Source organism: Equus przewalskii, chromosome 21, assembly GCF_037783145.1.
Source record: "Equus przewalskii isolate Varuska chromosome 21, EquPr2, whole genome shotgun sequence".
NCBI classification, from domain to species: Eukaryota; Metazoa; Chordata; class Mammalia; order Perissodactyla; family Equidae; genus Equus; species Equus przewalskii.
In genome coordinates, this window is record NC_091851.1 from 38,381,423 (window position 1) to 38,628,840 (window position 247,418).

The window sequence follows — 247,418 nt, forward strand, 5'->3', positions numbered from 1 at the left end:
AGCTATGCGGACAACTTCCACGTTGTGCCTTAAAGAGAAAGGACGTGCCTTTCCCCCTCGCCTTTTCCCTGTGGCTGGAAGGAGGATGTGAGGTCGGGGCGTCATGCACCCCGAGACCAGGGCCACGCCCTGGGGAGGGAGGACATCAGGGAGCCGCAGCCCCAGGCTGACAAGCGTGTCGTGACGGCTCCCTGCGTGGAGCCGTGGAAACACCCGCGCACGGGCTGGGAGCAGAGTGAGCTCCCTGTGAGCGGACGGGGGGCCCAGGGCAGTGGTCCCCACCCAGGCGGTTTAGCACCCGGGGGACACTGAGTAATGTCTGGAGACGGTTTTGATCGTCGCGACTGGGAATGGGGACCCGCTCCTGGCACAGAGTGGGCAGAGGCCAGGGATGCTGCTGAGCATCCTACAGAGCCCAGGACAGCCGCCAGCAGAGAATTAGCTATCCGGCCCCAAATGTCCGCTGTGCCGGGTCGAGGAGCCGGGTCTGATGGGGTGACGTCCACCGCCCAGCTCGCGCTCGGGGGGGCGATGGGGGCACAGGCCGGTTGGCGGGAGGGGGGCTTTGCATCGGGGCGACCTGTGACCTCTGCACCTTCCCCCAGCTCCGCCGGCTCCCAGGCGGCCGAGACGTGTTCCAACAGCTCTGCCTCCCCCGCACGCCCGCTGCCAGCCAGGCGCGTTTCCGGGGGGTGGGCGGAGGGCGCGGTGCCACCCGAACGCAGGCCAGCTTTCCCGGGGGCGCAGGGGGGCCTGCCCGACGAGAGAGGGCCCAACGCCGCCCAGGGCTCGTGCATCCTTGAGGAAACGGCCTCCTGAAGAAAAATCCGAATCTCCCCTCCCCGATTTCCCAGGATGTGGTGAGCCCCCACCTTCTGGGATGGCAGGGCAGGCTTCTAGAACCTTCCATCCCAGCCACACAGAAACCCAGAGACCGGAGCAAAATCTAACCCCCTGAGGAACTCTGGGCATTTGCTGAAAATTCGAGAAGTAGTGCCCACGCTGTCTGTTCAGAGGCGTTTCTCGGTGAGCAGTCATTCATTGACTTGAACACCCGCTGCACCCAGCGGCTCGCCCACCCCGGCCTTCCCATTGCCACCTGGGCCTCTTTGCTGAGGGCTCCCTCTGGCCACCGGCGTCCGTGGAACCCCCGAAGGACAAGCCTGAAGCGCCCAAGAAGTGGTGCCTCGGCAGCAGGGCTCAGCCAGTGACGTGGTAGGTGGCGGGTGCAAACCGGTTGCCTGGCCCCTGGTGGGCATCCCTTGGGCGTGTCCCACGCTGGTCCCAGAGTTCCCTGGTGGGCCCGAGCCTCAGCCACCCACAGCACAGCCTGCTTGACCGTCCCCTGTACTGGCTGCCTTTCCGTCCCTGTCTCGTGTCCCCTTTCCCTTGCTTCCTGGGGTCACCTCCCAAAGGACTTGAGCCCATGCCTCAGGGTCTGCAGCCGGGGGCACCCAGCCCGGGACCGCCCCGTCCTATGAGTCAGACACAAATATTTGCGGATCAGAAGGGATGTGGCTGCTGGCTCTGGGAATTCACAATCAGATGGAAAGCTAGATGCCACTCCAATAGTCACACAAAAGCAGAATTAAAAATGGTGATGAAGATTGGGACTGTGAAGAAACACGAGACCCTGTTGATAAGACCCTCCAATGGCTGCCCTCTGCTCCCAGGTCAAAATCCAGAGTTGTCATCATGGCCTCGAGGCCCTGCCGGCCTGCCGCCGGGTGAGCTCTCTGAGCTCACTCTCCCCCTCTGCTCCAGCCACAATGGCCTCCTGGCTGTTTCTCAATTGTGCTGGGCATTCTTCTGCGTCAGGGCCTTTGCACTTGTGGTTCCCGCTCCCTGGTATGCTTTCTTCAGATCTTCCCATGGCCAGCAACTTTTTCTTGATTCAGTCTTGATTCAGACATCACCTCTTCAGGGAGGTCCCCCCACCCCGTCACTCTCTTACTACGTTGCCTTGTTTGTTCACACCACAGCACATATCAGTCTGAAGTTGTCTTGTCTGTTTGCTTGTTCATTGAATGATCCCCAAACGGGAGCTCCGTGAGAGCAGCGGCTGTGTCCTCAGCGCCTGGGACAAATCCTCGAGCAGAGTGGATGATCGTTGGATAAGTGGTTCAAAGTTTAAGTGATGGAAAGAAACAATGAATGAATGAATGATGGAAGGATGTTTGACAAGGGGACGGAATCTTGCATGGAAAATCAGGGAAGGCTTCCCTGAGGAGGGGACACTGGAGCTGAGGCATGAACAGGGATGGGGTATTAACTGGGGCAAAGGGGCAGGAAGGGCCACGAGGCAGAGGAAACAGCATGTGCAAATGGGCAGAGGCGGAACCCAGAGGGAGGCCACACCGGAGCCTGCAGGGGACACACCGACGGCAACCCGAGCCTTCTCTTGTTGTTTTCTCTTTTGTTCATTATGTTTTTAATTGAGGTATAATTGACATATAACATTATATTAGCTCCAGGTGTACGACGTAATGATCCGGTATTTGTATACACTGTAAAATGATCACCACGATAAGCCTAACACCCGTCACCGCACAGAGTTACAGTCATGGTTTCTTCCTGTGGTGAGAACTTCTAAGATCTAGTCTCTTAGCGACGTCCCCATATGCAATACGGTGTCGTTAACTGCAGTCCCCACGCCGTCCGTGACGTCCCCGGAACTTAGGTATTTTACACCTGGCAGTTTGTACCTTTTCACCCCCTGCACCCATTTTGCCCGCCTCCCAGCCTCCGCCTCTGGCGTCCGCCACTCCGCTCTCTGTGCCTATGAGGGCAGTTGGTTTTGTTTTTTCTTTAGATTCCACACGTAAGATCAGACAGCATTCCTCTTTCTCTGTCTGCCTTATTTCACTCAGTGGAAGGCCCTCAAGGTCCATTCAGATTGTTGCAAATGGCACGATTTCCTTCTTTTTGCGGCTGAATAACATGCCGTGGTGTGTGTGTGTGTGTGTGTGTGTGTGTGTCTCACCCGTCTTTATCCGTTTCATCCACTGACGGACCCTGAGGTTCTTTCCACGTCTTGGCCGTTGTGAATGATGCTGCAGTGAACATGGGGCGCAGGTAGCTTTTTGAATTAGTGTTTTCCGTTTCTTTGGATAAATATCCGGAAGTGGCATTGGGGGATCGCATGGTAGTTGTATTCTTAATTTTTTGAGGAACCTCCATACCACTTTCCATAACCGCTGCACCAGTTTACCCACAATGCACAAGGGTCCCCTTTTCTCCACATCCTCACCAGCACACATTGCTTCTCTTTTCAATGGCAACCATTCTAACAGGTGTGAGTGTGTCTCATTGTGGTTTTGATTTGCGTTTCCCTGATGATCAGTGATGTTGAGCACCTTTTCCGGCACCTGTTGGCCATCGGTACGTCTTTTTTGGAAAAATGTCTATTCAAATCCTCTGCCCATTTTAATCAGATTGTTCAGTTTTTTTGCTATTGAGTTGTATGAATTCTTTATATATTTTGGATATTAGCCCCCTATCAGATATATGATTTGCGAATATTTTCTCCGATTCATTAGATTGCCTTTTCATTTTGTTGACCGTTTACTTTCTGTGCAGAAGTTTTTTAGTTTGATGTGGTCCCACTTGTTTGTTTTTGCTTTTGTTGCCTTTGCTTTTGGTGTGAAATCCAAAAAAATCATCACCCAGCCTGTTGTCAGGGAGTTCGCCGCCTGTGTGTTCTTCTAGGAGTTTCATGGTTTCAGGCCTTACATTCAAGTCTTTGATCCATTTTGAGTTAATTTTTGTATTGTCTTGTAATTTTTTGTTAAGACTTTTCTGCATACTTTCGCACCTACCATGTGCCAGGCTCATGAGTACACAGGGAGCAACGGAGGCCCATTGCTGTCCCCCTGGAGGTTCCAGTCTGGAGGGGAAGACAGACAACAACCGACGAGCTGGGCAGGTGTTCATTCCCGACGATGGGGTTGCCCCACAGAGCCTCGTGGTGCATCACACGGTGGACACTCATTTCCTACAGTGCCCCTCAGATGCCGCGTGGAAACACATGTGGCACACACCTGCACACACAGGCACACGCACAACATACGAAGACTTCCCGGAATTGCCCGTGGAAAGGAGGGGAAAAGGACATTCAGTACAGCTGCTTTTGATTTTTAACAATTTAATTAATCCTCCTCCACCAATGTGGTCCCCATGGGCGCAGGGCCGCGGTTTCCTGAGCTCAGGAAAGACTGAAACGAGGCTGCACGGTCCGTGTGACAACGGACGCGCCCGTGTACCTCCCCCCGCCTCCCCGCTCGTTTGACGAGGCCAGGCCCGTCACCTCACGGCTTCCGTACTGAGTGCTGGGAAGGGCCCAGCTTTTATCTCCTGGCCTGTGGGTGTGGGACTCCCCAAGGCCACAAGAAGGCTCCAGCGGGGTGCTCGGCCCCGCCCCTGTGCAGCCCCAGCAGAACTGATCCCACTCCACGACCGCTCTCGCCCAAGCGTCGTCACCAGCAGCTGCAGAAGGCGCTTTCCTCCTGCTCGCCAGGGCCTGCAGGACAGTCGGCCCGCGGGGGGCGTGGGGTTGAAGATGCTGCCCTTCCCTGGGAGCCGCAGCCGGCAGTGACCAGAGGACGCGGAGACCTGAGGTTCCTGATGGTCCTCTGTCCCCAGAGAGGAGGAGTCCTCGGCCTCCAGTACACGCTCAGGCCCTCGGACAGAGGGATCGTAACCCACGGACTGCGTAGACGTGCTGGAGGAGACACAGGAGCGCGAGCCCACCCAGAGACCGAGGCGGGCGAGGCGTAGAGAAACCACGTGTTGCTGGACAGCAACTGACTCTTGTCTCAAGGTCAAGCAGACGGCAGGGAGGGGTGGAGACTGGGGCACGCTGGTGAGTGGATGTCCCATCTACAGGGACAGTGCCGCTCAGTGCCATCTGATTCCCGCCGATGAAGACTGCAGGCCCAAGGCCGCCAGACTGTTCCCTTTTGTGTCAGAGAAGACAGAAGTTCAGACTTTTATATGAAATCTCCCACTTTCTAAAGGTTGGCAGTCAATTTAATTTCTGTGCGTGTGTGTGTATTATTTTTTAACACTGTTAAGAATGATCAAAATACACATCCATAGTTGGGACCGGCAGTTTGTGACATCTATGTCACAGAGCCTTGAGAAGGATGGAGTCCAACCATGGCCTATTGGTCCAGCTTATGCAATGACTAAATGTTTGTCGACTGACTAAGTGACTGGCAGTGGGCTCATTGAAAATCTCCAAAACACGACCATCATTCCAACAATCCTTATGTTTATTCCAATGCAATTTTATTTTTCCCAATCACCCTGTCCCTCCAGTGCCTTTGCATTTCTGTGACTACTCACGTTAACAAGTTGTTGAACTCATTAAACGCCTACTGTGTGCTAGGCTCTGGGAAACAATTCTATGGGAAGTTGAATTAGCCAGGTCCCTGCCTCCGGGTTGTGCAGAGTCCAGTGGAGGACCGTTCCCAGGAAAGACGATCAGAGGCAGAGGCTGGGTCTGCTATGTTCCCCAAGTGCCCTCTGAGCCCGGAACAGGGCCTGACGCACTGGCGGCGCTTGATACGCGCTGTCCAACTGAGTGAGTACAGGGCCGCAGAGCTGTGTTACATGCGTCCTCAATAGCAGAAAATCTCAGTCATTACAACGGTTTGTGGCTCCAAAGGGCACAGTACATAAACACATATACAGCTCGTCTGTGTATTAATATTTCATTGGGGGAAAGGAGTTGACAATTAGGAAAAAAGTATCTAAAAGTCTCCTGGGATGGGGTAGGTTGAGAACCACTGTTCTAGAGGAAAGCATGGGGCTCTGGAGCACAGAGTAGGGCCCTTAACACAGCCCGGGAGATCACGGAATGCTTCCTGGGGGAGGAGGTGCTCCAACTCATTCTTAAATGATATGGAAAAAGTCAGCTAGATGAGGCGTCAGCAAACCTTCTCCACAAGGGCCAGAGAGCAAACATTTAGGTTCCCAGGTCTCTGTCCCAAGCACTCAGTTCTGCTGTTGTGGATCAGAAGCAGCCACAGACAATAGTGAAACGAGTGGATGGGGCTCTGTCCCAATAAAACTTTATTTACAAAAACAGACGATGGGCCAGATTCAGCCCCCAGGCCATGGCTTACCAACCCAGGCTCTAAATGTTGGGAATGGACAGGCCACCAGAGGGAAGAGCTTGAGCGAAGGTGTGGAGATGTGAAAGAGCATGGGGAATTAGGAAAGAGCCAACATTGTGGTTTTCCTTCTCCCTGGGGCACAGAAAGCGATGTTGCTGTTTACACAAAGACTTGTGCTCTCTCACTCAGGCTGAGCCCAGGATCCTGAGTTCATCCAATGCACCGGTATTTATTGAGTGCCCACTACGTGCCAGGCATCGTTCTAGGCACTAGGGACGCAGCAGTGAGCAAGATCGCCTCTGTGCCCTCAGGGCCTGAAGCCAAGCCAGGCATATAGTTTTTGTTAAATAAATGTGTTGAATAAATGGGTAGATAGGTGATTGGATGGATGGATGGATGGATAGCTGGATGGATGGGTGGGAGGATGGATGGATGGATGGATGGATGGATGGGTGGATGGATGGATGGATGGGTGGGAGGATGGATGGATGGATGGATGGATGGATGGATGGGTGGGTGGATGGATGCATGGGTAGGAGGATGGATGGATGGGTGGATGGGTGGATGGATGGATGGATGGGTGGGAGGATGGATGGATGGATGGGTGAGTGGGAGGATGGATGGATGGATGGATGGGTGGGTGGATGGATGCATGGGTAGGAGGATGGATGGATGGGTGGATGGGTGGATGGATGGATGGATGGGTGGGAGGATGGATGGATGGATGGATGGATGGATGGGTGGATGGTGGATGGATGGATGAATGGGTGGGAGGATGGATGGATGGATGGATGGATGGGTGGATGGATGGATGGATGGGTGGGAGGATGGATGGGTGGATGGATGGGTGGGTGGATGGATGGGTGGGTGGATGGGTGGATGGATGGATGGATGGGTGGATGGATGGATGGGTGGATGGATGGATGGATGGGTGGGAAGATGGATGGGTGGATGGATGGGTGGGCCGGTGGGAGGATGGATGGATGGGTGGATGGATGGGTGGATGGATGGGTGGGCCGGTGGGAGGATGGATAGATGGGTGGGTGGGTGGGAGGATGGATGGGTGGGTGGATGGGTGGATGGATGAACGGGTAGGTGGATGGGTGGATGGATGAACGGGTAGGTGGATGGATGGATGGATGGGTGGGTAGATAAATGGATGGGTGGGTGGATGGGTGGGTGGATGGATGGTTGGGGGGTGGATGATGGGGGGTGGATGGATGGGTGGGTGGATGGATGGATGGGGGGGTGGATGGATGGGGGGTGGATGGATGGGTGGGTGGATGGATGGATGGGGGGTGGATGGATGGGTGGGTGGATGGATAAATGGATGAGTGGGTGGATTGATGGATGGATGGATGGATGGGTGGGTGGGTGGGAGGATTGATAGATGCATAGATGGATGGGTGGGTAGATAAATGGATGGGTGGATGGATGGGTGGGTGGATGGATGGATGGGGGTGGATGGATGGGTGGGTGGATGGGTGGGTGGGTGGATGGATGGGGGGTGGATCGATGGGTGGGTGGATGGGGGGTGGATGGATGAGTGGATGGATGGGTGGGAGGATGGATGGATGGGTGGATGGATGGGTGGGTGGATGGGTGGGTGGATGGATGGATGGGGGTGGATGGATGGGTGGGTGGATGGGTGGGTGGATGGATGGATGGGGGTGGATGGATGGGTGGGTGGATGGATGGGTGGGTGGATGGATGGATGGGGGTGGATGGATGGGTGGGTGGATGGGTGGGTGGATGGATGGATGGGGGTGGATGGATGGGTGGATGGATGGGTGGGTGGATGGATGGGTGGGTGGATGGATGGATGGGTGGGTAGATAAATAGATGGGTGGGTGGATGGGTGGGTGGATGGATGAATGGGGGGTGGATGGATGGGTGGGTGGATGGGTGGGCCGGTGGGAGGATGGATGGATGGGTGGGTGGGTGGCAGGATGGATGGGTGGATGGATGGGTGGATGGATGGATGGGTGGGTGGTTGGAAGGATGGATGGATGGATGATGGATGGATGGATGAGTAGCAGAGACAAACACTAAACACTTAAACGAACAAATAAGCGATTAAATCCAACTTCCTCACGAACTGTGTGACTTTGAAGAGGTTACTTAACCTCTCTGTGTCCCAGGAGGTTCATACAAGCAAAGTGCAGGCCCAGCACATAGCGGCTGCTCCACAGACGTAGCTGCTGCTATTATCTTAGGTCAATATGCTATTAAATCAATACCCGATTAAAGAAACCGGATAAGTGCTAGGCAGGCACAGCACAGACGCACGAGAGGGAGGGGGGCTGCTTTGGCGCAGGCGCGGCTCCGAGCGGGGGAGGCGGAGGGAGGTCAAGGCCGTCCCGGCCACATCCTGTGAGAGTCTCCCAGAATGAGCAGCCTTTGGGCCTCCGGAGGCAGTTAATTACAAATACCTGCCTGGGGGAGCAGGCGGTGTCGGCCCTAATGGGAGTCGGGGTGTAAGGCGCTTTGAAGTCGGAGGATAAAAGGGGAGACGGGGTGAAGCTCCGGTCACAGGGCCAGGGCGCCCGCCAGAACCTGTGTGTGAACCCCGAGAACCAGACTCATGCTCTCAGGCCTGCGGGGCGCCAACCCTCTCTCGGATCCTGAGTGGAGTCCAGGGGCAGCAGGAAAGCCCTGTGAGGGCAGCGGTGGAGGGGGCACAGGGCAGGGGGTGGGAGCCAGACTCCAATAGGACGCTTAAAGTGGTGGGCCCAACGAGTGAGGATGCGGGGTGCTAAGTCAGGATCGCATGTTTCCAATTTCGTCACATTGTTGCTTATATTGTCGTTGTTACCTGCCACTTACCTGCTGGATGACCCTGGGCCAGTTACTGACCCTCTCTGAGCCTCAGTGGTCTCTTCTTTAAAATGGGGTGATTACAGTGCAGCGGTGCTAGAAGCCGGTAAAGCCCGTGGCACAGAGCAGAGGTAATACTTCTCTTGGCGGACGCTGAGGAAGCCAGTACCTCGGGCCGGGCCCCACTTCAAGCATGCTGTATGCATTAACTCCTTTAACCCTCACAAAGGTTATCTTCATTTTCCAGACAAGGACCTTGGGGCCACCGGGGACAGCCATGCACTGCCCAGCTCGGGGGTGCCAATCACACAGACCATGATGAGAACAGCACCCCAGAGGCTCTGATGCACAGAGAGGTTAAGTTGCTTGCTCAGGGTCACACAGCTAATACACAGCAGAATGGAGATTAGACCCCTGGCAGCCTGGCTCCAGAGCCTGGCTCCTAACTCTGAATCAACGTGAGCCTGCGTCAAGATGGTAGTTGTAATGGAGGGTTTCTGGGATGCACAGAAATTGATTTTCTCTTTGCCCGGCCAGGCAGGCATCAAGTCTCCGTCCACCAGTGTCTTGTTTCTCTCTACCCCAAAAGCCTGTATATTTCTGGGGACTTTTGATGTTTTTACTGTCTTCCAATTTTCTAAGAGCATTGCGTCTATGTTTTGGTTTGTTGCGCACACCATAATCCGGGGGAACCTGTGCAAATGCCAGGACGTCAAAATTCTGAGATTGGCACTGGACGGGTCCCCAGGTCCACAATCCCATGCTCAAGGCCTTCACTCGACTGATGGGCTCAGAGAGGCAAACTGACTAGCCCAAGGTCACACAGCTAGGACATGGCCGAGCTGGAACAGGTCTTCCAGACTCCAACCTCATTCTTCTCAGTCCCCACATCTGAATCTCAGACGGGTGGCCCAAAGGCCAAATGCAGCCCACAGCCTATCTGGGTTGGCCTGCATGGTGTTTTCAAAAAATTAGAATTTATCACCATCATTTAAAGAAAGGAATATTTCCTGGAATAATATTCAGAATATTTAACCAGACCGGTCTGGGCATCCGATGCTGCAGTCTAGTCAAAGGTATGGATATTGCAAGAAAAAGCAGCAAGAAAAATGAAAAGGCCTGGAAAAGGCAGAGCTATGGAGACACTAGGAAGATCAGATCAGCGCGGGCCAGGGATCAGCACGGAGGGAGGGAGGGAGGAACGGGCGGGGCACCGAGATGTTTGTGGGAGGAACTACGATACATGACACTATCAGGGTGGACACATGGCACAGCACCTTTGTCCAAACCCACAGAACGTACAACAGCAAGAGTGAGCTGAGCCCTAAGGCGAACGCTGACCCTGAGTGACAGGGATGTGCCACGTGGCTCATTGACTGTAGCAAACGTCCCGCTCTGGGGGGGGGGGGGGAGTTGAAAGTGGGGGAGTCTGGGCGGCAGGGTCCTATGGGAACTCTCTGTGACTTCCACTCGATTTCGTTGTGGACCCAAAACTCTCTGAAACATAAGGGCTCTTTAAAAAAGCTAGGAGGTCTGGCTACACAGCGCCAGGTTCTCCCCGGACCACCCCGGGCTGAGCCCCAGGCCCCGAGCCACCCCCTCCCAGCAGCCCAGCCTGGCCCATCGTCCCCCGGTGACTCAGGCCTGACAGGATTCTGCAGAAGCTCCGGGTGGGAAGGAGGAGCGGGTGAAAGCGTGGCCCGTGAGGAGGAGAGAGCAGCCAGGGCGCCTCCGCCAGCCCCTGCCCCTCGCCTCGGGCTGGCCTCCTGGCCTCCTGGCCTCGGGCCCGGGCCCCATCCGGGGGTGAGCCGCTCCTGATCCAGGCCATCGGCCCGGGCCTGCGGCGGGCGGCCGCGCTCTGCACCCAGGCAGGCGGAATCAAGGCCTTCGAGTTGAAACGATGCCAACCATGAGATTAGAATAAAAACGGGCAGGACAAGAACAATCGGAAGCTGCCTTATTCCTCCCGAGAAACTGCCCCCACGGCCACGCCCTTCCAGAGAAATCAGACGGACTTCTTCTTTGATGGTTTACTTGTCCGATCACTCATTCATTCAACATTTATTGAGCATCAAGCATGTCCAAAGGACACGCAGGACAGAGACAGCAGGAAAGCTGTGGAAGGGGGGAACGGCCCACTGTTGCTTGTCCCTGACCTCTGTCCATGTCCCCGTCTTCAGGTAACAGCACCCCAGTTTTCCTCCAGGGCACCCCTTCTCCCCACTCTCTCTCTTCCTGCGGCTGAGGAGGGAGCGGGCTGTCTCCCCACCCAGAGCTGCAGCCAAGAGCATAAGCCACCCTTGGGCCCGGGGATTGGTTCTGGGATGGGCACATGACCCAAGGCCAGCCAACCAGAGGCAGCCCGCAGACTTGTGCTGGGACCACACAGCAAAGTCAGCTTCTATCCATTTGGCTCGCTGACAAGGCAGAGTGAAAGCCCGGGGATGCTGGGACTCTTTGCCACCACATGGGTGACCCTAACTGACACGGAAGCATCAGAGCTGAGAGCTGAGAGAGCAGGGCTCCTGAACAACAGGTGCACATCTGGATCCAGCCATTCCTGAAGCCGAGCCCATGTCAAGACTTACGTAAACCAATGCATTCACACACACACGCACGCGCGCGAACACTTTAGTTCTTAAACCATTTCTGGAAAACAAATAGCTACAGCCAGAGCAGACGGCGAGAAATCCATGTAAAGTGCTCCGCGAGGTGAAAGGAGAGAAAAGCAGCACTGGCTTCCGGGAAGAGGCAGCCCTTTGTTTTCATTCCCCAAAAGTTCATTTTCATTGGAGTTTTGCTATTCTAATAACAACTACCATTTACTAAAGACCCTGGGCTGAGCCCTCTCCCAGCCTATTATCCTCACAACAGCACCGGGAAGTCAATACTGTGGTTCTTACTTTACGTAAAACAAAACTGAGGCTCAGAGAGGTGAAGTGAATTGCCCAAGGCCACACAGCAGTTAGATGATGAAACACTGACTCCAAAGCCCGAGCTTGTCCCTCCTCTGCAGCATCGCCTCATCTCCATATTGCCAACATTCTGAAGTTTTGCCCCAAAATGTGCCACCAAGAGACGGTAATCAGATATTTGAAGACAAAAATAAAGGGGTGGCCCTGCAGATATGCCCCCAGAGCCACTTCCAGGAGGGCCTTGTGGCTCAGCCTTGGAGAGGGCGGCCGGCAGCCGGCGCCTGTGCAGGAGGGTCCTGCCCTTCTGTGGGGAGAGTGACCCAGAGCACCTGGGAGGAGAAGGGTGGCTAGCGGCACCGAGTGAGGAGGAGGACACGGATGGCAGGGAATGAAGCCAGAGGGCCACGAGGCCGGCACACGGGCTTGACGAACGGCGCAGAGCCGCCTCGGGTCCACAGGAGCCGGCGATGGAAACAAGGCCCCTGGCCTGAAGCCGTGAGAGCCCCAAGCCGGAGACAGCAGAGCGAGGCACCCGGTGGCTTCCCCGCCGGCCCTGGGGCCCCGGTTAGGAGGCGGCCTTTATTTTCTGCTCCCTTGGGACGTGAAGTCTCGGAGGAGGGCGGGGCCGGCCGCAGCTCCACAGAGAGTCTGCGGCAGAGGCAGGATTCGAACTCCGGCCTTCTTGTCACAGCTTCCACTGTAGCTGTGGGGGAGGGCGGCACAGGGGGACAATAGTGGCTCCAGATGGCCAAGGCCTTGGGGGCCAAGATTGGGGATTTGCCGCCCCGGGACCCTGTGGTCGGCAGGCACAGCATCCATTCCCTCCTCCCTCTCACCTTCCACGGCGGGGACCAGACCCTTGTTTTCCCAGCATCCCTTGCGGCTGGGCTGGGCCTGAGGTCAGGCACTGACCGGCCTGCCGAGGGGGGTGCAGGGGGCGCCAGGGCTCTGGGAAAGCTTGTACTTCGGGGTGAAGGGGCAGATGTGGCTGGTGCTGCCCTTCCTCCTCCTTCCTGCCTTGAGAAGCGCTGAAGCCTCATCCTGAAACCCTGAGGGAGAAGCCAACAGAACCGCAGAGACGCCAGCGAGAGCTCTGACCGTCTCGAGCCGCTGAATCCAGGTCAGCAGCTGCCTGCCTCTCAGCTCTGTCACGTGGGGAAAAGAACCCTTGCTTGTTTGAGCTGCCGTCAGTTGGGTTTCCAGTTACTTGCAGCCAAACGCATGTCTGTCTGTCCCAGTCACCTCCTGGGGACCACAGGCTGCCCTGGAGCCCCAACACGTACGGAGACACTGGGATCTGGAAGGGAGAGGAAACTTCCCCGGGTCACATGGTGGAGTCACGAGTTTAGTGACTCACCACCCAGTGCTCCTTCTCGGCCACACCTCCCGGTCTATTTCCTTCCACTCGGGCTGCTGCAGACACGGCCAACAGCTGCTCCGTAAACTAAACAGAAGCCGCGATGAGTGATGACCTTGCCCCGAATCCTCCCCCCTCTTACGTAAACAGCCCCCAGACCACGGTGTCCGTGCCTCTGGACCCAGGACAGCTTCCCACATCCTTTAAAATGACGAGATTACCCAACGGAGGGTCTGTGCTCCTGGAAAGCTGTGAGGCATGAATCACGGAAGCAGAATGTTCGAGGCCAGGAGTCTGCCTATCACACACGAGGCCCAGTCCCCGGGCTCGCACCGAGCTTCTCCACTGAAGCACTGACTCATCGACAGCTTGCGGTCAGCTCTGACACTCAGATCATTTTCTGCTCTTCTTGTGCCCAACTGGTGGCCTTTAATTAAGTGCTGTCAACTTCCTGTCTCGGTCCGTGTTGCCTTTCTCCCTATTTTTAGAGGATTGTATGAATACTAAAGAGATAATACTAATAAAATGTATTCTGAGTGCTTTAAATCAATTTAAAATTTTTTTTCTTAAAAAATCACTAAGATAAGTAGTAGTACTATTTATATTTTATGGATGGAAAACTGAGGCTTAGAAAAGTTGTCACTTTCCTGGGGTAACAGAGCTATTTGGTGGAGCTGGAATATGACCATGAGTGTGTTCTTGGAGTCCAGCTCTAAAGGACACAGCCAAGTGGACACATTAGGGTAGTTTCAGAGGCTCCATTATTGCAGTTTATAATAACATTTATTGTTTATTTAAAAGACATCTGGAGATTGGAAACCCTAGGGTGTATTTGACGTCTCAAGGTTGTCACAAAGCATCAGGGCTCTTTGCACCCTCCCTCTCCGCCGTCAAGTTGCAAGTCAGCAACTCATCCTTAGGCTGGTCATCTTGTGTCACAAGATGGCTGCCACAGCTCACTCATCACCTCTTCACACAGCATGTCCAAAGCAAGAGGGGAAGAAGAGGGGCAAATAGGTCTCTCTTTCTGTTCCTCTTTCTTGTCAGAGAGGAAATTCTTTCCCAGAAGCCCCCAGCAGAACTTCCCTTTGGCCAGAACTGGGTCACATGACCACCCCTAGACCAACCACAGGTCCAATCGGAGAGCCATGGTGCCTTAAACCAAACGTGGGTTATTCCCGAGGGCTGGGCACACAGCCAGCAGAACAAAGTCAGGGTTCCGTCAGCAGGAAGGAAGGGGGAAATGGGAGTTGGCAAGACGACCCCAGGCTCCGACACCCCAGCGTTTTGAAACATTTAGCAAAGGCCCCACTGCACGTTTCCAGGATTATTGTAGGTGGTACACGGATGAAGTTGTGGGGTTTTATAAATTTTAGTGTTTATTAGGTATTTACACATATTTGAAAAAATAAATACATACATAGCTGATTCAGCAGAACCGTGAATTCCTGAATATTATTTCTTCAGATGAAACCATTGTATTTAAGGTTTTTTGAAAATTATTTGAGTTAAAGAAAACTATTAAGTAAATAATAGTTCATTTACTTCGAGATCTGGCCACTGTAAGGGTAGGAAGCCCTGTTCTGTGTTATCCTGCTTGGCACTTCTTCCAACTTCTCCGAGGCCTTCTGCCTTCAGACTCCCTCTTGAGGAAAATAAACACCCACAAAGATTTTTGCATCATCTGCAAATATGATTCAAATCAAGCCTCGAGCTCAAATATAATCCAGGCTCCTCGTCCGGGAAGGGCAGGAATCTTGACTCCCAGCCTTCCTGGTATTTCACCTCTGTCTCCGTGGTTTTACGGTTTTATGGGGTCTGGCCCTCCGGTTGTAAGCGGCCGCAAATCCTATTTCTGAAAGAACAAGATATAAATAATAAACAGAGGGACCACAGGAGATTTCTTGTCCTTGTCAGGAATTTTTAAACTTTCTGAAGACACGAACTCTTGTCACTTAAACAAGAATTCGGGAGTCCATCGTAAACACTGGATAAATAAACTCTGGCCTCGCGATATAATGAAATATGCTGGCGGCTTTGTCGAAAGGAATGAGATAGATCAATATATGCTGATATCGAGAGACCCCCGGGATCTACGGGCACAGAAGAGAGCAGAGCAGCGCACAGTACAAACCAGCGGTCAGCAGACTTCATCCGTAAAGCGCCACAGAGGAAACACTCTGGGCTTTGCGGGGCCCACGGTCCCTGTCGCATTGACTCAATCCCGCAGCCACAGACAGCACGTTGACACACGGACAGGACCACGTCCCAATAAAACTTTATCCGTGGACACTGAGATTTTCACGTCATAGAATTTTCACGTGTCATAAAGTGTTACCCTTCTTCTGATTTTTTTCAACCACTTAAAAATGTAAGAAAATGTCAAAATCATCATCAGCTTGCAGGCTGTGCAAAAACAGGCAGCGGGGTGAGATTAGGCCTGAGGACCAGAGATGATCCCCCGTATAAACCACTGACGCAAAAAGAAGTGATAGAGAAACATGGGAAACAGAGAGAGAGACGACACTGCATACATGTCTGCATGTGGGGTGATACACGTGTGTGGAGAGAGAGTATTATTTACAGACGTGAAAAGATGCACGAGGAGCCAGCAACGGCAGGAACTTGCAGAGAGAGGCGCTGGGAATAGCCAGACAGAGGCTGGGAGGACAGCTTTCCCACCACGACCCTTCTATTCTGTTTGAATTCCTCTCCATGCGCTCGTGCTACTTTCACAAAGCAGAAAACATCTGCCGAAGCAAAAAGGATTCTATGCACCACAGCCAAGGAAATGGGATGATCGACAGAAATGCACCCGGGCACCACGGGACAACTCCGGGGGGCACCATTCGCAGGCTCCTTCATAGAACGGAACCCCGGGAGCGGGGCAGGGCCCACCCTGTGCGGCAGCCCTGGTCGCCACAAAATCAACATGGAGACTTTGGATGCAGTGAAATTAATAAGTAAATATTGAGGGAGGCGGCGGGTGGAAGCTGTGGGCGGAGCAATAAAATCTCGCTATTTCCGTTTTATGCTGTTCCTTATCGGGGTCACAGTAAAACCAATGTTCTGCCAATATTTACTTTTGATCTTTGCTCCGGAGTGAAGGAGAGATGCCCAGGCCCGGTGTAAATGTGAGGGTGGAACTGAGGGTGTGAGACGAGAACGGAGCTCAGCCTGAAACAAGAAATACGATCTCCTGGAGAACCTAAACAGGGAAATGCCACTTGTTTCTCAGAAGCACTTAGAGGCCGAGTCTGCGGACTCAACACCCTCCCTGGGAACACCGGGCAGCTCTCCCAGGAACGTGGGGCTCCACGAAACCCACTGGACGCACTTTGACCCAGATTAGAGGTCACGAAGCACAGTCTCCCACCCAGGTAGCCAGCAGATGTGGATTTGCGATCAGCAATAGTTTCAAAATCAAGATATTTCACATAAACATAGACGTTTCTGGCTTCCCTTGGAATCCTTGGGGCTTGGCCACAGTGGCCCACATTCCACATGGAAACTTAGGCTGTAGCCGAGGGGCTAGTTGTAGCTTTCAGATGGGACAAGGGCTACGAGTTTGCCACAGTCCCCACCACTCCTTGTCACCCTCCACCAGGACTGCTGCACCCACTTCTTTTTCTTTATACTTCATTCGCTCAACCAATATTTACCGAGCACTTCCTCTGTGCCAGCACGGAACTTAGAGCTGGAACAAAACAAAGATTCCTCACTTCATGGAACTTATGTTCCAATTGTGAAGACAGATGATGATTGAAAGGAGAAAAAATATATAAAATGCCAGCTAGTGACAAATTCTATGGAGAAAAATAAGGCAGCAAAAGTTGAGAGAGACTGTTATACGTGGTCAAGAAGGGCCTTCCTGGGAAGGCAACATTTGAGCCAACACCTGAAGCAGGTGAGGAAGCAAGCCTTGAGGATATCGGCAGGAAGAATGTTCCAGCCAGAGAGCACAGCCAGTGCAAAGGCCCTGCGGCAGGGCTGTTCCTCTAGTGCGGCTGGAGAGGAGTGAGCGAGGGGGAGGGAGAGGTGAGGCCAGGCAGGTGATGGGGTACGAATCTTGTAGGGCCTCGTAGGATCTTCGGCTTTTACTCTGAGTGAGGTGGGAGACATGGAGGGTTCCGAGCAAAGGAGGGACATGGTCGGACTTAGATTTTAAAGACCCCCTCTGGCTGCGTGAGGTGAATGGACTGTGTGCGTGCAGACGGCAGGGTGGGGGACAAGAGCGGAGGCCACTGAGGCCCTACCGCAGAAGGCCCGGCACAAGACAACGGGGGCCAGACCAGGGCCGGGCGTGGAGGCTAGGAGGAGAGGCTGGATTCTGGACGCACTCAACTGCGGTTCCCGCCTGGCTTCCCTCGTTCCCTCTGCTCCAGCCACGTGTCCTTGCCCGATGCAGCCTCAGGACTGAATCTTTTAATCTCCCAAAAACCCACGAGTCCAACCGATTATTAAATAGCCACCAATTTACAGATGAGGAAACTGAGGCACAGCCAGATGCAGTCCTGTTCACACAGCGTATTTTCTACAGAGGCTCAAAGCTGGATCTCCCAGCCCTCATGATCATCTTTTTTGAAAAATAGCTTTATTGAGATATAATTCACATACCACAAAATTCACCGTTTTGAAGTACACAGTCCGGTGGGTCTCGGCGTCTTCACCGCGTGGCCGCCCATCATCACTGTCTAATTTTAGATCATCGTCCTCCCCGGAAAAGAACCCGCCCCCTAGCAGCCCCCGCCTCCACCCCCGTCTGCCCCGCTTTGCGCCCTGCGGGGTCGTCCACGTGGAGTCCGGCCGCGGGGATGGGGGGGCAGGGGGTCTGCGCCTGGCCTTGTCCCCCCAGAGCGTCTTTGAGGTCCATCCGTGTCATAGCGTGTCGTGCGGTAGCGTGTGTCCACACTGCGTTCCTTTTCACGGCTGAATAATACTCCGCTGCGTGGAATCGCGTCCTCCGGGCACTGAACTTGCACGATTTCACGCGCACGCAGGGCCGAAAGGAGGAGGCAGAGCGCGAGGGTCCGAACAGCAAGGTGACTCAGCGGGCTCACCCTTTATGTCCCCTCCACCCGGCAGCTGCTTGGATGCACTGAGCGCTCCTAGCGCGCTCTCGTTTGGAGAAAATTTAAAGTGATTTCTGGGGTCCTTGTGACTCTACGGAGAGGACTTGCTCCGCCCAGCAGGAGTGGGGCGGCCTCGCAGGGGCTGCTGGACCCGCCCTTTTCCCACGAGGACGTCCCCGCAGCTGCGCCCCGGCCACCTCCAGCCTCGCGGGCCCCCGGGCTGGGCTGCGACTGCCGGGTGCTGGGAACCGCGGGAACCGAGGCGAGGAGCCGGGCGCCAAGGAGCGCGTGCCGCCTGCTTCCACTTATGTGACGTTCAAAAGGAGCAACAGCAACGTGCGGAGTCGGAATTCAAGGCCGTGGTTAACCCTGGGGGAGGATCAACTGGGAGGGGATGGGGAGGGGCCTTCTGGAACGTTCTGTTCGTTCATCTGGGTGCTGATTTCACGTGTTCGTCCACTTGGTGAGAATTCGCTGTGCGATGTGTGTGCTTTTCTGTGCAATTTAAGACAGCACACAGCGTTCTCGGAACACCGGCTGCGCTGTATGGCAAACACATTGTTTCACGTCCTCGCCTCCTATAGACATGTGTGAATGTTTAGAGGACTGGATGCAAAGTGCGGGAACCCGGATGGGAATCCTGGCTCTGCCACTGTTAAATGTGTGCTCAAGGCTGACAGGATCAGCCCCTGCTGACCTCTCCAACTGGATCTCCCAACACTCTCTGGTTTCCTAAGTTCCAGCCACACTGGCCACCATCCTGTTTCTCCCATAAGCAAAGCTTGGTGTAGCCTCAGGGCCTCTGCACAGGCCATTCCTGCTGCCTGGAACCATCCTCTCCCTGATTTTCTTGGGATGGTTCTTTTTTCTCATTCATGTCTCAATTCGGGGGTCACCTCCTCTGAGTGCCCCTCACTGACCCCTCCCCACGCCAGCCATCGTCAGTTACCTTCACTGGTCTCGTTTTCTTCCCAGCGCCTCTAACCATCTGAAATGGCCAAATTGTTCCTCATGTCGCTGCTGCTGCTCACTCATTATTGGTTTGACTCTCCCTCTTGACCCACTGACTCCAGGAGATCAGGGATCTTGATGGTCTTGTTCATCGCTACCTTGTCATCACGTAAACCAACAAATACTCGTTGGATCAATCAATGAATCAATCTACACAGCGATCGATTCTACTTTATAGCATCTTCACGAGGTTCAACGAGAGGAGGTTTTGAAAGTGCATTTTAAGCAGCCAGGTTTCTAAACCGCGAGAGAACTCCAAGAGCCTTGTGTGAGTGTGGCTAACCCTACAGGGAGGGATCTAAACAGGCCTAGATGTCCCCTTGAGCTAGACCTTCAATAATCTAATCTGTGCTAAATTCACAATACTTTCTACAGCCATTTCCCTCCACGTCTTTTGTCCTATTGGCCATTTGTCTGGAACAAAATCACTAATATTCTTATTTAGTTTGTTTATTTCTAGACTATTACATTAACATGGTATTAAGTAATTCAAAAAGTACAAAGACTGCATAATGAGGAGTCTGTCTCCCTCCGACTCTTGACTTAGAGGCAGCTAACATTTCCAGATATCCAGTAGATGCTTCCAGAAAGTTCCTGTACGTAAACAGGCATGCAGGGAAAGAGATGCCCACATTTTCTGTTTACAGGAAAAGGCCCCGATCGTACACGCTGCTTTATACCTTTGCTTTTTCTTTTTTGTACTTTACAGTCTGTTTCCGTATCACTGCACGTTGAGCGTTTTGCTCCTTTTAAAGGCCATGTGGCGTGTTATTGTCCCTTCCCCCCTTCGTCCTGCTGAGGGACACCAGGGCGGCCCGCTTTCGGCTCCTGCCGCAGGACGGTGGGGACTCTCCTCGCCGGACATCTTGGGGCCCAGGAGAGTCACTGGAGTCCCTCGGAGTCTGTCAAAGAACCCTGGGGGCTGGCCCTTCCCCAGCCTCATCCCGCCCTCCCCGCTCCCGGGTGTTTTGTTTGGGCCTTTTAAAGACTTTTTCAAAATTGACTTTGGCTTCTTGGCCTGAACTCTGAAGTGTTTGAGCTGATAAGACCGCGGGCTTGGCCGAGGGGGACAGAAGTCCACGGTTACCTCGGAGGCCAAGCTGGGGGGACAGTGGCCCAGAGCCTCCCCCTCCTCCGGCAGGGCGCGGGCAGTGTGGACAAGGGGAGGTGGCCCCGGGCCAGGCGGGCGGAAGGTGGCTCCTCATCGCCTCCTTTGACCTTCAGAAGCCATCGAGGGGCGCGAGAGGGCTGGCTTGTTGACCGGGCCCCTCCTAAACCAAACAAGACGCTGTGGGCAAGTCAGAGCGAAGTCCGGGCACAGCTCAGGCCCCACCGGGCACATCCCGGAGGGGCCTGGCCCCTGGGGAGCTGGGGGCGCAGCGGCCACCCGTCCCCATGGCCGTGGCAGACGACACTGGCACAATCTCGACACGCTGCCCACCGTCATCTCCTCCCAGGATTTTACCTGCCTGGCTCTGACCGAGGGCCCTGGCCACAGAAATGAACAAGTCAGTCCAGGTCCCCACCTTCCAGAACTTTCCTCAGTCTGGAACAGCGGACAGGTGACAAACAGGCAAGAAGTGCCCACAGTGCTGGGCGCTACTTAGGGGACAGACAGGCACTGCCCGGCCTCAGGGGGGCCTCCCCAGTCTCACCACATCCCAGCTGAACCCCCGTCTGGGGCTCCCCAGGGTGCCCCAGGATTCCCAGGGCCCACAACCCCTCATGACCTGGCCCTGCCCACCTCTGCAACCAGGTCCGTGTCATCGGCTTGTCAGCCCTGCATGCCCGCTCTGACCTCAGGTCCCTCTGCCTGCAGCACCCTCACCTCCCACCTCCTCAGCTGGGATGTCATCTCCTCCTCCAGGAGGCCTTCCCTGATGCCCTTGGAAGGGTCCGGAGCCTCCTTGGGGCTGTCACATGCTCCCGTCCATTCCCTGTTCCAGCTCCGATCCCTCTGGATGGGGGTCACCTATTTGGGGGTGACACAATAGTCCAGGATGGCCAGAGTCCAGGCTCTGTGACTGGCCCACCTGGATTCGAATGCTGGCTCCCACCCTGGGCCGCAGTTTTCTCATCTGGAAAATGGGCGTTACGGTGGTGCCCACCTCACAGGACTGTCGCGAGGAAGAAGAAATTTAATGAGGGTGACGAGAACGGCGTGGGCGCAGGGCCTGCGTGCAGGAAAGGCCGCTGCGTGGTCACACTTTGTGTGCCTCCCGCAGACCTGAGCAGGCGCTAGCTGAACCTCTGCTGGATTAACAAGCACAGCCCTGCAAACCTGCTCGTGGAGGTGAGCAGTCAGGGGAAGTGCTTCTGATAGGATGGAAAAGTGTTTAAAACACATCCCTAAAGTTGAGCGGCATGATTTACGACCATGAGCACACACACACGCACACACGCGCGCGCGCACACACACACACACACACACAGCCCGATACCCCCGCTCAGGAGAAATTGAAAAACAGAATGTTCAGTGTGGTCACATTGGAAGGATGGGACAAAGAATAATTTTTCTTCTTTCTTGTTTGATGTGTTTTTTCCTAATCTTGGTTAATAAGCATGGTTTCAATTTAAATGGGAAAAAATAACAACAAATCTAGAGAAGAGGGCGCCCGGAGCCCTTTCTGTTCCATGCAGCTCTCCCACAAACGGGCGGGGCCGGGCGGGGCTGGGCGGCCCGAGAAAGAACTGCCCTTTAGAAATGAAGCAAGAGTGGGAACACCAGCACGTCCCAGGCGGCGGAGGGGTCAGTCAACCAGGGGGAAGTTGTGCAGAATAATGACAAAGCAACCCCTCTCCCGACACGGGGCACGGGGGACATTCTGGATGCTTCCCGTGCCCCCCAGACTGGGCTGGCAACCCTGCCTGACAGCACGGCCCCACTGCCTGTGGCCTGACATGCATCACACCCCATGTCTGTGCCCCACCTCACGTGTATTACCTAACCTGACCTGGTTCTGACACCTGCCTGTGAGCAAGCGGTAGGTTACTACTGTTAGCCCCATTTCACAGAGGGGGAAACTGAGGCTCCAAGGGTTTAATAGTTTGCCTAAGGTTGCCCAGCTGGTAAATGGCAGAGTGTGAATTTAACACCATTTGGTTCCGTTCTTGTCTATGATTGGCCTCCTTCTTCTCATTTCTACTCAACTAGATGGTGAGTTTCTAGAGGAACTGGGTGACAATCTTCTCCATATCCCCAGGGCTTGGCCTCGGACCCAGGCCAGAGCTAGGGTCTAGCACACAACAAGGGCCTAATAGTAATGGTTGAGTAAATGAACTAACAAATGGGTAATGGGTGGATGCATGGATGGATGGATAGGTGGATGGATGGATGGATAGATAGATGGATGTGAGGATAGATTGATGGGTGAGTGGATGGATGGGTGAGTGGATGGATGGATGGATGAGTGGATGGATGAATGGGTGAATGGATGGATGGATGGATGAATGGATGGATGGATGGATGGATAGGTGGATGGATGGATGGATAGATAGATGGATGTGAGGATAGATTGATGGGTGAGTGGATGGATGGGTGAGTGGATGGATGGATGGATGGATGGATGGATGGATGGATGGATGGATGGAGGATAGATGGTTGGATGAGTGGATGGGTGAATGGATGAGTGAATGGATGGATGGGTAGATGGATGAATGAGTGGATGGATGGATGGATGGAGGATAGATGGGTGGGTGGATGGGTGGATGGATCGATGGATGGATGGACAGATGGATGGATGGATAGGTGGGCAGGTGGATGGATGGAGGGATGAGAGGGTGGGTGGGATGCATGCACGAAATGAATGCACGGCTGCAGATGAAAAGGAATTAATCAATACATGGTGGTGAGAGGCAGTGGCACTGAGGGAAAGCGTCTGGCCCTGGACGTCGAAGGTGCCCTTTAGGACAGTTGCAAACTGGCAGCTCTGAGGCCACCTCCGGGCTCCAGGCTTGTTTTGTTTGGTTGTCACAGGATTTTTCATTTTTTTAAGTAATTGTCATTATTTAAAAATTAGGAAATTTCACATTGAAAATCTAAGTTTCTGGTTTCTCTTGCAAAACTGGGCCAGCGTACGTGCCAGGAGACAATGCGCCAGGCCTGAGCGGGCTGAGCCCCCTGGGACACCACGGGCCCCGCCACCCCCAGGGCCCCCGATGCTGGGGTTGGGTCAGCTGCCGTCGCTCACGACGTTTTGGGCTGGGGTTTTCCTCATACTACAATTACAAGGAAAATGAAAAATCTCCTGTACCTGACTCTCAAGAAAAGTGGGAAAACAAAGACAGGTAGAGAGGAAACTGGGAAGGAAGGTGTTTCTTTGTGGAAGAGGAGAATATTTCTGTGGATCTGATGCACAAAGAACGCCTATTTTCCTGAGGGACAGTACAGCACAGGGATTAGGGGCAGAGATGCTAGAGCCTGACAACCTGGGTTCAAGCTCCTATCTCTGTTACATACAGGCTGTGTGGCTTTGGCCAAGCCGCTGAACCTCTCTGGGCCTCAGTTTCCCCCTATAAAGCAGAGATGGTGTCAGTCCCCACCTCCCAAAGTGTTAATTAATCACCTTATGGCAGACTGGCTTCGGTCACTTATGTGACCTGCCTGGGCCCCGTGGGTCCACAGCAGGGGTTCTGAACCAAGGGCCGTTTGGCAATGTCTAGATTTGGCAATGTCTGGAGACTTTTTGAGCTGTTACAGCTTGAGGGGAGGTACTATAGGCTTCTAAGGGGTAGAGACCAGGGAAGCTGCTCGACATCCCGCAGTGCTCAGGACAGACCCCCACAGCAAAGGATTATGCGGCCCCACTGTCGGGAGTGCTGGGGCCTGCTGGAATCCAAGCTCCCAGATCGGGGGGTGGGGGGGGGGGGGTTGGGCCCAGACTTCTGGGAGGCCCTGTAGGCTGCCAGAGGGGGTGCCCTCAGGGGAGCTCAAGGCTGAGCAGGCGGCCCTGGGTGAGGCAGGAGACATTCCCTCTGGTCCTGAGCCACCCAGCCCCCAGGATCATCAGTCCCCAAGGATTGTCCCCGTCCAGGATGCCGGGCCGGCCTCTTCCCAAGCCCATAGACCAGGCGAGGGATGGGTCCCTGGCACCTCCCAGTGGCCTCGTCCCTGAACTGCATGGCTGTCCCCAGCCTGGGGCTGGGGGAGGGAGGATGGAGACTCGCCCCAGAGCCGTGCTGTCTCCAGCCTCGTGGGGAATGTGGGCATTTCAGGTGAGGGAAGGTGGCAGCAAAGGCCTGGCAGACAAATTCCCGTGGGTTTGAATCCCAGCTCGCCGCAGATCTGCAGAGACCTCGGGCAAATCCCGTGACCCCTCCGGGCCTCAGCTCAGTGTCCCCGTCTGTAAGGTGCGGATGCTGTCACTCACCTCCCCCCTTTGCTGAGAGGACCAAATGACATCCACACAGAGCTGGCACGTATGGGATGCCTCAGAATTCCCTCTGACACTCGTGTTCACCTAAATCTACAGCCATTTACACTGGATGAGCTCCCAGTGTACCCAGAGCGATTTTTAAACAAGTCCCAATCAAATAATTTTGTCGCAAAGGCGTACTTGCTGATATGGAAAGGAATTCACAATATATTACCAAACGACTACAGGCCTCAAAAACATGGTGCACAGGGGGATCCCATTTTTCTGTGATATACCTATATTTTTAAATATGTACGCTTGTAGCAAAATGAGAAATGAGGACCTCATCTTCTTCGTATATAAAGAGCTCTCACAGATGAATAAAAAAGACGATTGTCCAAGAGAAAAAATAGACAAAGGACCTGGATGCTTTGCTACCAGAAAAGAAATACAAATGGGCTTTTGATATATTTTTCAATTCCTAACCTGACTTAAAAGAAAAGAACACGCAGATTAGAGCTACAGCGAACACATTTTTCCCCAGCCAGCCAGGCGAAGATGGAGAAGTCCGATAAGACTCTGCCTGGGCGAGCACGTGGGGGAAGCAGTGCACACGGAGGTGGTTGGTCAGCATGTCAGTTGGTTGGTATGACCTTAGAGAGCATTTAGACAATAAGTGGCAAAATTTAAAAATACGCCTGCCCTATGACGGGGAAACTCAATTGCGAAGAATTTATCCTACAGAAATAGATCCGCATACCCGGAACGGCTTCTGTGAAAGGAGTACTAATTGCAGCCTTGTTTGTGACAGCACAGCCTGGAATCATCGACATGACTATCACCAGAGGCCTAGTCCAATAAATCACATTCAGACAATGGGATATGTAAAGAATGTTCTCCTGCTGCTGATCTGAAAAGATCTCCAAGGTACATTGTTAAGTTAAAAAAAATAAAAACCAATGCAGAAAAGGGTGTGTAGTGTGCTTCTATTTAGAGCAACAACTGAAGGAATCCAGGGACCAGTTCCTTCTCTGCCCTCTGGACATCCCTCCCCCGACCCCAGAGACACAGCCGGGATGGCTCCCGGGGAGCGCGGGCTCTGAGAGCTGGGGGGCGGGGCGCTAAGGGTTAGAGGGAGAAGAGCCTCTGTAAATTTTTGGGTAACTTTTCAATTATTTTTCATGTGAGTATGTTTTCTTATTAATTTTTTTTAAAGTTTTTAATGCGCTGATAGATGAGAGAGAAACGTCTGGAAGGATGCACTCCAAAGTGTCAGCTGTGTTCGTCTCTGCGTGGCTGATGTGAATTAGGAGTAACTTTTCTTTTCTTCCTTTTACTCAGATGGATTTCCTAGTTTTTGAAAAATAATTATCAAGGAATATTTGGTAGTTTAAAAAATTCTTGAAAAGTAGACCCACTGGTTTCTTGGTAGTCAGAGGAAAACTGACTTCTGCTTTAAATAAAAAACGACGACGAAAACGAGCGTTCCCCTAACACTCGGATGATCTCCTCGCCATCCCGTTAGAGTCTGAGGTGGGAGGTTGGAGTTACACCCTATGAAAAGTGAGAATTAATCCGGTCGACCCACCACGCACTTGCTGGGCCTGAAAGCTCCAAGCTGCTAACTCAGGTCTGGGTTCGAATCAGGTTCAGGTTCTTGTCTGCCAATCAGCTGGGCAGCCATCCAGCTCCCCCGGCCTCAGTTTCCTCATCTACGTGGGAAGACAACAGGGCTGCCGGGAGGCTTCCGTGACATGAGCCCGTGAGTGCCGTCGCTCAGGGTGTGCACAGAGGGGACCCAGCTCTTTCCCGACGCCCCAGGGCACGCCCGGCACAGGCAGGGACTCTGCACACCCAGGGGCGGGGTATCGGACGGGGTCCCTGCCCCCTCGGGACCAGTCTGCACGCGGCTCTGCCCGGCGTCCTCAGCACTCGGCCCAGCACCTCCGGCGCGTCTCCGGACAGCTTGGAGAGAGTGACACCAAGTGGCCAAGCGCGAAACCACAGCTTCAGGCCGGGGGTCCGCGCGCAGGGGACGCCTCCTGGTCCCCTCGGGCCGCGTCTCCAGGGCGGTGCTGAAGTTGTGTGGAGCCAGTTTTCCAGCTGCAGGTGCGGCCGGCGCTGCCTGCCTGGGGGAGCGGAGGGGAGGGCTGAACGAGGGAACCCACGGACGACATCCCCAGGGCCGCCAGGTCGCACAACTTCGGGGGGCCCACTTGTGAAACTGCACCCCCCGGGAGCACCTGCTGGCTCGTGGCTGTCGTTGTCATCACCCCTCAGACTCTTCGTTTCCTTCCATCGTCGCCCAGAGCGATTCTAAAACGGTGTCCCCAAGGGCCGACGGAGGCCCGTGGAGCCACGGGGAGATTTCAGCTGCACCATCAAATCACGTGCCCTGTTCTCTCAGTGGTTCTGGTTACATCCGGCCACCAGTCCATTTAGTACTAATCTGGCTTCAATGCCCTTCTAACCTGTACTTGTTTCCCTTCTCAACAACAAGACTGCGGGCCTCAGACTTAGAGCCTTCAGAAGGCAAGGTGATCTGGCCACAATTTAATAAAGCAAAATGTTTTCCTAATATTTGTTTTTTTGTGGCCGCCTTCTATTGAGGGCAAGTGGTGCTGACTTTCCATCTGCAGTAGACATGGTAGATTGTATTATTGTCAATGTTTCTCGCCTTCCTCCTGGCGGTTCCCTGCTGATGTCAGCCTTGGCTGCGGGACTTCCTTCCACCAATAGCACGTGGGCTGAGCCCCACGTGGAAGCTCTGGGAGCCAGCGTGTGGTCCTGCCGTTTGCTCTTTTCCCTCTGCTGGGAGAGGGATGGGCAGCTGCTTCATCCTGAATCCCAGAGGAGAGAGGACGCATGGCCCACGGCCCACCTGCCACCTACATGAAATATGGGCGAGAAATAAACCTTCGTGGTTATCAACCCACCCAGACCCTGGGCTTGTTTGTCACTGCAGCGAAACCCAGCCTGACTTGACTGATACAGTAGAGATAAAATGTTTCCTTTGAACATAAATACACTTAAGTAAAATAAATGTGTTTATTTTAAGAAAAACCTTAAGAAGATAATGGGGCAGGCAGTAGGGGACACGCACAAGGAAGGTAGTTGTTGGATGACTGAAGTTTGGGAAACACTGATGGAGAGTTTTAAATGTGAAAATTGTTATTCCGGGTTGCAGGTGTCTTGTCTCAGGGCCTCCAGAACACCTCCCAACTCACATTTCACACGCTCCAGTCTGCCACCCACCATGTAGCCAGAGTGAGTTTTCTAAAGTGCAAATCTGATTGGGTTCCTCCCCTGCTCTAACCTCTCTGATGGCTCCCATGTGCCCTCGGCATAAAGTCACCAATCTTCATCATGGCCTTCCAGGCCTGTCATAGTCTGTACCCTCGCCTCCATCTGCTCTCTCTCTCTTTCTCTCTCTGCTCTAGCCACACCAGTTTCTTCGTTATTCTTCAAACACTCCACAACACACACGCTCTTGCCTCAGGGCCTTTGCATCTGCTGTTCTCTCCACTTGGAAATGCCCATCACAAAGATAGAACACGGTAGTTCCCTCACTCCCTCAGGTGTCTGCTTGACATCCTTCCTCAAAGAGTTCTTCCCAGACTGGGCCATTAAAATAGCGATCCCCCATTCTCGTGCCCTCCTCACCCTCGTTTTTTTCTCCAAATCACCTGTTATCCCCCGACCACATTACGTATTTGTGCACTGTCCGTATTCCCCATTAGAATGTTAGCTCGTTGAAGGCAAAGACTTTGTGTGGTATTTTTTTGCTACTGTAGCCCAGTGCCTAGAATCCTGCCTTGTCCATAGTGGGCGCTCAGTGAGTCTCTGCTGAATGAAGGAATGAATAAACGATGGCCCAGGTGGACAGCAGCGGCTCTCCGCCAAGCGGCACTGGCTTCCGGTCCGCTGATAAAGACCTTCTCCTTCTCAATGGCTCCGAGCTGAGCCTCGCCGGCTGCCTCAGATGACGTGTCTCTCCCTGAGCCAATCCCTGGGGCCGGGAGCACGGGAAACACTGAGTGGCCGGGCCTAGGTCACCTGCCTGTAGGTGAGTCTCGAAGTCAACTCCACCTAGGCCACATGGACCGAGGCGGAGGCAGAGTGTCCTGCAAGAAAACTGTGATGCTGATGTCAGAGAAAGAGGAAATGGATGCTAGGTAGGTAAAAACAATAGTCATCGCCACAGAAAGGTAAATTATGCACCTGGCGGAGCGCCTCGGACTTAGCGTGGGTTCTCCAAATGAGGAGCCTTCTTTGGGATCAAGTTGTGTTCAGGTGGAGGGTGAGTGGGGTGGGGGGTACTCTGTTAATGCCAGAGATGGAGCTAGAATAAGGAGCAGGTGAAGCAGGCAGGCCCTAGACCCTTGGAATACCTGCGGCATTAAAACGACGTTGAAAGAGCTTAGAAGTTAGGAGCCCAAAGAAATCTTACATGCAACTTCTTACATAATCGGCAAAATATTAATTAATCTCTTTTCTGACACTGAGGAAGACACCCTTGAGAAGAAACTTAAAAATAAACATCGTTGGCTCTAATCTGTTACTGTTGATTACTCTGAGGACCCACACATCTTGTTGCATGATCACGCCACACGGCATACCACAAACCCCGCGACCAGCCAAGTGGGGCCTCCTGAAATTGGCAGTCACGGTCAGCTGAAATTCTGAAACCATATGGCATAGTGTGTTACCGGGAATGAGTAATCCCTTTTGTTCCAGCATCGAAATTCTAAACTCTTGAATAATGCCGTATTCAGCCTCCAGTGGTAGAGCCTGAGCTGGCCCCACGGTACCAGCTTCTCCTCCTGAGACGACAGAAGCTCCGTAGGAGCACAGGCTGTTCAGAATGGACGACATCCCCCAGCCTCCCTTGCAGCGAGGAGTGGCCGCAGGACTGCGGTACGGCCAACGGGCTGTGAGCAGAACAAGGGACCGCAAGCGGGGCGCTCTGCCGTTTTGGCTTTGCAATGAGGACAAACACGCGGATGACAGTGGAGCACTTAGGGGCCCTCGCCCAACAACCTCATGGCGTAGGACCACCGCCCCGATTCGGGCTTCCATGTGAAAGAGGAACTTTTACCATATTTCAATCTCTTATGCCTCTGGGCCCCACAGATGAAGCTATATTCTAAATACACCTCTACAGAAGTTGGTCTGGCTTGGAAAATTCCATACAATATATACCTGGAATAAATCCCCCCCCTTTTTTTTAAACAGAGGGAAGTACACAGTTTTAATTCGCTGCTGTCAGTTTATTCCTGTTCGACAGATACTTCAGTCTCTGTGAGGCAGAAGCCCCTCCAGGTGCCCCTCCATCCCGGCTGCTTTAACAAAACGACTCTTGAGTGCGTTCCACTTGGGCCCCAGGCTGCTGATCCCCAGGGCTGACCGACACCAGTAGCAGGTGGGGAGTCTTTTTAGAATACAGATTCCTGGGCCTCGGCCAGTTCAATCAAAGAAGTAGGATGTCAGGAATTTGTCATTTTAAAAACACTGCCCATCTTATCAGCTGCGTGACCTTGAGCAGATTATTTAACTTCCCAGTGCTGCCGTTTCATCAGTGAAGTGGGGACCAGAGTAGCCCCCGTCCCATAGGGCTGTCGTAAGGGTGGGTTTATTCCACGTGTACGAAGCACCCAGTATAGTGTCTGGAACCGAGTGAGATGTTGGGGGAGTATAAGGCGATGCAAACTTTCTGGAGGACAATTCCCACCATCAACCAGGATGTTAAATGTGTACTTTGGGGCCCAGCAACGTGGTGGTTGCAAACGTAGCCTACGATTGCTCTCATTCGTGCAGCTATGTGCGCAAGCCTGCTTGCTCGTGGCGGCCTGCGCGTATTCAGCCAGCGCTTACTGAGTGCCTGCTTAGTCAGGAGGAAAAGGCTCCACCGTGGGAACAGACCCTCCGATCCAGCCACTTCCTGCGGCCGAGGTTGCCCTCTTGCCTGGGCATTGTGAGGCAGGCCGAGGACCTTCTCCACCTTGTTGCTGTGCTGTCTGCCACAGGTGGTCTTGGAGATGGACATGGAAACAAAGAGAAAGCTGAAAGGTCACATGGGACTTTTAAGGGCCCGGCTGGAAGCGGCTGACATCACTTGTGCACGTCTCATGGGCCTGGAATGAGGCAGATCTAGGGGAGGCTGGGCGAGACCGGAGAGCATATGAAGACCGAGTGAGCCTTGTCCCTGTGGTGTCTGCTGTGCTCAAAGGGCTGTTGGAGGAGCTGGGGACCCCGAGTTGAGCAAGACCAACAAGGTCCCTGTCCTCACAGAGCTTCTCTTTCAAAAAACCTCTATTCTAAACATGAGCCCAGGCACATGCCATTTGGTACGTGAGCAGAAATATCTGAGGGCTTTTCAGAAGCTATTGCGTCACAGGGTATATACGTCCATCATTTTGACAGACACGGTTGAATCGCCCTCCGTGGGTCTCCGGATCCCACCTCCGCCGCCGAGGTGCGAGGGCCTGTCCCCTGCAGCCCTGCCAACACCAGGTGCATCAGACTCTCGGATTTTTGCCAACCTGATAGGTGAGAAATGACCTCTCTGTGCGCTTTTAATTTGCCTTTTTCTTATTATAAGGAGGTTGAACATCCTTTCATAGGTTCATGAGCTATCTGTATTTCCTTTTCTGTGCGTTCATGCCCCTTGTCTATTTTTCTACTGATATTAAATGAAAACATGAAGGGGCAGAACATAATGCATATTATAATCACTTCTGTAAATTAAAAGCAAAACAATGTTTTGGCATATATGTATAAATATTCTTATATGTGCATAAAAGTTTTCTAGAAGCAAATGCAGGAAACTATCAATAGAGATATAGACTTGGTGCCATTGTTTTGTCTGTAAACTTTTTTTAAAGTTTATTCTTTGAATCCCCTGAGTTTGGGGGTGGTTTCTTACACCAGGGGGCTATTTTTTGAGTCTTTCTGAATGACTTCACTTTTCCAATCATGCATAAGTGTTCGTTGTACTATTTTTTAAATGTCAGTAAGGCTTGTCTGGCCTTTTTTGTTTTCCTTTATATTTTTTGTATTTTAAAAACTGTAATATATGGGGGCTGGCCCCGTGGCCGGGTGGTTAAGTTTGCGCGCTCCGCTGCAGGCGGCCCAGTGTTTCGTTAGTTCGAATCCTGGGCGCGGACATGGCACTGCTCATCAGACCACGCTGAGGCAGCGTCCCACATGCCACAACTAGAAGAACCCACAATGAAGAATACACAACTATGTACCGGGGGGCTTTGGGGAGAAAAAGGAAAAAATAAAATCTTTAAAAAAAAAAAAACTGTAATATATGTTATTTTAATTCCAAAAAGCTTAGAAGCATACTGTGTCAGAAAGAACATCCCGGTCAGGAATTGAGGCCGATCCCGGGATTCGGGGCGAGTCTCCTACTTTATAAGAACTCGAGAAATATTTGTTGGATTGGAAGAAATAGAAACTTCTCTTTTAACTGAATCCCCAAAGACCCCAGACATGAAATTCCAAGATTCCTTTGTTTTCAAGATCAGCAAGAGAGAGATCAAGGTGGCTCTCCTAGGTCTTTAAGGCTGAGGAGGCTGGTCCCTTCGTCCCACAAAGTCCAGGGCTACAGAAGACACTGGAAGGCGTTTTGCTGTGAGGATGCCTCTCGGTAATGCCCGCCGGTCCCGAGATTGTGTCCTTGGTTGAGTTTGGGTCATGTTCCTGTCCCAGCCAATTCCTGTTGCCGGGGGGGGTGGGGGGGGGGGGCTCCGATTGGTCACACTCCATTCCTGGAGCCAGGGGTGGAAACTACGCTACCCAAACCACATGGACCGAGGGCAATGGAGGCGTGGTTTTGCCCAAAGCTAAAGCAGAGTGCTAATCCCCAAAGAAGGAGCAACAGAGGCTGGAAGGCAAAGATGACAACTTCACGTGTCCACCACGGACCCCCGCTGCGTACAAGGCACCTCGCAAGCTGCTGGGGGGGTGACAGTGAGCGAGATAGACCTTGTCCCGGCCCACGAGGAGCTGACGTCCTAGTGGGAGGGACCAAAAAAAAAGCGAACAAACGTTTTAAAAATTACAAATTGCAATAAATTCTATGAAAGACACAGATGCTGGACCGAGATAGAAAACACTTTGAACTGGGCAGTCAGAGAGGGGATGACATTTAAGCTGAGATGAGAGGATGAGAAGGAACAATCAGGTGGCCACAGGGGATAAAAATCAAGTTTGATTTCTACCTCACATCTAAACCGGGAGAAACTCCAAAAAGGTCACAGATTCAGACATATAACATGAAACCATAGATGTCATAAAATAAAACTGGCATGTGCCTTTTATAACTTCAGACTTAAAAGCCCTTTTAATAATGAAGAAAAGCCCAAATGTCCTAAAATGTCAGATAGATAAGTTTGACAACATAAGAGTGTTTAAAAACAACGCTTTTGGCTAAAAATAACCTTGCTAAATTCAATGCCAAAAGACAAATTGGGCTAATTTGGGCTAATCCCAAAGAGCTAATTTACCTAATATATAAAGTGTTCTGACAAATCAATAAGAAAAAGATCAACAACTCAGTGAGAAAAGGGGCAAAAAAGATTGTTCACAGGGAAAGAAAAATAAATGGCTGTTAAGCATCTAAAAAGATGCTCAATTTCATGCATCACAAAAGAAATGAGATATTTTCCCCCCATCAGATTAACAAAAATCCCAGTTTGACAATCCACTGTGTTGGTAAGGGTTTCAGAAAATGTTAGCGTGAGTATAAACTGATGCAACTCCACATAAAGAAAACTTTGGCAATATTCGTTAAATTTAAAATGCCCATACCTGTTACCCCGGCCGTTCTGCTTTTAGGAATTTATCCTACGGGTTTGTTCACACACGTCAAATAACAGATTCGTAGTTATTCATTGTCACATTGTTTTTAATAGCAAAAAAAAAAAAGGAAACAATGCCTATTGAAAAAGGGTAGCGTAAAAAAATGACAGTCTACCCATGCAGTGGAACAGCCCTCAGTGGTGTAAAGAAAGAGGCAGCCGCGTGGGAACTGGCAGGAGAGCTCATGCCGGGACGTCCTAAGCTAAGCAAGGTGCAGGACCATGTGGATACTATGTAGTGTTTTTGTAAAATTTTAAGGAGGTGGAGTGGAAAAATGTATATATTTGTTTTTGCTTATATCCGCAAAAAATATCTTAGAGGGATACGCAAGAGACTAACAACCAGACCTGAGGAAACAGATCTGCAGAAGGCCCCAGGGAGGAGCAAAGGTGGCACGTTCCAACGACTGAGAGCGTGCCTGGGGAAGATGACACGTGACAGGTGGCGGCCAGATGGTACAGGGCCTTGCAGACGACCATTTAGGAGTCCGGTCTCGGGGCCGGGTGCAGTGGGCAGACGCTCAAAGGAAGAGCGTGATCTGATTCACGCTGTACGAGCATCTTGCTGCCATTTGGAGAAACGATTGGAGGAAAGCAGGACGCAAGCCAAGAGGCCAGTTAGGAGGCTGGCAGTTATGTGAGGAGAGGCGAGCGGGCTGGAACTGGAGGGCCCATGCGGATGGTGAGCAGCGGACAGATGTCAAAGAGAGTTTGAAGTCGGGTCGTGGTTGGATGTGGCACCGCAGGGGCAGTGACGCAAAGGCGAGCCTGGAGGCTGACTTCTGCCTCATGGGGTGTGTCCCATGTCGGGGATGACAGTGTGGACCAAGCTGGAAAACTCGGGAGAGGGCCCCGGGGCTGGCCTGGGATGGGGGTGTGCTCCAGGGTAGGCTTGTCAAGGTTGAGAGGTCATAACATATCAGTGTCAACGCCAGGTGGACAGCTGGGGGCTTGAGCCCGCCACGGGGAAACCAATGAGAACCGAGATGACGCACACAGAGCAAGAAGGACAGAGGCGGCAGGGGCTCCGGCCTGGGGCCCCGGGCCCGCCCTAGAGAAGTGCGGACACGTGTCCACAAGAGTCGTGTTCAAGACTGCTCAGGGCAGCCTTGCTTATAACGGCCCCAAACTGCAAATGGCCCAAGTGCTCTTCCACAGCAGATGGACGAAGAACTGGTGATGGACACGGCTGGCGGACGCAAAATAGCGGAAAAGGATGAGCTACCAACACCCACAGCAACACGAGCGACTCCCGCAGATGTCGTGTTGAGCCAAAGAAGCCGGAAGCCAGGGAATATGTACTGTAGGATTCCGTTATGCGGCTTCTAGAATCGGCAAAACTAACTTATGGTGATAAAAGTCACAGCGGGGGTCATGTCGGGTCGGGGAGACGGAGAGAATAGACTGGGGAGCAAACAGGAATTGGGGGGTTGGAAATGTTCTTATGCGGATCTGGGTGGTGGTACCCAGGGGTAAATGTATGTAAAGAGCATTTCATCTACTTTAATGTATGCATGTTATATCGCAACTAAAAAGGGTTTTTAGGGGCTGGCCTGATGGTGTAGCAGTTAGGTTCCCATGCTCCACTTCGATGGCCTGGGGTTCTCCAGTTCGGATCCTGGGCATAGACATATGCACCGCTCATCGGCCACGCTGTGGTGCCATCCCACATAGAGGAACCAGAAGGACTTACAGCTAGGATATACAACTACGTCCTGGGGCTTTGGGGCAAAAAAAATAAAAAAGAGGAATATTGGCAACAGATGTTAGCTCAGGGCCAATCTTCCTCACCAGAAAGCATAAAAAAAAAAGACTCAAAAAGAAAAAATGTTTTTAAAGAGTAAATCAATTAATTTCATCTTAGCAAAAATCAACATATTCATATAAAAATTGAAATAAGTAAGTAACAAATTGATGCTTCAAGCATCTTATTTTCCTAACTTTAGAAAAAAATTTAAATACATGAATACTTTTAGAAGTAAAACATTTTTTATTTGAAATTTGAAAATTCTGTCCATCTGGTTTTCATTTCTTTTTCTCCTGTTAAGTGAATGTATAATTTAATTTAAATATTTTATTCAATAAGTCATGTCTACCATTTAAGAATATTTCTTGGGGCCGGCCCGGTGGCGCAGCAGTTAAGTGAGCACATTCTGCTTCTTGTGGCCCAGGGTTCACTGGTTCGGATCCCGGGTGTGGACATGGCACCGCTTGTCAAGCCATGCTGTGGTAGGCATCCCACGTATAAAGTAGAGGAAGATGGGCATGGATGTTAGCTCAGGGCCAGTCTTCCTCAGCAAAAGAAAAGAGGAGGATTGGCAGCAGATGTTAGCTCAGGGCTAATCTTCCTCAAAAAAAAAGAATATTTCTTGATGGGCCAGCCTCCACGGCCTAGTGGTCAAGTTCAGCGCACTCTGCTTCGGTGGCCTGGGTTCGGTTCCCAGGTGTGGACCTACACCCCTCGTCTGTCAGTGGCCATGCTGTGGTGGCAGCTCACATACAGAAAGCGGAAGATCAGCAGTGGATGTTAGTTCAGGGCGAATGTTCCTCAGCAAAGATGAAAATAAAGACAAACCAAAAAAAGAGTTTCTTGGTGTCACCAGACGCCTCTGAAGGTGGGGGAGCGGGCGGGGCTGAGCACGGGGCCCTGGCTGGAAGCTGGGGCAGGAAAGCCCTCAGTCCCCTCTGCCGGCCTGTGTAGCCAGGTGGCTGCCCTTCCCTCCTTGGCCGGGGTCTGGGGTACTTTCTGAAGACACTGGGATATAGACAAGGTGGCCATCAGGGACCTTGGGCATTTCAGAGGCTGGGGTGGAGGCAGGGAGCTGGGAACAAATGATCAGACCCAGCTCCCTTCCCCAGCCCAGCTTCCGGGACACAGGCAGCCTGGCTCGGGCAGGGCCCTGGAGCGTCCTCTAGGGAAGTGGAAGAGGACCTGCTCAACGGAAAGACAGACAGAGGGTGACGATCGGGCCCCAGAATGAAAGAGCGGGCTCGCTGCTCAGCCACAGTGCAGCAGAACACGTGGGGATTGCAAATCGGCTGTTAGAGCCTCAAGTATGAACAGAGGTCCAAAGGTCTCTTGATGTCTGAGGAAAGCTTCCAATGTGCACGACAGAGACTGGCACCCACAAACCATAAAAGGGATCTGGGGACAAACCGAGATGTTGCAGGGAGCAGATGAAAAGGCATCCAAGTAGGAGACTAGAAACCAGGATTTGCATCCCAGATCTGTGGCTAGCACACTGCCACATACAGTTGTGCACGTTGTGGACTGCCCAACCCTAGGGGGCGTCCTTCATATTGAGATGAGATTGAAATGGTGCCCCTGGGGTGGTACAGTGCATCGCTATAGATGGACCCCTGGCCCACCGTCTTTCCCTGGAAAGTAATAATAACAGAACCTCACACTGAGGGGCTCCTAGAGGGCGGGCAACCATCCTGGTCATTTTCATAGACCCAAGTCTAACATGAGTCTCTTTAGTTGGCTCTCAGTAAATGCTGACTAAATAAATGATAAGTGAATGAGTAGGTGAAGGAGGGAGAGAATGTGTCCTGTGATTGACAGCGTCCATGGCACTTCCACAGCCCTCCAAGATGGCAATGAAGCGGATGGCATAGGTAGTGGCCACAGGTCCAGGTTCTGGAGGCAGACAGGCTACTTCAAATCCCAGTCACTTAATCCCTTTGAGCCGCTGTGCCCTCGTCTATAAAACAGATGTGGTAATGATGATGCTTGCCTAAAGGGTGGTTGTGAGAATTAACCAAGATGTATAATAAGCACTTAACGTGGGCCTGGCCAGGTCTAATCAGTTAGAATTAGGTTTGGCTATATAAAATAGAAAACCCAAATGAGTGATTTGAACAAGATGGAGCTACCTCTCTCTCTCTTTCTCTCCCTCCCTGACCCTGTGTGTGCACTTAAGAAATCAAAAGGTGCAGCATCGAGGGATGGAACAATGAAAACACAGTCGTCAGGATCCTAGACTTCTATCTTTTTGCTCTGTCATCCTCAAGATTGCCTCATAGAACAAAATAGCTGCCAGAGCACCAGCCATCATATCCACATTCCAGGCAGGAAGAAAGAGGAAGTGAGGAGAGGCAAAAGGTGTGTACCTGCCAGCTATCAGCTCCACCTAGCAACTTCTGCTTGCTTCTCGTCGGCCATCCCTAGCTGCATGGCAGGCACATATCATTGCCCAGGATAAAATCAAGATCTGTTAATAAGGAATGGATATTAGGAAGCCAGCCAGCCCTCTCTGGCACATGAAGGCTCAATAAATATTAGCTGTTATCATTATTGTTGTTAACTTCATTTTAGAGAGCAGAAAAGAAGCTCAGAGAAATTAGGTAACTTGCCCAAAATTTTATTCAACTCATGCAACACGTGTTAACGATTTGCCTACTATGTGCTGGTCCCTTAGGGTGCAGATGCTGAATAAGACGTGGGCTCTGCCAGGACAGGAAATCAAGTCGTTTCAAAGAGCCAGCAAGACGGCTGAGAGAACACACAGAAGGCAGCTGGCTGGCTGGAGGCGCAGAGAGCGCTTGGCCTGGGGCCAGGGCCTGGGGCGGGCCTCATGGAGGGCTTCCTGGAAGAGGTGGAGATCCCCGCATCGGGATAATAGCTGCACCTGCTTCGCAGGGCTGGGAGGAAGATGAGACGAGATAACGCCACCGACAAGCTCAGGCACATCCCTCGCACACAGCTAGTGCTCCCGTCAGTGGCAGCTCTTACGCTACTGTCACGACATCGTCACCGTAATTGCTACTTTATTATCTTGCCCACTTTGCAGAAATAAAAATGGCTGCTTCTCAACTTTAGACTATTTTGCAGGTGAAATGATCTTCAAAGTGTGCCAGCCTCCAATAGGTATTTGAAAAGCAGAACAACAGGAAACAAACATTCCTCATTTTCCATTGACTCTGGGCCAGAAGCTGCCCTTGGGAATGATAAATTTGTGTCATCTCAGGAAGAACTGGGTTTTCAAAGCTGGCATCTTAAGTTTTTATCTCAAGCACTCAGCTGCCGTCCTCTCTAGTCATTAATAGGAAAGAAACAGCAAGGAATTTTTTTTTTTTTTTTTTTGCTGAGAAAGACTGGCCCTGAGCTAACATCCGTGCCCCTCCCTCTGCTTTATATGTGGGACGCCTGCCACAGCATGGCTTGCTAAGCGGTACCATGTTCGCACCTGGGATCCGAATGGGCAAACCCAGGGCTGCCAAAGCAAAGGTGCAAACTTAACCGCTGCGCCACCAGGCTGGCCCCAAGCAAGGGATTTTTTAAAAATCTGTTTTTAAACATCAAGAAAGTTTGGTTCTCCTGAAAAGGCCAGAAGAAATGAGGCAGATTCACATTTTACTCAAGTGACCCCAAGAGAAACCAAGTTTCCGGGAAGGACCAAAAGCGAGGCAAGGTCTGTACCAGCAAACTCAGTGAGATGACATCGTGTGGGGCCACAGGCGGCCTGCAAGCTGAACCTCCGAAGCGGCATCTGTGCCCTGGGTGTTTGGGGCGCGTCCCCGCAGGTCACGGCGGGAGCCAGGCCTGTTTGTGCAGCTCCTGCAGGCGAGCCCAGCCTCCTCCGAGCCGAGCCCCGCCCGGGCCGAGCTGTGTGTGCAGCGGGGTAGATGGGACAGAGAGAAAGCGAGGTGTTTAAACGCTCGGAAATCATCTTCTAATTTAGGAACCGAGCTGCAAGGTATCTTTCTCCCTTAATGGCTTGAGCTGGGAATCTGGATTTTGACCCTCTTCTCTTGCCAGGCCCCCAAAACGTCTTCAGGCATCAACAGAGGGCAAGGGTGAGGCTTCGGGGCGGCAGTGCCATCCCGGTCTGGAACCCGAGGACTCAGACGCCAGAGCCCCTCCCGGCCTCTGTCGACTCCAGCTTCTGCCGGCTGTCATCGCCCGTCGTCGCCGCTGTTGCACGGTCGTTATTAAGCACTTTAACACTTGCACAAGGAGTGTGCGACTCTCCAGTGACGCTCCTCCCCGCATCGCTGTCGGAGGAGAGCTGCAATTGTTCTCCCTGTTTTGCACACGAGAAAATGAAGGGCTGGGTGAGTGCACCAGTTCAGGAGCAAAACTGAGTCAGCCCGAGGAGATGGCGGCCGGGGAGGGAACGGGAGGCGCCGAGTCCAGCCCGGGGAAGAAGGGCTCGCGGCACTGCATGTGGACGTGGGCTTGATTCCCGGAGAGGTGATTGAGGAGTGCATGTGTGTCTGCATGTGTGTGTGTCTGCGTGTGTGTGTGTCTGTCTGTGTCAGCATGTGTGTGTTTCTGTGTGAGTGTCCATGTGTGTGTTTCCGTGTGTGTCTGTCTGTCTGCGTACGTGTGTGTCCGTGTGGGTGTTTCCGTGTGTATCTGTCTGTCTGCGTATGTGTGTCTGTGTGTGTGGTGTTTGGTGAGTTGGTCTGTGGGTGTTTCTGTCTTCGTTTATTTCTGTGTCTGTCTCTGTGCTTGTGTGTGTGTCTGTGTATCTGTGTGTCTGTGCTTCTGTGTGTCTGTCTGTGACAGACGCAGGTGTGACAGGAGGACAGAGGACCGGAGGGGGGCGATTGGGGTGGAGCAGAAGCTCGAGCTGAGGGAGTTGAGGACGGCAGGGCTGGGGGCCCCTTAGAATCGCCTGTTCCGTGTTAAGATCCTGTTGTTAACTTTGGGGGACGTGATACGAGCTTAGTGATTTCGTTTTTTAAAATAGCGATTATCGTGTATTTACTAGTGAAATAACAAGAGTCCTGTAATTTGCTGTAAACTACTCCAGCGAAGAAAGAATAAGTTGAGCGGAATGAATAAAAAGTATCTCGGCAAAATGTGGATGATTGTTGAAGGTGGTTGCCCAGGAGTTAATTATACAATTCTATTTTTGCATATGTTTGAAATTTTCCATAATAAAATTTGAAAATACGTATATATACCAGTCACTGCAAACTAGCATTCTGTAGGTCAAATACCACTCATAAAAATCTTTATAAAAATTGAACTAGTTGCCAATATTTAAAAACGGGAGGTTGGGGGCTGGCCCGGTGGCGCAGCAGTTAAGTGAGCATGTTCCTCTTCGGCAGCCCGGGGTTCAGACCCCGGGTGCGGACATGGCACCGCTTGTCAAGCCATGCTATGGTAGGCGTCCCACATATAAAGTAGAGGAAGATGGGCATGGATGTTAGCTCAAGGCCAGTCTTCCTCAGCAAAAAGAGGAGGATTGGCAGCAGATGTTAGCTCAGGGCTAATCTTCCTCAAAAAAAAAAAAAAGGGAGATTGCATATAAAAATCCGGATTTCCAGCTTTTCTTGAAAAAACAGAAGCTCCAGCGACTCTGCTCCCATACCTGCTTCTGGCAGCAGGGCTGGAAAGCCTCCCCTTTAAATGGGCCTTTGCTCTCAGTTTGCCACAGTCCCCACCATTCCCTATTACTCCCGACACGAAGACTGTTTATCATCCTCTCAAGTCATTGTTTCTCTCAGTAGAAACAAGAGGAAAGCGAACAAGTTCTCTTGAAGCAAAGACTGCTTTTTGCCATCCAAGTGTCCAACCTCCACTTCTTTCTTACTAATAGAAACTTCTACGCTATTTGGGGTGGCAATATACAAAAGTCACGTTTCCCAGCTTCTCTTAAACCTGAGAGTGCCTCTGTGTTTCTCAGTCAGGGGCAGTTTTGTCCCCAGAGGACCTCTGGCAACGTCTGGAGACTGGTTTTGGTTGTCACAACTGGGGAGAGGGAGCACTACTGACACCTAGTGGGTAGAGACGGGGATGCTGCTAAACAGCCTACAGTGCACAAGACGCCCTCCCACGGCAAAGAATTATTCAGTCCAAAACGTCTCTGGTGCTGAGGTTGATGGCCAACGCATTGTAAGTAGAACTTGGTGCTGGGGCTTCCGAGAAAGCCCTTTGGTGCCCTGCCATTTTCCTTCATATTCCCTGCAATGCAAAAATGATGACTGGAGCTCAAGTAGCCATTTTGTGACCTTGAGGAGGGAAGTTCTGCGCTAGAGAGGAAAGGAAACAGAATCCTGAACAACATCATGACACCTGCCCCTGGGAATGCTGACCTCCAGCCTGGTTCTACGTGGAAGAAATAAATCTCTAATTTGTTTAAGCCACTGGAGCCGAGTCTTTGCTACTGTCAGCCAGTCAGAAGCACAGTTTAAATACTGTGTCTCTGTGCTTTGTTCTCTGTGCTAGTGGGGAAAGGAAAGACAGACGAAGAGGGCCACATGTTTAAAGAGAAAAGGAGAAGGCATATTTTTTTGCGGCAGTGACCCAGCCCACTTCCCCCATTTATGTCACTTCGTGGCCCCTGCAGGCACTCGGGTTTGCAACTCCTGGACTGGTCCAACCCCCTCACCAAAAAGATGGGGCGCTGAGGCCCTCGGCAGTTAATGATGACTGGGGGCTAATCCACTGCATGGTCCTTCTCTCCTCACGTTTCTGAGAAGCCAAGACCCGTGCGGTGGTGAAGAACGTGGTTTCTGAAGCCAGACTGCCTTGGTTCAGACACTGGTGCTGCCATTTACTAGCTCTGTGACTTTAGCAGTGCGCTTAACCTCTCTGGTCCTCAGTTTCACATCTACAAAATAGAGATGACGATAAAGGCACCCATCGCCCAGGACTGTTAAGAGGACTCATATCAGCCAGGGTCCCAGTGGGGGGCGTTTCATCGATGGATTATTGCTGAGGACTATTTATAAGGTGGCATTTAGGGGACCCACAGATGCTGCAACACCCCAGGGCTAGTGCCAGAGGGAGTGTCATCACCACCAGGCAGTAACGGGGCATTCGGACCCCTAGATAGTCCTAGCGGAGGCGTTATCACCATAGGCCTGAAGGGGCACAGACGGAAGGAGGGCTGCAGGAATAAGTACCCAGACCTGCTCTGCTCCCTTCCTCTTAACTCCCGCCACTGTCTCTCATTGATTAAATCCAATCAGGAGCCAGAGGGCAAGAGAGCCCTTTGCTGCTGTCCACATAGGTCACAGAGCAGCGTGGAGAAGGCTGCAGGAGGAGGGGGCTGGGGACCAGAGCTTGCATCCCCTGCTGTGACTGTCAGCTTCTGGGTCGTGCCACTGGGAGGAACAGAGGTGACTTCTCCCTCCCCTTTTCCTGTTTCCACTTGCAGGAAGGAATATGGATACGATGGCAGGAGCTAAAGCAGCCCTTTTAGACCAGAAAGTGGAAGCCACCTGTTGAGGACGTCAAGCAACAAGACAGCCAGAGTCTGAATCCCAGATGACATGGAACCACCATGGCCCACTGGACACGAACCCTTGGGCTGTTCCATGGAGAAGATTAAACTTTTATTTTGTTCAAGATAGTTATTTTCGCTTTTATGACAGCAGCTGCACTGATATCCTGACCAATACAAGATTTAAAACAGATTTTAGAACTATTTAGAACAGATTTTGGAACTATTTTAGGCCGAGCTTTTTAAAACAAGCATCAGTGACTGGAAAGTTAGACTCTGCTCAAAAATACTGTTAAGGACTCTGCTCTCCAGGGAGATTGAACAGCATACAGTAGGGAGCAGTGTTTGGTGAGAAGAAACTCAACGTCTAAAACCCCCCTGGAACTGAGATGTTTGGTAAGCCAAGCTCCCCGTCAGCATCCCGGCCACGCCAAGCTCACAAGGGATGCAGCAACCTGCTTCCTAGTAGCCACCACACAAATCCTGAGATGAACTCTGATTGGACCAACTTGTACCACATGCCCTTCCCTGAACCAGTCATGGTGGCCGTTGTGCTTTGGCTGCTCTGATTGGCTGGTGCTAAGTCCCTTGCTTGTTGTTGGGCTAGGGTGTCACAGGAACACCCTGGCCAGAAAGAACTTACGGAAAGTTCCCACATGGTTCCCACGGAAAGGCAGGGTGCCTGGCACAGAAGAGCATGCAATCGATGCAGGAGGCCCCTGAATTAGCCAGCATCCTTCAAACTCATGGGATGAAAAGAAAGAAAATTTAGAAAATAACATAAAGCATCGGGGGCCCTGGAGGGGAGTTGCTGTGGGATTTCTCATCAGCCGCTCTGCACAATTTCTTTTTGGCAAATGAAAGTATTGAGCCCGGCTAGCTCTTCCTGCCAACGTTCAACACGCGTGACTATCCCCAGAAAGTAACTCAACAAATCGCAGCAAGAGACGCCCCCGGCTGGAGACGGAAAGGACATTTCCAAAGCTACCGACGGTGTCCTCTGTGTTTCGGTAATTTCCTGTGAAACACAGCAAAGGAGTTCATTTGAAGTAAAGGGGGCAGTTATGCACCAAAGGGTGGAGTGGGGGGGTGGCTTGTTAATGCCATGGGAGAGATGCTTCTGCCCAGCGAGAGGAGTCGTCTGCATTATTACAGGCGCGCTGTTTACTGGAAGGACAGCATGTGCCACTCTGTTCTTTTGGGGAGTTCTAAAACAGGACTGTTTACCCTTGCAGCTAGTTGCTATCTCAGTTTGGAAACCCCCAAAGGCAGAGCTCGTACCTTAGTTTGGGTTTCTCCAGAGGTGGGCCCTGAGACAAAGATTCGAGGACGAATAATTTATTAGGAAGGCGAATGACATACCAGTAGGGAAGAGGAAAGTGAGCCAGCAAAGGGAGGACAACAAAATCAAGCAAGTTATCAGGACGGTTACTACTGTGGGCAGCTGGAGCCACCCGGTGTGGAGCACGCCTCTCAGAGGGACCCTGCTTGATGGACCAGAGGGCTGGGGTGTTTGTACTCAGCCTCCTTGTGCGATGGTTGACAGCTGCTGGGCAGAAGGGAGGGAGCATGAATTCTCCAGCGCCTCTAGCCTGCTTGACTCCATCAGCCAGGAAAAAGCCCAAACTCATGCAGAAGGAGGTAGGTGCCGGCCCCCAGAAGTTGGATGAAGCTGGGCAAATGGAAAACCCGAGGGGCACAGATGGCGACCGGTACTCCCCAGGGGTGAGCCGTCTAGGTGGGAGACGATCCCAGGGAGAACGAGTGGGAAAGCGAGCTTGGGGAGGGAGGACCACCAAGAAAGGGGGAGTCCTTGAGCTGGTTACCTTTGTGGGCACCTGGGGCTCGGTGCCAGTGGGCACCTCTGGGCGATGGTGTGGTGTACACTTCAGTATTGTCCCCCGAAGTGGTGAGGAAGCTGGGACATTTACGCACAACCCCGGTCTCTCGATGGTTGAAGGTTCTGCGTAGGGCCACCAGCCCCCAGGCACTTCCCTCGTGACCTGCTACGCGCACACAGAGCACGCGGGTGCTGGACAGCGATGCAGATGCTGGAGGTCGGAAACCACACGCACGTGTAGAGCTGTCCACCAGCCGCAGGCCGTCCTCTGGGATGGGCCGAAGGGGCCGACAGTGGCACCGATGCTGACCAGGAAACTCAAGAGAAGGAGGAAAAGGGGAAGAAAGTACAAAAGTAACATTTACAAACTACGGGGCATTTGATATCCATTAGCACATTTAATCTTGTTTTTATAATTCCTGTTTTGTTTTGTTTTGTTTTTGAGGAAGATTAGCCCTGAGCTAACATCTGTCACCAATCCTCCTCTTTTTGCTGAGGAAGACTAGCCCTGAGCTAATATCCATGCACATCTTCCTCTACTTTATATGTGGGACACCTGCCACAGACAGCATGGCTTGATGAGCAGTGCGTAGGTCTGCACTCGGGGTCTGAACCGGCGAACCCCAGGCCGCCGAAGCAGAACATGCGAACTTAACTGCTGCGCCACTGGGCTGGCCTGGCCCCTATGATTCCTGTTTTACAGATGAGAAAACAGGGCTTCAGAGAGTGTATGTGACTTGCTCTGGGTTAGGTGGTAATTGTTGAGTGGCAGTGCTGGACTTCCAGCTCAGGTTTCCTCTACAAAGATGATGTCCTCCCTCTCTCTCTCTCTCTCTCTCTCTCTCTCTGTCTTTCTCATACATCTATTTTTTCCCCAAAACATGTTTAGAGAGGTATCAAGACAGAAGTTAAGAGAAGTCTGCTGGTGTCCTCAAATTTAAAAGGTGCTTTACGAAAGATGGTTTTCATTGGCACTTTCATTCAGTCAACACACTTATTAAGCACCTACTGTATGCAACACATAGAGAATATGACAGACAAAATCCTTGCCCCTTAGAGTTCATATTAGAGCAGGGAAAAGAGACATTACACAACTATCTGCACACAGGAGAGGCAAGGGGGGCGTGGATCTCACAATGGGGAAGTGAGATGCGCGAGCAAGGCCGCCAACCAAGGGCCATTCCTTGACCGCAGCCGTGATGCAGGGGTCTCAGCTCAGCCCTGTTGACACACTTTGGGCTGGGTTTTTCTGTCGTGGAGACTGTTTTGTGCATCATAAGATGTTCAATCTTACAAAACTGGACACTAAGAAGGGTAAATCTTACTGTAGGTGCATTATGTCTTAAAAAAGAGTGAAAAACAATATTTCGGAGGACTCGACAGTAGCGCTACCAGCTGCACATTTGGGGGGAATCAAGCTTGGTGAGAACTCTGAAGCGAATCTTGACCCCAGAGGGGACCTGTGTAACAGCGAGTGAGAGCCTGGGACCCTTCCCACCACACGGACCTGTGAGCAGCTGGGAGAACATTAGAGAAACGTAGACGTTTGGTGTTGGGTGTGAGGAATGACTGTTTTCCAGCACGTTAAAAAGGATTGTTCCCAACAGGTCAAGGCAAGCGCAGTCGGGGCACCCTGCTGGCCCTCAGCCCTGGCTCTGCGAGCTTGGCTCACGGGTGGACCAACCTTGCCGAAAGAGGCAGAAACTCAGCTGGCAAAAAAGAATCCTTTTTGTTCAAACTGCATCATCTTCAGATTGCGGACGCGCTGCGTCTCGATTCTATTTCAGACGCTCTGTAGGTCTCCCTTCAATGTGTCATTGTAACCCGGTCTCCAGTGCGGGAGCCTGACACGCAGTTAAGATTCAGGCAGACTTTCAAAGTCACGTGTGGCCTGTCCAAACCCCAAAGTGAATTGGGATTTCATTGTTTTAAATGAGACACTTTGGTGCCAATAATGATACAAGCCAGTGAGTCAATGCCCCCTTTCGATTTCAAAACTGCGGTTTTCAGCTTATGGCTGGTGGGGACTTCCGAGAAGGCACAACGCTAACAATGGAACAAACAACTTAAAAAAGATGGCGCCACAACAGAGGCCTCGACTGACGTCTGTATGTTCACACGAGTCCAGATAAACCCTATACTATTGGTATTTGTAAGCGGAGCCATAAAGGGCGGGGCCAGCCCATGTCCTGAGGAAGTCCCTTCATCCCTCTGAGCACCAGCTTCCTCATTTCTAAAGTGGAGATGGTAACGGGACCTGCCTCACAGGCGGGTTGTGAGGATGAGTAAGAGACAGTGTGTAAAATGCTCAGTCAGCTGACCCGTTAGTTTCCTATGGCCGCTCCCAAAAATTATCACAAACTCAGCGGCTTAAAGCAACGCGAAGTCATTACCTTACAGTTCTGGAGGTCACAAGTCCAGAAGTGGGTCTTACGAAGCTAGAATCCGGGTTTCAGCAGACCTGCATCCCTCTCAGAGGCTCTAGGGGACAATCTGCTCCCTGTTTTCCAGCTTCTAGAGGCCGAATTGCTTGGCTCATGTCACATCCTCCATCTTCAAAGCCAACTGCGTGGCATCATCTGCTCCCTCTCTGGCCCTGCTTCCTTACTCGCATCACCTTCCCTGACTTTGACCCTCCCGCCTCTCTCTTACGAGGACCCTTGTGGTTACACTGGGCTTACTGGATGGTCCAGGTTCATCTCCCCACCTCAAGATCCTTACCCTAATCACACCCGCAAAGTCCCTCTTGTCGCCTAAAGTACCATATTTATAAATTCAAAGGATGAGGGTATAGACATCTTTGTGGGGACTATTATTCTGTCTACTTTAAGTGGCTATTAATAGAATTATTAGTGTAGTTTGCTGTGGCAACGCAGAATAACGATGATGACATAATGGTAAAGGGAAAAAAAAGATGCTCTTGAACTGCTGTATGAAAAGCTTCCATAGGAAAGAAATCTGGGAGAATACACCCCGAAATGCTAATAGTGACTGTGATTGGGGTTAAATCCGTGTGACCAGGGTGGTGTTACATTTCTCCATTTTTTACAGCACTTTTATATTACTTTTATAATAACAATACTTTAATTAAAATAGTAAATATGAAAATAGAAGTAATTATATACGTATATTATATTTATATATTATTCTGGCTATCAGGTGATGCATGACAAACCACCTCAGAACTTAGTGGCTTAAAAACAACAATCTCTTGTTGTCAATCCCAGTTCTGTGGGTTCGGTGGGCTCAGCTGTGCGGTTCTCACTTGGGGTCTGAGGCAGTTGCAGGCCGTGGGCCGCAGGGTTGACATCATCTTGACTTGGCCTAGGTGCCCAAGATGGCGCCTCAGTGCTCGTCCACTGGAGTAGCCGGGAATTCTTTTCATGGCGGCTCAGGGCTACACAAGGCAGGAAGCCCAGAACTGGGGGAGCATCCCTTCCACCATGTTCTGTTGGTCAAAACAGACACAAGGTCAAGGCCAGGCCAGATTCAAGGAGGTGGAAGAGTTGACGCCACATCTGAAGGGAAGGAATTGATGACAGTCATCTTCCAAGTCCAGCTAAGGCGTCCCTCCCTCTTCCTCTGCCCGCCTCTCCCCACGCCACCCCAGAGGACGCCTGCCCCCCGCCCCCCTGCGTCACTCTGGGATACCTCCCTCTTATTCTTTGGCGGGAGCATCACTGAGGAAGTGCGTCACAGTTTTGTGGGTTTTCAGTTAAGACGTGAAACTTGTCCCCTCTGGCAGCACCAAGAGCTTAACCTTCTTAGAGAAGTTGAGGTGGGCTTTTCTGTATGGTTTTGCTTGTTTAACAGCCCTTCCCACTTCCCGTGCCAGGATCCCAAGCTTCCCGGAGGGGAACTACTGGTCAACCACGGGGCCTTGCACTCTCTTAGCCTGTGAGTGGGCAAGGGACCCAGGCCAAGCCAAACAAACCCTCTCTGAAACTTGAATCTTGAACAGAGTGACAAAAATTTCTGAAAAACAGTTTGCAGTGGACACTGTGGGTGACTCCTCACAGCTGTCCCCCAGGTGCAAGGAGGGCTGATCAGTCCAAGCCAGGGCTGCCCGCCTCTGCACGGCCGACCTTCTGCAACAGATAATTGTCTGTAGAGTATGAATGGGGGAGGAGCTCTCCTGGGCATTGTGGGATATTCAGCAGCATCCCTGACTTCCACACCTGAGATGCCATTCACACCCGTCTAATTGTGATACCTAGAAAAGTGTTCCAACATTGCCAATGTCCTCTGAAGGCCAAAATCCTCTCGGTGCCTCTGCTGATGACTGGTTCAGGGGTGAACAGGCCCAAGCCAGTTTGGCCAAGGAGATGCCAGGATAGATTTTCTGGGAGCTTCTGGCAGTAACACTTCCTTGGCCTTAGCAGAGAGCCAGGGAAAGTCACTTTCTCTCTTTCTTCCCCACTGGATGTTAATGATTTTGTAGCCTGATTACAGCTGGCAGCCACTGAGGGACCCTGCTTTTAGATGAAGCCAACATGTGGATGACAGAGGGAAGAAAGAGAGAAAATCTGGGTTCTCAAAGACATTCTTGAACCTCTGAGTCAATGCACCTGGGAGCTGCCCCACCTCCCAGCTCCCTCACTGCTAAGCCAGTTTGAGTTGAGTTTTCTGTTACTAGCAACCGAAGCATCCTAAGGGACACCTCATCAGGGCTGAGGACAACAGTAACCAGTTCATGCAACCCAGATTCCCCAGGGCATCCTGTTTGCGGTCCTTTCCAAACTTGCTTCTGGAGCTTTCTGTCTCCATTTCTATAGTGTCTTGCTTCCTTCTCACAAATTCTTCCTCTGTTCCTGGTGGCCAGAACTGATTTTGTGATTTGCAGTGAGAGGATTCTGTCACAGGCACATGTCACTTAACGACTGGGACATGTTCTCAGAAATGCGTCCTCAGGTGATTTCATCATCATGCGAACACCATAGAGTGAACTCACAGGAACCTAGATGGTCTAGCCTACCACACGCTCAAACTACATAGGACTAATCTTATGAGACCGCCATTGTATATGTGGTCCATTGTTGCCTGAAATGTCACTATGTGGTGCATGACTGTCCCTCAGTTGACTAATTTCAGCCAAAAAACCCCAACATCCCCCAGCCATCATACCACTACCATGGGCTACCTTCGAACCTGTTTGCTCAGTACGACTGACTCACCTGGCATTTCACGACGTGCTGCTCCTGAGACCCACAAGAAAGACTGAGCCTCAGGGGGACAGGTCGACGGGAAAATCAACACAGCAAACATTCCAGTAAGTTCTAAAGGCAGCACGGCATGGAGGGGTCATGCCAGCGGCAGCCCGGGGCGGTCGCCCCAGTGGAGCTGAGGACGCTGGACCCAGCAGGAGATGAGCAGCAGGTGAAAGGGCGAAGAGGAGAGCAGGATTCCGAGGCCTGAGGGGCGAGGCGCCGCCAACTCGCTCTGGGACCCCAGGGAGCTCTTCTCCCTCGGCGCCTCAGTGGCCTGTTCTGTCAAATGAGCATCTAGTAACCCCTCAGGGCTGATGTGCTTCTTGAGATGACACACGTCTCACCGGTTTAGCGAGATGTCTTAACTCGCCGAGGTGTAACCTCGAAATCATTTTATTTTTATAATAACTACTATCAAATACTCATCGTTGAAAACTCCTTTTCCCTCTGGGTGATATAAAAACACCCAAGTAGTGGAGGGATTGGTAGCAGGGCTCCCGCAGAGCGCTCCCCGTGCGCCAGGCGCCGCTCTGAACACCTCGCCCTTGGACTCACCGGCTCATCACAGGGACCTGATGAGGGAGAAATCTATGTTCTCCCCGGTTCCATAGAAACAGAGAAACAGGAAGTTCAGGAATGTGCCCAGACATGCTGCCTCGACCTACCTCTCTCTGATTCCGTAATTTGTCAGACTGTCTCCTTTCAGCTCTGAAGACTCAGAGCTCCTCAGATTAAAATGTCAGTCTCAACAAGTGAGTCACGACTCCACCAACACGGGTGGATCTCACGGTCACGGTGTTGACCCAAGAAGGCTGCCATGAGAGCACCAGTGCTTGACCCCGCTCACGTGAAGGTCAGAGACAGGCGAAACGAATCCAGGCTGTCAGCCATCAGGACGGTGGTAGTCCTTGAGGAGGGCAAATGACGAGAAGGGGTACAAGGTGTCTTTCTGGGCGGCTGCTGGAGCTCTGTACCTTGATCTGGATGCTGGTTACGTGAGTATGTCCAGTTTGTGGAAATTCTTTAAGCTATTTACTTAAGGACATGTACATTTTTCTGAATATCAGCTGTAGGTCAATAAAAATTTACTTGAAAAAACTTCAGTCTCAGATTTGATTCAAAATTCTTCCACACCCCCCCCCCCCATTCCCCATTCAGGCCTGACTCTGGCTCTAGGGGGTTGGAGCTGGGGGACGGGGTGGGCGTGGGGTGCCGATCTGCTGAAGTGGCTCTCCCCAGCTGCTGGGCGACCTCTGAACCTGGACTGAGTGACTCAGAGGGCCGGAGGCCCCTAGCATCGCCTTATTCTGTATGTAAAGCCCCTGCTGCAAAGCAGGTGCAATAGGGGCCCCCCAGTTGCAATCGGCATCTTTTTGACGTCTTGAGGACTAGCAGTTGGGACGCGCTGCTGTGGAGTCATAGCCAGTCGAAGAAGACGCTTCTATGCGAAGCCTTTCGGTTAGAGAGAAGGAAAGGCCAGAAGTCTGCAGCCTCAGGCCGAGGTCCTTCGGAAGCCAACTCTGAGACGAGAGTGCGAGTACAAGGCCCCCAGTTGGGAGGCAGTCTCAGGAAGAACCCGTTCAGGTGGGGAGTGACACAGGGAAAGGGAGGGGCGTCCATGAGCAGGTTGTCACTTGGGCAAGAGGGGCTCACTCCCCTTGGGGACCTCTGGGAGACCGTGAAGCGCACGCCTCTGAGGTGGCCAGCCTGAGGAGCGAGGAGCCGAGCTGCTCATCCCGCAGCCTCCGCGTGTGCTCGGTGGAGGGCTGCTTCTGAAGTCACGGCCCCCCAGCGCTCCCGGCCAGGCCCCAGGGTGAGCCCAGCCCACTCTGTGGCCGGAGAAAGCTCTCAGCCAGAGAGCTGCGGCCGGACACGGGGGGCTGAGGGGGTGCGGGCAGCAGGACGGGTGAATGCCCGTCCCCAGACCTCTTGTTCTGTAGGGTAAGTGACCTCTGATCTGCTTACGCTGCTGACTGTCGGACTGTTACTCGCAGCCGAAAGCATTCCTAAGTGCTACGTGCAGAGGAAGGGAAGCTGGAGAGTGGACCACAGCAGCAAGGCAGAGCCAGAGGAGAGAGTGAGGGCCAGGGGGCCGGGACAAGGCACTCGGGTTTCTCAGAAAATACTGTCGCGGGGCGGTGGGGGGGGCCTCCATTGCCAGCGGCTTCGGACGATGGGAATTAGGCTGCGCTGACTGCTTACTGGATGACCCCTCTGAAGGGCGAAGAACTTGGACATACTTGTTTGATAGAGACAGAAAGAGACAGGGACCTGGGGAGAGGGAGACAGACGGAGCGGAAGGCAGGAGAGGGGCTGAGGCACAGGCAGAGATGGAGACAGAGCTGAAGAGGCAGCGGGAGCTAAAGAAACGGGAAAACGCGCACACCAAACCGAAACAGTGCCCGTTGGGAGCGGGCAGGACAGAAGAGCATGACTTCTCGTTTTCATGGGCACTTTTCAAGATTTCTTCATTAATTGCGTATTCCTTTTGTGATTAGGAAAAGAATTGCGAGACATAAAAATGTCCCACTGCCAATGCCAGAAGTTCCAGCTCTGAGCGGAGGTAATGCCCACTTTGAATTGCTTCTCTCCGTAGTTCTTCCATGTTTCTTGAAATGATTTACCTACAAACACACTTTCCTTCTTCTCTCCTTCCTTCTTTCTTCCTTTCTTTCTTTTTTTTTTTTTTTTTTGAGAAGACCTGGGTCAGAGCTAACTCAGCGCTCAATGGGAGCGGAGGCTGACCGCGGGTGGATTAAGAGCAATGCAAGGAGAGAAGGATTAGAAGCTGCTTTGGAACTGAGAACTGGATTGACTTCTTCCCGGGTCTATCTCTCAGCAAGCAGCGTCTTGTCCTAGAGTAATGTAGGACGGCATGGGAGGGAAATGGGCTCTGTTTAGGGAGGTGATAAAATTAAGTTTGGATGATTCACCCTTTCATATATTCATTCAACAAACATTCAAGGAGCATCTCCTCTTGCCCAGGGCCCGAGTTACCCTGGGGATAAACGAAGATGAGTACTACACAGCCCGCGCCTGTGAGGGGCACCTCGCCAGCTGAGAGACTCACACGAGGATTGCTGAGGCCAACACAGGAAGACGGGTCCATGCTGCCACAGAGGCGTGCACGAAGGCTGAAGTTCTGCTTTCGCCCCACCCAGATAGAGATCTCGCTCCCGAAATGAAGAAGTAAGGAGAGACGAGAAGGACCGTGGTGACAAGCTGATGCTGGTGCTTTCCAGAAGACCATGACTTCCAAAGCAACCGGTGTTCTGGGGAAGGAACGTGGCTGAATTTGAGACCCGCGGGGAAGAAGGAAGGCAGAGGCTGAAGACAAAGGCAGCGTATCAGCACGCCTTCGGCTGCACGGAACAAAAAAGCCAACCCAAAGTGGCTTCAACAGTAAAAATGTTTACGATCTTTACGAAGAAATCCAGAGCTAGGTGGTTCCAGGGCCGGTTCCACGCTCAACAATGTTGCCAAGGACCCAGGTGCTCTCGGGGCACGTTTCCTCCCGGGTGTCTCTTACAAGAGGGGACGCCTTTCCCAGGAGCTCCTGGGCAGACTCTGCTTCACGTCCCCTTGGCGGGAATCGTGGCACAAGGCCAAGCTCTAACCGCAGAGGTGACTTCGAGAAGGGACAGCTCACTGTCCCAGGCTCCATTAGAACGGGTGAGCCAAGAAGAAGGCGGAAGGATATGATGAATAACCAAAAGTATTGGCCTCAGAGGGGAATTAACACTCACTGGGCACTGTTTCTGACCCCAGTTGTCCCCAAAATTTCCAGCTTCCTCTTTAATATCTGACTAATTATAGAGCCCCATGACTCTAAGAAGACCAGACTTTGTCAGGTTCTTTCTGCAGGATGTTACTCAGAAGGAGGGATGTCCACGTGTCCATGGACCACCCTTGTGGCTGCTGGGCAGCTGCAGTGAGCCGTGCGTCTCCAGACTCCTACTGCCCTTGTCTGCCGCCTCTTCACTGCTGGCAGCACACGCTGCTCCTGTCTCCAACACCATCTTGACCTGGAGGTGGTACCCAGCCCTCTCCCTTGACAGCCCCCAAAACATGGCCCGGTTAATGAGAATACAGGTTTGATTACTGTAACTGAGACTCCAGCTAGCAGTGGCTTACACAAGGCAGAAGCTAATTTTGGACAATCAAAATGATGCCTCTAAGCAACAGGATGACGGATACGTGCGCGTCAGCTGAGATCAGTCCTTCTTATGTCCCTCTCGTCTAACAGTCCTTGTGTGATCAGTCTGGGGATGACGGGGCAGGCCCACGGGGTCCAGGTCCCAGGCTCGTTCTATCTTGTTCTTTTCCATCCCTTCCAGGTTGCCCTTGTTTGCACAGTTCAAATTGGAGCCCACTGTGTCCCATTCCAGGCAGCAGGATAGAGGAAAAGGTGAAAGAAAGAACTGCCCCCACCCCCTGCCCAATCCCCTGGGCATTTGAAGGCATGATTGAGAAGTAGACCACGTCACTTCCACCCACATCTGATTGGCCGGCATCTAGTCCACGGCAACTCTAGCTGCAATGGAAGCTGGGAAATGTAGCCTTTAGCTGGGAAGCCACGTGCACGGCTATAATCCTATTTCTACGAAAGAAGAGGAGAATTGACATTGGGGACATTACTATCTTACCCAAAAGCTAAGACGAGCCCATAGCAGGGAACGAAAGTTTACTGAGCCCTTGGCGATAACAGGTGGGAATTACAATGCAGAAAAGGAAAATGCAAAATGAAGTTGTAAACAGCCTGGAGCCCGTGAGCCTGCATTGGGCTGTCCCTCGTGCTGGTCGTCACGCTCCTTTCTCGCCAGCCTGCCGCCGCGTTGTGGGAGCCAGCCTACCTCCCACGGAGGGGGGCTTCCCAACCCTTTCTCTTCAGAATTTAGCGCCCTCTCTTCCTCACCTACCCCAGCTACAGGCAGTGGGAACATCCATTCTTCAGAGGAAAGCTCCGTCCACTGTGTGGGTCCCCGTGGCCCAGGGGAGGCCAGTGTGAGAGTCGTAAGCACACTCCCCCCGCAAGTCTGGGTGCCTCTGCTTTGGGTCACTCCACGGGTGGGTCCTCTCTGTGGGTCTCCCTCCCACACAAGGGGAAGAACCATTCAGGCCAGCCCCTCCCTCTCTGCACAGTTGGGTCTCCAATGGAACACCATTTCTATCTCCAAATACAAAAACTACCGGAGCAAATTCTTCACCCAAAAGACACACATCTCTTCCAAGGACTACCAGGAACGCTTCTAGCTAAAGCTTAGAACTTAATTTCTTTTCTCTAAGGCCACTGTCCTGCTACAGATGCTCAACTTATAGACATTATGCCATCAGTGCTGTGTGACAGTGGACAAGTTACATAACCACTCTGTTTCCTCATCTATGAAATGAGGCTATGACAGAACTCACAGGGTTGTTGGGAAGATCTAGAGAGATAATGGAGGTAAAGCGCTGGCTTAGCACAGAGCCTGGCTCACAGTCAACGCCCTACACATGTAGCTGTTACAATTATTGTTACTAAACAGTAGTGAACAACTCAATATGGGGAATTTGTATTTGGATAAGGTCACTTATCCAGTCATTTTTAGGACTTATAAGGTCACTTTTAGAACTTCCCCCAAGAGCAGTGGCTCCTCCCAGAATAAAGGAGGAAGACCATTTCCATCTCCAAAGACAGCAACTGCTCCTCACCCACTTCAAGAACTTGAAAGTCTGGACCTCACCTCCAGAACCGGCTGCATGATTTGCGAGGCCCAGTGCAAAACGAACATGCAGGGCCCCTCGTTCAAAAATATTAAGAATTTCAAGACAGCAGTGGCAGAGCACTAAGCCAGGTGCAGGCGCTGCTGAGCGTGGGGCCCTGCGCCACCGCGATGATTGCACATGTGCCCAAGAGCCGGCCCTGCTCACCTCCGCCAGCAGGACAAACACTGGAGTTGCAAAGCAGCGGCTGCAGTGTACGCTGTGAAAACGCCTGGAGGCACTCGGCAGGCTGCTTTCTCCACTCAGCGACCTACCCAATATTAATAACAACAGCCACGTGAACTAGAGACCCGGCTGCGACACTCTCTCGTCCACCTGTCACATCCTGCCTTCACGTGAAAGGTGGGAAGGCGAGCATCAGAGAGGGTGAGAAACTTGTCCAAGGTCACACAAGCTCAGGTCAGCCAGATGCCGGGACCTGCGCCCAGAACCACCACGTGCGTGACAACAGTGTCCCCCCCGCCTCCAACCCTCTAAACTGAAGGGCATTGCAGGGACCTCCGGAACCCTCCCAGACCCTGCGGCGAGGAAAGCATGGGGCCAGGTCTAGTTTCCATCCCTGGGTCTAACTTCCCTCCTCGAACCTTCCTCTATGCCTCTGAGCGTCTTTTCTCAGAACCCACGTGACCCCAGTTCCCCGCGAGCGCCGTCTCCTCCCCCAACTGGGCAGTCACCCCTGCGGGACAGACAGCTCTGGATTAGATTTACGTATCCATTTTTAAAGGCTTGGAGTAAAGTCTAGAATATTTTCTGGGGGTGGAGGGTGCGGTAGGCTTCCTAAGGCTGGGGAAGAACCCAGTGAGGACGTGAGCGAGGAGCTTCTGGGCTGCTAACCTTCCTGTGAGTTCTGAAACAGTGCAGAATTCATGTATCTTGATCAAATTTCAGAACCGGAAGCAGCATCTAAAGCTAAACTGAGTTCAAATTCTGGCTCCACCATTTCTTAGCTGTGTGACCACGGGCAAGTTATTTAACCTTTCTGTGCCTCAGTTCAAATGGGGAATAATAATAGTGCAGGCTTCACCGTGTTGTTGTAAGTAATAATTATGATCACTATCATTATCTCTTCATTGTTATTATTATTTATTCAGAGCTCATGGGAGTTCTTGGAGAGACTGTGTAGCATCACGGCTGAGAGTAAAGATGCTGAAACCAAACTGCCTATATCTAAATCCCACTTCCCTACTTATAGCTGTGTGACCTTGGTTAAGAAATTGACCTCTCTGGGCCTCAGTTTCTTCATTTGCCAATGTTTCCCTTGGACAGAGAGATGGCAAATGAGACTCAACTGGACCAATGAGATTCAAGGCCAGGATTTCTGCTGGGACCACCAGGGAAAAGAAGCCCTCTTTCCATCAGGGTTGCTGAGCTGGCAGGATGTGAGCCTGCCTGAGATAAATCTAAAGAGGGGGAAGCAGATAAGCGAGCTAGAGAGACAGAGTTATGATGACATTGTTGGAGCCCCTGGATGCGGCTGTGCCTGAAGCAAGCCCTCTTTGGACTTCCCAGTTTCATGAGGCAGCAAATTCCCCACTTTGTGAAAGCCACTTTCAGTCGGGTTTTTCTCACTGGAAACCATCTGGGCTGACACCAGGAGGTTAAGCAACTTGCCTGAGGCCTGAAAGCTAACAAGTAGCAGACGCAGGCTTTAGGAGCTTCTGCCCGCTGTGCCCAGGCCAGCATCCTGCATCTGGATGCTCCCGGATTTCACCTCCCTCTCCTCTCTGAGCAGCCGTGTTCTCATCGGCAATGTGGGTAACAGCAGGCTCGCAGGGCTGCTGGGAAATGTAAAACACGAGATAACACTGGGCTGAGTGCTGCCAGTGGCCAGCGGCCGAACTCTGCGCATCCTGTCTCCGGCGCTGTGGGCCCGGGCCTGGCCCCCGGGGAGTGACCCATCCCAGGGAAGGTCTTTGGCTGACCCCAAATCAGCCAGCAGTCAAGGCGCCCAAACTGTTAGGAGAGCGTGTGCGAATCTGAGAGGGACGGGCCACTTCCTTTCCCGGCCCTGTGTCCTCCCTGGTGCACAGAGGGAGCTGGGTGACCCTGAGGACCCCGGAGCTCCGAGTCCACGAGGTGGAAAGAAGTGCTGTCAACTTGCTTTCTGGAACCTTCCGAGGACTCTTGGGCTCATCTGGGAATGACCCGTAGCTTGAGGAAGACAGCACTGAAGCAAATCAACTTGTCTCTTTTCTTCATGAAGTTCACGTTTAGCGATGGAGATAAGCACAGAACACAGACACATGACCTAGCACCACGTGGTGCCAGGAAGGAGAAGGGGTGTCCTCGAACAGCCGCTGAGTGCTAAGAAGAGAAGGGAGCGAGGGATGGGGCTCTGTGGAGCAGGAGGCGTCAGGAGCGGCCTCCCCGAGGAAGCCACCGTTCATCAGGGACAGTTGGGTCTCGCTCTGCATCCCCAGCCCTCAGCACGTGCCGTCTCCCAGAAAAGAGCCCGGGCCAGATTTTAGCGGGAAACTTGCTGATGCTGCTAGCTTAGGAGTCGATTATCCGTTGGAGCCTTGGTAAACAGCCATCCCTCTCCACTGACAACGCTTTCGGACATTTTTAAAAGTTTAATGGGTCATTGATTTCTTCCATTAGCCAAATCCATGAAGGGAAGGCCCGAGAAGCCGCGTGGGGCCATCCTCGGGCAGGCCTGCCAGGAAAAGGTTTCAGCTGTCACGACACACTTTGTTTACTCTCTAACCAGCCATCACTGAAAGATGCCCAGTCGCCACCATCACGTCTGGGGGGTTCCAGGCCTCGGCAAGGAGCTAGCAGAGCCCTCCCCACGAAAGCTGAGCCTCAGAGAGTGGTGGAAGAGCCAGCACCTTGGGTCCCTCCACCAGGCCAAATACCAGGCGCTTGGGACACGAACAAGAAGTCGAGGTCCTTGCCCTCATGGAACATTACGGGGGGGGCAGGAGAAGGAAGCAAGCTGGCAAACAATTGAGCAGGGGAATTTTAGACAAAGATGAGTGTGACGATGTAAGAAACAAGGTCTGTGGTAGAGAGTGACTCGGGGCTATTTTAGAAAGGGTGGTGAGAGAAGACCTGTCTGCGGAAGTGACATTTGATCTGAGACCTAAAGGGTGAGAAGATCTGCAAGAAGAGTGGTCCAGGTAGAAGGGACAGCTGGTGCAAAGGTCCTGAGGTAGAAACTAGTTCAATATATTAGAGGACTGGGCTGGAGTGGAATGCAAGAAGAGGAGAGAGTTTGAGGAGGTGCCAGGGGCAAGGGTTAGGACTTATTTGGGTTTCATTCTAAAAAGGATGGGAAACTATTGGAGGGTTTTACAAAGAAGAGTTTCATGACCCAATTATTAAAATCTCTCTCTGGCTGCTGCTATGTGAAGAATTTACCCTCTGCCACTGTAGTAAGTTGAGTGGGGGCAGCCAAGAAAGATATGTCCAAGTCTTCACCCTCAGAACCTGGAAGATGACCTTATTCAGAAAAAGGGTCTTCGCAGATGTAATTAATTTAAGGATCTCAAAATGAGATCATCTTGGATCACCTGGGATTGACAAATCATCCTGGATCAGGGTGGGTCCCGAATCCAATGACAGGTATCCTTATAAGAGGGAGGCAGACGGAGATCAGATAGCCGCAAGAGGAAAAGACACAGAGAAGAAAATCCCGGGAAGATGGAGACAGAGCCTGGAGTGATGCTGCCACCGCCCCCAGGTGCTGGAAGAGGCAGGAAGGAGTCCCCCCCAACAGCCTTCAGAGGGAGTGTGGCCCTGCCGACACCTTATTTCAGACTTCTGGCTGCCAGAACTTCAAAAATAAATGTCTGCTGTTCTAAGCCACCACATTTGTGGGGATTTGTTACGCCAGACCTGGGAAACCAATACAGCCACGAAACAGCCCAAACTGGAACCCTGCTCGAGCCTCTGCGGCCCCCTGCACCCCCCTACAAGATCCTGTGCATAGCTTCGGCCCCACTCAAACGCTGCCCCAGTCACTGGGTGGCAATCCCTGCAGGCCTGAGGGCCACTTGGGCTCCAGACGGGCATTTGATTTATTTACTTACTTAGCCCAGCCCTCGGGGACAGGAATGAACCAGGCCTGTTCTCTGTCCCCCTGAGGAGCTCTCAGTTCTGTGAGTTCAGATGGACGAGCACTGAGATAAACAAGGGCAGGAAGAATATGTGAGCCTGGAGAGAGACGTGGATCAAGACTGGAACTGGGCAGCCTCCAAGCGTAGGGTTCCCAAACTTATCCCCAGAAGGGGCACCCGTGAGGAACCACCCTCCCTCACAGTTTCTAAAGACGTTGTCTATTAAACCAATTGCATTTATTCAATAAGAACTTATTTACCTCTCCATTGGCTATTATTTGAAGGTACATAACAATGAGGGCTAATACGTATTGATACACTGACGGTACTAAAAGCATTATATATACCCTGTCACTCTTCACATTGCCCCTGCGGGGTGGGTAATTTTATTAGCCTCATTTTACAAAGGAGGGAACAGAGGCAGAGAGAGGTTAGGTAATTTGCCCAGGGTTGCACAGCTAGTATTTAGCAGAGCTGGAATTTGGACCCGGGAAGCCTGTCTGCAAAGCAAGCGACCCCCTGGAGACTGGGTTAGATGCTGGCCTCCACACCAATGTGCAACGCTACTCCGGACGAGTGATTTTTGCCTCTCTGCGCCTCGGTTTCCTCATCTATAAAATGGGAATAACAAAGGTGCCTATGTTGTAGGGTTGTTGTAGAGATTAAATGGGAATGTGTACTTGGAATGCGAGGCACCGTGCCTGCCACAAGCGCTCAGGAAGGAGCTGGGATCAACCAGTGACCCCAGGCAGCTGCTCTGGGCAGGCCTGAGACGGGAACGGTGTTCAGCCGTCTAGGTTTCCTGACCCCAAAGAGTTCACGGTCTCCATCCACATAACGTGCCCGGCCCGGAGCTGGACGGATTAAAGCAGAACCGCAGCAAGGCATCCCCGCCAGCCCTCCTTGCATGTGCTTCGAGGACCCCAGGTACAGAAGTAACTGGGTTGCTGGTGAAAAAGACAGATTCCTGGTATCCGAATCCTTCGGAGATGGGTCCAGAAATCCGCGTGATTCAACACACTCATGCACCACGGAATCTGTGCTCCACTGAGTCCAGTCTGAGCAGGATTTCCTTGCAACTTTGGGAAATATTGAAAACCATTCCAAGACCCGAATCGATTCTATCCTACAGCGCCCAGGACAGGAGTCCCACGAGGGAAATCTTGCGTTTCCGACGAGGACAGTACCCTCGGGGCGTGGCGGGCCCTCCCCAGCAGCCTGGTGAATCACGGAGGTCTGGGTTTCAGGAGAAAAGGGCAGACGTCTAACCAGAGGCGGGAGGCAGGAAGTGGAGCGGGCAGCCCTCCGCCCAGACTCCGGCACGGAGCCCTGAGGCCGGGGCCGTGCTGCTGCTGCTGAAAGACGCAGGACCACTTCAGGGTCACCCTGCGACTCAACCGGCCGCGTCCAGGCTCGAACCCGAGCTCCGCAGGGGCTGAGCGAACACACGCGCCGTGGGCGGGGCTCCGGGCGTCGCCTAGGCAACGGCGCGCCACGCCCAAGCCGGGAGCCGGGCGCGGAGGAGGGAGCGCACGCTGCCGGAGCTCTCGCGGGGCTCGGGCTCCTTCCCCGCAAGCACCGCCCCTAGGCCCCGCCCCGCGGAAGTTCTTGCCGCCATTCTCGAGCGCTGATTGGCCCTCCCGCTTGGGGGGCGGGGCCCGTGGCAGCGCGGTGCGTACTTCCGGCTGCCGGTTGACATGAAGAAGCAGCGGCGTCTAGGGCGGCGGTAGCGGCGGGAGCGGCGACGCGGTGGGGCTCGGGGCTGCGAGGGCGACGCGGCCTGGAGCGGCGGACGGCGCAGCGGGCCCAGGAGGAGGCGCGGCGGCCGCCCTGGCCCGTCATGGAGATGGAAAAGGAGTTCGAGCAGATCGACAAGGCCGGGAGCTGGGCGGCCATTTACCAGGTGCGGGCGCGCCCCTCGCCTAGGCCGCGGCAGCCTCCCGAGACCCCGGGCCGCCCTGCCTCCGGGCCGCCCCCGCCCCGGCCCGGCTGCGCGAGGGGTCGACCCGACGGCGGCAGACGCCGGCCGCCTCCCTCTTTGTCCCCCGGCGGGCCCGCGTCTCTCCCGGGCCTCGCAGCCCCCCGCCCCCGAGCTCGCATTCTGCGCGCGGTGACCCCCGGGCCCCGAGGCCGGCCGTCGGCGCCCTCGCCCCGCGCCCCCGTCCGCCCGCCCACCCTTTGTCCCTCGGGGCTGATGGAGCACCCCCACCGCTTCCTTTCCTAGGCTGGACCACCTCGTCCTCTCTTCCTTTGTCTCCCGGGGGGAAAGGGCTGCTCGCTCCTCCCTCCTGCACGTTTCCTCTCCCCCGGTCTGTGTGCGTGAGTCCCGGGGATGACAGTCCCCTTCCCCCTTCCTGTTCATTCATTTCGCGGAGCTGGATGGGCTTGCCTGATCCGGGCCGGGCCAGGCTTGGGCGCCGGAGGTAACGTTTGCCGGACAGGACGGGCAAGACTCCTGCCCCTCGTGGAGCTTAGAGTCGAAGAGGGCCGTGAAACACGCAAGCGGGTAATTTCAGGTGGTGACAAGTGCTGTGAAGACAACGAGGCGTCGCAGTGGGGCGGAGAGTGACTGCACGGAAGGTGGGCTGCCTCGGAGGAGGGGGTCGGGGAAGAGCTGTCCGAGGAAGGGACGTTGGCTCCGCGAGCTGAAGGGGAGCAGCGGCGGCCCTGAGAATGTCAGGCCAGGGAGCTTTCCAGCCCGGAGGCCTGCGGCACCCGCTCCCCTGGGGCCCAGATACTGCCCTTTCCGCAGGGAGCGGGGAAGGGTGACGTTTTTGCCTTCTCTGAAATAGTATCTTCTCCCGGTGAGCATCTTAGCCTTCCGTCGTGGCTGAGACGATTGTGTCTTTCCGGTCCTCTCCCTGTGGGTTATGGTGGTTCGTAAGTAAAAAGTTAGGAAGATAGGGTTTCTCACATGTCTCTACAACATCAGATTAAAAACACGAAGAGAACTGCTTTCACAAACAGTTAAATCCTCTAAAGAAAATGTGTGCTCCCGATTAAATGTCATTGCGGGGGTTGTGAAGATTAACCAAAACCACACTCGGTATTTTAAATAAGCGATCTACAGAATAGAGAGATTTTGTTACTTGTGTAAAGGGAGAAGGCAGTTTATAGGCTCGAGAGGCAAATTGTGAGACCCATCAGCTGGTAGTGTTAAAATCTATTTTGAGCTCCACTTAAAAAGGAAAAAAGCTTTAAGCAGTCCTTTGGTATGCTTGACTAACAAAAGCCTTTTTTTGGCAGGCTTGGTCTCATGTGGATTTGCATGAGATTTATTTGACAGGGTTCTTTTTACTTGGACTGTAATGTATATTAACTTCGGGTAGACTATTATTTATAGCCACTGTAATTTGTATAAGTATGAGCAATCAATATATAAAATTTGTCTTCCGGGTCTAGTCTCTGAGTTAATTGAATGAATTCCACTAGTGACTTTGAGAATGTGTAGACAAATGTAATGCAGTGGACTCTAAAGTGGCTTTAAATGAACAGATTGTTGGAGTTCATTATGATATACCCCGTCACAAGTGGAGGGGGCCTCCAGGAGGCATTGGGGAAAGTCTTTTATACTGAAACTGAGTTGCCAACACATTCATATTTATAAGACGTTCTTGGTTGAATTTCGTTTCTTACCGTTTCAGAGCAGAGTAGACCTGTCACCCAAGCATTGTTAAAACTCGCCAAATCGTGCCACTAGCATGAAGCCTGTTGGTCTTCAATTAATTTCCCTCATTGTTCTCACATTTGAACCCAGGAGTCAGTATGCTGTATGTTGAGATTTCCCCAGCTTCTTAATGGATTGCCACCTTCCTGGAAGTGGTTTCTTTTGATCTTGGAGAATTGTCCACTATGGGCTTTCTCACCTCTACCATACAGATATGTTTCTTTTCTAAAATTGAAATCAGAAGCTCTTCTCCTTTTTGAGTTTAAAAGTGGCTCTTTATTGGGCAATTGTGGCATTTTTAAAAACGTAGAGTTCAAATGACCTCAAGTCTAAAGTGGCACGTTTTCCGGAGTGTGTCAATTTACCAAAAATGTTATTTTTCAAGAACTCAAAGAAACTGCGTTTATGGTTGGCAGAAAATGGCAGTTAAAAAAATTAATATTTCTTAGCATGTCACAATGAGGGGAGCCTTATACAAAGTCATTTTGAGCTTGCCTAGTCTGTTGTGATTAGAATAATATGTAATTTTTGCTTAACATTTTGTAAACAGGGCGGTGCAGTTATTTCTCACAATACTAACTTCTAACTAGGACAAAACGATGCAAAAACTTGGAAACAACTGGGAAAAGATCAAAGGGTGGAGGAGAGTTTCGAATGCTGAGGAAGGTGGTAGCTTAGAAACAAATGTTTCAGAGATTCTATGCTGGCTCAATTTCATCAAGTGAGCTAACTTAATTGTTTTAACGTTAATTGTTAATGCTAATAAATAGCATAGATACTAAGAAGCATTTAGATCTGTAAGAAGTCAGCTTTGATGGCATATATAGATGGCTTTAAAAATTGTTTTTTGTCACTTATATGTCTAGTTCGAAAGGGGAAGTAGTGTTCAGCGAGCCGCTGTTTGAGTTGGTCTGGCTGTCCAAAGAGGGGAGAGAACTGGTTTTCGCAGCTGGGCTGAGAGGAGAGAGGGCTCGACGAATGAAAATGCTTGAGGAGCTGCCCTCTGTTTGTAGTTTGAGGTTTTGGGGTCAGGTGTTTTGCTCTTTCTCTCCTCTCTAATTCTTTGATTCTCTGACACTGTTCACTGCTTTTCATTGTGAATGATTTGATTGTTTTCAGATAAAGGAGATTGTAACGATAGCTCGTGACTTGAAGGCAAGATTTATTCCATGTTAGAGGCAGGCTTTGTGAAATGGGCCACTCTTCCAATTGACGTTTGTTTTTATAGCTGCTTTCATTATGAAATACGATTGAATGCCTGACTAGGTTAAAACCATGTTATAACAATAGTTCACCCAAATTCCTCACTGCTGTATACGGCTTATGTTATAGTCCAAGAAGATGAATATTAAAACCTCCCAATGATGTTTATTTAAATACCATCCTCTTCAGAGAAAAACGATGTTGTGCAGAAGAGAAAGATCTATACACTATGACTCACTTTTCTTAAAAAAAAAAAAAAGACAAACGGAAATGACATGGAGAGACTGGGAAGTTCTGATCATCTTGAGTGACCCATCGGATGGAAACGTGCTGCTTCAGCCCTGGTTTGAGTGAACTAAATTTAGGTGTCTGACCACCACTTTGGAAATGGTGTAAAGACCTTTGTAATTGTCAGGACTCGTCCTAAGTTAACTGGGAGCACAAGTAGAATAGTGGAGGGAAGAACTTTTTGCTATCATTCTGTGTTTGACATGACTGGCCTGTTTATGGGAATACTTTGATGCTTTTGGAAGTACGGAAACCAAAGCCAGCTGGGGGATAACGGTAATACAGATGATTTTCACGTGCCAGTTATCTGTCGTTGGGCTCCATGGCCTCCCCACTGTATTTTGCTTCTTAGCATGACTAGCTCCCCAAAACCTATAAAAATACCTAGTATTGAGTAATGTAATTGAATATATGCTGAATTTCATGATAGAAATAAATTTTAAAATTTCCTGTAGGAGTTTTTCACACTGTGAACTGACATAATTATGGCTTTTCATTTTCTTTCTTTCCTTTTTTTTCATTTTTTGAATTGTCTGTTTTCTGATCTTCTCGATTGCAGAACTCTTTTGGCAATTTTTGTCCTTTGCTGTGCTTTTAATTGCATATGCTTTTCCCAGAAGCCTCTCTGGGCCCATATGTGTTTTGCCCAAGCTGGCGTTCCTCCCTACAGTGTTTATGTTAATAGGTTCATGGTAACCAACTAATACTGACAAATAGGCTGGGCCTGTTTCTTCATCCTGCCCATATTCAGGAAGATGGGAAGTCTAGCTGGGTCATTGTTTCCGAGACAATGTAGTTTGGTACCAGTCGCTTGGTGTGCCTGTTTTGAATACCGAGGCGTGCTGGGGACTTTGACTGGTTCTTGGTTCCCTCTACCGTATTGCATCGCTTGGTCACCGTGGCATCCTGCCTACCCCTCAGTGGTCTAGGTTCTCAAAGTTTGCTTGTAACGCTCGCATAATACTGCTGTCGTTTCTAGTTTCACACTGCACAAACGAGTGAAAGCAGTAGCGTATTAACATGGCCCCTCAACAGTCTGTTCACCTCTCCCCCCACAGTGTGTTCTTCACGTTATCGCTAGACTGATTCTGTTAACAACAGCCCTGAGCCTGTCACTCCCCTGTTTGACTCTTTCTAGCGCCGTCCTAGTACCTGGGAGATCCAGACTCCTCAGCATGGCAGCCAGGTTCCAGCTGTGCCTGCCGTGTACCTTCTGTTCTGGCCACGCTCGCGCCGTTCTCCGGACTCATCTCTCTGTGCCTTGGTTCAACGCCTTCTCCAGGCCGCCCTTCTCCTCAGTCTGGCTTGCTCCTCCCAGCTCAAATGTGAGCCTCCCCCTGTAGATTTTTGCTCTCTCACCTGTGCGTTTCTGTACCCCATCATGCTCATGTCTTCTAAAGCCCTGGCCTCGCGGGAGCTGTCTCTTTACATCCAGATCTGTCTTCTCCAGAGTCCGAGCTGTTGGGGTCGGCTCTCCCATCTTTCTCATTCATCGTGGTGTCCTCCACACCTGGCACAAGTACGTAAGAATGTTGGGATTGAATTGGCTGTCAGCACTTTGCCAGGCCCTGACAGTATAAAGACGAACAAGACATGGTTCCCAGCTCCCACTCTGGGTGGGAAGGAATGATAGAAACAATTCGATTCGGCTGCGTTGGTACTGCAGCAGAGGTCACTCTCAGAGAACACCAGCGCATTTTGAGCCGTGGCCTGATGGGGAACCTAGTATGGCCTGCTGTGGTGGCCTGGAAGAAAGGCTGGCGTTCTGACCCAGTTCAAGTTGATACCACCGGTTGTTTCTCGGGAACTTTAAATTTAACAGCCAATTTGTACTCGGCCTGAGGGGAAATTCATAGGAAACTGGGAGGTGATGTCGCTGTTCTCTAAGAATTATTGAATTACTCTGTTATCGTCATTCTTGACCTGTTCTCACATGCCTTCTAGAAGGCTTTGCTTGTAGTTGGTCTGTAAACATTTTCTGATCGTGGGATACAAAATATGGTTCTCCATAAAGTAACAACCCTTACAAAGTCTGTGATTTGTTTTCAAAGTATAAATGATGAAGGCAGACATTTTTGGCCTTTGATCAGAACACCCTTTGGGCCGAGAGAGTAGTTGGATCTTTTGTGTTTTCTCTAGTCTTAGCTTTACTACTAACAACGCTGAAGAGATCCCTTCCTTTCCTGGGTTTCAGTCCTTCCTTTGTGAAAGTGGTCCTAGGCTAACTGATTGCTAAGTTCACGTCAGTAGTAAGTCTTTAATGTACTCCCAAGAGAATCTGATGTTCCCGAAGTAATCCTTGTCAACACTGCAGTGGCTGCTCAGTTTTGTAAGGTGGTGGGTGTCAGTGAGTGCAGTTAGGCTCAAAAACTTTTAGGAGTTTTCTGAGTATAGTTAAAGATTCAAAAGAATTGAGTCTTTTTTCCTAAGAGTTTATTTCCTAAAATTAAACATTTTTAATAAGTAGGGTTCCTTTGATACAGTATTGTGGGAAGGTGAGTAGCACTGACATAGGAGTTATGCTTGCAGTTTTTCTCTGAGTAGCAATTGGGTGGTTTTTCCTGTAAAAGATAGAGGAACTGATTCTTGAGAATTTACGAAAGATTCAACCCCAGCTAGGTACATGAAGAGTAGCTGCCCTTTATGTTGTAATTTTAGAAAGAAACCTCCATCTGGCCTAAGCTTCATTTAAATAGTGTGATAGTTTACACAGCTGCCGTGTTTGAGAAGAAAGTACCTAAGTCTCCAGTATTTGAAATAATGCTTTACTTTGTAGACGTGGGCTTCAGAGTTCACTGGCTGGTGCCCTCTCCTTTTTCAAGGCAGCTTGACGTGATCGCGGGTATCTTACTGACAGTTTGTACATGTTGCATGGCTGGAAACTGGAAACAAGACCGTTTCACGTGGAAGATTTTTTTCCTGAAATAAATAGCCAAAGAAAAGTCTGGCCCCCCAAATCGGTTGACCTTTGGGGTGTGGTACGAGTCACACTGCAGACAAAATTATAACTAGTGATGAAGGATTTTCAGTCTTTAAAAAAAAAAATTGTGATATGATTCATTTTGCAGTTCTGAATGCTTATGATTCTACCAAGGCAGTAAAATTTTCTGGATAGCCCGTGGGTAATTGGATGGAATTGGTGCTTCAAGAAGTTGTTTGTACAGTGTGGACCCACAGCGTAGACGTGGCTTGTTAGCAAAGTAATGCTTAGGGTCTGTATTTTCTCTGGAAACTCTGTATTCCCTAGTCCTCTTATTCCAGGACTGTGCAGGAAATCCTGAGTCCTGGGGCTTAACTGCTTGTTGAAGTGCACCTCGGCCCCGGTGGGCTTGTGTCCTGGGGCCCTTCTCTCCTGCTCACGGGGGTTTCTTCCCAAAGACTGAGCGAGGCGTGTTTTCTCTCACAGAGGAAGAAGGAAAAGCCTTGGCTGTGTTTGTAACCTTTGTGGGCGAGCACCACCACTTGCAAAGATAAGATGAGCATAGCAAAAACTATGTGTCCAAAATTGTGTTTATTTAATTTATTAGTGATTAGAGAAGGACAGCTCTTTGTTGTCTCCATTACTCTGTTATGAGACGTTTTCTCAGGACCCTGACTTTTTTCTCTTACTTAATGGCTCTCTTATTGGTGCATCTTTTCCTTTTGAAGAACCTCATTTAAAAATTGCCACAGTAAGTTCCAGCAAACAGCTTCGCTAGTTTGTGTTCTGATGAGTACTGATTACTTAGAGAATTATACACTATTGTGGATTGCTTACAGGGAAAGAGAACATCAAGTAATTATTCCAAATAGTTGGAGTTCTCTTAAGAACAGGGGGTTACTTAAAAATGTCTGTAGATGAAATCACTTCTGAATATAACTTCACTCGAGAAAACAAGTAGGCAAGCTGTATTTAGCATAATACCAGAAATTGCTGTAAATTCCTCTGATGGTTAAACATTTGTCACTGTTGTATTTATGGCTTTGAGATTTTGTGCTGCTTCACTGTTCCGATAGTCAGGGCGTAGTTTGCTTCTGCAAGGGGAGCTTTCCCTGGGTAATAAATATTTGTGTGGCTCACTTTTGCACAGAGAGAAGGGGCCTCTGAGAAGATATTCTCGTCTTTTTTAGGGGGAGGATATATTGTTCTGTGTTTTTTTGTTGTCGTCGTCGTGCTTTGTTGTGACCCTGGTTTGAACTGTATTTTAGCAGCGTCTCAGAGTTAAGAGCACTGCCTGCGTGCCACCTCCCTGTGCCAGGGTCTTTCGGATCATCCTCAGAGGTGGGGTGAAGGGGTGGAGCAGAATGTGCAAGAGCAGGAAGTTGAATTAAGCCACATCAGGTTTACAGGCACAAAGCCACATTTCTGGAGCAATCCCCGGTACACCGGGTGATTTAGCCACACTTAAGGAGCAGCTGGTCCACATCTCTTGAACATTCTTTGAGAATCTACATCCCCGAGATGCTCGGTTTTAATGGGTTCTTTCAGTACCTGGACATCAGGTACTGAAAGATACTTAAATACCAACTTCTTTAAGTATTCCTTCATGTCCTACTAACAGTTTTCTTATTATATCCTAGGAATATTAGCGTCATGAGCAGTATTTTATTTCGTCTGTTCACACCGCAGTACCCAGATTTGCTGCTTTCCCTCATTTTTCTCCTTGCTAATGTGAATGCTTTTGAGAGTTTGAGTAACCACATGGAAGAGCGCACAGTGGTAGTTGCTAGGTTCTTTACTTATCTTTATATTTTAACTACTTGTTTCCATCCTTTGTGAGCTTGAATTTCCCTAGAAAACTTATCAGAACATCGTCATCATGCAGAGAGAACCACTGTAAAAGCAGTTGAAGTTGAAGAAACCTAGTACCTTTTGGTCATGAACGCTTATTTGTCAACTTCCTTTTGCAACTTGTTCCATTACTTGGTGACAGCAAGCTTTTGTGTTTCTCAACGGACTTTGTTCACTGAAAGATTTTGCTTTTGGAAGTAGGAAATAAATGGCTTTTGGAGTTGGAGGCAAGCTTTGGTTTGAAGTCGGAGGCTGGTATGTCCCTAGCGCTCAGTGTGAAATGCAGCTGGAGATGGGTGGGGTCCATCTAAAATTTCCTATCTTCAGTTTGAGGAGGTGGTTACCATTCTAACCACTTAAGAACTGCGCGGTTCATGCTGTTTTATTTACAGGGCAAAACTTAGCTCTAACGGTTTCCCTTGTACTTGCCTTCAAATTAATAAAATGGCATTCTCTGGTAATGTTGACATGCCAGGTCCAGTTTAGAAGGAAGGAAGGATACAGCTCAAGTTAAAGGATTAAATTGGCATCACACCTTTAGTTTTGTAAATGCCTTTAATGTTTGATTTTTGTAGGTTGATCATAAGGAAGTGATAAGTATGTTAGGTTATTTGTGGTTTGAGCTAATTTTAGTCTCCTGTTCACAGCTTGCTTTATATCCTTTGACATTAAAACATGCTTTCTAGAAAGACAAATTTTGCATGTAGGACACAATCTGTATTCTATACTTGGCTACATTTCAAAAAATATTCTCTCAGTACTTTGGAAATTGGACAGTTTGAAGCATAGTAACGTTCTTTTAAGATCATCGATTCCTTTGCTTAGTCAGTCTCTACTTTTCCAACAGGTAATTTAGATTCTTTCATAAATGCTTGGAAATCTTGCTCCAGGCCAGGGGCTAAAAGGGCATAGTTGAGAGGATTTTAAAAGAGTGTGACCGACTCTGAGATGTCTGGAAGTGAGGCTTTGACTAGCTGTGTTTAGGAAACCCACCCTGCCCCTTAGTTGATAGAGTGTTTTACTCCTAAGGGCTGGGCCTTGTGTCTGTCTCCAGTATTGGTTAGTTTCACACAGAGCAGTTTGCCTCAAAGCTTTAGTCCCAGGCTGCCCTGCTAGCCACCCTTCACCAACCACCCTGAACATACATCCCTCCAGGGACTTTAGAGGCAATGGGAAAAGAGCACTGGGTTTGGGTTCTGAATCTGCCTTTGACTATTATGGGAATGGAGGAGTTACATGCAGGATCTGTAAAACGTAGTGATTAGACCAGATAGCCTCACAGCGTGGGTCAGACCTAACATTCTACAAAGAGGGTCACACAAGGAGCCAGGAGAGTGGGGCACCTTTGCTAGAAAAATTGGGGCTTCGTGCCCTACTTGTGTTAGATTTGGTAGGTTTATATGCCGTGATCCCCTTTATCTAAAAGGGAGACAGAACTTTAAGTTTTCATATTAACTCAAATTAAAACTTTAAAAATCCATTATTATGTCCTTAAAAATGATAAAGCAGCCTGTGAGAGCATAAATCAGATTATTTTATAAAATTACTGAGTGCCAAGTTGATGAATGCAGTTTCCTTTGAAATTCTTCTCATGTCTAAAGAGGATTATTGGGTTTTCTAATTGGACTAAAATCTCCATTCATGGGAGAAACAACACAGTCCGATCCATGTTCTACCCTCATTCATAATAAAACCCAGTCACAGCTAATGTTTCTGGCGTTGTGTCCTGCGCCCCAGGCGCCGAGCCTAGTGCCTTGCATGCACTACTCTTGGTTATGCACCGTAACGGGGTCTCTACCAGCAGGGAATGTTTTAGGAGGACAATTAGGTGTCAGAGCCTCGTATTCTTCTCTGCCTGAGGTCTCCCGTGTCCTGAATCCAACTGTATGACAGCGTTGTGGCCGTGCTCGCACTGACACACATCTGCAGAGAGGGACAAAGAATCGTGCTCGCCTCCTGATTTGTGAGGGCATAGGAGGAGAGAGTTTGTAGATTTGACCTTTACCCAGTTTTCTGACCTCTTACCTCACAAACTGGCCACCCACAGTCATATTTTGCTTGGTCCACACAATGTTTTTAAAAAAAGAGAGGAGGTTAAGTTTTTGTCATTATTTATAAATCAGGAGAAATTACATACAAATCTGGATTTCTGGGCTTCTGAAAAATCTGAAAATCACACTGTCTGAGCCCGCCTTGGCAGTGGTCTGCTGAGCTGAGGAGCCCCAGTCCCGCGTGTGCTCCTTGTTCACCACACACAGCCCCACAGGTCACACTGTCCTCGCTGCCGTCAACTCCCCAGCCCTTGGATGCACTTGAGTTTGCAGCCTCTACTCCAAGCTGGGTGTTTTCTTGGAGTTTGATATTAGTATTAGAGTTAAGATGATTTTAAAAAGATACTTAACCTTGTAAGTAGTTGGTGAACTATCATTAGATAAAATCAAAGCAAGAGAAGACTAGCCAGAGAGAAGAGTCTGGTGTCTAGGGTGAAAATGCCCGAGGGAGTGCCCTGATATTAAAATCCAGGAGAAAACAATGAGCCAGGTACTTCTTTCCTTCCCTCTTCCCCTCCCCTCTTCATCCTCAGCGCCCTTAGGCCATGTGAGGAAGCTGGAAGCTGCCACCATCTTTTTCCACCTCAGGCAACTGAGTGTGGCTGTATTTTTGTCCCCTGTTCAGTTATTTCCATGAACTATTTTTGATGACCAACTTGGAAATTAAATTGGGTGGTCTAATTAGGACTTGATAAAAACAATGACTTGCCCAAATATGCTTGCACCGAGAAATCTAAGAAGTGGTGTTTTTAATGACTTGTGTTGTGACTTTGTTAGGAATGCTACCATTTGTCATGTGTCTGAACTCGTGACTAGATGGTTTCTCTACCTTATCCTCTCTATCAAGGGATGAAATAAATGATAGCCATAATAAAAATAAAGTGTAGGTTACAAAGAGTGTGTGTTGTTAAAGGTCTGTATCCCTGTTTAGCAACAGAAGTGCATGCTGTGTTGTTAGACATGCTTTTTTCTTTGATCCTTCTTGAACATCTGTTATTCCATAGAGGTATGTCGTATATGACACATTAAAACAAGCAGTAGATAAGGAAGATGTTTACCATTGTAAAACAATCGAGGTCTTTGTTCTATGCTTTGTACCTTTTCCCGCCAAAGCTGAATCCTGAAAAGACAAAACCAGCTCAGTATTTTAGCACTCCTGAATCATGTGACATGATGGCATTAGCCATTTTATGCTTTTTTGTATATGAAATTTTTTGTCTGTGAAAACACTCAGGAAGAGGTAGCTAGTTGAGATTGGGAGGAGGAGAAACAGGTGGAGGAGCTGTCGGGGAAGGAGAGTCTATAAAAGTAGTGTCTAAATGGGGATTCCAAGGGCAAGCAGGCACGAGCCCCGGGTGTTGTCTGGACCTCTCCTCCGAGCTCTCTCCCCCTTGCCTTCTCTGTTCGTGTGGGGCGTTACCTGAGCCTGCAAGCATGGGAGGCTGTTTAACTTGGGTCTTAACCCTCCTCCTCCCGCCCCTACACACAGTTCATGTGCATTCTCTCTCGATAGATAGATAGATAGATAGATAGATTTTTTTCCTCTCTCCCTTCTTTTCTCTTTCCTCTGCCGTTACCGTGATGATGACCTCCGAACCCTTCTCATTGGGGGGCATAGTGGAGGGGACGTCGTGGCATTGACCTTGCACTGTGGGCAGTGAAATCTCTGTGTGGGGTCTTCCACGCGTTTGGGTCGCCACTTGTAGCCCCTGAGCTCCAGCCCCTGCGCTGCGCCTGGTAGGCAGGGAGGGTGCATTCACTGTGCGAATCGATGGCGTGTTTGAAGGGATTTACTCCTCTTATCCAAGTATATATGCAGATGCTCTTTCATCCTTCCAAAAGGCAGAATTATAATGTATTTTAATATGCAAAGTAAAGGTTTTTTAAAAGAATCTTTAAGTATAAGACTGACTCACTAAGGATAAGTTAAAAATATGTGGCTAGTCCCCTGATTTGCAGGTGACGTTCTGAAAATAAAAGCCCCGTTTATTCATTGTGAATTTAAAGGATATTTTTAACACTGTTGGCTGGCTTGTTCCGCTGTGTGCTCTGTTATTAGCAGTTCTTGGTACGATAGCTTTGAGGGGTTCTTTCAAGTCAAGTGCCTTGTAAAATGAGTTACTGATAATTATCGGACTGCTAAGTGGTGAAGTGATAGGCTTTAAGTTTTAGCCATTTTACACTTTGGATGTGATTACAAATTCTGAGACTTTATGATTACTTCAATTTAAACACAGAAATTATCATCTTGAGTAATTCTGAATGATTTACTGATTGCTGCCTGTTTCCCATTCACATATTTACTAAACTCTTTCCTTGTCGTAGAGAAGCAGTCAGAATTAAATATCTACAAACCGTTCCAGTTATGAAACATCTTCCCTTTTCTCCTCCTCCTAATTCTAGCTGTGAAAATTATGTATAGAAGTAGTCCTAGATTTGGTTTTTTAAAAAATAATTGTTGATTGGTAGTCGCTTTAAGATTTGAAGAGAGAAGTTTTTCTTACCAGTGGATGACAATGTAGGATAAAAGAAGCTTTGACTATCTTTTCGTGGTGAGAGGGATGATTGAGTGGGTTTTGTCTTCCTTCTGGTTGTGTTTTGGAGTCACTGACATGTCGCCGAATGGACGCTGGGGAGTGTCCGGGGCAGGAGTGGGTGCGTGGAGTAAAGGAGCAGGAGTTCCCCAGCCTCCCGGCAGAATCACGGAGCTGTGGCCGGTCGGTGGCCAGAATACCGCGGGAAGGAGGCGGCTGTTTTTCAGATGAAATGAGCTAGCGAGACTCTAGAAGGCCTCCTGTACAGAAGTGCAGACTTGGGGTGAGACCCCTGCTCTCTGATCGGCTTTGTCTTCAGCTGTGCTCAGGCTTCCTCCAGCTGCAGCTCTGCCTCCCGCCGCAGCGCTCTCGCTTCCTTCTCCAGGGGAAAGGTTTGAAATAAATAGGTCACTGTGTCCATTGTTCACCTCCCGGTCACTCCTCGGCCCAGGGAAGCTAGGGCCCCCTCCCTTCCAAGCCACTAAAATAATTCTTGACACGGTCACTCTTAGCTTCCTTGTTGCTAATCCAACAGATTCTTTGCATCCTTATCCATTGCACCATTTAACATGGTTGACCTCTCTTTGCTTCTGGATTATTCTCTAACTCTGCTTTCTATAACGCTCTCTTTTTCTTTTTTCTTACCTTTTACATCTTCTCTTTCTCTGGCTAGTCCTAGCTCTCACTCTTGGGCTTCGTCTCAGTCCCTCTGCTGGAGGAGTTCTTCAAGGGTCTCCCTACGCCGCTCCTTTCATCTGACTCTCAATCTTTGTCCTGGAGTCTCATTTATTCACACAGGGAGCAGTAATGGCCCTTGACTTCAGAGCATGCACATACCTATTCTTGCACGTATTCTGGTATAGCTTTCAGAATACTTTTAGTTCCTGAAATGGTAATGCTCTCTGTCTCTCACAGAGCCTTTGCATATACTGTTTCCTCTGCCTAGAACATTCTACCTCGCTTATTCTTGTTCTTCCTTCCACTCACGTCTTAGGCATCCTCTTTGGGGATGCGTTCTCTAATTTCCCCTTCCCCGGGGCCAAGTTAGTGCCTTCTAGAGGGCTTCCCGCAGCCCCTGTGCTCCCCCTTTCCTGGCACTTGGTGTGATTATGCGGCGTCATACCCATTGTTCTGTAACTGCCAGGTTACTCACCTGTTGCCCAGGAACCTGTGGAGTCTCCTGAGGGGCAGGGCTGCTTTGTTTCAGTCCTGTGGATCTTTGTACCCAGCATGTGCCTGGCATTTAGAAAGTACCCAGTAAGTAGTTCCTGAATGAATGGATGAGCTGTGCTGTTCAGAAAGTTCATGAATTGGAAACTGGTTGATAGGGAGGCATAGAGTTTATGGGATTGTGTGAATCACGTGGTCCTGACCCACCATCAGCTTAGCACACTCTTTGTTTTCCCTGTTACCCTTTATATTTTCCATGTGTGGCATACCCCTCGCCCCACCCATGACATTAGAAGCCCCTTCTGAGCGAGAACCGTGCGTCGTTCTTGATGTCTCCCCCACAGTGTCTTGCGTGTAGTTGGACCTCATTTCAGTAGGCCTGATCCTGCATATACACACACACACACACGCATATGTGTATAAGTTTGATGGAACTAAGTCTCATCTATAATCTGTCCTTATCTTCCTCAGCTGGTCCTGCCTTTGTGCCGTGCACAGACCATGCCACTCTGGAGGGGCAATTTCCCTGTGGTTTATTAGCTCTAGTGTTCCAGCGCGCTGGCCAAGTATGAGAGATGTCAGTGGGCGGAGAGTCTCCCTCATTCAGACTTCATAGGTTTGGTAGCTGGGACTGACCAGTGCTGACAGGAAACAGAGGCATTTATTAAAATCCAGAGAGTTGTCAACTTGCAGGAAGCAGAGCTCTTGTTAGCATATGATTTTGTGGTTGGTTTGCTCTCCTCTATTAAAGAACCGGACAAGAATAGGAAGAGCGTGTGTGGGTCTCTAAAGTTACAGCCTTTTTCCTAAGTAATTTGCCTTTAGAGTTTCATTTGTTTGCCATTTCCTGAGATTTTGATCTTGCCAGAAAGTTCACAGCAAAAAAAATTCTGGGCAGGTAAAGCATTTGCATCTGAAACGAAATCATTGTTTTTAACTTTTTTCTTAACCTATTATCCTTGGTTCAACCCTGAAGATTATTCTGTTATTTGTGGATCTCAACTTTTGCCTCATCTTTCAGATCTTATGAAATGAGTGGTAGTATTTGAATGGAGAAGAGGAAGAGAAGAAAGAAAATAAATGTCAGAAGTCTTGTTCCTGCCTAGGCAAGCTTGGCTTTATGGCTCGGAGCAGAAGGGCACGTCTAGTGTGGTGAAGAAAGGGTATTTAGGGTCGGTTTGGCTTCTTAATGTATTTGATTTTTTTTTTAGGTCTGTCTTTTAAACTGGAATTTGTACATGAATATAATTGAATTAAGAATAAAAACACTTAGTTTCACAATTTGTGGAGCACTTTCCTGTTACCTATTTTAAACACAAAGCGTCGGGCTAAATGACTTGGGGCAAGGATTTTCAAATGACCTGAGATCCAGCATGCTCAAGTGGTCACAGAGCAGACCTGTGACCCAAAGGACACCCCCTTCTTCCTGTCTCTGTCCTTCCCTCCAGTGTCCTGCTGCTCCCTGGTGCCCTGGGATTGCCTTTCATCCAGGTAACTGCTCGTAGACAGAGTAGAGGTTTCCTGCTAGGCCGTGGTGCTCGCCTGCTTCCATTTTCCTGCCAGAGCAGAGATTCTGAATCCTCAGTGTTATTTACTGAGTTTTTAAACATAAAAATGCCTTTTAACAAGATTGAAGGCCCAAGGCAGAAAGTTGAGAACAGAGTAGAAATAGCTTTAGAGACAGGGTTGCTGGCAGGAGTCTTGGAGAACATGGCCAGCTTTGTGTGGGAAGCCTGAGCATTTGTGTTGCAGGACGTTGTGTTCGGACGTACTTATTCCGCCCCCGTATTGTAGTCCGTGTGTTTCTGAGTCCCCACCCACAATCATACTCTGTCTTGTTTTCCCTGTCCTTCCTTCCCCTGCTCACCGCCCTCTCCCACCATGGCGACCACAGCCACCACTAGCAATTACCCACGTGTTGGCTCTTGAGGCTGCTTCCCTATAAGGATGCAGGGCGTGTGGTGTGGGCCGTAGACAGTGAGCGACCTCGGTGGGTTCTTTCCCTGTGCACCTCGTGACGTGTGGCTGACTGCAGACCGGCAGTAAACGGCTGCTTCTGCTGTCTCATCTGTCTGCGTTGCTCTCCACCTCTGTGTGTATGGGTACTTCTGTCATCTACCAGTGCTGGTCACAGAGGATGGATGATAGACGCAAGCACATGCTTAAGCAGCTGGGGAGAGATGTTAATAAACAGCTGAAAAACTAACTACAATAGCCTGTAATATAGAACAGGGTCAGTTTGTGGCAAAATTTTGTGTTCATGACTTTGTTTGTTTGTTTTGAGGAAGATTAGCCCTGAGCAAACTAGTGCCAATCCTCCTCTTTTTGCTGAGGAAGACTGGCCCTGAGCTCACATCCATGCCCATCTTCCTCTACTTTATATGTAGGACGCCTACCACAGCATGGTGCTCGCCAAGCGGTGCCATCTCCACACCCAGGACCTGAACCGCCGAATCCCGGGCTGCCGAGAAGCGGAACGTATGAACTTAACCGCTGTGCCACTGGGCTGGCCCTTGTTTGTTTTCTAATATCCCCATATAGACCTTTTAAATTGATGGGCTTCGTGTAAAGGCCATGGCCAGTGTTATGTGCCATGGAATACCTGGCTTGTGGGACTCAGAGTTTGTTACTATCCATAGTGTCCCCTTAAATCTTATTCGGGTCAGTTCATAGGAACAATGTTTAGATGGAGTTTTCTGGCTGACGTGATGTCAAAATGGTAACCGGGCATGAAAGTACAGACAGTCCCCTAATGCACAAACGTGTCTGCCTCAAAAGCTTGCAAGTTGGTTGTCTGGCACTCTGAACTGTTTTTCTGTAGAATCAGTGTATGAATGGTGGTTAGCTTCCAAGCCCTCCCGTGGAACCTATTTAATCTGCAGTATACCTGAAGTATTCCTATTAATATGATATGCTGTTTCTTCGTAGTGTTACTGTATATGATAATGATTACTATGTGTAATATTTAATGATACACGTAATAGTGGTTTTCTGAGTAAAAACTATTATGGGTTCCATCTGTGGGGTAGTGTGCATGTGTGTTTGTTGAGGGGTCTGGATGTGCATTATTAATGCCCCTCCCAGGCCACCCTGGCGCCTCGCTTCCGAGTGAGTGTGGACCCCCACAGATTTTGGAAGACAGGCTGGTTTGAAGGCTGTGGAGGGTGGATTAGAGCTGTGAGGAGTATGATTAGGCTGGAGTTTCTGGAGCTGGGGAGCACTGACACTTAGCTCCCAGAGACACTTCTTGGGCCTGGCTCTCTCTTCTTTGCCCCACTTTGTTTTTGTTTTCTTCTGGGGTCTCCAGGTATTGGCTTGTTTTCTCCTTGATTACCATTTTTTTGCTTTTGACCAAGGTTTTTGCCCCTGGTTACAACTGAATATCCTGTCAGAGTCTCCTGTTTCTGAAATAATATGTAGTTTTTTTGAGGTTTTCTAAATTAAATGTGGCAGAGTTATCACATGGTAATTTTGCTGTGAGACATTAGAGAATTCCAGAGGACTCATCTTTGTAAACCGTGCGTGTATTTCAATCTCATTCTCCTCTCTTGTAGATGGTGTTGCAGAGAACAGCAGCTTTTATCATTTGCACTGCCTCCCTTGATTCTGTTTCTTACTTAAGATTAGTTTTCAGGTAAGACCTTTCCATGACAGTACGTGAAGCCGTACAGTGCCCTTCCTGCTGAAACCCTCAGAAACCGTCTGCCGGGAGACTGGACGAACCTTTGGCTAGGTCCCGTCGTCCCTCGTGGCTCGGTTGGTGCTTTGCTTGGTGCACAGGGCTGGCAGCCTAGGGCAGTGGGAGCAGACGGGCCTGGGGCAGCATTGGAAGGCCCTGGGGCCTGGCCCTGGCGGCGCTGGGAGAACATGATTTCTCTCTGGGGCACTCGTCTCCCACAGGTGCCGTGCTCCTCTCCCTGAACCCCGAGGCGCTCACCTTGTACCCCGTTTTGTCCTCAGCCAAACACTGCCTCAGGCACTGGGCTGTGAGCTGGTGGAGATGGCAAGCCGGGTGTTTGCAGTCGTGGGTCGCTCTCTGAAACCTGCCTGTGGAGAGCTGCCGAGCTGGAGGGTCCCTGCTGTTCACAGGCCACCTTTTGTCCCTGATTCGATGGCTGCTGCTTCATTTCTCAGCAGAAAGGGGCACCCGTGTACCCCCATGCCCACCCAAAAAGGAGAGTTCGCTGCACTGCTTCTGAAAGGTTCCGTCTGGCATCGCCGGACCCGAGGAGGTGGGTCAGGTGGGGCCGGCCGGGCGGAGCGCGCCTGCTCCCAGAGCCAGTCATTCTGGCCATGTGGCCGAGGGGTCTGCCGTTTTGTGTCCCTTTCATAATTATGAGCACAGACACGAGTGAGGGGATTGTCTGGCCATAGAAGCTGTCGTATTAAACAGCACTTTCTACTTTCGGCAAATTTTATCCAAATGAGACTTTAGATTTTCTCTAATTTACTGGCAGTTCTTCTAAAAAATGTCAGTTTTTGCAAGAAAACAATCACTTAAGCCATTTTTTACCTGTGCAAAAATGCTACATTATTGTAAAATATATCAGAAATGGATTACCCATAAATTTTATGTATTTTCTAACACATTCTTTTTGTATTCAATAGGTTTCCGTAGACTTTCTCATACTTTTGTTTAGAGGACGGACTTTGTAATGTGGAGCACTGCTTTATCTTGTCTTGTAAGCTTGATATTTTTTAACTACTAAGCATTTTTTTTGTATTGAGAAATTCATTGAGTAATTATAAAATCAGTGGACATTTGTGTTTACTGGTTAACTTATGTGTCTGTCCTTAGTTGCACTATCTCAGAGCTCACGGTACTCGTCAGCGCAGTAACCTCCCCTCCAGCCGGTTGATTGCCGGATCCTCCAGCTCGGCTCTTGACCCCGCGTCTGAGCCTCCTTCTCTCTCTCCTCGTCCTCTTCCCTCGCCTTGCTTCAGGCCCCCTCATCGCTGGCCTTTCACAGGTGCCTTCAGCCCCTCTCTTCCCGGGAAGAGAAGTGACGTCCCCATTGCTGAGAGTACAGCCTGCAGAGTCCTTGGCCTCACCCAGCTCAGGCGCTGCAGGCTGCCTGGGTACAGGTGTGCGCCCAGCTCCCCTGGCCAGCCCCTCCCCACCCCCACTCCTCCCCACACTCCAGACTCCGTCCTTATGGGTGCCCTGTCGCCCGCCTGCTGGGCCTCCACCGTCACCTCCACTCACAGTCCCTGCCTCAGTGGAGCACCTGCCGCCTGCACCCTACACTGAGCCGACTTTTCTAGTAAATTCCCTTTTTTTTTTGTATTATGGAAAATATTAATATGCTTTCTCTGTTGCCTCTGTGAACACGTTAACTTTGCCCTAGTGCGCCTGAGGAATCTGTCTGCCTAGGGGAGAATTAGAATTTGGTTACGGAAAGAAAGCTACTAGATGAACGTATTCAGCTCCTAATATGCCAAATAGCATTTTTTGCAGCATACTGTTTCTTTTTAACACTTAATAACAATTTATGTGAATAATCTTTTTATTCTCTCGCTTATATGTTACTTTCTTCTTGGCTGGAGTGTGAACTCTCTGGGAATATGGGCTCGTGTAAACTCGGCGCCTGACGTGCCATAGCGCCCGCCACCGTCGCCTTTTGGACTCGGATTGTACACACACGTCCCCTCCTCGGCTAAACTGTCCTGCCCCTGCCAAAGGAAGAAGGGAGGCAGAAGGCCCTCTGAGTTCGCCTTCCTCTGTCAGACCACCTTGATAGCCTCTGCAGGGAAAGGGGGCTGCAGCCGAGAGGAGACTCGGAAGAGGTTGCATTCTGGGCTTTAGAAGATCTGAGACTGGGATGTGGGCGGTCTCAGGGAGTCTTTCCAAGGTGAATTAGAATTGGACACAGTTTTTGCCTCCTAGCTAACTACAGAATCTAGTTACCATAGAAGATGGGAGACCTCTGTAAATCCTTCAGAAATGTTTGTGGAATTAAGTAAACCATATTGAAGGACTCAGCACTTAAGAGTCATCTACCTAACAATTATTGGAAGAGTCTTAATTTTCCCTATAAACCATTATGATGGTCGGCTATAAATTCACATAAATTATGTTGGCTCTTAATTCATTGAAAGTGTATCAGGTGACTGCTGTTGCCAGGCAGTGTGCCAGGCACTCACAGGGGTGATCAGGAACACACGCCATGGTCTCTTTTATAGTCACAGGAGGGAGACACATGAAACAGTCACACAAATGATTAATTTTGATTGTAGAGGAAGTGCTGTGAAAGAAAAATAAAAGGTGCGAGGAGGGTGTTGATGAAAGGGCTGTGGGCTGGTTTGAAGGGGTCAATGGATGCTTAACTGAGGCCTGAAGTTTGGGGTGGGCGAGCCTTGTGGTTACAGGTGGCTTAGCAGTTTTCAAGAACATAGGAAGGAGGGCGTGGGCTGGCCGGCCAGAGCATTGGTCTCCAGAGGACACCATCTCCTGAGAGACTGACTCCTGGAACTTAGTTACTCACTGGTAGGAAGTAGTACTTGCCTTTTGTTATCCAGTATTTAAAAATTAAGAATTTACCCTAAACCAGAATCCCATGATTTGTTGAGCAGTCCTGTGCTGACTTCACTCATATTCTTTGCGATTTCGTAAAAAATTTTCTTGTGTCTAAAGTCTTGATTATGTCCTTTACTGCTTGTTAAGATTCTTATTTTTCTCATCTTATAGTGTATTTCACTATAAAATGATACGTTTGCTGTGGAAAACAAGAAATTTTTCTTTATCCCTATCACTACACAATAAAAGTACTATAACATTTTGTCTGTATTCTGCCAATCGTATTTTTAATTGAAATTTTTATTGAGCTCATTGTAGGTTCGTGTGCAGTTGTGAGAAATAATTCAGAGATTCCTTGCACACTTTGCCTAGTTCCCCCTCCCCCATGTTAACATGCAGCACTTGTGCAATATCACAACCAGGATATTGACATTGATGGTTGCTCACGTTATTCAGATTTCCTCAGTTTTACTCGTACTCACCTGTGTGTGCATTGTTCGTGTTCCACTGACTTTGGTATACGTAGTGCTATTTTTGATGTGATTTATTCTGGTTCTCTTTTATTCTGCCCTCAAAAAGCATCCGCTCCTCAATCATGTATCCCTCTGATCTCATATTTTCTCTAAACCTGTTTAAGAAAGCAGCTACTTGTAAGAGAAATAAATAGGTTGAAACAGAGTTGTCAGTCTGAATGTACTTTACCAGCCTCCTGGTTGTTTAGAGACAGTTTAGCCCGTTTATAATCTCTGACCTTTCTGCTGAAAGACACTCTGGAGGTTTTCTAACCAAGAGAGAACCATTTGGTGCCATTCAGAACATACTGAAGCATGGGGCCGGCTCCGTGGCCGAGTGGTTAAGTTCACGTGCTCTGCTGCGGCGGCGCAGGGTTCGGATCCTGCGCTCAGACATGACACCACTCGTCAGGCCACGTTGAGGCGACGTCCCACATCCCACAACTAGAAGGACCTGCAGCTAAGATATACAACTATGGACCGGGGTTGGGGGGGGGGGGCAGGGTTGGGAAATAAAGCAGGAAAAAAAAAAACATACTGAAGCATCAACAGCGTCTGAAAAAGGCCTGATGGTGATAGAAATGTCAAGTTGCTTGTAACTTAAGCAGAGCAAAGTAGAAGAATAAACATATAGAGCAAGTACCAGTAACAGGCTTTTGCTCTTAATCGTGACTGAATGTTCTTCTCAGGTGGTAATAATTGTCTGATTATCCACTGACTCCCCCTCTGTGGGACAAATAACCAAAAAGACAGCCAGCACCCTGCTTAGCACATATGCAGTCGGTAGATTTTCAGTGGTCATGTGATTTTCATATGGGGTCTGGGTTTCAGTGTTGCTTGAATTTTCTAAATGAGAATATATTACCTTTTTAATCAGGAAATATCCACAAGTTTCATTTTTGGGGTGTAAAAGGTAAAGAAACAATAGACATGGAAAATAAAAAGGAAGTTGTTTTAGAGTAACTGAGTTCAGAAAGTATGAAGAGAGCAGGAGAGAAGCCAAAAAGATGGGTGCTAGTCATCAGATTGCAGGGGGAGCTAAAAGCACATCGACCAGGTGGTCAGCTGGAAAAATTTGACAGTTGTAGCTTGCTGCCAAGTGGCTCCGTCCAAGCGCGTGGAAAGGACCTGAGAAGAGAAGCTAGTTAGGGGTGATTGTCAGGTTAGGTTGGGGTGGTGGGGAGGGCGCTCTTTCTGTCCAGAGTAGGATCTCAGTGAGGGTGGGCTCTCCCTAATGGAAAGTAACTGCTGAGTTCTAGCTGGCCTATCCACAGCTCTTAATAATTAAAACTTAATAACATACGAATAGAAGGAAGCTACGAAAAGCAGGAGAGCCTGTTTGACAAACCTGTTAAAATGCTGAAGTTACTTTTAACCTAACCCGGCTTTTATTGAACATTGTGTGGGAGGTTCTAGATAAAGTAATAAGATAAGAAAATTAAGTTATTGCTAAAATATTGGGAGAGACAGATTTATTCTATTTGCCAGTGTGATTAATACACATGAAAAACCCAGTTAAAAAAACATGAGCAAATGAAGGTAGGTTAGACGGCTGGCTAACAAGATCATGTTACAGAATAATGTGTATAGTGTGAGCCTGTCCATGTCAAAACAAGCAATAAAGTGTGTGTTTGACCCGGACAGAGAGCACAGCTGAGTGCTGACCAGAGGGGAAGGCGGCTGGGGTTGGGCGGAAGGTAAAGCAGCGCTAATGCACGGTGGCGGTGCAGTCTGCACAGGACACTGACGAAGAACGTGCACCTGACGTTTCACAGTTAGAAACCCCAGGACCTCAATAACATCAGTGAAAAAAAGATTTTTAGGAGTTTGGAGAAGAGTTTGGAAGAGTAGAAGCTACTAGACTGTTAACATTGGTTAAACTTTTTCATTATACCTTTGTATTATTTACACTGAACATGTTATTTTTATAATTTTTGAGGAGAAATTTTATAAATGATTCAGTCTTTGGTATTCAGGAATGTTTTTACTTTCTAATGGTTACTTCTTTACTCGTATCCTTATTACATACCCTTAGTGCCCTCGGTTTTTGGCTGTTAGCGTGATTCCTTTTGGTGAGCGGTCTGGAAGTTAGCTAGCAATCGTTTGTTCTCCTTCTCTTCCCTCTCCCCCACTGTCTGATTTGCAGTATTCACAGTTGATATCTGAGGATTCTCAGTTTATATCTATCAAACCGATCAGCGAGATTATTCTGCTTTTCAAACACTCTTCCTGTTCTGCCTCCCACACTCCCTTTTGATAGTTGTGCACTCCTTATGCAGCACACTGTCTCCCTTCCATCCCCCCGTTTGTCTTAGACCTGCTAATAAGTATGAACGCTCACTGTGAGTTCTTTCCTGCTCTCTCGAGTCATCGTGGTTGCCTCACTGTCGACTGTTTCTCAGGAAGGGTTTATGGGAGCAATATTCTGTAAATTAACAGTGCACGTTCATCCACTTTGTCTCCGGCCTGTGTGTTTGAAGGCCTCTTTGTCTGTAAAAATCTTTGGATCCTATTTGCCTTCCTTAAGTAATTTAAATTTGCTATTCCATCGTCTTCTGATGTAAAGCATTGCTATTGGTGTTTGACAGTCTCGTTATCTTTCCCGTCTAAGTTTGCTTAGATTCCCACAGGGTTTCTTATTGACCTTTTATTTCAGAGTCTCTCATTTATTGTATTTCTTCAGTTATGTTGCTTTGGTTTCCTTTTTCAGGGGCTCAGCCTGTTATGTGTGTGTGTGATCTTCTTTGCTTATCTGTTTCTTTGACTTTCTCTCAAAAAATTTTAAATCTTCATTTATTTAAAAAATAAGTGTGGGGCCATCCCCATGGCTTAGTGATTAAGTTCAGTGCACTCCGCTTCAACAGCCCAGGTTCGGATCCTGGGCACAGACCTATACCACTCATCGGTGGCCATGCTGTCGTGGTGACCCACATACAAAATAGAGGAGATTGGCACAGATGTTAGCTCAGGGCCAGTCTTCCTCAGACAAAAACAGGAAGATTGGCAACAGATGTTAGCTCAGGGCAAATCTTCCTCAGCAAAAAAAACCACTACCACAAAACTTAGAGTAGATCTCATGTTAGGTATTCTAACAATGATAAAAAAGAAAAAAATTATTAAATATAATTTCAAACTTACAGAAAAATTGTAGTAGTAAAGGAACCTATTTCTGTTTATTTCCTTTTGATTTTTTAGAACTCCCCACTATTTTGTTTCTTTTAAAGCATTAAATGTTTTTATTTGCTCTCATATTCCTCATTTTGTCTTCATTTCTGAAAAGATTTTTTTCTTTCCTGATTCCTTTCACTTGTCTTTTTAAATCTTTCTTTTTTGTAGTTACCTTGTTTCTTGATTTCTCCTTCTCATTTACATTGTCCTTCCATAGCTTCTCCCATTTCCTTAACCTGGTCAAGCTTTGGATTAGTTTTCATCTGCGTGGGCGTCTTCGAGGCTCGCTTTTCCCTTTGGCAGGGGTGCTGTTTGTGCCTCGCTCCCACTCGTCTAAGGATGCTGTGTGGGACGCAGCTGCTCCTTGGCTGCTGCTCCTTCTACGGTGGGCAGAGCTGCCCCGGCGCCTTGGGAAGGAAGGGACCGGTCAGGCAGATGTTCTCGCTCAGGGCTCGCAGGCTCCCTCTTGAGTTTTCTTTGTGAAGTGATTTTTTAAATGACCTTGTGCTCGCTAAGATCAGCCTCCCCTAATCTTCCCGTCCAGCCTCCCCTTTCCTCAGAGCTTTGTCCTAGGTGGTTTCTGTAAAAACCTTCCTGAGAGCCCAGCCCTTGAGCTGCTCCTTCCCCAGCTTGTAGGGAGAGCCTTGACTCCCTCTCAGATGGAATATAGCCTTCTCCAGGAATGCACCATGTCAGAAAAGGGCACCACCCACGGCAGGATTAGGGGGGGAGAGGCACATCCTTCCAAGAAATGTTTTCTCTCACACCCAGCCATTCCCTGTGTATCATGGCAGGAAGTTACTCATTACTGGAAAATCACCCATGACTCCTCTATTGAGGAGGGCAGGCAGCAGGCAGAGTTCTCCAGGTTAGTCAGGTCATTGGTACTTTCTTATGCAGTCATTGTTTTCCAGTCTCATCCTCAAGCTGTGTCTCTCTTATTAATTCCAAATTCATGGCTCTCACCTTGTTCTTCCTCACCTGTTTGGTGCGCTCACTCAGTAAGTCCTCCCAGAGGGCCCTCTGTCTGCAGGAATCGTGCTCGCTGGTGCGCCCGCTATACCTGCTGATGTCTGCCCCTTTGTGCTGCGGAGGCTCATACGTCATCTCTTCTGGAAAGCCTCCTCAGCCCTGCTGAATAGAAGCAAGAAGCTTAGGAAGTGTCATGTGTCCCCTGTGCACCCTTTGGAGTCTGCGCACGCAGACCTGGGTCGCAGGGCGCTGTAGTGTGCTGCGGGCCCAGTCTCTCCTTTCTGACCTTTGGTGTGGTGCCAAGGGCTTGGAGAATGACGCAGAAGCAGACTTCTGAAGTTGCTGTGATGGAGAATGTCCATTCCTTCTCCACCCCAGCCCTCACTGCTGAAGTGTCCTTTCAGATAACAGTGCCAGGACAGACTGAGTGAAGCGGCTTGGACATAGCAGCTGTATGATCTGTTTTCTCCCGTTGATGCCAACCAGAGTCTGCAAGAGAGGCTGCTGGTCAGCCAGGCAAGGAAGATCTCTCTTTCCTCAGCATCAGACATGGCTGCTCCGCGGTTACTTCTGAATTTACTCTTCTCACTTTTATTAGGCAACCTTGATGCCTTTCCCTTCTTCCTGTAGAGTAGATTTCCCCTCTGATCACTACTTTCTACTCGACTGTATCTGTTTTTGGCCACGGGTGGTCTTTCCCCCACTAAGTGGGAACTCATTCAGGATGGGACCATGACGTAACTACCTGCCCCATCAACGCTTGGCACAGCTTGAAACACGGACAAAAGTTAACTGCAATTTCAGTGATTGATTGTGGCCTTGATTCTGCTGGGGATCTCCAAGCTTGCCTTTGACATCTTATGTAAGACTGAGCTTTAAAGAATATACTTGGGGGGTAAAATCAGTTACATTTTGAAGAATTTCCTGTCCTCTAATGAACATATCTCATTGAAATCTTACCCTCTCTGCTCTGGTCATCTTGCGAAGATCGCGTTTCAGCACGGTCGGAAAACAGACATCCTCATAGTGACTTTTGTTCGAGTTAAGGTATTGCTGTTAGATGAAACTGTCACTAGATTTAGTGTTTCTAAAGTTCTTTGTTTATCCTGATTTTTGCAAAGTGTTTGATCCATTCGGCCCTAGGGATTTATTTTTCTTCCAGCTCAGCTTACATGTCGGCATTTTGTGAGCCTTGGGAGGAAGCGTGTCTAGCTAATTGTAATATCTATAAGGATGTTACCTCTGCAGTAGCTTCACTTATTTATGTAATAATAGTGCCCCCAGGTCTGCATCCAGCAATATGTATATAGATTTTGGTTCCTGTGTAGTTTTAGTTGTGGCATTGAGAGATTGAGCAAACCCTCTTGAGGAAGGATTTGGCATCCGTCAGCTTTCAGCAGCTTCTGAAAATTGATCATATGTTATTAGGAAAGGTTTACTACCTCCTTCCATTGTGTAGAAAATGTGTTTTTTATGTATTCAGCTCTAAGAAGGTAGCTGACCAAAAGATGATGCCACTGTTGCCCAAGGCTTATGACTGGAGAGAGGAAGGAATAGAACCCTTTAAAAAATACCCAATCTCACAAAGTTTGTTGAGGAGGTGGGAAGATGTACTGATTTAATTTGTTGAGATACTGCTACTTTATGCAGGATATTATTTGTAGTAGTTACTCCGAAAGTTGCTTTTTAATTAATTATACTTAATAAAGTAAAATTTGCTTCGATTGAAGTTAGAAAGTTACATGTCAGGTGGCTGACAGAGAGAACTTTGCTTTTTTTTTCTTTTTGACAGAACTGCTTATGAACATGGTGAACAGAAATAATTTAATGTTTTAAATTTTTTCTTGTATTTCACTGCAAGTTTATACACATAGGAATGCACACCAGATAAATATAGGGGGAAAATTTGTACCAGAGCCATCCTGCCCATTCTTTCCTTAGAGAAGAACAAAGTAACAGTATTCATTTTAACTACAGAAATACTATTGTAGGTTTTTAAAATTCCTTATATTTTAAATCTCTTGTGTTCCTCTTGATCTTTAATTTGCTAAAAAGTTGCAAAGAATGAATCTAGCCTGCATCATCTTCTCAAAAAAACAACTTTACCTAATTGTAATGGTTCATCCATCTCTGAAAAATAGTGATTTGTTTACTCTGAAATCAGAATTATCAGATGCAGCTGCGTTTTGTTAGTATTTGACTTTGGGAGAGGGAGGAGGAAGTCTCTGTAATACACAGTTTGAGCTACTGTAATATACAATCCCCAAGATTACACTCAGCATGGGGGAACCAAGCTGACTGAAACAGACAAAACCTATTCTTAGCATGGTATGAGACTTAAAGGTGGTATAATGGGTGTAGTTGAAAATTGTAGGAGAAAAAACTTCAGATGGATTAAGACTAAATGTTTTTTTAAAAAGTGATATTGCCGTACTAAGGAAGACGACTTTCTGTCATTAGAACAATAAAGGAAATTGTAGAGGAGAAGGTCAATAGGTTTGAATGCATAAAAATTTAAAACTACTTTGAAACTTAATTATACAAGTAATGCATATTTGCTATAGAAAAAATTGGAAAACAATAGAAAATGAAAATCACTCATAATCCTGCCAAGTACAGTAGCAGATCTGTTGTAATATGTTGACGGTTTTATGATCATCCTCCCACACTTAGGTTTAATTTCCCAGACGTAAAAATTTTTGAAGGTACAAACAAATAAATTGGAAAAATGGTTTCCAGTATAGACAAAGAATTGGTGGCTTTAAAATATGTAAAGAGCTTATTTGAGTGAGAAAAACACTACTCTTCTGAAAGATTGCTACGCAGAGGACAGAAAGAGACAAATGACGACATGTACATCGTCCAGCAGACCTGAGCGCCTGCTGCCCAGGTTAGGCGTCCTTGTTAAAGTGGTGCTTGTTCTGCACATAAACAGCTGTTAGGAGGGTGGGACATGTCAGACCTGTTGTCAGGCCTGGTGTTTGTATGTTTTATTCCAATATTTTGAGGCATCATCAAGATATAAGTTAAAATGTGTGGAAAACATTTTTCTTCTTTAGTTGAACTTGCAAAAATAACGTGGGAGAATGTATTTACGAATTTGAAATGGGAAAATGTTTCTTAAGCAAGATACCCCAGAAAAGCTAACAATAAAGGAAAAGATTGATAAGTTGAACCACATGGACATTAAGAACTTCTCTTTGTCAAAAGACCCCGTTAATGTTAGGTTGTTTGCAGAAGTAGCCCAAATTCCCCCCAGGCCTGTCTACATGCCCCTCTGTTTGTGACTCTTATCAAGAGGTGGAGAATCACTTTTGAATTTGTGCTTGGCCAGGTGACTTGCTTTGACTAATAGGGTGTTGGTGATCATGACACAAGCAGAGGCCTAAAAAGTACTTGCAGATTGGACCTTGCCCTCTCTGGCTGCTTTTGAGAATTCTACAATGGCTACCATGTAAGCAAGCCTGGGCTAACTCACCTGTTGGATGATGAACGACATGTGGCCTCATTACTGCCATCACTCTTATCAACAGCTAGCCAAGCATCAGGTATGTGAGTGAGGCCACTGGGCTACCAGCTGACCACAAATGCATATGCGAACCCAGCCAACAACACATGGAACAGAGGCAAGCCAGCCCAGCTCAGATAGCCAACCTCTAGAATCATGAGCAAATAAGTAGTTGTGGAAAGCCCTGTGTCTTGGGGTGGTTAGATACACAAACCAAAGGACTTGTGCCCAGAATACATAAGGAACACTGCATATCATTAGGAAAAAGACAACCTAATAGAAAAAAGTGGACAAAGGGTAAATATGGTAATAATTCCAACTATTTGACGTTTCTGGAAAAGGCAAAATGATGGAGACAGTAACAAGATGAGTGGTCGCCAGGGGTTTGAGGGGAGGGAGGGAAGGATGAATAGGAACAGGCAGTGAACTATTCTGTTTAACACTGCAGTGGTGGATACGTGCCCTTACGCATTTGTCAAAACCCATGGAATGTGCCAGGCACAGAGTGGGCATTCCTCCAGAACTCTTCAAGGGCTCCCGTGGCCTGTAGCGGTGCTGTCTGCTCCGGTGTTGACATTTGTCCAGATGTCTTGTGAGCAGGTGTGATGTGTGCCACCAGTTAATGATTTTGCAATGCTCATGTGCAAAGTTACTTTAAAAAAACTAAGAGTGGCTGTGGCTGTGAAGTCATTCTCATGATACTGCTTTCACTTGCCACGTTCAGATGTGCTTTCTTGAGTAGGAATTTCAAGGAACTCTGAGTATTATATAACTTCTTAGTGGAGAAAACAGGTGGGAAGCCACAGGCCATGGGCTCACAGGGGTTTTCGTCTCTTGTAACTTCATGATAAGACTAGCATGTCTTGGCATGGTAAATAGTAAGAATTCACTAAACTGATGGCTTTAATTTTTGTCAGTAAGCCCTCTCTCGCCAAATTGGCCCAAAGAGATTTTCTCCTGAAGCCCTAAAGTTTTTAAGGCCTTTGCTGTGTGTTTAGCAGCCTCGTAAATTAGCTTCATGTCAGTAGAGCTGCATCTCACTCATGGCTTAGGGTCTAAAAAAAACAGGAGAGAAATCTGAGTATAGACCAGGTTGTCCTTAAATTGCTCATATTGTATGCTGCATGTGGCTGTATGTGTGCAGTCTGGTTCCTGTGTTCTTAGACACATTGTGCTGCTAGACCCCTTAATTTAATCCACAGGAAGAAGCAGAAAGAAAGGTGCGGGTGCAGATGGAGGTTGGGGCTTTCGAACCACTCATTCTGTCTTTTCAAGAGTGATCAGATCCCTGGTGGTGGGGAGGGGGTGTAGGTAGTGTCCAGTTGCTGAGGGACCTTAGTCCTTCTGTTTGACTGTTAATCCTCTGTAACTGTGATGAATAGTCGTGGATGTGTTTGTGAGGGTTACATGTGACAGCGCCTAGCACAGAACCAGCATCTGTTTGTCTCGCTGTCTCCCCTACTGGAACACAAGGTCCGTGATGGCAGGACTTCTCTCTTGTTCATCGTCATGTCTTTAGTGCCTGCCACATAGTCGGTGCTCGGTAAATATTTGTGTGAATTGAAGGGGCTCCTCATTGACTGTAAACCTTGCTTCCTTAACCACATACATAGAGTTCTTTGGAAAGCTGTGCAGAAGAACTTGGTCACCTGTTCCTCTCTTCCTCAAATTGTCATACTATTTTTGTGGCCTCACGAAGAACTGTTATTTTATATTGCTGTTGGGCATTGGTCGTGTCTTCCTTCTTCATCCCTGATCCCCTAAACGGTGTGTAAAAAAAGTACGTTACATCTAGAAAGTATTTAGAAAACTCATTTGGCTGATAATGCACAAAGCCTTTTCCTTGGTAACAGAATCTTGTACTGCTCTTGGAATGTTAAAGAAATTCTTAACCAAAGCTAGTTTCATTTTGACATTCTGTTTTTCTCCCATTTACACTCCTAAATTATACACAGAAGTATCATAGCAGTTTTATCAGTATGGTTCTCAGTTATTTCAGGGTAGGAAAATCATGTGGGTTCCTGAGGTCCCTCCCTGTGACCGCTGAGCTTAGGGAAATTAACCGTGGAGGGAGGAAGCTGGCGGTTGGCAGTCTGGTTCCCTGTAAGAGAGGTGTAAGCCTTCCACTTTCGGATGTCTGCCAGCTACTTGTGTCCTTAGTCAGCTGTACCACTGCCCTCCGGCAAAGTGCTAGAAGCCCAGGGTCTGGTGCACTTAGCTGTCCTTGTGGAAAGCGGAAGGTAAACAAAACAGAAGTGAAAGCAGATTCAGTTTTTTAGACTGTTCTCTTACAGGAATGGTTTTGTGGTTCTCAGCATTCGAGAAGACACTGGTTCCAATAGGTTTTATTGACATCAATTACTGTAAGTCTGATTCATTTTCTGCCTATTGATTTCTGCCCAAGGTGAAATTCATGACATTTAACAGAAAACATAAGTGATTTTAAAAAAAACAAAAGAACATAACTATTAAGGACTGTAAAAATAAGATTTAAGTCAGTGGCACTTGAAAAAGCAATTTTTATACCTCTTTGTTAACGGTTCTATTTTGTGCAAAGTAATAGAAATAAAGCTTCCAGTAGTTTACCATAATGAACTGAGAATGCTGTTTCCAAATTTATTTTGTCTGTGTTAAAGTTTTTCAGTGTCTAATACCATGTCCATAGGCTTTCACTAATGGCAAAGTTTTCTTAAAGGTAAAGCGCTCCATTTCCAGATGAATCGTATTATTGCAGCAGAAAGTGCATCAGACCTCACAGAATCAAACCAGCTATTAACCACACATACATTAAATGGCTTTTTTCTTGTAAATGATTTAGGGTCACCATCAGTGACAGTGGTCTCTTTTTATATTTTTAAGAGTTTCTTATTTTAAATGGCTGCATAACCATAGAGTTGTTAAAAAATTAAGTAAATGACAGTGTTGAAGCTCTGTTAAGCTTCCAAAAGACATTGTAATTTACTGTGAAGATTCTTTATCCTTAATATTCTGTAGCTTTACCCTGAGCCCAGTGTGTCTGGGTACTGACCTATTTGTAGACGTGTGCTGGGGCCTCTCTATCCTCTGCATCTCTAACCTGCTCCTTCATGTTTCCTGTTTCTCCAGGCTGCATTCCTCTGTCCTGGCTTTCAATTTACTCGTCCCTTGACTGTGTTCAATATAGAGTTTATCCTCTCTGTTGAGGTGTCTTTCTTTTTTTTCTTTTTTAATTTCAGCGACTGTCAATTTCATTTCCAAGATTTCTCATTTGTTCTTTCTTGTCTACGTATTCTGATTTCTCCCTGTTTTTATTCATAGCATCATTTTTATACATGATTCCTTCATTTATCCCTGATCTTTGATGTACGTATCTTTAAAGTGCCTGACAGGCTATACAGCAAATTTCATGTGGGATGGATTTATTTTTCTCATTGACTTGTTGGTTATCCTTTACAGAACTAGGTATCCTCTGTGTTGCTGGTGCTGGTGCTTGCAGGCCATTTTGAGTGGGAGGTCTTTTGTTCCTTCTCCTTCCTTCTCATTCTGGTTTTGAGCCTAGCTGTGCCTTTCTGCCTTTCTCTGTGTTTAATTGGCCATTGCCTTGTGTTCAGAGCAGAGGGTTACATCAGAGCTTGAAGTCGGTCCCACCGTCTCCACCAGGTGTTCCCCTTGCCAACTTGGGGAAGGGTATTCTATACCTCCTGTTCCTGCCCTCATGCCCTCATTTGTGGAGTTTCTGTAAAGCACTTTGATTATGCTTTTTCCCATGTCCTTTCCCAAATGTCCATAAGTGTTCTGTTAGTGATCTGTAGCTCCATCATCTTCTAGCCTCCCTCCAGACCAGTGTGCGAGATGACCCGGCACTTCCTCGGGCGCTGGCAGGGGTGATTACAGTATATCCTGCTGCCTTGAAATGTTGACCGCTTCTTTTCCTTCCTCCCCACCCCTCTCTCTTTCAGCTGCCGCATAATAGTCTTGGGTGCTGGCTTTACTTTTCAGCGTCTTTTTTTATTCAGTACATAATCATTTAAAAATTTAAACCAAAATGAGCTTGATATCATTTAGCTAAATTTTAAGCTTTTTCTTTATTATCTAAACATTGTAGTTTATCTTAAAATTAACAATATTGAGTATATGACTTCTTGCATATTGATTATATAAGTGTGTAAGTATAATAAAAATATTTTCCTGAGGTTTTTTTAGTAAATTATATTGTTCCATTAACTTCTACATATATAGGATACAGCCTTGCCTTCAACTTGAAGGACATTTGTCCTCTGACATTAATGATGTACGTATTTCTCAGAGTATACTTTGTTATACAGAAATTTTATGTTTTCATTGGTTATGAGATTTATGATTAACAAAATTTGTTTAACACGTTACTTTGAAGGTTTGGTTTCTAAAATTTTACACTAGCCAACCCTCCCCCCCATTTCTGTGTGTGTTTCTATATATATCTCCCTACTCAGCAGCGACTACCGCTAGGGTTCCAGGAAATGTGCAGCCTGTGTGTTCACTTACTGCATTTTGAATTGCTGCCTTCACTGGGCTGCTGCATTTCCCTTCAGTCTAGCTCACCCTGTCCGTTTCTAAGAGCTAGTAGCTTCCATAAAGTACTAGGTAACAGCTCAAATGATCAAATTAGGTCACCATGTGTAAAGTGGGGGGAGGGGAGCATAGAGGCTGTTGAAGGTGCTAGGGGACTTTGTAGTTCCCCGAAGTCCTAGTAAATAAAAGGTACCATTAGAGGTTTTTCTTCCTTTAGACTTTTAAAACATATCACTGTCAGAACCATTAAAAAAATAACCCTTTCTGCTTTGAATTCATGTCTTAGTAACTATTTTGGTGCTGTCTTGTCAGGTGCCTGTGTGGCCCAATTGCAAAGCAAAATAATAACTCCAATAACTTCTGTTTTTGTAACAAGTAATTGAGAAAATAGGATTGGATTGGACACTTGCTTAAACATCTTCGCTTTCAGACACATTTCTGTCCCACAGAGTGAAGCTCATTGATGGAGCACATTAAGGACTCTGAGCTCTGGGAGCCTTTAGAACTGTTGCTTACTTAGCAAAATCAGGCTGAGGGCCTGCTGGGCCTGCTGGGCCTGGGCGGGGAGGGGTTGGAGAGGGGAGAGTCTAGGCCCTTCCTGTCAGGCTCCCAACTGCCAGCAGGGTGCTGATGCTGGCTCTATCTTATCACTTGTTACATAGTTTTAAAATGAACACTGCCCCCCCCCCCCCCCCCCCCCCCCCCCCCCCGCACAGCAGTTAAGTTCACATGTTCTGCTTCTTGATGGCCCGGGCCCAGGGTTCACTGGTTCGGATCCCGGGTGCTGAAGAGAAGAGGGTGTTATGACCAAATGCTGTGTTTACTTTAATAAAGTGCTTACTGTAAGCATGAAAATATTTCTTTAAGACTGGGCTGGCTTTTATGCCTGTATGTTTTCAAAATAACAGAAATCTCAAAAATTGTCAACTTCTCACCCAAGGTTGACTTTTTGCCTAATTGCATTTGAGAGGTATTTGAATAATGGATGATGAGGTTTCCTGAATAAATAGAGAAATTGATTCACTCTGGGCCCTAATTCGTTCTGTTCCCAGAGCTTTATAAGTCCGTTCTCCGTTTGTATTCATTGGGAGATCATCTGTTGTCTTCTTAAACAAGTGGGGGAGGATGGGAAACGAAGAACTAGCTGTAGAAATTATTCAGGTAATGTTGGTTTCTGCCCTGCTCACTTCCTTGCCTCTTTTAAGATTTCCAGTTCAGCACATGTTTTGTTTAAACTTTCTCAGACATTTCTAGCCCAGCTAAATCGTAATTTTGAAAGAACTTGCTTTTTTTCTGTCCTGAAAATGGTTCACCGTAGAGATGATTCAGATCATTTTGGGTGCCAGATACCTATGTAAAATGACACAGTATTTGCCTGTAAGCTTTGACCAAACTTGAGCCCGTTTCAGTAGCATATTATCAGATTTCTTCTCTAGAAGAGCATGAATGTTTGACATCTCTTAAATATGATGTTTTATTCTATCACATTTCTGAAATCTACACTAAGAACAGGAAGCAGGCTCTTAAAAAGCCAGTAAAGAGCTGGCTAGCGGAAGGAGGAGGGAGGGAAAGAATCTGTTCACTGTTGGCATATTTACTTTCCCACTAGTAAAATTTCCGACTTAGTACGATCCCATCTCTGAACTGCTGAGGCACATTTGGAATGATTCTTGAAATGGTCGGGGTTTTCGTTTAGGGAATGCTTCTGGGAACCTGTTTGATGGCACGTTCATTACTTCCTTTTTGGCTTGAGTCCTAAATTTACCCAGCATTCGTCTTCTCATTGGCAGCTTTAAGGCCGTTATTTTATTTTCTCAGTGTGGAAATTTTACATACTCTCTGGGTTATTTAATCTTGATCAGCATAATAAAAGATCTTCTAGGGATGTTTTATGCTTGTGGTGCAAGTCTCCTTAAGCTTGTTCGTTCGTCAGTAATTCGCTTTTTCTACAGCTCTTGGAAAATTAGCTCACCTTTGACACAGTTTTATAATATAGAAATCTTGTATTGCTGTTATTCTGTAAAGTTTTATGCTATAGTGGTCTATTTACTTTCTTCTAAACCACTATTATTTATTTGCCTTTAATTTTAATGGTATTTTATCACTCCTCAATTTTAAGACTATAATCCTGGTATTTTATTTTCCTAAATGAAATACAAATGCTTGTATTCAGAACATGCGTATATTTCCCATATGCCATTCTAAAGTAGAGAAACTCTTAAATGAGTATATTTTATTATTTGTAAATTATACCTCACAGTTGGTTAGAAAAACTTACTGAACCACACACTTAAGATCTGTGCATTTTACTCTATGGGTATACCTTAATTTTAAAATAGTATTGTGTGAATATGTCTTACTTTCCCAATATCTTTATTAAATGACATTGCCTAGTTTGACTTTCTCTCTCTCTCTTTTTTGTTTTCGGCACCAAAAAAGTACATATTAATACTCCTTTGGCTGAATACAATCAGTTGCACACTGTTATTGATATTTTGGCCCTTATTTCCTCAGAGTGAATATTTGTTAGTTCGGTGGTTTATCCATATCAGTTATTTCTTCCATGTCAGTTGTTTCTTCCATCTTTACCCAGTCCCACCAGCGTGTTTCACCTCACGAGGCAGACCTCCCCCCTAGTGCTGAATGCTGCCAAAGAATAAGGAGAACAACGCATTTAAGACTTGGACTTTTATTCCTTCAAGTTATTTTTCTGGCTCCGCCGCATTTACCCAAAAGCTTAATCTGGTCCATAAATGATGTGACAGGTGCGTTACTACTGGATTTTGTTTAATCTTGGGTAGGTTTGTAATCCATCGACATGCTTTTAAATTGTGAGCTCTTCTCTAGTGTGAGTCGGGAACGCCTCCCTGCCGTTTTGCAGTTTTAAATAGGTGGAATAGCAGACTGGGCGATTCTCTTTTGTTTTAATTCGAGTTGGACGTGGGCGTGGTTTCAGAAGTTCAGTAGTGCCACAGTAGGGTTAGAATCAAGTCCAGGGTGAGCTGCCGAGTGCGCTTGTGCTTGTCTCCACCCTTCTGAGGAAGACGTTGCTCTTCTGATGCGCTCGTTTACTCTTTCCCAGGGCAGCCGTCTGCTCTTCCTCCCCTTCCTGTCCTCCCAATATGTTACACTTCGTGGTTGAAACAGTGTTCCTTATTTACGTTATTTGCCTATGCACATAGTCACCGATGGTGTTGTACTGTAGTGTTTCCTTTTTAAAAATTCTCCTGTACTAATAATTGCCCTTGTTTTCGTTTGCGTAGTTTTCTTTATACCTCTTGGTAATTCTTCCCGTATCTTCTTGTGGCCTCTCAGAACAGTTTTCCACAAGGTCAGTCGGCACTGTCCAATAGAAATACAAAGCAACCCACATGTATAATTTCACCTCTTCTAGTAGCCACAGTACAAAGATAAAAAGAAGCAGATGAAACTGATAAGATAGTTTACTTAACCTAATCTGTTAACAATGTTATCTCAACAAATAATATTTAAAATATTTGAGATATTTTACTTTCCTTTTTTAGTACTGTCATCAAAATCCGATGTGTATTTTTTTTTTTTTTTTTTTGAGGAAGATTAGCCCTGAGCTAACTACTGCCAATCCTCTTTTTGCTGAGGAAGCCTGGCCCTGAGCTAACATCCATGCCCATCTTCCTCTACTGTATACGTGGGACGCCTACCACAGCATGGCTTGCCAAGTGGTGCCATGTCCGCACCCGGGATCTGAACCGGCGAACCCTGGGCTGCCGAGAAGTGGAACGTGTGAATTTAACCACTGTGCCACCGGGCCGGCCCTCAATGTGTATTTTTGCACTTGCACAGCATCTCTTTTCAGACCAGCCACATCTCAAGTGCTCTCGATAGCCACGCGTGGCTCATGGCTGCTGCATTGGACAGAGCAGTTTCGGGTGGTGGCTCAGTTCATTGTTTGCTCGGAGACGTCTGTCCTGGAGACGGCCATGCTCCTGTCTGGGTTGCAGTCCAGAGGCCTGCCTCACGCAGCTGGCGTCTTTAGACTGCCTTTGCTTTGCTTCTCCGTTGGGTTCCTGATTTCCTGTGTTTCAGGTCTTCTCCTCATTCCTCTCTGGTAGTTTCGCTACGTCACGGGTGGTATGGTGGACGCATCTCTCTGTCAAGTCATACTGCTCTGGTCTGGCCTGCTTGCCTCCTGGGTCCGCACATAGTTGTCATCCTGGGAGCTCCTCCCTTCACAGTTCTTGTGGAAATTTCCTTTGCCTTTGCCCTCGTATCAGATTTTTTTTCTCTTGTTTATTTTATAGCTTTCTCTTTCTTGGTTTATTTCTTCCCTCAGGTGGAAGACATGCTGCCGTGGATTGCCGAGAAAAGGAGCATGGGAGGGAGAGGTTTTGAGACCTTGCACATCTGGAAGTGTTTTCCTTGTACCCTCTCACTTGATGATTATTGGGCTGGATGTAGAATTCCAGGTTGGAAGTCATTTTTCTTCACAATTTTGAAAGCATCGCTCCATTGCCATCTGCTTTCACTCAATCTGGCAAAGTCTGAAGCCGTTCTGATCACCTTATCCTTTGAAAGTGAACTCTTTCTTTTTCCTGGAAACCTGTAGGGTATTCTCTTTGAGGGGTTCTGGAGTTGCACATTAGTGTGCTTCAGTGTGGGTCTGTTGTTATCATCATGATGAGCACTTGATGGGTCTGGAAGAGTTCCTTGAATTGTTTTTTGATGTTTTCTGTCCTTGTATTTTGTTTTCCCTAATTTTCTATTATTGTGTGTGTTTTTGTTGGGGGGGGTTGGCTTTAATTTCTGGGAGAATTCCCAGTACCTTTATCTCCTGACTCTTAATTAAGCTTATCAATTCTGCTGTCTTGTTTTCAAGTTCCAAATGACATTTTTGTTACATCCTGTTCTTAATTCATGGATACAATATCTTTTCTTATCTTTCTGAGTATATTAGTAATATATGTTTTTTAAGCTTTCTTTTCTTTGCAGTTTATTTCCTGCAAGAGGCGTTTTTCCTGTTTTATTTTTCTCGTAAATCGCTATTATATTAAAGGCTTTCCTCCTGCATCTTGCGCTCAGTGATTGCACGTGCACGATAAAGCGCAGGGGCTTACAAGGCAGCTGGAGAGCTCGGAGCAGGTGGAAGGTGCTGCCTCCTGATCTACTTTTTTCAGAAAATAAATCTCTAGATTTCTGGAGAGGCGCAAGGCAGCAGTCACCCAGCAGCACAGAGGGGTGGTAGGGGGAGGTGGGGGGGGGGACCCAGCTCTTCTCAGACAGCTCCACCCCATCCCCTGCCCTGAATGCCACCTCTCCTTCCCGAGGGCAGCTCTTCTGAGCCTCGGAGGGGATTCTGCGGTGGAACCCAGGCTGGTTCTCTGCATTCTCCACTGCCGGCTTGTGATTGAGCTTTCTCAGACCTGCCAACTACTAATCAGTCTGATTTCCAGCTTCCAAAATTCTGGTGCTGTTGTCTTCTCTCCTGTTTTCCCCTCATGGGTTTGCCTTTCTTTTTTTTGTAAATGTTGTAAAATATACATTACGTAAAATTACCATTGTAACCGTTTTTAGGTGTACAGTTTAGTGGCATTAAGTATAGTCACCTTGTTGTGCAGGTTTATCTTTGAATAATAATAAAATGCAAATTAAACAGGACAGATTTTTACTGTGATCATGGTGATGTTTTAGGAGAGCAGAATGCCCTAAGTATCCCCAGTCCAGCATGAGGCGTGCTGCGCGTCTCCTGTGGTCCAGGCGCCCCCTCTCTCTGACAGTTTGGTGTAATGGGATTTGTTTACCGTCTCCTAGGAAAGCAGTTGGATAGTTTGTTGGCATAAACGTGCATTTTATCTGCTCCTAATCACTGTAGCTTTACAAAGGCTGCAGATGGAACTCCCAGGCGCGACATTCAAGGCTCTCCGAGATCTGGCCTGCCTGCCTTTGTGCTCCCGCCGGCTGGCACTGCCCCCGCCAGCCCACTCACTGTTCCTGCAAAAGGAGTGAGCTCCAGCCCCCGGGCCTTCGCTGTGCTGGCTGTTCCCAACTGAAGCGCCGCCTCCCTTGCTGTCTCCCTGCCCTCTTCCCGTCTTTCCAGCTCCCAGCCCCACGCCACTTCCTCCCACCCCAGGCCTCTGGTTGTTCCTCTTCTGGTTTCCTCCCATGACCTTGCACATGCCTCGGAGTTATCAGCCTGCTTTTCCAGCACTGCCCGGCTCCCTTTGATGTCCCTTTCTGCACTGGGTCTTCCTCGGTGCCTGGCACATGGGCCACGCTCGGTTAAATGTCTGGATGAATTACTGCTGCCAGAGATTTCCAAAGAACTCTTTATCCTTGTTTTGTAGGATATCCGACATGAAGCCAGTGACTTCCCATGTAGAGTGGCCAAGCTTCCTAAGAATAAAAACCGAAACAGGTACAGAGATGTCAGTCCCTGTAAGTATTCACATCGCCATTACTGGTCTCGCTGCTTCCATTGCGTCGGTTCCTCTTGCTGCAGGGCCTCCCGGTCAGGAGCCCTGGGGCTGGTAATACATCGATAGCAGTAGAGGTTTATGACTTGATTGTTTCCTATAATAAACACATTAGAGACTTAGAGAAATGGTTATGTTTCCACCATTGTTGAAGGGTAAGGTTTCAGTTTCTGGAAAATTCAGCTAAGTTCAAAGCACTTTTAACTTTGAGTATTTTCGTGATGAATCATTTTCCTACCAGCTGAAGCAGAGTACAGCGAGCATAATAGAAGCTTTTCTGGATGATTCAGCAACAGTGCTGTTAGACCCAGAGCAGTGTGTTGAAACGTAATGATGCCCTGCACTGGCATGAGGGGTGGGAGCCATTCACCCCTCTACTGAAGATGCAAGTCAGCTGTGCCTATTGAGTCCTCCCCACCCCACCCTACTCGCCACCGCCATCATCACTTTTCTAGCGCTTTCCTGCCATTAGCTCTCATTGTGCCTGTCAGAATTTGTATAAAGCAAGAAAAACTGGAGCTGAGTAAAGGACATGAACTTGGGCTGTCTCTTCTAAGCCACAGAGGACTTTTTGACTCACCTCCAGGGTTTTTAGACGTTGTCACTCACTGAGGGGTTGTAGGTGCCGACATCACCCATGGCGGTGTTATCTGCTGGGGACACAGAAGATTCAGTGGGTTATTCCTCAGACAGGTGCTGCCTGCATGCCGGCTGAAGCATGCCACACCCGCGGCTGCGGCCGAGTCAGCTGTGTGTCCCACCCTGAGTTGTACAGTGCCCGGGTTCCTGGGCGGGAATAAGGATGGACCCAGACTGGGGCCAGGCAGTCTGCGTCTGCCTCCTGCCGCAGTTCCCTGCCAGGGTCACATCTCAGCCTGCTGCTTAGCACTGTGGGACTTTGGGCAGTTTGTTCTCTTCTCTGATCTTCAGTAAAACAGGAGTCACACCAATCTCAGGACTGTATGAAGATGAAATAAAATAACTTCAGCCACTCGGCCCAGTGTCTGGCTCCTAAATGTTGGCCGTGGTTGAGATGGCTGTTAACCGAAGGTACACGCCAGGCACGTCTGAAGTGCAATTCGAGGTCATCGAGCGACACCCGATAGTGCCGCAGCCGCCGGGTAGCTCGCACACTCGAGTTAGCGTGGCTGGGCTGTGGCACCTCATAGGTTTTATTTTAAAAAAAAAAACCTCTCCCCAGGTGATTGTGCTGTGAGCCCTGGCCAGCTGCTCTGAGGTGGCAGGAAGGCTTGCTGTCTGTGTCTTTCACATGGTGCCAGGGGTACCCCAGGCCTCAAGCTCTGCTGTACTTACTCTGAATTAGGCAGTAATGTTGTCTTTAATATGCCTTTGCTACATTTTGATCAGTGCTCATCTAAATGATTTCATGAACCAGTTCATGAACCAGAGATAAAACAGCAGTTATTTCCAGAGAAACAGTTCCCAAACTTTTTCACCCCCAATCTCTCTCCTCATATTTGTCTTTTTCTCCCCTACCTCTACTCTCCAATAGAAAGTCATTTGCTTTTAAGCTTATGAGGGAAATGGGAGAATGGCTCCAGGTGGAAGGTGAGCTCACTGTCTCCCAGCACTTGGAGGGTGAGCTGTTCGCCCAGGCCCCTCAGTGCTGTTTGAACCCACTCGCGAAACCCACCCACGCCGGTCACATAATCTTTTTGAGATCCCTAATCTCCATGACCCACTTAAATATTATCCACGTGTTTCAATTTGTATTAACCATCTCTGATGAGAAACATTATTCCAACTGGTAGCTAATTTTCAAAAACATCTCTTTGGAATCTTTTAGAACAGAAAACCCAAAACTACTCATCCCCATGAACTTCTCCTTCCCACTGGGCTGGGGGAGAGGGTACTGTTTATGGTGGTCACCTGAGTTCATCATCCCTTGTGGTGTACCAGAAATAGGAATACCCACCTGCTCTTGTTAGGACAAGGAAGGTGGCCCCCAGGGAACCATTGCTTTTGTGACACAGTCTTAGTAATTTTTTTTTAAAAAATCAAAAAAAGTGGGGTGGGGTGCTTTTGTGGCCGTGGGACGCTGCCTCAGCGTGGTCTGATGAGCAGTGCCATGTCCACGCCCAGGTTTCGAACCAGAAACACTGGCCGCTTGCAGCGGAGCGCGCGCTTAACCACTCGGTAACCGGAGCAGACTTTCCAAATGAGAGTTTATTTTTAAAAACTATTCTGAAAGCTACATTTAATATACTTTAGATTTTAGATTCAGAGTTTATTTTGTCTAGTTAAACTCTCTTCTAAATATCTTTGATCATGACAGGTTCTGAATTTGAAAGATTTAGAATCAGTAAAGTATATTATACTTGAACTTTTAAAAAACCTTGTATAAAGGAATTCAGAGTAGGACTTCGCACACTGCTGTATACTTGGGTCACTTAATCTTTCCACTGTTAGACATAGGTTAGGCTGAGTTGTGATTACAAATTCTGCCTACCATAGCTCATTGGACCAACTGGAGCTCTGGGGACTAGGTAGAATTTTTGGTGGATTTTGTTTCCTTTTAAAGATTAAAGCCACTATATTTTTTACCCTATTAGAAGTCTGTGTTAGGCATTAGAGAACAGATCCTTTGACACCCTCTCCCCCAGCCTACCAAGTTGGGGGGACGGTAGTAAGTATCATAGGAAGATATGACCTAAGAACAGATTTCCCAAATAGGACATAATCCATGTTTTAGTATATTTTATCTCTGTTGCTATTTGTTGTTAAGTTTCAAACACTTCAAAAACCTTTCTGAAAATCCTAGTGATCCCCATGTTGATGACTAATCTCGGTTAAAACAGCACAGCCTCAGGGAGTGTGAACACCTTTAATGCCACTGACTCACCTTCTTTGCTTTCCCTGTGGGGTGCACTGCCTGTGTAGACCCCCAGGTCCCCCAGGATTATTAACCTCTGAGGTCTGCTTTGCCTTTCAGTTGACCATAGTCGGATTAAACTACATCAAGAAGATAACGACTACATCAATGCTAGTTTGATAAAAATGGAAGAAGCCCAGAGGAGTTACATTCTTACTCAGGTAAACGGATTGCCCGAGGTTTTTACTCCTTTTTGCCTTGCTTGATGTCACCCTGTGAGCGCTGTTATCCATGCTGCAAACAAAACCCGCCACACCCTTGCGAAGGTCAGGTTCAGACAACGCAGGAAAGCAACAAGGAAGGAAAAAATCTTCTTCAGAGACTCTCTTTGGTTATGACACTAGTCTTTTCTGGGAAGTATGACATTACTGGGCTTACAGAAAACAGCATTAAGGTTCCAGAATTGCCTGTGGTCTATGGATGGAGGCAGCAGACCCATGGCTAGAGAAGGCCTGTGCCTGTATCTGCTCTGTAAGGATTCGCCACAGAGCGTCGAGTGCCTCGCACGGATGCCTGAAAGGGTGAGTGGGAGGTCAGGAACAGTTGCCCAGGTGCCATTCAGAATTCCTGGGCATGGTCCTCATTCTTTGGCCCAGAAAAAAAGCATCATTAGATTACAAGAACAAACATGCAACATCCTTTAAAAGTCCCATTGGCTTTTGGCATCTTTGTGGGGAAAAAATCGTAAAAGTGGTATAATAATTGACCTTCTTATGAAATACTTACTGGTATATGACCCAAAGACCATGAGTATCTGAGAATGGGGATAAACGAGTTTCTTTTTAATTAATTTTCTCACGTCTTAATCTGTTACCTGTAAGTTGTTCTGAAGAGTCTAAATTTCTCTCTTTTTTAAATCATAATTTTTGTTTTCTTATTCCACATCAGTTTGGGTTATAGGGTAATTTGAACATTATCATTGTGCTTAATATTTGGAGATGAAAGTGATGATGAAGCCAGAAAGCACTGTGAGCAAAGGCTGCTCTGGGGCAGGGGTCTAGATCAGGGCATGTCCACGTGGCCCTTCTTCTCCGCCCCTTTCTGTCCTGTCCCCAGCTCCTCTCCCTCCATGACCACAGTCGGCCCAGGAGGCTCCCAGGCAAGGTGTAGGACGTCAGCCATGCTGTGTTCAGTCCTGGGGGCCATTGAGTCAACTCTTGGTATACGAATAAGGGGCAGGCCTTTACCAGGCCCTCAGCCCACGGTCTTCCCAGCACTTCCGGGTGGCCTTGGGTGGAATAAGGATGAAGATCCCTGGTGGAGGCAAGCTGCTGGGAAGAGGTTGAGGCAAAAGTGGCTTCTTGAGAACTTCTCTTTTCGGAAGAGTCAAGTCTTACTTCCTGATTTCAGCCACTCAACTTTGGTGTGGGGTCAGGAAACCCGAAGCAGAGAGAAGCAAGGTGTGTGAAGTCCAGGGGAGCCGTAGGAAAGTCATGGAGCCCTTTACACCACTGCCCCTGACCCCTGCCCTGGGACTGACTTGGCACGTCGGAAGTTCTGTCTGTCTTCTCAGGTGGTTCCACACGTGGATCTGGCTGCTCTCGTGGCCTCCCTTTACCCTAGGATTTACGAAAGGAGTCAAAGCAGCCTGACCCCCAAGTTGTAGCCCTGGACAGTATGACTGAAACATTTTCCAAGACACAAAAGCAAGAAAGCCCTGCCTATTTTTTATTTTCATTGTGTTCATGATGTAAGTCTGTAGTCTCACTCTTTGAAGCCAGAGGTGTAGCAGCATAGAGGGTAATGTCAGAGGTGCTGCCTTCTCCTACCCCGTGAAGTGTTGGCTAAGTCTGTGTGTGTCCTTTTAGATCTTATGTGATTTTTAATTCCTCAGGCCCGTTCTAAACTGGGGTGATGTTGGGGAGTAGGGCAGGTGACAGTCCAGTAACTGCTGAGAGTCACAGCTGTGGGAGGGCCGGTGACAGGGCCCATGTGATTCCTGCCTTCCAGGAGCCATTTTTCTGTTAACTGGGGGGAAAGGGATGCACACGTAACCCCTGTTGTCTGGGTCCCTGCTGCACACATGTGTAGAGTGTGGACTTGTTGGCTCAGGCAGCGAGTCCAAGATGAGTTCAGGGAAGAAAGTGGGGAGGCGCTGAGGGCTCTGCGGTCGAGGGAAGTGTGGGGAGGCTCAGAGGGAAACGCTGTCCACAATAAGGAGAACTGAGAGGAAACGAGGTGAGAATGGAAACCATTCTAGAAGTGGTGCTGGCTGGGGGAGGGGACACGCTCTGATGTGTGGGTGATAGATGATGTCCCTTCCAGGCAGCACTGAAAGGTGAGAGAAGCTCAAGGCATCCATACCCCTTGTATCCACTGAACATCTCTGCCCATCGCCAGGTGGGCTGGAGTGAGAGGACCAGCTGCTCGGCATGTGCCCCGCCATGCCCTGGCAATACCATACTCCTTGGGCAGCCTGACTGACCATTTGTGTGTCCACATCTCTGATGTCCCATGGTCCAAGGATGAAGGCTGTCTATGGTCAAGGTCGCCATTATTAATAGTAATAATAATAGCTAACATTGTATTCGGTGTTTACTGTGTTCCAGGTACTGTGGTAAGGCCTTTATATGTATGAACATAGTTAATTTTCAAAACCCTCTGAGTAGGGGCTATGATTAGTCAAGGGAGATGGGTGGAGAAAGTGAGGCATGGAGAGGTGAAGTGACTTGTCCAAGGTCACACAGATGATAAGTGATTGGAGCTGGGACTTGCATGCCAGAAGTGTCGCTGTTGATCATTTCCCCATCCTGCCTCTCGCCGGCCCCTGGTAGTTTTGTCCAGTATTCTCCGCACCCTTTGGGGTGGATCTCAGTGGAGCCCCTCAGCCGGCGAGCCCAAACCAGAAAGCAGAATCAGTGTGTTCTCTCCTCTGTCCGTCAGCCCCAAACCAGCCCTGAGAAGTGGAAATGACCTTTCACTGTGTGTTAGAAAATAGAATTGTGGTTACTCACCACTAGGCAGGGAAAGGTGGGTCCCTGTCCCATCCTCAGCCCCCACTCTGCCTAAAGGCACTGTCATTCCCTCGCCTCTGATGGTGAGCTCACACTGAGTACATTGTTGTGAAAAGGGGCATGTACTTTGTGGATTGTGTGTTTGCAGGGCCCTTTGCCTAATACGTGCGGTCACTTTTGGGAGATGGTGTGGGAGCAGAAGAGCAGAGGTGTCGTCATGCTCAACAGAGTGATGGAGAAAGGCTCGGTGAGTCATGGGTTTATCTACTATTTCTGTCACTGTTTGTACGTCAGTCCATAAGGTTTAATGCTTTTGCCTGAGTTTATTTCTTTGAATTGTTTTTATATTTCTTTCTTTCTTTTTTTTTGGTGAGGAAGATTAGCCCTGAGTTAACATCTGTTGCCAATCTTCCTCCTTTTGCTTGAGGAAGATTGTTGCTGAGCTAACATCTGTGCCAGTCTTCCTGTGTTTTGTGTGGGATGCTGCCACAGCATGGCTTGACAAGCGGTGCTGGGTCTGTGCCTGGAATCCGAACCTGTGAACCCCAGGCCGCCAGAGCAGACGTGAACTTAACCGCTACACTGCTGGGCCAGCCCCAACTTTTATATTTCTTTTACATAGTCTTTTTCATAAGAAAAATTTAAAGAGGCCATATATAAATGCATGTTTATTGTAAACAAGCCAGATAAGTAAGAAAAAAGAGAGAAAAAAGTAAAGTTGCCCTTGACCCGTCGCCCCCCAGAAGGAGTCCCTCTGCAGAGAGTGATGTGTCCTCCTCACACCTGCGGTCCCTGTTCTGCTGCCATTGTGTTACAGAGCTGTACACGCACAGTTTTATTCTGAAAAGAAGTTTCTGCCATATTTGCCTCCTGCCTGCTTTTCTGGCTGGTGTAAGTGCCTCCCATCGACTGAGCCGTGGGAGCGGCTGGACTCTGGGTTCGCTTCTGTAAAACCCTGGGTTCTTGGCTCCTGGTCACACCTCTTCAATGTGGACGTTGTCCGCTTGTGCGTTTACTGCAGGATTTGTGACATCCGTCCTTCCAAGTTCTTTGTAACTCTTAAAGCATACCTGGGGATGGGGTGGACCACAGGCGTACCTTTGTTCAGGCCACCACCCCACGTGCGTCTGGCCCAGTCTCACACCTCTTGCCAGCTGAAAACCCTGCTGGGGCTCCCCGCTGCCCTCCAGGATGTACGTAACGTGGCTGCAGGGCACAGCCTGGTTGGGCCCTGCTTAACCCAGACCCCACTCTCACACCTCCAAGTGCAAACTCCAGTCAGAACAAACTTTTCTTTCAGTTTCTTGCCATATTCTCTTGGCTGAGGCTCTGAATCCCAGTGCCCACCTCACTCCTCTGCTGGGTGTCCTCGATTGCTTCCCTTGGCCCGTCTAGGGCTGGTGCTCTCCCTTCCCACATGTCTCCCTCTGCGGGCTTGCCTGTTAAAGGCCTGTCTCCCGTGTAAGACTGTGTCCGTGTGCAGGGTGCAAGTGTGACCGTCAGCATGGCGAATAGACGCCACGTCCCTGCTGCCCGAGTCCTTCCTCCGCCGCCAGCACCACCAGCACTTCCAGGCTCTCCAGCCTCAGAAGTAGAGGCCCCAGAAGAAGGCGAGCTGAGGACTGTGGAGACCGACAGGAGCGGAGAACGGGGTGTGCTGGCCCTGTGCTCCTGGGCCCCACGGGGCACCGTTCTCACGGCTGTCCTGGCCACTTCGGGACGCACACGTGCCTTCCCTGTAGAATGTGAGGGCTCCACGGAAGCCACGCCTCCAAAGGAAGCCCAGTCGTGGCCCTAGAGAGTAAAAAGGCAAGTGCGGAGGAGGAACACATGGAAGGAAGCCTCAGCAGGGGATGCGAACGCTCAGAGCTGCCCCCGCCGCCCCAGAGGGCGAGTGGTCCTCTCATAGCAGCACTGGCTCAAAACCCGGGGTTTTGCCTGGGACCCCTTTTCTTAAAGGGAAGTATTTATTTGCTCAATAATAATAGATAAAGAGCTTGCCTGGTTGGTCAATTGATGAAATAATGTTTCTTGTCTTAGAAAAAAATTTGTTCAGTGAAAGTGGTTTTTATTTTTTCTGCTTCAGTGGCTTCCTTAGTAAAATGCGAAGTTGCAGATGTGAAGCGAACCCCCCAACACCACTCCTGTCAGCAATTTTGAATAAAGAGACAAAGCGTTAGGTCCCCAGCACGCATCCTCTCCCTCACGGGGAAGGGAGATGTGGCGGCCATGCAGGCGTCAGCTCACCAGCTGCTCAGGCTCTGGGCCTCCGCTCCGCTGACGCTGGGGCTGGCCCGCTCCCAGGGGCTGGCCTGGGCCTTGGAGCATGCGCATCAGCATCCCTGGCCTCCGCCCACGAGACGCCTGGGCACCTCCACCCCCATTTGTGGCAACCAGAAGTGTCTGCAGACATTGTCCTGCATCCCTCAGAGCCATACCTGCCCCCGGTTGAGAACTACTGTTCTAGATGGTATGGAGGGTTGAGAGTTTTAAAGCAAGGCTGACTTATTCAAAAATCATGGATGGTAGCATTTGCTTTTTATTTATTTGTGTGTTGCTAAAAGCTCAGGTAAAGCCTCTTTGCTATTTGCACGTGGCTTGCTATAGCTACTGTTGTCATAGTCCAGCAGAGAGCAGTGTCCTGGCGCTGTAGCTCCTGTTCCTCACCAGCCTTCCTCAGTGTCTCCCATCCCAGGCTGACCGTAAATGGACCACAGATCCATGGTGACGACCTTTTCCCTTGGGTTGCCGTGTTGGCCGTGAGGAAAACATGATTGGTTGGTTTTATCATAGTTCACTGCAGTAATGTGACAGTGGCCCCTGTTTTCCTTTGTAACTACTCTTTCTCCTCGGTCATCTGGGCGTGCCAATTGGCATGAAAAGCAACATATGCTACGAGATTCTTGCAGTTGCCTTGGGATCAACATTTTCGATTCGGCGTCGGCATCAGCACTGCCGTGAGGGCTGACTGGGAAAATCCAGCAGAAACTGCAGCATCCTGTGTGCTCAGCTAATCTGATTACAGGCTGGCTGCGGCCCGTGGGGAAAAGCAGCCTGCAGAGTGTTTGCATTTAGTGCATACTTGTTTTCTGGTTTCCATCCTTCACCAAATAGTGTAGGATGTCCCGCTCTTATTTTTGGCAAACCTGCCTCTTACCCTTTTGGGACCCCATGCTTCCTGGAAAACAGTTGTGCAGACAGTGATTGTGTGGTTAGATTGGGGTCATCCAAGCGGCTAAAGTTCTCGTTGGTTTGGTTTTAAAATTGCCTTGAGACTGTGATTGTGGAGTGCGTACGTGTATAAGGGTTGGGGTTGTTGTTGAGGCAGGGGAAAGAAACTAGACGAGCGTAACTTGTCCTTACAGAAGCATCACCATGTCTCTCCTAGAGCCCCGAGTAAAGATGCCGTTTGGTTTCAGGTGCTTTGGTGCCCAAGGCTCTGGGCTTCTGTCACTGGTACTCAAGCCTGGTCCAGCTCTCTCCTGCTCTGCCTAGTTCTCTCTGTTCGTCGTTCTTTCAGAAAACTGAGTCATCCGTCACAGAGTCACCCCAGATGACTTGCATAGATGTTTTTTCAGATTGCCTGGCTGTTTGTTTCAGAAGGCCCCAGGACACGCTCTCTCTCACACGTCCGCCTTCATGGTGGTAACGGCAGCTGTGACAGACACCAACGTGTTGGCATTGCCACATTGCTGTTTGGTGCCAACCCAAGACGTGCCTCTGTTTGAATCCTCGTGAAGACCTGCTTTCTAGTAAAGTCAGTCTCCTTTTCAGGTCGGGATGTGCCACTGTAATAGGCTAGCAAGAAGAGCGATCTTGGGCTTATTTTTTTGTTTTATATTCTGTGTTTAAAACAAAAATTTCTACAGGAAATGATAGAGAGCAGAGCGGGGCACGTTACTGTAGATGCCTAAGAGTTCTTAAAAATAAATATCAGTTGATTGACACCTAGTGTGTGCCAGAATTCCTCAGTTGCAGAGTTCCAAAGTCGTGGTCTTACCCGGATTACGGAGGTTATTAGGCTTTTTATTTGGTTTTGAAAGTGAGTGCCTGCCTGCTGGAGGTGGCGTTGAAGACTCGGCCCGCTGCCTGGGAGACGGGAACACATGGCCTCTGCTTCGGCAGCCGCTGGCCTTTGCCCCTGCTTCGCTTCAATCTCCCTCTGCTTGCTGCATTGGGTGCCCACCCCGGTGCCTGCCGGGGCAGTCTCTTTATTTCTGGGGTCTTAAGGCATTACACAGGTGTAATTATTTGAAGTGTAGAAATAAATGCATGCTTTAAGGGTCTTCAGAAGCCTTGCCCTCAGCTGCCCCACCCACTGTGGCTAAGCATGGGATCTTGCCGTGTCATTTGTTCTTCCGTGTCCCGAGTGGCAGAATTGCCTCAGTGCCGACAGATGGGCCCCACAGCAGGGCTTCATCTCTGCAGCTCATCATCAACGTAGGGAAGTGACGAATGGAGCTGGCCAACACTTTCAGACAGGCCTGTGGCCAGGGTCTTTAGAAAGCCCTCTTGCCTTCTGTTTGGGGACCGTGAGTATGGTGCTGTGTTGGCGTCACACTCTGGTGTTGCTTGATTTGTTTCTCTCCTTTTGCTTTTGTGTTGTTTCTGGGCCGCGGGCAGCTTCAGTAGAGCAGGACTGATGGGCATTGGTGGTTCCATCTCCGCCGCCTTGAGAGCCTCCTGGTTCCTGTGTCCCAGATGATGCTGCCAGTTCCTGGCCTGCTGCCAGGCGGCTGTGGTCTGGGCCTCCACTGGCTCCTCCGCTGCTCCTCTGAGACTGGCTGCTTTGCAGGCAATGGCTGAGAAATCCTGGTTATCCTTTAAAACACGCCTCTGTCAGAGGCCACTTCTTCCTTAGAGCCTTCCCTGATCTCTCTTGCCCTGTAACCTCAGCCGGCCTTTTCGAAACCTTTACTTCCTCTGAATTCCCATGGCACATCCATAGCGTTCCCCCAGCCGCCTTGTCCCTGCTGGGCGTGAGCAGTCTATCCTGACACAGGCCGGTCCTGGAGGAGCTGCCTCCACCTACTGTGGCATTTCAGGCACCATCGTGCTTTGCCCCAGAGGAGCTAATGCAGTGGATGAGTGCATGTTGAATTCTGACTGTCTTGAATTTGTACCATTTACCAAAGAGCTTTTCACACGCTGATAGTTCGTTTGCTGGAAGTCTGACGTCTTTGAGGTCTCCTCTGTCAGGGCGTGTCGTCCGTCCTTCTGGCTCAGCGACCTGGCGGCCAGCCCCCATCTGCCTGTTGCCTTCGTCCAGAGCAGTCAGAGCAAGCAGAGATGCCTGGGTAGCTGCTGCAGACACTTGGCTCAAGCAAAGTATGCCACAGACTTGAGTCAAATTTTCTTTCTTAAACTCTAAACTAAACCAAATCTTTGGGAGTTTGCCTGCTTTAAAGAAAAAGCTAGTTACATTTAAATCAAGACCATCAAGTAGTTTCTGAAATTATTAAAGTAGAACTTTGGAAGTATTTTTCTGAAGTGAACCAACCAGAATGAATGGGCAGGTGGGACCATGGGTGGTCCCGAGCTGTGGCGGAGCCCTCCCCAGGCCTTCTCTGAATGGTAGTCTGCATTCGACCCCAGCCCTTCACCCGTCCGAAGGGTTTCACCTGCATTCTCCTCTAGTCTTGTTTTCCATTAGCCTGTTATTTTCCCAGGGTAGGGGGTATACACCATGCTACCAGCCCTCAGCAGGGTCTTGGTGATCTTTGAAATGGCAACATAAAGTAGGTTGTGAGAGACTAGACCTGTGTGCAGTCTGGCTTCACTCATCGATGAGAAGGAAAGGGTCGGACCTCGAGGTGCCTCATTGCCTGCAGAACCGGGGAGCAGCTGGCTTGCAAGTCTGAGCCCCGCCTGCACAACTCACTCTGGCTGGATCTTCACGCGCCCCTCCCGTCTCCCCTCCAGGCAGAAGGTTATGCTGCTGGTGACGTCCAAGGTCAGGAAACCCTAGGCCTTCAGGTTATCATGAAGTTCGTGGAAGGTACTCTGAACCTCCTGTCATAGGAAAACAGTGCATTGCTCACAATAATTCCTGTTCTTTTCTCTCCTAGTTGAAATGTGCACAGTACTGGCCACAAAAAGAAGAAAAAGAAATGATCTTTGAAGACACAAATTTGAAGTTAACGTTGGTCTCTGAAGACGTTAAGTCGTATTACACAGTGCGACAACTGGAATTGGAAAACCTTACGGTGAGTGTGGCCTGCACCAAGTGCCTCCAATGGTTACTCGCGGATGGGTCCACTCCCTTGGGTGGTATTGCCTAAGGCCAGTTCCTTGAGTTTTGTGTGCCCTGAGCAAGACGTGGCTTGGGCACTGTGCTGAGCAGAGCTTAGCTGCCGCTTGCTAGGGGACCAGGGTGCTGGGGGCGCAGCGGGCTTAGGTCCTCCGTCTCCGTGGAACTCTCTCTCAACTTCAACACCTACTTAACACCAGTGCTCAAGGAAAAGGGAGTTTCCCACCTAAAACTTACCTGTTCCTGCCTTTGCATCTGTGGAGGGACCAAGGGGCGGCCTGCAGGGGAAATCCCAGCAGAGCGTGCTGCCTTCCCTCACTGTCCCCAGGCTCTTTAGACAGCGGCCGGGAAGAAGGGCCCTCCAGCCCAGGCTGGCTGCTTTCATAGCCAGGGTAAGTTTTGTAGGTGAGGTCTTGGGTTTATTTGTTGTGGGAAGGATTTGTAACACCAGCTGCTGGCTGTCATTAAGGGTGGTCTTGGAATGTGACAGGGCACTGTGCAAAGCAGCAGCACCCCGGAAGGCCCTGCCTGTGAAGATTCTGAATAATTCACCCAAGCCACCACTGAGGAACCATGCCAGTACTGGGAACTGGGGAGGGGAGCTCAAGGCGGCTCCTAGGGCGTCCTCAGACACGGTCGTCGGCCACTACACTCTGGAACCCAGCCAGCTTGATTCTTGGCTGCCGTATCAAACTGTCAGACTTTGGGCAAGGCATGTCACGTCTCATGGAGTCTCGGGTTCCTCTCTGTCAAATGGGAGGGGTGACGGATGTGAAGTGTGGGAGCAGGAGCCAGCTCAGGGTGCGCACGCAGGAAGGGTTGGCAGGCCCCAGCAGGGAGAAGGAGCTGGGGCCACTCAAGGAGCAGTGCAGGTGAACCGTCCAAGCGAAGGTGGGGCGCTGGTAAGGCCGCGGTGGGGCTCTGGGCTCTGGTGAAGAGTAAGGTCTCTTCCGAGCTGTGTTCACATCTTAGTTTTCAACTTACTGCTCGGTAGTCATCGTGACTCCTGCTGTTGAATCAGTGGTTGAAGTAAGGTGGCGGACTTCGCACAGATCACTGCACAGGAGAGAAGAGGTTAAGACCATGTGGCGTCTGAGGAATGCCATGGCGCAGGGGGTCTGAGTGCCCTCTGCTCTCCGGGACAGTGCTGGAGCCAAGCCCTGCCGGCCGCGCGCAGAGGCCTGGGGCCTGATCGATGGAGGCATTTCAGAAATAACCTTGACGGTGTGTTGGAATGTGCCTGGAGGATCATGGAGTAGACTTTTTTTAATGCTTTTTAGCATTGCAAGCGTGGCATGTTAAGAATGACTTCTGGTAAATGCAAGGAAGTTTCTCCTGCTCGTTGAGGGAGACGGACTTGGGGCCGAGCAGAAGATGTTGATGCTGTTCGCGTGGCGGGGCCCGCGCAGCTGCTCAGAGGCTGTGATGTTAGGAGAAAGTGTTCGCGCTAGCAGACTTGGTCTCTAAAATGTCTGTTCTCAGACGTGTGTCTCTGTTCAAGCACAGGTCTGGAGTGAATTCCTGGAGAAAGAAGCAGGCAAGTGTGAGGGGAGTCTAAACAAGAGATAACCCACACCTTTTTAAGGACTAAAAGAAAGACTGAGCTTTTGGCATGTTTTCTTATTGAGTTTTTTAAAATATATTTGTAAGTGCTTTTCTTGCTCTAGAAAATAGAAGAGGCATTTCTCTCTTAAGATATTAAAGTATAAGGAGATCATTTCCTAAGGAGGAAAGGGTGGAATCGCTTAGTGTGATCCCATAAGTCATCCTCCCGTCATATGCGGGGGCCCCCGGGTCTGCAGGAACGTCCCAGGGTGTGGCGGGCTGGTGCGGGTTGAATGTGTGCATTCCTCGCTAGTGTTAGGTCATTGGTGTTTATCACAGGTATGGTGGCTGGTACAGTAGCTCGTTGTGGACCTTTGCCAAACGAAGGGAGACACTGTCGCTATTCAGGCCTCTGTGAAGCCTTTCGCCATCAGCTGCTCTCCAGGTGACCTGGGCACTGAGCTGGCCCTTGGCGGTGCCAGCAGGAGACCCTCAAAGCTGGCAAGGTGCCCGTGTGTGGGCTTCTTCCTGTGCCCACTTCACAGCTTGCAGCCGTTGCTTCCCCAGGGACTGGTTCCCACTTACCGTGCGCTCTTAGCTTGCGAGGGTCTGGGCTCCCCTTCTCCCGGTGAGCACTGCGTTCTGATCATTGCTCCTGGGGACTGCTGTGCCCCTGGGAGTGGGCTCTTAGAGGCTCAGAGTAAGGAGCGGAGCTGGAAACAGCACGAGAGGCCATTTTTCTTTCTGCTTCCCCGGGATCAGACCGGGCGAGGGGGAGAAACACTTGGGAACAAGGGCCGAGGTCCTCCTTTCAGAAGGTCCTGCAGTAGGCTCTGAACATGGGCTCTGGAGTCAAGCGAACTTAGATTTAAACTCCTGCTCCCCTACTTAATGGAAGGTTGGTCTCCGAGCCTCAGTGTCCTAATCTGGAAAGTGGGGACGACGGGCATACATGCCTCGAAGGGTTGGCGTGAGGCTCGGTGAGCTGCCATGCCCAGAGCTAGAACAAGATCAGCTCTCAGTGCGTGGGGCCAGTTGCTGCTGCTCTTGTCAACGTCCTCCTCCTTGTGGGCTATCTGTTCAGCGGGGCATTGAGGTACACGTGGCAGCCACCAGTCATTGGAGACTGAGTTGGTTACTTTGCCTAAAACAACAATCGTCTGAGATGTCCAGACGTAAGAGCCCTCAGTTCCCCAGAGTTGGTACACACACGCAGGTCCATTCTCAGTCACATGAAGCCGCCTTGTGCTTGGTGATAAGATTGTCGTGGGTGGCAGTGCATCATTTTGACTTGTGGGGCAGAGAGAAATCAGTTGTAACCATGAAGAGGGCAGAGGTGATTGAGACACTGGAGAAAAGAGGTGGGCGAGACTGTTCCATCCTAAAGGAAACGAAGCCAAGCAGGCCCAGCAGGAGCTCAGAGCCGGGCGCTCGGTGCTTGGTATGTGCTGACTAGATGTGTGACCCCTGGGAGAAGACCTGAGCATTGAAGCTGCTCGTGGAGATCGAGGGGCGGGGAGGCGTGTGGTGCTTCCTGCAATCACCAGTTAGGGACTAGTCATTTCTGTACAGGGGATTCTCTTAGAATCATCATGAGGATTTTTCTCTTTCAGTCTAAAGAAACTCGAGAAATCTTACATTTCCACTACACCACGTGGCCTGACTTTGGAGTCCCCGAATCACCAGCCTCGTTCCTGAACTTTCTCTTCAAAGTCCGTGAGTCAGGCTCCCTCAGCCTGGAGCATGGCCCCATCGTGGTGCACTGCAGCGCCGGCATCGGCAGGTCGGGGACCTTCTGCCTGGCCGACACCTGCCTCCTGCTGGTAAGGAGGCCCTGAAGGGTCGGGGAGGAGAAGGGATGCATGGGAGCCTCTGCTCTGGCCCGGCCACAGCTTCTCTGTTGTCTCTGCAGCAAACTGTCTTTGGTCTTCGCTTTTTAAAACTTCCTTCCCATGAAAGTCGCATTGTTTGGCAGGATGCTCGTCATTGTAAGGTGGAATCCAGGAAGATCCAGAGCGTCCCCTTCGCTCTCATTCTTTCCCCTGTGCTCAGTTGTCCCAATTTTGCTGCCTTTTCTCAGATTTTCTAGAATTCTGCCTGCCCCACTGTGACTTTTCCCAAGTAGAAAGCAGAGCACGCCTCCAGAACGTAGAAAGTCACATCGTCCATGAGAGGTAGAGCTGGCTGAAGTGTGTCTCCCCTCTGGCTTTCAGATGGACAAAAGGAAAGACCCTTCTTCTGTTGATATCAAGAAAGTTCTGTTAGAGATGAGGAGGTTCCGGATGGGCCTGATCCAGACAGCAGACCAGCTCCGCTTCTCCTACCTGGCTGTGATCGAAGGCGCCAAGTTCATCATGGGAGACGCTTCAGTGCAGGTCGGCATTGCTTCTACTTTCCTCCACGTGTGTTGATTTTAAACTTTTGTCTCTGGAGCAGGAGGCTGTCAGTTGTAAAAGTTCAAACACTCCTATGTCAGAGGAAATAGCTATGCTCTGTGTTTCAATAGCTAGAAAGTTGTGGAAATGTTCACCGTGTTCCAGTTTGTGCCTTTGAAGTGCTCACAGAGAGAGTGTTGGTGGGAAGAACAGACTTCATTTTCAGAAGATTTCCTCTTCCAAATATATGTCTGGAGACCCGAGAAGCAGAGAGAGCCACTCCCCAGGCTGTCGCCTCTTTTCACTGGAAGGGGAGTGGCTTTCCTGACGAATCAGCCAGACGTGAACAGTGACGGGACTTTCTCTTGCTGCTTTTCCAGGAGCAATGGAAGGAGCTCTCCCATGAGGACCTGGAGCCCCCACCTGAGCACGTCCCCCCACCTCCCCGGCCACCCAAACGAATCCTGGAGCCACATAATGGGAAATGCAAGGAATTCTTCCCAAACCACCAGTGGGTAAAGGAGGCGACCGAGGAGGATAAAGACGACGGCCCCATCCAAGAAGAAACCAGAACCCCCTTAAGTGTCCCCTGCAGCATGGAAAGGTAAGGTGAGAGGGTCCTGGCTTACTGGGGGCGAGGGGAAATGACCTCCTTTTCCAGAAACGTGTATTGATATCGAAACCCTGTGGACGCAGCCTCCTCTTGGCATGCAGTGCTTTTATGTCCTTGGGTAATGGGGCCCCTGCACCATCCTTCCCGTCCCCTGGCTGGAGAACCTAGGCGATCAAGCCACCTGTTGGCCCAGGAAGGTGCCGACTTCAGTGGGGGTCTAGCACCACCTTGCGGTGCTCCTTGGAATCAGGAGTGCGTCCAGGCTGATTGGATCTTCCCACCCAGTGATGACAGTGCCCGCCCCCAGGCTTCCAACCCATCCTGAAGCGGGATGTGCACGCTTGACCACACGCCTTCAGCTCCTAAAATGGTCCTTTTGGGAACTAAACCTTTTCACCTAGTTTTGACTAAATGATGGTCATTTTGCTTCCTCACAGTTTAACAAAGATTGTTGAGCATCTGTTGAGGCGTGTGAAATACTGAGGTCACTAGAACATGGCCCTGCTCAATGTTGTAGCCCCCCTGGTTGAAGGGAGACAGGAGACTATAGTCAGAGCCCGGGGACAGTGATGCAATGGAGGTGCATGCCCAGGCGGTGAGCCTTAGAGAAGAGTCACTGAACCTTCCCCAGTGCTTGAGGAAGGCTGCTGACAGGAGGGGCACCTTGGAAGCTTAAAGAAGGAGGGAGTCGGCTGAAACCTGAGACTGCGGAGGCGGTGCCCTTGGCCCTGCTCTCCGGAGGGCACTTTAACATGAGTGCACGTTTTGAGCCAGCATTCACGCACATTAGAAATTTAGCCTGCAGCAGTTCTCAAACAAGGGTGCCGAGATACGTAGAGGTGTTCCTTGTGGCATCATCTGTGATGGGGAAGGTTAGAAATGAGCCGATCGTGTATCCTGGGATTAGGTCCATCATGCTCTCTCCCTCTGTTGGATATTCTGCAGCTGTTAAAGAACGGGATCTGGGTATATTGACATGGCTGGACGTTGGAGTTACAGAACGTGAGAAAGTGAATTACACGCGGCGTGTGCCCCGTTGGGTCCTCTGGTTCATTCCATCGTCAGAATCTCACCAGGCACGTCGCTAAATGCCGATGGCCAGGCCTCAGTCCTGACCCAGGAACCTAAGTCCCCAGGGTCCTTCGTGCCCCAGGTCCTTATCAGAGGAACACAGGATCTGGTTCTGGGGCTCGAGAGACACTTGTCCAGTGGGGCCTCCCAGAGCAGGTGCCATGTGATGTGACAGCTGAGCAGTGGCTTGGTGACCGTCCCCCAGTGAGACTGTGCCCAGCTTCCCAGGGCCTCTGTTGACTTTCTCAGGGTGGGCCTGTGTGCTCCATCCAAGGGCTTGCTGCGGGCCTAGGATGGGAGACAGGAGCTGGCAAATGACTTGGGTCACATTCGTGTCGCGTGTTCTTTCACGAGTGAGAGAACGGTGCCTTTCATGCTGTGTGTGAAGGTGGTGAATGGGGAAGTGCGTGGGTTTGGGAAGCTGGAGAGTGCCAGGAGAAATGGAGTTGTACCCAGAACCTAAGTGCCACTGGACACAGTGGGAGCCCATGTGCACAGGCCTCAGCTGCAGGGCGGGTGCTGAAGGTGAGGGCTTCCTGCAGCCTCCTGTCTGCTGCAGCCTGGCGCCTCGAGTGGTCCTGCCAGCCACACAGGAGGCTGCTGGGGTGGGAAGGCCTTGGAGGTGCACACGTGAGGCAGGACTTCCTGTGGCCAGGGCCTCCTTGGTGGAGACAAGGGTGGACAGGGGAAGGCCTGGAGGGGTGGGAAGAGGAGGGGCCTGGCTCCTCACAGGTCCGCGAGCCTCTGCTGGCCTCTCCCAAGACAGCCCTGGAGCAAGGACACAGTGCACGTCATCCCCGCGGGGTGGCTCTTGCTGGCCGTCAGGAAGGCAGCCGCTAGATGGCTCACAGGACGCCTGGCCCTGGTCCTGTGGGCAGGACTGGATTGCTGCAGGGGACTCGGGCCTGCAATGGCGTGGGTGGAGGGTCAGTGCTGAACGGCAGTGGGAGTGTGTGGTGTCTTCGTGTCAGCAGCGTCAAGGGCCCCTGTGAATCAGCCTCCGTCGGGGTGCCCGGGTGGAGCTGGTAGCACCTGGGCCATGCCCTTGCCTCCCCTGATCTGAAGGGCAGCATCCTGTGAGCGGACCCCGGGGCAGAGTTAGCACCTGTCTTGGCACCAGTGGCTGTATTTCTCCTCAGAGCCTTACCACCCTCCACCACCAAGGAGTCCACAGGTCTCCAGAACTCTGCCCTGGCTATGGGGCCACCTGGGCCCCTGCAGGGAGGCCGTGACACCTGGGCTTCAGGCCACTGTCAGCATTGCCGTGCTCGTGTTCTCCTGAGAGTCCCCCGTAAGAATAGCATGCCCACCATCCTCTCCCCAGAGTGACTAACCCTCTCTGCCGCCTCCTTCCTCAGCAACAGGCAAGACACTGAAGTCAGAAGGCGGGTCGCCGGGGGAGGTCCTGCCCAGGGGGAGCTGTCGCCGCCCAAGGAGGAGCAGGACCAGGCGCTGACTCACTGGAAGCCCTTCCTGGTCAACATGTGCATGGCCACAGTCCTCACGGCCGGCGCGTACCTCTGCTACAGGGTATGTTTTCACTGACAGACGTGCTGGCGAGACCGTGTGCAGAGAGCACTGGCCGACAGCCCGGCGTTAGCATCCAGTGCTGCACGAGGATCTGAGCCAGTCTCAGAAGAAACAGATCAAAGGTTCTTAGAGTCTGGAACTGTGAAGGGCTAACGAGAGGACTGAGGATTGATGCGCTGGGGTTTCAAGGAGCCCTGTGGTCCCAAGAATATGCGAGTCTAATCTCAGGGCCTTAACCTGTTCAGGAGTAAGTAGAGAAAATGCCAAATATGTCTCTCTCTCTCTTTTTTTTTTTTTTTGGTTCGTTTTTGAAAAGAAAGAAAAAATAGAATTACAACACATTGTTGTTTTTAACCTTTATAAAAAGCAGCTTTTTGTTATTTCTGGGGAAAAAAAGACTAGGCACTTATGAAACTTTCCTGTGCCCTTCGGCGGCGTGAGCAGATCCACCGTTTCTGTTTGATCTCCCAGGGAAAGACTCCGCACTCGCGCTCACGCGAATGTCACTCCTTCGGAGGGGAGGCTCCGGGGGTTTAGGACGCCGTCTTGCTCAGTCCCTTCCTCCGCTGTGCGCACACACACTGAGCGCGCACGGTGCCTATGAGCTTTCCCGTTTTAGGAAGAAAAAAGGCCATCTCTAGAAAACAAACCCGGCTTCTGCTTTTGCTCAGGGTGTCCCGCTGGTTTTCTCTCGTCACTTCCCCGCCCGTCCCTTCTTGTTGTGGCCATCCTCTCGTGTTCGGCCCGCCTCACTCCATGCCCCAGACCAAGCTTCCTCGAGGCCCGGCCTCAGGGTCCGAGCTCACCACAGGCTGGCCACCGGCCACTGGCTTTTCACCCTGCCGTCAAGGTCCGGAAGGAGCAGCCTCCACTTCATTTGGAATATAAATTCCGTATTAGTAGAAATCCACGTGTTAGACGTGTGTTGCTGTTGAAGTAACGAGAAGAGAGGATTAGCCTCAAAACTCTGGCCATGGGAGCCGGCCCCGTGGCCGAGTGGTTAGGTTCGTGCACTCCGCTTCAGCGGCCCAGGGTTTCGCTGGTTCGAATCCTGGGCGCGGACATGGCACCGCTTGTCAGGCCACGTTGGGGCAGCGTCCCACATGCCACAACTAGAAGGACCCACAACTAAAAATACACAACTATGTGCTGGGGGGATTTGGAGAGAAAAATCAGGGGAAAAAAAAAAGGTTGGCAACAGTTGTTAGCTCAGGTGCCAATCTTGAAAAAGAAAACTCTGGTCATGGAAATCACCTCACGAGACCGTTTTTTTTTTAATCATTTAAAATATTTTACCTCTTTCCAAGCAACCATCTTTGAGTGCATCAGATGGTTTAGCAACAAGCAAACAGTCTTTTCCTTAGAGGTGAATTTTGGAAAGGGGAAGCTATTGTAAAAAAAAAAAAAAAAAAAAAGTAAAACCGCCTTACCTGGAGGCTGGCGTGGTGAGGAGCAGGGTGGCCTGGGGCCCGAGGCTGCGGCCTGCGGGGGTGGGTCCGGGCTCATCTGAAAATGTTTGGTTTCATTCCAGTTCCTCTTCAACAGCAACACATAGGCTGACCCACCTCCACCCTGCTGGCGGCTCCTGCTCACAGAGCCCGCAGCCGATGCGCAGGCCGAGGGAGGGCAGGGCCGCCGGACAGCTCAGCCAGCCGGGACCGGCATGGACGTTGGCTCTGCACCGAAACCAGAAACCACCGCCGCCCTGTGCCCCCGCCCCGCCCCGCCCCAGGCTGCTGGCCTCACACCTTACCCTTTTCCTTTCTCTGCCTCCCTTTTTGGTCCCAGATCCACACGCCTTTCTGAAGGAGAGCAGAGCAGAGCGCGGTGCCCTTGGCACAGAGGAAGGGTGGCCTGCGCCAGTCGCAAGGCTCGCCTCACCCAGGGCTCCCTCTCAGCGTGTCCCCTTGCATCCCAGTGGGCGGTGCACAGCGTCCTCCCCGTAACCTCCACCAAGACTGCATGTAGGAGGCTCGCCACTCCATATTTATTTTATTTTTCCCCAAAGGCATCCATAGTGCACTAGCATTTTCTTAAACCAATAATGTATTAAAATTTTTTGATGTCAGCCCTGCATCAAGGGCTTTATCAAAAAAGTACAATAGTGAACCCTCAGGTAGTGCTGGGAACGGAAGACTGGGGTGTGAGCCTGCTGCGTCAGACCAGTGCTAGGAAGAGGACGGTTGTGAGCAGTTGCTGTTTCGTGACACTGTGGGTAACGTGAGAAGAGGTTTGGCAAATGTTTATAGAACAGTGGGATAATATATAATGAACACTTGGATATTTAAGATACGCGATGTGAGATTCCCTTGTCGCGGTGGTTCCCTCCCCGTTATCTGCTAGACTGCTGCTGTCGGTCTCCGCTCTCCCCGTGTGTATTAGAATGCATGTTCGGTCTTCCTTGTCCTGATCGAATACCACGTGCTTGAAATACTTAGATCTCTGCTTACTGGTGTGCCCCGTGGACAAGTCCAGTCTCCCTTTGCATGATCTGATCCTTACCTGGTGTGGTTCCTAGGACCGTTGCTGAAATAATCGCCCTTCAGCAGTGGAGTGATGTTTTCCAGTAACAGATATTTGCCTAATTCCTGGCATGACACTCTGGTGACTTCCTGGTGAGGCCCAGCCTGTCCTGGTCCGGCTGGGTCCCTCCGTAACTCAGACATTCCAAGGGTGTGGGAAGCCATAGTCACACCCCGCGCTCTGGACATCCAGCCAGGCAGGGTCTCCCCGCCAGCACCTTTGGGATCAGCCTCCACTATCCCCAGTTCACGCTCTCCTTGAGCAGACTGGGGTTTGGAGCCCAGGCAACTGTTGGAAACCACGCTTCTTGAGACAACCTGGATGACGGTCCCTTAGAGTCTAGGTCTGGGGGAGGGGCGGGGGCCTCGCGGAGAGAGGCTTGTCTGCCCTGCCCTTGACCCCGGGGACTGATGGTGCTCACGGCTCTTCCTGCGAGGGGAACGTAAGATCTCCACGTTAAGTGGCTTTTTTAACAAGAAAAAAAGGCAGCTGTAGCTCATGAGCTGCTCTTTTGCCAGCATTTTCACATTTTGCCTTTCCCGTGTGAGGAGCCCGTGCAGAGTGCTTCTGCGGCGGGAGCAGCGGCGGCACCCCACAGAGCCTTGGTGAGGTGCGGGTGGGGCTGCGGCGCAGGCTGTGAGCAGTCTGGAGTTGGGCTTGTCTGTCTGTTTCTGAAGTCCTGTATATGTATGCAGTAGTTTGGGTGTATATACATAGTAGCATTTCAAAATGGATATACTGGCTTCACCTCCTATCCTTGGAAAACAGATGGCTCTCCATCTTGTTACATGTATGTTAGAGAAGTAGCGAGCTGCTCTGCTATATGCCTTAAGCCGATATTTACTCATCAGGTCATTATTTTTTACAATGGCCATGGAATAAACCATTTTTACAAAAATAAAAACAAACAAAAAAAGCGAGGTGTTTTGGTATAATACCTTGTCAGGTGTGTGTATATGTGGATGCATGACGGGGTGGGGTGGGGTGGGGGGCGCGTCTCAGGGTCTTCTGTGACCTCACAGAACTGTTAAACTGTACAGTTTTCCAACTTGCCATATAAATCATGGGTTTGCATTTTAGTTGCAACAATAAAATTTTTTTCTAAAGAACATGGATTTGGCGTGCTTCCCATTTCTTTGCTTAATGGGCCTGAACCAGGATGGGCAACTCCTGTTTCTTTCCATCCCTACTGATGTCAAGCAGATGTTGTCAATCAAGCAGGGTTCTACTTCCCACATCTCAGAATTGCAGCGGCCTCTGGGAGTTGTGCGTGCCTTTGGGCTGGGGGACATCCGCTTCCCGGTGAGTTTATTTAACGCTTCAGGCCTCAGCCCATTTCCTTCAGCAGCAGCAGCAGCAACAACACCCACCTTGTGAATGTATAGGGCCCCCGACTACCTGAAACATCTCCACGATGTTTGAGGAACTGTTCACACCTCGAGGATGTGTCCCATCGCCTGTGAGACACAATGGTCACCCCATCTCGGTGCCTCGGTGGGTCACGCACGATGTGGAATTGACGTAGAGATAGTGTGAGATGTAAAAACTTCACATAGGCTTCCTTTCTTATACAGGGTTAAATGTAAATCTCTCCTAAAGTGATGTTTTGACTTTGTTTTGAAATAATTTCAGACTTGCAAAATGTTGCAAAAATAGTACAAAGAGTTCCCTGTGCCCTTGAAGGTTTTATGACTGTTCAGAGCTGGCTGCTGAGTAAACTGTGCTGTGGCCTCCCAGCGAGTTCCGCCGAACCGGGACACAGACGGGCTGTGGTCCTGTGACCACGGGACGCCCAGAGAGGACTGTGGGCAGCAGGCTGGTGCTGTCACACCCACTGTCACTTCAATCTTAGCTTCATTTTATGTCTAGTTTCAAAAAACGGCATCTAAGCTTTCATGAAGAGCTAGAATCCTGGCGTGAGAAAGAATAACTAAGTTTGTAACTTTGGAGCAGGAATCAAATGGCCAGAGGCCAGACAAGGGCCCTGCCCCTTGGCGTCTGTGGGAGTGGGCACCCGGGGAGCCTGCTCCCCACCTGTGTGGGAGAAGCCGCCTCCCCGGCTCACTGGAGAGCGCGGAGGGGACGGGGGGCCGCTCCCACCCCCGGAGGTTCGGTAAAACAGCCGCCACTTTCTACCATTTCACGTAAAATATAACAGCAATAAAAATTGTTTTTTTAATCAAAATTTCGGAAAATCGAACATAGAAACAAGGCAAATAAATACTAAGTTACACCAGAAAGAACAAAATATGTCCAGGAAGTTTAAATGAGAATGTTTAAGTTACGGAGTTTTCTGACGCCATTGTGGATAGCCACGTGCAAACCCCGCTTATCTCTACGGTGTTAACACAAACAGCTCAGGACATGTTTGAGATTTTTTAATAGACTTAAATAGGCAACTAATTTTCTTTCTTTAAACATGTTCTTCAGTGAAATCTCTCTTCAGACCAGCTCATGGCTTCTGAAGCAGTTTATTTAACGGCCCTAAGTGGACGTGCTTCGAAAGCTGGATTCCATTTTGATGAGTGAGGTGAAAGCAAATGCTGCTGCTGACATGAAACCCAAGGCATCTTGGCCGGTGGCATTTTTTTCTTTCATTTGTGCTTTTTAACAGTGAAAATAAGGTCCATGGTCAGCAGGCTGCCACCAGGCTCCCCTGTGGCATGCGGGCTGTAGGCTCATGTTAAAAAGTGCATCATAGAAACCCTGGCTCTGCCTCTCCCCACCTTCTGCAGCTCACCCGGGGGACAGCTTGTGCTGCTGAAATGACTAGACCCACCACACCCTCCTGACAAGGTCAGCCGGCCTGCTCGAGGCCTCAATCAGTCTTCACTGACCCGCGAGAGCTCGAGTTCAGCCCGTTCGTCTTGCAGCCTTTTCTTCCAGGCCTCAGCCTGTCTGGCCTCGGCCCCTCCATAGCATGGCTGGCTGGCCCGCCAGAGCTCTGCATCCAGGGAAGGTCAGACAGTCTCAGAGCCCAAAGCCCATCTCTGATTGCCGCTGTGCCGCCTTCCGAGTGCTGGGCGTCACTTTTTTCTGCTCCTGTGCAGAAGCCTCCCGTGTGCCCTGGGGCTCTGCAGTTGCTCTGGAGACTCGGGGAGCAGCTCACGCTTCCAGGGGAGCACACAGTACCCCCGAAGCTCGGTGCCTGTGTCGAGGCTGGGCAGCAGCAAACACGAAGATGCCAGATCTGAGCTCATCAGCTGAGGCTGCTTAAAATACTGTGATTTCAACGTCTGCCTCCTGGCAAAAGGCGGCTTCTCTTTGTTCTGAGCGAAGTTTGTCCATCTTCTCAAAAGCTAAGCGGCCTTTTTCACCTGAAATATTAAGGCGATCTGTCACTTGATTGTCCCCCACCCATGTTTCCTACTCTGGCAGGCCAAGGTGGCCTTAGTGCTTACTGTCGGCTGGGTCTCGGGTGCCGCTGTGAGGGGCCAGGGGCGGGCAGCGTTTGGGGAGCTCCCACCGGCCGACTTGCACGGCCCCAGTGCCTCATCCCTGCATCTGATGCGGAGCCTGATGTATGTGACTGCTGCCTCGCACCTGAGTCCCGTCCCCAGGAGCGTAAACTGAAGTCGACGGAGGAAAAAGCACTTCCTGCCACCTCAACCATGAAGGAAACCTGCCTTGGTCAAGTGCAGGTGACGGGTCTCTAACTGCCTGCCCTGTGTGCTGTGTTGTGTCTTTGAGGGCTGACCCTGGCCTGTCGACCACAGCTTTTCTAAGGACCCTGGGAACCCAGCTGCGCCGCACACGCCGCTCAGTGCTGGACCTACCGAATGACAGAGTGGCTTCCCTTGCCGCCGCTCGCACAGCCTCCCGCTCACACTGGCACAGGCTGGCGATCTGATCGATGCTTTCGATGCCCTGTTTGAGGTTGAGAAAAGGAGGGTCTGTTGGGGGCCATTGTGGTTAAGTAGCAGGTGGGATGCCCTTTGTAAGCCCGGCAGGCCTCAGGCACGCCGTCCGCCTGCCCCTCCGGGCCCAGGACCAGAGCGCAGCCGCACCCTCTTCCTGGCTTGGATGACCACCAGATGGTCCTCCTGGAATTCCTTGTCGACTCATTCCAGGATGAACAGGGCGAGTTGAACCGATCTGGGACTATTTTTCATCTAGCAAATTCGCGATGGTTTTTTAAGTGAGAGTTCCACATGCAGGTGAGGCGGAGTTAAAACGGGCATCCCCTCTCATCTGCTTTGGGGCATGTGAGTGGGCTACGTTGTATCAAGAATCTCAAAAACGTTCATATTCTCTGGCCCTGGAGTAACACTCTGGAGAGTCTAGCCTAAGGAAATAATTCAGAACTCTTTTTTTTTTTTTTTTTTGAGGAAGATCAGCCTTGAGTTAACATCTGCCACCAATCCTCCTCTTTTTGCTGAGGAAGACTGGTCCTGAGCTAACATCTGTGCCCATCTTCCTCTATTTTATATGGGATGCCTGCCACAGCATGGCTTAACAAGCGGTGCATAGGTACACACCCAGGATCCGAACCAGTGAACCCTGGGCCACCGAAGTGGAACATGCACACTTAACCACTGCGCCACTGGGCTGGCCCCCAGAGCTCGATTTTTTAAAAGCTTTAAGCACGAGGATGCTCTTAATATTATTTACAATTTTAAAAATGGATAAGAATCCTGAATTTTCTATAATATGATCAAGGAGCGCAGAAGTGGGTCCCTGGGGCCACTGCTGACCCGGCAGAGCCAGCCGAAGGCTCCCTGTGGTGGAGCGGCCTCTGCGGGGGAGCCGAGGGCTGCTCCTCCAAAGCCAGCGCTAGGTGCGGCGTTGCCGGCAGTGACGTTCTTATTTTGATTCCGGGGGTTTATTTTGAAATGAACTAACTTGGACCACAAGCCGCCTTCTCCCCATCACCAGTGGGACAGGTTAACTCACCCTGAGATGTTTGAGTGCCACGCACGCGGCTTGCTGGAGTTTGGCGTCGTCCTCGGCCAGGGCGGCCGTGTAGTAGAGCAGAGCCTGCGAAAAAGGCTGCCGTGAGGGGGCCCTCGGCTCCGCCTCCAGGCGCTGACCCTAATCACGCCCTGCTTAGCTTTTTCTAGACAAAATCAGGCTGCGAGCTGTTCATCTTTGGCCCAGGTGCACATAGTGTCCCAGTGTCTATCCTGCAGCATTCGCTTTACCTCTAAAAATGCTTGGCCCCAGGCTGACGGTAGTCAAGTGAAAACTCTTTTTCCCAACGTTTATGAAGTGCATTCTGAAACTGCCATCCAGACAAAATGCCACGTCAGAGGAATCCGATGTCCAGCCGGAACAGCAGAAGAACTGGACAGAGGAGCCGTCGTCGTGGCTGAGAACCCCTCAGGCCAGAGGGCAAGGGGCTCTGCTCCCACCACCCTTTCCGGCACAGCTCTGAACCCACCTCCTCCGCCACGTGACCCTGGTCCAGTCACTACAGCCAGAAGAGAAAGCTTGCTTGCCAAAATCCTAAAGATTGACTAGGAAGCACGTGGGGAGGTGGCCCGTGGTGAACCCCGAGACTATAATCGGCCCCAGTTCTGCCTTCCTCCCAGCTCAGAGACTACTTCAAATCAAGAATGCCATGAGTCCAGGAGCCTAAAAGGCAGAGGGTTCCATCTTGGTTTTCAAATGGACCGAACACAGTGGACCAGCCAACCACACAGACTGATTGAAAGGACGTGAGGATGGCCGTCAGGATTCTAGAAACGCCCTGCTTATAGGTCACGTCCCAGAGACCGAATGGGTATGTGGCTTTAGAAACACTGAGGCAAGCGAGGTGGCAAGCTTGTGGCGTGTGGTTATGCAGGCTCCTCAGGTGATGGCCTGGCAACCCTAGCTGGGCCCAGACCCCGCCCCAGGGCTGGTGTTACCCACGGCAAAGGCGTGAGGAGGGCCGTGCCCACGTTTGGAGCCTCCCTAAATCGAAATATCCTGCAGGGAATGCAACCCCCCGTCCTCACTCCTTTGTGTTGTTCCGAGAGAGGGAGAGCCGCCCGCCTTGCACACCTGCGGCCAGGGGGACGCCACCTCCCCTCCTCCTGCCGTACCTTTTCCCGAAAGCTCTTGTTCTTGGCTGCGCTGGCGAGGCGAGCGCTGGCTGCCCTGCACACCCGCGGGGTCCCGTCCAGCTGGAGCAGTGCCCAGGCCCTTAAGGTCTGGGGCAGGGGCTGGAGCTGGTCCAGCCGTTTCCCCTGCAGCTTCCTGAGCGTCTTGACCTGCCCTGTGCCCTGCAGCTCCTCGGCAAGCGTGACTGGAAGAGATGGAAGGAGTGGGCCCAGGGTCCCCTCTGACTGGGGCTGGGCGGGACAGCGCAGGTCAGTTTGGCCACTGCAACTGCCATGGAGAAGCAGGTCCCAGGGCAAGCCCATGTGTCCACCACGGCACGTCTGGGTTGGTTTCAGAGGGGCCTCCTGGGATCTCTAGGAACGCTTTCTGGCAAGGGGTCAAGTACACCAGAAAATTAATAGCCCGCAGCTCATGCTTTGGGACTCCAGCCAGCCCAGCATCACTCTTCCCCAGCTCTGACCCCTGCTCCGGGCCTGGAAAGCCACCTCTTCCTGGGGAACCAGTTCCTACGTGGGCTGCGTGTGGACCCTGATTAAATCTGGGCTCTCAAAAGAACAGCTGGCGGTTCTGAAAACCGGGACAGAGGACCCAGGGACGGACATGGCTCTGTTGTTCCACGCTGCCGTGAGGCACCTGCCGCCCCCAGCCCACCTTCCTTGGTGAGCTGGGCGAAGTGCTTCTCTAGGTCGGCGACACTCTGCCTCTGCAGGTAGCTGTGGAACTGGAACCAGGTGACGGTCTGTTGTTCAGGGGCCCGGACTCCGGGGAGCAGCCCGCCGCAGCTGATCACCTGCTCCAGGAGCCGGCGGCACACTGGCAGGACAGAGAAGGCCGTGAGGACTGAGCCCGCACCCCCTCGGGACTTCTCAGGCGGTGTGGCGCGGTCAGTTCAAAGGCCTGCTGATGGCACGTGGACAGCTGTCCCTCACTGTGCGAAGGCGTGTGCTCCAGCTGGGGCCCCAGCCCCCAGTCAGGCAGTCTTGGGGGTGCATCCCCGTGCCCGGGCCCCCGCACCTGAATCAATCTGTAGGCCAGCGGGCAGCCAGGCAGCGGTTAGGGCCGCGTGAGTGCCAGAGCCACTGCCTCGAGGACGGCTGTCGCCCTCAGGTGTCAACCGAGGAAGATGCTCTCTGCCTTTTGAGGAAGAGGCCAGCAAGGCTTCAAGACCCCTTACTGGGCAGATCAAGTGGCGCCTCCCTCCCCATCGAGGCGCTTCCTTAACCCCTGAAGGTTCTGGGGGCAGCTATGGGCTTGGTCCCCAGAAAAACGCATCGTCCACTGCTACTGGGGCTTCGGGGCTCACACACCCCCTTTCTCTGCCCAGGAAGGGGAGCTGACATGCCCCAGCTTAGAAATGGCCGCTGTTTGGCCACAAGACGCCCTGCAGAGGTGAAGCCAGGGCCACCCTGAGGCCGTGGGGAGGGGACAGGCCTGGAGGCCGACGCGTCTCGTGGGGTGGAGGGAGCTACCTGTCTCCAGCTGTCCCGGGCACTTCGCTCGGACTCGGCGCAGGAAGGTCCTCTTGAGCTGGTGCAGCAGTGCCGAGCCAGGGCAGGACAGGACCCCGCTGGGCCCTGCACACCCCCTCCACAGCCTCAGACACCCCTTCCTCTGGGCGGCCTGCGCAAGGACTGAAAGGCCAGGCTCAGATGCCCGGTGAGGGCCAGAGCTAGTGACGGGGGGCCCAGGGTCTCCTCTCGGACCCAGAGACTGGGAGGGGAGGGATGACAGAGCCAAATGCAGTGTCCCTTTCCCACCTTCCAGTGTGACACAGGACAGGCACCTGGCCTGGTCACCACCCACCGTCCTCACAACAACCCTGGGGTGGCTGCTGTCACCAGCTTCTCCTTGGGGACAAGGAGAGGGCCCTTGGGGGCAGAGGCAGAACTGAGGTCACGGCCACTGTTAATCTGAGTATACACTGTGTACCTGGAATGTGTCCTGCGGATTACTCACTGACCTCTACCCAGTGGCCTCCCCATTATACAGATGGGAAGCTGAGGCTCAGAGAGGTGAATCGTTTTCCTAGAGTCACACAGCTGACCAAAGAGCATGTGCTGCCAACTCCAAGGCTGTGTGCCCCCTTCCCGGCCCCTGCAGTGTGTGTCTCTGAGCCCGGCCCAGCCACTGTCCCCATGCACAGCCCCTGGCCTCCAGTTAACTTCGGATGTCCGGGAAGAGAGATGAGGCTCCCTTGGGCTTCATGCCATCCACACGAGCAGCCCGTGGGTGGCAGGCAGTCACTTACTCTCTTCAACGCATGCCGCCTTGCTGGCCTTCTCAAAATCAATCACAGACAGCGTCTCCAGAACCCGCTTTTGCTGTGCAGCTTCTTCCAGAAGGCGTTCCTGGACCATCCTCGACAGATTAGGAGAGGCCAGTTTCTGGGAAGCAGCCCATGATGCTCCAGGTTAGCACAGAACATGCCGTCCGACATCGGCCATCATGACCACGGCCCCACCTTCCCTGTGCCCATCCTTTCTGTCTCATCCCCCCGCACCAAGGTGGCTGAGGTGATAGGATACAGGCCGGAGCTGCCAGGGGCTGCCTTCACCACCAGAAAGGGCGAGTCAGACTGAAAGGAAAGCCAACCCACACAGAAAAGCAGAGCCGAGGGAGGGAGAGACACAGTCCTGATGACATTTGAAGCCCTGGATCCACCTGGGCCTGAAGCCCACCTCTGGGCCTTTCAGTTCTGTGAGCCAGTAAATTTTCCTTTTTCTCGAGCCAGTTTGGATTGGAGTTCTGGCATCTACAGCTGAGAGTCGCAGCCACTGCCTTTGATTCAGGGCCAGGGCTGCATGAGAGCCACATGACTGTCCACCCAGGCCTGGCCTGGGCCTGCGCAGAGGGAGCTCCTCAGTCTCCCTGGCTCCCAGCGCCTGGCTCCCTCGCTCCTGCACCACGCTTCCCACCACCTTCAAGGTCCGCCTTTTGCAGAGAGGACTCCCAACCCTCAGCCCAGGCCCCTGGCAGGTGTCCCCGCCCCTGTCCCTCGGCCACCTCCAGCAGAGCCTTGCAGACTTGGAGGTGTATGGTGAGCAGCGTGTCCAGCTCCAGGGTGCCGGCCGTGAGCTCCCTGGACGACGCCTGCAGCGATGGCGCTGGGGGTGGCGTCCCGTCCCTCCTGAGTTGAATTGAGAAGAACTGGGTGAGCGCTCCGGGTGGCGGTTCCACTCCCTCGGAGGGTGGAGGGGCCCCCCTCCCTGCAGAGCTCTGACCAGGGGGCGACTGCGGGCCCCAGGGCGGTGTGGTGGAGCTGAGGAGAACACTAAGGGGAAAGGAAGAGCAACAACAGGCGCACGACACAAACTGCGTGCCATGGTGTCCCCAGGCCTGGGGGGGCCACCGTCCGTGATGCTGGATAGGTCTGCCCCTTCCAGCCTCAGTTTACTCGTCTGTAAAGTGGGGACAGGAGCCCCAGGCTCAGGCAGTGAGGGTGAATGAGATGCGCCCCACAGTAGAGCTGACCCCGAGGCCTGAGGAAGGATGGGAGTGACCCGGGAGTGTGGGGGCAGTGCCACCCCCCCGTGGGATGGCAGAGGAGAGGAGCAGTGGAGACACCTCTGTGCCGCTGAGATTGGGATGGAAGACGCGCTCGGGGCAGTGGAGGGACGGTGGGGCTGGGGGAGGAAGGGCGTGGACGGGCAAGGGTGCAGGAGACGGGGGCACAGGGCGCCGCTGCGCGTTGGCTCAGTGGAGGACAGAGGTGCTACTGTGCACTCAGCTTTTTATGATAAACAGAAAGCCCATTGCTCGTAGTAGAAGGCTCCGGGCCAGGCTGGGGTGTCCTCGGTCTGCAGTGGTCACCAGGGCCCTGCTCTGTGCCAGGCCATGGACACATGGGCTCTGGCGGTGGAGGCAGGGGCCGGAGCGGGCAGATGGGCACTCACCTTGGGCCTGGGGAGCCCCCGAGCAGGGCCAGCCGGCGTGCGCCCAGGTCGGCGTGGAGGAAGGCGAAGCTCTCCAGGACGCACTCCAGCAGGCTCTCGGTGGAGGCGCGCTCCTGGCGGGCGACCCGGGGCTGTGGACGATGGGGACCCTGAGGGGTGGCCCCTCGCCCGCCCAGCCCAGCACACCCACCTCCTAGCGGCCCAGCCACAGCGCCGTCCCTCAGTGGGGGTCCCAGTCTGCCAGGTCGGGACGGGCCGGGGTAGGCACTCCCCGAGGTCTGTCCTGAGTGGCCTATGACAAGGTGTGGTGCAAAAGCTTGAGGGAGACAGAGCTGAAAGTCTCCCCATCACAGACATCCACAGGGACGGGACAAGGGACAGGAGTGAGGGAGCGGTCTGGGGACCACGGAGAGCAGGAGAGCCGGTGCCCTTCCCCAAAGGGTGGCTGCTGCTCTGCTCAGCAGCCACCGCCTGAGAACAGGCCGGTGTGGCCAGGTCGTTCAACTTCCTAAGAAAAGCTGGAAACCTAGATTTTTGTGGGAGGCCACCCAGTTTATAAATAACAACAACTACCTCCAAATTATGTTTAAATATGGCGTGGGCCAGGCCAACACCTCTTCAGGGCTCCAAGGCTGCCAGGCGAGCCCCTCGACTCCAGGGGTCACTTCTCCCAGGGAACGTGAGAGAAGAGGAGGCTGGAGGCAGACCCTCCCCGGGGAGGGGCCTTGCAGCCACCGCTCCTGCCACTGGTGCTCAGTGCCTCCAGGTGACAGGTCCCTTCCTTGGCATCTAGAAATCCACGAATGGAAATTCCGGTCTTGTTCCGATATGTGGTGGGACTCCAGGGCTGGCTCCCGTCCCCGTGCCCAGCTCACTGGGCCTCGTCCCAACTAAGTGCGCCTAAGACATAGCCCGAGCAGACACACTGCCCCCGAGCCAGAGCTGGGGCCCTAAGAGGGGGCCCCAAGAGAAAACCTTGAGCAACAGGAGAATAATAAGGCGAGTTGCAGAGGTTTCCTTTCTGGTAGAAAGTTTGTGTGTGTGCGCGCACGCGTAGTTAGTTCTCATCGTTCGCAGTGGTTGTGGTCTCTAAAGTCGCCACGGACACCGAACCGTTGCTCCTGGGGGTGCCACGGCCGTGAGCCTCAGGTCACGGCATTTTCATCAACCATCAGCACAGAACCTCGTTGACGCGGGTTTCTGTTCAAAGGCGCTGTATTTAATATCTGCTGTTGACTGGCCAGCACTGAGCTCACAGCCAGCAGCACCGTGACCCGCGCCGGAGCCAGCTGACAGAACGCACGCACTTTCTCCAGAAGGCCCATCACCGCTCCCTGCGCTTGGGGATGCTGGACGGCACGTCAGCATGCCGCTCATGGGCCGTTGTAAACAGTGGAATCGCCAAAAACAAGTACAACCATGTGAAAAACAGCACTAACTAGACTGAGGGGGACACTTGCATCCAGGTGGCCGACACGAGAAAGCAGAGCATCGGCGCGTCCCACCTCCGCAGGGACGCGCATCGGGACGTGGCGCTCCCCCTGCACACGCCCTCGAGCGACCATGGGGCATCGAGCATATTGACTTTGGGGTTACAGATAAATTCTAGCGAGTGGGTGAATTTGCAAAAACAGAACCCGTGAATAGTGAGAGCCAGCTGTATAGACTTAAATATATGCACGTACGTATTTACACACATAGAAGCGTGTGTATATTCTCTTTCAAAAGTCAAACTAAAACCACAGCCTCTCATCATTTGTTCTGTTCTAACTTGGTTTGCCAAACAAAGAAGTTCCTCAAAGGCGTTCAAAATTATTGCCTTCTTGCAGTCTTATTTTAAGATTTTTAGGTAAAATGGGTATAATTTTTCAGAATACAGGTCTGTGGCAGAAGCTGCGTTGTGCCAACTCACGCTGTTCTATGTAAGAATGCTTTTAAGAAACACAAAAAGGTGACACCCTTTCTGCAATCCTTCTCTCCAGATCTTCCGGCAGGTCCTTTTTAAAGACCGCAGCAGTGGCCAACAGTCAGTCCGTTTTTAAAGTTCCCGGGCGTGGATGCAGGCTCAGCTCCCTGTCACCTGGCTGTGTGTGATGTGGGGGTGAACCAGCCAGGACTGAGTTTGGAAGAGACGGAAGCTACGGCAGTGCCCATGCATCCTCCACAGGCATGGTGTTTGCATAAGTTAACTGATGTGTCAGTGGGTGCTGGTGTTAGACATTTTATTTGATGTACATTTAAAGTTATGTAAACCAAAGAAAATGGCACAGTCTGCCCCGGCCAGCACCTCTGGGCGCCACCTGAGAACGGCCCCTGGCGTGGGCCCTGTCGAGAAGCTTCCGTGTGGGGTGTGGCTCTGACCCTGAGAGCACCCCAAGCTTGGGATCTTAATGCCGAGCTGCAGCCCCAGCTGACCGAGTCAGAAGATGTAAGACGGGCTGGGTTCTGGCCAGGTCCACTCTGAGCCCCGACTTCCTCTGAGAATCCTCCTCCCAGCCTGATAAGCCTGCTGTCCCCACTTGGCAGGTGAGCAGACTGAGGCCCAGAGAGGAGACATCGCCCGCCCGGGTCACATGGCGTGAGGCAGGGAGGCCAGCCCAGGCTGGCTGCCCCCAGAACCCACTCCCAGTCGTTACACCATCAGCAAAGCCAGGTGCTGCCCAGCAAAGAGGGGACATACCTTCAGCCGGTCCCTGAAGCCGAGGACCTGGTACTCCAGCTCCCGGAGCCGGGGCTGGGTGGAGTCCATGGATCCCAGTAAGTCCAGGACCTCCTGGAGGGGCCCCTCAAGGCTCTCTCCAGGCCGGTCCGCTCCGTGCCTGATTTCTCCTTCATCGGGGCCTTCCTGGCTCCCTGAGATCCCGTGGTCTTGGAATGGGGAGCCCCGTGGCAGGGTGGGGCTCTCTACTCCCAAATTCCTCCAGCCAGGCGGCTCCACGCGCGAGCCTCCAGCCAGGTGAGCAGCCTCTGGCAGGAGGCCCAGGACCGGGGGGTCCTCCTGAGCCTCCTCTTCAATGGAGGTGTTGGGGCCGATGGCCAAGGGCAGGAACCCCACGTCCGAGGTGGACGCTGATGTGCTGGTCTCAGTGTCCCGGGGGTCCTCGGAGCTGAAGGAGTCCATCTCAGGCAGCTCCTGACTGCGGCTCCGCAGGCCGGGGCCCTGCAGGTCACTGTCAGACAGGCAGCTGAGGACGGAGGTGGCCCTCGGCCTACCCACCAGCAAGGCCTGCTGTGCTGGCTGCTGCAGGACAGACTGGAGAGAGAGACATAGGACCAGCCTCACCGGCCATCCCAGGGACGCCCACGGCTGCCCCGAGGCCCCCACAGACGCTTGCTCTGCACGCTCACATTCTCAGGATGGCTGAGGTCTGCCAAGGTGACTGGCGACCCAGAGGTGCTGCCAGGAGCCTGGAGCCTCTCCCTGTCGCCGTCACCCCTCTAACTCACTCCTTTCCAGCCCCAGCGGCCTCCTTGCTGTTTCTTACACCCTCCAGGCTCATTCGCAGATTCCCACCTCAGGGCCTTTGAACTGACTATGTTCTCAGCGTCACTGAAGGGTGACGTTCTTCCCCATGTGTTGTGGCTTGTGCCCTTGCCCCCTCAGGTCCTTACTCAGATGTCACCTTTTCTAGGGACCTTTCCCTGGACACTTTATCTTAAATAGTAACTCCCACCTTGCCCTGGTGGTCCCTTCCCCCACGCTGGATTTTCCCCTGGTCCTGATGTCCTCACCTGGCCTAGAGCCTAGCCGTGGTTTTGAATGAGTGAGTGAATGAAGGAGTGAGGACCTGGCTGTGGTACGCACTGAGTGTTCATCCTCTGAAAACAGCAGCTGTCCTTAAGCATTCAGCGGTCACCCGCCCTAAGGGGCTTCCGATCCCACTGCGTTCCACCCTCGCCTCCAGGAGGGCGCAGCATTCTGACCTCTAGAGGCCGTCCCGGGCCGGAGCAGAGGGCAAGGATCTGAATGCAGGCGTGCGGCACAAACCCTCACCCTCTGCGTGTCAAGCAGCCCCAGCATCACGGTCGATGCTCCTGCTGCCCCGTCTCTTGCCTGGCCTCCTCTCAAGCACTTCTCGTTATTCATTCATTTACCCCTCACAAGACCCCATCAGGGCAGTGCTGTCATTCTCATTTCTCTGATACAGAAATCGAACTCCAGAGAGGTTGAGCAACTTGCACAAGGTCACACTGCAGGTAAGAGGCATAGACAGAATTTGAACCTAGGCTGTGGGGCTCCAGAGTCCATGCTCTCCACTATAGATGACGTGTTAACCAAGATGCACTGGCCCCCATGGCCAGACAGTCTTCTGTAAGCGCTCAGGTTGCTGGGCTCGTGTAAAGCCTCCCTCCCCGCTGAGGGTCCAGCCCAGCGTCACCCTCCCCGCCCCCGTCTCTCTGCCTAGACTCTCACTGGGGCACGCGCTGTGGGGAGGCACTCGCACTCGGGTGGAGGGACACATGTGCAAGGTTCTTCACTCTCCTGTCGCTGGCGACACCAAAAACGCAAGCAGCCTCAATGTCTCAAAGGAAGTAGGATGCAGCCACACATGCACGTGGCGCGGGAGAGACTGAGGGAGCCCGGGACAGGGGGCTCTGCTCTGCCGCCCGTGCCTCACGAGGCTAAAGAGGCTGCTCTGGAGGGGGAGCCGGAGGAGAAGGCGCCCCGGCTGCCAGGCGGCACGGGGCGGATCCGGGGGAAGGCGACCACAGTGGTTGCCGCTAAGGAGGGGACCAGTTCCCTGGCGGCCGCAGGAAAGATGTTTTACTGTACACGGTCTCAGAGTATTACCTGCTAGAAACACATACTGCATTCAAGTTTGAAACAAACACATTGGAGGCCCCGGCCACGGCTGGGGCGGTGGAACCGTCCAGAGAGCCCATCCCAGGCGCCCAGGAACCAAGTCCAGAGGCCCCCAGCGTGGAGAGCCAGCAGCAAGGAGGAGAAAGCACAGAAAACACCCAGGAGAACCCCAAGGAAGGGAGGCTGAGCCCAGGCTCGCTACTTCTGGAGGTGGCCGCTGCTGGCCCAGCCCCCGTGCCGGCCCGGAGAGCACCCCCCAGGCCCCACAGGCTCACTCACCAGGTAGTATCTCTCCCGGAAGCTGGGGGTGCTCGGGGGCGTCCAGTTGTACAAGGAGCCCTTCCTGCTCCCCAGGGAGAACTTGCCCGTGGGGCTGGGAGACACCAGGAAGCTCTCAGTGTCAAACGGGCTGGAGGAGAGGACAGGGGTCACCGGTCCTGGGAGGACATTGGCACAGACAGGACCCAGGGGTCTCAGGAGGATGGAGGCTGGGGGAGGCGCAGGGCCCGGCCAGTGCCCGGGAACTCAAGGTCCCCATTCGCAGCTGTCTGGGAAACGGCTCTCGGCCTCCAGCACCCTGAGGCCCTTGGCCGGATGGCACATGTGAGGGACACCCCGCTCAGAGGCCCCTCGAGCGGCTCAGCAGGTGAGCGGTGGCCGCTCAGTTCTGCCATTGTCTGGGTAGACTGTGTCCCCACCCCTCAGATTGCTCATCTGGAAGGGGCGCCACTACAGAAGGATGTCGTGTCGGCCCCGTGACGGGTGAGGCTGGGTCCACGGCAGGGTGGGGGGGTGACGCTCAGCCTGGCGCAGGTGGGCCCACGGGCAGAGGCCCTGCAGCCCTTCCAGGACGCCTCCCCTGCCCGCCCAGGGCCCGGCCGAGGTGGTGTGGCGCTGGCAGCCCTCTGCCCTGTGTGCTCCAGGGGGCTCCCAGAGCACGTGCTCCGGCCCCTAGACAAATGGGGACACTGAGGCTGGGGTGACCACTTGCCCAAATTCACCCGCCTCCTGGGAGACAGCAGCAGCTCTGGGGCCACGCCCGGACACCCACCCCAGGGGAGTGGGGACCGGCCGCCGCTGGTCAGAGTGAGCTGCAGGACAGGCGGCCCGGCCCGGCCCCTTGGTGCCCGCTGCATCTGCCCTGAGGAACGAGGGGAAGGGTCCGTCGAAACGCAGGGTCTCACTGGGGAAGAGAGCGCTGTTGCCCACCCGCCCTCTGGGAACCACCCGCGGCCACTGAAATGCAATGCTCAGGGCAGCACCCCCACCCCAGGCAGGAGCGTTCCATGAGTGTCCCCCATCCACGGGTCTGTGGCCCAGGGGGGACTCAAGGTGACCGCTCAGCCTGAGCCCGCTGGGCCGCAGGGGTCAGAGAGGACTGAGGTGCGGGAGCAGCAGGGAGCACCATCCTGGGCAGAGACGGCCCCTCCAGGGAGCCCAGCCCAGGGGGCCGCTTGGCTCTTGAAAAGCCACTCGCTCCAAAGTGAGAAGGAATTACAACTCAGAGGGGCGAGGCCTGCCAGAGGGTCTGGCCCAGGCCTGTCCCTGGGGCAGGATGAGGGCAGGATGCCCACGTGGATGCTAGTGTGCAGTCAGGCCACCAGGGGGAGCCAGCAAGGGCCTGTCTCTCCTCTCTGGGTGGGAGTCCCTCGGTGGGAGCTTGGGGCTGGCCTTGGGGTGGGGCAGCAGGGCTGGGGAAGTGGCCCCTACTCACTTCCACAGCACCTCCAGCTGCAGCTTGATGGTGCCCAGCTCTGTGATGTCCACCACAATGACCTGCGGCCGGGTCGTGAAGAAGTCGGCGATGTCACATGTCACAGTGCCCACCGCCAGCGAGCTCAGGCCCCGCAGCTCTGTCACCTGGGGGATGGGGAGTTGTGGGTGGTCTCCGATCGGAGCCTCTGGGCGCCCCGGCCCTGCCCCTAGGCCCCACCCACCTTGATCTCGAGGTTCTCGTGCAGGGTGGGGATGAAGGCCTTCTCCTCTTCCTCCCAGGTCTGACTGTCATCCGACTCAATCCGGCCCTTCAACCTCCAGCGCTGGCGGCCCAGGCGCATGAGCACCTGTGGACAAGGCCCAAGAAGGGACAGGTCAGCCCCAGGTGGACGCCCCACCTGCCAGGGGGCCCTCCCTTCCAGCCAGGTGGGGATGGGGACAAACCCAGCTGGGACCCTGGTTCCCAGCAGCTCCCAACCCCCAAGGCCTGGCGGGGAGCCCTGAGGACTGACCCTAGAGGGTGGCCATACCTCGTACTGGTCTCCAGGACAGAGGCGTGCATAGCCCACCAAGCCTGGAACACAGAGACGGGCTGATCTCCTCTTGCCCTCCGCTGCCCCTGCCCGTGGACCACAGGCCCTCACCAGGGATGCCCCCTGCCCCCACCCAAGGGTAGGTAGCAGCTTCAGGGAGGGATAAGCTGTCATGACGGACACTAGCTAGGCCTGGGCCCTCACATCCAACTCACAGAGGGGACGGGACTTGCCCAAGGTCCCATGTCACACGAATGGGAACCCAGGGCTGGGCCTGGACCACTGGGAGTCTGACCAACCCTTGACCCTCAGCAGAAGTCCGGGAGCCCCAGAAGTTCTGAAACCCCACCCAGACTGGCCTCTGCCCCTACTCAGCTCATTACCTTTCATCCTGATGTGGAACTCGCCCAGGTGAACCTCCAGGGCCCCCTCGATGAGCCACATGTCCTGCAAAGCCCCACACAGGGCGCTCGCCGCTGGCCCGGGATTGGCCGCAGGGGAACGCACAGACCCTGCCGTCAGAGGCCCGTGGGCGGACAACCATCTTCCCCGGGGCCCGCCCCAGCCCCCAGCGCCCGCGCCCACCTCGGTGCACTCCTGCAGGCTGCGGCCCAGCTCCTGCAGGCTCTCCCGAGAGGCACGGCTGGGTGGGCACCGGGAGAAGGCACGCTGCATGTTGGAGGCGCCGTCGCGCAGGCGGCACTGGATGCAGTAGCCCTCGTAGAGCTCATCCACCTGCGGGCACAGGCCGCTGGGTGCCACCCGGGCTGGGGGGGGCAGGGCCCCAGGGCCACCTGCCACCCTCACCCTCGGAGAGGCTGCCCCAGCTGACATCCCCACCCCAACCCCTGACGGCATCGCACCCTGCACGGTCACGCTCTCGACTCTCGTTCCCCCACCCCATAGAGGGTGAGCCCACGGGGGCAGGGACCACGTCTGCCTCATCCACTCCATATCCCCACACCTGGCAGCGGCTGGCGTGCAGTTGGTGCACAATGAAAACTAGTGAACTGGACGGGGAAGGCGTCACCCCCACCCCTGCCTGAGTTTTCAGCTATAAAACAGGGGAGGTGGGTTCCTCATGTCCTGGGGGAGAGTAAAGCGAGATCTTGGAAGGGTCTACAGACTTTAAAGCTTAAAGGACTTGCTGTGCGACTTTGGGCCAACCCTTGTCCCTCTCTGGGCCTCCACTCTCCCATCACTACAATGGGAGTTTGGACTCAACCTTCCCAGCCCTCTGAGACCAAGCATGAGGTTTTGCTGTCTAAACCCCACAGTCCACCCCCCGGTCCCCACCTCAGGGCTCGGCCCTGCAGCGCCGGCTCCTCTTCAGCTTCCTCCAGCCGCCCGGCACCCGGAAGGCTGGGGGCTAACCCAGCGGAGGCCCAGCCAGCCCAAGACTTCCCCGGCCCCAGCCTGCGGCACGGCAGGGCCCACTGACCTTGCTGATGTGAAACTCCATCTTCCGGATGTGCCTTTCCACGGAGCGCGTTTGCTTCTCCAGAAAAAGAAAAGATGTGTAAAGGGGCCTGGCCCCCCCGCCCCCCGGCCCTGCCCCCTCCTGCAGGTCCTAACACAGAGAACTGGGCTCGAAGCCAGGCCAGCCCCTCACCATCCCAGGGGAAGGCTCATCGCTGAGCCTCAGTTTCCCCATTTGTAAAACGAGGAGGTGGCCGGAGGATGGAATGCGAACAAAGTTGTTATACTTGTCAGCCAGGCCCAGCCTCGGCCCACGTGCCTCCCACGTGCAGACAGGGGAAGCCTCACTCACCTTGTCCAGGTCGTAATAGAAAGCCTGAAGGGGGAAGGAGAGAGGAGAAGGGTCAGCGATCCGGACGCTCCTCCAAGACGCACGAGACTACATTGCAGGGGTGCCTGAGCTCAGAGGACAGAGAAGCCGGCAGCCACTCCATCCTCTGAGGCCTGCAGTCAGCCGGCCATGGTCCAGGCCACAGAGGAGGAGTGAGTACCCACAGGCACTTCGGGAGAGGCAGTTCTAGGCCTGGCCCGATTGCCCAGCTGTGTGTCCCAGGCAAGTTACTCCACCTCTCTGAGACCCTACCTGCTTATGTAAAAGGGGGTAGCTGTAGCACCTGCCCGAAAGGATTGCTATGAAGAATAAAGAACACAATAAGCACTCAACAAAATGGGGACCATCGTGGTTCATTGTTTAGGGGATGACTTCAGCCATGACCAGAAGAACCGAGAGTGGGCAGAGGGCACCGCCCACGAGCTCCGGCCTTAGGAAATGGCAATGTGGACCGTCCAGCCCCGCCGGGGCCGGGGTGCTGCCAGTGAAAAGAACATGCTGTCAGAGCCAGCAAGTCTTTGTTAACGGGCTGGATGGTAAATATTTTAGGTTCTGCGGCCACATGGTCTCTGCCGATGTGGCGTGAAAGCAGCCACAGACGGCACGTAATGACGGGTATGGCCGTGCGCGGATAAAGTTTGTTTCTAAAAGAGGCTCTGGTTTGCCCACGTGGGTTACAGTCACCGTGTCTGGGCCCGGAGGAGTCTCCACAAGGTTGACGGTGCACCAGGAGAGACAGTGGGATGCAGGAGAGGATGTGAGCGAGATTTCATCTTTATGAGACAGCCGTGGACCAAACCCTCTGTACACATCTGTACGTGCGATTATGTGACCAGGGAGAAAATACGGAAAGGTAAATCCTAGACTGTGTCCTCAAGGGTTAACAGAGAAGATGGGGCCTCAAGCAGAAAGGAAAGATGGGCTAAACCCCCGAAAGTCTGCATTTTCCTGTGTACGCTTTTATGTGAAATTGTACGCCTGGGATTACGATATGAAAACTCTGTGTAAGAAATAAAGAAATGGGAACGTCCCCAAGCCTTTGGAAAGAAAAGTGACCGCACAGCAGCCTCTCAGAAACCGAGAACCAGCAGCGTCCAGGGAGGCAGGACCCCAGGCCGGTCATCCGGCTGTGCAGCCCCAGTGGAGTGGCTGTCCCGTCCCCGGCCTCAGTGTGCCCGTGTGTGAAATGAGAGCAGCTAAAACATATGAACCCTTAAACCCTCGCCTCCCTTAGAGTCACTTCTAGGACCAAGAGAGATGGGCCATGAGAACCACTGAGCCACATGGGAGGGTGTGGCGGGCGCTGGGCTGGGTGGGGAACAGGCAGCGGGATCCTGGCACCATCCGCGCTGACCACCCGCCCACCAAGGGCAAGAAGGGGGCCAAGGAGTGACTGAGCCAGCCAGCCAGCCAGCCTTCCCCAAGGGGGCCGGCCCACTCGTGAGGCTGGGGGCCCAGCCTCCCACCCCTCCGACCTCCAGGGTCTCCTCCGCTGAAGCTCGATCCGGAGGAGGCCGGATGCTATTTTGAGAGAAAGACCCGTTTCCCTCTCCCGGTCTTTGCAGTCCCTCACGGAGCGGGTGGCCTGCTCCGGGCTCCGGGCTTTGGTGGAGGGGTGCTGGAACCAGCAGCAAGGCCCCCGCTTTTGCTTCTAGAAGTCTAGTCGCACTAAGGATGGGAGGGTCTTCCCGAGACTGGAAAGAAAGAGCCTCTGCGGAGGGACAGGATGCGGCAGGGCGAGCAGGGACCCTACGGACCCCAGTTAGATGGAAGGTCCCCATAAACAAGCAATCTTTTTTTTAGTATGTGTCCCAACCATTGCCCAGAACGTACTTATACTGGAAAATTTTGTTGTTTATCTGAAAATCAAATTTAACTGGGCATCCTATTTGTTTGCCTGTTTGTTTCTGGTCTTGGTTTTGGGGTCTCTTTTTTGCTAAATCTGGCTCTGCTAGGGGGTGAGTCTGGAGCCAGCCACGCCCTCCAGATGGCAGGAGGACCACAGAACTGCTGGATGTTGGGGACGCAGGCTTGGTGGAGCCAGCGTCAGGGCCACTGTGACACACCCAGAGTCGATGCCCGACCCAATTTCCTGGCATCGCAGAAGCCGCCCGGATGGCAAGGCACCCAGATGGCCAAGGCCTGGGAAATAGGGCATCGAAAACATGCGCACCTCTGGGCACCCACCTGCCCTAGGGCGCTTCTAGACCCAGAGAGGACGGAGCTGAGCCCTAAGACACAGGATGACCTGCGGCAGTATGGCGGGGCGGGGGGGGGCGGGGGGAGCTTCCCACCAGCCTGTGAGGTTAATTCGTCATAAACTAAAGTCCCTTCCCTGCCCTCTGAGTTCTGAGACGGGATTCACACCCAGATACAGGCAAGGGGGTGAGGGGGGTCCACCCTGAGCCCCGCCGGCTACGGGGTGGGAAGGGCAGGAGGTCTCACCAGCCTGGAATTCCTGCGGGCGTCCTTGTGGCGTCCTGACAGGTACCCCAGCTCGGCCTGCTGGACGCACAGATGCTCCCTGTGAGGGGACGAGGGCAGAGTTTGAAAAGGAGCAAGAAGAGGAAAAGAAACAGGCAGACGACCAGTGCTCCCCAGTGGGGCGGCACCAGCGGTGGTCCTAGTGGGCTCCGAGGTCAGAGGGCAGAGCCATCACTGCCACCCAAGCCTGGCCCAGCCGCTCGGCCTCCACGTCCCACATGCCGAGGGCTGCCAGCCCGGCGCTCTGCACGGTGGGGACTCTCTCAGGTAATTCCCCAAACAGTCCCACATACAGGCGCTACTGCTGTGACACCCATTTTAGAGACAGGCTGACTGACCCTTGACGACACCCAGTCACCCAGCAAAGGGTCACACGGCAGGAAGAGGCCGAACCAGGTCTGAAACCAGGCAGCGGGCTCCAGGGGCCAACACCTCCACCCCAGCCCATGGGGAGGTCAGCGCGAGCACGCCTCCCTCACAGATGCCCAGGGCCAGGGCCCGAGAGGGCCTGGAAAACCCATTCTAGAAAGCACAGAGTGGTGGGCCGAGAGGGGGCATTTCAAGTTGTGTTTTCTAGCCAGAGAGATTCGGACAGGAAATCCAAGATCTGGACTTGGGGGCCGGAGTGGGGGCCCTATCTTGCTCCATCATAAATTTGCTGGGTCACCCCAGGAAGGTGACTCACCCTCTCTGGGTCCACCTATACCACCTTCTGCCAGGCCACCGCTTGCTCAGGAGTTGAGCTCCCCGGGAAGAATGGGATGCCATTGACCCCAGATAAGTCTCAAACATACGGGGTCACCAGGAGCTGTCCCGGGAGACAGTCGCCTTCGGGGTGGCCTCTGCCCTCCAGGCACACACCCCAGCGCCTACTCTGCACCAGCACTGGGCCAGGCATGTCATGCCCATCGTGGGAGGAGCGCGAGGGAGGCCCCCTGGGTGGGGAGCCAGGCCCTGCCAGTGGGGGAGGTGACATTGGCCCCGAGCCCAGGGGGAGCAGCGGGTCAGGCCAGCATCTGCCCAGGAACCCCCGCCCCACTTCCTGGCCGTGTGATCCTGGGCAAGTCGTTTTCTATTGTTGGGACTCAGTTTCCTCGCCTGGCAAAGGAGGCTGAGATTTCTCACAGGGCTCTTTAGAGGTTCAAGGACAGGATGAATATAACGCCTCGAACAAGTCGTGGCTGCTGCTGCTGTTGTCAATCAGAGAGGGTGACGAGGTGGAGGGCAGGGTGCCCCAGGAGCAAGGAACAGCATTCACCTCAATAAACGCGCGTTGGATGAGAGACCCGGGGAGCCGCAGCCCCCGTGACGCGACTCTCCACTGCCCGGGCGCTGTTTCGCAAGACCAAGGCACAGACTCATGCGGGAAGAGCCAAGGCACATTTGCGGATAGGCTAAGGCCCGGTGGGGACAGCAGTAAATGATGAAAGAAAAGTCTAGAAAGGTCGAAGGTCAGAAAGGACCCTGAATGCCCCCCAAGGGCAGTAGGGAGCCACGGAAGAGATTAGAGCAGAGGAGGGAGGGGCAGGGGGAGGAGGGGCGGGGTGGGGGCTGTGAGAGCAGCAAGGAGGCTGCTGCCGCAGACCAGGGGCGGGGGAGGTGGCCTGCACCGCCGCCGGGGAGGAGGAGGCAGGACGGAGGAGAAATGTGCAGGGGCTTCTGGCAGGAGAGCCGCAGGCGGCACGGCCAGGGAGGCGGGGCGGCGTCAGGCAAGGATGCTGCACTTGAAGGCACAGAGCTGTGAGCAGCCACGCAGCCCAGGCCTCGAGCTTGCTCCCGGGCCCCGCTGTGCTCACCACGTTTCTCTCTGGGCCCAGACCTCTTCCACGGTCCCCGGATCTGTACCAGCTACCGCCTGTCCTCTCCTCGTGGACAGCCTCTCTACCCCCTCCCCTGCCCCCACATCCCATCCCGCCGGCAATCCTGTCCCCTCCACCTTCGAATGTATCCCAAAGTGGCCCTGTCTGTCCCCACTAGGATGCCAGCTCCAGGGGTCAGGGATTTTTGTGTTTCTGCGCGCCTGGCACTCCATAAGCCCTCAATTAAGACACATGGAGGGAGTGACTGAATCTTTCTCTTCCAGCCTCTGTCCAGCTCAGTCAGTCTGCCCTTCACTCAAATCCAGCCCCCCCGACCTCCTGCTGCTGTGCACACGCCTGCCTCAAGGCCTTTGCACCTGCTGTTCCCTCTGCCTAGGATGCTTGTCCCCCAGAGGCCAGCATGACGCTTCTTCTCAGACTGTTGAGGTCTCAGGAACCATCGGGACCTCCTCAGTGAGTCTCCTTGGGCCACCCTGTCTGACAGGCCTTCCACGCGCTGTCTCTCCATCACCTTTCTTGACTGCACTCAGGGCTGGTGGAAGTTACGTTATTGATCATGTTCCTTCTTTATTGCCTTTCCTCCTCTGCACTCTAAGCTCCGTGAGACCAGGTCCTCCTGCCGTATTTGCTGTGTCCCCAGCACCCAAGGACGGGGCCAAGCACGTGGCTGCACTCAGGACATGCTTGTTGACTGAATGAATAACTGGAAGCTCCCTCTGTGGCCTCTTACAGATAAGACCCAACCACGCTCCCCAGGAGGAAGCAGAGAGGAGCAAGCAGGTGAGCCCAAAAACACACTTTTTAGAGGCAACAGCACTCGTCCTTACTTGAGGCCTCTCTTCAGTGCTTCGAAGATCTTCTTCACCTGCTGCGGCTTGGGGTCGGGGCCCACAGACCCCTTCCGCAGTGTGCCGTACATCTTGGAGGATTTCGCAGGCATCCGAGATCTCACTGAGTTCCCGTGGATGGACTTTCTGTGAGAAGGAATGGAGGGGTCAGAGCAGCGGGCTGGACAAAGCCCATCCAGGGGCAGGCACTTTGGGAACAGAGGCCTGAGCCCCAGGCAGTCAGGAGACCTGGCTCAGGCCCACCCCATCGCCACCAAGCTTCATGGTCTTGAGAAAGTTGCCTAAACTCCTTGGGCCTTGGTTTCCTCATCTGTAAAATGAGGGCTTGGATTTGAGGATTAAAATAATAATAATAATAATAACCAGATATGAGAAATTAACTTACAGTGAGAAATACAATCGAGCAGCCCAAATGCCAATGTCCTCTGTTCAGCATGCTCTGTCTGTGCAGGCAAAGCAACGTAGGAGGCCAAATCGTAGTCCTGTGGTGTACCCGTTGGGTGGGCACCCAATGGCTTTGCCTGCCCAGCTGCCATCCCCCTCCCTCTGTTAATAGCACCTCACTTTCCTCTGGGGCACCTCTCCAACGCTGCTCTTTATACATGTGGTTTGGAGAGAGATGGCCTAAAAAATCACCACACGCACACGCACACGCACACGCATACATGTGCATTCTGAGGCACACCCATGTCCCAGTCCTGGGATGGTCAACATATTGTACCCCGGCCCACGGAGAGGCACGGGACACAAGTCCAGCCAGGAACCCTGCCAGGAATTCGGTTCCAAATTCACTGGAGGGGGAGGTTCTTCCCACCAGCATGTCTCATCTCAGGGAACACACACCCGGGGCTTCCGGCCGCTTCCTTTGCCACCATGTAGGGAGAATGGAGCCAACACGGAGAGAAGCAGGTGGAGACCAACCAAATCCACATGACGAGTTCCTGGATCCAGCTATGCCTGAAGCTAGAGGTGTCCATGGACTTTCGGATACATACCACTTGGTTCTCTTTTTGGCTTACGCCTATTGGAGTTGAGAGTGTGGACTGGATGATCCTAGGAACTAATGTCTCCCGGCTGGGACAGCTGTGTCTCTCAGCCTTCCAGCATTGATCGCAGTTGTGCAGGGCCAGGGTGCTCTCGTTACACTAGGGAATTGGTTTCGTTGGCATCGAAGCCCCCTCTAGAGTCTTGTGATGCTGCACCTTGTCCCCTCAGCTCGGGACCGGGGCTGGCTGGCGCAGCCTGCGCTCACCGCCACGCGTGTTTAAGTCCATCTCATCCTCTCAAGACACTGCCCCCCGACCCCGTGGCCTCATGGCTGCCTTCTCACAAAAGAGACAAGGGAGTGACACGTAAAGCCCGCCGCTGGGTCAGTTTCTTAGAGGGGAGCTGCTAGCCGTTCTCTCCCCGTCCTCCCCTGGTGCACAGCTTCCACCGCGTGCACCAGGGCCCCACGGCAATGGCTGAGCATCAAGAGGGGAAGAAGGACCCTGAACAGCCTGGCGAGCAGGCCACCCACGGCTCCATGCTGTCAGCAGAGAGGGAGGAATAAGCGTCTCATTTAAGCCCCTGTATTTGGGGGTTCCTCGTCAAAGGGACTTCCCCTCTACACTAACACGCCACCGAGCCTCAGTTTTCTCATCTGTCAAATGGGAAAACCATGGAACCTCCATCAGAGGGGGGTGCTAGGAATTCTCTCAGATGCCAGGTCAAACGTTTGGACAACGGGGGCACTTTCTAGGTGCTTCATAAATGTTTGCTCTCATAATGCTAATCACAGCCTGTCTGCATCCTCCCTGCACCCGCAGCCTGGGAAGCCGTAGGTGCTCAGCAAACGCCCAGCTGAACTGAACAGGGAAAGAGAGCGCACCAGGGGGCCCGGAGAGCAGACAGATCCCGGGACCCACGGTGCTCAGCTGGATCTGGAAGGAAGAGCAGAACCAAAGGTGCGCCCCAAGAAGTGTGTTCCAAGTCAGGGCACAGAGTGAGCAAGCGGGGAGAGGAGGCGCTAGAAGAGTCTGTGTGTGACGGGCGTGCGCGGACACGAGGAGCGGACACAAACTTGACTGAAGCAGAGGCGGGAAGATGCTGGAGGGGCCGGACCATCTTGGGACCCCAGGATGGGCGGGGAGAGGAGAGGGTCAGCTCCCAGGGAAAATGCAGCGGCAAAGACCTTGACAGTGACAACTAACATCTCCGCAGAGAAACTAAACTCGGGCCATGTCTATCGGGCCACCAGACCCGCCACCACCACGCAGCCCGCGGGCCCGGGGAGCTCACTGATAACCCGAGGAGAAGGTGCGCGCTGAGCGTCTGCTGTTGCCCGGCGCTTGCTTGGGGCTCTGTATAAATATCAACTTCCACAACCATCCTGGGAGGCAGGTATTATTAACCCCATGGCAAGGGAGGGAAACTGAGGCTCAGACAAGTGACTTGCCCCAGATCACGTAGGCGGCGGAGCAGGGATCCAAACCCAAGTGTCTGCAGACCTCAGCCTGGGATTGTAACTGCCCAGCGGGGCGCAGGGGCAGGATCCCCTCGGGGTCCTCAGAACCGCCTGGAGGACTAGTCAGACTCAGATTACTGATCCCCCAAACAGGGTTCTAACGTGTTCCCAGGTGCTGCCAATGTTGTCGCTCCTCGGATCACACTTTGAGGACCACTGTCTGGGATTCACCGTTTCCACTTCACTCCGAGACGTCCTCCTGCTGGCAGCCCAGCTCCTGGTCTCCTCGGGAGCCCATCACAGTCTGCTGCCCTTCGAGGCCTAAAATCGAGGGCACAGGACTCCTCCATTCCTTCGAACACCCGGCCCAGGCTTCCTCCGAGCCAGGCGCCGAGATGAGGGCCCAGGGGCCGGAGTCCCACCCTCGAGGACCGCCGGCTGGAGAGCCAGGAGGGGGCAAGCAGGACACAGCTCCAGCTCCTTCGCCAGGCCTGGGAGAAGGGCCACGGGGCCGCCACCACGCCCTGGTCCCCGAGAGGCTCCTCGGGTGGCCAGGCTGTGTTTCCAGCCCAGCCAGATGCTGCGCATTCCACGCGCCGACGCGGACACCTGCTGTTCACTCAGTAGAGAGGAGCTGTGCCGGCCGCCCCTGCTGATGGGGACCGAGCCCCAAGCCCCGGGTTCCTCACACGGCTGCTCGGCTGTGTCACAACAGTATGCCAGGAACACGGATTCCAGGCCCGCTGAGAACGGGGTTCAGAGGATGCTGCAGCCGGGAAAGACCTGGAACCCTGCCTTGGACCCTCAGGCACCTCGCCAAGCTGGGAGCCCACACTGTTTGGTGGGACACACACTCCTGGCCAGTCACCCACGCTCAAACCCCAGCCCCAGAGGTGACAGGTACTTAACCTGGGGAGTCTCAGTTTCCTCATCTGCAGAAGGGGCCTAGTCAGCCCCACGAAGCTGTCGTGAGATAGTCAGTTGCTCAGCAAGTATTTACTGAGCAGCTACTGCGGGCCAGATGCCATTCCAGGGGCTGCGGGGGAACAGCAACCAAGACAGACAAGAGCCCTGCCCCCTGAGCTCCCGTGCCAGCTGGGGCCACCGTGGGAAGCGTAACAAGCATAGGATCCAGACCCGACACCGGGTCTCTCTCTGGCTCCTCCAGTTACAAGCTGTGTGACTTTGGGTAGGTTATCGAACCTCTCTGTGCCTCAGTTTTCTCATCTTTAAAATGAGGGCCAGAGAAAGGGTTCTTTGGGAGTTACACAAGTTAATAAGTGGTAAGGGCTTCGAGCCATGCCCAGCAAAGGGAACGGGAGATATATATGTAGGAGTTAAATAAGATAATAAAAAAAAAACCCATATATCAGATAGTGCCTAGTGCCGAGGAAAGCGATAGAGTTGGAATAACGAGTTTAAACAGGATGATGGAGAAGGCTCCTCCAGCCCGGGGATGAGTAAGTGAAGGTGCTGTGCACGGAGTACTGGGCACAAAGCCAGGGGCCTCATTAGTGCTGGGGCTGTTAGCCACGTCTTATATGTCAAGTGACACTTTCCAGAGCCCAAGAGGGGCTGTGCTCCCTCCTCCCTCACCCTCCCCGAGACCACATCACCCACCTCTTGGAACACGCCCTCCACAGAGTTGCCATCTCCAGGCGGGCCCGGCAGAGACGAGCAGGGCCGCAGCTTGGGGAGAGGGGGGTCCCAGGCCGGCCGGGGTCCTTGCGGGCGCGCGGGGTGGACAGGCAGCTGAGCCGGGGCTGCAGCAGCCGCGCTCACCTGCCGGCTTCCAGGGCTCCGCGCCCCTGCGGCTGTGCCTGGAAGCCCGGCTCCGGTCTAAGCCTCGACAGGACAGGGCGGGTGGTGGCGCCCCAAAGCCCACCCGGCCAAGGAGGCGAGGCATCCGCCTCCAGATGCTGAAATCAGGCTGCGCGCGAGCGGTGTTGCACGGGGTGCAGGGAGCAGCCTCCGGGGGCGGGCGCTCCCCCGGCTCTGGGAGGACCCTGTAAATATTCAGTAGCTCCTGCCCGCCAGCTTCCAGATGAGCACACGCGACCTGCTGCAGCCACCCTCACGGGAGGCCCGCGGGCGGGGTCGTTGGGAAACTCTTTGTCTCCAGTGGGGACTGGAGGTGGGTGTGGGACAACTCCAGGACCGACTGGACAGCTTCAGGCCAGCACTCCAGCCGACGCCACTGTCAGCTGCCTGCTCCCCCACGTCTGGTGGCCCTGGGTGGGCCGGAGGACGACAGTCAGGCGCGTGGCCCTGGAAAGGTTCAAGCCCTACTCTGCGCTAGCCCGCTCCTCCTTACGCCCGTCTCTGAGCTCTGGCCCTTTCCGCAGTCAGGGAAACTGAGGCTCGGTGATCGGCTTCTGGGCCGAGTCTGTGCCCCTCACTGCTCCACACGCACGCTGTGCTCTGTCTCCAGCCTCCTCTCCTGGAAAATCGAGGGCTGCTGCTTGGTTTTCCCACCCACACTTCCCAGCCACCCCAACGGAGGAAGCCCAAGGTGGCACGCGGCCCCTGGTTCAGGAGGGCACCTGCCTGACAGCCTGGGGGAGGCAAGACCTGGCTGAGGAGAGGCAGGAAGGGGTTAAGGGCAGCCGCGCGTGTCAGCAGGGTGGCATGGGAAGCATCAGGGTGGGCCTCTTCTTCGCCTCCCCCGCGCATCTTATTATATATGACCTTATATCATAAAATATCATTATATATTGAGTATATATGGCCATATTGTAGCAATCATTCACACCTTAGTGTAAAATTTCCCTACCAGATTACTTTCGCAAGTGAATTCTTTGTGGAATAAACAGCTCTGTCCAGAGTCAAAGGGGTTTCAGGTACCAGGACGGGGCGGGGACCAGGGACAAAGCGGGCATCAACCTGCTTAGTGGAGCCCTGCTGTCCTGCTCTCCCTCTAAGGTTATTGTGCCTGACCCGCCCCAGCCGCTGAGTGCCTTGGCTGTGTGGCTGCGTTTCAGCCTGCTTGAATTACCTGGCAAATAAGGCCAGAAGGTGGGGCCTGAAACCCAATCCAGGCCATCCCGCCCCAGAGCCAGGGGTCCAGACCCCAGGGAGATGGACAGAGACAGGAAGTTAAAAATAGACGTGCTTCTTCCCCGTCCTCATGGGCAGCTTCACCCTCACCCACCGACAAGGGGACTGTGGAGGCCAGATGGTGGCCACTCAGGGACCTCAGAACCCACCCAGGCCAGGCACCCTCCAGAATTCCCCGAGGGGGCCCCCAGGAGGAGGAGCCCCCAGGAGTGACCAGGACATTTACAGCCATCAGGGCCCTCTTTCTCAGACGAGGACAGACGAGGCGGGGCCTGACTCCTGGCCTTGCTGATGACCCATGAGCCCTGGTGTCATGGGGTCGGATCCCCTCTGTTCTCCTTCCGTCGAGAGCTGACCCCAGGAATCCAGGAGGCGGCCCACCTTGGGATATTCGGGGCAGAACTCCCCGTGGGGCCTGAGGGGACATTTCTCACGGACGCAGGAAGTCCAGAGGCCCCCAGAGGCCTGACGGGAGGGGATATGCAGGCAGGACCGGCTATAGAACTCTTAAGGCTCAGCCCAAAGGAAAACGCAGGACTCTTTGTTCAAACTTGCGCGAATTTCTAGATGGTGACAGTGGAGCGTTAAATCCAAGCCCAGGCCCCACGTGAGCGCAGGGGTCGCACGCCCGTGCAGCTGGCCTTGGCTGCGGGGTCTGTGGACCCCTGCCCTGCTGCCAGAGCGCAGGGAACAAGTGCCCCAGGGGGACCAGCTCTGTGCCGGGGCGCCCAGTTCGGGAGGGTCGCGTGGGCTGGATGCCCCCCTCAGCCAGGCCATCTGCACAACTGTCCTTAGCAGCCCTGATTACAGACCCGCGGGGTGGGAGACCCCGACGGAGCCCAGGAAGAGGCCGCTGTGAAACGGCATCATTGGCTGGCCGGTCTGTCACCAGCCCCTCCCAGCAGCTTTTATGGCCCGCCGTGTGCCCTCCTCACGGTGGCGTCACACATTCTCCTCCCGGAGGCGTGGAGGCAGGGGCACTGGGCACTAACTCCCTCTGGGGCTTTGGCCAAATTTCTTCCTGTTCGGGGCTTCAGTTTCCTGTGCCTCAGTCCTTCGGTGGCTCCTCTCACACAGTGAATGTCCTCACTGGGGCCCATGAGGCCCTGCAGGGCCCTCCTCCCTCTCTCTCTACTGCCCCTCAAGCCAGCCGCATGCCACTTCTGTCCCTCAGAGTTCATTCCCACCTCAGGACCTTTGCACTTGCTGTCCACTCCACTGGAACGCTTCCCCAGTGCCCCGTCTGCACGCGATCGGCTCCTTTTCTTCTCTCTGGCCTTCACTTAGAAGGCTCCCTGCCTCATCGAGCTGCCCTCTCGCACCCGGTTCTGACTCCTCACAGCACTTGCCACCAGCCGAATCCATCTCCATTATTGTCAGCTCATTTCTGCCCCGACAGGAGGGGGGGCCCAGGTCTGTGCCCAGAGCCTGGGTGCTCGTAAGTCTCTGTGGAATGACTTAGGGACTCCTCAGGTCATCTGGGACACTCCGGGATTTCACTCCTGAGGTGCCCCTCCTCCCAGGTGAGGCTGGGAGCTGAGCAGCCCAGAGACCAGGTGGGAGAGTGAAGAGGCCTGACTGCAGGGCCAGGCATCAAGGTGGGGGGCTACTGTCAGCTGTTGAACCCCCGGAAAGGGCTATAGGAGGGACCAGGCCTGGTCTGGGGCTCCAGGGGTCCTCCCCAGACATGGCCTTGAGGCTAAGTCCCAGAGAAGATTAAGCAGGAGCTGGCCAGGGGAAGAGGAGTGGGAGAGCTCCAGGTGGAGGGCACGGTCTGTGCAAAGGCCCAGAGGGGAGAAAGGGCAACGTGGCTAAAGCACAGGGTTAAACATGAGGCCCAGCGGGGCCAGCTCACAGGGGCTGTAAGGCCACACAAGGGGCCTGGATCGTATTCTAAGTGAGATGGGCACCTCTGGAGGTTTCAGACAGGGAGTGCCATGATGAGATTTGGTTGTTGACTGACTCACTGACCACCAGGTTCTGCGCCCTGCTCTCCTTGGACAGGTGGGTGTTCGGGCCCTCAGGGTGCCCGAGGGGCTGCGACTCCCCAGGCCTGACAGCTGGCAGGTGGTGCCCCAGGGGCTTGTGCAGTGCCCGACATGAAGTGCTGGAGCCAGGGTGCCAGGCGGGCCTGGGCTGAGCGGGCCTGAACCTGCCTGCCGGGGACGCGCTGCGGCTGGAGGACACACGGTGGGTGGTCGTGAGCTCGGGTCCGGAGGCCCAGCCCCGGCCCAGCCCGGCTCCACGGACGCGGCTCCTCCCCCTCTGGAAACTTCCCACAGGACCTGCTGTGCGCCGGCGTGTGCCAGTGCTTGTCACGTGTCACCTCGTCACACCCTCATGACAACCCCGAGAGGGAAGGCCGTTCGTGATCCTCATTCACAGGTGAGGAAACCGAGACCCAGAGAGGTGAAGTCACCTGCCCCAGGTCACAGCATTCTGTCCAACAGGAAGAACATTCCATCCCAACCCCACCCCTCAGAGACTAAGCTCCCACTCTGAACCAGTCTTGCTGTGTGGCCTTGGGTGAGCGGCTCCGCCTCTCTGAGCCTCGCTTTTCTGGTCTACCAAGTGGGTCTGATAAGCTCAGACAGATCGACTCCTGGGACCGACTGCAGGAGCGTGCGAGATGACACCTGTTCAGGTCTCGAGGAAATCACAGGTTTCTCCTGACACTGAGTCTCTCTCACACATCACACACGCACACACGCACATGCACACGCACACGCACACACACACGCACCCCGTGTCCTGGGCTACAGGCCTGGCAGGAGAGGGAGCTCAGGGAGCCTGGCAGTGGGAGGAGGATGTCCCTGCGTCCCCGCCCGGCCCTGGAACCAGCCCCGCCCCCGCGGCCCGGGCAGAACTTACGCGATCCTGCGGCTCTGTGCGCTGCTGAAGCCTGCGAACGAGGCGCTCCGGCCCACGACCCCCACGGCCCCTGCGTCCCCCGAGGACAGGAACCGCACCCTCACCGACATGGCCGTGACCTACAGGGACAGGACAGACAGTCAGCCTCGCATGTCGCCGGGCGGGTGCCGACCCCGGCCGCCCACCCGCCACCACGGGCCCGAGGTCCTCACAGCAGCCCCAGAGAGGGGCTGGCCAGTGCTGTCCCAGCTCACAGATGAGGAAACTGAGGCTCAAGGAGGTTAGGGACCCTGCCTGGGGCAAGTGCAGGAGCGAGATTGGAACCCAGGTCTCGGTACTCTGCGCTCGGGTCCTTAATGCCTGAGCGATGCTGAGTGCTCGTGCGGCTGGAAACAGCGCCTCCTGAACCCAGGTCTTCTCACCTCCCCCTGGGCTGCTCCTCTCTGCCAGTGACCCCCCCCCCACCTCACTGAGCACCTGCTGTGTGCCAGACACTGTGCTGGGGATGCGCACTGAGCAAGGCGGGCAGAGTCCCTGCCCTCCAGGGCTCCTGGTCCAGCCCCTAGGCAGTTGCAGTAAGGAGTCGATGGGGAAGTGATGGGGGAGCCCAGGGAGAGCCGGACCCAGCCACGGAGGAGGTGACCAGGAGCTGAGAAGGCAAGGCTGAGGAGGGGAGACGGGAAGGGAAGGGAAGGGAAGGGAAGGGAAGGGTAGCTAAGGCAGAGGGAACAGTATGGGCAAAGGCCTGGAGGTGCAGAGGACATGGTGTAATCCAGAAAAAGAAGGAAATTCAGTGGATTGGGGCATGGCTCCGGGTGAGGTTGGAGAGGTCAGCGCAGCACAGGTCACGGGCGCCTTGGTGGCTCCAGGGAGGAGTTTGGCCTTGCAGTTCAGCAAGGGCAACTGGGAGCCATGGAGGGTTTTGAGCAGGGAGTGACAAAGCCCAATTCGCATGAGGCCGGGCTGCCGATTAAGGGTTTCCAGAAGCCCCTGATCCATGGCCCGCCTCCGACCTGGGCTGCGAAGAGGCCAGCCCAGAACCTGGCTGTCTTTTCCTTTTTCCAAACCACCTCTAGATTGGAATAACGCCACCCCATCCCCTGGGAATGTCACCCAGCGTCTTCCATCATGGACGATCGGAAAGTTCGCCCCATATCTAACCTGAATCTCTGCTGATACAGTTTCCTACCTTGCTCCTAGCCAGGGTGGAGTCGGTCCAAGGATGCCAGGGACCCCACTGCCCAGGCCCAACCCGTAAAGAATCTCCACCCCCCCAACTCCGTCGCTGTCATCCCGCTTGGCGAGGCCCCTGCCTTCCACGTCCCCTCACCCAGCCGCTGAACCCAGGCCCCACGCCTTTGCTCACACTGGGCCTCTGCCTGGAGCGACATTCTCTTTCAAGCCTCGTCCCTCCGGAGTCCAGTCCCGCATTTGGTCCGCAGTCAGCCCCGGCCCTAGGCTCCAGAGCCTCACTCTGCTCCCCCCGCCCCCGCAGATGGGTGCAGCCCCCGCCCCGCTGCCCCACGTGTGCTGCACGCAGGCGGGTGAGGGAAACACAAAGGCTGGCCTGGCTCTGACCACGGCGGTGCCTGTGCCTCTCAGCGGCTCGGGGCCTCAGTGACCACGTCCGTGGAATGGAAATTCAGGGAAGGACCACGGGACGATGTGCTGAGAGCACAGGACGCGGAAGAGACGGGAAGAGGCGGCTGTTTGGGCTGCTGGCCGGCCAGACCCCAGCCCCGGGGGAGCTGCTGAGTGGACGAGCCAGGGAGCGACCACCAGCCCTGACGGGCTGCTGGCGAGCATTTGCTGTGTGCCCACCAGGGCCAGGGACTGTCACACGCTATAAACCCATGAGCTGCGCCCTGTGTGTGGACGGGGACGTTGAGGCAGCCTGGTGGCAGAGCCCCCATGTACCCAGTGCTCGTCACTGAGCCAGCCCCATGCTCGGCGCTCAGTGTCAGCCAGCTCAGTGAAGCCGCACGGCCCTCTTAGGCATGGGGGCCATTGCAACCTAACTCCACAGCTGAGGAAACTGAGGCTCAGCGAGGTGACACGACGAGTCCAAGAGCCCAGCGGGGAGGCGGCAGAGCCAGGTTTGGAATGCGAGTGTGACTGCTGCTGCCAGCACTTCTCACCACGCAGTCTGGGGTCCCCACGGCCCCCACCTGTGCGGGCTGCTGCCGGCCTGGACCAGGTCGCGAGAGTCAACTGTTAAGGTTCCAGGAATTTCGGTAGCTTGGGATCCACTGTGGTGGGAACACGCACCGAGTGGGGCTCCGCGAGCGTGCCCAGTGAGGGCTCCTCCTGCTGGCGTTAGACACTGACGGCCCCCCGCTGCCTTGGCGGCACCTGCTCCGGGCGCCTTCCCAGACGGCTGACCGCCTCCCTCCACCCACCCACCCCTGCCAGCCTGCTGGGCAGCTCCTGCGGCCTCCTCGGCCCTCCGATCCGGGGAGAGCGGGACAGCTGCTCAGCAGCTGGAAACAGCCGCGCCGACTCCCTGCTCAGTGCCAGCCCCGACGGCGGTTCACAGCGCATGACAGCGCCCCGAGGTGCCCACCACACTCCTCACATGAGGAAGGAGGCTCCAGGGCAGGGAGGTCGGCTTGGGAGCCTCTGTCTCTGCGAGGTCTGGCCGCCCTGGAGGACCCGCCTCCTGGCCGAGCCCTCCTTCTCCTCCAGCCAGACGCGGCCTCCCCTGGCACCGCTGCCTCTGGCTGCGGGCCGGGAATGGTGACCTGCCTGCCCCGCTGGACAGAGAGTGCCCTGCAGGCAGGCCGGGTGCCTGGAAGATTCCAGCCCGTCTTCACAGGCGGAGAACAGCGGTGGCAGGCAGAGCTGCCCACCCATGGCCAGCAGGGCCGAGGCCGTGGGGCAATAAGGAGGCTCAGACAGATCCTCTGCTGCGGGCCGGCTCCCAGGTGGGGCTGGCGGCAGCGGCTTCTGTGAAGAGAGCGAGCTTCCCAGCTTTGCAGACCGTGGAGTCCGTGTCACCACGCAACTCCCCGTTCAGAGCGAAAGGTGCCACGGACGCTGCAACTGCGCGGGCCGGCTCTGCTGCCCTCACACAGCAGGTACAGAGCAGCAGCTCTCCATGGATGACCCCGGGTGGCCAGCGAGACCTCTGACCCCTGGGTGGCCAGCACAACCTCTGACCCCTGGGTGCCAACTCTCTGCCCACTACCTGCTCTAAGGGCTTCAGATCTCATTTAATTCTCCCAGCACTATATTCAGCGAATACTGTTATTATCCCCATTTTACAGATAAAGGAACCGAGGCTCAGAGAGGAGGGGAAATGACTCAGCCAAGGTCACACAGGTAGGAAATGCCAGAGCTGGGATTTGACCCTGGCACAAGGGACACTCCTGCTGGCTGTTCTGGCTTCCCCAGGGGCTGGGCTAGGGCACACCCCCCCCCCAACCCATGAGCCAGACCCCGGACGACGGGGAGGGAGGGGACCCCAGAATGGAAGCAGGTTCGAGAAGGGGACCTGCCAAGCTAGACCCATGGCCCTGGGGGATGGCCGAGAAAAACGAAGCCCGTCCCCTCCAGGCCCCTGTGGGCCCCTCGGGACTGGCACCAGCGCCCAGACAGCTCAGCCGCTCCATGAGCCAGGCTGAGACCCCTGACCCTCAGGAGCCTTCGGGGTGCAGCTCCCGAAAAGCCCCAACAAGTGTCAGTCACCTTGACCACAGGCAGCAATGCCTAATGTTTCATCATTAACATGCAAGGGCACTGAGCTCAGAACAGAGGCTGGGCACCACAGAGGGCCCCATTTCTCCCCCTACACCCCCTCCACCCACGCCCCTGCCGGGGCTGGCGTTAACCCTTTAGCTGCTGGATCGTGGGCAGGTCTGGGAAGTCCCTGGGCAGGGCCGCTCGGGCAGCTCCGGGCAGCAGCCTGCAGGGTATGAGACACAGGCCAGACGCCTCGCTGGGCCCCTGGGCAGGGGAGGGAGGCAGAGGAGTCGTGCAGGGCCCAAACCTTCAGTGGCAGACGGCCTGCCTCTTCCGCGGTGTCCCTCGCCGCCTCTCTCTGCCTGGCACCCCGGGCAGCACTGGCTCAGACCGATGCCGCTTGGAGCCAGCTGGCGAGCGCAGGCGGGCAGACCAGCTGCAGGGGCTCCTCACGCAGCCAGCTGCTCCCCAGACTGTCCTGGGCCTTGTCCCCAAGGTGCAGCTGCAGGGAGCAGAGCCACTGCACCGTGTCCGTCTGCCCGCACCGGCCCCGCCGCCCGCCCGCCGGGGAACCTGCAATTTCACCTCACGGGAGGTGAGGCTTCTAAATTTAACGGCGTGGGCGCCCGGGCTGGGCGGCTCTTATGCCGAGTCCCTCACTTAGGGTTCTTTTACATCCGCTCCAGTGCCAGCCAGGCCTGAGTCTGCTTACAGAGTTTCCAAAATAGCCCCTTCGGGTTAGCATGAGAGAAAACGGCAAAATAGCCAGGGCACGGAATACGAGTTTATACACAAGAGGGACGGCGGCCCGAGGAGGCTCTGGGGACCAGACCGTCTGCACCGTCTGAGCCCGACTTGCTCATTTGACCTACGGCGGCCAGGCCAGCCCAGAGTGGTCACGAGACCCGCCCGGATCACCCAGAGGAGGATGGAGGAGCTGGAAACTTCTCCTGGCCCAACACGGTCCCCTGCGCCCCAGCTGGAGGCTCCAGGCCTCGCACTGGCAGTGCCCGCTCCCTGGCACACCCTTCCCCCAGGCCTTCCACACTGCTCCTCCCAGCCTCCAGGCCTCAGTGACCAGGCCCCTCCTGGGAAACTCCCCCTGTGCCCCGTGGCTGCAGCGGCCTCACCCCTCACGCTGTTCCAAATCCTTCAGAGAACCTGTCACTGCCCCAAATTGTCAGTAATTGTGGGTCTCAGCTCTCGGGGCGGGGTCTTTCCTGTCTTCACAGCCGCACCCCAGACCCTCAGCAAGGAGGAGGCCCCTGATAAATACCAGCAGAATGAGTGATTGCTGAATAAATGAATGATGGAAGGGCATCTCTTCAGAACCGTGTCTGGGGTCCCTTCACTCACTTTGTTCCCTCAACATGCATGTATTGAGTGCCTACTGAATGCAGGCACTGGGCATACAGCTGTGAACCAGTCCAGTGGGAGACAGCCTGGGACACAGGCAAGGAGGACACGAGGTGATGAGACTGTGCTGTGATGGAGAGGGAGCCGAGGCCTGGGGAGCAGACGAGGACCCCCAAAGGCAACCCCAGGGGAGGGACTGGGAGAGCCCCTGGGGGAAGCCTAAAGAAGGAGGAGGAAGTGGCTTGGCAGAGAGAGGATGGGATGGAAGAGTGTGCCAGGTGTTAGGAACAGCATGTGCAAAGGCACAGAGGTGAGAGAGATGGGCTCAGTCAGAGCACCTGCCAGTAGTCTGGTCTGGCTGGAGCATCAGCGATCGCAGGGGATCTCTGAGGGCTGAGGCGGGACCACACTCTGGGGGAGGAGTGGGTTTAGGCTGCATCGAAGGAGAAGTAGGCAGGGCAGGCCTCCAGAGCCCCTGGGTTTTGTAGCTGCAGCCCCTGAATTCCTTCACCCAGGCACTAAGCCCCCTGCATGCTGGTCCGAGAATGCTGTGTCTCAGCAAATAGTGAGTGAGTGCCTACTGCATGCCAGGCCATTGAACACCGAGCTTCCGTCAGGGGCTGGGAGCGGGAGGCCTCTGCCCCTTTGGCCCAAGGTCATGTCCCCTGGGATGACACAGACCACCATTTATGGGGAGGCTCAGACACCCCGTGCAGCCCACAGCGGCTGGAGCTGGGGTTTTGCCCTCTGCTCTCGATCCCTGACCGCCCACCCCTTGCGTCCTCACAAACAAGGGCCAGACATTTGCTGATGCCCAGAGAAGGGAAGGCCGGCAGCCGACCCACTGAGCACAGAAGCCACCAGCTTGGGCACCCCACTCCCCCTCAAGCCCACTGGGCCTGCTGGGCGCCCCTCTCCCTCCCGGCTCTTTCTGATGCTCCTCTCCTGACTGCAAGAAGGGCGTCTGCTCAGCCCCCCTGAGCCAGGTTCTCTGGGGCCGGGAAGGCGCGCCCAGGAAGCGGGGAGACCTTGAACACGTCCCCTCCCCTCTGGGCCTCTGTCTTCCTGCCTGTGAGATGGGAAGACCGGGCTAGAGCTCAGGGCTGCCCCCAGCACAGGACGCTCTGGGCCGAGTGAGGAGCGCACGGAGGACCCAGGACTCGCTCGGCCAGAGAGTTATTCCTGCCTTCGTCTCCTTTCCGTCCTGACTTCTGCTCTCTGACATCTGTCACCCTCCCTGGTCAAGCGAGCACAGGGCTGGCCCAGGCGCAGAGCCAGGGGCCACAGAGCAGGAGCCCACGCTGAAGCCGCTGGCTTGTTTCGAGTAATAGCATCTTTGATTGAAGAGAGTGATGGGTTCGAAGGACCCTTGGTTTAAGTAGAGCAGATAGGAGCCCACCGTCCTGGGTCCTGCCACCCCCTCTGCCACCCTCCGGGACCACCTGCTTGATGGAGGGCCAGATGAGTGGACGGCCCTGGTCTCTGCTGTAAGAGAACAAGCAGCTCCTGAGGGAGCCCCAACTGTCCCCCAGAGGTCACCGTCCCCCTTTCCTTTCCTCAGTTTATCCCACAGTGCGCAGCCCGGGGGCCTTGCTGCCCAGGGCAGGCCTGGCGGGTGTTCCTGTCCTGCTCCACTTCAGGCCCACAGGCTCACTAAGGACTGGTCACGCGCACGGACAGGTCGGCCACCGCAGTGGACTTCACAGCGCACCTGTGCCCATTTCACAGATGAGACCGTGGACACAGCCACAAATGGCCAAGCACACAGGAAAGGGTAAGTAACCGCGGCTCAGCCCTATGGAGGAAATCCATGTGGAATGTGTTTTTGAGGAATAAAGACATGGGAAAAGACAATTGTTTAAAATAAGATGTCGAGCCAAAAAGAGCAAGATGTGGGGCCGGCCCTGTGGCCGAGTGGTTAAGTTCACACATTCCGCTTTGCCAGCCTGGGGTTCACTGGTTAGGATGCTGGGTGTGGACCTACACACTGCTCATCCAGCCACGCTGTGGGGGCATCCCACACAGAAGAACAAGAACAACTTACAACTAGGATATACAACTACGTACTGGGGCTTTGGAGAGACAAAGAAAAAAGAGGAAAATTGGCAACAGATGTTAGCTCAGAGCCAATCTTCCTCACCAAAAAAAAGAGGGGGGCATACTCAAAAAAAAAAAAAGAGTGGGGCCAGCCCGGTGGCAGCGGTTAAGTTTGCATGTTCTGCTTTGGTGGCCTGGGGTTCGCCGGTTTGGATCCCGGGTATGGACATGGCACCACTTGTTGAGCCATGCTGTGGCAGGCGTCCCACATATAAAACAGAGAAAGATGGTCATGGATGTTAGCTCAGGGCCAGTCTTCCTCAGCAAAAAGAGGAGGATTGGCAGCAGATGTTAGCTCAGGGCTAATCTTCCTCAAAAAAAAGAGCAAGAAGTAAACTACATGCAACATGGTCTCAGATTTAATTCTGAAACAATACCTTACAAATGTTCTACACTGAACACGTATTCCCTCATAATTAGAAAAAAATATGTTAATTTGAAAAAAAACAGACAGATTAATTAAGCTGTCCTGGGATGCACAGTAATTAAGCCTTGAAGCTGACTGCATCCTCCGACTAGAGAAAATTGCTTTTCAGGATGAACCTGAGATCAGAGGAGAAACTTTCCTCTTGGAAAAAAAAGAAAAAAATTTTTAAAGGTCCACAAATATGTTCTACACTCCTAGCTAACTCCACTGGGGTTTTACGGGGTAAAGATGATTCATGAACTTCTGTGAAATATCCAGAGGGTGTTTTAATTTATAAGGCCCCATCCCGCCCTCAACACCACCAACACGCTCCCATTGCCGGGTCAGCCAGGGGTCGCCTGGGAGAGATAGCAACTCTTCGAGGAAGGGGCCCCCTGAGGCCGCCCTGGGGGTGGGAGTGTGTGCAGGTGCCAGGGGGCAGGACGGGAAGACGGAGCCCGGAGGAAAGATAACAGGGGTGGAGGTACGAAAGCTGAGCCTCTGGGAGGCACAGAAGGGGCAGCTGAACCCCCTCAAACGCCCCACCCTGGCCTGCTGTCGGACCAGGGATAAAACCAGGGCGGGCAGAAGGGTCAGCGCTGGAGTGGGGGCCAGGACAGCGGAGAGGCGGAGCAGAGACCCCTCCTGACCCTGAGTTCAGGGGAGGATGGGGTGAGGCCCCCTGCTCACCGTTCCAGCCAAGCGCCTCTGTTGGATGCTGAAATCCGAGACCAGCAATAACGGTGATGATAGTCAACTTAGAGAGCGCTCACCACATGCGGGGCGCTGTCCGAAGAATTAACTCCAGAGTCGGGTACGGGGGTCTCTCGACCTCGGCACCACTGACAGCTGGGGCCCGATAACTCTTGGCCGTGGGGGCCGTGCATCTTTAGCAGCATCTCCACTGGGTGCCAGGAGCGCTGCCCCTCCAGTTGTGACCACCAAGAATGCCTGCAGACGCTGCCACACGCCCTGGGAGGCGGAGTCTGCCCTCGAGGGACCATGGATCAGAGCAGTGGGCGTTAGGGCCGATTCTCCACGGGTGACAGGAGCAGCGCTGAGACTGGGTTTGGTGGGCTGCAGACACTGTTCAGGCTTCTTCGCCCCCCGTGAACCGGCTGTGGGAATCTGGGGCCCGGCAGTCTGACGTTCTCAGAAGGGGCCCTCGGCCTGCAGCTCCCGTGGGGCCTCTGCCACCCGCACCCTTCACACACACGCGTGCACAGGTGCACATGCGCCGGGACATGGACGAGAGCCTGGAGGCCTGAGAGTGAGCACACGAGCTTGGAGAAGAGGTCGGATTCCTCCCGGGGTTCGTCTGCTGTCACGTCGGAGCTCTGCCTTCAGTGCAAGCCGCCTACAGCGAGGGGAGACCCAAGGACGCCCCGCCTTTTCAGTCCAGAGAACCTGACCGTTGATGAACACACACTGTTTGGGTCAGCTCGACCCAGGCAGGATTCGGGTTCAAACCCGAGAGGCTGGACTTGGAAGGCCACCTCGGCCGCCCGCCCCACACAAGACGACCCGCCCAGACTCTGCATCGTCTCAGGGACACAGACAGTCCCGCGACCACGCAGCTGGACTTGGGGGCAGCAGCATCTCTCTATAAGCAGCCCGAAGAGTTGGAAAGAGTCCCATTGCCCACTGCCGCCTCCGGAACAAGAGCTAGGTCCCTCCCAGGGCCGCCTGTCCCCCAGCACAGGGCATGGGTCCCGTGGAGACGCCTGGGTCACCTCCAAAACCAGAAGACAAAAAATGAACTTTTAGGTCAAAGAAAATATTTTATTACATAATATTGTACATGTCCTCTAACAGCATGTATTTTATTATATAATACATCCATCTTTATAACAGTTCAGCTGTAACATACAGTAGTCCCCCCTTGCCCTCGGTTTCACTCTCCAAGGTTTTCAGTTACCCTGGGTCAACTGTGGACCAAAAATATTAAATGGAAAATTCCAGAAATGAACAATTGGTGAGTTTTAAATTGCGCGCGGTTCTGAGCCGCGTGGTGAATCTCGCGCTGTCCGGCTCCATCCCACCGGGACATGACTCGTCCCTTGTCCAGCGTGTCCGCACGTAGACACCTGGTAGTCTCTTAGTAGCTGTCTCGCTTGTCAGATCGACTGTCCCGGCATTGCAGTGCTTGTGTCCAAGTCACCTTATTTTATTTAATAACGGCCCCAAAGCACAAGAGTAGTGATGCTGGCAATTCGCATACGCCAAAGAGAAGCCGTAAAGCGCTTCCTTTAGGCGAAAAAGTGAAAGTTCTCAAGTTAATAAGGAAAGGAAGAAAATCATGTGCTGAGGTTGCTAAGGTCTATGGTAACTTTTATTACAGTGTGTTGTTATGATTGTTCTATTTTAATATTAGTTATCGTTCTTAATCTCTTACCGCGCCTAACTTATAAATTAAACTTTATCATATGTCTGTACATACAGGAAAAAACCCCGTCTACACAGGGTTCGGTGCCATCTGTGGTTTCAGGCATCCACTGGCGGTCTTGGGACGTTTCCCCTGTAGATAAGGGGGAACACTGTACACTACTTAGTATTTTTTATGGAACAAGAGTCCCAGGAAGGCCGAGGTGCTCAGGGGCCCGTGACAGCCATCACTCGGCCCCCTGCCCTTTCCCACCCCTCCCACCTCCAGCCCACAGGCTCCCTCTCCCTCCTTCCCCACCAGAGCCTCCGTTATGTGGATCGGGTTAGCCCACCTCTCACTCCCCGGGTGTAGCTCCCACTCCCCGACTCCCAGCCAAGACCCAGGAGCCGAGAGAGCCCGGCCGGTCCTCACCCTCGCCCCGCTGACCCTCCCCACAATGTGGCCTCGGGACAGGAAGGTGCAAAGAGCAACTTAAACCCAGGCGGCTCGGCTCCCAGTCCAAACTCTCGACCACAGGCCTCAAACCGCCAGGTCTCTGAAGGGGGTGGGGGGTAGGGGGCACCATTACAACGGTGTAGCTGTCCCACCCTGAGTCTGATGTGGGCGCTCTCCCACCGCTGGCCCCATCCTGTCTTTGCTGCAGCCACGACCCTCCCAGCCCAGGACGCCCCCCTCCTCGTTCTGGCCAGTACTCAGCAGGGAGTGGGCCATGTTCTCACCTCACTTCCCTGATTCCCGAGGAGACAGAGGGGCGCGTGTCCACATGTTCATTGTTGCCAGAACCTTCCTCTTGTGGGATTCACCAGCTCAGATTCCTTTGCCCAGTTATCCAGCTTTTTCTTGGTGGTTCCTGGGAGCTGTCTGCAAATCCCGGATGGTGATCCTTTCTGGGTTTTCTCCCAGCCCCCCGCTCACCTTGCAACCTTTTCTTGATGGGGGTGTGTGTATAACAGAAGCTGCGAACATTTACGCGACCAGATCTGTCAACACTGTCCTTCTACGTTTCAGAGTTTGGAAACCACTCTCTCCCGCTCTGAGATGAAGTTTCTCGTCTGTTGACCACTGAAGTCTGCCTCCCTGGGTGAGAACTTTGTCTTCCCCGCCAGGAGGAAAGTCCTGAGGGCATCTTCCTCCTCAAACACCGTGAAACTTCCCCTTCCTTCCCAGCCCACCCCGGGCCACGCCCCCGTCACCTTGCTGGGCCTCACGGGTCTCCAGGCCGCAGCCTCGCCCTCTGCGCCCCCCCCCCCCCCGAAGAACAGAGTGAGCTTTTGAATGTCCATCAGGTTTCTAAGACCCAGGCTGGGGCTGCTGGGCACCCAGAATTAAAATCTCACCCCGCACCACACCCACAAGGCCCTGAAGGAGCCCCCCCCCACCCCGGGGAGGCCTTGCCCAGCAATGCCTAAGGGTGGCACCCAGACAGGGATGGCCAAGAGCTCCCTATCCACTGCCCAGGAAGGCAAGAGGCCCCATGGCTTCCCTTTCCCACTCCTCAAAAATCATCGCAACCGGGTCTTGTCACAGTAAAGGCGGGATGGGGGGAGTTGCAAAGCCTTTACACAATCTGTCCTATTTCCACACATCCTCCCCCAGCCCGTAAGGCAGGCGGGAAGCGATGTCAGCCCCCCACCCAGCCCCGTTTACAGCTGGAGTACTACGGCTCAGAGAGGGGAAGGAGTTTTTCCACACTCACGCAGCGTGCAGGAGGGAGATGCTGGCATTCGCACACATTTTGAGCACTTGAGTGCCAAGAGGTGAGGGGGTGGGATGAAAGGGGACCCCGCTGGAGGGCCCCAGAGGTGAGCGAGGGGCAGGGTCGTCCCTGGGGAGCCCGTGGGTATTAGCAGTTCGAGCCCACCCCACCACGGTTGCTCTCCAACCCGAGTGGACTACCTAGAGCCGGGTCTCCAGGAGCATCGCCAGCCCAGCGGCTGAGTCAGCCCCCTGGAATGCCTGCGGCTCCCCCAGCAGGCCTGCGCCTCGCTCGGCTCGTGGGCCGGTGGAACGGGACTGTTTGCTCACACCGGCTTTTAACAGCACAGGAAATGGTCAAGGGTTCAGCGAGAGATGAGCCATCTGGTCGTCCCGAGTAAACAATTTACAAGAGCCAGATCCAGCCGGCCTGCCGTTCTGCTTCTCCTTCGACAGTGTGATGTGCGGCTTCCTTCTCCGCCCGGTGCCGGCTGGAGACACAGAGACGGTACCGGGCTCCCGGCCGCAGCTCCAGGGCCGGCCTGGGGCAGAGGGGCAGGAAAAGCCAGGTTTTCTTCACACCTTTATGCCAGATGGTCAACCCACATTGTAAAGAGAGTGGATTTCCTCCCAGAGGAACAGACTTGTTTTCTAGAACCCAAAGCCGTGAATTTCAAGAATCGTCTGCTTTAAACCCATTTCCTGATGGGAGAAGCCCCCTGCTGGTCCCCCCAGGTATTGCAGCCCTGCTCTACTGGCCACGACAGGCGCCCGCACGGAGGCCAAGCGAGGGCGCCATTCCTGACGTCAGGACCGAAGCCAGCGGATTCCCAAGCATGCAGGACGTGTACGGGGTTAACAGCCTGAAATAAACAGCTCGTGCCGGAGTCGTAATCCCGGACTTTGTGAAAGTGTTGCAAAACGCTGCAGACAGGCCCTGGAGAGTGTGTGCTACGCTGTTTATCAGTTCGTTCCTTCTTTGCCAGACGTTCTGACTTGGCTCCGCTGGGAGATGACCGCAGCGGGAATGCGTCCCCAGCGCTGTGAGGAAGTCACGAGGGAGAGGGCTCGCTCCATCCTCGCAGAGGATGTGGCTGCCACGGGTGGTTCCCGTGGGGACGAGGGCGGCACTAAGTTATGAGCTCAGGTCACAAGGAAGAGTGACATCTGGGGACCAGGATTTGTGGACTCTGCAATAACCTGTGAGAGACACGTCCACAGCTTCAAAGGGTGGGTGACGAGTGTAAGTCTTGGGGTCAAAGGCCCGAGTTGAAGCCCAGCCTTTGCCTCTTTCTGGAAATGACTGGGACGAATCCTCAGCTGCAGTTTGCTCGTCTGTAAAATAGGAACCACGGACACGATCTTACAGTTACCCCACCTTACAGCTGCGAGGATGCGCCATTTTCTCCTCTTTAAAGGGAGACTCCCAACCACAGTTTGCAGCTTCTCCTGCTGCTCTGTGCTGCTGACGCGGAGGCCTGAGGTCGCGTGGTCCTTTTCCGCGGCTGCTGTAAGAAAGCACCATAAGCTGGGGGCTGGAAACAACAGCGATGTATTATCTCACAGTTCTGGAGGCCAGAAGTCCAAAATCAAGGTGTGGGCAGGGCCACATCCCCTCTAAAAGCTCCCGGAAAGAGTCCTTCCGTCTCTCCTCCAGGTTCTGGTGGCGGCCCGCCATCCTTGGCGTTCCTGGGTCTGTGGCCGCACCGCTCCAGTGTCTGCCCTGGCGTCCTATGGTGTCCTCCCCGTGCGTCTCTGTCTTCACGAAGCGTCTCCCTCTTGTTATAAAGGGCACCATCATGGTTGGGGCCCACCCTAATGACCTCACCTTAACCTGATTGCATCTGTAAACACCTTCTTTCCAAATAAGGTCACATTCACAGGCACAACGGGGTAGGACTTCAATTTACCTTTTAGGGGGACACAGTTCAACCCATCACAGGTAGAAAATGCCTTGTTTAGCCCAGCAGTTTAATGAGGTTTTGGGTGCACCAAGGTGGGCCCCAAGCACTGGTGGGTGGGAGAGGAAGTGCTAGACTGTTCCTTATAAGGAAAGACAGAGGGGCTGGCCCAGGGGTGCAGCGGTTAAGTGCGCACATTCCACTTCGGCGGCCTGGGGTTCGCCGGTTCAGATCCTGGGTGTGGACATGGCACCACTTGGCACACCATGCTGTGGTAGGCGTCCCACATATAAAGTAAAGGAAGATGGGCATGGATGTTAGCTCAGGGCCAGTCTTCCTCAGCAAAAAGAAGAGGATTGGCAGATGTTAAGTCAGGGCTAATCTTCCTCAAAAAAAAAAAAAAAAGAAAAGACAGAAATGTGCTTCTTGATAATTGACAGCTGGAGAAGGGGAAGGCTTGGGGGAGGGGAGGGGACAACACATGGAATTCTCCAAGCAATGAAATTTTAGGGCAGGAATTCTAGAATTTACTTCCAAGTGTGCTCCCCCTGGGTTCCCATCACCCCAAATTCCATGGACTTTCTCTCCTCCTGATGGTGCGCTGTTTTCCTTTAGAGGATTTAGTTCTTGCCTACTGCTGTCAGTCTGCTGGAACTGGCCCACGGCCCCATGGCCCCTCACCAAGGAGCCACACAGGAGCCACAGCAGGCTGAGCAGGACAGAGGGGATGCACGGGATTCCGTCCATCCGGCTGCAGTGGGCCCTGACCCGCTTGTCCACTGTGAGCCAGTCTTGGGCTCCATCTTGGTTCCGGCCCATTTCCAGCTGCCCCTCAGGATCCACTCAGTGACCTTCTGGGACCACCCCCCCCCTTTAAAGTAGCCAGATTCCTTCACACTGGCTCACAACAGACATTTCTAGAGCCCACTCCCCAGCAGCCTGTGCCAGCAATACTTTAGGAAAAGTGAAAGGATAGGAGCAGCATTCAGCGTGGGATAAACGGAAAAAAGACAGCAATGTTAGGAGAACAATGGAGAATTTTAAAAAGTTAACATATCAGCACAAAGATACCTGGAAGAAACGTTAAGACCCTTGACAATCCTTGGGGATAGTCAGGGGGAGCTGAGTTTCTCACTGGGGTCTGGGCCTTGGTTTAAATATTATTAAAGCAAGGGGTACCCCATGAGAAGTCTGGAAGATGTGGGCACCCAGGGGCTGACGCTTGGGGCATCCACGTCAAGTCCCAAGTAGAAGGCCTGGCGCACGTTGACGGGGGACGGCGGGCACTGCTGCCTGACACGGCGTCCTCTGGAGAGCGTGGCCCTCGCTGTCGGCCAGCCATCCCAGCCTCAGCCAAGCCGCCTCCCCCCGCGGGGCTGGGCCCTTCCTGCACACGTGCTGTTTGGATTCTGCACCCCTCACGCCTTATTGTTTTCCTGCTTAATGAGGTGAGGTTCGCCCAGGCCAGTGGTGATTCCTGTAAAAATGACCCGATGCGGCGAGCTGACAGGGAAACCTCCCAGAGGGCTGGGCTGGCTGGAAAAGAAGCATCGCCCCTTCCAAGGACGGCGATGAGATCTGGGGCTCTAATGGGAAGCAGAGGCACTGTGGGCACCAACAGCCCTGGGCCGGGGGTCAGATCTGGACGCCAGCCCCGGCCGGGCTAACTAGACACTTGCCTCTCTCGTGGGTAAATAGGGATAATGCATGTACCTTACAGCGCCTCCAACAGGATTACAGATGTAGGATCAGTCTGAAAACGATGACGCTCTAAGCAAATGAAAGGATGTATCGCTGTTACTGTAGCTACCGTGACCGTTACCACTAGACCCTAAGATCTTCCGCGGCAGGCAGAGCATTCAGACGACCCCCAGTGACCTCTGACCTTGTATCATCCTCTCCTTTGAGTTTCGGGTACAGCCTGTGCATGTAACGAGTGTGCGTCCTGTGAATAGGTCGCCTTCTGTGGTTCCTCCTGGAACCTGGGCCAGCCTGACCCGCTCAGGTGGGCCCAGAACAGGACCGGCTCTTCCAGGTGGAAGAGATTTGAAGCATGAGAGGGAGCCGGGGTAGGGTGGTCTCCCCTGCTGGCTCTGGAGATGGGGGGCCACGTGGCGAGGAATACGGGAGGCCTCTGGGAGCTGAAAGTGGCCCCAGCTGACAGCTAGCAAGGAAGTGGGGGCCCCAGTCCTACAGCCGCGTGGGACTGACGACAGCCTTGTGGTACCCAGCAGAGACCCCAGCCACACCAACTCTGCCCTCCAGAACTGGGGGCTCACGCACCAGGACTGCCTTAAGCTGCTAGCTTTGTGGCACTCGGGTACACAGCAGTAGGAAACCTCCACACCCTCTGTAATGGAAGCCTTGGAATGGAAGGCTGCTCTGTGAGCCACCCTCCCAGGTAGCCTGGTGGTTAGAGACCCGTTCAAATCCTGACGGTACCACTCACTGGCTGTGGGGCGCACTTCCTCCTGGAACCTCAGTTTGCTCCTCTGTGAAATGGGGACGGAAACAACGTGTGTAAAGCATCAGAGCAGGGAGGTCATAAGGGTACATAGTAAATACGGAAGAAGCTTGAGCACTGCACACGTTAATGATCAGAGAGCAGCCGGCAACTGACAACAGCGCCTCAGAGTGGCCTCAGAGCCCGCCCCACACGCCAAGGGCCTGGGAACGAGCCCCGACCAGTGTCCTGGGTGTTACAGGCCACTCGGGGAGTCAGGACCCTGAAGGCCACAACTTGGGAGAAAGTAGGTGGCAGGCGCATCACGATCTTGGTGGGCACAGCTGGCAAACACCGGCCTCAGGGCTCTGAGCTCCCCTCAGAGTCCGTCGCGGGCCTGGGGGTGGCTCCCTCCTCTGGCGCCTGGTGCAGGCTTCCCCGAGGAGGAGATCTGCTGCCAAGCCTCTGCCTCCCTCTGTCCAGATGGGCCTGAGGCCAAGGCCCTGTCCTTGTCAGGAAGGACTGACCCTGGACCCAGAGAGAGAGAAAGGTCCAGGCCACCAGCTCTGCCCCTGGCACGGGCCCCCGCCAGCCCCATCACACCCCAGAGTCTCCCAGGCTCCAAACCCGTAACCCCTCTGACAGCTCTTCTCTCCCCTACTCGGAGCACTCACGGAGCCTGCTTCCCCACCCACTCACCCAGCCTCGGTTAGCCCTCCCCGTCTCTGTTCCTGTTGAACCCAGTTCCGGGAACACGAGGCTGGGAGCTTGTGCTGCAGGGACCGTAAATTTTGAGTTAAACGCGACTCAGCTGCTGGGGAATGCAAGTCAAATCCACGAGGAGATACCACGTCACACCCACTGGGAGGGCCGGAATCAGAAAGACAGACAGGAACAAGGGTTGGCGAGGACGTGGAAAAACTAGACCCCTCGGACGCCGCTGGTGGGAATGGAAAATGGTGCAGCCGCGTCGGAAGATGGTTTGGCAGTTCTCCAAATGATTAAGCATAAAGTTACAATATGACGGAGCAATTCCACTCCTAGGTAGACACCCAAGTCAAGTGAAAACACGTGTCCCCACGAAACCTGCGCCCCAACGCTCACAGCAGCATTATTCATCACAGCTAGGACGTCAAAACTACCCAAATGCTCATCAGCTGACGAATGGTGAAGCAAAATGCGGTACGTCCATGCAATAGGGTATTTGGCCGCAGGAAGGAACGGAGCACTGATGTATGTAGCAGCGTGGCCGAATCTTGAAAACATTATGCTGAGTGAAAGAAGCCAGACACAAAAGGCCACATGCTGGATTCCATTTGTATGAAATGTCCAGAACAGGCAAATCCACAGAGACAGAAAGTATATTAGTGATTGCCGGGGCTGGGAGCAGACAAGAATGGGAGTGACCGCTCGTGGGTACGGGGTTTCTACGTGGGGTGATGAAAATGTCCTGGAATTAGATGGCGGCGGTGGTTGCACAACTTTGTGAATATGATAAAACCCACTCAACCGTACACTTTAAAAGGGTGAATTGTATGGCATGTGAGTTATATCTCAATAAAAAAATAGATTAAAAAAAAAGTGCTGACTGCTACTTCCTGGCTGTGCGACCTTGCACAGGTCTGGGCTGCCAGCTCCCCGTCTGTAGGACAGGGCTGCAGCCACACTGCGACCTCGCCGGTCTGCGGGGATCACATCAGAAAATGCGAGAAAGCCGTGCCCAGTAAGTGGAAGTTTTAGAATTCGTGTTAGGATTAGTCCTGGACGATAGGAAGTTGGGGTCGTCTCCCTCGGACCTGCCTCCCGCAGCCACTCTGCTCGGTGCCGGTGCACACGAGGCCGGGCTGATTTTCCTCATCTTCCCACCCGCTCTGCCCTGGCTTACGCTGCTCCCCCTGGCCTGGAGTGCTCTGCGGGTCCTTCCTCGGCAGGTGCAAATCCGCCCCTGCCCTCAGGCTGCCCGCAGCAGAGCCCCTTAAAGGGAGGCGGGGATCACAGGCTGGGTCACACAGAGTGCCTTCATCTCCGGAGCCAGGCTGGGAGCAACACGAGGAGAAGGGTCACGTCTTATTTTAATGTATCCCAAATTTCATTCATTTACCACCTTCACAATGTTCCCTGTATTCAAGTACCACCTGTATTATAAGTTGCTTAATACTTTTCTTTAAATCAACTCGCTTTTCAACAAACAGTGTATATAAAAAGGATGCCTTAATGCTGACTGTAAATGAAGAGCCAGCATCATTGGCCATTGACGATACCGCATGCAGGAGCCGCAAAATAGTCACACTGGACATGAAACCGTGCTCGAGTGCAGGTGGGCGCGCTCGCCAGCTGAGCCTCTGTGGTCAAGGGGGAGCTCGGTGGGTCTCAGCCGGGCGTCAAAGACATATTAACAAACAGAGACTTTCTCATCGGCACAATCAGGACTGAAACATAATTGAAAAGGGAACGACATGCCCGTGAGTCGCTGCTGTTTCGTGCCTGTGCCTCCTCAGTTGTTTCCGCTGGTCTCCTGCAGGTTCCGGCTTCACCAGCACCTGCTCATAAGTCCTTTCCCCTCATCTAAAAGCGGGACGGCCCCCGCCCCCCATTTCCCAGTCTCTCATCCCGGCCTGGTCTCCCTCTTCAGCGTTTAAATGCCGTCTGATATCCTCTGGCTGCATCTCCTTGTCTGTCACCCCAGCGAGAAGGCAAAGTCTAGGAGGCGTTTACCGCCAGCGGCCCGGCCCCCAGAAAGCACCCGGCGCCTGCGAGGCCTTGGGTAAATGTGTGCTGAACGAATGAATGGATGAAGGAAGGAATCCCGTATCTCCAGCAGCTTTGTACTAGCTTATACTAGCTTTGCACCAAATCTTACCCTTGGCGGGGCCGGGGGGTGGGGGCTGCCCAGGAAACAATTGTGGAGTGAACAAGTAAATGAATGAATGCAGGAATGAATCAATTAATTTTTGCCAGCTACTGACGCTCTCAGTTTTTGAGATAACCCAGGCTTCTTCATGTGCTGTGTTTGCAAAGTCCTCCAAGCTCTTCCTGCAGACTGTCTCCAGGACTCAAAGGACAGGGCCGTCGCCAAGAAGAGAAGCTGCATTCTCAGGCCTCCAGTTTTGATTCAACAGTGGCGGTTCACCAGGAAAAGAAAGTTGGGGACCCCAAGAAGTTGTAGGGGCTCAGGAGGAGCGGGGAGAGCATTCTCCAAGAGATAAACTCTTTCTCGCCCTCCTGCCTGGCGCCCCGGCACGCGGCCGAGCGGGAGAAGCCAGCCAGCCGCACAGGCACACTGCAGTTACTAAGGGACCCTAAGTACATCAAGATGGGCGCGTTGACGCCAGCCACTCGGAGCGGATCTGGAATGAATTGGGGGGTTGTTAAGATCGCCGACATAAGCCTCTTCTCACAGGAAAAATATTTATTTCACTGAGCACTGCCTTTTGGAAAGCTGCGCCTGTAACAGGCTGCATCGATCCAGCAGAGTTTTGGCTGTTGCTGGTTATTCTCTCCTGTCCTGTCCTGTCCTGTCCTGTCCTGGGCGGCGTGGGCCGTGTGCGTGTGTGCGTGTGTGTGTGTGTCCATGGTCATTAAGCCAACAGCCAGAAGACACAGCCAGGACACTCTGCTGTCCTTTAACCAGAAAACAATGGACACAAACTGAGTTTGTGGCATGAGACACAAAACCTGGATGTTTTATCTTCAAAAATGGCGGCCATACAAGAGGCAATTGCTTCTTTCTTTCCCTTTTTATCTAATGTGCTTCTTTTTTTTTACCCCCCTGGTTTGGGTAAAAAAACACAGACAAGTATGAAGAAGAAAGTAAAACTCCCTCCTGCTCTCCCAAGGAGCCAAGATTAGCCTGCCCTGCACAGTTGTTCTTTCTGTTTGTTTCCGCTGTTTGGAGCAGAGGGCCCTGGGTTTGAATCCCGGCTCTGTCGCTTGCCGGCTATGTGACACTCAGAGGTCCGTCACCACTCGGAACCTCTGTCTCATCATCTGTAAAATGGAGAAATAATGGAACCAACTCTTTGGGTTGCTGGGAGGAGTAAAGGAGAGAAAGCACATGCAGAACTTAGCAGAGTTTCTGGCACATGGTAAATTTGCCATAAATGGTATCTATTTTATTGGATAAACATATACACTTTTTATGCCTTCTTTTTCATGAAACAGGATAGCATATACATGTTCCCATTTCACTATTCTCATAAGTGTCTTTGAGGACTGCAAACTATCCCCTTGCAAGGCTGCGCCGACGTTATTTCCTAACTGCTCCCTGCGGGAGGAAATAGGGTTGCTTCCACGATGTCATGAAGACGGCCGGCACCGACTTCTGCAGACTCAACTCTGGGTTTGCATTTCAGCTTCTGGCTTTAGGATGGATTCTCAGAAATGGAATTATTCGGTCCAATGATATGAGCACCTCCAGAAGCCTCACTATATCCTTTTTAGTCCTTCAAGTCGCTTTCCAGACAGAGTCGCTTTCCAGAGAGACGCCCCACGGATGCGTGTGAGGGACCCTCTCACGACCCCCAGCTGTGGCCAGGGCCATCAGCTCATAGCTGTTGCTAATTTCACGGGCAAAAACGACACCTCGCTCTTTAATCCGAGTTTTAAACAAGTTTACCCACTATCTTTCTAACACTGGTTCTATTAGTTACAATAGGTTGAACTTTTGCTACGTACGAGCACGGGCTGAAGGCTCTCCGGAATATCTCTTAAGCACACTCCTGGGGAGAAGCGAATGCAGGGACTTGATCGGCTATTTGCTCACCCATGTTCACGGCTGCGCTATTCACGACAGCCAGAGGCAGAAGCCACCCAGGTGACCAGGGACAGAAGAATGATTAAACAAATGGCAGCGTCTACATACGATGGAATATTATCTGGCTTTAAAGAAGAAGGAAATTCTGACACGTGCTACAACACGGATGACCTTGACATTATGCCAAGTGAAGGATGCTAGTCACAAAAAGACAAGTATTGTTTGATTCATCTTTTTTTTTTTTTTTTTAAAGATTGGCACCTGGGCTAACAACTGTTGCCAAGCTTCTTCTTTTTTTTTTCTACTTTTCCTCCCCAAATCCCCCCAGTACATAGTTGCATATTTTAATTGTGGGTCCTTCTAGTTGTGACATGTGGGACACTGCCTCAGCATGGACTGATGAGCAGTGCCATGTCCACGCCCAGGATCCGAACCGGTGATACCCTGGGCCGCCAAAGTGGAGCACGTGAACTTCACCACTCAGCCGCAGGGCCAGCCCCATATTTGAGTCATCTCATGTGAGGTTCCTAGAACAGTCCAACTCGTGGAGACAGAAAGCAGATGGTGGTTGCCACGGGCTGGGGAGCGGAGAATGACGAGTTATGGTCTCATGAGGACAGAGCCTCAGTTGAGGGAGATGAAAAAGTTCCGGAAATGGATGGTGGTGATGATTTCACAACAGTCTGAATATACTCGATCCCACAGAACTGCACACTTAAAAGATTAAAATGGTAACTTTTATGTTATGTATATTTTACCACAATAAAAAAACTTAATCTTCATAACATCCTATGAGGCAGATATTATTATAATCCTCCCTTCTTCTTTAAAAAATGATGAAACTAAAGCTCAGAGAGGTTAAACATATTCCCAGAGACACACAGCTTCTAAGCAGTAGAGACAGGCTTAGACGCCAGGTCATACCCCTAAAGGCCACGGTATCCTGCAAGAGTTCTGCGGACACAGCAGTGAGAGGGAAAATCCTAACAAGCTCAGCGCAGCAGGCAAAGCCAGCAAGGACACAGAGCCAGAGGGAGCTGCCAGCCCTCAAGGTTCAGAGTTCAGGCCTAAATTTATTCTCTGACCTTCTTGCGGGTTCTAAATTTGGCCAAACAAGTTCTTCCAGCCTAACGGATGATGTGGGTGCATTGTTTGGAGGCTCGAGCCCTTTTCCTGGTATGAAGTAACACAGGCATGCAGAGTCTGTTTGCAGCAGTGGTTCCGCTGCCGTGAGCGGCCGTCTGGGACGATCCTGGGCTCACTGGCCGTCGACACACGTGGGTGTGGACTGGTTTCCCGGGGACAGTGATTAAAACCGTTTCTTGAACCCGAATCTGAATTTCTCCTCCTGAATGAACCAGAAACAGAGCCTCAGGAAATAGCGAGGCAAAAAATTCCTAACCAGAACCAAATTAGAAATTTTCCTAAAATTACTAATTAAGAACAAAATAGGACCCTTCAGATAGTCTCCAGGCCTTTGTCTGAAGGGTCTTTGGGGACGTTGCCCCTGGTGGCTGCCTGATCCATGACTCCTTCTCAGACATCCTGCCTCCACTGAGGTGGCGTGGACACGTGACCCTAATGGTCTGACTACCAATGACTGAACAAGCCTTGGACGCTGGACTCAGAAGAAACCATCTACCCACTGGCCAGAAACATAAGACTTCTGATGCTTGGCCCAAAAGGATGAGCCTGGACATCAGAGCCCTCCTTCAGGAATGCAAATCAAGAGACACAGAAGAACATTCCTGTTGGTGCAGATACTTGAGCTGAAAGGTCATGGATATTTAGAGCTCAGGTGGCCGTTCTGGGGGCACATGCACACAGATGTATGTGGAAGAGGGGTAGGTGCTGTGGGACTCTGGATTCCAGGCATAGTGTTGAGTGGCTGGATCAAACTTCACCTGAAAGCCAGCCTACCACTGGACTTTGCTATTACATGAGCCAACAAATCTTCTTTCTTCAAATTAGTTTTACTGGGTTTCCTGGGGTTTTTAATGTTTATTGTTTTATGACCAAAAGAAACATCTCTATAACCTTCCAATGGATCCCTTTTCTACCTGAAATTGTTGGAGTAGATTTATGATCCACAGAACCCAAAGAGACCACATCAAAACCAAAAAAGGGCAGAAGCCGTTTGGGAGTCTGGGATTCAAAGCAGTGTCCTTGCACATCCCAGTGACAAGTTCCCTGTCCTGGTCTGAAGCCCTGGGAGGACGGGAAAGAGGTTAGGACACGGCTGTAGGAACACGCTGTCCTCGGGACGACCTCCCTCAGCCTCGGAGTGGCTGTTATCAGAATCTCTCGGCCGTTCGGACAAAGGGTGAAGCCAGGGACTCGGGAGGCCGAAGGGCAGGTCAGGGGCCTGGGAGAGAAGGGGCAGGCTGCGACCCGGCAGAAAGCTGTCTTCCGTTCCCTCGGCCCCACAGTGTGTTCAGCCAACAATGGGGACAGATAACATTCACTCGAGGGCAGGGACCAGTGCTTGGGGCACAACCAGGGTAAACTGAGTCCCATCGAGGTGAAGGGGCTCAGCAGCGAGCGGAGCCCGTGGGATTTGAACCTGCGTCTGATGGGCTCCGAGTGCAGCTCCCTGTCTGCTCCACTGCAGTGAGGCCCCGCCAACCGCCGGCCTTGTGCTGCGGCCACATCTGCCCTCGCATTTCCCTTCCAGCTGGTTCCACCATCAGCAGCCCCTCCAGACGTCCCTCGGGGGTCCGAGGAGCTGACTGCTGATGAGGAAAAGGATTAGCCGCAAACTGGACTCTCCCACCAGCCTCTGCCAGACCGTCCGGAGGCGGGGAGCGTCCAGCCCACCTGGGAGCGTCTGCTTCTGTCATCAGACAAGGCTGCCTGGATTAGGACCAGCGCCCCTGAAGAAGGGGAGAGCCAACAGGAATTCAAAGTAAATTTCCAAAAGGAAATAAATAAGCAATAATAATTGGCTACATCTGTGAAGCTGGGTGATTCTTAAGTGCCAGCCACGGGGCCTGGGTTTGAGCCCAGGGGCAGACGTCACAGGTGCTGCCATGATCACTGCCATCCCAGGGGCACCAGGCACAGCACCCCTAGGTGTTTCTCCCTCCGGGGTCCACCCAGACCCTCCGCTCAGATGGCCCACAGCTGCCTTCCACCATTCGGGTCCTGCTGTTTCTCATGGGCCCCCGGGGAGTCAGCCGAAGCGGGACCACGACGCGGATTCAAGTCCTGGCCCCACTGCTCACGGGCTGTGTGACGTAGGGAAAGTCGCTTCTCCCTTCTGAGCCTCGGTTTCCTCCCCTGTACAATGAGGGGCTTGTTGTAGATGGGAAGTTTGAAACCGCTGACTGCGCCTGCTGTGGGCCACGAGCTCGGCTGCGGGAGTCGGACGGGCATTCGTTGCGGTTGTTCAGCCTTGTCTCGTGCCGTCGTCCCAGGGGCACACCCTGCGCTTTCTGGAAGGACCGCGTGCTGCTCGGATCCCACCCGGCACCTCGGACGTTGCTGCCGTGCCTCGTCCCTAAGGGTTCTCAGGGCCTCTCACAGGCCGCCCAGTCCTCCTCTCAGTCCTCCAGCCCACGGAGCGCCGCTCGATCGGGACTCGGGTCAGGTGGAGCTGATCCGGGCCGCCACCCTCGCGGGGCAGCTGCGGGCGTCCTGCCCCACTCTCCGAGCCTCGGGTCAGCGGCCGTTCCCAGGAACCACTCCGCCCACTGCTCAGACTGTCTCGAGAATCTGAGTTAAGAGGATGCAGACAAAGCCTGTCGCTCTGAGCAGCACATCGTGAGCCCAGCACCAGCCCGCTAAAATTATTAACTTCATGTCACGTACACCACAACAGGCGCCTTGGGGTCAGGGCGGTCCCTTCCCACAGACAATAATCAGCTGGTCCTTTGACACCTCTTCTCCCCTTCTGACGGGGTGAGGCTGAGCTGGGAGGATAAGAGCCACGTCGGGACCCAGCTCTGCTTCCCGGCTTCCCTGGATGGGTTGCCAGCCCTTTGTCCTCCCTCGGGACCACTCGGACCCGTCCCCAGAAGGGAGTGACCTCAGCCCCCTCCCATTTGAGATGCCGAGCGGGAGTTTTATTGTGTGTAAGGTAGGGCACCAGGAAGACCCCAGAGGTCCCTGTGGACGGACAAACTGTCTGACCGGGCCCCCTGCCCGTCTGCCCATGGGCCGCGCTCAGCTCCGGGCACTACTCACTGTGAGAGCCGGTCAGCGGCCGAGCTTTCTGGCTGTCCTCTGACCTCAAGTCTGCCCCTTCTGCATGTGCAGCAGCTGTCCGGAGTGGGAAAGTCCTGAGGGACAGACCTCTCCGCGCTCGCTTCGGGCAGGATCCCACAGGAAAGGAGGCTGGCCGAGGCTGGGAGGGGTCGGTCGCCGAGTCCCCGCACAACCCCGGGCGAGTCACTGCAGCTCTCAGAACTCCGGTCCCCGGAGCCCCGTCGCTTTAGAACAGAAACTGCAAATAGGCTCCGGCCCCTGTTCTCACACTGGCTGGTTGCATACGGGCTGCTTCCGGTCTTGTGTTGAGATGGATTCTGAGGCTGTGTCTGGGCTCACTAGGAGAGGGTGCTGTGATCAATTAGCCACGCCTGCCATGAACTAAGGATGGGGAAGAATGTATGTCTGGCGTCACATACTTGCCACCCCAACCCAGATGCTAAGGCTCCTCAAAGCTGGAAATGGCTTAGATTCTTAAGATCTCATTGGACCACACAAAACTGAAGGAGATCTCTCTGTCAATGTGACCTTTCATCTAACAGCACCATAGGTGTCTCCTGGTGAATTGTCCTTTCCCACTTTTTCGTGCACACCACAGAGGCCCATTCAGACCGCCACATCCTTACAGCCTCTGTGCCGGGCTCAGCCAAGGAAATCTCCTCCAGGCCGGGGGCACTGAAAATCAGCCCTAGGATGCCCCACCCCCATCCACCCTGCTGGATCCAGCCATACCTGCTGCTAAGCTTAATCCTAGGCTTTAAATTATGTGAGTCAATGGATTCTCTTTCTGGTTTAAGCCAGTATGCATTGGTTTGGTCACTTGTAATGCAAACAGTCCTAGCGCACATTCTTTCTTTTCCCAGTCAGGCCGCAGGATGGAACCAAACAAGCGTTTGGCTAACGTGACAGGGAGAACATCTGGAGGCTTGTTTTTCTTTTTTTCTTCCATCCAACCAAGACAAGAGGCCTCGAACGCAGAGAAAGGTCACCAACATCTTCAACTGTGGAAGCCTGGGAGACCCCTCCTGGGCTTCTCTGTGATAAGACGGCCTCTGCTTTGGATGAGTAAAGTCAAAAGGGGGCAAGTAGTCTGGCATATCCTTCTATTCGCCCCAAAACACAGTTTCCATGAATGCTTTTTCCTTAGCTTCCTGGGGCACTGAGTCTGGCTTGGTTGGATTTTGTTTGAAAACATCGGCGTAAATCACAAATACCCCTGGGAGGGAACATTAACCATCAGCTAGCAAATGTGACACCCTCCACCCCTGGCTCCTCCGGTTAAAGGGACTGGAGCCTCCACCCCATCCCCAGAGGAAACCTCCCTGCCTCGTCCTAGAACATTGCAAAACTGGGTCTCTGCTGGAAGTTCTTAACATGTCCTCACGGCCACTCGACCTGACCGGCCTGGCTCCTTCCCAGCCCGGGGGGCGTGGACCATGACACGGAACTAACAGCTCTGGGCATTTCTGGAGTCTGGCTCTTGAAGCTTTTTCTGGGGCAAATTCTTCTCTTCCCCCAACCAGGAGCCTGAAAGGCACAGCAGCAGCGGGACGATGGCGCAGGCCAGGGACTCAGGGAGACCTGGGGACAAATCATAGCCTGCCACATGCTCACTGTGTCGTCGTGCAAAGGTGCTCAACCTCTCTGAGCCTCAGCTTTCCCTTCTGTGAAATGGGGTAATAATACTCCCCACTGCGCAGGGCCGTTTCTGAGAACCCGATGTAATGATGTTTGCGCAGTGCCTGACGTCGTAAGTGGTAGTTAGAGTATCAGCAATCGTTTCGCTCTCACTTAGACCGGCTTGGACAGGGGTGAGGAGGCAGGAGGTCGGAGAAGCGGCGTGTCTGGGATGCTCTCAGATCTTCTGCCTCCTTCCACCATGGGGTCAGCACCTGCTCGCCCCCGCCACCCTAGTGTGACTCTCGCCCTCTTCAGCACACCAGGAACTGTCTGCTTCATCTTTTCAGAGTGACAGATTCATCTCTTTCTTCCCCAAATGGGGAAACTGAGGCTGGGCCTCTGCCCAGGTCCCAGAGTCTGTTGACAGAGACTGAGCTGTGATGGAGGCTCTGACGCCGAGTCCGTGGGACTTTGTCATGGCCGCTGGACTGGAATGGGAGGACAGTTCCACACTCCATCACCCGGGAGTGTCTCCCGCAGCACATTCACACAACCGCCACTGACAAAGTCCAGGATAGTTTCTGTAAAGGCAACAGTTTGAAAACGATTCCTGTGCTTCCCTCTCTGCCTTTCTGGTAAGCAGCCCCTCCCCGCCGGGTCCTCAGACATCCCTCTGCCTGGGGAAGGCGTGGATTCGTGCAGAGGATACAGAGCAGCACCAGGCCGTGTTCAGCTTCTCATCATCAAGAGAGATTTTGCCACCACACAGGAGACGGAAAAGCCACCACCGTGAGAAAACTCACTTTTTGTTTTTTGCTGAGGAAGACTGGCCCTGAGCTAATATCTGTGCCCATCTTCCTCTACCTTATATGTGGGATGCCACCACAGCATGGCTTGACAACCAGTACCACGTCCGCACCCGGGATGCGAACCTGCAAACCGCAAACTTAACCACTACGCCACCAGGCCAGCCCTGAGAAAACATTTTTAAAAAGTCCTTTAGCCTCCAATTAACAGAGCAGGGACACAGAACTTCCCCAAATTGTCCAGAAAGTAGACATCTCCCTCCACCCATGACCCTAGGCTTGCTGTCTGTGGCAGAAGGAGCATCGCACAGAAGAAGGGAGAACATCCCTCTGCCCTTCCCCTCAGCTTCCGCCTGGAGAGGACCATGGCTTGGAGGAGGGCAGTGGTGAAGGGTATGGACTCAGGGGCTACCTGGGTTCAAATCCCAGCTCCGCCACTTACTAGCTGTGTGACCATGAGCAAGTTAGTTCACTTCTCTGTGCCTGAGTTTTCTTGTCTGTAAAATGAGACTAAGAGTACCTCCTCCTGCGTTGCTGTGAGTATGAAATGAGTTAACATGTGAAGTGCCTAGAAGAGACTCCATGCCACACGTCAGCTGCTTCCATTTGTTGGTGTTTTTATATAAGGAGAGTCGGCCCCAAAGGCAGGAGTGTGCGCTGATCCTCTGGGGGCTGGAGGAGGAAGCCGCCGTGAGACCACCACCCACCATTTAGGGGTGGGGAACCTGGAGCCGGTTGAAAGGAAGGAAGCCCCGATGTTCCACTGCCCTGGCTACGTCGTGTCCCCCCACGTCCAGGATGGGGCTCAGCATGTTCCTACTCAGGTGGGGGACACGTTGTTAGGGCGAGGGGCAGAGGGGCAGCAGGGACTGGCGGTGGACGGCCAGACGCAGTGGAGCAGGGGGTCTGAGCCACGGTGGGGGCAGGTCGTCAGGCAGGGCTCCAGGCCCAGGGCAGGAGTCCTTCCAGCCGCAGCTTCGGCCACAGACGCCAGAAAGGCGCGCGGCGATGCGGGCAACAGGTGTGGCTGGGGTCCCACCCCCGCCTCCACTGGGGAGTCTCATCATCGTCACAGCCCAGGACACACAGACCCTGTGCCGTCCTAGCGAGGGCTGAGGGGGGAGCAGCGGGATCTGAGACTAGCATTACCTAGAGGCCTAAGGACTGGATCCGATTAAATTGAGCAGATTAGACTAAATCTGGTGTTTTTCCTTGTTGCCCAAGGATGGGTTTGTGAGAAATCTCAGATCGGTTACAGGAAATAAAGAAAAGACATTTTCTCTGCATACGCATGTGACAGTGAGGAAATGCGCAGCCCTGTGGGCCACCAGGACGGACACTCCTGTGGGCGGAGCCACGCCTGTCCCCGTCAGCTCTGTCTGACACGTAGGGGGCACTCGGTAAATGTGCACAGAGTCAGAGAACGCGAGGGTCAGTCCTGACTGTGTGTGTGGCGGCTGGGCGGCCAGGGGGCAAGAGCTCTTTTCTCGGCTCCCTCGGGGTGGGGCACAGGCTTGGCAGTAGCCCCAATTGGCTTCAAACCCAGGCTCAGCCCCTGGGGTGGGCAGCTTCTGACGTGGCCCCCAGAGACCCATGCTCTCCTTGGAGTGTGAGCGGACCCGTGACGTGCTTCTAACAGATGGAACACGGCAAAAGTGGTGGGGCGCCGTGTCCAGGATGAGGTTATAGAAGACAGTGACTCCACGCTCTACACACGCACATGCTCACACACGTGTGTGCACATACACGTACATGCACACACACGTGCACACACACACGTATGCATACACCCCTTCTTGGCCCGCTCACTTTGACCCAGCAAGCCGCCATGCTACAGAGGCGCACGTGGCTAGGGACGGAGGGCCCAGAGGGCCTGAATCCCACCCACGTCACTGAGTGAGTTCAGACGCGGATCCTGCCTCGGTTGAACTCGAAATGACTGGAGCCCCCAACACCCGGATGGCAGCCTGAGAGACCCTGAAGCAGGGGACCCAGCCAAGCCAAGCCTGGGCTCCCAACCGGCAGCAACTGTGAGGTCACAAACACGTGGGGGTCATGTGTTATGAAGCAAGAGACAGCTAGCACAGCCCCTCATTGGCTCTGGGCCTGTGAGCCTTTGCTTAGCCTGTATGCGTGGACCCTCACCTGAAAATGGGCATAGTCATAGCACCTCCCCACTCATAGGCTCATTGATAGGACCAAGAAAATGAATGAATGGATGACTGAATGAATGGGACCATTGGCTGGAGCAGTGTGAAGATCACAGAATCAGGAAATGAAACCCGAGGGGTCGGTCAGGATGCGGCTGTGAAGAGCCCTCACTGAGCAGCTGCCACAGGCCAAGTCCCCGGGGAAGGTCCCTCCCCCAGGGGAAGCCCTACGGCCCTCCTCACTTTGCCCCAGCCAGTTCCTCCTGGGGTTTCCGAGGACCAGCCTACGGCCAGGACACCCAGCATCCTTTGCCCTCCACTCGGCCACCCCCACGCTGCGTTCTTCCGTCCCTTCATCATGGAATATGTTCCCCAAAAGCTGGCCGGGCTTGGCGCCGTGGAGACAGACAAGCCGTTGGCCACAGCACTGATAGCTCCAGAAACTGACGCTTGTGGGAGAGCCCCTGCCAGCTGGCACGAAAAGCACGGCCTGGCCACGGCTCCCAGGCAGTCCGTGCTGGGGGTGATGGGGACAAGGGGAGGGGTCAGGCTCAGCCTTCACCTGGTAACAGACCCCTGACTCCGAGTCAGCAGCAGAGACTGTCGACCTGGATGCACATCACAGGCCCTGGGAGCCTTAACATCAGGATGTCCAGGGCTCCCCGCCCCAGGTCTACGTGACCCCCAAACTGAGCTGGACCTGCCATGCTGCCCACCTCTGACCCGGAGGCTGTGCTCAGACTCGACACTTTCCCCACCCACCACCCACCACCGCAGGCTTGCGTGCCCGCAGAGGTGCACGTCTGGCCCCCCTCTCATGCGGAGTAGGAGCCACCTGAGCAGAAGGGCCACATGGCCATTGTCCATCCTTCCTCCATCCTAAGGTGGCGATGTGAACCAGATCCTTGATGTCCACAGGCGGAGAGACCGGTTGCCAGCCCACGGGCAACTCCCCTGTAGTGGGGCGTGGTTTGGGGGTAGCCCCGGCCTTCCTCCTGGGTCCCCCCCACTCCAGCTGACCCCACAGCTTCTTGGATGCTGGGTACACGGCTGCCCAACCTGGGTGACAACCAGCATCAGCACTGGCCCCCCAATTGCCCTGAGGGACGGGCCCTAGGAGAAGGTTCCTGCCCTGTGTGCATCGGGCAAGTCGGGAGCCTGGCCCCAGACCCCCAGCCAGAAGCTGCCGTCCACTCCTCTCTTGTCCCGGGCCTTGGCCCTTCCACGTGCACCACCAGCGCACCACGCCACGTCATCGTCATGACGACAAGGCTGGAATTAATGAGAACTCGCTCTGTGCCCTTAGCTCAGGGAGTCCCTGCCAGCCCCAAGGAGGTTCCGTCACCATCTCTGTTCTACAGAAAAGCAATCCAAGGCCTGGCCGGCCCGCGGGGGAGGCAGGACGTGAACGCAGGCAGTTGGCGTCGGATCAGCGCCCTGGGCCACGTGTCTGGCTCCTACAAACTCGCCAGCCCCCCGGCCCCCCGCGAGGTTCTGCAGGCTGGATGTGTCCTCAGGGGAGCCCCTGATCTCCCCGGGGGCCTCCCGCCTGCTGGCTGGCGAGGAGAAGGCGCCTGGCCCTCCCTGCTGACAGAGCAACTATTTCCTGGCCCCAGAACCCCAGTTGTTGGAAACGACAACCTCTCGTTCCAGACTCTGAGCCCAGGGCTCCAAGGCTCCTGCTCGCACGCCTCCCGTTAGCCAAGCCTGCGATTCCACGGCCGCGACAGGCGTGCTCGAAGGCGGACCACGTGCCCCCTCTGGCCGCACATTCACCATCCCTGTCAGGCCCCGACCACCCACCAGGCCCGCCCGCCCCTCACCGTCAGAGCATCAGCCTCACCCCGCCAGGGACTTCGCCAGGCCGAGCCCCAGAAGTCGGGGCTTGCAAACCCGACAGAGTGAATCACTCTGCAGACATTTAACAGCGTTGTCTGGATGACGAATAAATCACACCTTAATGGACCAGTTCTCGATTTGTAGCCCCAAGTCAAGACTCCTCAAACATTGCCAGATGTCAGGGATGAAAGGCACGCCTCCGGTGCGCTGACAGCGCGGGAGAGCCGGGCACGCCGATCTGCGGGAGAACGCACCTTCGTGTAACCGCGATCGGGACAGGATTCCTCTCTCCCCCTTTTTAGAGCCTCTTTGGGGCAGATGTATCTGGAGAGAGCCCAGGTCTGGAGAGGGCACCCCTCAGACGGCTGGGATTCTGGGACAGAAAGCACGGCGACTCTAACTCCGGGGTTGGCACTGGAGGGTCTTGAAACCGTGCCTGCTTTGGAGTCTGAACCCCAGATTTGCTGTTTACCAGCCCTGTGATCTGGGGCAAGTCCGTCCACCTCTCTGGGCCTCAACCAGAGGTACTCAGAGAACCCACTTCACAAGATCGTGGAGACGGGAAAACGGGGGCAGGAATGACAGGAACTCAGAAAAGTGCGGGCACACGGTCCGTGCTGCATAAATCCTGCAGTCAGAGGAGTGTCGATAACAGCTAATATTTATCAGGTGGTGTCGCGAGTTGACCAGAGTCCCCTCAAATTCATGTCTATCCAGAGATTTAAACGTGACCTTATTTGGAAACAGAATCTTTGCAAATGTAATTAGTGAAGACGAGGTCACAGTGGATCAGGGTGGCCCTAAATCCAATGACTGATGTCCTTGCAAGAGGAGGAGGGGACACAGGGAGGAAGGTCCCGTGGAGGCGAGAGACCAACTGCTCATTCATTCGTTCACTCATGCAGGGCCAGCCCGACAGCCACGGGGCGGGGACCGGGGCCAGCGTGAAGGGAGCAGGAGCCCCCTGGCCTGCTGGATACCCTCCAACAGTCCCGGAGGTCATCCCTGGATTGACCCCCTCCAGGTTTTCGACAATGGCTGCTGAGCAGGAGGGTGGGGAGAGGGGCAAAAGACAGTCAAAACGCGCTTCCGATGCAGCCCCACCGCAAAGATCCCTGCCCAGGCCACCGGGTTTTTCCACCAGGAAATGGGAACAGTTCTTCTGAGTTTCTTCAACCCTTGTCCCAAGATGCAAAAATGTCAGAAATGTGCAAGGGCCCTCTCTGGCCACAGAGGACACTGTATCTTGCCCCCGAGGTCCATTTCCTGCCCGGGGCTGAGCGTCAGAGTGAAGCACACTGTGGGCTCCTGCCGAGCCGCGTGCTGGCCGTGGGGCGAGGGGCAGGCCCTCCCCTCTCTGGGCCCCGGTTTTCTTGTCTGTAAAATGGTGCTGACAATGCCCGGTCCATCATCTCACAGACTCCAGCTGCAGCAGATGCCACACCCGCAGGTAAGGTCGCAGCCTCTGTGCTCCCTGAGGGGTCAACAACGTGAGAAATGGGTCCCTCCATCTCCCTCCCCCAGACCCAACTTTATAACAAGTGGACGTGGCCCTGTCGGTCACTCCATCTGTATTCACTCGGCGCCAACTGCGTGCACGACGCTGTGCCAGTTTCTGGGAGGACGTATACAACGGTTAACCCTCGAGATCAACAACGTCAGCAACAGCCACCACTGACTGAGCGTTCGCTGGTCGGAAGCATTTCGTGCTCTGCCGCGTTTAATTCTCACAACAAACCTGCACGATACATATCATCAGAACCCCCTTTTTTTTTTTTAACAATTTTTTTTTTTAAGATTTTATTTTTTCCTTTTCCTCCCCAAAGCCCCCCGGTACATAGTTGTATATTCTTCGTTGTGGGTCCTTCTAGTTGTGGCATGTGGGACACCGCCTCAGCGTGGTTTGATGAGCAGTGCCATGTCCGCGCCCAGGATTCGAACCAACGAAACACTGGGTCGCCTGCCGCGGAGTGCGCGAACTTAACTCGGCCACGGGGCCAGCCCCAGAATCCCCATTGTTGAGAGAAAACGCAGTTCAGAGGGCATACGACCTGCCCAAGGCCACACAGTTAGGTGGGACGCCCTTCACCCTCTGCAGACGCTGCTGCCGGCAAGGACCAACAGCCCCGCGGGTGACCGGCTCCTCCCACAGACGTGACATTCCTAATGCGAGCTTGTATTTCTCATGCCCGACACAGGGTCAAACGCTTCACACCGTTTCATCGCCGAGACCTCCCGAGACCCTCCTGAGAAGTTGTTGCCATTATTATTATTATTATCCGACTGTTATTATATTCGACGGGGAGGTGCAGGGGGTTATGTGAGCAGGAGCGCTAAGAACTTAGGACCCAAATCCAGTCTTCCTGACCCACATTTAAGGTTTTGCCCTCTCAGATCGTAGCTGGGTACCACAGTGCTAAATCCGTGCAGAGACAGCCAAGGGTGTTGGAGCCGAGATCCCAGGGGGCTTCCTGGAGGAAGAGGATCACAACGAATGGGCAGAACCTCCGTGGCACAAATTTCCTCTCTCCAGACCACCTCAGGGCGTTTGCCAGGAACCTGGGGGCTGGATGGCCCTGGCCCCAACCTTCTGAAACTCACCCCGGGGTGCCTCGCTCCCCTGAGGGATTCGAGAGGAATCTGTCCTGCCAGGCTTGGGGAGAGCCCCACCCCACCCCACAGGCCCGTCTGCATGCCAGGCCAGGGCTGGCCCTTCGCCCGCACGCCTCTCATTCTGCAGGCCCCAGGAAGGAAAGTGCAGAGCCAAGGTTATCGTGGAGTTCACAAACCTTGGCAGGGGGGTGGGGTGGGGTACGCAAAGCCAGAGATTATTCAATGCAGCATTATTTACAATCACAAAAGACTGGAACCTACCCCATGTCCATCACCAGGGGACCAGGTTAAGATACGTGGGCACAACCACGTACGACTCAAGTGTCAGCAGAGGCAGAGGGGAGGGTGGCGCGTCAACACTGAAGGCTGACGTTTGCACAGGACATGACACGTGCTCAGGGCCTCTCCCAAGCACAGGGACTCCTTTGATCCTAACATCGCTCTCAAGAGGAGTGGCCACTACCATCACTGTAAAATAAGGAAACTGAGGCACCCGGAGGTCGAGTCCCGAGCCCAAAGCTCGCGGCTGTAAGCGGCAGAGCTGGGATTCCGCGCAGGCTGTGGGCGTCAGCAGCCCGCTCGGATCCATGCTGCCGTCCGGCCACCCGGCTTCACCGTCTTGTCCAGGGTCCCTCCGCCAGGACCCCCCTGGAACCCCGGAAAGAAGAGAAGCAGACAGACAACCCTCAGCGCTTCCCACCCTGCGCCGGCCGGGGAGCAGGTGGAATTAGCAGAGAAGTGACGGAACCTCCGCCATCTGAGTCGGATGCTGGTCGCCCAGACGCTGGGGTAGCCAGCTTCGCCCCACACTCAGTTATGGCCAGCGGGGCCCACTGATTATTTTCGTAGCCTTTCCTGGAGTCATGACGAGGAAAACTGAAGGATCCGCACGACCCCTTTCATCACGAACAGCCAGGTTTCATGGTTGGGGGTGGAGGAAGGAAAGAAAAGCCACTTTTTTCCCCACTTAGAGCTGATCAACAGAACGCAAGCCTGGGCAGCCAGCGTGTTGGTGTTGAGAAGAGCTGTTCTCAAGCAGAACTAATTGGCAACAGAAATGGAATTTTCCCCCCCAAAAAGTCCAAACATGCTCCATCCTTGGGAATCACCCTTCGGAATAGGTATTCCAGACACGCCGTGTGCACCGACGCTCGCACGGCCATTGGCCTCACACGGACAAGGCCAGAGGCGGCCTGTGCTGGTCGCCACCCAAGCCGGTCAGCCTGTTTCTCAGTCCTGTGGTCACAAAGGTCAATGGTCCAAGCCAGCCCAGCCTGGAGTGCACATGTGCCCACCCGTTGCCCAGCAACACATCTCCCTCCCAGGCACAGCAGTTGGCTTTGGGGCAGAATTGGTCCCCCTTCCGCTCCGGGGATGGGCCCTGGCAGCTCAAGCCAACGAGCATATTCCAGGGATGTTTCAGGAACGGGCATCCAGCTCGACAAGAAACAATAAGACACAAGAAAAAAGCACTTAATGAGGCTGCTGGAAAAGAGAGCTCTTGCCATTTTAGAGGTACAGAGAAGTGAAGTAACCTGCCCGAAGTCACACAGCACGGTAGTAAGAGATCCAGGATTTGAATCCAAGTCCGTAGGACTGAGGAGCTTGCGACACTTCATGGCTTGGCTCTATCCAGAGGTGACATAAACTCCAGAGGAAGCCAGACGAGCTGGAGTCAAACCCAGCTCTGCCATTTACTATCTGTGTGATTTTGGGCAAGTCACCTAACCTCTCTGTTCCTTAGTTTCCACATCCGTGAAGTGGGGCTAGTAAGAGGACTTCAGTTTGTGGGGTCTGAGGATTGCATGAATTAGCAGCAATTGGTGGAAAGTGCACGGATCAGTGCCTGTGACAAGGTCAGGATCGGCCCTCCCACCACCACACGGCTCTGCCTCGCGGTAAGAACCAGACTAAACCATGGCGGTCAGAGGGCGGGAAGGAGAGGTCGATGCTGCAGGGCAAGGTCTTTCTTCCCCACTCTGTGTGTTCCTTCCTGTAGCACAGCTGCCAGGCTCCTTCGCTGCAGGAGCAGCCATACGACAAAGATGTGCGACAGCACGAACCCACGGCCTGTTCAAGGCTTTCAGATATTCTCAGACCTGGAGACACAGTTAATGGCAGCCAGGCCTGTCTGTGATGGTGGCAGGCGAGGTCCAGGGGAAATTCTACTCATTCAAGCGGCAAAAAGTGAGACATATGACGCTATGTGGTGGAAGGTTTTGTGAGAATTGGTACAGCCACATAGGAAAATAGTTCAGTATATTATTTCATATTCCCCACGACCCAGCAATTTCTACCCTGGCTGCACCTCTGACATACATGCCAGCATGTAGGTACTAGGACAGGTGCAAGAACACTCAAAGCTGTACCGTTTGTGAGAGCAAACAGACCAGTGGAAACAACCCAAATGCCCATAGACAGGGAAAATGAACTCTGGTACAGAGTGGAATAGTATGCAGCAGTGAAAATGAATGGTCAACAAGCTATACGCAACCACGTGGATGAATTTTAGAGATAAAAGGCTTTCTGAAAACACAAGTGCCACAAGAGAACATACAGTATCTTGTTGTAAAGTTCAAAAATAAGTAAAAGTAATAGCATATTATTTGGGCATATACATGTAAGCAATAAAAGTATTTTTTTTAATCAATGGAAAGCAGGATGATGAAAAAGTTCTGGAGACGGATGATGGTGATGGTTGCACGACATTATAAAGGTACTTAATACCACTGAACGGTATACTTGAAAATGGTTAAAATGGTAAATTTTACATTATGTATATTGACCACAGTTTTTGGAAAAGCAAGAGAAAGATGGCAGCATCCACCGCACATAAGGAGCACAGAGGTGGATAACATGATGGTCAAAGCTGTCGTGCTCAGACTGGGGGGTGGGTCCAGGTGTCTTTTATTGCATAAATACAGGCATACTTTAGAAATAGTGCAGATTCGGTTCCAAACCACTGCCATAAAGTGAGTCACGACACGTCCTGCTTTCCCGTGCAGACAAAACTTATGTTGACACTATCCTGCAGTCTTCTAGGTGAGCGAGAGCATTATGTCTAAAACAACAATGTGCATACGTTAATTTAAAAATACATTATTGCTAAAAAAGTGCTAACCACCCCCTGAACCCTCAGTGCTGACAGACCGGCTGGACACGGCCTGGCCACAAACCCTCGGTTTGTAAAAAACACAATATCCGCGAAGCGCATAAAGCAAGGTCCTTCCGCGACACAGTGCGAGGGTCGGGTGGAGGGGCGAGGGGCCTCTCAGGCGCCCCTTTCACTGTCCCGACGAGACCGTGACTCATCCATCCACCTGGGGCCACGTCCTGAGGTCTGAGGAGACCTCGGGATTTGGGACCAGGACCCTAAGGAGGGGCTCGGCCGTCCCCTCTGCTGTTGGCAGGGCACGAGCCTATTTGGTCCCTGGTGGGTGGGGTGTCGGATGTGGCCTTCGGAGGAAGCACACAGCCACCCACGCGTCCACCCGCGGGGTCCCCCCCGCCCCTTCTGCCCGCGGAGAGGGTCTGGCTGGCGGCGCGGGGCACGCTCTTCCGTGGAGGTTTCAGCTCACGGGATGACACGGCAACACGTCAGAATCCACGTCCCATAATCTGCCTGACCCCCGAGCCCACCCGACACAGACGAGAGGGGTGAGCACCGGGCCAACGAAGGGCCGGAACTGGGCCTGGGCTGGGCAGGGGAGCCCCTCCCGTGGTCCACCAGCCACATTGGTGACGCACAGCCCCACAGACTCTCGTCGTTACACGAGCAGCCGGGCACGTCTCGAGTTTGCACGGCCTAGTGAACGTGGCGTTTATCAGTGAGAGGCGGTGTGGGGCTGGCAGCCCCCAGCTACCCTAATGCAGGGCTCTCCCAAACAGTCCGGCTGCCTCGTCACCCTTGGCAACACAGCAAAGCAAATATTTCCACAAGTAGTGAGTGCCTACTCTGTGCCAACCAGCATTTATTGAGTGCCTATTATGGGATGCAGCACTGAACGACAGGCAAAAAAAAAATCGCTGCCCTCAGGAAACTCACATTCTAGTAGAGGACATCAAGGAAAGAAAAATATATAGTATGTTGGATGATGACAAGTGGTCAGGAGAGAGCCATGTGGAGATCTGAAGAGTGAGTGTCCCAGGCAGGGGGAGATCAAGTGCAAAGGCCCTGAGGCAGGACTGTGCCTGGCACAACTAAGAACAAGTGTGGCAAGGGGCGGAGCAGGGGAGATGAGGTCTGGATGCCACAGGGCCTTGTGGGCGTGGCGACAACTTTGCTTTTTACTCTGGGTGAGGTGGGAGCCGGGGCTCGGGGGAAGAGGGTGTCCTGAGCAGAGGAGAGACAGGACCCCACTGACTGCAGGTGGAGAACAGACTGGCAGAGAGGCAAGAGGAGAAGCAGAGACACCAGCGAGGAGGCAGCTACAACAGTCCAGAGATGGAGGCCATGCGGACCAGGGTGGGGCAGAGGAGGTGATGGGAAGCCGTCAGCTTCCAGATACAGGTTGAGGGGAGAGGCCACAGAATTTCTTTTTTACTGAAAAGTGGAAGCAGCTGGGCTCTCCTTGTGTGTTTTGGAGTCAAGAAAGTTCGAGACCTGCTTAGAAAGCAGAGATGTGGTTATCAAAACAGATCCTGTCTTACAAACTGCTGGGACTTCCGTTACACAGGCTCAGAAAGGAATGGTTTCGCTCCACGCACAAGAGGGCAAACGCCCAGGACACATTGCCAGGGGAATAAAGGACGATGCAGAATCGAAGGAAAGAATGATCTTTTTTTTTTTTTTTTGAGGAAGATTAGCCCTGAGCTAACTGCTGCCAACTCTCCTCTTTTTGCTGAGGAAGACTGGCCCTGAGCTAACATCCATGCCCATCCTCCTCCTCTTTATATGTGGGACGCCTACCACAGCATGGTGTGCCAAGTGGTGTCATGTCTGCACCCGGGATCTGAACCAGTGAACCCCCGGCCGCCGAAGCAGAACGTGCGCACTTAACCGCTGTGCCACGGGGCCGGCCCCAAGAATGATCTCATTTTTGAAAGTTAAAATTACAAAAAAAGAAAAATATGAAAATGAGTGATGGATGCTCTGGAGGAAGAGCCGCCTGCCTCCTCACAGGGGTTCCCGGGGTCGGGAAGCCCTGAGATGTAAACTCGGGATCGCCCTTCCTACCGTGTAAAATAAAATAATAATAAAACCCATTTTTAGTTCTTTCTAAAATTCGCTGTGGGCGTGGCTCCCTCCTGGCCATCACAGATGCACTTCCCTTAGCCAATGTCCCCACCTGGGCCTCCTCCTCGGCCTCGACTGGAGGAGAGGCAGAACTTGGGAATGAGAAATATTTTCCTCTCGTGCTTGCTGGCTTGCGAGAACTGGAAAGGGCCCACCTGGCTCCCAGGGTTTCTAAAAATAGAAAGTTGTCTTAACTTTCCTATAGGTTTGGCTCAGCTGTTCCTTCTACTCGTTCCAAGACGCCGTTTCCATTAGAGAATCGCGTGCCGCACGTGAGAATAAAGGATGACAGGAGTGAGACCTGACATGAAATGGAATCAACAAGGAGCTGCCACTGCGACGAGCGTGTGGAGACGGAGAATGCGACGAAGAGCGAGGCCCAGGGCCCTGGTCGCTGCCGGAGGTGGCGCCCGGATGCTGCCGGCGCAGGCAACATCTTCCATCCCCGACCCGACCTCTGCATCCTTCCAACGCCCAGAGCGGGAGGGGGGGTGGACTGCAGGTTTGTTCAGTTGAGAGGAGGAAGTCTGGGGCTTTGTGTCCAAGGCCCCAATGCCCAGAGTTTGACTCCCTTTGGGTGATGGCTGGGGAGGGTCCATAATAGCATTTCCGAGACCCTGGGCACAAGGGTCCTATATGCTATGGGGCCAGTGCTGCGCTGGTAAAGGCTTAGCAACCAGCTGTCCAGGGACAAGCGTGTGTGTGTGTGTGTGTGTGTGTGTGTGTGTGTGTGCGCGCGCACACAGGTGTGCATGTGTGTCCATACAAATATATGCACATACCCACGCACACGCATGCACACATACATACTCAGGTTTGCTATGGACTGCATTGACGTAACGGATGTGTAGCACGCAACTTACAAACAAAAATAAAAGTTACAATACCCCTTTTGTAAATTTAATGTGATCAACTGATTCGCGCAGAACGATATTGTTGATCTTTGCCCCCAACTCTTGTATCTGCTGTCACCCCATGGTTATAACTGGCGAGCGAGGGTGGCTCTTCAGGGACGCCGGTTGACATTTTCCTCCACTCTGAGGAGTAAGACGAAAGCGACGCCACAGAGAGTGACGTCGGAGCTTGACTCGTGTGCCACTGACGTGAGCAGCTGCCTGGACTTTTGGTGCTGTTCACAATGGAAAGCTACAGAGGCGACACGCTTCTATGTTTAATCTGCGTCATTAACTTTTTCTGCCTCACTTTCCCAGCTAGACAGTCAACAAAACAATAAATCGAGCCCTGAGCGGTCTGTTTGCCAAATCCCACCTATAAATACTTCCACCGTGGCTGACTGCAGGCTACCAGCTTGAAGTTGCTAAAAAAGGAATTGGGAAGAGATGCGCGACAGCAACCGCTATAGAGCATTTCCACCAGACAGTTACAACAGGTGCAAATAACCTCAGGAGCACAGGTAATAGCAGAATGTAGTTTAAAAAACGGGCAGTGCTAGGGGCCGGCCCCCTGGCCTGGTGGTTAAGTTCAGTGCGCTCCACTTCAGCAGCCTGGGTTCGGTTCCCAGGCATGGACCTACACCCCTCGTCAGTGGCCATGCGGAGGCAGCGTCCCACATACAACACAGAGGAAGACGGGCACAGATGTTAGCTCAGGGTGAATCTTCCTCAGCAAAAAAAAAAGAAAAGTAAAGAAAGTGATGAGTTTTGAGTACTTATTCCCTTTGTTTTTAATGTAATTTAATTATAAGTTTATGAAGTTTAATTTTTAACAACGGCTCTGTTTGACAACCAGTTCACCGAATTCCTGCAAATTTGACAATGGGCTTTCGTGTGACAGTACATGCTGGCTGCTGCATACCACAGCGTAGGGACCACCAGCAAAGCATGCCCTGACTTGGGGAGGACGGGTTCCCTCCACCTCTGCCCGGGACCCAGAGCAGCTGGCACTGTAAAGGGGGAGCTTCGGGAGAGCTCAGGCCGGGCAGTGGCAACAGAGCAGATTCTCCGAGTGGCCTTGGGGACAGAGGCAAGAGGAAGCAGGAGAGGACGAGCAGGACGAGAGAGCAGTGTGTGAGCACAGGTGAGACCCCCGTGGGAGCCCCCCACAAAGAACTGGGACGCTGGCGGGTGCTGAGCGTCCACGGACCAGAAGGTGAGGGCTCTGTATCCAGCGGACATCTGGGTTAGGTCACTCCACACAGAACCTAATGCGAGCCCGGCCGCACTCTCAGCGATTCCTTAGGTCTTTCAGAAGCTCTCGGGGTCCGGACCGCTACCTCGGAGGTCAGCGACGTGGCTCTGCAGGCCATCGGTCACTTCCTCAAGCCCACCTTGATTCCAGCCTCCTCTGGCATCTCCCTGACGCGCTGTGGGGCTCAGGGGGTGTCCTCTCTCAGACACCCTCCCCCCCCTAGAGCCTAAGTGCTCTCCCACTGGTCACAGAAAGTTAGAGCTGCAGAGACTTTCCAGATTTCCTGAAATAATCCCTTCGATTTACTGATGAGGAAACAGAGCCCAAGCAGAGGGAAGTGACTTGCTCAAGGCGACAAAGAGAAAAAAAAAAAATCAAGGGCAGAACCAGGCAGGGTGACCAACCGTCCCGGTTTTCCCAGGACTACAGGGGTTTCTGGGACAAGCTGACCGCCTTAGAGCTGGGACCACCGCTCAGGCCTCCACTCGAGCCCAAGGCAGAGAGCCTAAGCCAGTCCCCGAAAGGGAAGGAGGCCTGAGGAGCACAGAGCTGCTGCAGGATGGAATTTTCCAAGGGAGAGAAACAAGGCCACATCTGGGCACCGGGACCTCCGTCTCTGTGCAGAGGCCTGGCGCCAAGGGACTCCCCACCTGCCGCGGCCGCTGTGCCCTTCCCGGTCCTGGGATGCGACCCGCACCCTCCTCCTCAGTGCCAGGAAGACGACCGCTGAGCCTATCACATCTTATCTCTTGGCTGCTGCCACCGCAGCTGCGGGGACATCTATGCAAATAGCCTCCGAGAATTCCAATATGTGACTCCCCCAGGGAGGCGTGTGCAAAGCTCTCCGTGAGTTTCACAATTCTGTCTCATCCAGACGAGCAGTGGGGGCCCAGAATGATTTGAAACACATTTTTGAAAAGGCAAAATAAAATTGGAACGAAACCCAGCAGAGGCGTGTGCCACTCTCCCCACCCCCAGCTCTCTCCACCCCTGCCTCGCGTTAGCCCTCTGCTCTCACGCCCCAGGAGCCCCCACACAGGGCAGCGAAGACGGTAAACGGCCTTGGACACTTCACTGAAGCCAGGAGCCCCTGCCCGCCCGGACGGTGTGCCCCCACCCCGAGATGACGCGCAGTCCAATAGCTGAAGGCTGCTCGGCCTGTTGCTTCCTCCGTCCAACCTCTCTGCCTCCCTCCTACAGGCAATGCTCCCTCGACACCCACTCCTCCTTCACCCCTGCTTCCTGGGGTGCTCACAGAACACAGACTCCAGACTGCTGGAGGTGGAGAGGTTAGCAAAGGTAAAGTCGGGAGGACGGAGATCTGATTCTCATCTCTGCCACGGACCAGCTGTGTGACCTTGGGCAAGTCACTTCACTTCTCTGTGCCTCCATTTGCTCAGTGTACAATAGGGATAATAATAATAACACCTACCCCACTGGGGGCTTGCAGGGGTTCCCTGAGCCAAAGCTTCATCAATACCTAGCACTGCGCCTGGCACACAGCCGACACACCAGAAATAGCAGTCACAGTAAAAGCCCCTTAAAGATCGCCTTGTTCAACCGCTCCATTCTAGAGATGGACAAATGGAGGCCCAGAGAGGGCAAAGAACTTGCCCAAGGCCACACAGCCAGTGACTGGGATCTCATCTCAGCCTCAGGGCAGGCCGCCTCCTGCTGCGGGAGCCCCAGGGTGGAATGAGAGGAAGCGCTGCCCTCCTCACGCCTGGCCTCCCTCTGGAGCCTGGTCTGCACGCACGCGGGCCCGCCAGCTGCATGCAGAACAGCTGTTTCGCACTCACCATCAAGCAGCGCTGGACGTTCAGGACCGAGTCATGCCTCCTCCTTCTTGGAGTAGCCCAGCTTCCTCAATCACCAAAGCCGGCGCGGCTCCCACCCGCTGGGGGCTCGAGGAGATGAGCTGGGACCCGGGAAACCGCCCCGCTGGCCCTGGGGAAGATCGCCCACCTCCGGAGCCGGCTGTCCCCCGTCCTCCTTGCGCTGCTGCGGGACGGCGCTCTGCCGGGCTCTGATACCACAGCCCAGCTCTTATCTGGCGGGTGTCAGGGTGCAGGCGGCCGTGGAGTCGGGGTTCCAGGAAGCCCGCCCGGGGCCCCGCTCGTCCCGGATGCTGCCTGCAGCTCTGGACGCAGCCGATTGCCTGTCAGTGTCACTCTGAGCTCCGCCAGGGAGAAGTCCATGCTGGCCCCCAGCAGGCGGGGCCCCCACCCCTGCACGTCCCACCCCCCACTCCCATCTTGGCAAGGGGACTGGGAAAAGGCAGCTAATTTCAAGTCCGCACAGCGTTTGTGGTCGTGTCCTGAACTCTCCACGGTTAATCACGGAGCATCTGATTTCTGCGTTGCCTCAGAGGGGGTGTGGGGATGCCTGGAAGTTTCTGTTTACTCCATTCTGCACGGGGCTGTGTGCTAATCACAAACAGACAGGGACGCAGCCCGTCCCTCCCTCCCAGGCCTCCGCTTCTTCTTACCTTGCCACTTTCGCGTCCCCCTCCCCTCACTGTCTCCCTTCCCTCCTTTCTTCCCTCTTTCCCATCTGTTCTCCCGCCGCAATCCCTTCCTCTGGCCCTGGATCCCCCAGCCCCCTCGTCCCCTCTGCGCCTCCCACTTCTAGGATGCAAATTGGCTTGGCCTTTCTCCTTCACATCTTTATGTTAGTGGTCAGCCTCTTTTACTGCCTTTTTTTCCTTTTTTACGACCTAATTATCTCAGGGCTTGCTCACCCCCACCCTGCCTCTGTTACATTTGTGTGTGTACGACTCCTACAAACCTGACGGTGCCTCTGAGTCAAGGGGTGTGGTCCAGTCACAATGCACGGCTCCTCCCGTCACCTCGGCACATCTCGGCTTAGGATTCTGCTCAGGGATGGACACAGGAACAAAGCCCCCATTGACCGCCGCCTTGGAGAGGCGGACCGTGCGGTGCCAGCCGGCCTGTTACACCTAGAGACGAATGTCCCTCTGTCCCCCTTGGCTCCCTTCCAGCCTGCGGCCGCTGCAGACAAGAAACCAGGAATAAACAGCCCCAAAGAACAGAAACCGACAACTCTCCCCACAGACACACACACACACACAGACACATACTCTGAATGGTAATTTGGCAAGACCTTTGAAAACCGGAAATGAGCACAGGCGGCCACCCAGAACATCACTTATGCACATGCATAGGGAGTCATGCAGCCAGAGGTTTGCTTAAAAAAAAAAAAAAAAAAAAAAGGTTTATCATAGGAAGCAATTGGAAATAGTTTAAATATCCATCAAATAATGACTAGTTGACTAGAGTGCAGAAGCGTCGTACTAATGTTTACCAGGCAGCAGTTTAAAAAGAGTGAGCTGCGTCTGTAACAACAGAGATGGGTCTCCAAGACCCGTGCTGCTGATGCTGAGTGGAAAATGGTTAGAATGATCCATTCCGTATAACCCTGGCTGTGTACCTTTCCCCTCAACACACACGCACAATGAAACACTATGGAAACACATTTAAAGCCAGGAAAATCGTCCTAAAGGGTTTAAACCAAACTGAGTCGTTACCTCTGGGAAAGGGGGAGGCGCAAAGGTTTAAGGGCGAGCTCTCAACCTATAACCGTTTCATTTCGAAAAATGGAAATGGATTCGTCTATACCGTGTCCCAACCAGCTTCCTTCTCTAGGGACACCGCACCCCGCACGCAGAGAGAATGTCATCTACCCGCTTGCCTCCTTGGACTAACACAGAGGATTCTGTAATACGTCAGCGGAGAAAGACACGGCAGTCCCGAGGAGCGAACCCAGGAGCTCTGCACACGCTCCAGCTTGATCCCCTCCGGTTAGCTGTCTGGACCCCTGAGTGAACAGTGAGTTATTGGAGTGAGATTCCTCAGAGCAGGGGAGCCGTCCGAGTCACTCTCTGGTGGGCTCAGCTCTCCTGGAAATGAGGACAGCAGGTCTATACTTGAAGAGAAAGTTCTGGAAAGTGATGACTTGGTTTCAGGAAACAATGTCACCTACTCTAACTTATAAAACATGGAAACCCTTTTAAAGGAATGAGTGTGGACAACTTCAGACATGATGCCAAGGCCGCTGAGAAAGCACGGTTTCGGTCAGGCCATTTTCCTCCCGCTCACTGGCTACACGCATGACCACAGCTCCCGGACACGGCAGGAAGGCCGACCTGTGTTCCACGCAAGGTGCTTTCCCGCGTGCTGTGCGTGGAATTCTCCAGCACGCTCTCTTCTGTTCTTCACTTGTCAAATGCCCCCCAGCTTTGGGGATTCAGCAGGGCATGACTGTAGAGAAAACAAGTGACATTCTCACAGCCCTGAGCCAGTGGGGCCCCTGGCCCCTCAGCCCCCATCCTCTAGGGCAGAAGGAACCTCCAGGTGTGGATTCCCGACACCTCAGACTTGGGGTCTCCAGCCGCCTGAGGGTATGGCGTACCCAGACCATGCGGTTCCCCAAAGTGGGGCCCACCCAGGGGTGGTGCCCAGGACCACTGTAGTGCCACACGGACTGGGCATTACACAGCACTGGGTCTCACAGTGGGAAAGTCCGTTCATCCTGTGGCGATTCTTGTCCGATCCCATGTGCCCTGGGAGCAAGTCTCGGCTAACCACTCTTTAACACCTCTCTAACATTCCCTAGTTTCCCCTTTTAAGAAAGAGAAAGCCATTCAGCAGCCAAAAGCATCTAGCTAGAACTGTGCTTGGCAAGTGATCGTGGTTTTCCATTTCCATTTTTTATTTTTTAAAGCTTAAAAATGACTCCACCAGATAAAGGGAAAACTAACAAAACCCTAGTAAAACACGAGGAAAGTTAATAATGACGTATCGATATTGGTTTACTAGTTGCAACAAACGTACCATAGCAATGTCAGAAGTTAAGAAGGGAAGCAAACCTTTACTGTAAATCGGAAACTACTCTAAAATTGAAAGTTTATTTAAATATCTTTAACGGACTCACAAAATACAATAAGTCCATGCTGTTTTTAAAATGTATCTATGGAGAGAAAGAGAGAAAGCAACTGCGTGCGGCAAAATGTGAAACTGGCGAATCCAGGTGAGGGGTATATGGGTGTTCTTGGCACTATTCTCTCAACTTTCCTGCAGGTTTGAAATTTGTCAAAACAAAAATTAGGGGAGAAAGTAAATCAACTTAAAGAAAAATACTAAGTATATAAGAGCCAGGTGGCAAATGAAGACGGAGGGAGGTGTCCGGGTGGTGCCTGAGCTGCTGGCGTGTGGGGACCCTGGGCTAAGAAGTGGCCTGGCAAGGAGATCTGTGACAACCCCAAATGAACTCTCAAGTCCCTGAGCGGCCACCTCCCTCCCCATTGCCCCAGAATCTTCTCTACAGCCCCCACCGGCACACCCCTCCCAAATGGTACAGCATTTCCAACACTTTCAAACTGTGTCCTCATCTCCACCCGTGTTCCCCTCACAGCATCCTCACGAGGTAAGTAAGGCAGGTGTCATCCCCCCACATGTCAGGCTGAGTCTTTCGGGGACAGAGAGGAATAAGGAGGAGAGTGCTAGTGGGGGGCAGACAGGTAGAGAGCCACAAGGCCAAGTGCTCATTTCAGCCCAGAGAGAAAGTGCTGGGCAGAGTGGACAGGGGCGGGGGGAGTGGGGTGGTGCGCTGGCTTTGATAACGAAGGGGATGCCCCAGGGAAGCGTGTCACCAAGGAAGGATGAGTACACAGAAAGGTATGTGATCTTTCTAGAGGACTCTGTCCTCCAGCCCTCAGGGTAAGGCCAAACGGCCACATTCGCAGGCCTGCAGAGCCTGGGTCCACCCGCCTCCCACTCTGCCCCCTCGCCTGAATGAGCACCCTTAGTCCCCTAATGTGCCAGGCTCTCTCCTGTGATGCCCCAGCGCAGAACCCCCACTGCCCGCCTCCCCGGCTTTCACCTGGTTAATATCTTAACCCTTAACCTGCTGGAACCCAGCTCAGGAGCCGCACTCTCCCAAAGCCGTCCCGGAGCCCCCTCTGGGTGTGGGGCCCCTCTCCCAGGCACGCTTGCTGCCTCCTCACGGCAGAACTGTGTAAGAACGGGCCCCAGGGTCCAATCCTGGTTCCTCCATTTCCCAGCTCTGTGACCTTGGGCAAAGGCACCTGACCTCTCCAGGCCTCCGTCTCCTCATCTGTGAAATGGGGATAACATTAGTGTCTGTTGGGTTGTTGTGATGATGAGATGAAATAACACCTTGCTACTCAGCGTGCAGTCCATGGACCAGCAGGCTGGGCATCCTGGGAGCTTGTTAGCACAGAGGCCCAGGCCTCGCTCCAGACTTCCTGAACCGGACTACATTTTAACAACAGGATCCCAAAGTGATCAGCACGCACATTAAGCTTGGGAAGCATTGAGACCTTATACATAAAGGGTATAGACGCTCCCTTAACACATAGCCGGCTCCTACTAAATAAACCTGATTGTCATCATCGTCATCGTCATCGTCATCTTCATCGCAAAAGATTGCCTGTTTTCTAACCCTTCTCCTCCCCCTGAGGGGAAAGACCACCACCGCCGTGCGCACCATTGCGTACTTAGTGCCCAGAGAGAGTGGGTGCTTGATACATGACAGCTGAATCAAGCCATTTGTCTAATTCTCATGGAAAAGCCCGGATGGAACCCAGGTGGCCTCACTCCCGGCTGGGTTCTTTAGGACTCATCACTTTTCCAGTGCCCCAGCATCCTGCAGAAAGCTGGGACAGCGTCTGGGAGGCGAAGGGGTCTCCCACTCCGGAAGCGGGAGAGTGAGCTTCACAGGAGGGACACCCTCCCGGGCTCACCCACTCAGTAAATGCATCATCTCCCTGCTGATAGTGGCGTCAGAATTTTCCTCCTTTATCAATCTGATCGACCTTCAGCGCTGAGGAGAACATCCAATTGCTGGATTCTTCCTGAGGATAAATATCCCGATCCCTCATTCAGGGGCTTCTCCGCCAGCTCATCCTGACCCCAAGCCTCATTCCTGGCACCTCCGCCCCACTGTGACCAAGCACAGATTCATCCGAGAGAAGCCGGCTCTGTCGAGCTGGGGAAGCTTCTGGAATGGCCTCAGCCGGCGCTGTAAACCTTGGTTCAGCAGAGGAATGAATCTGCCCTGAAATCTGGGAGCCTTATCAGCTGGGGGGATTAGCAAAGGCTGCGGCTTGACCTGAAAGAAAATCCCAGACACCCTCCACACTCCCTCAGGGACCCTCCAGAGTCAAATATTTTCAGAACCAAGTCCAGTTAAGTAAATAGTTTTCTGCACGTGAGTGCCCACAGGGTTTCTCGGAGGACCTGACATTCTCCACTCGGTGACTGTCATTTCCTTACAAACACAACATTGAAAGCGATCTTTGCATTCCCAGAATGACTTCCCCAGCTGCGGAATTCTGCAACTCTCCTTGAGTTCAGGCTGTTGCTTTATTTTGTGCTTTCATGACAACACCCTCCACATGCATCCTGTATAACTTGATAAGAGCCCTTTGCTTCCCCCCATGCATGGCTGTCTTGCTACAAATTTCTAGTAAAGTCTTCAGAAATGCACGGCCTAAATTGAACCCTGATGCTAAGAGAACTAATGGGGTGCCCTCTTCAAAGCAATTCTCTGCAACCCAACAGTTTACATGTTGCTGGAAACAATGGACTTAAGTGCACAATTTATTTAGTTTGGCTGGTTTCATGATGGTTGGAATCTGCTTTGGGGGGAAAACAAACCCCGCATATGTTTAGATTTATAATTTATACCGAAAGCACACAAACCTAGTAAGAGGGCTAGAAAGACACGCAGTTACGAGCAGGAGGCACAGCACATGTTGGCTTTACTCCTTCACGGATATACCAAGAGAGATTGCAAACTGCTTCTCTCCCCTCCGCCCAGAGAAAGGTCTGTGGCGGAAGCTGCAGGCGGTCTGCCTGACCTGCACCGGTGCCCTGAACGGGCCCTTTCCCGGCTGTCTGGGGGTGGTGACTGCTCACCACTCTAAGTGGTTTGCAGTTACTACCTCACTTCGTCATCACCACAACCATCCTAGGCATCATGGTCCCCATGTTAGAGAGGAGGAAACCGAGGCACAGGAAGGTGAAGTCACTTTCCCAAGGTCCCACAGCAAGTAATTGACAGAGCCAGGATTCTAACTCAAGGAGTCTTGCTCTGGAATCAACGCTCTCAACCCTTAGGTGCTTTGGCAGTAAAATCTACAGAACAACCAGCTGGAAGGCTCCATTAACTCGACGTTTTATTGCAGTTGAGTTGGAAGAGAAGCAAAGCAAATGGCGAGAAAATAAAATGGAATCGTGACTTCACCAAAGCAAAAGTGAGATCCCACCCCCAAATTAAACCGAACAAAATCTGGAAAAGAACATATTCAACCTGATCTCCTCCACCGGCTCCACCTCCATCTTCAGGCACAGGCAAGGAGATGCCAAGGCCGGAGGGGAGACTCAGGGACCCAGAGGACTCTCCTTCAATAAGAAAGACCCAGCACTCCCGCTGGATTCCAGAACAAGGAACCCGAGAGAACACTCCAGGGAGATTGCTGGGGAGCGTGACTATAATGAGGAATTATTACTATAATTCCATCACTGGAATGTGCATTTGCCCGTGGATGTGCCTCCCGGGCCCCACTGTCCTCTGCAGTGTCCCGATCCTGCTCCTCCCACCAGAGGTGGAGATGCGGTCCCCCGCCGGAGCCCGGCACTTGCTTTTGCCAACAGAACGAGGCAGAAGTGATGGTCCGTCAGCTCTTGAACCAGGCCTTCACCTGGCACTTTCTGTCTTGGCTTTCACTTTCTTGGAACCCCAAGACCACAAATGGTGCAGAGGCCTGGGCTGGCCTCCTGGAAGACGGAAGTCCATGTGGAAGGGAACCACGGTACTCAGCTGACAGCCAGACCACTGCCGGGCCTGTGACTGCGGCCACCAGGACCCTCCAGCCTGGTCGAGTCATCGGATGACCGTAGAAGTGAGCCCGAGAAGGCCAGCAGCGCAACCACCCAGACGGCCAACCTGGAATCTCGAGAAACAACCATCTCGTTGTCGTCTAAGCCATGAAGTTGTGGGGAGGTTTGCTACACAGCAGCTAGAGCTGAAATAATTGTTAACACAGTTAAGATGACTGTTTTCTACTGAACCCACCGCCGTAAGGAGAACCCCAGTGTGACCCGTCCCTCTGGCAGAGCAGTTTCTGGAGGGTTTACTGACACTCGGCTCTCACTGTGTCCTTAGCTCATTGATCAGGACACTAGGAGCCCAATAGTGATTTTGCTTCTATTCTCTCATTAAATATTTGACCACTGTTTTCCACATAAAAGGAAGAACTATCTTTTGCACTGGAGATGCAGATAAATTTGGCAGAACCCTGCCCTCTGAGAACTCCCAGGACAACAGGGGGCGGACAAAAAAACGCTATTATACGATTCACTCAGCAAAGATCTGAGCACCAGGCTCTAGGTTAAGGGCGGGGACTATGATGACAGGAAAGTCACAAATCCAGATCTCACGAGGTCTGTGTCCAGTGGGGACGAGGGCATGAATAAAAAGAAACCACGAAACGCAGGATTGTGATTGGTATTAAATGCCGTGACGCGGCACATGGGTGGTCTCAAAGAGCATTTTCTGTGCAAGAAGCCAGGAAGGCTTCCTGGAGGAAGTGCCTTCAAGTTGCGAACAGAAAGGCCAGGTGAAGGGCCTGGTGCACGGGGAGCTGAAGAATGTTCCAGGCCGAGGGGAGAGCATGTGGCAGGGGTCCTCCCCAGGAGAAGTCTGGTTAATCCAGAACCCAACTCCATTTTACACATAAACACAGAGCGTTTGCATGGCTTTAATACAAACTGAATTTTCCCGGAATGCCATGACCATGTCAGTCGAGAGAAAACTGATCTTACTCTGCTCGGGAATTTACACCGGTCAACATTCTGGACCGACAGCCCTGGCAGCAGTTCCGCTCAACGTGCTTGTGGCGCCTGAGCGGCCGACGCCCCACACCTGGATCCGCCTGCCTTTGCAGCTGTCACCTTCCCAGGGCTTCCACCTGTTTTATTCAACACCTGGCTACTTCATTAGGATTTCCAGCGACATAATACATACGATTTTATTATAAATTACTTTCCACTTATCCTCCTTTATTTTATGGCTTGAGAATTACATACACATGTTTTCACTATAAGAGTAGGTGGGTTATCTTATTTATGAATTTCACTTCAGGGTAGACACAGAGGCACTGGGTCTAACAGGGTTAGAATCACAGGCATCTTCAAGACCGTCCTTTTGCTGTGGGACCAGGGAATCGGGCTGCTGTCAGGACGAACAGGAGGTGGGGTCAGAGCCGGGAAGCTGGGGCAGTGAGGTCCGAGATGAGGCCAGAGGAGGACGTGGGGAAACGAGACACTCCTGCACCACTGGAGGGCATGGGACCCGGGACAGTGGCTGCAGAAAACAGTCTGGCAGCTCCTCAAAGGTCACACCTGGAGCATCCCTGAACCAGCACTTCCCCTCCCAGGCATTTACCCAAGAGAGATGAAAACCCGAGTTCACACAAAAACTTGAACGCAAATGTTCACAGCAACATGGTCCATGAAAGCCCAAAAGGAGAACCAACCAAGATGCCCGTCATGTGCTGAGTGCGTGAACAAACGTGGTCTATCCATACAGAGAATATTATTCAGCCACAAAAAGGAACGAAATATGGATACACAGTACAACATGGATGAACCTTGAAAACGTTATGCTAAGTGAAAGAAGCCAGCCACAAAAGGCCACATATTGCACGATTCCACTTATGTGAAATGTCCAAAATAGGCAAATCCATAGAAACAGAAAGTAATTTGCGGTCGCCAGGGGCCGTGGAGGGGGTGGGGTGGGGCCGTGGAGAGTGACTGCCAAGGGGTATGGGGACTCTTTGCGGGTGATGAAAATACTCCGGAATGAAATAGTGGTGATAGTCGTACAATTCTGTTCATATATTAAAAAACCACTGAATGGTACACTTTAAAAGGGTGAATTTTATGGTATTGGAATTATATCTCAAACAAAACAAAAAGATGAAGCTGCAGAGACAGACGCGGCCACATCATTCAAGGTGTTGTGACTGAGAAGTTTTCATCTTCAACCTCAGACTAAGGGGAGCCACCAAAGGCTTCTGGCATCACAGTGGCAATGCAGGTTTGCATCTGAGAAACATCTCTTGAAGAGGGGACTGGAGACGGGCAAAAATGGACGACTTGGGAGGGTGACGAAGAGCGAGGCCTCTGGAACAACACTTGGCTTCAGGCTTGAGCAAGCTGACGGAAGCGGTGCCGCCCGCGGGAGGGCTGGGAGGCAGCAACACTGAGGGGCCTTGTGAGAAGTGCTGTCGCACAGTACGAGCACGCTGGATGAGACGAGCCTGGAGAAGTTACTTCTGACTGGTGGCATCTGGGAAGCCGTTTTGGGAGAGCCAGCGTTGGAGCAGAATTTGCCAGGTTGGTTTAGGGCGCAGAAGGATTCAAGGGGCACTCTGGGAAGAAGGAATCCCACCAGCAAAGGCAAGGAGGCCGGGAGTGCCCAGGTTTCACAGGGTCCCGTTTAGCAAGAACAGGACGGAAACAAAAATTATGTAATGCTTTAGTCAGAGTTCTCCAGAGAAACAGAAGCAATAAGACATATGGATATTTATATAAGAGGAGATTTATTATAGAATTGACTCACGCAGTAACGGAGACTGAGAAGCCCCGCGATCTGCCCTCTGTAAACTGGATGAACCACGAAAGCCGATGGTATAAATCCTAATCTGAGTCCGAAGGCCTGAGAACCAGGAGCACCGCCGTCCGAGGACAGGAGAAGATGGACGTCCCGGCTCAAGCAGAGGGCAAATTTGACCTTCTTCCGCCTTACTGTTCCTTCCGGGCCCTCAACAGATTGGGTGATGCCCACTTGCGTTGGGGAGGGCCATCTCCTTTACTCAGTCTACCGACTCAAATGCTAATCTCTTCCAGAAACAGCCTCACAGACGCTCCCAGGAATCACATTTTACCAGCTCTCTGGGCATCCCTTAGTCCATCAAACTGATACGTAAAATTAACCATCACAAGTCCACCCCTTGCCCACCCGACACCCACACGCATCTCCTTGAACCACATTTAATCTCCTAATAGAGACGAGGACTAGGTCTTAATTCTGCTGAACATGATACAACTATCCTGCATACGACCGAAAACACACCAACACGCCAGCAGTGTGTCCTCCTGTTTCTCATGACTTCCCTGTGAGCCATCAGCCCCTTTTTCCCAGGAGACAGAAGTTCAAAGAAAAGAGTTCTAAGTGACTTATGACTGAAGTCCCACAGCTACGAAGGGGCTTGGCTGGGGTTTAATCTCAGGTCTGTTTGAAAAAAAGATACACGAGGTGGGTCCAAGCCAACTTGTAGCATGCGGACTTTATTTTACAGTCAATAAAGTCATTCTTTCTCTTCTCTGGAGCCATAAAACTCAGTCTTCTCTGCGTGTCTGTTTTGTATTACACATTCTGATCCCTCGGATCTTTCAATAACAAGTTTCCTTAAGGGAGAAATTGTGCTCGTTGTTTGGAAAATGTAATCACCGTAGTACAGGAGATGACTGAGAAGCCCTGACACCTCTGTGTAGGGGCGTAGGGGGTGTGTGCTTAAGTGCCAGAGGAACCATAACCTGTGAACGCTATATCCATGGGGCGATGACAGCTGCCTGATATTAAATAGGAGACGTGTGTGCTTTCTGCCACTTAAATTCCCCAGCTTTGCTCTGAGCAATAAGTACAAAAAACAAATACATATTTGTTGAATTTTTGCTTCATTCTGTTTGATTCCAGCTGTCGAGATATAATCATTTCTTTTATGTAATGCATTTTTGTAAAAATCTACTGGAATCTATACCTTCTGGTTTTAACAGCCATGGAAAAAGTCTTGAAATATTTTAAAAGGCAAAGAAGTGGGACAGGAGGGAAGGGAAAGGGATAAAAGACACAATTATCAGAACTTAAGAACCAGCACAAACAGACGCGGTGGGAGACAAACGGGGCTTCTGAAAGGGAGGAAAATGAACTGCAACCAACGCCCAGCACATGCCACCCGCTCGCTTTCCACCGGAGTGTCCAGGCGATGCGGGACACCCGAGGGGAGCCTGTCTGAGGGGCAGGAGTGGCCCCAGGGCTTCTGAGGGGCTGCAGCAGGCAAGGAGGGGACAGCCCTCAGAACAGCAGAATCGCCTTCCATAATGAGTCCACACTTTTCCAGAAAGTGCGGCGTTTCCCAACCTGCCTCAGGCCAAAAGCAGCCACAGGTGCTCTTTAAAAAGGCAGGTTTAGGGACCTCACCACAAGCCCTGTGAAATGGGACGTGCAGGAGAGATGGTTAATTGAATGATTATGGGCAACCCACTCAACCCATATGGGCCTCGGTTCCTTCACCTTGAAATGATGATGGGAACAGCACCCAGCCCGGGGTCGTGGGAGGACTTAACCAGGGAATTCAGGCGACAAGCTTAGCGGCATGCTGGCACCTGGTTAATACGCCATACCTGTTACCTGCTTATCTCCCATTTTCTGTCCAGGTGAGGCACACATCTACCCAGTTGCCCTGCTCAACCTCCGTCTCAAGAGAGGGCTGGCAGCAGAGTCTCCACAGAGCAGCCTGCGTCTTGCTCAGACTGAATACATTTCACGTGTCCTGCGTTTCGGCGGCACGGGCTGCGCCATCAGGCTGGGTCGCCCCTCGCCAGGCCGGGCAGAGCTGTGCTACCTTGCGCTCGGCCTCGGAACTACGCAGATGCTGACGGCTCGCCCTCATTTGCTCAAGCACACTGACCCGGGGCCAGAGCTGTTCCAGATCCTGGAAATAAAGCAGCAAAAATAAAGTCCGTGCCTTCGTGGACTCACGTTCTCATCAGAAAAACTAATAATAAACAAAGAAAGCAAATAAGTGTGTCCAGAATCTGACCGTTTCTCGCTGGAAGCAAAGAGCTGGAGGGTGTGAAGGAGGAGCAGAGGGGACCTCAGAGGCCCCGAACGAGGGGAGGGTGGTGGGAGATAAGGTTAGGCAAAGGGGGAAAGAGAGGCTACGGGGTGGGTATTGTGAGCAGCTGGCGTGGACTCAGTGAGATAAGAAGCTTTCAGAGGGCTTCAACTGGAGGAGGGACGTGCCCTCACTTAGCATGGGTCCTGGTGGCTTGGTGTGGAGAATAGATTGTGGAGGGGCAGGGGTAGAAGCAGAGAAACCAGAGAGGAGGCTACTGTATTAGTCCAAGCTAGAGACGATAGTGACTTAGTCCAGGGTAGAGGATATGGAGGTGGTGAGAAGCAGTGGGACTCTGGAAATATTTTGGAGGTTGAGCCAATAGGATTGGATGCGGCCTGTGAGAGAAGAAGAGGAATCAAGGGTAATCAAACGGCAGATATCTGGAAGATACAACCGTGAGGATGGAGTTGCCATCTGCCAAGATGGGAGAAGCTTCTCGACGAGATCAAGAGTTCAGCTGGGACCATGTTAAGGCGAGTAAATACATACATATGGAGCCAGGAGAGAGACTGGGGCAGGAGCTGCCCATGTGGAGGCCGCCAGCACACAGCTGGGGTTTAAAGCCACGACGAGGGATGGGGCCACCTGGGAACAAGTCGTGGAAGACAAGACGTCCAAGGACCAGGCCCTGGGGTCCTCAGTGTGGAGAAACAGGGGCCAGTCGAAACGTCCCCTCTACAGATGTGGAATCTGGGCCTGGCTTAACTCAGTCACCAATCTCTGGACTCCTTTGTCTGCTGAGAGGGGAGGGCAGCAGCAAGAGGGCTGGAGTGAGATTCAAAAGATCCGGCCCCCATCGCTCCCCACGGAACCTCGAGTAAGCACTTCAATTCTCCCAACCTCCTCTGGAAAGTGGGAACGCTACTTCTTTCAGCTACAGCACACGCGACTGTAAGGATGAAATGAGATGATGACGAGAGCGCGCCACAAACGATAAAGAGCAGAAAATCTTGGTCGTCACTGAGGTCTTCCTGGAGGGGCCAAATCCAGAAATCCCCACTTCGTCCTGGGTCCGAGCATGTCATCAACATCCACTCATTCAACAAACCTGCCTTGAGAGTGTCCTATGTGCCAGGAACTGATGACCCAGCAGGAAAAGGAGACACAGCCCCTGACCTCACAGAGCTTCTTTTCCTGTGAAAGGATCATCGTCCTAACAGCCACCTTTTAGCAAGTCCTACTTCTCCTGGAATCCTTGCATTTTGTGTTTTTAAAGTTTGTTTGCTTTGGGGCCAGCCTAGTCATGTAGTGGTTAAGCTTGCACGCTGCACTTCAGCGGCCCAGGGTTTGAGGGTCCAGATCCTGGGTGCAGACCTACTCGCCGCTCATCAAGCTATGCTGTGGCAGCATCCCAAATACAAAATAGAGGAGGGTTGGCACAGATTTAGCTCAGAAACAATCTTCCTCAAAAAAAAAAGAGAAAGATTGGCAACAGACGTCAGCTCAGGGCCAGTCTTCCTCACCAAAAAAAACCACAATTTATTTGCTCAATTTTTGTGTTTGTTTCTAAGAAGTGAGAAGAGATCACTTCAGGTTTATATTTGTGATCATTGCTCCACTAACAGAGTACAGAATGTATAGAATCGTTGCTATATTTTTCTTCTTACTGTTGATTTTTCAGTATCTCGGGCTCCTCATTAACTTGTTGGATTACAATGGCAGTTTCTGCTGGTAGAAATGAAGGTCCAAGAATGAAAGCAATTTAATCCTGTATGACCGCACAGCGCTCGAGGAGGGTCACTGAAACCCAGCAGGCAGCTGAGCCATGCGTGTACTCACTTTTTCCACACTCACTGGGCAAGCAGAAACTACTACACTGCCAGGTTTTTCAACAAAACTTTACAAATAATTACCCTATGGGGCCGCCCGGTGGCCGCGTGGTTGAGTTCGCGCGCTCCGCTTTGGTGGCCTAGGGTTTGCTGGTTCGGATCCTGGGCGGGGACATGGCACCTCTCATCAAGCCATGCTGTGGCAGCATCTCTCACTGAAGAACTAGAATGGCTTACAAGTAGGATACACAGCTATGTGCTGGGGCTTTGGGGAGAGGAAAAAGAAAAAAAGAGGAAGATTGATGACAGATGTTAGCTCAAGGCCAATCTTGAAAAAAATTATTCTTCTTCTTAAAATAGAAATTGAGATAGAAGCCACTGGCGTTCTGGAGATTTCATGGGACCTCTTAACACATCCCTAGGGGGTATTAGGGCCACTGTTTGGGAAGCACAGTTAAGACACACAGGGTTTCAAATCCTAGCATCACCACTTCCTGGCTGGGTGACCTTGCGGAAGTCACTGTTCTCCGGTGGCTTTCAGTCTCCTCACCATAAATAGCGGACAACAATAGTTCCTATCTCCCGAGAATTAAATGACATCGTGCCTATAAAGGCCTTAGCTTTACATAGTCGACTCTCCATAAATGGCAGCCGTTATTGTAGGAACCTAAGGCAGAGGGTTGGGGCCAGGCCCTGGAGAGCCCTGAGTGTGGTGCTAAGGGGGGAGGGGCGGGGAGGGGTGGTCACCCAGCCAGGCGGCTCCAGAGAGGCCAGCAGAGCGCCCGGCTGCCGCTCAGATGCCGCCTTCCCAGACCCCTGTGGATGTGGCGTTTCGTTCTGCTGGAGGCAAGGAAGGTGTGCGCTGGGGGTGCCGCTGCACGGCGACAGGGAGGAACCGAGGTGATAGAGGTTTTGAATCTGGCAGCTACACGGATCTAGGGAGTGACGGGGAGAGAGGGTCCAAAACAAAGTCACGGTCCTGGATGGCCAGAGAGAGAGCGACGCCATTAACAGAGATGGATTACACTCAAGATAGAGACGTGAAGACAGATGACGACGTTGAGGAGACAAGGAGTCCAGAGAGGGATCAGAGGGAAGGGAGCGGCCGTGGAATCTGGGATGTGGCCGCTTCTCGTCCTCAAATAACCTCTTTGGAGCAACTCACCAGTGATAAGTAAAAACGACTCTCACCACAGTTAACTCTAAACTCGGGGAGTAAATTAGCCCCGTTAGAGCTTCTTACGAAGGCTCCTCTCTGTCTGTCGGAGAATCCCACTTCCAGCTCAGACAGTGCCCTCTGTTGGAGACCTCAACCGCCAGCCCTGGTCCTTTTAAAGACCACAGAGAAGAAGGCCTTTCCGGAGCCACCCACGCCCTTTACACACAGTCATCACGTCCTTCTCACGATCACTCTGTGAGAAGGTGAGGATTTCCAAGACAGGGAAACTGAGGCACCAAGAAGCTGGGCACCAAACCCCAGATCACAAAATCGGAGCAGAGCCAAGCTTGGAGGCCAAGCCCGTCGTGCTCCGCTCCCTACACTCAGCTCTCCCTGCACCTGACAAGGTGATGTAGTCAAAGCAGAATCAGATGGTTCTCAAAAGGGCTGCGAAGGCACCCAAGTCACAGCCCCTTTCCTTAGGGACTTAAGACGCAATCTTAAGGACGGAGGGTCACAGCCTTCACACCTGGTTCTGCACAGGGCACCCTACCAGTCAAGGTAAATGGCCATGGGCTGAAGGAGGCCGATGAAACACTGGGACCTCACTGGACAGAGTCAGGAGGCTGTGTTCTTGCTCTGTCTTGAACTCACCCGTGACCTCCATCGAGTCCTTCCCCCTTTTAGCCTCTTGATTGGCAAAAGGAGGAGCGAGTTTGACAGAAAACTTTCCAACTTTTTTTTCTTTTTTTAAGATTGGCACCTGCGCTAACATCTGTTGCCAATCTTTCTTCTTCTTCTTCTTCTTCTTCTTCTTCTTTTCCCCAAAGCCCCCTGGTACATAGTTGTAGATTCTAGTTGTGAGTGCCTCTGGTTGTGCTATGTGGGACACCACCTCAACATGACCTGATGAGCAGTGCCATGTCCACACCCAGGATCCGAACCGGCGAAACCCAGGGCCACCAACCACTTGGCCACGGGGCTGCCCTCTCCAACTTTAAAATCTGATGATCACTGGTACTCTTTCAGGAGACCAATCTGGGCAGTACCTACAGAGTTTCAAACGTGCACACCCACTGACTTCTTGGACGGTGTCCTAGAAGAATACACACGTCAGTTTACAGGACGGACATACAGGATGTTCAGGGCAACACTGTGAGTAATAATGACCTCAACATCCACCATCACAAGACTGCCTAAAGAAATGACGGCATACCTATGTCTTGGAAAGCAATGCAGCTGGAAAAAAGAATGAGGAAGGTATGTAAGCAGCAAAGTGGAAGTATCACCATGATACATTGTTGAGTGAAACGAGCAAGGCTTATAAAAAAAATTGTGTTGTATGAGCCCATTGCTATATTTGTATGTGTGTAATAAAAGACCTGGAAGGGGGGGAAACGGGAGATTTATGTTTCCCCTACAAAATGCTTTACTTTTATAACAAGAATTATTTTAAAATATTTTAATCTGTGGAGTGCTACATAGGTAAGTCTATAGGGATCACATGTAAGCACTTTGGGTTCCTGACCTACCAAAAGAACGTGAAGAGAGTTTTGTACACTATTCCCCAGATTCGGGTGTGGCTAACGTTTTATGCATCAGCTACACCCAACAACCTGATGGTGTGGACTATTTGACAGGGGGAAACTGAGGCCCGGACTCTGATTTTCAAGGCCATTTCTACTATCCGTAAGATTGAACCCTTTGGGTTCCTGCAAAACTATTTATGTCCCTCTCTTTTGCGATTCCTTACCTGTGAGGACATTTATCACTCTGTACTATAATTGTGCACTCAAGCAGAAGCACAATGCTCCTTAAAAGGGGTCTGCTGAATCTTACACCAAAAAAATGGGGCTTGCGTTTGGTACATCTTTGGGATTTTTAAATTTCATTTTTTCTGGTAGTTCAATTTATTTTATTTTACAAAAGTATCCATCTGCAATACCATTCACAATCGCAACAAAAAGAATAAAATACCTTGGGGTGAACTTAACTAAGGAAGTGAAAGACCTATACAACAAAAACTACAAGACTTTCCTGAAAGAAATTGATGACGACATAAAGAGATGGACAGACATTCCATGCACATGGATTGGAAGAATAATCATAGTTAAAATGTCCATACTACCTAAAGCAATCTACAGATTCAATGCAATCCCAGTCAGAATCCCAATGACATTCTTCACAGAAACAGAACAAAGAATCCTAAAATTCGTATGGGGCAACAAAATACCCTGAATTGCTAAAGCAATCCTGAGAAAAAAGGACACAGTTGGAGGCATCACAATCCCTGACTTCAAAACATACTACAAAATTACAGTAATGAAAACAGCATGGTACTGGTACAGAAACACGTGCACAGATCAATGGAACAGAATTGAAAGCCCAGAAATAAAACCACACATCTATGGACAGCTAATCTTTGACAAAGGAGCTGAGAGCATACAATGGAGAAAAGAAAGTCTCTTCAACAAATGGTGCTGGGAAAACTGGACAACCACATGCAAAAGAATGAAAATTGACCATTCTTTCTCACCATTCACCAAAATAAACTCAAAATGGATCAAAGACCTAAAGGTGAGACCTGAAACCATAAGGCTTCTAGAAGAAAATATAGGCAGTACACTCTTTGACATCAGTATTAAAAGGATCTTTTCAGACACCATGTCTTCTCAGAGAAGGGAAACAATAGAAAGAATAAACAAATGAGACCTCCTCAGATTAAAGAGCTTCTTCAAGGCAAGGGAAAACAGGATTGAAACAAAAAAATAACCCACTAATTGGGAAAAAATATTTGCAAGTCATGTAGCCAGCAAAGGTTAATCTCCATAATATACAAAGAACTCACACAACTCAACAACAAAAAATCAAATAACCCGATCAAAAAATAGGCAGGAGACATATACAACAGAATACTATTCGGCCATAAAAAAGGATAAAATCGTCCCAATCACCACAACATGGATGGACTTTGAAGGTATTATGTTAAGTGAAATAAGCCAAATAGAGAAAGACGAACTCTGTATGACTCCACTCCTATGTGGAAGTTAAACATGTGGACAAAGAGAACAGATTAGTGGCTACCAGGGGAAAGGGGGGGGGGGTGGGGGGAGGGCACAAAGGGTGAAGTGGTGCACCTACAGTATGACTGACAAACAATAATGTACAACTGAAATTTCACAAGGTTGTAAACTATCATAATCTCAATAAAAATTTAAAAAAACAAAGTATCCATCTGCAATGACTAGAACATTTTTTAAAAACTGGTCCTTCAGGGCTGTCTATCGGGGAAGCACTGGGCTGTGGGCTGAAGACAGTTCTGGGAGCCACGGCCGGCCCTCCACGTTTGGTGTATGAACAAGTAAACCATGGAATGGACAACTGGACGAACGAGCGAGAATAAGCTGCACGAAGAGAAATGCCCAGCATCTAGGTTCTCATCTAGGGCCACGCCAAGGGTGAGAGGTCAGGACTTCAAGTTCATGGCCAGACTCGGTACGAGCTTCCCTAATGGCTCACTCTCCTGATTTTAAAGATGGAGCTGAGAGATTTTTTGCCCCCAAGTCGTGGAACTGACCAACGGAGAAAAAGTGCTGGCGAGGGCCACCCCAATAAAACGCAGCATTTACTGCTCACGATGCAAACGTCAGACGAGGTTAGTAACTAGTTAGCAAAGATAAACATTCTCTGTACCATCTCGAACGAGTAACAGGAAACACAGCCCACACGCACAGAGACCCTATTTTAAGGACGCTGTTTAAGCGGAGGTTTTTGGACACATTTACCTCAGGCTGACGACACCAAGGAGAGCGCAGGGGTCAGCCTGGCCACAGGGTCAAGCCTGCTTGACGCTCTTCAGCTGTGTGGGAAACACCTTCACCTCTGAACACAGGCAAAACCTCTCTGATCCAGAAGGCTGCCGGGCACACCCTGCTCCATTCTGAAATTTCCCACTGGCACTTGCCAGAAACAAGCAGGTTTTCTTTAGACTGAAAGAGACCTGGAAGGAGAAAAATGACATTCCTTTTTTTTTAAAATTTCCCTGTCAAGTTGCGCGGTAGAGTCAGAACAGACCCGGGTCCTCTCTGTGGAAACCTTCAAGGCAAACCTCTTCACCTTGGTCTCCACGTCTGCAGACGGAATCACGACAACAGCCCCCAAGCTCACGTGAGGATGAAATATCAGAACGTGTGTAGGACACTTAGCTCAGGCTGACACGGTGTGAGTGTTCAGCAAACACCAGCTCGGGCTCTTTCTAATCACAGACCAGACCGAAGTGTAAACCCAGGGGGATCCTGAGCAATGACAGGTACCATTTGTTCAGCCCTTGCCATGTGCCGGAAAGTGTGAGGTGACATATTTAGAATCTGGTGGAACTCTTACCACAACCCTCAGAGGTAGCCCTCAGGATCCCACTTTAGAGACGAGACTCAGAGGGATGAGGTCCCTGTCCCAGTGCAGCCAGCTCAGAGCCAGCCAGGAGCTGGACCGGCCCCCCAGCTGCACGCCCACCACCCAGCTCACGCTCCTGGCGTCCTTGTTCTTGCTTTCTCCTCTCTCTCCCAAGAGCACAGGCTGTGGGCATCGACTCTGGCTGGCTCTGTTGTTGTTCTCAAGCCTCTTTCATCATTGGTATAATTTTACATAAACTTGGCATTCCTCTAAATTTTTAAAAAAATATGTCCAGTTCTTAAATGTCCCCTGAGGGAGAACGAGGTTTCTGTAAATGATTGAGTTCTCTTCTCCGAATGTTGAACTTAATAAGGCTAAGTTACTGATCCCCCTTAACGAGTTGGCTTGTTTGCTGGCTTATTTTCATTTTGGAAACTCCTCTCCATAGCGAACCACTCTCCCTCCCCCTGAAAAAATCCCAGGAGGAACTCTGATCAGATGCCCCGGGCTGTGGGGCACATCCCCTGGAGGGTGTCAGGTTTCCAGAAGGCTCCCAGAAGACAGCATGACTTCAACCTGACTCTTAAGCGACTTTTCAACTGAAGGACTGTCTCCGGGCATGGGGAAAGGACGCAGGCCTGCTGTCTGCTTCCTAACAAAATGATGTATTTCATGATGGAAGAGAGACTTTAAAGCAGTAGTTGAAATTCTCTTGACCCTAGGAAAGGCTGGGGGCTCTGGAATCCAATGACTTGGGCCTGAGTACCAGCTCTGCCGCTTTTCTGCCTGACCCTGGGCAAGTTACTGAACTTCTCTGTGCCTCAGTTTCCTCGTCTGTAAAATAAGGGTAATAACAGGACCTAAATCCATATGTTTTTGTGAAGATGAAATAGAGTTTTCGAGGGGCTGAGAGGTTTTCCGGGACTCTCAGGGCTAAAACTGGGAAAGTCCCTGGCAAATTGGGAGGAGTTGACCGCCCTAAGATGAAATGAGAGTAGACATGGGGGCCGGCCCCACGGCCGAGTGGTTGGTCCCGCTCTCCGCTTCGGTGGGCCAGGGTTTCACCAGTTTGAATCCTGGGCACGGACATGGCACCGCTCATCAGGCCGTGTTGAGGCGGCATCCCACATGCCACAGCTAGAAGGACCTACAACTAAAAATATACAACTATCTACTGGGGGGAATGGGGAGAAAAAGAAAAAAAAAAAAGATTGGCAAGTTGTTAGCTCAGGTGCCAAAAAAAAAAAAAATGAGAGTAGACATGTCAAGGCTTTAGGACGAGCACCCACACGCTTAGTGCCCCATGGTTATTATTCGTGGCTGCCTGCAGCAACCGTCTATTCCTGCCATTTGCTGCCACGGTCTTCACTTCCTCACTATCCACTCTACCGGGGCCTTCAATGTGCTTTTACTCCTACTGTGCCACTGACATTACACCCCCAAAGTCCCCAGTAAATGTTTCTGGCCATTCACGGGACAAGCATGGAGAGAATTTATTATATGCCAGGCCAGCAGCTTTTCAACAAATTCTTCCGTCTTTTCCCTCTCTTCATCAACTTTCAGGTGACTTCTAACTTAAAGGTTAAAATGAGGAAAACACCATGTGTGGACAGACAGGGATGGGATCAATGAGCCTGAAGGCCAGGGAGCGCCACAGCTCGCCGGCCGCCAGCGGAAGCTGGGAGAAAAGCGTGAGCGGACTCTCTCAGAGCCTCCGGAAGGTCCCACACCTGGATTTGGGACTTCTGGCCTCCAGCACTGTGAGAGATCAAATTTCTCTTGTTTCAAGCCACCCGGTTTGTCGCACTTTGTGACGAGAGCACTAGAAAACTAATACAGTCCTCTTACATGACCGAAGTCAGACCTTCAGCCTTGAGTTACGACAAACCCGAGGGCCTCTTCACTGGTCTCGCCACCTGCAAGCCCTCTCTCCTCGAGTCTACCTGAAACACCGGTTCCTGACTCCCAGGTCAGAGACCTGCAGTGACACCCAAGCACCTCCACCAGCATTTCCTGAACTCACTTGAAGGCAAGAATCCCACAGATGAGAGTTAACATTACAGGTTCCCAGGGGCTGGCCCGTTGGCGCAGTGGTTAAATTCACGTGCCCCGCCTCAGCCGCCCGGGGGTTTGCCGGTTAGTATCCTGGGCCTGGGCCTATGCATCACTTATCAAGCCGTGCTGTGGTGGCGTCCCACATACAAAGTAGAGGAAGATGGGCACGGATGTGAGCTCAGGGCTGATCTTCCTAAAAATAAATAAATAAATAAAAATTTTTTTAAAAAAAGAAAATTACAGGTTCCCAGGGGCTGGCCCTGTGGCACAGTGGTTAAGTCCAGCACGCTCTGATTCAGCAGCCCCGGGTTCCCGGGTTCAGTTCCCTGGGTGCAGACCTACCCTGCATGTCAGCCACGCTGAGGCGGTGACCCATATATAAAGTGGAAGAAGATTGGCACAGGTGTTAGCTCAGGGCTAATCTTCCTCAAGCAAAAAAAGAGGAAGATTGGCAACAGGTGTTAGCTCAGGGCTAATCTTCTTCAGCAAAATAAATAAATAAATAAAATTTTTAAAAAATTACAGGTTCCCTGGGCCCCATTCCAGATCTCCAGAAATGGGATGACAGAAGGGGGCCTTGGAATCTGCATTTTTATTTATTTATTTATTTATTTTTGAGGAAGATTAGCGCTGAGCTAACATCTGCTGCCAATCCTCCTCTTTTTGCTGAGGAAGACTGGCCCTGAGCTAACATCCGTGCCCATCTTCCTCTACTTTATACGTGGGACGCCTACCACAGCATGGCTTGCCAAGTGGTGCCATGTCTGCACCTGGGATCTGAACCAGTGAACCCCGGGCCGCCGAAGCGGAACGTGTGCACTTAACCGCTGTGCCACCAGGCCAGCCTCTGAATTTTTAGTAAACACCCAAGTTGATTCTTATCCTCAGGCACGTTTGGGACCCTCTGGCTTACAGGACAAAATCTAAAGATCTTGGTTCAATGCTCTCTACAAAATGGCGCCAACCCGCCTATCCGAATGTCTTCTCCCGAGGTTTCCCCGGGTCTTGGAAGTCAGCCCAGTGTGCTGCCTGCCTCCCCCTCCTCCCGTGGCTCATCCTCTCCTCAGGGGTGACTGAGTACTCGGAGAACCACCTGGCTCCCCCCATCCTCCTCCCTAGGACACCTTTTCATTTCCTGCCTCTTCTAGAGCTAGCGTCAGGTACCTCAGACCTTGGTTATTTCTAATTTTTCAGAGTTGGGTTTTCAGTGAACTCGGAACAAAACCCAAACCCCTCATCCTGACCTACAAGGCCCTGTGTGGCCCGGCCCTGCCCACCGGCCGCCCCAGGCCCAACTGGGGCCTTCCTCTCCTCTGCTCCTGCAGCTCCAGGCAGGCGCTTCCTCTGACTTCCTCACACGCTGAGTTTTTCTGGGCCTGGATCCTGGGCACGTGCTCTTCTCTCTCCCCACCGCCAACGCCTTAGAACACTTAAATATCACCTCCTCGGATCTTTTCCCACAACCTGTCCTGAGCAGAACACACACACTCACACTCACTCACACTCTCTCTCCATTTATCTTCAGTCACTACGCTCTGTTTGAGCAGTTCTAACATTTAAAAATCAGGAAATTTTAGGGGCTGGCCCCGTGGCCGAGTGGTTAAGTTCGCGCGCTCCCCTGCAGGCAGCCCCGTGTTTCGTTGGTTTGAATCCTGGGCGTGGATATGGCACTGCTCATCAAACCACACTGAGGCGGCGTCCCACATGCCACAACTGGAAGGAGCCACAACAAAGAATATACAACTATGTACTGGGGGCTTTGGGGAGAAAAAGGAAAAAAATAAAATCTTTAAAAAAAAATCAGGAAATTTTACATAAAAATGTCCAGCCTCTCTCAAAGAATCAGAAGATGGGCCACTCTGAAGAGCACACTCCCACACAGGCCGTGGGTCCCGGCCTGGGCAGGAGTCTCCGCCCAGGATCCTCAGCCTTTCCCTCACCTGCCTGGGCACAGGGCACAGAGCACTTGCATTTGTGACACTCCCCCCCTAACCCCCCGCCCCCTGAAACTGGGTTCCCTCGCTTCTTATCTGTCTCCCTTGTGCAAAGACATGGTTTCACTCCCCAGTGCAGCCCAGCATCCAGCCTGTGCCTGGCACACAGCTGGACCTCAGTGACTATGTGCTGAATCCACGAAGAAACGAATGAAGGGATGTCCTGCCTCCTTCTAAGTCCCATGAACCATACTCTGCCCTGCAAGACATTAATTTGCTGCCCACAGTGCCTACCTCCTGGGTAGATCTTATTAAAACACATCTGAGCCTTTCATTGCCGTTTTAGACATTTCAGGGCTCTGCCAGCACCGACTGGAGAAAGCATAACCTCCCACGGTGGCCTTTGGGGCCCTTCCCATCTGGGTCCCACCCCCTTCTCCAGCCCCTACCTCCAGAGAGGGCCGGCGCCCGGCGCACACCCACACCCCCTCCACGGCTCAGGGAACACGCTGTGCTCCCTCCCCGGCCCACACCTCCCGGAATGCCTCCTCCCCCGGCCCCAGGCCTCGAGCAAACTCCTACTCATTCTTCTGCCTGAGCCCTAACCAACGTCACCTCACCCGTGAAGCACTCCAGAACCCCCTGCCCCCGGGCTGACTCAGTCATTCTCCCGTTTCTGCTCCCACCCCCTCCTTCAGACCCTGGCCTTGGCACTGCGTAATGGCTCAAAATAGCAGCTGATGTCTCCTGAGTACTCGCCGTGTACCAGGCACCGAGCGAGCCCCAGCACTCTCAGACCCCACACCCAGGCCCAGCCCGGCCTGGAAGGGTCCCCCCACCCCCGGGCCCCCAACTGCGAAACGCCGATCATCGCCTTCTTGCCTCCTGAGAGGCCAGCCCTGACTCCCTGTTGTCCATTTTCTTTGTTCTTCCACACCTCAGCCCCGCCCGAGGCCTCCCCATCCCGTCCTGGCTTTATTTTCCTCCAGGGCTCTTATCACTAACACATTGTATACTTTAATTACTTTGTGTCTTGCTCTCTCCCCCTGGAATGCCAGCTCCCGGAGGACAGGGACTGTGTCGTCCTCTTTACTACCGTACCCACCATCTAGATTATTGCCTGGCACAGAATAGACACTCAATATACTTATTAATTCAAAGAAGGTAAATAGTATTACTTTTATAAGTATAATAGTATTATTTTCAGTGTTCTCCTGAAAAAAGTGGTCTTTAGAGAGATTAAGACACGTGCCCAGGGACTGGCCTGGTGGTGTGGTGGTTAAGTTCAAACTTTCTGGTTAGGTGGCCCCAGGTTCACCAGTTCGGATTCTGGCACCCACCTACACACCACTCCTCAAGCCACACTGTGGTGGCATCCCACATACAAAATAGAGGAAGACTGGCACAGGGCCAATCTTCCTCACCCCCCCCCCCCAAAAAAAAGACACATGCCCAGAGTTCCACAGCTGGTTGGTGGTAGAGCCAGATGTTAACTGCGACAAGCCCCCCACCACCCTTAACCACTGTGCCTATCACTTCCAGAAGACACCTCTCGTCGGCCTGACTTCTCAGCTGGACCCGAGTTCCTCGGAGGCAAGAACTCCATCCTATTCATGTTTGTGTTTCCTTGCCTGATGATCTTTGGTGGGTGCTGAGGGGTGTCTGCTGAACTGACCTGTGTGGGAACTGGGAAGTGCTGGATCATAAGAATCGTATTTTCATTCTTTTATTTTTTACTATCTTTTATCTCCAAGCCAAAGACAGTGTTATATACACAGTTGAGACCCAATAAATACTTATTATGTTACTGAATTCTATTATGGAAGGCGGTAATAAAAATAATTATAGCAATAATGCCAATAACAGGCAACATTTACGGAGTCTTACTCTGCGCTGGGTCCTATCTTAAGTGCTTCGTACAGGAATGAAGACAACAACTAATTCTCTTATCCCCTTTTTCCAGATGAGGCAATGGAGGCTCAGAAAAGTTAAGAACTTGCCCAAGGTCACACAGCTAGGAAATGGCAGAGGCAGAATGTGAATGCAGGCGTGGGGAAGTCATGTTCTTAATGAGTACTGCAGGCTGCATCTCAGCCTCTGTAATTATGAGATGCCCACTAAAAGGTCGCCCTATGTGAAAACAAGAATGGTTTATTACACATTTCTGTTTTCTTTCAAAGGGTTTCTTGAAATTCTACCTAGGCTTTGATAGGCAGTGTTATTTGCTAAATAATAACGACTAATATTCGCACCGCAATTGATGGTTTGCAGAGAAGTGCCATGTATTGTTTCTCATCTGTTCCTGCAACAATGACGTGAGGTAGGTGCTGCCAGTCCCCTTTTATAGAGGAGGAATCTGAGGCTCTGAGTGCTTAAAGGAAGAGGGTCAGGGAACCCAGCCAGCAAGGAGCAGAGTAAGGGTTCAAATTAATATCTATCACTTAAAAAAAATTAAGATCTGAGTGCCTCCAAATATAAAGGTCTTTCATGCTACTTAAGAGTAAATAAGATAATCCATGGGGAGGCACTGAGCACAGTTCCCGGCACCAGGTGGGACCCTCAGAAATGTTCGTTATCATCATCTTCATCAGCACCTTCTAGGGACCGGAAGACTTTAGCTGGTGGCTGCAGCCCGTCTACGGACACTGGTGGAAAGATTACCCTGCTCCTGCCAGTTCACCCCTGGTAATGTTGAAATAATTACCCATCTCCAGCATCCCCTGGTAATGTTGAAATAATTACCCATCTCCAGCATCCCTGGGGTACCACAGAATGTGAATCGCTGGAAGGGATTGTGGAGATGATCTCATCAGGCGCCTGCATTTACAGATGGAGACACTGAGTCCCAGAGAGGGGAAAGGTCGGCAAGCAAACGGCTCAAGGGCAGGGCTCAGGCACAGTGCCTGGCACATACTGCCCCCCAGGAAGATGGGTTTTTACCTAAAAAGGTATCCACCTTCTTAAGGCTCCAGGAGATAATTCATTAGCACTCCCACCCCACCCCCACACAAAGCACTAAAGTGTTATAAACTATTAACCAGAAAATAGATCATATGACTTAATTCCACCCCTGCAAAAGGGCTGAAAATGCTTTGGTGAGTAGTCTGAGATTCATAAATATACACTTCAGCCCTTTCTCAGAGAATTATTAACCAGCTCCATCAAAAATGGGACCTGGGCAATCAAGGAGAAAAAGAGCTGGCAAGAGAAACTTCTTGAAAAAAATCTCTCCACCAATATATATGATTTCTTGCCACCTCTTTCTTTTTTTTCCCTATGAGGTGGAGAAGGAAGGAAAGAAAAAAGTATCATGTGTGAGACAGAATCAATAACAAATAATCGTGGAAAATTACAAACCCTTTCCGCCTCAAAAGGCAGACTCCAAAAACACAACAGTTGTGTTACATTGTAAAAGAAGATAAAGACAGAAAGCATTGAAAAGGAGGATAGAGCAGAAATGTAACTCTCACTAGCTTCTTTCCGAAGGTAGAGATGGGCTGGAAAGATCTGACAGTGTGTGGGTGTAATAAGGAGACCATTCCTAACGAATCATTTTCTGAGCCTCTAATTTATGGCGTCCACGGCATACACCCACCTCGCTTATCTCCCTAACTCACTGAGTATGAATTCTCCCAGGCACGGGACTAGCTTTTCATTCCACACGTAGATCTTGATCAGCTTTAGCTTGAGGATTTGGGGGTGGGGAGGCATGATGGAGAGAAATGAGATTAGGGTTCAGTCTTCAAACTGAAGAAACAGGAATATAAACTCTTCTCTGTGCTGTTTCTCTGGGCTTCATGCTTCTCCAGAAAGGCTGAAATTCAGGCGCTGCGAACAAGCTTGTGGCCGGCACAGCCCTCGGAGTGAGAGGGTGCCCCTCCTCCACAATGCTTTTATCAAATTCTAACTATTTTCCACATTCCTGCCTTACACAACCCAGGCGCACTTGTGACGCAGGCCTCAGAGCAAATTCCACTTAGGAGATCCAGGAAGCTCTGGCCTGGCCCTCCCTTCTAGAAAGGAAAGTCCAAGTAAAGAGAGATGCCACACCCGGGGGAGGGGAGAGAGGACGTGACAACAGCTCCTGGAATGCAGGGCCCACACAGGTGCGTTGGCACCCACGAACTTCCTTTTCGAAAGGGTCTGATAAATCAGGATGGATAACAGCAATAAAGCTCAACCCAACAGTTGCTCACACAGAACTGGGACCCCGGCTCCCACGGCATGGCCCTGGCAATCGGAGAGAGGAGGGTGACAGCTGAGGGGACAGACCCCTAAAAGTGGTGACATGTTTTCTAGTCAGCAGTTCTCAAAGTGGGGTCCCTGGGAGTCCCTGAGACCTTTTTCGAGAATTCTCAGCCAAAACTATTTTCACAATACTAAGATGTCACTTGCTCTCCTGACCCTCCTTGTCTCCCAGGTGTATGATGGGGTTTTCCAGAAGGGACATATGTGATGACATCATCACCCTGATGACTACCTGGAATGTGTGCTTGTATATTCTTGTGTCTTGGAAAATTCTCAGTTTTAATGCTAATACCATGCAGAGTGAAAGACGTAACACATAAACAAAACACTTGGGCGCCCTCCATAATTCTTAAGAGCATCAAGGGACCAGACTGTCACGGAGCCCCATCACAGCGCCACACTTCATTTCCAGCTCAGCTTGAGTCACTGAGCAGGTGCTTCTGACCAGGCGGTGGAGAAGGCAGCCTTATTATCATTTAGCTTGGAAGGGTATGTTTTCCATCCGTACTTCCAACCAAAATGACCAGAAAAACCTTAAATTCTCCCACAAACCTTTGGTGAACTGAACCCCTCAGGGGGAAAGATGGGTTTCTCACCTTTGAACTCCGGTGGGGCAAAGTTAACCTGAAGAAACCACACTCCCTCAGCTCCAGCAGCCGGCAAAGACCATCTGAGTCCCCGCCCGGAGTCAGGCACCATGCGACCTGCTCGCAGTGAGCAAAGCAGACGTGGTCCCTGCCTTCTCAGAGCTTTCATTCCAGGACAGAGGTGGGTGACTCCCAAAAACATGGGAAAACTGAAGCATGTCATAAGTACTGGGAAGGAGGATGCAAGGTGTCAGAAGGGATTTGAGGCAGGCAGGAGATGAGGGGAGGAAGGAATGAAGTACCCGACTTAGTCTGTTTTTATCAGGGACACGGCTCCGTCCCTCCACTCAGGGAAACGAACACAAGGCTGAGGCTGTCATTGGTGAAAACAGCAAACAGCCAAGAAACAGCTGGAAGAAGGGAAGAAGACGGCTTCAGAAGTTAAAAATAAATAAAAAAGAAAATCAAGCAAGCCCTGGAGGGCTGGTTTAGGAGAAGTCCCCAGGGAAGCCGGAGCTGCGAGGAGCATCCCGGGCCTCAGCCCTCTTTCCCTCCCTCCCGGCGCCCACTCGACCCCTCCGGACCTGACGGACAAAACCGAGCGAGGAGAGGCCTGACGTTCTCCCCAGTAAACTGCTGCAGAAGCGAGAAAACTTGAATTTTGCAAGCAGAGTTGCAGCCGGACTTCTAAACGACGCGAGTGGGTGAGGGGGAGCGAAGCTGCAAGCTGCAGCATCCCCAAGTGGAAGCGGGGACCGGGCGGCCCAACCCAGCAGCCCCGCCGCGTCCCCGGAACCCGCTGAGCAGCGCTCTCCATCCCCCAGCGGGGCGCGCGCTCCGGTCGGGCCCCGGGCCACCAGGCGCGCGCCCGCGCGTGCGCAAAAGGCCCACCCGCCCCGCTCGTCTCCAGGTGCGCTCGCGCTTCCGGCCGGCCTAACCGGGGCGGAAACTCCAAAGCCCGCGCATGCGCCCTCCTGCTCTCCTGCTGGGTCCGGAGAGGCCCACGGCTTCAGGTGATCCCGCCCCTCCCTCGCAGGGCGGGACCAATCGCGCGGCGGTGGGCGGGATTTTCGAGAAGGTGGCCCGCCCACGCGCCGCGCGAGGCGTGTACCGATTGGTTGGCGCCGTGGGCGCAGGTGCGCGCTTCCTATTGGGTGTGGGCGGAGCGCGAGCCGCCCAGGCTTCCGCGGCGGCCGCAGGTGAGCGCGCGCACGCGCCGCGGCTGCCGGCCGGCTCGGGTGCGCGCGCGCGCGGGCTCGAGGGGGAGGCGGTCGAGAGAGAGGCTGCGGATCAGTCCCCTCCGCTCCGCCCCCTCCTCCGCCTCCTCCTGCGCCGTCGCGGCCGCCGCCGAGGCCCCGGGGAGGGAACCGCGTCCCCGCCCGCCGCGCCTCCAGTGCGACCTCGGTCCCGCCGCGCGAGGAGCCAGCCGAGCGGAGCTGTGCGCGGAGGCCGAGCGCGGCCGCCCGTCCGCAGGTGCCGGTCCCCAGCCCGCCGGCCGCGCGCTCGCTCCCCACTCCCGAGGGGCGGCCCGGCCTCAGCATGAACCGCGGCCACCGGCACGGGGCGGGTAGCGGCTGCCTGGGCACCATGGAGGTGAAGAGCAAGGTGCGCGGGCCCGCGCGGCCGGGGCGGGGCGGCGCGATGGGGCCTGCAGGGGCCGGGGCCTGGGGCGGCCGGGGCGGCCGGGGAGCTGCCCGGGGGTCCGGCGCGGTGCGGGCGGTGGTGGGATTTGGAGGCGGGGGATGGTGGGTGATAAGCTTGCGGAGAAGGGCGCTGGGGGCGGGGGGCTTGCGTCTCCTCCTGGCCCAGGTGGGAAGACCTGGAGCGCTTCATCGCGTTCCCGCCCAAGGATGGGGGGCGTTTGAGCGCCCCGTGGTGCGAAGGGTTTGGGGGGGGATTCTCCCTCCTGGCCTCTGAGTAAAAGGGCTTCGGTCGCAAAATGTTACCCCTTTCTGTGGTTCAAGACTGCGTCGAGGGGTGAAGGAGAGCCCAGGGCGCCCAAGGGCCCTTTTAAAGTTAGCTTTGCTTCCTGCTCGGGATTTTTCTAGCGCTCACTGTGGTATGCGTTTAGTCTATAAAATTAACACGATCACCTTTCGTTTGAGTAGCACTTTACAGTCGGAGAGTGGTGCTCTTTTCATTCCATCGTGCTACCTTTTCACATCAAGTGTTTTCGCTCTTGACCAGCGGTATGCCAATCTGCTGATAATTACGTCGGTATCTACTGAATTCCTAAATTGCAGGAGTCCCTGAGCAGGAGGGTAATCTATGCGGATTAATTAGGGAACACTTCCCAAAGGGGGTTTTGAAGTGGAATTTGAAGGTGATCGGCGGCCACGGGAACATTTTCAGCAAGCTTTTCTTGAATTGAAGAGCCAGAAGGAGCTTAGGATAACTTAGTCTGTTTCCCGGAGAAGACAGAGGCTCAGAAATGTTACGACTTTGCCAAGCTCTGCTTTTATGATGAAATCTTAGAGCCTTTTTGTAAAAAAGAGTAACTTTTAGGCTTATAGAATACAAAAGAGAGGACACCGGCTGGGCCCTGAGAACATGTAAAATGGAGTAGGGAAGACCAAAACATGTAAAAGAGTGGAAGAAAAGTAAAAGTGTATCAACTTCAAAAAAGGAAACATCGTTGAACGTGTACTTAGCGACGCAAAATCAAGCAGTGATTTCGGGTGATCCTGGAGCCTCTGGTAGAATGGTTTTTATTATCTAGAGTTGATAAGCAAAGTTCTGTAAGTTGCTGTAACTGACATCATTCCATCAAGAACACATTCATTTTTAACATTTTACGGTGTCATTTGCAACTTAACTCGTGTCAGGATAGGCACTAGTTTCAGAACCCCGTGTGTTTAATGAGAATGGAAGTGTAATTATAGCAGTTTAAGGAATGTGCTCTTCCCTGTGGCCTCTATGGAACTGTCACAGCAAATTGAAGTGACTTGGTTGAACTAAGAGAGAAGATGACTCAAAATATAGAGAGCTTCTCTAGCAGTATGGTGGCGTTGGTGTTTCCATGCCCAGTCGTTGAACCTGCTGATGGCTTTTCTGTTATAAATTTAGTTTGGGTTTGTGGGAGTTGAGGTTAAAAAAAGAAAAACACTTGTGATATTGTGTAATCTTAAAATTCAGTTTGTGGTCCCAATCTTGGGAGTTACATTTTTAATTTTTTTATCATAAGAAAACATGAGTAGGGATCTTAGGCGCACTGATAAAGACAAGCAAATAGTAATTTGTCTCTCGGACTAGGAAACCTTGAGCGCATCGGGACTGGAATTTCTGGCTTTCCACCTTTCTCTTCTGTCATCTGATTTGTGAATATTTCCCATACTTTGTCTGAACTGCATGTTGTATGTTTGACCTCTCGTACTGCTCTCTTAGTGATCCATGTCTCTTAAAGAGAATCAAGGCATTCTGAGAGCCTGCGCCAATTGAAGTGTGGTCTCACTTGTTCTAACTGTTGATAAATAGTCACAGTATAGGTACTGTTTCTAGTGTGTCTGTGACGCTTGTGTTTTAACGTATACTGTTGATACATTTATTTTTAATGGGTTAAATGAAACACTTGTCATCTTAACCATTTGAAATACTTGGTCAGATGTTTGAAACAATATTTCCCTTTTCACTGCTTTAATGATATGGCAAACTTTTTACAAAACTGATGGCTAAGAGATTGTAACCACAACTAGGTGACATGCAGATCCACATTTCAGGACCTCTTTTTCTTCTGCATAGAAAACTTTATCATCTTTGCCCGTGGAAGGGGAAATGGTGCAAATAATCAAAGTAATGGATAATGCAAATATAACTGTAGTTACATTGTGATACCAGCTACCATGTGACTTTTCTTTGGTAACTGATTTATCTTCTTGTTTCTCCTGAGTCAGGAAAGTTCTTATAATCAAGGTGGTGTCCTTTAATAACCTTGGAACAGTCTTTGAGCTGTACATTTCCTAATTATTTTTCATGGGCAAACAGGATATTAAAATTAAGTTTGCATTTCTCCAGTGTACCAGCAGATCCTGGGAGAAGGGTGTCCGTACTCGTTCTGGGTGGCCAGGGCAAACTAGACCAGGCTAAAAAAAAGTCATAAATGGTTTACGTAGTGAAGAGTTGTTGACTGGGTCTCAATTTTGTCTCTATCTTCGTATTTTTTGCTGCAAGAAGCATAACAATTTCTCTTTTTTTTTTTCTGCTAACATTTGCAAAAGGGCTCATCTACAGTGAAGCCATATAGTTTTCCATTGTTTTTATCATAACATTTAAGCAAGAGAAAAAAATGCTGAGCAAAGATTTTTCATCCAGAAGCTTTAACAAAAACATTGAAGCCCTAAAATGTTCAGTTATGAGATGTTACTCCCATTCCTGTATCCGGGGAGGTGATAAACCCTGGGATGAATCAGAAAGCACTCGGAGCCCCATGTTGTGACACCAGAATAAGGAAAATGGAGGAGAAACTATGACTTTTGATAACATCATAGACTAACTCTGATAGCAAGGGTGTTCCCAAGTTCTTATTTACTTTGAAACGTGACTAAACTTTCTGAGAGCTTCAGATCTGAGTCACCCTAGTTTGACAAGTGTTAGTGTTTATGTTTTAGGAATGTGTTTTAGAATCTGTTTTAATTATTTGTTAGAGGTAAGAGGTGGTGTTAGTGAGTTTTAATTTAAGAGTAGTGTGGGTGTAGGCAGGCGGAGGAACTTAGATGCCACAAAAGCAGTGGATCCAGGTGTCACGGAGGGTCCTTGGGAAGACGGACTGACACGTTTGTAACCTGCTCAGATTATCCTGACTCTGCCTGATGTTTCAGGCTGTCTTAGTGGAACGTTGGTATTTCTTGCTGATAATAGTTATTTAGAGGGAAAATGAGTTCAGTGGTCAAACACGTTTGGCAGACATTTGTTTAAAAATTTTTTTTTAAATCAACTGTAGGACTTAGCAGAGGCTTGGTGTCTGAGCTCCACAGTGATTCCTGAAAGTGCAGTTCTAGTCATGTAGCATCTCCCGAGCGGACGTGACTGGGCCGCTTTTGGAGGAAGGCTGGTGGACCTCTCTGAGGTTTCCACATTTGAGGCAGTGCTGCGCTAGCCCCATAGTCACTCACAGATCCTGTCGGTTATGGACCAGACAAAGCCGGTCCTCAGGGTCCAGTAAGAGCCGCTCTCGTGATTTGGCATCTGGAGAGCAGAGATGTGATTCTAGAGTGGGGAGGCCGCCCTGAGAGCCCCGGCTGTGAAGATAAGTATTGGGCGTGATGGAGGCACCGCCCGCCCTCCCTGTTTCTGTGATCTCTCATGCCTCTGGAGTAATTCTCTTCCCTCACTGCTGGGCGCGCTCCTAGTGCAGGCCCCAGGCTTTCTGTCTCTGGGGCCCAGCACCGTGCCAGCACATAAACACTTCTTGGGTTAATTGGATGGTTGGAGGGCATATATTTGATGTGTTAATAAAGCTGCTTTTTCTGCACTAACTAGGGAAGATGCTTCTCTCTAAACCTCTGTCTTATATGATGTACTTCCATTTGTATCGTACCCTGAGGCCAAGAAGCTCAAAGTTCTTTTTGTATGTGTTGATGTTAATTCTTGCCATTTCCTGTGAAATCGTAATTCCTTTTATGGGGGAGGAAACTTAGATGCTTTCTGCTAACTGTCAAATCAAAGTCTTGGGTGCATCTGTGGTACCCCGTGGCCTGAGTGAGGACAGTACTGCTGTCAGGATCCGGGCTCCAGACGGTGTTTGCGCTGAGTCACTCTGCAGGACCATCCCCAGGGAGGCGCGGGCAGCCCAGGGAGTGAGGGGAGCCCGCGTCTCCTGAAGGGAAGTCCCGCAGAGACGCTGCCGGGGAGGGCGCATCCCCAGCCTTTCTTGGGCTGCTCTGTCTCCAGATGCACGAGGTCTCTGCCGACAGATTCTGCCACAGGAGCTGTCTTCTTTATTCAGGACAATACTGTGCTGGCTGATTTTTCTGTGGCATGCGTTTTAAAATTGGGTCCTGTTTCTTTTGTTTTTTTAATTAATGTGTTTATTATATTTATAGTTTGGAGCTGAATTCCGTCGGTTTTCACTGGAAAGATCAAAACCTGGAAAATTTGAGGAGTTTTATGGATTGCTGCAACACGTTCATAAGATACCCAATGTCGACGTTTTGGTGGGCTATGCTGACATCCATGGAGACTTACTGCCCATCAATAATGACGATAATTATCACAAAGCTGTTTCAACAGCCAATCCACTGCTTAGGATTTTTATACAAAAAAAGGGTAAGTACCACCGTTTAGGAAAATTATTTTAGAAACAGAAGTAGTTTATAATTTGCCTCATTGATGGAATACGCAGACTTAATGAATGCCACAAACTCAATGAAGAGACATTTTTGTGTGACTTCTTACCGTGTTACCTAACAAGTGGATTAAAACCTTTGTGATAGTGTTGGTTTTATTAATATCTTTATACCTCACTGAGTGTATTTTAGGAAATTTGTGTTTTTAATTACTTTAATTGTACTCTCTTAGGTTTCTTTTTAATAGAATCTAGGAATTTATTGAATCTTCATTTCATTGAGTGGAATTTTGTCCATTCAGAAAGATGTGGTTTAAAGAGTATGACTTTGGAGTCAGAGAAACCTTCTAGTTTTTTGGGGGCAGCCAACTTCCGAGTGCTGTATTTACTGTTTAACCAAGGGAAAGTTATTCATCTTTCCTGGGTCTCAGTGTCTTTATCTATAGAGTGGACTTGTTGTCTCACAGGATTACTGGAAAGATGAAATGAGCTAAGTGCCACGTCCTAGTACGTAGTAGGCATCCAGCAAGTGTTTTCTTTCCTTTCTATTTTAGGCTATTTTTCAGAGAAATACAACTAGTTGATTGTCTAGAAAATCAGATAGCAAGTGATTATTTTGGAGGAATGTAAACACTGATATTAGTCTTGCAAAAGAACATTTGAAATAACGACTCTACATGCCAAGCATTTTCAAATGTGTTTTGAGTCCTAAAACGTTTTTTTAAACTTTGTGGCCTCCTCTGTGTGTGTGTCTCTGTCTGTCCATGTGTCTGTGTCTGTCCGTGTGTCTCTGTCTGCAGATGGGCATGGTGTGTGCCATTTACTCCTTTGTCTTTGGTAAGTGAAGAGGTTGGAGATCCCCGGTGAGAGTAGCAGGCGCGCTCTGGGCGGGATGAGGAGAGCCTTGCCGGGTTTGTAAACCGCCCCAGGGAGCAGTCTGAGAGAAAGGGTGGGGATTAGCCTTGAAGGTGAAACTTTATTTCCAACCAGCTGATAAGCATTGGACCACTCCCAGGGCTTTGAAATTCCACTGATTGTGTATCTTTGCTTGTCTGGGTTTGGAGGAACTAAAGTCTGCCAGCAAAATAAACCTCCAAGGGTAGCTTATGTTTATGTATATCAGTTGACTATTTACAAAATACTTATAAACACAGAAATTAATTCCCCCCCCAAGACTCCTGAGGTGGATTTCATAGACGTGTAAGTGGAGGGTGGTACAATTAGACTATTACTTTGGGAAGAGTACCTGGGCCGTCAGGATGCTTTGAAGTGACCAGCACTCTTAGAGGAGAGAGCAAGGCCGTGGAGAGGAGGAGGCTGAGGAGTGCAGTGCTGGAAGACGCTGGGGTGAACTTGAGAGTTGCTGGCCTCCCTGCTGGATGGCGCAGAGCTGAAGAGGAATCGACAGAGAAAGGCTTTCTGGCTTGGAGCCTGATGGCTGGGATGGTGTCATAAGCAGAATTTGAAAGAGGGATGGACTTGGAAAGAAAATTGGTTTGGTTTTAGGACAGAAAGGCTTATCTGGCAGGTGCCTTTCAACCGTGCCATGTAGGAAATTGGAAATGGGAGACTGGAGCTCGGGGTAGAAATCCAGAGGCTGGTCAGAGAGGCAGGAAAATGAGAGTTGTAACTTTCAGGAGTAGATCGAAGGGCTAGCGGAGATGAAGACTGTGGGACAGACCCCTGGAAAGCTGTGCACAGAATGTTGGAGAAGAGAGAGCGGCAGTAGAGGAGAGAAGGACAAAACGTTTGAGTGGAGCTTGTCATTTTCAGCAGAATGATTTAAATAATTGTCGGCCTTTGTTGTTAGCAGTTGTAATTTTCATTAAAAATTTAGGGGCTGACCTGGTGGCGCAGCGGTTCCGCTTTGGCAGCCCGGGGTTCACTGGTTCAGATCCCAAGTGTGGACATGGCACTGCTTGGCAGGCGTCCCACATATAAAGTAGAGGAAGATGGGCACGGATGTCAGCTTAGGGCCAGTCTTCTTCAGCAAAAAGAGGAGGATTGGCAGCAGTTAACTCAGGGCTAATCTTCCTCAAGAAAAATTTAGTTGCTGTTTGCAATGTGCTTTCAAATGGAGAATGACTGTCTGGCAAAGTTTTGTTGGGTTATCCTCTTTGTTAGAAAGGTTCCAGGGGTTGCATTATACTGTGGCAAGTTTTTGTTACTGGAATTGTAATGCCCAAGTGGTTGTGGGGTTAATCCTAGCGTCTTCTGGGGATGGTTGTCTCCTGCTCGTTCCTTTTGAAATGTGTTTATGCGTGAACAGAAGTTCTCCATGTCATCGAGGTAAACCTCCAGTACGATTAATAATCCTTGAAATTTGGTTTAGAAATAGGCAATCCATTTGAGGCCGGCCTGGTGGCGCAGGGGTTAAGTTCATGCGCTCTGCTTCAGTGGTCTGGGGTTTGCAGGTTCAGATCCTGGACGTGGACCTACACGCCGCTCATGAGGCCACGCTGTGGCAGCATCCCACGTAAAGTAGAGGAAGATTGCTGTAGATTTGAGCTCAGCAGCAATCTTCCTCACAAAAAAAAAAAAATAGGCAGTCCATTCAACAGAAAATTTTTGTTTTTAAAAATATAAATTTAATACAAATGGGACTTAAGCAAAAAATGAAAGAAAGTTTTGGTCAGTTTGTTCCTGCTTAAAGCCCTCCACCGGCTTCCCATCACACCCAGAATAGGACCCGTCCTGGCTGGACTTCACAGCCTCCTCCTCTGCTCCCACGGCACGGCCGCTGCACAGCGTCTTTCTGTCGCTCAGGCCTGGGAGGCCCGCTGCCCTCTCCGGGCTGTTGCACTTGCTGCTGCTTCTGTTAAGCGCGCTTCCCCCAGCTCCTGCCACGGCTGCCTCCGGCTGCCTCCTCCTCCTCCTCCCTCGGACCTCAGCTCCTGGAACTTCCCCCCGGGCCTCTTCTGACCCCCAGGCAAGCCCCTGCACCCACCGTTACCACATTGCCCTCTGAGGACCTGGAATTACCTTAGTTAAGTACAAGCTCACTTGTTTGTTGTCTGTCTTACAGACACTGCCCTGTGCTTCATGGTGATACTTTTTTCTTCTACACAAAACTCAATCGATGCTTAAGTATAAAGTTGATTTTATGTAAACTTTAATGGACATTAAATTCAGGAAACTAATATAAAGCATGACATTAAATATAGCTACATTTTACTGGTTCATTGCAACACATACTCCGTTTTCTTGGCTTGTTGATTCCAATTTAGGAATCAACAGGGCAGCTGTTACACTAGATATGGTACCAGTTGATTTTTTAAAAACAGATTTCCAGACCATTTTAATTCTCTTATTTTTTTTTTTGCTGAGGAACATTAGCCGTGAGCCGACATCTGTCCCAGTCCTCTTCTATTTTGTATGTGGGTTGCCGCCACAGCATTGCTGACAAGTGGTGTAGGTCTGTGCCTGGGATCCGAACCCACGAACCCAGGCCCTGAAGCAGAGTGCACTGGACTTGGAACCACTCAGCCACGGGGCCGGCCCCCCATTTTAAATTTTAAAACTATGTGATCTTTTAAAATCTGATACGCTCTACTAAATAAAGTTTGTTTGAAGTGAAAGCTCACAATTGAATGCATAAACTTCTTTATAGCCTGAACTCAAAGATAGTGTTGCCTGTCTTGAAAAGTTTTGTGTTTTATAATAATTTATTGTTAGAAGGAAAACCATACACTCTATTTCTAGGACTGTTATCATGGAAGTGAAAACAAAACAGAAAACCTGATATCTTAAAAGTTATTTTCACAAAGAGGATTCCCAGGTTTTGTGCCAGCCCCGCCCCCTCCTGGAGTCCAGAGGATCCTCATCTGTTTGGGGAAGGAGACGAGAAGGCCAGAGGAGCACTTTCCTCCTCTTGTTGTTAGGTTATTTGCAGTAGACAATTTCAGAAAACATTTAAAGGTTGTACCTTTAAAAAATACTCAGGTCCTTTCAGCAGCTTTGGAATAGAGCCAGGGAAATGTGTACTTTTTAAAAGCTCCCCAGCCGGCCGTGAGGATCAGCCGAGTCTGGGGTCCGCTGATGTGCACAGGCTGCTTGCCAGATCTGATCCGAATGTCTACACCGCAGCTTCTTGCTATATCGCCCCCTCTTTTTGTATGACATCAAACAAATACGTTTACATCTCAGATGTATTCAAAAGAGTTTGCTAGAAACACAAGAAGGGCCTTGCCTTAAACATCGTCTCACTTAGGACGTGGCCCTGTGGCCCAGACGCCTGTGATGGGACAGGCACCCGCGCCATCTCAGAACTTTACTGTGCAGTGGGCTTATTTGCAGATGTATTTTAAGGTTATATTTTAATGAATCAGGGTTTAATGTCTAAGGGATATACGTTTTTATAGTAAATTGTTGGGGCCAGCCCGGGGGCGCAGCGGTTAAGTACACATGTTCCCCTTCAGTGGCCCAGGGTTCACTGGTTCGGATCCCGGGTGCAGACATGGCACCGCTTGTCAAGCCATGCTGTGGTAGGTGTCCAACATATAAAGTAGAGGAAGATGGGCACGGATGTTAGCTCAGGGCCAGTCTTCCTCAGCAAAAAAGAGGAGGATTGGCAACAGATGTTAGCTCAGGGCTAATCTTCCTCAAAAAAAAAAAAGGCAAAAAAATAGTTAATTGTAAAAAGTAATTTAACAAAAGGTATGGCCCAGAAATAAAAAATTAATGAAAAGAAGAAATTGTGGCGAAACATCTCAGAACATGACGCTGGTTGATCATGACAGAAACCTGGGTGTCACCTTTGACACATACCTATTTTTAGTCACCAAGCCTATTAAAACTATGTTCTAATTATTTTCCAAATTTGTTTCCTTTATCATCTCCACGGCCTCTGCTCCAGGCCAGGTGCCATCCTAAATGACTGGGTAGCCTCCTGTCTTGCCCCTCAGGGCCTTTCTCCAGCTGCAGCCAGAGTGAGCTGTATAGAAAAACCAAAATCCTTGGTTTTCTTCCCCTTGCCCTTAGGCTGAAGTCCATAATCCTCGACACTCCCCAGGAGGCCCTGTGTGTCTGCCTGCCCCTGGCTGCTCCTCTGACTTGGCTCTTGACTCCTCCCCCTCCCTTCGTTTTCACCTTAGTGAGCTCCTCTGTCTACCCCATCTCTCTGTATCTCCTGGATCCTGTGTCTGGAATGTTCTTCCCTCCCTTCTACCTGATTAGCTGCTGGCTTCTTTTCAGTCTCAGCGTAAACCTCACTTTCCTAGAGAAGCCTTGCCTCGCCCTGCAGGCAGCACTGGGTACCTCACAGCTCTTGGCACCTTTGTGGTGATTGAATTGTTTGAAATTGTGTTCGTTGCCGTCTCCTTTTTTTAGGCCGTAAGCACCATGACAGCGAGCACCTTCACCTGCTTTGTTCGCTGGCTGCAGCACAGAGCTCCAGGCCTGGCCCCATCGTAGATGCTCCTTAAATATTTAGGGATTTAGGGATTGATTTTTCTTATGTTAGGAAGTGGAGATTCTGCAAAATTTGAATAATACTTGAAGTGATGTTTAATCCTTTTAAAGTTGCCAGATCTATTTCCTTTAATCATTTTGGATTAGAACAAGGGTTGGCAAACTAAGGCTTGCTGGTGTTTGCGTAAACAGGTTTTCTTGGAACCCCCATGCCCGGTGCGTTGTTGCCCGTGGCAGCATTTGCAGCAGAGACCGTGTGACCCGCAGTACGTGAAGTTTTACTCTACAACTCTTGATGCAAAAGGGTCGTCAACCCCTGCATTAGAACAGCTTCAAAAATTATTTCGTTCTTCCCTGTCTTCCTGCTCAACTTCAGATGGTTTGTATCTTGAGCTTTCTCGATGACTCCACCATGAGCTGTTGCTGTTTTGTTAGCGTACAGGGCTGCTAATGGGCTTGATATAAAGGCTGGTTTTTTTCTTCCAGATTTGGTCCTTATTCACTGTAGGCTTTTGTTTCTTGTATCTGCGCCTGCCACTCCCTGGTGGACCCTTGCCCCCTACTGGGAATCTGTGAGTTAGGGCTCTGTGTGAGCTAAGGAGTGAGAGAGCCAGGCTTTTCAGAACTCATGTTTAAAGAGTAAGAGGGCCAGGGCCAGGGCCTGCAGGGCCCCTTGGTGAGTAAAGCACGGGGGCTTTCTGTGTAAGGAAGGGAGATGTCTACTGTGGCTACTCAGGGCCGTTCCGGGTGGATCCTTGTCCGTTTAGGTAGCCCAGATTGTTGGCTGAGGGACAGGCTGGGCATAAGTGAGGTCTTGCTGGATGAGCCTGTATCATGTACTGTCGCTTAAGCCTGGGTTTATAAAGTGGAACGTTGCTGTGAACCAAGTTTCACAGCTTTGCGTCTCCTTCTGAGTTTAGTGCTCTGAGCACAGACTCAGGTAGAAAGTCACCTGCCGTTCCCGCTGGACCGTCACCTTTACCCTTTGCCCTAACACCCTGCACCTGGCCTTCCGCCAACATATTTCTTTTCCCAGTGGCTGGAAACTGATTAGCCAGATGGGAGAACAAAGGTGCCTTTGTGCTGGGGCATATTGCTTTAGAGAATTGAGGAGAGAGCATTCACACAGAGTCTGGATGCGGTGCCAAATTATGCAGATTTGGGGGTTTTTGGTCAGGTTTCCCATGAGTATGTATGTAGGCAACTGGATTTTGTTCTCCGTTTGTATGATCTGGAATTTCCCTTATAAATATTATGTGGGCTTTCTTAATTGATTGTTTTAAAATGAAAATATATAATTTTGAGAAAACACATTCAGTAGAATACTGTTGTTGATAGATTTTTGGCCAGATTTTGCCAAAAAGATTCTTGTTTCAATAGCTTTATTTCCAAAGCCAAATGGTAAGTTCCTGACTCTGTAAGAACACATAAATGAAGAGAAAATTATCCCCAGGGGGAAACAATCCCCCAAAATAAGCTACCCCAGTCTTGTACACTTCTCTGAAACTAGCTTTTGAAGACTGTCCAAGCAGCATGAGAAAAGAATCCTGAAGGTCTCCGTTCTCTGACACGAGTCGACACTTAAGAGTCACGATGTGAGTGTGTAAGGTATTGGCCTAGGGAGAAAGCCTGGGTCCAGTCTTTTCTGTGTCACTTTCCTTGTACCCTTAACCTCCTGGTGTGTGCAGTGAGGATGATGATACACTCACAGCGGGGAGAGTGCCGGTCGGGGTGGGGGAATGGGAGCCGCGACGCCACCGTCAGCTGCAGGAGCCGCTGATGCTAGGGTTCTGGACTAGTTTTTTTTTGAAGAAGGAGGGGCTTTTACCTCTTTTATTCTTAGTAAATATTTCTTTATCCTTGAAGCTTCTGGCTTTTTAGTTTATTGCCATTCCAGTTATTTTTTCATCGTGATTTAAACCTTTGTGCCTGCTGTTGATTTCGTTTCCGCTTCTTCCCGGATGAGATGTTTTATTTGTAGACTGTCTTCCCTGCGCGCTGGGATTGAAGAATATCTGGTTTTAGGTGCCCTGTTTGCCCTTGGTTTACATCAGAGATTACAAATTGCTGGTTTGAAGAATGAATTCAACCCCCAGATGTTATTTGGCTCACACAGGTTTTTGTTTAATTAGGTGTCAGCATTTAAAAATGGGGAGATTTTTACCTAAAAAATAAGACTCTCTGGCAGATTGGATCTGGCCGCACAAATTCCTACAGTCCATGAAGGGCGACTGCCTGGAAGAGGAGGAGCTGTGCCCTTAAGTGGGGCAGGAGCTCCCGTTTGCCAGAGTCCTTACCACCCCGTGTTGTCTGTCACCACCACTGAGACAAGATGTCATTGCACTTGATGGTTTTCACACAGTGAAGAAAAAAGTTAAGAGTCTTACACATCAGCCTCCTTCAAAGTGGGAAAGTGAAAGATTAAGAACTCCCCCGGTAGGGCTGTCCTGGTGGCAGCAGCGGTTAAGTGCGCCACGTTCCTCTTTGGCAGCCCGGGGTTCGCCGGTTCGGATCCTGGGTGTGGACATGACACCGCTTAGCACACCATGCTGTGGTGGCCTCCCACGTATAAAGTAGAGGAAGATGGGCACAGATGTTAGCTCAGGGCCAGGCTTCCTCAAAAAAAATGTTCAAAAAAGAAAAAAGTTCAAAAAAAAAAAAAAGAACTCCCCTGGAAAACAGAGTGTTTATTTGCAGAAGACCCAAAGTCCTGTTTGATATGCATTCATTTAATTACATTATCATTTAATGGATATTATCTACTTCGTTTAGTTACATCATTTGTTCTCTTGATTTACTTGTCAATCAAAAGTGTCCTTTTCATGTCGCTGAGTTGAATATGATAAACAGGCAAATTGGAGCGTTTTTTTAAACAAATGACGGAAAAATACATTTTAAGTAACTTGTTTAAAATGATGTTTAGGAATCTGTTTGTCAGACTTAGCAGGCTTTCGCTTGCCGCACTTAATGTTAGTCGTCATTGAGCTTTATCAGGTTTGACTTCAGCGTTTGCTGGTTTTATGACGTGTCCTTGACAGGGCCGCCTGCTGCTTTGTCCTATAGCGAATCTTAGTGCTGCGCTACACTTTGATCTGGTTAGAATAAGCTCATATTTAACTAGTTTGTTTATGTACCAAATACATTTGTTATCCTTTCAGTACAGACTCAGCTGTAGATAAATGGGTGTTTTCACAGCATTTCCATAATTATTTTATTTTATTTTTAAACAGAAGAAGCAGACTACAGTGCCTTTGGTACAGACACACTAATAAAGAAGAAGAATGTTTTAACCAATGTATTGCGTCCTGACAACCATAGGAAAAAGCCACATATAGTCATTAGTCTGCCTCAAGACTTCAGGCCTGTGTCTTCTATCATAGACGTGGACATTCTCCCAGAAACGCATCGCAGGGTCCGTCTATACAAATACGGCACTGAGAAGCCCCTCGGATTCTATATCCGGGACGGCTCCAGTGTCAGGGTGACACCACACGGCTTAGAGAAGGTCCCAGGGATCTTTATATCCAGACTCGTCCCAGGAGGTCTGGCTCAGAGCACAGGACTGTTAGCTGTTAATGATGAGGTTTTGGAAGTTAATGGCATAGAAGTTTCCGGAAAGAGTCTGGATCAAGTAACAGACATGATGATTGCAAACAGCCGCAACCTCATCATCACAGTGAGACCGGCGAACCAGAGGAATAACGTTGTGAGGAACAGTCGGACTTCCGGCAGCTCGGGCCAGTCTACCGATAACAGCCTTCTCGGCTGCCCACAGCAGATGGAACCAAGCCTGGAGCCAGAGGAGGAAGACAGCGATGACGAGGACATCGTCATTGAAGATAACGGGGTGCCACAGCAGATTCCCAGAGCTGTTCCCAATACCGAGAGCCTGGAATCATTAACACAAATAGAACTCAATTTTGAGTCTGGACAGAATGGTTTCCTTCCTTCTAACGAAGTAAGCTTAGCACCTGTAGCAAGTGGCCCAAGTACAGAATTTGAAACTCGTGCTCCAGATCAGAAGCTCCTAGAAGAAGATGGAACAATTATAACACTATGAAACGGTTGTTCGGATGTTTTCCGAGTGAGGATGCTGTGGGGACTTGTAAATTTGGCTAAAGCATATATACCTCTGAACCAGTAACCTGGAATAGGCATGAGAAAAATAATATTGCAAGCTTAAAATGTTATTAAAATGTATTTGGTAATTGTTAATATAAACTTTGGTGGGTCAGAGGTGAATTTAAGTCTAAACAAAGGGGCCTTGGCTGATGAAGGGATGTGCTTTGCTCTGCGTCTGCGGAGGCCTGGGTGTCGAGCACGCTCTCAGAACCGCGAGAGAGGGCCGGTCCTTTCTGTCTGAAGTGGTTGCGTGTTTAACCTGCTGTGCAGGGCCCAGTTAGTTTTTCCTTTAACTGTACTTTTTAAAATTCTAATGTGAAGAAGTCTGACTCTATCTTTTGGTACCTTGGGGACCTCAGCTCCTATGTTCCCTGTATTTTGTTCTGATTCCTTAATGTTGTTCCTCTGTTGCTAATTAAGTAATTTTTTCAAATGCTTTTTTCTCTAATTTCTAAGAAATCAAACCAGTTGACTGTTCTAGGAGTTGCTTCCTATGTCATAAAGCGTTGAAGCTCTGTTCCTGGATTAAGACTCTGTAACAGTTGTTGGAGTTCGCGTGTGTCCCTCTTAGAGCTTTCATATTTACACACTCATTCCACGTGCGTGTAACTGATGTTGTGGACGGCAGTTCCATCGACTCTGGTCACGTGGGAGACTCTCCCCAACCTCTTCTTGTCCTCGTTCCCACTCTCAGTGGAAATCCTTCCTTTTGTTGTTGGTGTGTGCATTTTGTTGGTGTGCGTTCATAGTCTTTTTAATGTATTCGAGTAGCGCGAATCATTTTGGACAAAAAATGCACCCAAATTAAGAGACTTTGACACACAGGACAAACTTGTGCACTTTTTATATGAAAAATTTGGGTTTTCCTTAGTGAGATTTCTAGGAACACTGTCTACACTTTATGAAAAATACTAAGTATTCACCTTGGACAGGTAGAGTTTATCGCTATTAATTTGAAGAGGCTATTTATTACTTTCCAGTGCATCCACTTAGAACGAGTTGAGAGTGAGGCTGCTTTCACTCCTTGCCTGGCTTCATTGTACGACGTGCACAAGCACGGCAGGATGCTTGTATATAGAACTAAGGAGAGTATGGAGTACCTAAGTTCCCACTGGCTTATGGGTATTTCTCTCGGTTATTTATTGATGAAGTTTATGGTGGGGCTAGGATGGGTACTTTTATAACAATTGTATGCTGTTAAAACAATGAAGAATCAAATGACTCCGTTTTGAAGGATATTTTCTCTCTATGGTAAAAATATATGAAGCAGTCAAGTGGACTAAGTGCAGATCGCTTGACTCAGAACACTTACATGTATTTTGTTCACGTTACCGCTAAACATATTATCGCTAAACTCTTAACCGCACATTCTGGAATACATGGTACTTTTTGTTGAATTCACCGAAGTTCTCCCACGGATATACCACTGTCTTTTAACAGCATTCCAGCTTTAACATTCTGTGAGTTTTATAAATTTGACTCTTGAATGGCAAAATAATGTTACTCTGTAGAAGGTTTAATCTCATTTATATTATAAGCGGTGCAGGGGTTCAACATTTTAAGTAAAAATACTTTCACACACTACCTCTCTCTCTCTCTCTTTTTTTTTTTTAACAAAGTTTTAACATCAGAACTTTTGGGGAGGGGAAACACTTCAGGGCTTGACTTTTTGTACAAATTTTAACTGTAAAATACAGATCTGTCTTGTATGTATTCATGAAAATGGAAATCAGAGCTGCTAGTGCGTTTTGTTTTAATTATCCTGCTAAGGGTATATGTCAACGGTGTTTTCAACTAGATCTCTCCTTTAAATTATTGCTAAAATGATTGATTACTAGACGTATTGTAAAACCAATAGATCTTGGTTATACAATAAAATGTCAATTCCTTGGTAGTCTGAATCAGTTATTTCAAGTGTTCCTTATTAACAACAGTATCAGTGGGTTCAGCATAAGATTTTATAGTACTCAATGTCAGGCCTAACTGTGAATTTTGTTCTGTATCTTAAGTAAATTTATGATAATGTTCTCATGAGCTATCAACAAAATATATGTACTTTTGTGAACTATGAATTTTCTAATTAAATTTTACATGCGACAACATGATTTTTACATGAATGATACTTTGTTTAAACTATCAAATGTCAGTATTTTACTACAATTTTATTATAAAATGTACATTATCACTAAATGAACTTTGATTTTAAAAATCAAATTAGCTTTAGTTGTATTTTATTTTTTACAAATAAAGATAGACTTGTATAAAGGCTATTTTCTTGTTTGCAAATATATGGAAAGTCACCCAACAAATATTTACCAAGCACCCATTATGTAAAATGGGTCGGGAGAAAATTACTGAGTTATAACAAGTCCCTGGCTTTTTTAACTTTTAACTTTTAAAAGATAAACAGCAAATTGTATGTACGTTTGCTGCAACTGTGTGTGAGCATATGGCTGTGGCCTGGAAGGTAGCGTTTATAATGAGGTCAGTTCTGATGGGGTGAGAGGTTGTGTGCGATGCCATTCAGAGTCACCGCTTACATTGTTCAAGATTATCTGAAACAAGGCAAAAATAGTTTGTAATGGGACAGTTTTATCTTCTGAAATTCGAACTCACTTGTACTTTTATCGCCACCCCACATGCTGTTGCCTATGTGGATGGAACTCAGTTTGTGCTGAACACTGTGGAAGGCCTGACATACATCAGACCATCTTCCTGAACCATTTCGAACCCCAGCTTGTCCCCCTGTCACTGGCTGAGTGGGTCTCTGCGCTCGCTCTTCTGCCAGCCGGTGTCGGGGCTGATCCTTCTGGTTCCAAACCCCAGTTTAAAAACAGATTGAAAATCCTGAGTAAAAATTCGACATCAGATCTTAGAGGTCTTCGCCTCATCGATGGGGACGGATGGCGTGGCCTCTGGTCCCTGATCCTCATCCCGGTTCCAGCGTCTGTGAAACAACCGTGTGGAGCAAGAACATCCCTCTCACCCCCACACCTGACCCCAGTGCTTTGTATCTTGAGTTCCTGCTGCTGCTGCCACTTCTCCAGTCTGGGTGAAGAATTAAATTTGAGGGGCCAGCCCGGTGGTGCAGCGGTTAAGTGTGCACGTTCCACTTTGGTGGCCCAGGGTTCACCGGTTCGAATCCCCGGTGCAGACACGGCACAGTTTGGCAAGCCATGCTGTGGTAGGCGTCCCACATATAAAATAGAGGAAGATGGGCACGGATGTTAGCTCAGGGCCAGTCTTCCTCAGCAAAAAGAGGAGGATTGGCAGCAGATGTTGGCTCGAGGCTAATCTTCCTCAAAAAAAAAAAAAAGAATTAAATTTGATTTTAAGGAAAAATCCTAGAAGTCGCAGATATTTACAAAGAAAAGCTAGCCCCTGTTCTGGATGTGAGCCTTAAGGGGCTTGCATTAACGCTTAGCGGCAACAGGTGACCGTTTCGTTTTCCATCTTGTAGATTGATGGAAGGTTTAATTGTGGGCAATGAAGCTTCACGAGTGTGTGCCAGTGAGTTTAGCAGCTGAGCTCTCCAGCAGGGTCGGAGGGCCGTACTTAGAAGACGCTGGGAGTCTTGACTCAGTTATTTGTGACAGCTGACCACTTGGTGATGGTGGCTGTGACTGGTGGGGTAAAGCACTAACTAGTTGCCTCCTAACTAGTAAAATCACTTACATGCTACATAAGTGCTGTAATTAGGTGGATGTCTGACTGGCTATTAGATGTAAATATAAAGGGAATTATTCAGTTAGATTTAATAATTTAAAAGCCTTCAGTGTGTAGTGATTTACCAAGTTCTTCCCTAGAAACAAGTAAGGTTTAGATAATATTTTAAAAGCTAATGTGTTTATTGTTATTTTACAACATTTGGTGTGTATTTTATAAGTGAATATTAAAATTCACTGAAGTTTGTATTTTATTTACAAGCTGTATTTAGGTTTTTTCCCATTTTAAAAGGCTCTGTTTTGGAAATGGTATTTGTTCTAAAACCAGTGATCTCTGTGGAATAGAAAGTCATTTTCTAGTTCATTATAATTATCTAGTTCATTATAATCCCAAGGGATGGATAACAAAGTTATTTAATACCGTATTAGTAAAGATAACTTAAAATTTTTTTCAATCATACAAATAATATGTAAATTCGTTCTTCTTATTAAAAAGTCCTTTTTTGGCCACCAACCATATTTATCTGTACTGTACCTTATTATAAAAAAGAATTTAAGTGGCTTCAAACAACAGTGACTATAATTTATAATCCAAATAGGGACACTTTTGACAGTGAAGGGACTTGCCGTTAATTGTGCAGGACAACAGGCACAAACTGGGGCTGTCTCAGATGAATTGTGTCACCCTAGTGAAGATAACTAGTATAATGGCTTTGAAACATTTTTTAAAAACTGCAACCCGTAAGAAATGCATTGAACACCGTGATCCAGTGCACGGATATGTATGTATATATACACACACACATATATAGATATGTCTCATTGAAAGTTTCACAAAGTAAAACTTTATTCCATGAAAAATGCTCTGATTTTCTATTCCATTTTTTAAAATGTTTACTGGGACATCCCCAAACAATTTCAGAATGCGCTGTTTGGAAAACACCCGTGAAACACTTTGCTTTCCACTTGAGAGATTTGGCATGGAAAATACTGATTTTTTTTCTGAAGGGGGAAGAAAAGTACAGTATTGCTTGCTTGCTTTATCTTGAAATAATTTTAAAGCTAGAAAAGAGCTACATGAAAAGTAGAGTTTATCCCGCTCACCCAGACTGTGCCCACATTTGCTTCATGTGTCTGTGTATTTTGTTCCTGAAACATTTGAGAATTGGTTGCAGAGATCACCCCTTAACTCCCACAGACAAGCATATACTCCCCAAGAACTGGAACCTTCTCGTGTACATGCCCTGATACAACCGCAGGTCAGTTATCAAATTCAAAAAATGTCAATTGATCCAGTGAGATTATCTGAGTCATACTTGAATCTCCCCAATTGTCCCCACGTTGCTCTTTAGGGAAAATTTTTTCCCCGACCCAGGATCCTATCCAGAATCCTGCGTCGCATTTTGGTGTCGCGTCTCTTTGGTCTCCTTTCCTCAGCTTTTCTTTGTCTTTCACAATATTGACA

General features: G+C 51.8%; 3 protein-coding genes and 6 long non-coding RNA genes across 22 annotated transcripts; 6 read left to right on the forward strand and 3 right to left on the reverse strand.

Annotated features, from left to right (window-relative positions):
* Positions 1 to 31: 31 nt before the first annotated feature.
* LOC139078272 (uncharacterized) lies at positions 32 to 5,400 on the forward strand. Its single transcript, XR_011531171.1, has 2 exons — positions 32 to 1,215; positions 3,829 to 5,400. It is a non-coding gene; the product is annotated as an uncharacterized lncRNA (long non-coding RNA).
* Positions 5,401 to 39,104: 33,704 nt separating this feature from the next.
* Positions 39,105 to 59,315, forward strand: LOC139078273 (uncharacterized). Of its 2 annotated transcripts, XR_011531174.1 has the most exons (4): positions 39,168 to 39,569; positions 42,629 to 44,335; positions 52,240 to 52,304; positions 52,727 to 59,315. It is a non-coding gene; the product is annotated as an uncharacterized lncRNA (long non-coding RNA). The 2 variants fall into 2 exon arrangements; XR_011531173.1 differs by lacking the exons at positions 52,240 to 52,304; positions 52,727 to 59,315 and having other exon boundaries at positions 39,105 to 39,569; positions 42,629 to 47,642.
* Positions 59,316 to 61,225: 1,910 nt separating this feature from the next.
* On the forward strand, positions 61,226 to 123,770 carry PTPN1 (protein tyrosine phosphatase non-receptor type 1). 4 transcript variants are annotated; one of them, XM_070589449.1, is made up of 10 exons: positions 61,226 to 61,468; positions 100,777 to 100,867; positions 103,859 to 103,959; positions 106,901 to 106,999; positions 112,821 to 112,958; positions 116,161 to 116,370; positions 116,761 to 116,922; positions 117,303 to 117,526; positions 119,965 to 120,136; positions 121,668 to 123,770. In XM_070589449.1, the coding sequence occupies exons 1-10, from the start codon at positions 61,406 to 61,408 to the stop codon at positions 121,689 to 121,691; spliced, it is 1,284 nt and encodes a 427-aa protein (XP_070445550.1). In that variant the 5' UTR covers positions 61,226 to 61,405; the 3' UTR covers positions 121,692 to 123,770. The 4 variants fall into 4 exon arrangements, with proteins under 4 accessions (XP_070445550.1, XP_008532967.1, XP_070445549.1 ...); XM_008534745.2 differs by lacking the exon at positions 61,226 to 61,468 and adding an exon at positions 75,247 to 75,336; XM_070589450.1 differs by lacking the exon at positions 61,226 to 61,468 and adding an exon at positions 92,167 to 92,289.
* LOC103560574 (uncharacterized) lies at positions 71,589 to 75,184 on the reverse strand. The gene is made up of 3 exons (XR_011531172.1): positions 74,725 to 75,184; positions 74,050 to 74,455; positions 71,589 to 72,665 (listed from the first exon to the last, which is right to left on the reverse strand). It is a non-coding gene; the product is annotated as an uncharacterized lncRNA (long non-coding RNA).
* Positions 79,352 to 80,928, forward strand: LOC139078274 (uncharacterized). Its single transcript, XR_011531175.1, has 3 exons — positions 79,352 to 79,481; positions 79,858 to 79,931; positions 80,797 to 80,928. It is a non-coding gene; the product is annotated as an uncharacterized lncRNA (long non-coding RNA).
* A 1,041-nt stretch (positions 123,771 to 124,811) lies between the features above and the next one.
* Positions 124,812 to 199,425, reverse strand: RIPOR3 (RIPOR family member 3). 9 transcript variants are annotated; one of them, XM_070589440.1, is made up of 23 exons: positions 198,122 to 198,496; positions 154,987 to 155,105; positions 146,592 to 146,738; positions 143,906 to 143,984; positions 141,422 to 141,445; positions 141,092 to 141,148; positions 140,236 to 140,385; positions 140,034 to 140,097; positions 139,648 to 139,691; positions 139,339 to 139,464; positions 139,116 to 139,261; positions 137,681 to 137,810; positions 135,278 to 135,850; positions 132,598 to 132,728; positions 131,708 to 131,831; positions 130,953 to 131,088; positions 130,174 to 130,335; positions 129,356 to 129,517; positions 128,686 to 128,888; positions 127,801 to 127,942; positions 127,553 to 127,636; positions 126,436 to 126,526; positions 124,812 to 125,976 (listed from the first exon to the last, which is right to left on the reverse strand). In XM_070589440.1, exons 1-22 carry the CDS (start codon positions 198,122 to 198,124, stop codon positions 126,483 to 126,485), a joined length of 2,850 nt encoding a protein of 949 aa, XP_070445541.1. In that variant the 5' UTR covers positions 198,125 to 198,496; the 3' UTR covers positions 124,812 to 125,976; positions 126,436 to 126,482. The 9 variants fall into 9 exon arrangements, with proteins under 9 accessions (XP_070445541.1, XP_070445547.1, XP_070445543.1 ...); XM_070589446.1 differs by lacking the exons at positions 127,801 to 127,942; positions 198,122 to 198,496 and adding an exon at positions 199,110 to 199,425 and having other exon boundaries at positions 141,092 to 141,145; XM_070589442.1 differs by lacking the exons at positions 127,801 to 127,942; positions 198,122 to 198,496 and adding an exon at positions 199,110 to 199,416.
* On the forward strand, positions 157,746 to 159,998 carry LOC139078275 (uncharacterized). The gene is made up of 3 exons (XR_011531176.1): positions 157,746 to 158,063; positions 158,253 to 158,307; positions 159,354 to 159,998. It is a non-coding gene; the product is annotated as an uncharacterized lncRNA (long non-coding RNA).
* Positions 199,426 to 206,411: 6,986 nt separating the features above from the next.
* On the reverse strand, positions 206,412 to 227,353 carry LOC139078276 (uncharacterized). 2 transcript variants are annotated; one of them, XR_011531178.1, is made up of 4 exons: positions 226,487 to 227,327; positions 217,047 to 217,261; positions 212,187 to 212,367; positions 206,412 to 210,147 (listed from the first exon to the last, which is right to left on the reverse strand). It is a non-coding gene; the product is annotated as an uncharacterized lncRNA (long non-coding RNA). The 2 variants fall into 2 exon arrangements; XR_011531177.1 differs by lacking the exon at positions 212,187 to 212,367 and having other exon boundaries at positions 226,487 to 227,353.
* Positions 227,354 to 227,646: 293 nt separating this feature from the next.
* On the forward strand, positions 227,647 to 244,558 carry PARD6B (par-6 family cell polarity regulator beta). Its single transcript, XM_070589452.1, has 3 exons — positions 227,647 to 228,082; positions 232,516 to 232,738; positions 241,397 to 244,558. The coding sequence occupies exons 1-3, from the start codon at positions 228,017 to 228,019 to the stop codon at positions 242,224 to 242,226; spliced, it is 1,119 nt and encodes a 372-aa protein (XP_070445553.1). The 5' UTR covers positions 227,647 to 228,016; the 3' UTR covers positions 242,227 to 244,558.
* Positions 244,559 to 247,418: the final 2,860 nt, after the last annotated feature.

Excerpts from the sequence above, each read along its gene's own strand:
- PARD6B (XM_070589452.1), top strand. The coding sequence starts at position 228,017 with ATGAACCGCGGCCACCGGCACGGGGCGGGTAGCGGCTGCCTGGGCACC. Across the intron at positions 228,083-232,515 it reads CCATGGAGGTGAAGAGCAAG|TTTGGAGCTGAATTCCGTCG; the intron begins GTGCGCGGGCCC and ends TTATATTTATAG. Across the intron at positions 232,739-241,396 it reads GATTTTTATACAAAAAAAGG|AAGAAGCAGACTACAGTGCC; the intron begins GTAAGTACCACC and ends ATTTTTAAACAG.
- PTPN1 (XM_070589448.1), top strand. The coding sequence starts at position 91,906 with ATGGTTCTCAGTTATTTCAGGGTAGGAAAATCATGTGGGTTCCTGAGG. Across the intron at positions 107,000-112,820 it reads GAGTGATGGAGAAAGGCTCG|TTGAAATGTGCACAGTACTG; the intron begins GTGAGTCATGGG and ends TTTCTCTCCTAG. Across the intron at positions 116,923-117,302 it reads TGGGAGACGCTTCAGTGCAG|GAGCAATGGAAGGAGCTCTC; the intron begins GTCGGCATTGCT and ends CTGCTTTTCCAG.
- RIPOR3 (XM_070589444.1), bottom strand. Across the intron at positions 137,811-139,115 it reads CAGCTGGAGGTGCTGTGGAA|CCCGTTTGACACTGAGAGCT; the intron begins GTGAGTAGGGGC and ends CCTCTCCTCCAG. Across the intron at positions 126,527-127,552 it reads TGGCACTCAAACATCTCAGG|GGCATCGAAAGCATCGATCA; the intron begins GTGAGTTAACCT and ends AACCTCAAACAG.